Source organism: Lissotriton vulgaris, chromosome 6 (assembly GCF_964263255.1).
Source record: "Lissotriton vulgaris chromosome 6, aLisVul1.2, whole genome shotgun sequence".
NCBI lineage: Eukaryota > Metazoa > Chordata > Amphibia > Caudata > Salamandridae > Lissotriton > Lissotriton vulgaris.
This window is the reverse complement of record NC_141694.1, coordinates 1,385,060,607-1,385,348,964: the sequence shown is the minus strand read 5'-3', so window position 1 is coordinate 1,385,348,964 and position 288,358 is coordinate 1,385,060,607.

The window sequence follows — 288,358 nt, the reverse complement described above, 5'->3', positions numbered from 1 at the left end:
TGTTGATGAATGACAGACAACGTCTTAGTTAATTTGCACAAATAATCAGACAGTAGGACGTCCGGGACGTCATAAATGGAGGTTGGTTTGGGAGCAGTCCAGAGGTTCATCGGTCGCCCGAATACAACCTCGTAGGGGGTCAAATGGTGTTTGGTGGGAGTAGAGCGCATAGATAGCAAGGCCAGAGGGAGAGCGTCCGGCCATTTAAGTCCGGTGGTTGCCACTATTTTCGACAATTTCAACTTCAGTGTGGCATTATGGCGTTCCACCAGACCGGCGGATTGGGGGTGGAAGACCGCATGAAAGCTTTGCTTCACCCCCAACCCCTTTAAGATTAATTGGATAACCTCAGCTATGAAGTGGGGGCCATTGTCGCTCCATAAAATTCGACAAAGGCCATAGCGAGGAAAGAATTCTTTCAGTAGTACTTTGGCAGTAGTCATGGCAGTGTTGTCACGGGTTGGATAGGCCTCTACCCATTTGCTGAAGGCACATACAATGACTAGTACATACTTCAAGCCCTGGCATCTCTCTAGTTGGATGTAGTCCATCTGAAGGACCTCAAAGGGGTGATTGGGGGTCCCAAACCCTCCCCGGGGTACCACAGTTCCCTTCCCGGGGTTGTGTTGCAGACAGGTAAGGCACTGCTGGACTAGGCGTCTGGCTGAGTCGGGGATTTTGTCGTTGTGCCAGACTTTGGAAATGAGTTCGATCATGGGTGCAGATCCTATGTGTGCGGGGGAATGTGCCATCGTCAGTATGGGGATCAGATATGAGTCAGGCAGCAACCATCTATTGGCATCCTTCGTTCGCCAGCAGCCCTCATCATCCTTCAAACCCACCCCTGCCCATTTAATCAGTTCGTGAGGGGTGCTGGCCGACTGGATGTCTCTGATCATTTCCCTAGTGTCAGTCCATTTCTCTGCTTGTGACCTGGTCACATACATGCGCGTCACCGTCCTATTCTCAGCTGTGGTTCGTGCAGTGATGTCGGCCAGTGCATTCCCTTGTCCAACTAAGTCTGTCACCCTTTTGTGTGCCTGACATTTGATCACCGCTAATCGTCTGGGGAGGAGAACTGCTTCAATCAGGGCGGAGACTAGATCTCCGTGGAGGATAGGGGTGCCGTGGGACGTCAGGAATCCTCTCTCCCTCCACAGGAGCCCAAAATGGTGAACCACCCAGAAGGCATACTGGCTGTCTGTATATACGTTCGCGGTGGTCCCTGCGGCTATGATGCATGCTCGTGTGAGGGCTATCAGCTCTGCTGCCTGGGCAGATCGTTGTGTGATGCAGGCTGTTTCAACTACTGTTCGGGCTGTTGTTACTGCATAGGCAGCTGAAGTGGTGCCATCTGGGAGTTTGATGCATGAGCCGTCTACCCATAGCTCTCCATCGGGGTCAGTGAAAGCAGTGTCTCGGAGGTCAACTCTACTCCTAGTTTGTTCGTCAGTGAGGGTCACACAGTCGTGTATGGGAGGCACGTCGGGGTCATTTTCAGGCAAGGGCAACAGGGTGGCAGGATTCAAAGTCGTGCATCTCTTCAGTGTAATGTGGGGTGCAAGTAGAGTCAACTCGTACCCGGTCAGTCGTGCGCTAGTCAGGTGTTGGGTCTTTGTCTGGTTCAAAAGGGTGTCGACTGCATGGGGTACTAACACAGTGAGGGAGTTTGAAAGTACGATTCCTTCGCTCTGGCGGATAGAGACAGCAGCGGCAGCTACTGCTCGAAGGCAGGCAGGCAAAGCTCTGGCTACAGGATCAAGAGTGGCAGAGAAGTAGGCACAAGGGCGCTGCTTAGGACCAATTGATTGAGTTAGGACAGACAATGCACACCCCTCCCTTTCGTGGGTGAAGAGGGAGAAGGGTTTGGAGTAATCCGGGGTTCCTAGGACGGGTGCTGAACAAAGTGCATCCCGTAATTCCCTAAAGGATGCTTGACACTCAGTGGTCCAAGGAAGCGGGGAGGGGACATCTTTGGTCAACAGGGCAAGTAGTGGTTTCACAATGAGGCTGTAATTAGGTAACCACTGTCTGCAAAAAGAGGTTAGGCCAACCAGAGAGCGGACTTGCTTTTGTGTTTTTGGGATGGGGGTGTCTAGGATGGTTTGGATTCGGTCGGGTGTAAGTTTCTTCCCTTCTTTGGACAGGAGATGGCCTAGGTATATCACTTGTGGCTGGCAGAACTGTAACTTCTTTTTGGAAACTTTCTGGCCATTTTCTGCAAGAAAGTGTAGGAGTTGGACAGTGGCTGTTATTGCAAGTGAGGTGGTGTCGGCCGCCAAAAGGATATCATCGACATATTGGATCAACACCACTCCATCTGGTAGCTGGACGGCATCCAGCTGTCTTTTGAGGGCCTGGCTGTAAATGCTGGGACTTTCAGTGTACCCCTGGGGAGCTCTACAAAATCGGTACGAGCGGGATTTCAGGGTGAAGCCGAAGAGATAACGGCTGTCCGGATGGATGGGGATAGAGAAAAACGCATTCTTGAGGTCGATAACAGTGAAGGTGGTGGCAGTGGACGGGATGAGGGTCAGAATGGTAGTGATATCTGAGACTACGGGGTATTGGGGTACAACCACTTTGTTAATATCTCGTAGGTCGATGATGAAGCGGTACGCCTTCTCATCTCCTTCACCTTGCTTCTTAACAATAGGTAGGATTGGGCTGTTGCAGACATTGCTGACCACTTCTTCAACCACTCCTGAATCCACCAGAGATTGAATGATTGCTACCAGTGCCTTCTCGCCCTCGGGGGATATCCGATATTGTGGGAGTTTCGGAAGCATAGCGTCCTGTCTTACTGTTATATGAATGGGGTCAATCATCATTCGTCCCACATCAGAGTCATTTTTGGCCCATAGGTACGGAGGCAGGGTATCAAGCAAGGACAGGTCAGCATCAGTTATGGGGCACATGTGTCGCGCAGGGCAAGGTTTAGGCATGTCTGGGTTGTCGTACAGGATGACTCGGATCCCATCTGGGGAACACCTAATGGTAGCTCGAAAATGTTTCAGTAAGTCAGTGCCCATGATGGCGTCAGGGGAGTTGGAGGAGAGCAGAAATGTCGCGTCAGTAGTGTTGTTTTCTAGGTCAAAGGTGATAGGTACGGACAGGGGGTTAGTGGAGGGCGTTCCATCGAAACCTATCGATGTAATGTGTGAGCCAGACAAGGGTGCCCTTGGAATCAGTCGTTTCGATAACATACTACGTGTCGCCCCAGTGTCTACCAAAAATGGAGACTCTGTACCCAGGACCTTAGCGGTGACATAAGGACCTTGCTGGTCAACACAGAGCTCGACTGGATCCCTCCCTTGCCCCTGGCAGTCCTATGCAAAATCGGGGGCATTCTCACCGTCGGATAGTTGATAGTGGTTCTGTCGGGGGCGGTCAAAGGTGTTCAATCTCCCTGATCTGTCATTGTTGGCGTCGTTTGTGTGCCCTCGTCCTTGTCCTCTATTTCTCGGACCACCCGCCACATCCCTGGGGTCCCTATTTCTGTTCATCTCTAGCAGAACCGGACACTGGGATTTCCAGTGGCCGAATCCTTTGCAAAAGGCACACTGGTCATTGCTAATGTCTCTACGTCCAGTGTGGGGTGTCGGGGTGTGGTCTTTGGGAGGTGGATTTCTAGGGGCGGTCGATTGGTAGTCCCCCCTGTGGAGTTCCCGTCCGACCGCTATACCTTGTATCTGGGCTATCATTACCCTTTCTTTCAAATCTTTCTTCTTTTTCTCGGACGCCCTATCATTCTCATTTTTCTGGTGCTCGTAATACTGAGCCATCTGAAGGATAGCTGCGGGTTTGGAGGCCCCCCAACTACTCTCACTCGTCTGCAGTTTTTGGGAGACCTCTGGTGATAGGCCCTTAACATAATTCTGTACAAACAGGTGTTGTCCGGTTGCGGTGGCCATGTCTTGGCCACTGTAGTCGGAGAACACTGTCTCGAATCGGGAGAAGTATTCTGACACATCTTCCTGGGGTTTCTGACGACAGGCCGTGACTATCGACCAATCTACCTTTTTCTCTGGGATCAGTGTCTTTAATTTCTGAACTATTTTGTCTGGGAGTTCTAATATGTCTTTTACTGGCTTCCTTCCGGGCTCCCGCTGTCTGTCTAGGTCACTGAGTTGCTTCCAGGTATGTCCGAACAGATCCGTGTGGTCAGCCTTCCGGATTTGCTTCCACACGTCAGCTGGCAGGCACAGCCCGAAAAACAAATCAATGTCCGCTAAAGTCATTATCGTCGAACCCAAGGCTGTGGCTATTTCGGTATAAAATGCTGTCGGGTTTTTTCTTAAATCTGGCAGAGTTTGTCTAAACGTTAAGATATCTTGTCGGTCCCATGGTTGGTAAACCCAATTGTACACAACCCTTCCTTTTGCATCTGCGTGATTAATATCATCGCTTGTTCCCTGGCCACGTGGCGGGATCCAGTAAGGGGCCGCTTCTCTGATAGGCATCATAGTATTGGCTACTTCTACTGAGGTCGTTTCAGGGACTGTAACCTTGGCTTCTGATTTTTGTTCCGTGAGGTGGCGGAAGACCTCAAGCGTCTGCATGAAGAGCTCCGTCGCCTCACGTTCAGTCCCATCTCCAACATCAATCTTCCTATATAGCATTGTCAGTTTAGCGGGGCCCTTACTCTGATACCTATCTTCATAGGCGTTCAGGGTGTGGTAGCTGAATCGCAAAAGGAAATGCCGTCTGTGGCTGTCGGCATGCGAGTTATACATGCTCATTGTGTATTCTTCGCTTTCCCTTCGTTCTACTAGTGTCTTTGCTATTTTGTCGATCCCATCCCGCTCATCTTTGCTCAACCTATTTGATCTGGCTGGTGGTTGTTTGCTAGCCTCGGGGTCATCTCATGATGTTGTTAACGTGGCTGGTGCGGAGGCCGTGAGGGCTGGTGCACTAGCGCTGAGGTCACTTTCGGTCGCACTCGGGGCTTGCAAGCTTTGCTGGCAGGGGACATATGGAGGGGGCATATAGATGATTGGGGGACCCAGTAGTAACTCATCGTTCATCCGTTGTTTGGAGGGCAATTCAGGGTAGAGCGCAGAGGGGATCCTAATAGGGCATTGACCTATCAACCCTGATTCTTGGTTTTGTGCAGCTTCTTTTCTTTCTTTTATTTCTTCTTCTAGTTGCTTAGCGGCTAGGTGGGCTGCCTTTCGTAATTCTTTCCCTATTTTTGTTTCTTCTCTCTTTCTTCGTTGTTCCATTTCTTTGCGCCACATGCCGAAGCTATCGAGCATAGTAGGCGTGGTCTTATTTTTCTGGAGCGCTATTTCCAATGTTTTTATTTTATTTTCATCAAAGGAACCTATCAGTGGCCACTGACTTTCAGGGTTCTTCTTTGTATCTTTATGCCATAGCTTAGTATAAGCTATAGCGACTAGTCCATGCTTAGTGAACATGTCCTTATTAGGGGTGCCCTCCAGTGGAGCTGGATGGTTCATCTCTAATAAGCGGTCCGGGCTGTACAGGCTACCAATCAGTGGGGAGAAGATAGGCATGACGGGTTACAACGGGGACAAAGGTCTGCACTACCTATCTTATCACGGCGGACAAAGACTAGACAGAATATTTCTATTCTACGTTGTTTGTCGGCGGTGAATACCTCAAAAGAACCAATACCGAACACTTAATGTACAGTCAATCAAACAATCAATGGGGAGAATAAGTGGGTACGACGTGTTAAAGTTTTGCGTTACCCACTCTTTCTCTACCTGCAAAGAGAGACCTTGTTCTTCCCTGTTTGCAGACAAAGAATCTCCAGACAACAATCCACGAACGACAGTTCGGGAAAACAGTGGGGGAGGAAGATAGGCACGACGGATTACAATGGGGACAAAAGTCTGCGTTACCTATCCTTCACTGCTTGCAAAGAGAGAGCCTGTTGTTTTCTCCGTTTGCAGACGGTGAATCTCCAGAGGTATCAACAAAGCGTAATACTAGTATTATCCAAACCAAACAATCATTTCTCAGTTTGTCGTGTTTACACGACCTTACCCGGACCGCATGGACGGTTTCCTGTCTTCTGAATCCAGTGCCCGATCGTCCTCTCTTCTTCGTGATGTTCGTGGCACTCCTGATGGTTCCCAGTCAGGACCGTAGATCACTCGAGAGAGGTCTGTTCGGAACTAGTGAAGGTCGGATGATCGGTTGTCAGACGAGGGTCTATCGGACACGAGCTCTCCCGATCGTTGCAGTCGTTCACTCTGTCGTCGGGACCTCTCCCACTGGATCCACGTGTCGCTGATGGGCCCCACGCTTTGGGACGCCAATTGTGAAATAGGGTAAGGCTATGACCTTTCTCAAGATTTGCCCGGCGCTAACCGCCTTTGTACCATTCAAATTACCAAGCAATGAGGCAGGCGCCGGAGACCAGAAGGCCGGAAACAGAAGTTTTATTCCGACGGAGCAGAACACATCAGATCGGACAACAAGGTATCGTCTCGAGGTGCTCTAACAACCTCTCTGAGGCCTGGCCTCTTATACACTGGTTTATGGCATGTGACCTTTCTTTATTACAATCAGAACATTGTGAAGCAAGGAAAAAGACATCCCCATAATCCTCGTGCCAATCCCACCCCCATATACCTTCACAATAGAGGTCCTCAACCTGCTGATAAGAGGAGGGGGTCATCACGCAGCTGAGTGTTTCGCCAAGTCTTAGGATGCGTGCGCCTGATCATATCCCAGGGGGTGGGGAGGCCCTGGTCAACAGTGTGTCCTTTGAAGAGGGGCGACTCCATACAATGAGGGGCAGTAAATGGTATCTCCCGGCTTAGGCGATGGCCTCGGACCTGTGTGGACAGTCGGACACGGGGTAAGGGGTCATCAAAGGAGTGGTATTCATGCCGCGTGGACAATTTGAGCGCGGAGGGAAGGTTTATCAACAGAAGGGCATTCATGGGAGGGGAGGAGGTGCTGGTCAGGCGCAGGCGTGACTCCCAAGGACAGGGTCATGCAGAAGGGTTATGCTCATGAGGGGGATGGAGGGGGAGCCGGGGTGCGCGGAGGGTGCTTGCAGGGTCAGAGGAGCGCGCTGGCGAGCGATCGTGGACAGGGAGACCATGATACCTAAAATGGCTGTCGTGCGCGTTGTACGTGGGTGACAAGCTGGCGTAGATGATGTTCAGCCCGTAAACTAAAATTCCACAATATCTGGGACAAAACCCTGAAAAAGATAGAATATATGAGCTGTGCCAGCTATAAATCCAGAATCTTAACCAAGTTTTGTTTTTGCGGCCTGTGCTGCAGAGTGCTCAATTTATTTTTTAAGGCCTATGTTTATGAAATTCAACATCCACAGTTACAAAAATGGCTCAAAAACACATCAAATCTTAGCAGCCACATGATTAGTGTAGATTCTGTGAAGTCTTTGAATTTCATTTTGGATAAGCATTAAATCTACACCCACACACCAGTATTATAGTGAAAGTTGCTAAACTGCTACTAAGGCTACTTACAGGCATACAACAACTAATTTCATAGCCCAATTTCAAGCACATTATTCAGGCTCTAATAATTACAATATTGTTCCATGGTACCTCCCTACTACTAGGGAATCCCATAGCTCGCCTGGACTCTCTCAAATCATCAGTTCGCACATCAGTCAGATTAGTCTCAGGAGCAAGAAAATTTGGTAATTTTCCATCCTAATCTCAATTCTCTTGCTTCTCAGTAAAGCAGGCTTTCATTCCATCAATCACAAGATAATGCATTAAGGCATGGAGAACTATCTCCATATGAGATGTGTACCCCATGAGTAGAATGACAACTGAGGAACTTGAAATCTCTCCTTTTGTAGACTCCAACTTTGAAGGAATGTAAAATGATCAGTCTTTTTGTGGACATGCCTCCACCCCTCCAGATACCCGAGTCACAACATCCTAGTCAAAAATAATGGAAAGACCCAATATTCAAGTGCCACAACCACCCAAAAAGCAAATAGGCCTCTTTATCCTTTCACTCATGAAGGCCTTCAGATGACTGAGATAAGAGGTATCCTATCTCCCTGCTATGTATCCTTGGTACTGTAATCCTAATGCCAACAAGTATAGAAACCTGCATTTGTAATAGTTTGCTGCATGATTAATATTTAAGACTGTTCTTTCTGGACATCAATTTTGTCCCACTTGCACATACAATTGTACCTTCTACTAATGGCATTGCCCTTTCAATATGTAATTTGTGTCCCTAACACCGACTTTCCAGGTAAAAAGGTTGTATGTCTCACATCCTGTTGTGTACTGCCTTTGCCTTTAGAAAGTGCTTTGTCACCCTCACCTTTTATTCACACTGCACATCTCTAAATAAATAAATAAACACAAAGCATAATTATTAATAAAGAGGCACTATAAATAAGATTTATGAAGAATGCGTTCACATAGCTATCACTGAGTGATATTTTAATCAATGTAGTGTTCATAATCTGTTTAAAATCAGGAATTCCATTATGCACCTATAACAATTCTACACTTTAAATTTGAGGAAAATACTGCGCCTTGTACCTAAAAGGTTTGTATTCAAATAAAAGAACAAATCACAGGCATATTATGATGAATCATTGTTTCACTCCAGGCAACACAATTTGCTAATAACGTTGGCATGGTCTATTCAGACATCAACACACACTGTTACCTTATGTCAGTTTTCTCACTTGCAATGTTGTGAGATGTTGGAATGCGTAGCTTTAACACACATTGCCTGTGCCACATGTCTTTCTCACTGTAAATACGTATTTATTTTTTCAGTTTTATAAAGCGCCACAACATTGCCTTACTGCCACTGCTATTGGAAGAGGAACTTTAATTTGCATACTGCTCATTGGTAGGTTGAGAGAAACTGCGGCAGGGATGTAGCACCCTTCCCAGTATTTCTCATCCAATGCACATTTGATAACAGAACACCAACCTAAAACGTTCAGTACGCATTAGATTTCTAAACTGAAGGAGGTTAGTTGTACAGGTTTGCTTTCAAACCATTGCTGTTGCTTACTGATGTTACACCATGAAAGCAGTTCTGGCCGGCCTGGTTTCTGATGGGTGTGTATTTGGACATTGATGTACCCAGAATGGACTAGGGGCCTCATTTACAAGGCCATTGCGCCACCAGTGCATCACTTTTTTTGAGGCGCTAGCAGGGCAGTGTGCCTGCCCATATTTACAAGGTCATGTAAAGTCACCCTGCGTGACTTTTCATGGCCTTACAAATATGGGCTCCCTTTACGCATTACTCTGCTTGAAGGGGCATTCCATGGGCGTTGATGTGGGTGTTCCCACGCAATATCCATGGATCCTGACACATTCCAAGATCTACAAATGTTTGTAAAGCTAGGAATGCGTCAGCATCCTACGCCTCCCCAGGTAAGATGCAGGAGTGGTACACGGCGGAGAAATATTTGTATTTCTCCACATTTTTTCTTCTTTCTATGCGTGCTGCATTCTGCAGCATACACAGATCGAGGAAAATGCCATCAATGATTGTTTTTTACTGGAAAAACAATCATCCCCGCAATGCAGGCAAGGGTGCCTACTCTGGCGTGTGGCAGCCAATTGTGCGCCAGCGAGGGGAAAGCAAACGGATGCGTTGTATTGTTGTTAATACAACACATCCGTGTGCTTTTAAAATGACAAAGATCTGTGCAGCAAAATGGTTTGCTGTGCCTCACTGTGCCATTTTGCAGTAAATGAGGCACTAAATCTCTTCTATCAGTTCTAGACATGCAGCGAGACAAGACGACAATATTTAGTTATGCCATAAGGGAGATTGTGTGGAAGGTCTGCAGTGAAAGAATTCTTCAAACATCCTTCTCGTGCATAAAAGTGGCCCACCTTTACTCCTATTGATGGTTAATATAGATTGACATAGATGCTGAAATAGCACAATTTAAATTGTATCTATTTATCTGCTATTTAGGGCATTACTTTTCTTGTGAAGCTACTTCAAAATGTGGTAAGTGTATCAAGTACAATTATTCAGTTGTATGTTTCAGTGTGCTTAAATATCTACTAAAACGATGATAAATTTCAATAGACCTGTTTAAAATATTCAAATATCAACAAAAAAGCATATAAAAACAATACTGACTCGAAACAAAATATAGATACAAACATTTTCTAAGCAATAAAATGGATTGAAGCAAATGGAAAATACAGTCACACACATTAAAAGATGAGTAAACATTTGGGGAGTAACACTTTCTATTGAAACTCCAATCTTATGCATATTGGGACAGTGCATATTTTGGGCTGGTAAAATTTACTATTCTCACTCCATTCCCACAAATATTGGTAAAAGTGCATACATTGAGAGGTCTAAAATATACCATTGTTACTCCAATCATACAAAAAAGTACATACGTTGGAAGTGGCGCTGTTAGAAAATATACTATTGTAAATCCCACATATATTGGAAAAAGTGCATAATTTGGAGTCATAAACTTTACTATTCCTGACTCCACCTCCAGCTGTGGGCAAAGTGCATAAATGGCCATGGGGCAAATATACTATTCTATTTCCAATGCTATGTATCTCTTGGCAAGATAGATAAATAAGGGGTGACAAATAGACTATTCTATCACAAATCGGACAAACATTGAGAAAAGTGCAAAAATGTGGATGTGAATGATTTACTATTCTAACTCCAGTGCCACAAACATTGAGGAAAGTATGTAAATAGGGAGGGAACAAATGTAATATTCTAACTGTATTCCCACAACCTTGGGGAAAGTGCTTCAGTGCAATGCTATTTTAAATCCAATCATACTAACATTGGGGAAAGTGCATAAACAAGAGGTGTAAGATTTATTACTGTGTTTCAAATCCTTCAAAGATTTGGGTAGGAGCAAAAATTGGGGGGTGAGGTAATATTTACAGTTCTAAGTCAAGTTTCACAAATATCATAGAAAATGCTAAAATTGGAATATGGGAAGTGTTATGTTCTAACTCTGAAACCAAAAGCATTGGGTTAATGGCAGGAAGTTGATGGGCTCATAATAACCATTGTAACTCCAGTTCCACAAACACTTTGGAATGCGCATACTATTGTTCATAACACCAGCGTATGTGATCAAATATTTTAAAGCTAAAAACACCAATTCATAGTAGCAATACAGACCATATAAATAAAATATATTAATAGAAAAAAAATCGAAATCCTTGCTGGATTCTCCAATTTTGATACTCAAGTAGGTCCACAGGGCCAATGGAGGGTCCAAGATTAATTGTTTACATTTTATTTTATTTTTAAAGTCAAGTGGTCACCACCCATGGGCCATGGGGTCAGGATGGGCTCACCCTGTCCCTTTTGTACCTTTTTTGTTTCCTGCATGGCGCTCATTGTACTCTTTTGGGTAGTGGTCCAGATATCTCTAAAATGTAACTTATTAATGCCCAGACTAGAATACTTTTTAAAAGGTTATTTCTCAAAAATTGCTGTATAGATTTTCACCAAACCAAGCATTGGCACATCCTTAGGTACAGTTCTGCTTTCATGCCAAGCTTGAGGTCATTCTGTTTAGCCATTTTGGCTCTACTCAGGAGATAAAAAGTGAATCCTACTGGAGTTAAAATTGGATAAGTCATATTTTACTCTCAAGAGATGTGTACAGTAGTGTTTGTGGGTGTCGCACAGCCTTTTGTGAGCCATTTCACACTTGCCATTGTGCCTGTGCTCCTCTCACCTTCTGGGTGCATGGATTCCCTGCGTTAGGAGAGTTCCTGCTTTTTGCGTCACTCTACCTTTCAAGTGCATGCTCTCTCCATTAGGTGCGGCCGACCCATGAATGGGTGCCCCTGTGCATCAGGAGAAGCCATGCTGTGTTTTCCTTGACTCCTTATATCAGCATAGGAAAAAGTTCAGTGATGCGCACTATTCTGTCTCACTTGTGCAGTGCAGTGATGTGTACACTTAGGATGGCGGTGAATCCGCATCCTCCGGGCTGGCGGAAGCCACCGCCAGCCTGAAAGATGCGGATTCACCGCTGCGGCCACAGAAAACACCCACCGCCAGATTAGGATGGCGGTGGGATTGCGGTGGGACCAGCGGCGGACGGCAGGTCCGTCCGCCGCTGATCCGCGGGGTGTGGAGGGCTATTTGGGTCGGTGTCTGCAAGACACCGTCAGCCAAATTACGATGTGCATTGCAACATGCATTTCCACCGCAGCTTTTCTGCCGTGGAAAAGCATGTGGTCTTTGGTGTTTGGGGGCCCGTTGTGGGCCCCCAGGGTGTCGGGTGCACATGGGGGGTACCAATGGTACCCCCCAGCAGTTACATGCACAAAGCGGCAGGCACCGTGCGGTGCCTGCCGCTTTATGCACGTAAAACATGCATTTTTAACCTTGCGGCGGGTGCTGCTTCAAGCAGCACCCGCCGCAAGGTTAAAGATACAGGATGTGACCGCCAGGGTGGCGGTCACATCCTAATTGCACCGGAGGGACCGCCGCTGCCCCTGCGGACGGTCCCTCCACCTCGGGGGTGGCGGACGGATGCAGGTCCGTCCGCCATCTTAATAGGCCCCTTAGTTGTTTATCAGAAGTCATCTAGAGGGCTCACTACGCTACACTGAAGCAAACATTATGTTTTGCACATTTCAAAATGTTGATGCTAAATGCATGTCTTGGGTATTTGTGTACAAAGAAACGCACACTTTTAATTAAAGGAAGAGACAGAGTGTTATTTCTTCATTGATGCATATCTTCGACCTGAAAGATGTTTGTTTACAGTGGCATGCACACTTTTAGTTAAAGCAAAAATCGGAGTAATATTTCTCTATTAATGCGTGTTTGTACCCTGAAATTTGTGTTTCTCTGTAAGTTGTGTGTTTTGTCTCTGAACATACAGTGATACACACACTCTACAGCTCAAATTGTGGTGACAAGCAGATTTGGTGTACTTTACAGTGATGTACACACTTTGACGCGTGTCCTGGCTCAGCCTTCATTCAAGCATTTCTTGGTCATATTTGTACAATAATACACACATTTGTACATCATATAGTGACGTCATTTTTAATCCATAGTAGCATGCTCAACTTAAGCGTACTTGTCCTTGTCTTGTAGCAAGTTGTGGGTTCATTGTTTTCATTGTGAACATGCAGAATATTACTGCCTGCCTTTCTTTCTCACCAGTCCTGGGATTCCTCCCATGAAGCGGCAGAAATGGAAGAAAGTGTTTGAAATATATTCAAAAGTGTCTGGGTCTTCCCTGAGGTAGAACAAAGAACGTCTCTTCTATATTACTTGGTGCTGAGGACCACAAGGTTTTTTATCACCTTCCAGAGATTCCTGATTAGGAATCTGAGGATTTGAATGAGTATGACATATGCATTAAGAAGTTGGATAAGCATTCTTTACTGAAAGTGAGTACTGTCTTGGAAAGATATCACTTTGCTAGGAGGATGCAAAAGGAGAGGAAGTCAGTTGAATGTTATGTCACTGAATTCAGGAGACTTATCTCCTGTTGTTCGTTTCCTGGTCTTTTGGATGAACATAAATGTGATCAGTTCATGTTTGGGTATGATATGGAGAAAGAGAGAGAGGAGCTGTAGTTGAGGGATGAACCTTTGCTAGATGAGGTTCTGCAAGTTGCTAAAAGGATAGAACATTTCATGAAGTGTATTGAGACCATTTAGAAGGAAAAAGAGCAGAGTGTACATGTGGGAAATGAAAAGTTTAAGAAAGTTACGATTCGGGTAAAGAGAGTGGGGAGAAAAGTAAAGTATCAGTGTGCAAATGTTATAGAGGTGATAGAACTGGTCATCTCGCCAATGATAAGATGTGTCCCGCTTTGAAAGCTACTTGCGTTAGGTGCAAGAAAAAGAGGCATTTTGCAGTGATGTGTAAGAAGAGGATCTTCAAACCTAATATCAGTAAGGTACTAGTGGACGATGATCAAGAAAGGGACTGTTCTGATTTTGAATGTGGACAGATTGTTCTACAGCTAGGTGGTGAGGATGGTAAAATTAGATCCAGTCCTGTAGACACAATTTTAATTGAGGGTGAACCTATTAAGGTCCTATTTGATTCGGGGGCAAATACAATAATTTCAAGGAAATTCTTTCACAGTAAGTTGAAGAAGAAGGTTACTTTGTTGAAACCAGTTATCAAGCCCTGCACCTGTGGTGGTGAACCTAGATGGTTATGTGGCTATTTCATAGGATTGGTCGAGTGCAAACAGTGTTATGTCTCAGGGAAGATATATGTTTTGGTAAAAGGGGACAGTATCATATGTTGGATAAATCAATGTGACCTAGGTATAATGTTGAATCGCAACAATGATCCTCCAATTTGCCTAAAAAAAAGAGTGAATTTAGTGAGGGACAATGTTACATCTTTTGGCAATGTTCAAGAGGATATTTAAAGAAATATGTTTTTAGGGAGAAACTGGGTTGTTTGCTGAACTTTCAACATGCAATACATTTAGTATCAGGGGCACAACTAATGTGTTGTAAGGTAAGGAATGTGTGCATAGCTCTCAGGAAGGAAATGCAAAAGGAGTTTAAGAACCTAAAGGATGTGGGATAATGGAAGAGGGTTAGGGGACAGAGTGGCTTGCACCAGTTGTTGCAGCTAGAAAGGCGAACAGTCGTCTACGTTTCTGTGTGCATTTGAGACATTTAAATAAAAATGTTATTTTTGACAAGTATCCCCTTCCCAACATAACTGAAATTTTACTGTTACTTGTGGGGCACAAGTGTTCAGTACCATCAACCTCACCTTGGCCTACAGTCAAATTGAGCTAAAAGAATCTTCTAGTGATTGCACAGCATTTATTACTCCCTTTGGAATGTTTATGTATGTTAAGTTGCCATTCAGATTAGTTTCTGCAGCGTCCATTTTGCAACGTGCAATAAAGAAGGTGTTGAAGGAGGTTGAAGGTGCGTGTATTTACCAGGATAATATTCAAGAGTTTGGTAGGGACACAGAAGAATACAATGTCCATCTCAGAGAGGTTATGGAAAGATGTAATGATTGTAATCCCACCATAAAGTTACATTTTTGAACTAGGACCATAATCTACTTGGGGAACACGATTACTGGTGAAGGCACAGTGCCCAAAGCTGACTTGGTTGACTCTATCCAACGCATGAATTCACCTTTATCACAGGACAACTTGAATACATTTTTGTGGATGATAGAATATTACAATAAATTTGTCAAGAGCTTTGCTGAATTGAGTGCCAATATTAGGCAGCTATTAAGAAAAGGGGTTGAGTTCACTTGGGAGGAAGCATGTGAGGGGGAGTTTATATTGTTGTAGGAAAACCTTAGTGCAGCTCCTAAGTTAAACAATTGTGATTCTCAAAAGTAATCAGTAATCACAACGGAGCTAGCATCAAAGGCTTAGATGCTGTATTGCAGCAGGATGGACGCAATAGCCAGAATACCATCATGTTCATATCACATGGTCTCAAAGACGCTAAGTCAGATACCCAGTTTTTGAGCGGGAAGCTCTTGCTGTGTTCTGGGCAGTTAAGAAATAAATAAAAAAAATCTATAGGTTGTGAAATCTGAGGTTAGGACTGACCATAAGCCTCTCTGTGAGACATTTATGATAAAAGAAGTTGACTTAATGTCGAGAAGGATAACAAAGTGGGTTATCGCTCTTCAGGAATATCATTTTTGACATGAAATATAATCCAGGTGCTGAGAATGGTATTGTTGACACTGTACAGGTTGATCTTAAAAGGGGACAATAGCCAGGATGAATCTTATCAGTTAGATGAGGATACTGAGTTGGTGTGTGAGGTTGAACACTGTGTAATTCCTGGAGAAATGTGGCAGGAGGAATTGAACTCTGATGACATACTTAATGAGGTGTTACTCCTGTTGAGGGATGGGCTGCATAACAAAAGACAAGGGTCTGATGGCTGTAAGGTGTTTTGGGGAGTAAAAGATTAATATAATACACGTAGGGAAAGCCTGTTTTGGGGTACTCACCTGGTACCTCTCAACAATCTTCGGGGGGAATTAATAAACTTAGCTTACAAATCTCATCAGGGCATGTCAAAAACAAGGGAAAGGTTACGCTCAACATATTGAAGGTACTGAGAAGAGGGTCAAACCAAAGAGATCCTATAGAACAGTGAGAAAGCCTGTTTATTTAAAAGATTACATTCAGTTAATTGTATGGACATAAGAGTTATTGCATCCTGCCTAATGTATGCTTGTATAAAATGTAATTGCTCTTTTGTGTGGCTAAAGGTAATGCCTTACAACATTTAATGTATGTACATATGCAATGTTTGTTATGTTTATTAAAGAAGGGAGGTGTGTGGTATCTGGGCAGTGGGTGGACGAGTTGAGGTGTCTGTGCTAGTGTTGTCAGTGACATAGGTGTCTTTGGAATGATGCCTATGTCATACTGGTGGGTGGATTAGTGGCAGTTGCCCAGAGAAGCTGTTGGCAGATGGATGAGATTTTCCTCTGGAATAAAGAAACATTTTAAGAACACCCTTATGCATGTAGAGTTTCTTGACGTATGTTACAGAATAATGAAAACTTTTTGTATTTTGCTGCTGTGGGGTAACCCCCCCCCTTGTGTATTTGATTAGTGACAGATTGCTTAGAGGTGATTACATATGCATTTGACCTTCAATCAGTAGTCAAACATAACTCTCACATACAGATTTATTCCTCTGGTACAGAGAGAGAGCTGGATGCATTGTCATAATGTTTCCCAGGGCTAAGGAAGAGTCAAAGTTAATTTCAATCCAGTGTGTTTGCTGGTGGTATTTATTTTATGAGGTACATTACAGTAGCAAAAATAGCGTTTGTAATCCTCCCCTACATAACATAAATATTGTCCTGAGGCGTCATGTTAATAGTCATAATCTGCACGTTTTTCATTCCTGTTAAAACATTTGGCTAGGTTACAAACATTTTCTCCAATGCACCTTTTCAGTCACACAACCATGAGTTATTGGTTCTCGAAATTGCTATTTCACTTCCACACCACTGTCATTGTTGTAGTCTTAATTACCAATTTTGAAAACTCTAGTCAATCGTATTTGCCCTTGCATTCTGCCTCTCAGGCAGCCTTTCTAGGCTCTGCAACCAAACAAAGCTGCAGATTTACTAGCATGAGGGCTCCTGTGGACTCAAAGGTAGTGGAAATGGCAGTACCCTTAAACCTCTGTACACAAAAGTAATTTTCTCAGCACACGCTGAAGAGAGCACAATGCCTTTGCACCACATAGTGCACATGCTCCTCAAATATAGGTAAATGGGGAATCATTGGATGTAAAGAGGTGGGAACAGTGCAGGCAGCCTTCAGATTCCATGCATTGTCAGATCGACTAGAGGAGACATGGCCTGGCAAGAAATCCTAGAACCAAATGAAAAAGGCATAAGCAGTGGACAAGCAGAATATGGTATGATAGTTCCATATGTAACAAATGGAAATTTTGAAAAATGTATCATTTCACATGGCTTACTCTTGGCCATAGATGTTTGCTTTGGAGGGTATAACTCAGTACTGATATCACATACTTTTGCTCCTGTTTTTAGCACATGACTTAAGGGATTTACAAGGGGTTATCGCTAAGAGAACATCACTTTTTTAGTGGAGATAACCCTTTTGCCTTATTTACAAGGTGGCATTAAGCCACCTAATGTGGCTTAACACCGCCTTGTAAATAAGGCACCTATTCATGCAAAATTTAGCGTGAAAGGGCAGGCAATAGGTGTTGCAGTGGGCTTTTTGCCACAACACCCCTTGCTTTTTGATGTCAGCCTCTATTTACAAGGCTGTGGCAGCGCCAAAAATAAGACCAGGGAAAAACCTGGTCTTAAACGCGCTCAATGAGGAGAAAAGATTAATTTCTCCTTGTTTTTGCTATTTCTCTATGTGCTGAATTCGGCAGCACATATCGAACGAATGAATCACCATTAGTGATTGTTCATGTGCAGGAAGGAGTTCCTTCCTGCACATAAACAACCATTAAAAAATTACGAGTTACAACTTCTATATGTGCTGCATTCTGGAGCAAACGTAGAAGTTACAAATCACCATTAGTGATTGGTTATATGCAGAAATGGACACCTTCCTGAACATGAACAATCATTCCCTGCACTATGGTGCAAGGGTTCCTGCGTTGGTGCTAGGCAGCTAAATTTAGAGCCAGCTCTAGGGGAAACGCAAAAATGTGCTGTATAATGGTAACTACAGCGCATCCCGGCATTTTCAGAATGTTGGAGCACAGCGTTACCAAATGTGACGTAATAGCGAGCTCTGCCACTCTCTTGTAAATAAGCCCCTTAGTCTCCACTACCATCTTTGTAAGGACAACTTTGCACAATATTTTTTTCTCTTTGTGCAATGCAGCAATATAGATTTCCACACAACCCTAACTGCCTCACTTTTCATAAATCGGGGCCTTAGTCTGCCCCAGGTATTACTAGGGTAGACATCAAGGGTACACATCACATTCAAGTATTTCTGAATTAAAGGCTATCTGTGTAACCGATTGGCCAGTGATTAATATACTTCTGACAACATAATTTGAAGAGTCTAGAAGGACAGTCATGGGTATTGCTGCTTTGTGTTGAGGATCTGTATATTTTATGCACTATTCCTATTGGTTGCGATACCACTGTTTAGCTAGGCAGACTTGATTCCAACACGTAAACTGCCACTTATAGTTTGCTTGCCTGATCTGCCTTGCTTCTCGACTATAAGTCAGCTTTTCTATCAAGAGACCATCCTTAACCCATCAAAACTGCTCATTACCTGGCTATTGCTTGAGTAATACTTACGTATTTCTCTTGCCAAAGTTTGAATGTACATGGGCAGTTTTTCTTACCTACTAATTAATAAAGACAGTTGTTTCATCCCAACTGCATTTAGAATATCTTACCGTGATGCAATAAAACTCATTGTACAACATATCTTTTGCATTACATTGAGTGTTTTATCATAAACTGACTAAGCCTTTACGGATATTTACATAATGTAGGCGTGAGATATAATGTTACATGGTTGTGGTAGCACAAACCATACAATAAAGTTCAAACCAAGATCTAACGCTTTACTTGATTTCTCTTTCCTGGGAGTGTAATTGATCATTGCTGGTAATCTTTAGGTTTTCTCGATGAAATAAGGAATCTATCCATAGGACAATCACAAAGAGGAATGATTTAAATATAATAAAGCAATATGCTAGAATTCATGTGAACACAATACTCTAATGAACACTAAACAAGATTGTTCCTATTTTTGCTCAGATTCTATGTTGAAAATTCACACTTCATGTCACACAGTTTTAGTAGTGTTCATTTGGTGTCATGTGCGTGACCCATTCTGCTGCTGACTAAAGCATTCACTGCTTTTCTATCCAATTTTGATAGAGGATTAAGGGCCAGATGTACGACCCTAAATTGTGGTCGCAAACGGCCCATTTGTGTCCACAATTTGGGGCATAGCCATGAAAAAACCTCATTTTGTGAATCAGTAAATTTTACTGATTCGCAAAATTAGGCTTGTGACTCGCTATTAGGAACGGGTGTGCCATGGCGTCCCTTCCTAATAGCGACTCGCATTTGTATGTATGAATGTTTGTGACCGCAATTGCGGTCGCAAAATACTTACAATTTACCACCTAATACAAGTAGGCGGTAAACCATTTGCAAACGGGAAGGGGTCCCCAAGGGATCCCTTCCACCCTGTGAATGGGTCATAAAATATTTTTTAAGGGCAGGCAGTGGTCCCAGGGTCTACTGCCTACCCTTAAAAACCGAAACTTAAAAGTTTCATTTTTCTTTTTTTTAAGTGCATCCTGTTTTCCTTTAAGGAAAACAGGCTTAATTCTTTATTAAAAATGCTTAGTCCCAAACATGGTGGTCTGCTGACGCCAGCAGGCCCCCATCCCAAGTGGAGAAGTGTGGCTCAGGGGTTAGAGGCGGCAGACCCGGAAGCTAAGATCGGCCCTGGACCAGGGTTCAATTCCCCGCCTCGGCGGGTCTTGGGCTCAAAAAAATTCCACGGACTCGATAATTCTCGCTCCGGTGCCTTCTCGACTCACGGGTTCACACTCTGCGACTCTGGGCAATAGCTTGCTTAATCTCCACAACGGCCCCTCGCGGCGGGATGCCTGGCTTTCACCTTGTGGATACCCTGCTGGGGTTATCTCACAGGGGAATACCAGGACGGGTTCCCTAAGCAAGCGCTGGGAAACCCTTTGTGGGTAGCTGTGCGCTATATAAGCTCAAATACATTTACATTTACATCCCTGTGAATGCTAGCCATTGGTAATAGGGTTGCAAATTGCACCTTCCTCATTAATATTAACGAGGCATGCAATTTGCGACCCCATTAGGAATAGCAAACAGTGTCTGAGACACTGTTGTACATCCCAATTTGCGAGTCGCAAATTGCAAGTCGCAAATACAACCCAATTTGCGACCCACAAATTGGTGGGTCATACATCTGGCCCTAAACCTACACCCAAAACTCATTTTGCAACAGCCCTTCTCTTGTGTACTTTATGCCACCCTACTATACCGCTTCTTACCAAGAAGTTCGAAGTAATAATGTAAGTAACATTTAGACCAAGATAGGCAAGATGGAGAAGGTCTGGAGGACATTGTAACTAGTGCTAACATCAGGCCCAGAAGATCATTCAGTTTCTACTACTGCTCCATCTATATTTGTAAATCATCAAAACCAACTTAGATGCTCACTAAAAACATTTCAAATTACTGCATTAGAATTTCATTATTCCCTGAAGACTGATCTGAAAAGTTAGGCAAAAATGGATAACTACCTTGGTGAATGCTAGGAAGTCTGATACTTTGGCCACAGAGGATTCTCCATTCCCTCCCTTATACTTCCCTTATACTTAACCAAGAATGTAGACCAACATAACTACGAGACTGTGAAAATAGCACAACTATCTTTAGCTTTCGCCATTGCTCTAGCTAGTGTTATGAGTGGATTATAGCATTGAGCAACTGCCCTGTTTTTAAATGAGCATTCTGATGTATTTACTAAGCAGTACATTTCTGAAACAATGTTGATTACTAGAGAATTCACTGACAGACTGCTGCTGGTGTTAGAAGTACATGTTTGAATCTGAATGTCAGAATTTTCTTCTGAAGTAGATGAAGTAGATATTTGAGAACTCATAGAAAAGGTGTCCTTTCTAGAGTCCTAACCATAATTCCTAAGGAACCCGCTCATTTTGTTCATTTCTACAAGGAATGACTTAGGTTTTACAGCTATGATTCCATTAAGGCGGCTTGAGATGTGTTAGCACTCTAATTGCTCCTCAGACAACTGTGTGAAACTGCAGCTGATCATTACGATGATGCAGGTGTTGGAAGTATATATTTCACTGTGCATGTCAGAATATTATACTGAAATGGATGTGTGGCAAGGTGCAATGACTCTCTTTTTCTGTGTCATCTTCCAGTACATTCATTCAGCAGCTGCTGTGGTGTGCCAGAAGGGGCTGGGAACTAGGAAATAGCACAATAGGGCTAAATTGGGCTCCTCTGGGGCTTGGGGGTCCTGTACCCTTTATCAATGAAACTAGAAACCGTTTGCAATTGCTACATTTAATTAATGGCTATGTTTTTTACAGTAGTACATTTATGAATACAATAACAATTGATACTTCTGACTATTTAGGACTGTTGGGATATTTTCATGCTGAAGGCTCACATTACCGATGCCATTATACCTATAATATTGACATAATCATGCATGTTTCTGAAGTCATTTAGCTTGCCGTTGAGTGCTTACCTCTTCTTTTCGCTATGTATTAACTTCATTCTTTTTAGTGTTCTATGACATATAGAGCAGTGTAGCAAACGAGGCTGTTTGCAGGTGCTTCATGTACTACTTTTCCCTGTCCATTCACTGTAATTTTATTCCCCATCAACCTGTTGCAGCATTTTCATAGCTGTATTTTAGTATGCATCATTCTGTGGCTTCCCCAATCTTTGTACCATTGTATTTACCAATTAAACCATTGTATTTCTTCTCTTAACCTGTCTCCCTTACTTCTGTTCTACTTTTCTTTTCCACTCCCCTTGTAACTGTTCCTCTCAATTCACCTCTATATTTATGCGTTCATCTTTTCTCTTGTTTTAGTCTCTCTCTTTTCTTATGTTGTATCACTTATATCCTGATTTAGTTTGGTGGCCAGGTGTTTACTTGGTCTGGAGTAAAGTACTCCCTCGCATTGACGGAGACCCCCACCTGCAAAACTCCCAGATGTCTGGTGACCCATTTGACATGTATAGCATTGGCAGGAAAAGGCATCAGGGCAATTTCTGTCAATGCATTGTAAGCTTGATGTACGGCTCTGTCAACATGCGGGAGTTGCACGTCAAACTTATTTATTTTATTTATTTTCCAAAACAAAAACACAGAATTGGATTTTATTGAGGAAAATAAATAACATTTAAAAAAACTATGCACCCCTCGTCGTGGGAGTTGTCCAACTCTAAATGAGACGGGCAGACCTTTAGTTTGGCGGAGAGAAACTCTAAGGGGCATATTATCTACAAACTAAATATCCCAAAACGCGCTTTTCGCGTTTTACATTATCGCCCTCTATTGCTGAACTACATCGCCGTGTTAGCGGTGAATTAGCAACGCTTTGCTAACAGGCGAAGTACAATCCAGCGATAGACTGCGATAATCCTCATTAGCTTGTGAAATCCTGCAATGATTTCAAAGCGCTAATGAAAAGCTTGGTAATAGGGGAGTGTGTACTTAAGCATACAATCCACCTCCCATAGGCAATAATGATAAGTCAGGTTTTATTCAGGTGTTAGGATCTTGCGTTAATGGGGGCTTAGTGCGCCTTTTCTCATCGCTACGCGGGTCCGGGGCAGTGTTGCGAATACAGTGAAGTAGTGTTTTTCAATTAAGTAATTGTAAGGAACGCCTACTTTGCATCTCATTAGCCATATATATCACTAAGATGCGTAGCGTTAAGAAATCGGCGGCTAACATGCGCTGATGCATGTTAGCGCCACCTTGTTAATAGGGCAGTAAGAATATCGTCGCTTTAGCGACAAAAAAGTGCCACTAAAGTGGCAATACTGCCCTTGATAATATGTTTCTCTTTCGTGATCACCTCTGCCCACATGCTACCTTTTGTCACTATGTTAGATATTATATTTATGCAAGTCTTAAAATGTATTTCAGATAGTCAAATTGTCACCTGTCTTTCTTAAATATATTATAAACCTAGAATGTACACCTCCCACCACTGTGTTGAATACGTTTACGATACATTCACTTGATTTGATATGTGTGCTTGTTTGCTGTGTATCAGTTTTTAGCTTTTATAACTGATGAGTTTCTGTTTTGATTTTAGGTTGTGTGGAGGAAACTTGGAGATGCTGCAGGTTCATGTCCTGGCATTAGACAACATCTAACTGGGAATCAGTACAAAGGACCAATGTGAAAGAAAATGAACTGTGCCTCCTGTAAACAAGTGGCTTCAAATGACCAACGCCGAAAACAAAAGGAGGTTGTACAGTATATAAACTGCCTACGCCAAACAAACATACGCCTAACAAATGGTGCGCCTGAACAGAACTCAGCCGGTGCGGTTTTCCTGAAAGCCAGCAACGCTCACTTCTGACGTTCCCTCAAATGAACTCGGTGCTGCAGTGTCCTAACCTGTATTTTCTGAACAGCGGGGCTCACATTAAAAACTGTAGCACAATTATTTTTATCTAAAAATTGGGAGCTGCTCAGGCATTTTTCTTCCATCAGAGGTGTCGAAATGGAGAGAATGAAGAGAGCATTTGGAAAATTGTTTTGAAAGACCGGCAGCTTCGGAGCTCTCTCATGTATTCGTCTCCGGGTGGATGGATTACTCTTGTCGTGGTGTGTTTGGAGTGATACAGAGAGCCGGCACCTTCGGCTGACAGGGTTTAAAGACAGTCATTTTCTCTCATAGACAGGTCGTCCTTCAGCTTATACAGTTTGTTTGCGACGCTTGGGCGGTCTGAAGCTTCGAGGGCTCTTTTCATTCGCAGTACTCAGAGGTGCTAAAAGACTACCGAGTCTCCAATCAGCCACAGTGTAGCACATGACCACTGGGCCATGACTTCTTTCAGGGGCAGGGACCACAGTGGGCCCTTGTTCACTTTCACTTTAAAACGCATTTTCTGAAATAACCCGTCTTTAAAGTGAACTACCAAGCTGTTCATGTTTGCAGTGCTAACCAAAACATTCCGCATACAATTGTTAAGTTTGAAGAAAGCGAGACTTTCTCTTTGGGATGTGGCAGGAATAATCCATACTGCGCTCTGAAGTTTCCACTGTATTCGTAAATCCGTTACCTTGCATAGGTTCCCTAACAACAAAGGCTTCTGTTTTAATTATTATTCTAATCAGAGCATGTCCTTTCTTTATTTCCATGCTGCTAGCTCATGTTCAGGTGGCCTGCGGTTTACCACGAACAGAACCCTATCCACTACAGATTTTCTTTTTAGTTCCTCGTATGTGTATATAACTAAGCTGTGTGTGTTGAAATGCTGAGGTAGGTGCAGTATTTGGTGTACATGCAGAATTAATGGCAGTTCCTCGTTTGACCGACGTGCAACAAACAGGCTTGTGGTAGAATGCTTTTCATCTTTTCACGGTAGCACAGGACATAGGAATGCAACAATTCCCAGAATTCAAGTTTGCTCCCGAATAAGGTGCTGCCATGCATATCTTCACCATTTTGTCAGGCCTTGCTATCTATTTTGTTAATGTTTGATACTAGTAGCATGTAAACAGCCTGCCCTAATAATATTTTTTTTTAATTATTTGCTTGTAATTTGATGTTAGAAATGGGCAGCGCTTCTAAAAACATCTTTTGCTTTTTCTGCCATATCAAAAACAGTTCTACTATACTTTGTATAACAAAACGTTTCAAATCATGTAGAAAAACAGTTTGACCAATTGCGACAAAAAAATCTAGTTTCACCAGTAGCTTCCACGGTTTTCTTTTTTTATTTGGCAGGTAGGGTTTTGATGCTCCCCACTAGGTAGAATTGATGGCTGTTTGCCAATTCTCTTGAATCTTGCTTCTTTTTTTCCAGGCAATTTACAAAGTTAAACAAGCCACATTTTTGTAGCAAATACTTACCTTCTGACCTTTCTTTCTAGTTAATGTTTGCCTAATTGACCCTGGACGCAGCATAATCATGGGCCCCAGTCTAAAAGAATATTGCACATTTTGGCTGTATGTCATTTCACTAGGGTAGTAAACCGGGGCCAATATATCACAGAAAGTAGTGCGCTGTTTTGATGGGCTGGCATTTAACTAGTCTCCCACCTCATCATTTTGACCAAGAGGACTTTTAAACCCCACACTAGCAGTGAAGAGTACCCCCCCCCCCCCACCTGATCAGGCCTAAGCTCTGGTGGATCTGGGCCTTCCATGGGGCCTTTAACAGGCACTGTAATAATGACATTGGTGGCAGTCCTGCAGAGGCAGAAGGAAGATTAACTTGCATGGAGAATGCCTACTAAATTAATTACACCTATTGAACGTTTTTAACTATGTAAAAAAATAATAAAAAGTGAGCCAACACGTCCAATAATTCAATTACAACATATCCTTATTTTTCTCTATTTTGTGAATATTTTCACCTTTAATCCATCTGAATAGGAATAGAACATTTCCCCATTGAAACATGGTTCTACTCACTCACTGACCACCCGAGCGCACCACTGAGCCCTGCTGGTTATTAAACAGTGAATGACAACTAGTGTTGGGTTGTAATGCCAAGTGGAAGAAGGTTTGTTTCAGAGTATTAGGAGCAAAATATTGTCCTACAATATTTACTAGCACAACATCATGAAGGCAAGTGTATATATATAGGAAATAGGAAAGTGTAAATTTACTAATATTAACCCCACATCTATATACCCTGAACATTTATATGATCTAGGTACATATATGCGGAGTTCAGTAAGTTTTTATAGGTAAGTGTAGATCCCTCATCGATCTACCTTGAAGATGTATACTCTCAAGGCACACATATGAGTAGAGTAAAGCTAATTTTATCTCTATATTGTTACCTTTCTGGTATTGAGGTGATAAATATTCTGGTCAATATCATTCTGGTAGAATATGCCTTTAGAGCAAGCTGGCTGTTATGTAACAGTGGGAAAATATTCTATTCATTGTTATTTCAATATCATGACGTATATCATCAAGATGAAAAATAGATTTAGAACTTTATCTGTGGGAAATATATGTAAAAGTCAAAATATCAATATCCTTCCAAAATCACAACATAGGGTAAAAAGAAAGTGTCAGCAAGATGGACAGAAAGAAAAAGAGAGACAGAGAGAGCGATAGAGACATAGAGGAAGACATGGATAGATAGGCCATTGAGCAAAATATAGACACAGAATGGAAAGAGAGAATCAGTGAGAGGAGATGAGAATCAGAGGTTAATCGATACAAGATTCAGAAGGGAGGAAGAATAGCTGATTCATAGGTGAGCTCTCCTTGGTTATTCACATACAAGGCCCACCTCCTTAATAAATGGTGACACATTTATTGTAACATCATCATCCAACCAATCTGGTGAGTTGCCCCAAATAGTAAACTGGTATTGGCTCATTAAATTATTACTGCATTAGTTACTAAAGAATAATTACCAACTCGATTATGGAAGGTCACATACCACCCTATATTTTGTGGAATACTTGGCATTTGTTGATGAATCTGGCTGGTGTAGGATATTTATGAAACAAAATGTGAACCTCTCACAAGTTTGAGGAATTGCTATCACCAATATTTCTAGCATTCACATAACAGGCCTAGACTTGCCAGGACAATGGAAGAGGTAGTATTCGATGGGATGAAGGGACTTCAGCACAGGGCACAGATGCACTACACAGATGGGCATTCTTCAGCTTTAGAGAAATAGGTTGCACATCTTAAGTGCTGCCATTACAAAAGTAGATTTGTGTTACAGTTGGTTCCATAGGGTAATGCAATTATTTTATATCAAAATAATTCGTATTTAATTATTTAATTTTGGGTTTGTAATGCGCTAGAATCGACTCCCGAAGGAGTATCTCTGCGCAGTAGACCGCTGGGGAACCCGTCCTGGCTTTCCCTGTGAGATGGTCCCTACTGGGTATCTCCAAGGTGAAACCAGGCATCCCCGCCATATGTGGGGGGCCGTTGTGGAGATGAGGCAAGGTAATGCCCAGAGTTGCTGAGTGTGATACCTGGTTAGAGTAGGCACCGAGATGAGAATTATCTAGTCTGCTGACCTTGGTCCACGACCCCGCCGCGTCGGGAATTGAACCCTGGTCCCGGGCCGTCCTCTGCTATCGGGTTTGCTGTCTCTAACCAGTGAGCCACACCACTCCACTTCTAATCTTAAACGAGAAGAATGAGAGATACACCACATAACTAAAGTATACTGGATTCAGAGGTGTCCCAGTAGTAGGTCCCAGGAACTTGTCAATATACTTTCAGGTTCCGTGAAGGTTGTCTTTGGAATTTAGGCATTGTGAGCAACATGACTCTGGCAACAGTTCATCTTCAATGCATAGTTTGAACCTTTGAACAATTATCACAAACTGCCACAATTCAGCAAGGTAAACAGGTTCAGAATTCTTCAGGCATCGTCCTGTCACATAGACCATCAAATATCTAGAGCTCAGCTGCATTAGGGTTCTTGTACTGCTCACCGTTAGGTTAACTATGAGCTCTAGTGATGATGCCTCATTGCAGCAGGCATTGTTTCACCAGTTTGCATGCAGTGTGCTGCTGAGTGACTGCAAAAGAGTCATAAATCTACTGTTCTGTCCTGTTTGTTTATTTTGCTTCTCCATGTTGGACTCTTTGACCACACATAGGTTTTTCGAAGGAATATAGTGACCATGTTGAGATGTCAAAGTAGAGACCCCTCTTCTAGAGGACTATCCATAACACTTGCCCACACCCGTTCACCATCTTTGTTGGTGGTCATTTGGCCAGACTAATATAATAACTATAACAGAAGTTGGCATGTGCCCTTACTACAGGTACCAATCTCACCAAGTATTCATGTAGAGGCTTGTGCCACACATGGGGCTCTTAAAGATCTGCACTAATTATCATTCACAGTCAATCATAGCAGGCAATGGGTTTGTGGCTGGCTTCCTAAGCAGATCTCGACCAGTGGCACACCTAAGCTGTCCCATGATTTCTTGCACGTGCAACTGTCAAAATCAATAAATCTCTCATCAAGGAAAGCCCTTCCCAGCCTGCTCCCCCACTCATTTTTGGTAACTGTTAACACCACAGCATATCCGTTGACCAATGAAAAACAGGTCTCCTGTAAGGAATTACTGAGCCCAACGTACTCATTCACAATTCTGGGAGCAATCCCATCTCTCAGCACAACCTGCAAAATCAAATTAATTAATTAGTGGTAAAATATCTATTAAATGCCACCTAATCGTCAGCTGTGCTTCAATTGTTTATGTATACTACCTGGGAGCTTTCATTTACCAATTAAACAATCTATTTTATTCGCTTGTTAAAATTTAGGTGTAAAATTACTACTTACCAACGACCCACATGTAATATTCTTTTACATTTAAGTTTTGATGTCACAATGTTGGTTGCTATGGCTTAAGATTTCGTTAAATGAATCTCCCAGGTAAAGCCCAACTACCACTTAAACAAATAAATGGGAGATAAGCTTCCCCGCTTCTATTTTTATGAGATTCCTATTATGCTATTAGATTTCTGACTGAATGTTTAATTATTGCACTGCTGGAGTGCAGGAGAACGGAAATCTATGCACACTGCATTCTGCAGAACAAATCGAACCCTGATAATGACTCAAATTAAACGACTTAAATATGATTTGGCAGGAAAACATCTATACCTGTGTGGTTCACATGATACAGAGTTTTCTATTTACTCTACATCGTCTTCAACCGGACGATCTCTTTCATTAGAAGGAGAATGAGATCAAGAATGGGTGATTCAGTGACAAATTAATAAGAAAGACCCCACCTGGGGGCGAAAGCATTCTGTACCAATTCAGGACAACTCAACAATGTAAAAAAACGAGTGCATTTCATAAAAATGCAGTTGAGAAGTGAGTTTGGCAGTCGGTAAACTAGTCAGAATCAGAGGCACACATTTAATCCAGTAGCTTAGTTTCTAATATAAGTATGGCAGTACATGTTGTAAAGACTCAACAAAGTTCCAAACAAAGAGAAAGATCCCCTTATCTAACACCAGAGTAGAGAGAGGCATACATTTTAATTACTTGTGAAACCAGAAAAGGTATCACGTTTTGGTAAGGATATTGTGCCTAACTCTATTAATATGCCGATCCAGACTGTCTAGAGGGTGTTAATATTGTTAGTCAGTTAGATACTGAGGACCAGTAGCAGACTCCTAATCTTCAACTGAGTAGTATAGTGCATCTGACTGACTCACATACCAATTGTCTGTATAAAATCAATGCGAAGGAGAAGTAATACTCAAGAAGTATGCTGTAACTGAGTACCTACAATGCCCAAACAATCAGCAAAGGTTGAGTGGTTTCATTTAGCTGCAAATCTTGCACTGATAGGCCCTGTAGAAAAACAGCTAAAACGAAGTAGCTGAGGGCACATCTTTTTCATGCACACTTGATGTAGCAGGATTAGTTGGCATGTCACTTCAGCTGTTTGGAGGACTTCGGTCCTCATTTGAAGTTCAATGGAGCACTCTATTTGTGAATCTGTCATTCCTCTCTATTTAGAGGGAGAAGGACCATCATGTGTCCACTGGCAGTGACCCTACTGGCTCAGCCAGCAGAAACCTTATACCAAGTGGAAGGATTAGAGCCGTCATTTTACATAGAACAGTCCATCCGTCCTATTAATAATGAATGGCCTGATGTACTTTTTCTGGTGGACAGCAGAACTCCAAATGATGCCTATAATTCCCAATTTTATGAAAAGTAGTTAATTTGAAGTCTCAGGGGCCCAAACTAGGCTTGGACCAGGCGAGAAAGCATTGACTACAAACATAGGCCTGGAGTTGAGACTCAACATATTGTTCTAGGATTCTGATTGGGAGTATGACGTTTTTATGAAAGCCATTAATGCATAGAGAGCACATTCAGAACAGTTCACCATAAAAGTAACTGTCAAAATCAAAGGCCATCCATTCTGATTCTGTAATTGAAGCAGACAAAGATCCAAGGCAAAGTAATACATTTCATCTTACATTTCTTCTTAGTAACCCCATGCCATCTAACAGTGGTAACATGAGATGGCAGTATTCAAGACTAAGCAGTGACTATTTCTTAATGTCACTTAGGTTCTCATTATGCATCCCCATTTAATTCTAAGGGGGTGATAAAACAAGTTATTGGCCACATCAGAATTACGAGGTCAGTGGGTCTCATGTGTTTCACCTGGTAAAATCAGGTGGGGTCTCTGGGTGAAATAGCAGGATGGCATTAGGAATATCCAGGGAATTGGGACTGGAATTACAAACTCCCAGGGTAATTTCTCTTTCCTAAGGGGACTCCCAGGGTCAAACTTGTAATCAGCCAATAACTCTAGCATGCTCACATTGTAGGTAACCAAAGGTTATGTGACTCTGAGAGAAAAGTTAAAGAGATTATTCAGCTGATTTTGTGGGGCTTTTCTGAATCAAAAGTCTAGTCAGTGGCTTTTCTTATGCATGACACATTAGATATGTTTGTAAAGCACATAATTAACTACTTACATGGCCTCTTGGTGCTATAAATTCTATGTATGGGCAATTGTAAACAATATGTTTTCCTAACTCTGAACTATTCATCAGACCGTAGTGGTCTAATGGCTAGAGTGGTCCAGCTCTAAGCTGGGGGGAACCGTGTTTGAGTCTCGGCAGGGACTCTCAATATCCTGTGAATCTGCCAAATCGCTTTATCTCCCCGTGCCTAACAAAATGAATGTGTCCATCTGTAATGCAACTGGTGCTCATGTAAAGTGGAATACAAAAAAGAGGGGGGAGATAAAGGGAGTTTGCTAGATTCACCCTCCTGTTCTAGTGTATGAGAAACAAAAATCCGATTTAACGGATAGAGAACCTAGCTGATAACGTAGATTATTCTCAGTGAGAGATGTAATCTAGAAAGGAAGAATGTCCTTTCTTGAGTCCCCTCACTCACTGGAGTTCCTCCTGGTGACATGCTTCATCATTGGGGCCATCCCAACCCGCTGCGGGTTGAGGCGTGCTACGATTTGCGAAATACGTAGGAGCACTTGAAGTGAGGAACTATGTGTAGTGCAGTGTTATGTGTGGGTGGAGTGGTGTGAATTAAAAATACCTAACTAGTGGGCAGAATTACTTTATTCTTTCTCCTAGTCAATTTATTAAAAACTGGGTGGTTCTCTAGGTAACCCTGTTTTTTCAATGAGTCAGGAGCCCTAGTAGAGTGCCAACATGTTTCGAGCTATACCCCTAAGCTCTTCTTCAGGACAGACAGGGACCAGCCCTGCAAGTAACACTCCGAAGTGCAGTGAGAAACAAATGTCTAACAATGAGCATTAGATTAAACCATATACATATGACAAAACAAGTATTCAGTCGTTATCCGTAAATAGAAAAAGAGGAACAGTGTTAGGATGCAGTGCCCTGCCATCTGCAGGATCTTTCTTTTCCTTCTCGTTTTTACCCCAAAAGGAGAGAAAACAATTCATTAGAATGTATAGAAAACATATCTGGTTCTCAGCGCTGGTCAACTGTAGTGCCTAAATAGGGTAAATGGTTTTTAAAATAATGCACCAAAAACATAACCATAACTGCCCTCGTGAATCCTCATGCACATGTGGTCCTGGAAGGAAAAGGACATTTAGATAATTGTGCGTGTCAATTCTAAAAAAAAAAGAAAAGACCTGTGTTCGTGGCACACATAAACATAACAGAAAAACAAACATGTAGATCGAACATATGTTTTTTTAGGCTGTGCTGCGCCTCCTGGTCGGATAGGGGGAGATTGGAGGACCGCAACATTTTATATCTGTGGTCGGAAAATAACCGGTAATTACTTTCCGTAGGTAGGGGAAAAGAACAAACAGAGGACCCGGATCGGTATGCTGGGGCAGCGCTGTGTGTCTCAAGCACAGCGAAAAACCCTGCGTCCGGATTGCTAGAGAAAGGACTTACTTGTCAGGAAACTCTCCTTGCCGGTAAACCTACGCGGCATCCCGCGAGACCGGATGGTGCCTTCTCAGTTCTGGGAGCCTCTAAATAAAGGAAGCTCTCCCGCCTAGTTCTGATTGTAAAACTAGAGCGGGGACTTCACAAAATGGCCACCGGCATTCGGTCCTATGTATCATCCCTGTTGGAATTCTCGCGGTTGCACACATCAGGAACAGCACATAGGGGACAGGACGAAGTGGTGAAAGAAAGAAGCATTAAACCTGTTGTGGTATATGCTGATTGTATCAAATGATGAATGAGTATCCCAGGCTATAAGGGAAAGTTGGTTAAGCTTGTCCTTGATAAAATATATTTCCTAAGCAATTGCCTCTGTGGTTTTTCGAAACACTGTAAAAAAGACAGGGGCTTTTGTATGAACCAGCGCATCCCATGTACAGTGCCATAGAGGCGCTGAGTGGTGGAAGAGAATAGTGCCTCATATCTTATTTTTACCCCGAAAAACTGGGGTGCTCACAAAAAATACATCTTCATTACAGTGTGATGGCGGTAATAAATACTATTAGTACTACTGAAAAGATACTGATGGTATTAAGAAAATCATTGTGAGTCCAAACTGAGGAGGCTCTAGGTGGACAAATTAGTTTGTGAATAGTACATAGGTCTCTAGTCCCCAAGGGACTATTAGGAAAAAAATTATTATAGGAGAGATGGGTCCAGAAAAATGGGTTCATCTGGACAACTGTCCCCATGGAATGGCATCATTCAGACCCTGGCTGTCTGGGTGTAGTTTGTACACCCAACTTTGTTTTTTTTCTAGGAGACGTTGTTCACGGTTATCTTTGTTTTCAAGATGCTCAAGAATCACCCATTTCATATCATTGGGGGTGTGGTGTTTTTCAATGAAATGGGATGTCTTTTTTGTCGTGTTTCTTTTACACCTGATGTTGCTTCGGTGCTCCACGATTCTCGTACTGGCTTTCCTGGTGGTCATTCCGATGTAATGTAAAGTGCTCTGGTACCTTCCTGTCAAGTTCACGTTATATATAAAAACAAAGAGATAATTTACAGTTATTTGACTAAATTATATACTTCATAAATGTTTCAACCCCATTCTAGTGACCATTATTATGGGATATTGCACAGTTTTGATGCTAACCTAATCATGCATCCAAGCCTTCAGTGACAGCTACAGAAAGGATAGCTTTGAATCAACATTCTTGTTGCATAGGGTTCACATAAATATATTTTCTCAGTCACCCCCCTGGAAACTTGAATATGTTTGATGCATCTGTGGATGAGGGAATCAATTGACCCTTCCCACCCTCTTGAGTCATCTTTTCACAAAATATATTTTTTTATTAAAACAAATGAGGGGGCTGACTTAGAGTTTGTTGTGCAGGTTACTCTGTTGCAATTCCGATCGAGTACCCTATAACCAAGCCTCAGCTGCCCACTTCTTTTAGAGACAGGCAGACCATGAACTTTCATTAGATGGAGTCTCTTTTGACGTCATCAATGCAAAGCTTCCTTCAACAGCTCATCGAGGCAGGGGCCATCGGAGGAAGGGCATTAAACCACCAACCCAATGTAGATTTGCCAGTGTGATGTCTTTTTTTTCTGTCCTTTATCACCAAGAACATAGGAAAAAATAAGAAAAAACATAATGACCTCCATACCCTGGGAGAAGACTCCCATCATGAGGGGTTCATTATTTTTTTTGTTTTTCAGAAACAAATCTACACTTTGGGAGTTTGTTTCTGAAAATACATTCAGTTACAATTTTGGTGAACAGCATTCAAAACCAAAGCGGCTTTCCACCAAATTTGTGTACTGTGGCTGTAGTTCTGTTCAAGGTACAGTGATGATGGCTGAGGCGAACATCATATCTAAATGTGATGGATGGAGTACTGCCAGGGTGGCAGGTGTAATGTCCTCCACCATACCAACAAATGGTATTCTGTCTGTCAATCTGAAAATCAGGCCAACAGTACCAAATGAAATGTCATTATAATAAGAAATCCTATTAGCCATGGATGATGACAGAGTGAGAGGAGAGTGGAAAATCAAGCCATTTGCTCACCTGAAGCTAAATTACCTTTTAAGTATGGTAAAATGCATGCTCTGAACCAACATAAACGGTACTAGGCATTTGGCAAATTCTGAGTGTGTGGTGCATGAGGATGTACAGTGCATTTAATGCCATTGTGCAACCAAATAGCCATCTGATGGAGCCCAAGGATCAGTTTCCCTTAATTAGACAATTTTCTACCCCTTTCCTCCTAGAATCTCTCTTATAGCTAGCAGAGCAATGCAGTTGGTGCTACCAAACATTCCCCCAAAATCTCCCAGCATGCGCTACCTTCCCCAGTGGATATCAGTAATTTCCAACTCCACCAACATTCCTTCTGCTCTGTCCTGTGCCCATCCTAGTAACTCTGAAATGCTTGAGCAACGTAATACATAATGTTGCATGTCAACAAACATTATCAGTCTCACTGCTGCCTTGATGGCAACAAAATACATTGTTCTGGGGCTAGAAAAGGTAATGTACAAAATAAATGTGGTATACCAACTGGAGGACAGGTGTGCTTTTCATTAGGCTGTTCCAAAGTTAGGACATGCATGTTGATACCAGTTACTGAGACATTATGGGGCAGATTTATAAGCCCCTTGCGCCTCTTTTGCGTCAATTTTCCCATGTTAAAAGTGACGCAAAAGTGGGGCAAGGGGCTTATAAATCTGCCCCTATGTGTACTTGGGTGGACTTAACAGTAATGCTGCATTAACGACCAACCTTGAGGCTAAACTTAGTCGAGTAGTCACTTAGTTTGTATGAAGAAAGTCTTAACTGAATATAAAGGTATAACAGTTCTATTAAATACAGTACTATTTACAACATATGCATATGAAGCCCAATTCTTTTTCAACTGGACATCCAAATAACAATGTTCTTCTGTATTTCTATATTTATTCCATAACTCTAGAGACTTAGGATTTGGCATTGGCTCAAAAACATTAAATACAGGGTTGCCAACACCCTGAAGGTTAAAACTGCCATTTATCACAATTTCAATATAATTTTCTGCAGTCCAAGCAGATGTGAATTTAATTCTCTAGGGCCACATGACTGACTAGAGGGGAGTAGTTCACTGTTCTCACACAATGACAGAAAGGATATTCCGACCATAGTAAAAAGCAGATCTGCTAGTTAGCCAATTGGCCATAGTTCAGGTGGTGGCATTTCTTGACCAGAGATGGTACAGGGGAAACAGCAGATTTTCTTCATTTTATATTGAAACATCCTGCTCGCTGTGCAGAGGCAAATCCTGATTATGTAGATTTCCAGGGGAGAGGTGTGCAGTACTTGCACCCTGGATTATCTGTTCTTGTTTTTTAGACGAACAGACCTTTTTTGCACTGGGAAGCATGGACCCACAATTGTACACTGGCATTTCACTTCTGTGTTTGGGATGAGCAATACCAAATATGGTCATTTCCTGCAAGGTTGCAAAGGCATCTTTCTTTGGTCCACCTGTAAATATGTCCAGTCTCCGAGATGTCGTTGGCGACAGAGTTCACTGGACAATGTTGGCATTTACTGAAAGCTTGGCAGTAATTTTACACAACATCATCAACCAAATGTACATTTAATTATGAGGGAAGCACTGATGAAGAGATCAGACATTTTGTAGACCTCAATGTAGGGATCTCATATGGACTTAGCCCAGTCTTTCTGACCCTTGTTGATGGCATACTCAACAAGGGGTAAGATGTAGGACAGCTTAAAACTAGTCTCTGCAAAAATGTTACATTTCTGTTTTTCGGCACACTGGCCTGCCTCTTTATCTTCACTGAGGTTTGTAGTATGGGCACTGAAAGTTGTGCTCAGTCTAGAGGGTTTCAGAAATCTCCCTCAATATCTGATTATAGAAATAGATCCCCTATCACTATTGATACTTAGTGCAATGTGAATATGTGGAACTAATGTCTCTTAGAAGGATCTTTGTCACTGCTTTGGGATCTACCCTAACACACAGGTAGGTCCAACATCAAAAGTATTACAAGTGCATACTCATAATTGTAACATTTAAGTATCCAATTAAAATTAATCTGAAAATTAACAAAGGACTCCTGTAGTGAAGGATGGCCTACTTTTTTGTCTTGTCCACATTTTTGGCCTGGCAGATGTCACAGGTCGTGCAACATTTTTGGGCCATTGATGAAAAATCTAGAGTAAACCAGTCAATATTCAAAGCAATCATCACCCCCATCACCCCACCTTTGCTCATTTCTACCATTGGTTGATGCATGCAACCAATGTAAGTGATAGGGCTCAGGGCATACCAAATGGCTCTTCTGGGAATACGGTAGGTGGCCCATATGTAATTTACACATTGCTCGTCTCCAATGTGCTTTCTCCCCTTCTGGTACCCAACTTTGTAATATAGCCATGTAGCAATGGTCTCCACTGGGGATTTGCAATGGGAAGGAGGAGAAAATATATGTAAGGCCAGAAGGGATGCAAGGCCCCTGTCAGCAACATCAACTCAATCAATATGACATGTAACTTCATCATGTGCACGGTAGTGGGCTACACATTTCAAAATAGCAATTTCAGTGGGTAATTGAAGAGCATCCAACCAGGCTGCCCCATACGGACCATTTTTTATCACCACACCCACTTGAGGTCAGAAACAACTGTTGATTCACCGAAGCCATGAATCAGATTAACCCCAGCATTTATTAGTTTTAAATAATTTAAAATAGAGATATTAGAGCAGAGGTCACCTATGATACTGAATATGATGTTGCCTTGCCCTACAAATAGTTTCACATTCAAGAATGGCCAATCGCTCATCATAGAAACATGTGAAGAGCTGCTTTTGCATGTCCCATGTCACCAAAGCACTGTGCATGCGTTGTGTCTCATAGCAGGGATCCCCTTCTGCAGGTATCTTGAGGGTGCCATAGTCTACAATACCATAACAAAATCTTTAGCCTTTTTCATTGTGGCCTTTGTAGGAGAAAGAGGAATAAAATTAGTTCAAGCCTGTGGTCAGAGGATGGGGGACATTCACGTACTGCGCACAATTAATATGAAACAGTGCATTTAAATATGATGGCTATATTAACTATTTGCTGCTGCTGGCACATTTAACACACACTGTCTCATCTAAAGTAATAGAGTACACATTGATTGCAAGCATCCGAGTTGTGGAGATGATGCCAATCATAATCAAAACATACCAAAAAACTATTTTACTAAGAAGGCACAGTGTGATTCATATTGATTCGTTTAAAAATAGAAGTATTATAGTTCTACTGGCAATATATTAAATGTAATCTATTACTCTGTCAAATCAATAGAAACACAAAAAGTTGCACAAACCTACAGAAAGACAAACGTTTTGAAGTCAAAATGTAACAACAGGAGTGTGAACAGTATTTTCCGAGTTGTTTATATTTATGTGGAATCAGTAGCTGCTTCATATTTTGCCTCTATGAAATTATTTTTGCTTTGCATTTAAATTGTTGTATTCCTATGGTAGTAAGCAAGTGCAGAATTGTGTATGTGCCTGCAGCACATTTCTGCAGTTGTAATTCAAGGGACACTGATCCTTTGACTTGTTAACACTGATGTAAATTTTGATACTGTATTAAAATTATTTTTTTACAGTTCTGCATAGAATAAAGTATCAAGTATATGTATTCATCATAGCAATGTTAATAAATTATTTAATCTCATGTTGTATATGTGGTCTCTTACTTTTTGTGACACTTTCTGTGGTATGATATATCCAAATTTTCATAGCATCAAGTACATCACCAAATAATTTCTAAATCAACATACAAAAGTATTCCTGTATTTTCATGTTCTTCTAGAAAGAAACCCAATATTTTAACAAGGATATTTTTAACCAAAGTAATTACATTGTTTTTAAGACTAAAAATAAGGCCTAGGACGCCACATAATAAATCAAACTGTTTAGCCTTTAGAACAGATTTAGGGCCTGATTTAGATGTTGGTAGGGCTATTACTGCCGCCACTTTTTTGGTGGTCTTCTTACCCGCTGGCCTAGCGATGAGCCCACCGGCTTTACATGCTGGCTGGCACTGGGTGAGAAGACTTCTGCGGTCCTGCTAACTCAACCATGACTTCCCACCCCGCCCCTATTGCAGGATGGCTGCAGAAACAGCGGCGGGACTAAAGCAAGAAGCCCCGCAATCGGAATTTGAATCTGGCTGGTTTCGGAGGGAATCCCTCCTACTTCGAGTCAGTTGAAGGGGACAAAAACGGGTGAAAACTAACCTTTTTTTGGGGTTCAGGGTGCGGCTTCATCCCCTTCACCTTCTTCCAGGTGCTCCCTATCGGGCTTCACCTTGACGCTACAGACCAGCACCCCATTTTTGTGGACCTGAAGGTAGGTGTTCATGGTGTGTCGGGGTATACATTGCATAGTGTTTGTATGATGGTGGGGTGCAATGCAGAATGTACACAATATGGCCACAACACATACCATACATACACATATACAACCTATCTGTGTTTTACGTAAAAAAAGTATTGTTGCGTACCTGTCTCCCCACCACCATGGTCACCTCCTGTCAGTCCTCTGCCAAAAGTACACCACCAGCCCAATGGGAACATCCAAATCTGCTCAGTGAGACCCTGAAATTGAGCCAGCGAAGGCCTTCTGCTCGCCTGCACAGAAGACCGCCGACAAGGTGGTCTTCTGTGTATCGTGTATACTTTTAAATAGAGAGGGTTTAAGACCGTCAGCTCAACGGAGTACTTGATCCCGCCACGGCGGCCCTACAATAAGACCGTGAAAATCGAAATCAGGCTCTTAGTATAGAAGATTCTATTGCTCAAAACATTATTTGGGCCTTCCTTCCATATCAATAAGTATGTGACTAACATATTAAGGGGGTAAAAATTAACATTAACTCCCTTCCACTCTAGCTCAACTTGACCAAGTACATCCATGACGAGTGCTTTTGCACAGGCTTCATATAAGATTATATATCACAACATATGAGGAGTATGTCCTTGAGTCAGGATCATCTTTTCAGCCGAGGAAGTTGTATTGCTTATCCCAAAAGTTTGTCTCATCAGTCTTTCAGTCTGAGGGGATACCATTTCCCCCTAGGGTTATGTATGATCAGATGTATATCTACACCAAGTTCAAGTTTTTCATTCTAGGAGAGAGAGTGGCTGCTGCAATGCCTTTTGACAGGTGTGTTAGTACTTGAACCTAAACTATGTTGAAGTTGTGTTGTACGGCTTCTACTTCCTCAGTAGGAACTATGAGTTTGTTCGACAGCATAAACAATGGGATGGTGCAATAATGATTCTATGAACCCCACAGGATATGTTGGCCTATTGTCCTGCTAGATCACAGTACAAACATAAGTACCCCTGAACCTAGGAAGATAACAAATGGATTGTGCAACCTCACAACATGAAAAACCTGACTCCCCATGGAATCATGGTAACTGATCTAGATCGCTTTTTCTCAGTCATTCGTGTATACCCAATGAGATATACAAGAAAAACACAAATAAGCATTTCAATATTTATTGAAGCATTGTGATTTTTGTTTAAAATATATGTGCTGCAATGATTAATAGACAGAACCAAATAGGAGTTACTAGCATCACAAGAACAGTGAAAAGGATAAACAATTACACCATTGTGCTAAAACAGTGTATATATGCTGACAGATAAGTACTGGGTATAGTGTACTCCTACTAAGCACTCCCTAAACTAGTTGCCTATGGTGGGTGATCTGCCAAAGTCCCCAACTGGATGATCTGACTCCCCTTTGGCTGATGGTAAGTATCTTCAGTGACCCATCTTGGTCTCAAGTTGGACATCCCTCCTCACAGAGGGAAACAGGAACAGCTGGGCTGGAAGTCCGACAAGTAGCAACCTTGCCTTGACAGTAGAGTGCTCCTCTGATCTGAACATAGAAGTGTTCATGTATGTATAATAAACAGATCCAGCTGCCGTACTGAGACCGCCGCCAGGCTGTTGTTGTTTATCCTCTTATGATAGATAGCTATTTTGTCTACCGGAAGATCAACAAACAAAATTATTTGAGCAGTGAACTTTATCCCTTGCACTAAATATTCAAGATATTCTGATAATGTGCCTCTGAATTTGTAATGTAAGCAAATGTGGTTTCTAAGAACCAAATCCTGCACAATCAAGCAAGCAAATGTGTGTCAAAAGTCAAAATGTAGAAAAGAAGGCAAATTATGAAACATGTGCATGTAAAATGGAAGAGTTTCTCACCGGGCCTAAACCAGCCACATGACAGTTGACTGACTGGACTATCATATTGATAGAATATATCTGAATGGACATAAGTCTTCACAAACCTGTAGTAATGTGATTGGTGGAGGGTATGTCTTCATGAGAAGCCAAAGCATGCAATTCCATAGCACAATTGTGTCAGCTCAGGTTTGGAAATATGTCCGGCCTGCCTTGCTCCTAGGAGGACTGTGCCAATTTTTATTGGTATTGGGTAGCCCAATATTGTTTGCAGTTCCTACAGGATAGTGACCCAGAATGGGACAATCTTGGTGCAGGTCCACCATATATGCTTCATTTCTCTTGGTGCATCACATCTTTGCCAATATTTAGAATCACCTGAAGATAGTATTTATGTAAAATTGTAGGATATCAATACCATCCCAGTGGAAGTTTATAGTGAGCCCACCTGCCTAAGATGCTAAATATGCTTCGGTGTAGATCTGTCCAGATCTTCCAACATTGTTTATTTGTACTTTTGCCCCCTTCCGGCTCTCCCACTTATGGTGAGAGTGTATCAGCTAGGTTTGACTATGTCAAAAGAGCATATATCTGTGAAAGGATATCTTGAGATCGAGTTGCTCATCTAACCAATTGTTCACACAGAGTGAGTTCTCTTTTTTCAGCTTTTTGCAGGTAGGGGTGCAGCACCCAGTGCCGGGGTTGAGAATAATAAAACATCTGTTTTTCTTCCACACTGAACTCTCTTTTGCATTCCTCAAATGTTTTAAATATGTCATGAACACACAAGTCAGTTATTATAAGGCAATCACCCTCCTGCCATGTCGAGAAGTGATGGGGTATAAAGGTTGGTATGAAGGAGGAGTATGTATATCAGAGCACATGGTGAGGGAAAGGTAGTTATGGATACCGGTTCAGTGTCTGCATCCCAGATTAGCAGGGTCATGACAGCAGTAGTGCTCAAGTGGATGTTAGGTGGTATGTCCCCTTTAGGTTTCCACACAGTAGGTTGCATAATGAGGGTCCGCTGTAGCCCTATCCATGTGCAACTGTAACTTCTCAGAGTCTTGTACAACCTACTCATAGCTAGGATGCCCAGTTATATGATTTAAGATTTGGCAAGACAAGACCCCCCTTTTCCCTTAGTTCGCACAGTGTTTGATAAGCTATGGGAGGTGGGACCCTATTTCAAATGAATTTCAGAACTGCCTTTTAATGGTCAGAAAAAAAGGAGTCTGATGGTAAGGCCAGAAAAAGGTATAATATTTTTGGTAGGATTGTCATTTTTATAGAATTTATAACCCTAACCAAAATATGGGTAACATTTGCCATCAGCAAGCTCTCCTTTGATTGTGGAAAATTGGCCTTGTAGGCCTCTTGTTTTTTGGGAATGATTAGCAACCCGATGTCTAATACATTGTGCTGCCCATTAGAACAGGGTGTGCTCCTGTAGGGTATCTACCTTTTGCACAGTTGGCTTCAAGCTTAAGATTTTGGCTTTAGTAATGCTAATTTTAAAGCCCAACACTTTTTCAAAAGTGCTTAGAACTTTGTGTATGAAGGGCAAGGGATAGGAAGGTTTAGTATGAACGAATAAGAAATATACTGCAAAGAGCAATGCTTTGTGTGCTCCTCGGCTGCCATGGGGTGGTGATAGTTTGCCAATATCATTTTGATAAATTAGTGTCAAATCAGGTGGTGTGGAGATCTTGTGTCATGTTCATGTGGTCTAAAGCTTTTGCTGTGTCTACTCTGACCAATACCGCTGACATTTTGTTTTTACTCAAATTTCTGACCAATTTGATTAGTCTTCTTAGAATGACATGTGTCTGTATATGCTGAATACATTCAGTGTGATCTGGGTGGATTAGATTTGTCAGCATATTATATAAATGCAAGGCGATACTCTTCCAGTATATGTTTATGTCCAAACTTAGTAACTCATTCGGTCTACATAAAGATCACAGTTTGAGTGCTAACCTTGAGTGGATTAGAATTCTGATGGCCTCTGTCATAGTTTGAGTGACCCCCTGCCTTGTAGAAAAATTTCACAGTTTAGTAAGATGCAGGATTAGCAAGGGGTGAAACTTTTATAGAAGTTGGCTGTGAAGTCATCAGGCCCCAAGGATTATTTTTAGTTTTCAAAGTTTGATCACTAGTTTCACTTCATCCTCAGACATTGTGGTGTCTAAGAGATCTAAGAGTCAGACCTATTTTGAGCTAAGTCAAGTGAGGTTGCCTATGGGTGCCTAAAGCAGATCAGAGCCTTATACGGTAGAGTAAAATTTGTGGAATTCTGTAATTGTATCTTCTTCACGAAGTAGAAGGTCTCCTTCTTCAGATTTAATTCCTTTTATATACCCTTTTTTGTTTCAGCCTTAATTAACTTGCTAATATTATGCATACTTTTTATCCTGGAAGTATCCTGGGAGTAATATCTGCTATAAACAACAAAGTATGAGTTCTGACCTACAGGTGTCTAGGTTTCTAATTTGGCCTGTAGTGTTTGTGACTCGGTCAAGGAGTTGTGGGGAGGGTGGTTGCGTATCAGCTCAGCCTCCCGAAGCATAGACTTGAGCTGTGCCCGCTTTGCCTTTTGGACAAGTTTCACTTTGGCACGTAGCCCAATACCATTGACCCTCACAATCACTTTAAACGCATCCCACAGACATGATGTTGTCACCTCCCTATTATAGAAATCATCATCAAAATAATTTGTGATATGATTGCGACGTTTGTCTTTTAGATCGAGGTCTGTCAAAAGAAGTGGTTGTAGGATCAATCTCCCCTGACGTCTGAGCTTCTGGCACCAATCTAGACGTACCTGGACAGGCATGATTTGAGAAGACAATTGGCTCATACCTTCCCAGAACTATTGGGGATCAGCGCAATGTTAATCCAGATATAATTTATATGTGAGTATGATCGGTGTAGTTGCATTTATATTTGTGATGTGCTCACTATATATCTTGGAGTGACAGTTCCTTCAAACATCTTTTTAATATTTTAGAGAAGGAATCCATGTATGCGCTGGTCACCTGTGATCTATCAAGAATGAGGTCTAGTGTCAGAGTACAATCTCCTAACACTATGAGGTCGCCGGCAGCAAATCTTTTTACAAAAACTTGTAATCCACATAAGGAGGTGTCTTAGCTCGTAGTGGGAGCATATATGATTGCTAAAATAATCTCCCTCCTGGATAGTTCTCCCTTAACCAGGAGGGAGCTGTCCTTTCTGTATCTCTTGGCTTCTTTTGCCTCAAAGGGGAGGGTCCTCATATGCACAGTGCAACACCATTATGTTTTGGGAAACTCGAGGACAAGAATGAATTAGGGTACTGTTTATAATGGTGTCAGATTATATAATCAGAATAGCTAAAATATCTACTCTCTCACCTGAGAGAAAGTGTCAGAATCTGGTCTTTTTGTTAGGTGAATTTAGGCTTCTGACATTCAATGTGAGTACCTTAAGCATGGAGTAAGCAGTGCTATGAGGATTGGTCTATTGAAGTTCTTCCATTCTCATCTGTCTTGCTGAAAGACACTAGACTCAGCAAACTACTGATACCACTTGTTTTCTGGTCATGATGAAAAAAGAATGTGCGTTAGGGATGATGACCACTTAGAAGAATCCTCCAACGTGGAGGAGGAAACTGTGAATGTACATAAGACAGTTAATAAATATATATTAATTGTAGTGCACATGAAAATTCCCCCAAGGATATCCTCTCACCTCGCCTGTGGATGACAGGGTGCACTCGAGGTGACATTTGTTACCTAGTGAGGCCTTTAGGCTTTTCAACAAGGGACATCCCCTCCCCAACACGATTTGATGGATTAATGTCAGTCACAATACCTCTCATGTTATCAAAGGAGGATGTAAGAAGCCCACAGATCCATACTAGATCTAGAAGAAATATGGTAGGGTGGAACAGGATGGCATTGTCAAGCTGCCAAATCATTCTTTGCTTGGAACTTTAGCCCCTCTCACTCCCTGTGATTTTGTCATAAGGGTCCATTGAATGGGATTTGGACTTATTCCATGTTCCTGCATAGGTGCACCTGTGTGCCCGTCCAAAGGGAGTGCCACAATTGTTGCTGCTTCCTCCTGGCTTATAGTTTGATTGGTCTTGCTGAGGATTTCAAATACCAGGACAAATTGGCAGGGCCATTGATACCTTATTTTGTCCTGCCTCAGTTTATCTGTGATGGGCTGGAGTTGCTGGCAAAGCACTAGTGTGAAATATCTTGAAAATACAGGCATTCATATTCTCCATGTTTAAATAGACCCAGTCCTCTAGGTGCTGCTAAGACTCTTTCTTTCTGTTGAAAATCTTGAAAATTAATAAAGATGTCTTGTGGTTTCCTGAATTCTCCCTGTGGGCACTGGCCAACCCTGTGGACCCTGTCTTCACATATTTCTCCCGGTGTCTCTTTAAGTAACATTGCCATCAGTTCCTTAATGAATTGCCATGGATATGAAGTTGGCGAATCCTAATATTTCTACTTTGGGAACAATTTTTAAAGTACAAAATTTTGAGAGTTGCTGTATTAGCTTGAATTTGAAGCATGTTCAAAGATCAATTAGTGAACTTTAACTGCTGGGCCTTGTCTTCCATCTCTTATACTCTGGTGCCTGCATGACTCTATATGCTTGCATAGTATAGCAATCTTTTAATTAAGGTTGGAACACAACTTGCCAATTTTTGGGAGAGGTCCTATTTAAATTTTCCCAAAACTCTGACATGAACATGTGGAGGATGTCAATCAGGCCTGCTTTTGCTAAAGCCATAGTTGGGGATAGTTCTTCCGGTGATGACAATATGAAATGATAATGTGACATTTTTATACAAGAATAAAACAAGTGCTTCACTGTTTTTTGAGTTGGCTTTTGAGGAGGCATCTAAAATCACAACCCTGGGAGTTGTTGCTGTATGGATTTCTGTAAGCTACCAATTAAAGGGTGGTGCAGTGGGTAATTTCTCATTAGGTTGGGATGCGTGTGTGACACTGAGTTTATCGTCAATATTTATGTTGGCAGGAATCTTTTCCCAAACATTTATTCAAATGTTCTCAACAAGGCACACCAATATCTTTGATTCAGTTGTGTGGCATTTACATTCAATGTGGCGGTGCCTACATAAGCCGTCCTATCTTCATTTTAGCTAATGATGGGCATTCTGTCCCTCAGTGCACTGCAGGCAGGATCGGCAGTAAATGCCACACCATACATCATATGGCGCTGGTCAAATAAGTCTGTAGCTACCTGATGGATTTTATTAATTTGCTGGTAGATCCTGGGCTAGGTGCCCTCTGTCATGACTGGCAGTCTTCAAGACAGGTGATTATCCACCGACATGAAATGGCAAGTGCACTGCTGATCTTTGACATGCGCTGTCCGTATTCCACTTGGGCTCAGATCAGCCTCCAGGCTCTATTCACTCCATGGCGACACCCTCCTCACCTCACAGCAGTCAATGCCGGCAAGTAGCTCCAGCATTGTGGCACCATCTTCCTCAGGCAGTCAACATTGCCATAGCAGCTATCATTTTTTCAGAATCGTCTGCATCTCATAGGGGTGATACACATAGAGAGTCATCGGGCAGCTCCGTTGGATGAACCTCACCCCTGATCCTGCTGGTGCCATCACAATCATCCACTTGACTGAGAGGCTCCGCATATCGGTACTTCATTCATTGTCTTCTAGCGGCATCATAGGTACATCTATTTGCCATGTGTGTCTTCACCAGTTGGTTGAAACTAGGTTCCGGCTGGTAATCATCCCTGCAACAGCACTGGGAAAGGACAAAGGAGCAGATCCAGAGATCAGTAAGGGATTGCGGCCATCTTGGTCGGCTCTATAGCCATGCTCCCTTAGGAAGGATATTTGATGTGATTGTGTGTGGTTTAATATGACACTTCTAAAAAGCCTTCAATACACCACTTAAAAAAATCACTGTAGATTCTTAGATGTCAAGCAACACTTCTCCCACATCTTTCCCAATAGTCCAAGCATTCCATAATTGCTGAAGAATGTAACTTCACTTTGGAAGGCAACTCATCCCCTTCCTTAAATCATTCCCTAGCCACTTTTCAAGGCATTTCATATTCCACTGACACCCAAGTTTATTGTTTCAACACTCTCCAGCAGCACAACCTCCAATTCAGCAAAGTCTCTTAGGTTCCAGTAAGATCATCAGACCAACACACAGACCTCTTCAAAATTACTATTTGGATTCACAATTCCACTACCAAGGCTGACACTAGATGTTATACACTTTTTACATACAAAACATCCATACTTGAAGTTTAAGAATATGCTGATAAAAAAACATAAATCATGTCAACCTCAACATCAAAGTCTCCCTGACACCATGCTCAGCTCACCTATCAACTGTATTGCTGAGCAGATGACTAAGCCTCCCTCCATATTGGAGAAATTGGACTATCACTAACTGCTGGTCCCATCATTATTTACCCAGTTTAAAGCATGTATGTTGTCACCTGGAAATAGTGTGGCACAGAGCTCAACCCATGCAGTGCTGCTATTCATCAAACAAGTCAATTTATCATATGATACAGAGATCTTTGATGCCAAAATAAAATTCTACTTCTTAAATAAGATACTAGAAGCCATCCATCAACCACCATTATCAACTGTTCAAATGGTTTCAATGATTCATAGCTATTGCAATATACTCCTCTATAGCTGTCCTGCCTATACATATTCAACAACCTGGCTACTTTCTAGATAAAAAAAGTTCCAAGAAATGAGGGCAGCTACCGACCTATGTTTGTATGTGTTGATGATATTTAAAAAGTTCATTCTATCTACAGAACACTGGGGCACTATCAGAATAAAGTTTATTTAGATCATTGATCTTTAAACCACAAAGAATACACATTTTTTAAAATTCTTAAAATAATTACAAAAACATTTCATTCCCTTAAGATCTATGGCTTTTCATATCCTCCATCATAGATATATTGAAACAATTTCATACAGCAGCTAAAAACATTCAATTATCCTATAAGAAAATCGCTTGCACTAAAACCTCTGTTATTGCACTGAAAATGAACATGAACCCCAAGATATGACTCAGAATCAATAACATGAGAGAAAGCTTTTAATATATGTAATATATGTTGATTCCAATTAAGTGGACATGTAGCAATCTCTCAACAAGCCAACAGATGCACCAACCCCCACCACTGTTTCAAGAAAAGTTAAATAACCCAGCAGAAGTGGAAGTTTTTCTTTCAAGTCAGTTACTAATCCACCTTTGCTGCAGGGAATGAAACATGTGATCATAATAAGACTATGTACACCATGTCCCACAATCTTGTCATCAGGCCTCATTGATGTCTTGGATGACTGTATAAATAGAAAATCTTCTGAGGAAAGAGACAGTCTTCAAATCACTACTAGATACAATGTCACCACTCCTCACAAAATCCTTGATGAAGCCAGTCGATAAAAAAAATTGCCTAATTGCAGGGCTACCAGGAAACAAGTAGAATTGGGAAGGTTTCCCTGCCAAATCTGTATGCCCACGTTGCTTTAAACAAAATACTAGATACAGTTTAAGCAGGCACTGTTTTCCCAAAGCAGCAGTTTGTTCATTTTGCTATTCCCTTTCTCTTCCTTTGAACAACAGATCCAAACATCCTCCACTTAAATTTACAGACGGGAGACTAATTTTAGATAATATGCTCAAATGTTTTAAATAATTCCCAAAGTACTGCACCCATCATCTACAAAAGGCTGGACCTGCTATGCTCTCTCCCATGTAAATCACACAGGCATTTAACTGAAGTCCATGTCAACCAGACCGTTTCTCAGCTGTCTCTGCAGGACAGAAGATAACTGAGCACTGGGTGAGGCAACAAAATGATACAATACTCTTACTTGAAACTACTCACCTCCATGAAAACATTCTTTAATGAAGCAGTAGCCAAGAGCACGAATGTGAGAAACCAGGGTCTCATCTGGGATGCAGATCCGAGTCACCGACTTACCATCTGAGAGGGTTCCCACAATAGATGAATGTTGAGGAGTGACTCATTTTCAACCTGGCATGCCAGCCAGCAGTACTCCATCTTAGAAGCCTACACAATCGACTCCGCGAGAATTACCTTGAAAAGTCTATGCTTTGCAAGAAAGGGCTGCCTCACTTGACCAAAGGACAAAAAAACATATTACAAGGCTGTTTCCAATGCTCTGTTCAGGCAAAAATAAAAATACTAAGGGCTGCATGAAAAGTAAAGGAAAGCAACACTTCAGTGTCACATCCTGCCACTTCTGGAACAGCCTTTCCGTAGACGTCCACAATGACTCACTCACTGAGACAAACTCAAAACCTAGCTGGTATTTGCCCTTTTGACCCACTTTCCTTCTCTCTCCATTGAGGATATTTGTTACTAATGTGCCTTCCAAAGATTTCTTTAGCTTTGACTCGGCAGCTTAGGTTCATTGGAAATAATATCCTACTCACAATTAAATTGTGTAAACCAGATATTGTGTGCTCTATTTAAAGAAATGTATCAACACCCTCGTGGAACGCCAAACCAATGCCAATCACTGTATGCTTGGTCCGTAGTTTGTCTCATGTTTATCAAAATGCCTCTCTGATGTAGTGCCAAGAAGCAAATCTGGTCTGCAGTGTCTGCAATAACAATAAAATGCATTATACATAATACAATATTTTCATGCCAGAGTTTGATAGATTATAGTATAATGCATTTTTTTACAAAATATAAAGGCTTGCCAGATTATTATTCTGTTTCGACTTGATATTTTCAGCCATGTTTATTTTTTATCGAATTGCTACTCACTATTAAAGCACGATTGCACAATAATGTACTTAATGTACTTAATCACTGAAAAACATGCTACTTATATTGTGAGGTTAGAATCCATTACCTAAAAAGACAACATTCATCCAATTTAACAACTTTAAGTACCTCAACCACACAAATGCATTGATCAGGATATCACACCTCACACTGCAAATGTTAACACAAATTAATTCAACTCTGGCATCGTGTACAAGGCAGCAATGACATGGCTAATGCAATGGAGATGAATTGAAAGAAGGCTCCTTGCTACGAAGTGCAAACGTGTAAATGGATTCAAGGCTTCCCTGCGACAGGCAAATCATCTGCCAACTTTATATAAAGGTAGCATTTACCCACATGGTTGTTTGCAAAGCTGCTGCTTGAAGATAGGAAGATGACACAACAAGGACAGTGAGTGCACAGATGTTGAAACAGGACTTCAAGAGAGGTAGAGCATTGTGTCAAAGGGATATGAGGTGAGTTAGGAGAGTACAGAAGTGCTTTACTCTCAGTACTGGTTAGAGGCTGGATGGTACTGACCAGAGGGCAACAGTTCATGCTTGAAATGAAAATGTTCTGATGCTAGAGAGAAAGTTGTAAAGAGTCACTAGACAGGCATATCTCCTTCCTCTGAACCTAAGAGGGGGGTTGCAGGAGATCTTTGCCCTTTGGGAGACTAAGAACATGAAGGGTTTAATTTAAACCAGAACTGAAGGTTCTCAGAACCAAGACCTTGAACGGGTCAGCAATAAACTAAATCAATCGACCAGTGTGCAGTGTCCCCTGGGTACCAGTATTTCACGGTCATCTCTGTACCTTTGTCAGTCATAAAGGACACAAAACAGGTAAGCACATTTGGCTGCCACCACAGGTGGATGCAATTGGGTTTAGTGTTACAGCAGCATGAATCTTGGAACTGCTTCAGCAAAACCTGATGTGTTACCTATTGGGAGGCAACAAGGGACTAATTGAAGGTGTGTATTTCCCTCTGTAAGTGCAGAAATAGTTTGCTGTGCCAGTTATGTGACTGTGTATGGTGTACTGTTGCGGCAAATCTGTTCTTCCCCTGTATCAGGAGAGACAGGCAAGTTGTCATCCCTCCTTACTCTGTTAAGGAACATGGATGATGAAAGACCAGGGCATGGCACCCTTCCTGCAGAATCTGAGTGAATGTTTTGTTTGACACATTAGGATCCCTGACACAGCGAAGCAGGTGAAAGCATATTTCAAATATCTTGGAATCCAAAGGGATGAGGAGAGGGAGGTGTTTCGATGAGCAGCACGTATACCAAACATCACCTGGTACCGATCAAGTTGCAGGCAAACTCTCAATGGCTTTCTAGGCCAATGCTAAATACAACAAGCATTCGCAATGCAATAGATTTCGCAATAGCGTGACTTTGAGTTATTGGCATTGTAAATGACAATGCCTTTAATTTATGTGTTTTAAAAACCTGCAAAAACAAAAGGCATTGCCGTTTACAGTACCAATAGGCCAAAGCTTCTAAAATGTGAGACCTATTGCATTGCAAATGCTTGACATCTCCTGCCACCTTTCACTGCACATATGCGATTGTTTGAGGAAATACGTGAGCCTACGGGATGGCATGTAAATGTTAAAATGTTACTTTATATGCATGTGTATCTCTATGTATACATAGATATATATACCCACGTACATACACTTCACGATTGCCCTTTGCAGGAAGCCGCAATCGGTTTTATCTGTGGCCCCCGCCAAAAAAAAATGTAATGTCTCAGAGGCATTATCCCTAGTAGAGACATTGCAATTAGTCTATAATACCAGTGACCAAAGTATATTCGTAGCAGCTGTTACTTGCCTATTACCTGTGGGATGTTACACATGGGTCACCCCCACAGAGATGTTAAAATTATACTTTTAATTTCTTTTAGAGGATGAGTGAAAATTAGGCTGCAGGCCCTTTGGGGACCTGTATGCAGACACGGTCATCACTTCAGAGGTCGACGCACAGAAAGGGGATGGTTAATAAAGGCAGAGCTTAGCATTTTCTTATGCGCACGTGCACAGGGGACATTTATCTATGGACACGTATCCATGCCCTGTGGTTACAACTTCCTTTTAAACTGATCTGAATTCCTGATTCCTGTCGGCTGTGCGGGGTGCTGGCTATTGTTCCTGGTCCCGAAATTGTTTGGTGAGTATCAGCAGGTAAAGGCCATGTGGGTGCCCTAGAGTGTGAGTGAACGAGAGCCAAAATGGTGCACGTTGGGACTTGCATTTCAAGAGAGCGAGTGATGTCATTAGAAGGTCTAAATTATAGTCTACGTTGTATGCAACTTTGATTTGTTGATTGTAGGGACCGTGCGCATTAATAAAAATAGCACTTCAAGTATATATAAGCAGATTCGGTCGGGTAACACCTCAGTTTCACGGTAGTTGCATTTCTGGTGCAGGATTGGTCCATTTACAGGCAGGCGAAGAAGAGCTACGGTAAAGTAGGAATTTTCACTCCTCAGTGGATTACGAAAAGAAGGTGTAAAGACGCAATAATTTGGGGGGCTCAAGTAAGCTCACACTGATATTTCCGGATCAGAAAACAAGACTGAAAACTGTTCGAAAGACAACGAATGTTCAATTAGAAAACAATTTTAATGTCATTTTATGGAATACAAAGGAATACATACCAACAGAGCCACAGGCCTGGACTGGACCCTGCCTCTTACTGCTGACTGATCTGACCACTGGGTTTGATCACGTGCCTTATGAGGTCACCTGACTCAGCTATGGGATCTTTGCACGTGTATTTTCACGAGGCAGACAGATGCACGTTTTACAGGTCATTTCCCTACTTACATCTAACCCTGCAGTCGCTTCCTGTATTACTGCGTCCATGACTTGAGATCAGTGGAGATTAAGGATTGGAAGTCGGTCTTTCTGAGTATGTGCCGTAGCGGTTGGACATGGAGTTTATGCTCGACACATTCAGTTTTGATCTTGGCGACAAATAATTAATTTATTGATGCTGCTTTTTCTGGAAAGTGATTTTGGTTGTTGATAGAAGTTTTAAAGCGTCAAACTGTTGAACAAGACCCTACTTTCGTTATTTCTTGAGAGGAGTGAGGAAAGAGTCGAACTAAGATTTGCTGTAGTGACTTTCATGTTTGCAGATGTCACTCTTGCTTTTTATCAGATTTTGGAAGCACCAGGGTGGAGAGGGTTTGAATTCAATCGTTTTAACTGTGTGGGCGAATGAGGATCAACGATGAGGCAACACATATGGTTAAGCACGTATAGTGTGCTACTGGCTTCAGGGGTAGGTGCAGGAGTGTTTGTTCGGGTTATTTTATCTTCAAAGAGCTGTTCTGCAAAGATGTGTTCTACTCGCCTGAGAGATGCATGGTTGTTTTATGTTGACTGGACTATGTGGGTATTGAATGATGGTTTGAGAACAGAATGGAAGGGAGTCTGAATCGCCTAATTAAATTGGTTTCAGACAGGTAAATATGGGTAAAAGCGTTATGGTGAGATCCAGTGTCTAGCCTTTCCTTTAATTAAAGACCATGGCATCTTGAGTGATTCTGATGTGTTAAAGAGGTTTTCTTTTACATTCGTAAAGCTTAGACCGTATGTGAGGTGGAGGTCTCAGCAGAACAGGTTAGGCTTGTGGGCCATGAGCACAGAGGGTATGCATCTTGGGGTTGCAATTGAGAGAGCAGTGAAGGCTATTGTATCAACAGACTATGGGTGCTACAGCAGCAATTAGCGTGGTTGGTTTCTCTGACAAAGCAGATATCAAGATAGGGTGCACTGATAGTATCGGCAGGTCTTTGCTGAAATCCTGAGAGGGAAGTTGCTTAGTTTTAATAACATACTGAGCATAATACATTGTAAAAAACTAAAAGCTATTTTTTAATGTCAAATGTAAATATAACACAAAAAAAACAGGGAACCCAGACTCCTCGATGGCCTACAATAAGGCTGACAGCTCCTGTAAAACTGTCACCTGCAGGGTGGTAAGGTCTAAACACAAGGGTGTAATTATCTTCAATAACATTCATGCATATTAACTAACATGGACCTCCACACTGGACGTAGGTGCCAAAAGCGCGTGAAAATGAATGCTGACTCGTTCACTATTGTAATTGGTCAGTGTCATGTTTAATTCGATTTTCTGAACAAAGCTGTGATCTTCAAACACTCTAACTCGAGGTCTCCTTGAGTAAAACAATGCAGTCGATCACCGAACCCCCTAACCCTACATTGACCCTCGCAAACACCTTACAGCTAATATTGTCTTAAAATGAATTTGATAGTCATTCAATATTGCGATGAACTTAAAACACTGCATTAGGAATTGGGTCAAGCCCAGCGAAAAATGCAGGCAAACATGGATATCCAGTAGGTTTAAGTTCTCATGATAAATGAGAAGGGACATTTTTTCCTGAATCAGATATTTAGAAAGAAAAGTTTAAAACTAATGCGCGTTATTGTTTTCCTCTCAATATATTTAAGTATGAGAAAACAAAAACATTACAATTCAGGCAGTCAAAAATTCTAATGGAGGGAGAGTGTGTTATAGAAAGGTAGCTTTTATGAAATGCTGACAAAATTGATCGATAATGTGAGCTTTTATTTTCTCATAATAACATGCCTAACATTTAAATCAGAGTGGTGATTTGACATAAAAAAAAAGTTAGGACAAGCGCTCTAACAACAAGCTGTCTCTGTCGAGTCAACAAGGGAACGGGACGGAAAGTGAAAGCGCGTGATGCGCGAGCTGCTTACTTGCAGAGAGGAGACCCCATGCGCATGCACATCGCTTGTCTGTGTGTGCACATGGTTTGTCTCCCTTCGCAAACTAAAGCGAGGATAATAGAGTCTCGCTAAGGCAAAGTAGCGCATGCGCTGCGTTCGCTAGGCCAGACCTAACAAATGTGGAAAGTGGGTAAGATTCAGATGAGGGGAGCTAAGGATATTTGTTAGCAAAACCTTGACCCCACTCATTTTCGTTCAAGAAATATCTTTTTTCTCCTTAATTATTTGCCCTTATGTTTAAAACACTTGAAAACAGACCCGGTAGATGTTTGGGTAAATGTGAGAAAATGGAAAATACAGCTGGCGGACACGAAAAACAGTATACATGAAAAGTTGCTAAAGAATTTTGAAGCACCTAAGCAGTGCAGGAAAGACAAAGTCAAAAGAGGACAGGTGGACTTGGCTGCTCCAGAGACGTAGGCATATTTCATTTTGATGATTAAGGAGATAGACTTTGAAAAGATGTATTATTGAAAGTCTTTAGAGTACCTCCTGGTGGGTGATATAAAAAATGTGCCGCTCGCAGAGGAGTTTGTGAATCTTGACTTTGGACCTTGCTGGGAAGCCGCCTATACAGAGGAGAAGCTGCGCCAGGGGATAAGCTTTTCATCTTGAGGACGGGACTGCGAGGCCCACCAGGCTGTGCGCGGAACACCAGGCACACCAACCGCCTCTTCCTGTGACCCCTCCCCTCTGTCACCACCTTGAAAACGCCTCACGGCCCCCGCTTCGCGGGAGCCGCTCGCAGAGCAGTTTGTGAATCTTGACTTTGAACCTTGCTGGGAAGCCGCCTATACAGAGGAGAAGCTGCGCCTGGGGATAAGCTTTTCATCTTGAGGATGGGACTGCGACGCCCACCAGGCTGTGCGCGGAACACCAGGCACACCTGCCACCTCTTCCCGTGACCCGTCCCCTCTGTTACCGCCTTGAAAACGCCTCGCGGCCCCTGCTTCGCGGGAGCCGCTCGCAGAGGAGTTTGTGAATCTTGACTTTGGACCTTGCTGGGAAGCCGCCTATACAGAGGAGAAGCTGCGCCTGGGGATAAGCTTTTCATCTTGAGGACGGGACTGCGAGGCCCACCAGGCTGTGCGCGGAACACCAGGCACACCTGCCTCCTCTTCCCGTGACCCCTCCCCTCTGTCACCGCCTTGAAAACGCCTCGCGGCCCCTGCTTCGCGGAAGCCGCTCGCAGAGGAGTTTGTGAATCTTGACTTTGGACCTTGCTGGGAAGCCGCCTATACAGAGGAGAAGCTGCGCCAGGGGATAAGCTTTTCATCTTGAGGACGGGACTGCGAGGCCCACCAGGCTGTGCGCGGAACACCAGGCACACCAACCGCCTCTTCCTGTGACCCCTCCCCTCTGTCACCACCTTGAAAACGCCTCACGGCCCCCGCTTCGCGGGAGCCGCTCGCAGAGCAGTTTGTGAATCTTGACTTTGAACCTTGCTGGGAAGCCGCCTATACAGAGGAGAAGCTGCGCCTGGGGATAAGCTTTTCATCTTGAGGATGGGACTGCGAGGCCCACCAGGCTGTGCGCGGAACACCAGGCACACCTGCCACCTCTTCCCGTGACCCGTCCCCTCTGTTACCGCCTTGAAAACGCCTCGCGGCCCCTGCTTCGCGGGAGCCGCTCGCAGAGGAGTTTGTGAATCTTGACTTTGGACCTTGCTGGGAAGCCGCCTATACAGAGGAGAAGCTGCGCCTGGGGATAAGCTTTTCATCTTGAGGACGGGACTGCGAGGCCCACCAGGCTGTGCGCGGAACACCAGGCACACCTGCCGCCTCTTCCCGTGACCCCTCCCCTCTGTCACCGCCTTGAAAACGCCTCGAGGCCCCCGCTTCGCGGGAGCCGCTCGCAGAGGAGTTTGTGAATCTTGACTTTGGACCTTGCTGGGAAGCCGCCTATACAGAGGAGAAGCTGCGCCAGGGGATAAGCTTTTCATCTTGAGGACGGGACTGCGAGGCCCACCAGGCTGTGTGCGGAACACCAGGCACACCTGCCGCCTCTTCCCGTGACCCCTCCCCTCTGTCACCACCTTGAAAACGCCTCGCGGCCCCCGCTTCGCGGGAGCCGCTCGCAGAGGAGTTTGTGAATCTTGACTTTGGACCTTGCTGGGAAGCCGCCTATACAGAGGAGAAGCTGCACCAGGGGATAAGCTTTTCATCTTGAGGACGGGACTGCGAGGCCCACCAGGCTGTGCGCGGAACACCAGGCACACCTGCCGCCTCTTCCCGTGACACCTCCCCTTTAGCTAACTTCCTGCATAAAACCTGGTGCTGCTACGCGTGAGCGGGACGCGTGTGCGGGACATATCCCGGGACAAAGCCCGGACTAAGGGCGGACCCTCTGAGACCCTCAGAGAACCGAGGTGACCGGACTGGGCTCTGCCCCTTGGTATTTTGTCCATTGCTCGTTGTTCTTATAGGTTCCTTTGGGTAACTTGTGGACAGTTATTTGTATAATCGATATTGTGAATTTGGTGTTGATTATGTCTGATAAACAGGGGGGCATGCTAAACAAAACCCTAGATGACTATTTTACAAAATCTACTCCCGAAATATCTAGGGAACTTACTTTGGCGGAGCGACGTGCTGACCGCCGCCGCTCCGTGGAAAGTATGAAGGGCAGGGCAGAGTTACCTTTACCGTTACCTCCTGTTTTTTATTAATGAGCCTACCCAGGGAGCGAATGAAATTGTACATATACTGGATAGCCAGCCCTTGGAAGCAAGTGATATTACTCCCATATTAACTATCTCCCCTAACTTGAATCTGAATAGCCCTCCCCCTGTATCTTATATGAGCACCCCTAGTACTCCCAGTCTACCAAAGTCACCAGCACATCTTAATAATACCCCTAGTTTAACTAAGGAATCTGCCCCTATGCTTGCCAAAACAACGCGAAATAGGGCAAAAAAAATTATGCCAGCTCCTAGAACGTATGGCCCACCTCCAAACAAAAAGCGGCGGAAAAGGGGGGATTCAAATCTTCCAAAACTTACCTATTCTGATTTTGGTAAAAAAACGAAGGCCATTACAAAAATTCCCAGCAATCCATTAGTGGTTACTGAAGGAACTGACACTACCTTCCAATCCTTACCTAACATGCCTGTCAACAAAGAGGTTAGTTCGGATATTACTATGGTAGACAATGTGTCCCACGCAACCCAGGGCCTTGCGACATTAGATACTTTAGAGAGTTTAATTAAAAACTACTCGGCGTCGATTTTGGAGAGGCTAATCAAAGTGGAACTTAGATTAAGTAAAATTGAGCAGGTATTGGGAAGCAATGGAGTTGTCACTACTGTGGCTCCAAGTAGTGTACTACACAATAATACACTACCACTTCATCCTATCGTTGCTGCCCCAATCCCTGTTCTAAATCCCACTACGACTATGAATCCTTCCACTTCAAAGAATACGGGGAACAAAAGGACTGTACAACCCAATCCTCCACCCAAACAGTTACAAAAAAACCCAGAGCAGATAACGGGTACTTTAGCTAATAAATCTTATGATAGCATGGTAAATACCCTGCAGGAAAGACCAACAAGGGAGGTGGGTGGCTCCAAGCACACATGGGGGAGACCAAAACGGACTCCCTTACCTGAACTCCCACCAGAGGCAGTGCCCTTTGTGGTAGTTCTAACAAGAGTCCCCGTGCTGGATTCAAACAAGCGGGAGGGCTATGCACAATTAAAAAATAAGATTATGCATTGGCTGGGTCTTTTTAGGCCAATTGCTAATCACTTTAGTGGCGAAATTGTTCACGTTCGCCGTCTTCAATGGCTGGGGGGGAGACCTAAAGACATCGAGGGTGATGTGGTGGTAGTGAACTTTAGGGACCCTAATGCTGTCCAATATATATTGAATTTGCCACCAGGTACTACCAACAACCGAATAATTCCCAGACCACTGACATATTTCTATCCAAGGTCAGTGGTGTTTCCACCCCAACACCAACCACCCCAGCATACAACATCTCAACCTTACCCGATCAATTATCCTCCCACTATACAGAGCAACAGGAATTCCCAACATCCATCTTACCCATTAAATATACAAAATGTCAAGAATGCACAACATTTACAATATCCGGTCCCATTACCGGACTCCCTGGGATGGAACTATGTGCCAGCTAGATCGTATAATGCCAACAACAGAAGAATGGACCATTTAAGGCCATTCACACCTCTAGAGATCTCAAATAGATTTGATATATTGAGCGGCCTAGAGGACTGGGATTGATGCCATCGAACTAGGGGGGGGTGAGGAAAGCGGAACAAGACCTCCCAGGGCTAGGGGAATTGTCAACGAAGTTGAAGTGTTGGTGAATTTTGTACCCTTACCTCTGGTTGATCTAGCGACTAGGGACATAACTTCCCCAGGTGAGAGCCAAGTACATTGTAACGTACCGGTAGTACCTATGAACAAACTGAGGAGTACAATAAGATCTGAGGAAATCCCCCTAGTAGCACAACTAAAGTCTCTACCCAGTAGTGGGGAGATACAAAAGGTAGTTCCTGAACTGATAGTAACAACAAGGGAGCCAATAAAACTGGTTTTCTGGAACATAGCCGGAGTCACAAGGGATTTGAGGGACCCAGAATGGGCTAGCTTCATTGAGTCTTTTGACTTCTGTATGTTACAGGAAACCTGGGCAGTGGATACCCCACACAGATTAGGGTACAAGACTTATGGAATTGGTGCGATTCCATCTAGAAGTGGGAGGGCCTCGGGTGGACTACTAATCTGGGTGAAAGTACATCTAAGGGTACGTATTGAGGTGATGGATACTAATTCTTCAGACATACTAGCTTTAAAAATTACTGTATGCAATGGGAAAAACTTATTTTTAATTAATATCTATAATAGGCCATCACCCAAAACACGCGAATCCTTAACACTTTCCAAACTAGATTGTTTTATAAGTAAATTGGATGCCAGGGAGGCCTTTACAATCCTGGCTGGCGACCTAAACTGTAATTATGAGCCAGTCATGGGTCTTAGCAATATCTTTGAAGAGGAAGATCAGGCTAACAATATTCCTATTATGGATAATATCAAATTAGTTAATTGCTCAACCTTGGCATTCCAAATGACTAAAATATGTACGGAGCATTGCCTTAGGGCCTACAATGGACGGTTACCGTCCGATTGTTTGAAAAAAACCACTTTCCGCAGGAGAAACTACCAAAGTAATATTGACTTTGTGATTGCCTCTATACCCACCTGGCCCTATCTTCTCGATTTTGAGGTAAAGGAGAGGTTTGAGAGTGATCATTATCCTCTAGATCTTAAAATAGAGGCCTCCTTGCTAGATGATATAGCTCCCTCCCTCTCGGTAGACGAAGATAATGGAGAAAACCCTGATACCCATATTAGTAACAATAGGCGATCACTCAAATGGCCATTCATATTGGACCATGGTGATATCCTTGCAGAAATATATATACTATTTGCAGGTACCTTTGGCCCATATTTAGCCCTACCATCGGATGAGGAAAATAAAACTCATTTTAGGACACTACATCAACTTTTTTTTGAAGATTTAAAACTCTTAGTTACCAAAATGCCCAGAAAGAAACAGCAAGGGACACATAACATATCTCATGGCAAACCCTGGTATGACAGAACCTGTAGAGAGTCCAAAAGGGCACTCCTAGTAGCAATTAAATCTAAGGCACCAGCAGATATTAAAACAGCTAGGAACAATTACAAGTTGGTACAAAAGGCTTCAAAAGTAGCTTGGGAAGAAGAAAAGTGGGCTGATATGCTGCTAGCCGCCAAATCACGTGATAACGTAGCATTCTGGAGGTTAGTAGCTAATGGAAATCATGTAGGGAGAGTGGCCAAGGACGTCTATTTGGACGAACAAACCTGGATTAACCACTTTTCTAACCTTTATAAAAAATACGATGACCCACGCACAGACTCGAATTCCCCAAGCTATGAACTTCCAAATGAATACCTGGATTTTACTTTGGGTGAAACTGAGTTGGCAATAAGCCAAATAAAATCTGGAAAAGCCCCAGGTCTAGATAAGATCCCGGGAGACTTATACAAGCACGACTTAAAAGTATGGGCACCATACATTAATTATCTGTGCAATAAGCTATCCCGTTCTCTAGACTTTCCAGAAAGTTGGAAGGGAGCCGAAATTGTTTTAATTTTTAAAAAAGAAGGCAGGATGGATCCCTCAAATTATCGACCAATAAGTTTAATGGATATACTCCAGAAAATTTTTGCACGGCATATTTTAATTCGTGTCAATGATTGGCTGGAGGATAACTCAATTCTAACTAGATATCAAGCTGGATTCAGAGCCAAAGTTAGCACAACAGACCAGATTTTTAGACTCTGCTGCCTTTATTGGAAATATGTAAAGATAAAAAGGGGTCACTTATATGTTGCCTTTGTTGATTTAGGGGCAGCATTTGATTTAGTTCCTCGAAATCTTTTATGGAAAACGTTGAGTACAGCAGGGTTGCCCAATAACTTACTAGTTCAGATTAAAGAGCTACATGAGGGTAATTTCGCGAGAATTCGATGGGGCCCAAATGAAGAATTGACCCCAGAAATTCCCATCGAGCGTGGTGTTCGCCAAGGCTGCGTACTGGCTCCCACGCTCTTTTCTATTTTCGTGAATGATATCCCCTCATATTTAGAGGGATGTAAAAACGATTCCCCTAAACTGAATGGTGCAAAAGTCACTTCCCTATTATTTGCTGACGACACCATTTTGATTTCACAAACTAAAAGAGGTCTCCAGGCACTACTGAACTCCTTTAGTGATTACTGTAGTATGAAGGGTCTGGAGATCAATGGGAAAAAGACAAAATGTATGACCCTAAACCCTACCAAATTAGATAAAGGCCGCCTAATGTTAAAAGGAGTCAAATTGGAATCGGTGCCTAATTTTTCATATCTAGGGGTGACACTAGACTCCAATTTTACTTGGAAACCCCAAATGGAAAAAAGTAAGCTCACATTTTCTCAGAATGCAAGACCTATTCTAAGGAAACAAAGCCTGAGCACTAGCAAAGCTGTGTCCCCTGCGATTGAACTTTTTAAATTCAAAGTTCAACCAGCAGTGCTATACGGTGCAGAAATTTGGGGCCCTGGATCTAGGGGTGCCTTCAGCGTCCTGGAAAACAATTTTATGAGCAGCTTGGTAAGGGTCCCAAGAGGTACTCCTTTAGTGCCCCTCCAATTGGACCTAAATATTAAAAGGACTGACCACCATATCTTATTACGCCCATTGCTGCTGTGGGTCAGACTATGGCGGATACCCTAATTGCGAGATTATAGAGATGGGCTAATAGAAGTTATGAAGCTTGACAGCTTAAAAGCTATCCCGTGGTTAATACATGTTAAAACATGGTTTATTAAAATAGGTCTGAAACATTTCTGGGAGAACCCGGATCAGCTTCCATTAAACTCAAAACTAATTCTAAAAAGGGCCTTCTGGACCTTCATTGTTAACATGATTACAAGTGCTCTAACTGGTGGGACCCTAGTAACTAAATTTCTTGCCTTTAAGTATGCTTCATTATTTGAATCATTTATGGACGAAATAGAGCCCCCTCTTGCCAAAACTTTATTTCTAAAGTTTAGATATGGAAATCTCTTGATAAAGTCTACTTTGGCACGCTGGGATAGGGGCACAAAATCTTCATCCATGGTGATAGATGAAATATGTTCCTTGTGCAATGACCACCTAATAGAAAACAAGCAACATATCCTCTTTTTTTGTCCTGCGTATGCACAGGCCAGGAAAAGATGGATCAAACCAATCTGCCTATTGCTAGGTATAAGATCATGTTCACAGGCCCTGAGAATCCTTACAACTAACACATCTCAACCAATAATATTTAGTGTTGGTAAATTCTTGCATTCTGTTTTTTTCAAAAGGAAACAATTGGGCCTTCAACTGTAATTGGGGTATATCTTCGAGATAGTACTTGTCAATATTTAACTAATCAGTGGGGGGTTCTTCACTGATTTTTACTGCTGCTTGTGTATTGATTGTTTTTATTAAGATATAAATTATCTTAGCCAATGGTTTTAAGTTCCATGCTGTATTGACCTCAAGTTATTTTAACTGTAATGTATATGCATTGTTTCTTTTATGGCAGCAAAGCCGAAATAAAGAATTTTTGACTTGATATAAAAAATGATAGACCGCAAGCAAGATTTAGAGCTTTATACTAGGTTGTAGAACACATTAAGTTCTTGAATGCCTTAATTGAAAAGAGTAAGGGAAGTCCATCGACATCTGGCATTCTTATACATGCCTCAGGCCATTCCTTCAATCAAACAAATTATTATTGACTAAAAGGCTATCAGTCTGAGTAATGGCCAGCAGCCTACTGTCTAGGGTTCAAGCTGCTCATGAGCATACAATCTGAATACGTATATTAAAAAATCTATAGTAACTGCGCGATTGAGGTATTATTTCTACTTTAGTCCTTCTAACCCAGATCTACATCTGATAGACTATATTATCAAATTAAAGTTAATGCAATTATATCAAACAATGTTATTTAATCAATATATTGGATACCTTTAGTTACAGTACATACATTTAATTAAACTATTTTCAACTTCTACTCGACACTTACGTAAACCATAGCTCTAAACCTTAATTAATTTTATTTACATAACATTAACATACATGATTACCCTTAATTTAACTTTCATAGAAAGTCTAGCCCTAACATTTAATTAATCAAAAATAAATTTCATTTAAGTAAACACTTATTCTCAACTTGTCCCTTATATTTGAATTAAATGAAATATTTGTTTACCGCAATCTTTAATAAGTGAAATTAACTATACATGGTTAAATAATTATACTTAACTGACAAGCTAATTTGAGTATTGTTTTAAGGCCTAAATCCTAATTCTGGCACCATTGATGTATGCCAAATATTATGCAGGCTTTAGTAGTGAAGGTTTTAGGATGTTATATATGTTAAAGTTCCTCAAGCTGTGTGTTTGCTAAAGCAAGCAATGTAAGGAAAACCCTACACATACATGCCCCTAATTTGTGGTGGGGCTAGTTTGTGTAGAGGTCAAACAGATAATTACGTTTTTTCCAAACAGGCTTCCGTCTAAATTGCAGCATGGAAGACAACATAGAAGCTCTAAATTCAAAGTCCCAATTAGACACCACACCTACATGCTTGCTCATTGTTTGCTTCTTTTATAGAATATGGCGGCACTTGATAATGTCAATCACCAATTCTGTGGAAAAAGCTAGCCGATTAGGAAATTTCCTCTTCACTATTAAGACTAGTAATCTCTCTTTACTCACATTCATGGTTTGGAATTTAGGTAGGGGGCGGTGGAATAATATGCAAATTAAAACAAATAGGTGGCTTAGGCAGGGGTGTTTCTGGCTCCCTTGTTGTTTACCCTCAACACAGATAACACAGACAGCATTGGGCAAGTCCTCATTCAAGCCAGGAAATGTCCCACAGTAATTGAAAAACATTACATTCAAAATTTAGAGTATGCTCATGATCTTGCAATCCTCGATCAAACAGAAAAAGGTCTCCAAAGAGTCCCGAATGCACTACATACATATAAATTAAAAAACAAATTGGTAGTTAATCAATCCAAAACCACTATAGTTGTCTTTTGAAAACTCAACACCAAAAATTAATAAGAGATTGTGTTTTGGGCTTGTTTAATTTAGATCATAAAACTTCCTATAATTATCTTGAAGTTTGGCTCCCAATACGCTTTTCCCAAGATATAATTTGCCTACTCTAAAGACTAAGGGCACTGCTCCAATTGGCAATGTAGAATCAGCGCACATTCATCAAATTTTAAGATGTCATTTGTTAATCCTACTGATTTAATTTATCAATATTTGTAATGATTTTTAATAATGTTTTTAAATAAACGTATTTTGCTATTTCCCAAAATGGTCTACATAAATCATTTTTCTTCCCACTTTTACTTCCTAATGAGGAAAAATGATTAGGTCCTTGATAAATACTTGAGTATGATTCCATGATGCTCCTGCCAAAGCAGCTTTGTTTTCTCTCTCTTTCTCTTTCTGTCTCTGTCTATCTCTCTCCCTATCCTATGACTAAGGTTCTTTTATTTTCAGCCCTGCCCCAGGAGAAGACGCCTAGACAATAGAAACTGTGAAAAGAAAAAAAAGTTGACTGTTTTTGTGTATTCTACCACCGCATCCCGTTTTAGTGAACTAAGTCCAACTGTTAGTGATGGTATCAGTTTCGGAAGTGAAATAATTACTACTCAGGGTTCTCCCCCTCAGTGGAACTCTTGTTAGTGGCAGTGATATTAGCTTTTCTTCCGCCGCCACATCTGACTTTTACATAGAATGCCAAACGCTTGCCTGAGGCCACGATTCTGGTGGGGAACAGCAGCAGTTGTGTATCATGCGTTGCTCTCCTAAGGTTATAGCCATGGGTACCTTCCTTTTGGTGCAGTTTGACCAGGTTCCTGGGTTAATCTGAGTTCGGCCTCCCCACGCCGCTTACCCTGTCAGCCATTCATACCCCTTACTACTCCATCCCCTCCATCCTCTTAGCTAGGTTATGTTGAGTCTACCATCTTGGTCCACTCATCTCTCGTCTTGCAATCTGATGTCCCCTCTTACATCTGCATACTCTCCTCTCCACGGACACCTATTTTTACTGAAATTTCACTCTCGAAGAAGTTACATAAAGGCCATCACAGTCTTCTATCCCTGATTCCTCCTGTCCTCTCTTTCAGGTTTAGCCCCTTTCATTACACTATATTACTCCTGTTTCGTCCTTCCCCTTTACACACACTTATAATGCGGAAGTGGGTGAATGTAGCCATGCAGGAGGGATGGACTCTGAGCAGACAGATTTTCGTTATATATTCTTCAGAAGATCCCAAACATTTGAAAAAATTACGTTTTAAAAATCACAAAAATGATATGCAGAGTTTTAAAATGCTCTTATAAAAGAATTGTTACTACAAGCACAAATCATCCTATGAAGATGGCAATGGATTCCCTTTTCCTTTCAAACAGGGACTAAAATGGGCTAATAATAGACTAGTATGTTTGCAGTTTGTGTGTGCCTAGAAAGTGGTTGAATAAAAATGATCTTTGTACTGCCATGTCACAGATAAGATAACCTGAGACAAAAGGTTCCTGAAACTAAAATTTCCCAGACTGCATATAGAATGGAAAGCTAACATGACAGAAACAACACAACATTGCAGAGAGTTTTTGGATTCATTATCTTAATGGGCTAACCACAAAATAAAACGTTTGTATCAACTACATTGTCTGGAAACAATAAAGATTTTTTCTGACATGAGTTTGATGTCTCATTGTGCCTGGGCAAGATACACACACCCACTATGTCTGGTTTAGAGGTTTATATCTCTAATTTACAGTCTCCAAAAAAAGGAATAACAAAGTCTCTATTCCTAAGATTATGTTACAGTCTTCTGAATTCTCCTCCTAAATCCATCCCTCTGCATCTCTTCTGCACTCTTGGGAAACATAAGATAAGAAGGCCATTAGTCCTGCGGTCTAAGTTTCATAAATGTCCTTCACCATCAATCAATCAATCAATCAATCAAGGGGTTTAAAAAGAGTGCTACTCATCTGTGAGGTTCTCAAGGCGCTGGGGGAGCGGGGGGGGGGGGCATAGGCAGCTCTGGCTCAGTCGAAGAGCAAGGTCTTAAGGTCCTGCCTAAAGATGTGCAGGTTTCGAGAGCGTCTAATGCTGAACAGGAGTTTTTTCCATGTTTTGGCTGTGGTGTAGGAGAAGACCATATACACCTTGGTGCCCATAGGTGCTCCAATCTTGTTTCACTATCCTCAGATTCACACCTGTGTATCTGACTTCACCAGATTGTGTCCAAAAGCAAATCCAATTGTTTGCTTTCCATTTTCTGCCCACAAGAAAGAGAGTGACTAAACTCCACCATCCCCTCCCCAAGCTGCCAGTAACAAACAGTTTTGCCCATAAACTTTCCCCAGGTGTATGAACTCCCAGAGCAGAAGAACCCCATCCATGACAAGCCACACTCCCAAGAACTACATGCTTATTGTGTGCACTTGCCTGAGGCAGTGACTACGTGTCGGAGTCAAGGCTGCCTCCTCCAACACGCTATCCCTCAGGTGTTCGTGAGCTCGATCAATAGATGCGGTACACTCTTAGACCTCGTCCTTTGGTCTTCGTTGGGATTCCAGCAACTATTCATCTCCCGGCTTTGGCTCTTCTATCATCTCCACGTCCGACTGTCTCGCAACTTTCTCCATATCCACTCGACCTGGCTCACACTCCGAAGGAAACTCCTGTACTCTTTGAGCTTTGGGACAGGACCTCAGTCCCGCAGACAGCCAATCAACAGATGGAAGAGCAGGCACTCCCGGGTCTCGCATGAAGAAATAGAATAGAATAGAATAGAAAGAAAATCCGCAGCCCCTTGCAACTTCCCAGGTAAATGTTGAAACTGGCATGAGAAGGGTTGCATTACTAAAAACTACCTAAAAATACGGACAATAGAATCCGTATGTCTTGACAACCAAATCAAGGGGACATGATCCTTCAAGAGAAGAAAGGAATGGCCCAACAAGTGATATTGACAGGATTCCATTGCCCAGACAATCCTTCTCAATAATGGGATAACGGGACTCCCTGGACAAACATTTCCTACTAAGAAAAATAACAGAATTAAAGAGCCCGGATCATCTGACTTATAATGAACAGCCCCAATCCAATGTCAGAGGCATCTCCTTTAGGTGAGCAAAACTCCTTTGATGACAGGGTAACCATTCTTTTACATGGGTTGGAGACTTTATCAACAAGTCAGTTAAGGGGGCAAACGAGGTATAAATCGGCTGTAATAATCAACACGTCCTAGAAAAGCTCTGATCTCTTTCTTTGACACAGGTTGTGGCAAGTCTTTACTTTATCCACTTGTGGACAAATCATGCCTTCCTGTATGTAACACCCTAGATAACTGACTGAATTAGTGTCTAACAGACATTTCTCGGGATTGGCTATTAAATCTGCCTTTCTCAGATTAAGCAAAATAGCCTTCAAGTGACATATGTGTTGTTCCCAGGGTTGACTAAGCACAACTATATCATCGAGGTAGGCAACTGCATACTCATGGTCTTCCCACAATATCAAATCTATCAAGCTTTGGAATGTGGCTGGTGCTCCATCTAACCTGAAGAGAAAGACCTTAAGTAGATACACTTTAGACAGGGTGGAAAATGCTGTCTTTTCCCTTGCTCCTGGCATCAATGGTATCTGACAGTATCCTTTAGTCAAATCCAAGGTGGCCATATATCATGCAGAATCCACGTTTTTAATAATTTCATCTTCCCTTGGCACAGCACAAGTATCAAACTGGGAAATCTAATTAAATTGTCTGAAATAAAATCACAAAAGGGATTGATCTATTGGGTTTAGAAACCAGGACTAGTAGAAAGCACCATGCACTACAAGAAGGTTCAACAATCCTTTCTCTCAGCATCTCCTCTCCTACTTCTTCCACTACCTGTTATCTGGTTACAGGTATTCGATTGAGAGGAAGCTGAATCGGCCTAGCACCCTCGGTTTTAATGTCATTCTGCATCAACTGAGTCTTATCAGGATGTCTAGAAAAGACATCCTCATACCTATCTACCAAATCCAAAATAATATGTTGCTGCGAGTCGCTGCGAAGGTGTCAGATTGGAACTGAAAGGAGCCCTGCGGACCTCTTTAGATCTTTCTTGGACAGGAAAGGAAATCCCAAGGGGCTTATTATCAGTCACCAATAAGGTGGTATTCGATTTTTCCACGAATGTCCTTCACCATATATCACCATATACACCTCAGGGCACATGAGTGCTCCAATCTTTGTATTTGACATCACCAGATTGTGCCCAAAAGTGAATGCAATCATCTGCTTTCCATTTTCTACCCACAAAAAAGAAAGTGAGTAAACTCCACCAACCCCTCCCCAAGCTGATATGCCCAAAAAATTATCCCCAAGTGTATGACCTTCCAGCAGTGCTTAATTTGTGCTGGTGCTTTCCGGTGTTTAGCACCTGCACTTATTTGTCAGGGCCGGATCTACACTGCCACAGCCACTGTCAACTTGAACCCACATCAAGGACATCATGGACGTGACTGTACTCACTCCACGACGTGCATTCCGTCATAATCATCTGTGTATATAAAAACGAAAGTATGTCTGTTTGTCCTTTATGTATTACTACACCATTCATCCGATCTGCATAAAACTTTGGGAAGTTGTTGAGTACACTCCTGCGAAGGTTTCTGGGAAAAAATAAATAAATAAATAAAAGTAAAAAAATAAAAAATAAAAATTGTTAAAAGTTGTTGAGTACACTACCGTGAAGGTTTCTGGCAAACAAAAAAAAGAAAAATGTGGTAAATATCGGCCCCCCCGGTACCCCCAGGGCCCTCATTATCTTTCCAATACTGAACGTTTACAGTTTACGGTGCGACTCGCTTTTGCAATGACCATCAACAAAGCACAAGGACAATCGCTGCAAGTGTGTGGACTAGATTTGGAGAATCCGTGCTTCTCACATGGACAACTGTATGTGGCCAGCTCACGCGTCGGAAAATCTTCTGATTTATTTGTGTACGCACCAGACGGAAAAACAAAAAATACTGTGTATCCACAAGCACTGGAATAAATAAACAGAATTGAAACAACACTTTAAAATGTTTTCCATATTAAAATGAATAAGTTTCAATAAAAATGACACAATGTAAATTAAATGTTATTATAACAAGTTTCCTTAAATTTCCTTTCTTCTGAGATCGCAGCACCACGCGACGGTAAGCTAGTAGTAAATATAATTGTCTGACTCTCTCACTGCAGTGTTGTTTAAACTAGTACACTGTCTCCCAAGTCCCCCTGGTGAAGAAAAGTGTTGCTGCTCATCCTGTACCTAGGAGCCGATTGCCGACAGCCCATTATAAATCCTCCATAATATCCAGGCGTGTTTGCCTTCAGTTCAGGGTTGCAGTGGGCAGGCCACTGATTGGGCTGTATTTGGGCCTGTGGGGTTAGGGGCTGCGGCAGCCTGCATAACCTTTCTCTCAAATTAAATTTCGACCATGCCCCGGGACACCGATGCACAGCACGAGTCACCATGGCACCAGTTAAGCAAGACTACATAAAGGTGGGCACAGTTAATTTTAAGAAGTAGCATGCAGCAAGGCCTCCTATTAAAGGCAGTTCACCAGCATAAAAACCAGGCAATAAGTAAAATTCAAACTATCCAACGCTGCTTTTTCTCGAGCGTGGTGACATGGTATGAATGATTATGAATGATTGGTCCAACGAGGCCCGAGGAATCATGCAACCAGCGCCGGGCGGGGCTGAGGCACTATGTGTAGGCGCACTAGTCAGGTCAGGGCTTTGCCCTTAACCAGTAAGTAAAATCCAAACCATCTAAATCTGCGCTCGATAAAAAGCAGCATTAGATGGTTTGGATTTTACTTATTGGTTTACTTTACAACTGTATCAGGGCAGAGTTAAGGGCAAGGCCCTGACCTGACTAGTGCTCCTGCACATGGTGCCCCAGCCCCACCCAGCGCCGGTCATTTGATTGCGCGTGGGGGGAGATGTGAGGGAAAGGAGCTGCATGTAGGGAGGAGATGTGATGGAAAAAAGCTGCGTGTGGAGGGACATGCATGGGAAAAGAGCTACGTGTGGAGGGACATGTGGGGGAAATGGGCTGCACACAGGGGAGATATGAGGGAAAGGAGCTGTGTTTGGGGGAGATGTGAAAAAAAGGAACTGCATGTCAGGTGAGATGTGAGGGAAAGGAGCTGTGTGTGGGGGGAGATGTGAGAGGAAAGACCTGCACGTGGGGGGGAGATGTGAGGGAAAGTAGGTGCATGTGGGGAGAGATGTGAGGGGAAGGGAGCTATGCGTGCGGGGCGATGTGAGTGAATGGAGCTGCATTTGTGGAGAGATATGAGGGAAGGAGGCTGCGTGTGTAGGGAGATGTGAGGGAAAGGAGCTGGGCGTGGGGGGAGATATGAGGGAAAGGAACTCTGCATGGAGAGAGATGCAGGGGAATGAGCTGCGCATGGAGGAAGATGTAAGGGAAAGGATCTACGCCTGGAGAGATGTGTGTGTGATGTGAGTACAATAGGCATGGGGTGCTGCAAAAACAGAAAAAGTGGGGGGACAGTGTGATTCCAGGAAGGGTGAATTTCAGGGACAGTAAAGCACAAAGGGAGATCTAAGAGTGTCCAGTGAGCACTGCACGAGCTGTGAGGACAGGCTCAACCCTTTCACTGGGTGGAGTGTTTTATTCCGTGTCAATATCTACATTTTGCAGATTTTTGCCAGCTGTTAACTCTTTTAAGACCAGTAGGGCTAGGACAGAGTCAGCAACTTGTCTGAGTTGATATTCACAGACTTAATTCAGACAATTGCATGTTGGTAACTCTCTAGAAGGTTTACAGAGCTGGACCACAGTCTGATAAGCAAGTAAGTGCCCCAGCCACAAAGTCAGTCATAGGAATGTGACTGCCCCAGCCGCACCAGCCTTTAGCATGGCTTGGGTGTGGTCTGGCCGTCTTCATGGCTTCACATGAAAGATGTGGACAGTGAACTTGGGCCTGGGTTCCTTCAATGTAACAGAACGCAAACAGCAGCCACTACCACTTACCGTTACTGTGCTCCTGCTGTAGGATTTTGTGCCAAATTACTCATACTCACGCAAAATATCCACTTTTGATTTACTCTTTTTCAAAAAATTTACAGGGTAGAGGAACCTCCTATCAAAGCCTTACTCGTAGGCAGATTTCCTTGCTAAATTTCAACTCGGGTATTTCATCGGACTTTCAGCAGTGCCAATTGAGGATGTGGGTGGAGCCAATAGAGGACATGGGTGGAGCTAGTGGAGGAAGTGGGTGGGGCCGGGGGAAGTGGGTGTGGCCTCAGACAAACATTTGAGCAAACAGACTTTATATTTTACAAAGTAAGCACTGCCTCCCAGAGCAGAAGAACCCCATGCACAACAAGCCACACTCCCAAGCACCATGCATTATAGAGCACACTTGCCTAAGGCCGTGACTCTAAGCCAGAGTGACGGCTGCCTCTTCCAGCACACCGTCCCTCAGGTGCTCGTGGGTTCAGTCAAAGGATGCAGTAATACGTCAGTCCTTGTGCTTCAGTCTTCACTGGGATTCCAACCGCTCTTTGTCGCCCGGCTTCAGCTCCGCCATCTTCTCCACCTCAGACTGTCTCACGGCTTCCTCCAGTTTCTCCCGACTCAGCCCACACTCCGAAGGAAACTCCTGTCCTCTTTTGGATTCGAGATGTGACCTCAATCCGGCAGACAGCCAATCAACAGATGACTAAGCAGGAACATCCAGGTTGCGCAACACCAAAACACTAGTGAGCATTCCCTCTGTGTCCCCGGGACATCCTTCAAAACAGAGCTCAGAATTTCCATCCCACTCATAGGGAGATTTTTTTATTGTATCTTCAAATTGAGAAATTCTTAATGACTTAGCTTTCCCAGATGTTCTGTTCGATATTTGTTCAATATTACTGAATCAGTCACATTTTTAATGAAATATATTTTTATTGCATTTTCATACATAGACCCATACCAAATACATCTCTTCCAGTGAGCTCTGTAGCATAAAAGGTAACTTGGCATGTTTCAACAAGCAAAGTCACCAAAATATGACACATATTAGCGCACCTGTCACCTGTGTCCAACTATGCCACTAAAATGCAGTTAGTGTGTCCAGCAGGAATTCAGGTATCTTTGGGGGCTGTGAAAGGCATCCAGATATATTAACAATGATTCAACCTCAACAAAAAGAAAAAAGAAAAAGCTTCTGCAGCGGAAGCAACCTCAAAGTGAACGGTGGATCATACTAATGAGACCATACCACAGGAGTTTTGACATAGTGGGGAGAGGTCTAGGCGGCCCAATGGCACACCAGAGAGTGGGCACTTCCCCCTCTACCTAGGGTTAGACTTCAGTGTCTGGGGCACATAGTTTGTCCTTCAGCTTTAGCATATATGTATCCCATAGTGTGGCATAGTGTGGCAGCACCAGCCATCCTGGGACATGGTATCAGTTTTTGCCACTGCCTATTTGTGGAGTATTCTGGCCCAAACAATCTCCGATGGCAGAGCATTCACCTTCCAGGACATTGCTATCTGGTGCTTAAATAATATTGTGGCTAGATCCACAAACTGCATGAAGTGTCTTATGTTTTTAAGTCCTAGCAGTACTTTTCTCCAGTAAACACAGTTGGGGGCCAACAGTATCCCAACAACTTCAGATATACCCTCCATCACTCATGCCCTCATCTGTACTAACACTGGGTACCCCCATGCCATGTGAAGAAACACTGCATCAGGGTGTCTGCAACGTTGGCATTCAGATGACGAAGCAGGAACATCTTATGTACTCAGTGAGGTGTAAGGTATGCCCTGTGCAGATAGTTACATTGTATAAACTTCAAGTGGGAATTACACAACACTTGCTTGACATGTGCCCTCTCCATCTCCCACTGTTTGGTTGTGAAAACTACCTCAGTTCCTTGATACATTTAGTCTTACTGCAGAAGGATTGTGCATTAAACGCAACTGACAATGAGCCATACAACATGGTGACAGTTATTCTACCCATTCTGTGGGTGAGGACACATTTGAGCCCTTAACGTGTCCCCAGTTCACGTTGCTCTGTCCCACAAGTATTATGCAGCACCACTACATACGCATCATGTGCCAGGAAAAGGACTGCTCCCAGATTTTGAGAAGCCTGCAGATCATATAATGAGCAGAGAACCCCTTCAGCATATAGATTTCCCGCACGGCCTAGCACAGCCTCCTGCCATGGCACATGATAATGCATTGCCAAAAGGGTTCCTGCACTCGGAATGCTCCCGAGTGGCAGCTGCTGGGCATTTGAAGTCTGGTGGTCCCACAAGTATTATGCAGCACCACTACATACGCATCATGTGCCAGGAAAAGGACTGCTCCCAGATTTAGTCTGGTGGCCCAAGGGCTGAATTTATTTTGTCCAATAGCGTTTTGCTACACTGCTAACCTAGTCAACCCTCTCAGCGTCCTGAGCCTGCCCATCAACCAGTCCAATATTCTGCACCCACACAACTCACTTCAGATAGCCAGACTCTCAGTCATCAAATTATTGGGGAACCATTGCATAGGTCATTGTAATTTAGCTGCAGCAAAGTAAGGTTCAAGCTCTGGCACTACTAGGCCTCCCACTGACCAAGGCTCTGGAGCATGACCATCGCTGTACTCCGTCTACTCCCCCAAAACCAGTTCTGATATGAGACCCCTTAGCTCTTTAAATAAGGATTGTGTTGGTACCACTGGTAAGGCCATAAACAGGTACAGAACCGGGGTAAAAAGCAACATTTTTGGTATGGATGTGTGCCACTTAGGGGAGAGTGGCAAATGATGCAAAAAGTCCAGGGACTGGCACACCACAGTCAACGTTCGTCCAATGTTTTTATCAAGTAGGTCCTTGTCTGTGTGATAAATGTTAACCCCCAGGTAGCGAACAGTTGCCATGCTCCAGGGCAGTCGCTCAGACTGCAGCCCTGCCCATTCTGCCTGTTCCAACCTCTGCAAGGGAAACAGACAAGAATAATCCCAGTTGATCTTGAGGCCAGTAATGTCCCCAAAATGCTCTTGCTGCTTGAACAAATCTGGTAGAACCTGTTGATGATTCCGTAAGTATATGAGGGCATTGTCTGCATACAGCAACACTATATGCCAGTCCATCCCCCAGCACACCCCAGTCTGGGCCACATGCCCTCAGAAGGCACCCCATTGGTTCTATCACCAGAGTGAAGATAATAGGTGATAAGGAGCAGGACTGCCTAGTGCCTCGCCCTGTTTTAAATATGATTGAAATCTGAAGACCTGTCTGTACTCTGACCTGTGGGCCATGTACAGCAATTTGACCCACCCTAGGATTGCAGAACCCAGCCCCAAACCTTCCAACACCCGCACAAGATAGGTCCATCCCAGGGCATCAAACACTGTTTCGATGTCGAAGGCCACTGCTTTCAGTAGTACGGCCATGTCCTTCGCCACCCCCTTTATGTGACACAATCTGCGAGTATTATGAAAAGTTGCACTATGAGGAAAAAAGCCAGTCTGATTAGGGTGCACTAAGATTGTTAGCACTGGCAGTAAGCGATACACGAGGCCCTTGCTCAGAAACGTATAGTCTAGATTTGGATAAATGGCGGTAAGAGCTCATTTCTAGGAGGCCCCAGCCTGGTTTACGGAGTACTACAATGAGGGCTTCATGGAAGGATTCAGGCACCCTGTGGCGCAGCTGGGAGGCCAGAGAGGTGGTGCGGCTACCCCGGTGGTGCCGGATGGTTTTCGGCACCGATTTTGACCGATGTGGCTAAACCCTGCGCTTCATAGGCAGCCCCCTGCCAGGATAGGTGTGGTTGACCCCGATTTGCTGTTTTGCCTCCAGTGAGGGGATTCCAGGCACTGTGAAAACTCTGGGCTGCACGGCGAGCCTCCCGGCGCCAAAATTAATCGAGCCTGAGGCTGTGGCTGATTCTGGGCCTCACGCTGGTCACCACGGGAACGGCTGGGGATTCTCTTTATCCTGGCGCCTTTGTTGGTGGTGTGTTTGGCACTGTAGCTCCCCCGACTCAAGGTCGGTGCCCACCTTTGTCCCCTTGCTTCAATTTGGCTGACTGCTTGCATTCCCGCCCCCAATATCGAGTGCTAGGACCTGCATCTACATGCCTGAGGACTAGATCCTTGGCCCATATAGGCCCATGTGTTGAGGTACGGTGGGCTCAAGGGGCCAGCTATTACATTGGGGGCCTCAACAAAGAGGGGGGGGCTCCTGTTTGCCGCTTTACCCCTTCCTCCTTTAGGACGACCACCACTATTGTCTGTATCTTTGAATCTGTGCTTAGCGGGCCAGCGATGTGCAGTTAGCTAGTGCGGAGGGCGATTCTGTCTCAGGGCAGTAAGATTTGCTCCTTGCATGTTTTCACTGGTATAGAACATCTCCACATAAAGGGCTGATATCTAGTGTGGTGCTCTGCTGTTTGATTCCATTGGACTGTTTCTGGGGTTATTGTGTTAGGAGCCGTCCGCAACATTACCCCCCTAATATCTCGACTATTACTCTGCTATTGTTCTGGTTGGGGCTCTGTAGTGGTTGATTCAGAAGTCATTCTCCTTACTGCGTGGTAAACATCTTTAGTATTGGAAAGCTGACAAAGCCCAATCGAAGTTGAACTTCAAACAGTGTAAATTCAGGCACAGAGAGGAAGCCTACGAGACGTCAGCAACAGGATCTGGTGATGAATCCAAGGTCACAAGTGGGGAAATTAGGCAGATATTGGCCACTATGCAAAAAAGCCTTTCCACTATAGATGGAAAAATTGACTGCTTATCATATAGAATGGACATATATCCGAAAGGCTTGATAAACATGCAGAACACCTTGATATGTCAGAACAGCGCATCTCGGAGGTTGAAGAGGCGCAAGTGGAAGTGCATAGCACACAGAAACAAATCCAGGCGCAGTAACTTGCGTATCACAAGCCTTCGGAATCCACTACTGCTGGGGTCATGAAAGTTTTGGTAGAGAGACTGCTTACAGATTTGCTGGGCGCTGAGACTTTTTCTCCTATGTTTGTGGTGGAACAGGTGCACCCCATATTTTGAAAAACAGGGGACCCCTACTTAAACTACGTTTGCTAGTTGTAGGGAACTATAAGCATTTATGAAAACAAGAGTGTAACTACACACTCCCACTAGCAGAACTTGAAGTTATAAAACTGCCCATATTTGAGTGACAATCAAAGCGACCCTTCTTAATAGTGACTTCAAATAGTTATAGAAAAAGATTTTTTTGTTTGATTAAATTGTTTTTATTTTGATGTTAGATATTTTCTGTTTTCTTTTTATAAATATATTGCATCTCATAAATAATTCATTGATCAACATACATAGATTCCATACATTAATATATATATACAATGATCAATACAAAAATACACTATACAAAACCAAACACAACAAAAATCCGGTCGATGTAGCATTGAGGTAGGCAAAGCGGTGGAATATAGCAACTACGCGCGTTTCGGCCAATAGCCTTCGTCAGGTGACCGTCATTGACAAAGAGACAAAACTTGACATAATACAACGTAAATTGTTAAAATATTTATATTGAAAATCTCAAATGATTATTATTTGGTCTGTTCTGTGCCATAGGGTGGAGAAAGAATTCCGCACTTGTGTGGTGCCTTTTATTTTATCCAATCCAAAAACGGGAAGTATTTTAGACTCGTGGAGTCGGTCCTTTATTTTTCTGACGTTCCAATCAGGTGGTATCAATAATATTGGTATTAAAAGGGGAAGAGGTTTTGAGATAAATCAGCAATCACGTCCTTATTATGGAAATAGTATTTTCACGGTAATATCTTCCTTCTAGAGGAGACCTTCATTTGCGGTTGTGCACAATTCCATTGTCTGTTCTTGTAATATGGCGGATAGCCTTCCGATATTCTTTATTGTCATATGAGTTTATCTTTTTAACGGGAAAGTCTATCCGTGCATACCGCCGGGAGTCCGCAACGATTAGGAAGCACCCCACACCATGTCATCGCTAAGCTTCTTAATTATAGGGACAGAGACGCTGCTCTTAAGAAGCCCAGAGAATTGGAAGAATTAAGATACAAAGGTTCCTCACTCTCACTGTTTCCAGACTTTACGCTCAAGCTCCAAGAAGCCAGGAGGTAATTTGTCACGATGAAGTGTAAACTAAGAGAACAGAATATTGAATATGCGATGTTATATCCAGCAAGACTTAGAGTAGTAGTTAATGGATCAACAAAGATCTATATAGACCGCAACTCACTTCAAAAGGCTCTCAAAGAATGGAGAGTGGTGCAACAGAGTAGGAAAACCATGTGCTCCGGTGAAGAGGCAGCATGCTCGAGTGGAACTCTGGATGACAATGATTAACTTTATTTGATGGCCTAAGGGTTTCTGCGTTTGCTTTTCTGATTTCTTTTTGTCATTTCAGAACTCTGTATAACAGGGAAGTCTGGAAAATAGCACTCAGATTGTGACCTACAGTTACTCTGGCCTTATCCCTTTGGGTTGGGGGTTGTGGTTGATCTGGGACACATGTGGTAAAGGGGTCATTAACGCCCAGATGAACAAGATTTCTCCATTATTGTATTGCACGGCGATCCCCATGGGTGGTATTTCTCTCGCAGATGGCAATGTTGGGTTTGTTGAAAAAAGCTGTGTCTGGCTACATCCGCCTCCGTGAGTTACCCCCTAGGTGGTTTATGGGCCTTTTTTGTTTTTTGTTTCTTCACTTACATTATTGTGAAAGTTAAAGATGTTATGTAGGGTGGGACACAGGTCGCACATGCTCAGTTGGGCTAAGCATTGCGTGGGTGGGGGGGGCTGGATTTTTGTTTTGTATCCACAGTCAGTGTACACATCAATGATGCAAAGGGATCAGAAGCAATCGCTTTCTACAATCATCCAAAAGTGTCATAATGAGTAGTCAGCAGCAGGTACTAGGAGATAAGCCCCGAAACTTGCCAAGTTATGTTAATCACCTGGAATATCCATGGTTTAAACAATTTTACAAAATTACATAAAATATTAGCCTATCTCAAACACTATGAAATTGATGTTGCTTTACTGCAAGAAACACACTTAGCCCCCAACAATTGTTTGCTTAACAACAAGAGACTGCAGGGCGCATTCCATGTGGTGGGGTTTCCTTCACACGCCAGGGGGGTACTTTCTTGGAATAACCCCAGATTGGGCATCTCCTTGACAGAGTTAAAGACCGATCCAATGGCAGATGTACTGTTTCCAGGTGTTATGGTAGAGGATTGGATATCTACGTTGTAAATATATATGGGCCGAACTATGATGACCCTTAATTTAATATGTTGTTTCTTATATACAAGGGGACCCCATATAGTAGAACCTGGGGTAGAATGATAATTATATGGAACAATGGTTCGGGGTAGGCCTTATGCGGTCCTTTAACGAAAACAGTGGGTGTTAGCGAGTATTTAATAAGTCGCTAGGGAGCGTTGGAAGTAGGAAAAAATTGGAGTTTTTTTATTCTTTTCTCTTAACAATATATAAAGATATATATACACTGTATTGCAGGTGCTCAGGTGAATAGTACGGTGCAGGACGTGACATAGGTGATCTAAGTGAACGAACTGTCACACACAACAAGGATAAAAACACACAACAATTATATACAATGGTACACGTGAAATTCCTTGGGTAGGTCGACGGCGTTTCGATCTATATTGTTTTAGATCTTCATCAGGACAGTTGAGCCTCCTGAAACTTGCCAGTTGAGAGGGCAAGGATGGTTATTCGTGTAGTACTGCTGGGCAGATGTCGCAGCTTTTCAAGGAATAAAGGATTAAGTCAAAACATAATCACTGCCAAAAGCGCAAACGTCGCTATGGTAGGGAACGTGCCTGAAAGTAATTAGTGTTGGTTCACACAGCGCATTCGTCGCTATGGGCGCCTGAAATTAATTATTGCAGGACGGTGCGGCAGGCAGGGGGTCCGAGTGACTGTTCAGCAGCTCACTTATGGGGCGGAGACCTGACTTGTATCCTGAACCTCCTACTAGATAGATCCGGCGGCCCGTGATGGCACATCTCGGCTGCTGCTCAAGCCATCACTGACATTGCAATGCAGCTGGGTCTGGCAGACATATGGAGGTCTAGGCATCCAGGAATGGGCAAATGCACCCATTATTCAGCCCCACACTATACACACACTATAATAGACTATATCCTGCTCGAGAGATTGCTTCTCCCCCGTGTTCACAATTGTACAGTAATGCCCACACTCTTCCAGATCACTCTCCAATTGTTGTATATTGTATTGTATTGTATATAGATTTGTATAGCGCGATTGCTGCCCAAGGGCGTCCAAGCGCTGAGTAAGTAGACAGAGGTGGGCAGTGCAGAAGAGGTTAGAACTCGGTGGACCTTGCGAACAATAGGGTTTTCAGTTGTTTGCGGAATGAGAGCAGGTTCGAGTTGGACCGAATTTGTAGAGGAAGTGAGTTCCACAACAACGAGGCATTCAGGGAGAGCATCCTGCCTCCGGCCCTAGCTCTCCTGACTCTGGGTACCACAGCCAAGAAAGCCTCCGTGGAGCGAAGGTTTCTACTTGGGTGGTAACGAATGACTAAATTGTCATTGATTGCTGGGCCTGTCTTCCAGAAGGCCCGATGGGCAATGCATAGTGCCTTAAATGACACTCTCTGCCTCACTGGTAACCAATGCAGACTTTTTAATCTGGCTCTGGCTGACTGAGTGCGTGGGATCTGTAGCAGGGTGCGGGCTGCACAGTTCTGTACCACCTGCAACTTTCGCAAGGTCATCTCAGGGGCACCCACATATAGGGCATTGTTCGAATCTAGCCGGGACTGAATCAAGCCTTGTACTGCCACTTGTTTGGCTTCCATTGGTAAAAGGGGTAGAACTTTCCTCAGTGTTCTGAGTAGGCCAAAACATGTGGCAGATAGCGTTGTGGCCTGAGTGGAGAAAGAGAGACTTTTGTCCAGCCATACTCCTAGGCTTTTTACACTTTCCTTAGGGGTAGGAGGGGTACCCAGACAGGGGGGCCATAGGGAGATGAATGGCACTGGTGAAACTGGGCCCAGGAGCATGAGCTCAGTTTTATCTCCATTAAGTTTTAAAGAGGAGCTTGTCATCCACTCCTTGACATCCTCTAAACATTTCAACAAGCCTTCCGGAGTTTGCCTGTTGCTCTCTTGTGCCAGAGAAACCACTAGCTGGGTATCATCGGCATACAATATGATTTTAATACCGTGCGGTTCAACGACCTCAGCCAGTGGTTTCATGTATATATTGAACAATGCAGGGCTTAAGGAAGAGCCCTGCGGCACCCCACAGCTCAGTGATTTGCTGGCTGACACTGTTTCCCCGTCAAAGATCTGAAAAGATCTATTGGTCAGGAAGGAGTCAAACCACCTCAGTGCATCGCCTGGCGTAGCTGACCGTATCGAAGGCTGCGCTTAAGTCAAGGAGGATCACTGCCACTGATCCTCCTTGATCAAGTATCCTGCGTGATTCTTCGGTAACCGCTAGCAAGGCGGTTTCAGTACCGTGCTTAGGTCTGAAGCCTGTCTGGGACGTATCCAGTAGTGAGTTGTTCTCAAGGGATTGAACTAACTGGGCGTTTATATACTTCTCCAGGACCTTGCTTGCCCAGGGGAGAAGTGAGATAGGGCGGTAACTGGAGTGGTCATCTGGATCAAGGTTGGGCTTTTTTAGCAGTGCCCGTACCATGGCTCTCTTCCATACAGTGGGCACTGTACAGGAGGAAATGGAGGAGTTTAGTAGATCCAGGATTACAGGCAGGATGGCTTGGCTTGCTTGGAGCAAGATCTCCGGTGGAGCTGGATCACAAGGGGAGCCAGATTTGACTTGGCGTGCCAATTTGTCAAGGGTGTCAAGGTCTAATGGGGGAAATGTTCACGATTTGGCTGGTCTGAGGGGAGGGGTGTCTCGAAGAAGATTAGTCGGTTGCTCCTGGGTTTGTGGCAGCTATCGGGAAGGAAGAGTATATCTGGGAAACTTTGTTGTGGAAGAATTCCGCTAGCTCATTACATTGTTCTAGAGTTTTTGTCAATGGGCGAGCTGTGTTCACTTTAGTGCATTGTTTTACTACGTGAAAGATTTCCTTGGGCTTGGATTTGGCTTCCATGATTTTGTCTGCAAAATAAGTGGCCTGGGCCGCCCTGACCCCTTCTCTGTAGGCCTTGATTGCCTCTCTATATTGTGACTTTTGTTCAGGTAGGAAGTCTAGACGCCACGCTCTCTCTCGTTTCCTACAGAGGCGTTTTTTATCTCTGAGGGTGTCTGAGAACCCGGGTGCTGATTTATGCAGCCTCTTTGAGATGGATCTTCGAAAAGGGAGGATCGTATCCAGTGAGTTCGTGATCCAGCCCTCATAATTTTTGTTTGTCATGTTGGGGTCTGTGCAGGGGGGTGGGCGGGTGGAATCCAGGACTCCATAGGAAGTTTAGCCCAGTTCCTCTTCGTAGTGACTTGAGGAGTAGTCGGGGGGGTTTTGCAGGTGAGCCAGGTAAGCGGTATTAAGAAATGGTCCGACCAGGGGAGGGGAGTGGGTTGGCCTACCACCAGCTCGGTGCAGTTGCTAAAAATCGGATCAAGTAAGTTACCCTTTTCATGGGTAGGGGCTGTGACAAGCTGGGATAATTGTAGGGCTGCTAGGTCATCAGTTAATTCCATGGCAATGTGATCTAAAAAGGGGTTTAAGTGGAAATTGAGATCCCCTAAGACCGTGTAGTTAGCAGAGGTCATAATTCGTTTGGCTATGATTTCTGGAAGAGACCTATGGAACAGCTTAGCGGGCTCTGGGGGGCGGTATATCAGAGTCCCGGAGAAGGAGCTGTTCGCATTAAAGTCTATGCTGAATGCTAAACTCTCGCACTCAGGAATGGTTTCAGCTGTGGTCCGACAGCGATACAGGTCTTTTAGTATTATAGCCAGGCCTCCTCCTCTTCCCTCTGGTCGGTCTAATCTGTAGATTTAAAAACCAGAGGGTAAGGCTGAGACTATGTCTGGCTCAGATTGAAATGTAAGCCATGTGTCAAAAAAATGGCGTCTGGCTTGCGCTCCTCTAGCAGCAGGGCAATTTGTGTACTGTGCCTAGGTAAGGATCGACAGTTAAGCACATACATACAATATTCCTGCGACACGGCCGGCAGTGTAGTGCTGCGAAAGGGGTGTTTGCATCTGAGGCAGCGAGGGGGGAGTTCAGCTGGTGAGTAAATATGTGTGCAGTGAGCAGCAGCAGTAATTCCTATGTTGTGAATGGCTGCCGAACTGTACGACCTGCCCTGGGTTAGGTGGGAGCCAAGGGTTGTGGCCCCTGGTCCCGTATGGGCTCGGACGGGCGCAGACGGGCTTGCCTTTGGGGCGCCTTCGGCGCACCGCCAGCGCGCCCTCTGCGCCCGTCCGCTGCGCCTCCGGAAACAACACATTCTTATAAGTCAGAGGAGGGGGGGGTGTGGCCTGTGCCAGTGGGCATAGCCCGGGGGTCACGGCGATTCTCCTGCGACCCGCTGCAGCGCCTGACTCGGCTGCGCAGGGAGGGAATCACGAAGGGAGCAAGAGGTAGATGTCGATTTTAAAATACAAGTTATCACAATACAAGTTTTTCAAAATTAGTCTTTTAAAAATTGTTCCTTGCTCTCGGCTTCCGCCTCAAGAGCTCTGACTACAAACAAGCGCTGGCCGGGAAAGCGCACCTTTAATAGTAAAGGGGGCGTGGCCTGTGTCAGTGGGCATAGCCCGGGGGTCACGGCGATTCTCCTGCGACCCGCTGCAGCGCCTGACTCGGCTGCGCGGGGAGGGAATCACGAAGGGAGCAAGAGGTAGATGTCGATTTTAAAATACAAGTTATCACAATACAAGTTTTTAAAAATTAGTCTTTTAAAAGTTGTTCCTTGCTCTCGGCTTCCGCCTCAAGAGCTCTGACTACAAACAAGCGCTGGCCGGGAAAGCGCGCCTTAAATAGTAAAGGGGGCGTGGCCTGTGTCAGTGGGCGTAGCCCGGGGGTCACAGCGATTCTCCTGCGACCCGCTGCAGCACCTGACTCGGCTGCGCGGGGAGGGAATCACGAAGGGAGCAAGAGGTAGATGTCGATTTTAAAATACAAGTTATCACAATACAAGTTTTTAAAAATTAGTCTTTTAAAAGTTGTTCCTTGCTCTCGGCTTCCGCCTCAAGAGCTCTGACTACAAACAAGCGCTGGCCGGGAAAGCGCACCTTAAATAGTAAAGGGGGCGTGGCCCGGAGGTCACGGCGATTCTCCTGCGACCCGCTGCAGCGCCTGACTCGGCTGCGCGGGGAGGGAATCACGAAGGGAGCAAGAGGTAGATGTCGATTTTAAAATACAAGTTATCACAATACAAGTTTTTTTAAAAGTTGGTCTTTTAAAAATTGTTCCTTGCTCTCGGCTTCCGCCTCAAGAGCTCTGACTACAATTATCCTAGAGGCTCCACTGAAATTCGCATTGCCTTGAATTCCATGCAGGATGGTGGTGCTCTGGGCATAGATGGACTCACTGTCCCCTTCTACAAAACCTACATGGATCTCCTGGTGCCCCATCTTAGTAGACTATTTGAAGAAATTGCAGACACTGGCATAATGCCACAGTCAATAAGGGAGGTGCTCATTGTCACACTCTTAAGACCAGACAACCCCCCTAAATGTGCTTGTCCTATAGACCACTCTCACTCCTTAACGTGGACAAAAAGATGTTTGCCAAAATTCAAGCTAATAGACTCTCTCCCGTTCTCCCCATCTTCGTTGGCCAAGAACAAGCTGGTTTTGTGCCCGGGTGAATGTTAACCCAATACCTACGGATAGTATTTGGTGTTATACAACATGTTAGACCACAACTTAAGGCTGTCGCTGTCTTTTTGGATGCTGAAAAGGCTTTTTGTTCAGTTGAGTGGGCCTTCATGGTGGCTGTGCTGCGTAGGATGGGGTTGGGGAAAATTTTCTTGGGGTTGGTCTCCGTACTATAAAATCAGCCAACAGCAAGGGCTAGAACTGGGAATCATGTCTCATCTCCGTTTTTAATATCTCAGGGAACCGGAAAGGGTTGCCCCCTTTCCCCGGTATTATATGCCATAGTGGCATAACCTTTGGCGCGCTCACTGAGGGAGGATCACAGGCACAAGGGAATCTGTTCCCCCAACTATAATCTGATCATATCAGCTTAGGCTGATGATATGTTGCTGTACACTTGTGACCCCACCACCAACCTTTCCCCTTTAATTTTTGAAAGTATCAAATTCAGAAGAATCTCTGGATTAAAAATCAACTGGAATAAATCCATATTTTTCCACCACTATCTCCCTTGATGGTCCCTTTTGATCTAGATTTCCCACTACAGTGGATCACGGTTAGATACTTGGGTACACAGGTGCACCCTTGACTCAGAGTTAGTACTGCGGGGTAATTACGGAAGGGCAATCACTAAGCTAGAGGGTGATATTGAGAAATGGATCAAGTTACCACTTTCACTGGTGGGGTGCATTTCGTTGATGAAGATGATTGTCTTGCCTAGATTATTATGGTAACCCTGCAGCAGTTTTTAAAAAGACTCAATGGTTAGATTGGCGTAAGATGGACAGCTTAAACTTCCATATTCTATGTGTGGGATAGTGCCGCCGGATCTCGACTGAGTCTTTTAAACTGCTGCAGGGTTACCATATAAAATATTGGCAAGACATCATGCTTATTTCTGGTGCCATGGACCCCACTGCCTCCTGCATCTCCTCATGGAGAGGATTGTGTCTGATCTGTCCCCGCTCCCTAGGCAACTCACCCAGCCTCCCAACAGGCATTATGGTGTTCTCAACTCTATCAATTTAGCGGTTCATGTGTGGTGCGAGCCATTAAAACAACAGGCGAGCACTCTGCTTTATTCTCCACTGTTTCCTCTGGGTTGGTGTCAAGGGTTCCCATTGGGTTCTGAGGTAGTGGTGACTCAATCGATTTGGAAATTTCAGAGCCACAATATGGGAGATTTCTTATCTGGGGGTAGAGTCCGGACTTGGGATGAGGTTGCCGTCGGAGAGCATAGAGCCAGCACTCTCGTGCAATTTCAGTATTTCAAAGCACGACATGCTCTGAGGGTGCTTCCGGGTGATGAGTATCTAGAGCCAAGTCCCCGTAAAAGCTGGTCTCCAATATAAACACCATGTTCAGGAATACTACCTTACAACTTATTCCCTGCTGAGAGCGCAGTGGCAAGTCAATCTGGGCGCTCCCTAGATGAAAGTCAATGGAGATACCGCTGCAAGATCACCCAATCAGTGTAATTGAATTGTAGGCATAGATTAATCCAGCTGAAGTTCCTAATTAGGACATATTATACACCAGCACATCTCCATAGACATGAGTTAAGAAGCTCTAATAGTTGTGAGAGCTGTGGTGTAAGTGGGGCAGATTGTTTCCATGTGGCATGGACCTGCCCCCAAATTGCTGCCTTCTGGAATCATATTTTTCAAGCGCTAGGACAGATTGTGGGTATTCCGCTCGCCCCTGACCCGCTACTGGCCCTATTGGGATACACTAACCCTCTGCTGAAAGATGTTAGGAAAATTTTAGGTTTAGGATTTCGTCTGGCTAATCGGCAGATAGCAATAAAAGGTTGGGCATGTGGCCCTCATATTTTCAGTGTGAAAACAATATACTGTTTTGTAATACACAGGCTAAAACATACAGCAAGCTAATGCCCCCACAGAGCCAACCCAAAAACTCTTGGGTTTGTATAAACAATATCTTTTGGCAAGGGAGGTAGAGGAGTCGAATGATGTTTAAAATCACTGAGCCTAACTATGTTGGTCAAGTAAGACTGTGTTGATGTAGGTTTTCTTGTGCACATGGCTAATTCAGCTGAAGTGATGTCCGTTACAAAGTACTAGTTGTTGGGATGTACTATCTGATATGAGGTTATTGTGTCTGTTTTTTATCTTGATAGTCTTTTCCTTTGTGATGTTTTTCCTTTTTTTGCTGCTCGATTATAATCCCCCACTGTTATAATTTTAACAAATACAGAATTATGTACACTGCTAAATAAAATCAATAAATACATTTTAAAAAGACGTTTTGTACTTTATACTGCCTATTAATAAATGTCATAAAAAATGAACATTTGGAGTACTAGTGAAGTAAATCACCCTTATACTCGACCTTGAACTCTAAACAGACGCACACAGAGATAAACCCCCTGCTGAAGAAACCCTTGGCCGACCGACAGAGCTCAAGAACTACAGACCCATCTTTCTGCTCTCCAGTCAAAGTCATTGAGAAAGCCATCAATACCCATCTCTCTGAGTTCATCGAAATGACCAACATCATAGAACTATCCAAATAGGGCTTCAAAAGCTACCACAGCACTGAGACTGCTCTCCTTGCCATGACACTTGACATCCGCACCCTCCTCGACTGAGACAAGACTGCTGCCCTCATCCTCCAGGACCTCCAGCCACATTTGGCACCATCTCCCACCGCACACTCTGCCCAAGATTCTACAATGCTGGCATCTGCGACAAAGCCCTAGAATGGGGCTACTCTTTTCTCACCGGCAGAGTGCAGAGAGTTAAACTTCTGCCGTTCATCTCAGAACCCACAGAGTTCAGCTGCGGAGTACCTCAGTTATCGCCCCTGAACTCCACCCTCTTTAACATCCACTTGGCCCCGCTTGCAGCCACCATCAGAAGCCATAGTCTCAAAATCGTCTCCTATGCCGACAACACCCAGCTGATTCTCTGTCTCATAGATGAACCCACAGCCACCAAGAACAACTACCACAACGGGATGAAGGCAGTCACCACCTGGATGAAGGACAGCTGCCTCAAGCCTTACTCAGACAAGACCAAAGCCCTCATATTGGGCTCCTCCCCTCCACCTGGGATGACTCATGGTGGCCTGCAGTGCTTGGAACCCCCCCACACCCATGGGTCACACACAAACCTCAGCATCATCCTGCACTCCTTGCTCTCAATGAGCCACCAAATCAATGCTGTTTGTCCTCCTGTTTCCACACACTTCACCTGCTTCGTAAGATCTTCAAGTGGATCCCCTCTGAGTTTAGGAAAACAGCCACCCATGCACTTGTCAGCAGCAGACTTGACTACGTCAACGCACTCTACGACACCACAACCCACAAACTCCAAAAGAATCTGCTGATAATCCAGAACACCTCCGGCAGACTCATCCTGAAGATCCCACGCCACACCTGCATCACCGGTCACCTGAGAAACCTACACTGGCTACATGTCAACAAAAGAATCACCTTCAAGTTCCTCAAGCATGCTTACAAAGCCCTCCACAATCCCAGACCTGCATACCTCAACCACCGCCTCTCCTTCCAAACTTCCCACCAGATATCACTACTCTGCCCAACTGGCCCTGGCCACCATCATATATATCCGCAAGTCCATGGTTGGAGGAAGATCCTTCTCCTACCTCACTATGGAGACCTGGAACTTTGTGCCTCTGCACCTCAAACAATGACCATCGCAGCCGCAGTTACAGAAAAACCTGGTACAAAATCACCTACTTGACACCTCACAATCAGGAGTTCATGCCAACCACAGCACAGAGACTGTGCTGATTGCTGCCACAGATGACATCAGAACTCTCCTTGACTGCAGAGAAATGGTAGCCCTGATCCTCCTTAACCTCTCTGCTGCATTCTACACTGTCTACCCCCACACCGTCATTGACATACTCCACAATATCGGCATACAGCAAAATGCCCACCGGTTAATAGCCTCTTATCCTACAGGGCACACACAGAGCATCCAATGGCCTCCCTTCACCTCTACACCCAAGGACATCATTTACAGAGTACCCCAAGGATTATCCCTCAGCCCCACCATGCTTAACGTCTACATGACCCCTATTGCTGCCTTCATCTCAAAGACTCGACATAATCTCCCACACAGACGACACTCAACTATTCATCTCACTCACTGAGGAACCCATCCACGTCAAAACCAACTTCTGCAACGCCATTACCAACGTAGCCAAATGGATGAGAGACCACTGCCTCAGAATCAACTCAGACAAAACAGAAGTACTGATCTTTGAGAAGACCACCTCCGGATGGGACAACAGCTGGTGGCCAGCAGAACTCAGACCAACACCCACACCAACAGACCACGCATGTAACCTTGGCATCTTCCTCGACAGCCAACTGACCATGAAATGACAAGTAAACCCAGTCACCTACTCCTGCTTCCACTCCCTTTGCATTTTCTGCAGAATCTTCAGATGGTTCCCAAGCAACACTAGAAAGAATGTCATGCAGGCATTGGTAACTAGCCGCCTTGACTTAGGCAAGGCTCTCTACTCCGGAATTTCCTCCCAGCACCTCAGGACACTGCAGCCAGACTAATCCTGGACCAGCCAGATATAGACCCACATCACCTCCACCTCAGAGACCTTCACTGGCTCCCCATCCAGAAGAGATGGCAGTTCCAGATCCTCACACACACCTGCAAAGCTCTACATGATCAAGAACCATTGTACATCAATCATTGATTCAACTTCCATCTACCCACAAGGCAGCTGTGCTCCTTCTCTCTTGCCCTTGCACATACAACCTCATGTCCTTCGCAGTCACTGTGGGGGCCGCACCTTATGCTCCATCTCTGCCAAGACCTGGCATGACCTGCCCTCCACCTCCAAACAGCACCCTTCCTGATGGGCTTCAGAAAGAAACCCAAGACCTGGCTGTTTGAAAGAGACATGTCATCCCCAGAACCCACATACCCCTAGTGGTGACAGTGCTGTGCTAAACCATTGATGACTGATTGATTAACAAGTGAATATACATTTATTATTAATTATTTAGTTGATTAATAATTATGTAGATTGTGTAATAATTATATTTTTCTCATATTTTAGGTATGTTCTGCTGGGTTTGTAGTATATGGGGTGGAAAGTTATTTAAGTAATAATGAATTAACAATTAATATTTATTTATTATTCAATTGATATTTAATTATGCATATTGTTTAACGCTGATTAAGTTTTGTTATATTTTGGTTGTAGGTTGCTTAGTTTGTAGAGGTATAGAGTGGGACATTAATTAAGCAATCACAGTTTAGCAAATCATTATTAATGAATTAGTTACTTGATTGTCAATTATGTAAATTGTGTTACTCTTATTTTTTTGTTATATTTTAGGTGTGGACTGCTGGGTCTGTAGAGTATAGTGTGGGAAGTTTAAGATGTCAACAATGGACAACAATTGTTTGATTGAATATAAATGGATAAATTGTTTAATAAACATGCACATTCCTTAATTGGTTTTCATTATATATATATATATATATATATATATATATATATATATATATATATATATATATATATATATATATATATATATATATATATATATATATATATATATATATATATATATATATATATATATATATATATATATATATATATATATATATATATATATATATATATATATATATATATATATATATATATATATTCACAGAAAAAACCATAGGTTATAGTGGATATATAGTTAGGAATTTGCATTTACAAAACCTTGAAAATTCAATGAAAAAACCATTGGTTTTAGGCCATATATAGTTAGGGATTTGCATTTACAAAACCTTATTTCGCATAAAACCATTGAAATTCCATATATAGTTATAAGCGCTAACTATATATCGCGCACCCGCAATCCACTGCTGATGATGTCACATATTACATCATTCATGACATGGTTAGTGACATCACTGATGACATCACTGATGACATCTCAAATGACATCACTGATGATATCACTGATGACATCATCCAGTGACTGTATGTTTCTGTAAAGTTAAAATATCTCTTACATATTGAAGAATGAGTGGATATATAAGTGTCTGGATGAAGGATTTAGTAGGTGCATGACTGACTGTATGAGTGAGTGATTAAATGTGTCTCACTGAGTGCATGGGTTAGTGACTAAACTGTCTTAATTTGTGCATCATTATGTCTGTTGTTCTGTAAACTGTTGCATGTGTTGATAAGTAGCTATATGAGTAACTGTATGGGTTATTGATTGGTTGCCCAAGTATTTGTATGGGATACTGAGTGTGTGTGTGGGTGGCTGGGAGGTGTGTGACTCTGTGCATAGATCTGTAAGCAGTTGATTCACTAGATGTATGGTTTCAAAAGTGCATGTGGAAACAGCTGTATGGGCGGTTGACTGTGTGCATGAGTGTATTGGTAAGTGAATGGATATCTCAGTGCTACATGTCAAAGTAAGTACATATGTAAAACACAGTACATGTGAGAGTTGACATATATAAATAACTGTGCATAAGAGCCAGTGAATGTGTGAGTGGCTGTATGGATCATTGTGAACTTGTATCAGGGATTGTATAAGAGAGTAAATATGTGTTAGTATATGTTTGAATAAGTAAAGTTTGTATAACTGTATATTTGAGGAAATGGAGGTGTGATTGATTCTTTGCATGACTGACTAGGTGTGTGAGTAACTCCATGGATGAGTGACAGTCTGTGAGTGTCTGTTTACACTGATTGTATCTAAGGTTATATTAGAGTCTGAAGAGGTTCATCGTATTATCACATGAATGATATCATCAGTGATGTTATCAGTCATGTCAAATGAGATGTTTTCAGTGATGTCATCAGTGATGTCATTTGAGATGTCATCAGTGATGTCATCAGTGATGTCACTAACCATGTCATGAATGATGTAATATGTGACATCATCAGCAGTGGATTGCGGGTGCGCGATATATAGTTAGCGCTTATAACTATATATGGAATTTCAATGGTTTTATGCGAGTAAAATAAGGTTTTGTAAATGCAAATCCCTAACTATATATGGCCTAAAACCAATGGTTTTTTCATTGAATTTTCAAGGTTTTGTAAATGCAAATTCCTAACTATATATCCACTATAACCTATGGTTTTTTCTGTGAATTTCATTGGTTTTTTAATAGCAAATATGAAAAGCTTTAAAATGTCAAGTACGTGATAGATAAAAACATTTTCGTATTTATGCACGCTGATGTGCTTTGAACGCTGCACCCCCCCCCCCTCTTTTGTCTTAGTAGTACTCTCTCTTTGCAGATACTGAAGGGTAGTTAACGCAGGCCTTTACCCCCGTTGTAATCCGTCGTGCCTGCTTGTCTCTCCATTTGATTGATTGTTGTCCAAGCATTTACTGTTTTAGAATTGGTTCTCTTTGGATCATTCTCTATTTACAAACAAGCACAAAGTCGCAATACTCTGTTTAGTCTTTGCAGATAGTGCAAAAATCGTGTAAAAAAATAAAAATAATCGAGCAAAATCAATAGGCCACTAATTGGATCTCTTTTTGACCTCGCTAAAATAGAAATATTAGGAACAACCCTTCATGAGAAATACGAAAATAGTGAGATGAACTGAGCTCCACACCATGAGGGCTGCAAGACAGCTCGGCTCCATCACCCATCCCGCACAAAATAACGACAAACCCTATGCAAATATTAAAAATATAGACAACACACCAGCAAAGAAACAGGGTAAAACATTTTATTAAAAAACTATTTACATAACGTTGGTTTATAAGATGATGTCAGTAGTGGACCGATGTGTGAATAGGTCGAAAGCAGCACAAGGCTCCAAGATCCGGATGGCAAGCTCCTGGATGTTGGGTGCCATAGTTCAGAGTTCTGAGTTTGAGCCTTTTTCAATGCCTGTGCTTTGTTGAATCAAAATGGCGGCTTGACACAAAGCTGACTCAAGCGTTGCTACTGATGCTATGCAGACCAAAACTGGTTTTCAGTTTGTACATTTTTCTAGATTTTTCAATCCAAGTTTGGTTGACTTTGTAGAACGATGGCTTCAAATTTTCAACATACGGTGTGGTGGCGCTGACTGGGAGGGGGCGCTTCGCTCCTGCCCCCTCCCCAAGTAAGATTTTCATACGTGACAGTACGTTAATGGTTTTGGTCCCTGAGTTGCTTCGATGTCACTGCCATTCTCAAATGGCATAAGTTCTGGATGTTGGGTGCCATAGTTAAGAGTTCTGAGCAGCGCTTGTAACACTGTCTGAAGCTTATTTCCACCTACTGCAGCTTCACTATTCTCAAAGTAAGTGAGTGTCGTTTGTGGACATGACTGCATTAGAAAACAATGTGATATGTTACCTTCCTAAACAGCTTGACGGAGGCCCCTGAGGGGCGGTGTGATGGCCATGGACTCGGAGAAGACGCTTGGCTCCGACACCCTCCCCAAGTCTTATAGCACTGGTGTAGCCTGAGATCGCCCCCGACATAGGCGGCCGGCTCCCGGGGTCCGGCGGAACTTTTTGCCTTTTGATGACTCTTCAATTCTGAACCTTGTCCCATCCAGCTGAGTTGCGCCCACTCTTGCGGCTACAGCGTCTTGCCCACCATCCAGCTGAATTGCGCCCACTCTTGCGGTGCAGCGATAGGCGGCTGCCACAGGACTCTCAAAATGGCGGCCGGCTCTTCGGTTTTGGGCCTGGTCCACTAAAATGGCCCTGGACACCTTTGAACTCGGACGCTTCCCTGATAGGGCTTGGGTCCCATTCTCGAAAAGCGTCCCCTCAGCCGTGAAGATTCTACAAAAGTCTTGGGGGCCTCCGACTCCCGCAGGCTTCTGGTGGGGAGCGGCTGCCTTGATTGCTCGTGGAATGGCCACGACGGAGCTACGAGATGGTAGTGGTCTCATGCTGACGCCAGCTTTAGTCTGAAACATCCAGAAACACTGTAGACTACCAATTCGATCAGTTCCGGTAGCGCCCCAACATGACCCGGAAGAGAAGAACTTGCCCTCCCCTCTTTGACTGATGGTTCTTGTTGCCTGTCCCCTCTGTTGTCATTTAACAGAACTTTTTGGACTGCTGAAAGGAGTTGTGTTCCGAACGCTGGTTGGTAGAGACATTTTGACTATATTCTTGACCTACGTTGTCGCGTAATGCGTTATATGACACGCCGCGTTACCGCACCCGGAAGTGATCCGAGGCGCGGCGCGCAGCGCGTAACGTAAGCATAACAGGACATGTGACTTGTTAATAAAACTTTTCATTGGTTCATTTTACTTTTGTTAATTTAATGATGAAAAGCTTGGTCATATGACCTAAAAATTACGCTTTTTATTGTTTTCGAACAATATTTTTTTTTCAAACATATGTTATAATATTCCAGGCTAATGTACTTTCCCGGAAAATTTACAACTGTCTTGTAAGTAAAATATATTCCTTTTTCGAGAAAAAGGGCGTTTCTTCCTTCCATGACGGAGCCGTTGAGTAAAAGAGATTCGGCCTGCTGTCTTAGTCGCCGATACGCCTGATTATCAGATTCTTATCGATCACTTTATATTGCAGACATGAAAAACACAACTGCCCTTAAGCATTTATCTTTACTGCGTTCCTACATATTATACCTTTTATCCGTCATGTAATTGGACTGCTTTATTTCACTTGCCTTTACTGATTCGAAAACAGTGACTAAAAGTAAAAACTTTACCAATGTAAATACTACTACCGTGTTTTGTTTTAAAAACCTTTATTGTGAAAATGTCAGTATACAAATACGGGCCTATAACCACGTGGGCCGGCCACGGAGCAAACTGAAATCGTATATGATGAGGAGACATTTACACTGTAGAAGAACGTAACGAGCGGGCCATTAGGTTGCAAGAACAAAGGTGTCTAACAGTTGCGGAATCGGTGGACGTACATTTTGTAATTAAAATACGACAGGGCCACTTACAATAACATTTTCTAGATATACATTTGCGGGCAAGGAGTTACGAGTCCCATTTATACCGGCGCCATTTTGGGCGAGGCCGGGCAGGTCCAAGATATAGTCAAAATGTCTCCACCAACCATCGGCCAGACCAGAACCCCTTTCGGCCCTTTATGCTACAAGATGGTGTCTTCCATTCAGAAAATATTGTTGGCAGCATTTTGAAAGGAAACAGAAACAGCCGTTCTCCTAGTAAGTTTCACATTGTTACATTTAGGAAGAATGTTGAAGAGTAGTATGTGGAAAATCTGAAGCCATTTTTCTACAAACTCTCAATCAGACTTGGATGGAAAAAAAAAACCTGAAGAATGTACAAACTGAAAACCAATTTTTGTCTGTATAGCATCAACAGTAACGCTTGAGTCAGCTTTGTGTCAAGCCGCCATTTTCATTCAATCAATAGCGTCCCCCTGCACACATTCAGGGACCTGGTCGTGTCTTCAGATGAAACGGATTGTAGGAAAAGAAGCAGAAAGGAAAAGGAAAAAAGTTCTGCCGGACCTCGGGAGCCGGCCGCCTATGTCATGTGCCACCTTTGGCCACACCAGGGCAATAGTGAAGCTGCAGCAGGTGCAAATAAGCTTCAGACAGTCTTACAAGCACTGCTCAGAACTCTCAACTGAGGCACTCAACATCCAGGACTTGCCATTCGGATCTTGGCGCCTTGTGCTGGTTCAGACCTATTCACACATCGGTCCACTACTGACATCACCTCATAAGCCAACGGGGCACCCCACGCCGACTTTCGGCGCAGCATTGTAGGATGGCCACACCAGTGCGGCAACTTGCTGGACACAACATCGGGGCCATCCAGATCTCGGCGCGTTCGACTCACTGTACCGCAAGAGTGACCGCATTCTCAGCTGGACACGCCATCTTTCGGCGCAGCATTGTAGGATGGCCACACCAGTGCGGCAATTTGCTGGACACCACCTCGGTGCCATCCGGATCTCGGCGCGTTCGAGTCACTGTACCGCAACAGTGACCGCAACTCAGCTGGACACGCCGTCTTTCGGCGCAGCATTGTAGGATGGCCACACCAGTGCGGAAATTTGCTGGACACCACCTCGGTGCCATCCGGATCTCGGCGCGTTCGAGTCACTGTACCGCAACAGTGACCGCAACTCAGCTGGGCACGCCATCTTTCGGCGCAGCATTGTAGGATGGCCACACCAGTGCGGCAATTTGCTGGACACCACCTCGGTGCCATCCGGATCTCGGCGCGTTCGAGTCACTGTACCGCAAGAGCGGGAGAAACTCAGCTGGACACGCCGTCTTTCGGCGCAGCATTGTAGGATGGCCACACCAGTGCGGCAATTTGCTGGACACCACCTCGGTGCCATCCGAATCTCGGCGCGTTGTGCTGCCTTCGGCCTATTCGCACATCGGTCCGCTACTGACGCCGCCTCACGTGCCAACGGATTTTCTACGCTTTTTGTAGCCCTATGCCGCATAACAGGTCATGTGACTTGTTTATAAAACTTTTCATTGGTTCATTTTACTTTTGGTTTCCTAAAGATGGAAGGCTTGGTCATATGACCTAAAAATAACACTTTTCATTGGTTTAGAACATTTTTTTTTCCCAAACGATGAAAGCCCCACCTTGTTTCTGGATCATTCAGACTGAAGCTGGCGTCAGCATGAGAGCACCACCATCTCGTGGCTCCGTCGTGGTCATTCCGCGAGCAATCATGGCAGCCGCTCCCCACCGGAAGCCTGCGGGAGTCGGGGGCCCCCAAGACTTTTGTATAATCTTCACGGCTGAGGGGATGCTTTTCGAGAATGGAGCCCAAGCCCTAGCAGGCAAGCGTCCGAGTTCCAAGGTGTCCCAGGGCCATTTCAGTGGACCAGGCCCAAAACCGAGGAGCCATGTGGCAGCCGTCTATCGCTGCACTGCAAGAGTGGGAGCAACTCAACAACATGGTGAGCGAGACGCTGTAGCCGCAAGAGCAGGTGCAACTCAGCTAGATGGCCGCCACCTGGGGAGGCCCGTTCACGCCGCCTCCCCCACGCCCCCCCCCCCCGGGGCGCCGCACGCCAATTTTCGGAGCAGCATTGTAGGATACCAAAACAAGTGCGGCAGTTTACTGGACATCACCTGGGTGCCTGTCGTACATGTTGTGTCAGCCATGGGACACTGGACACAGTCCCATCAACATCTCAACGCGTTCTGCTGCCTTGGGACTATTCGCACAACAGACCGCTACTGACGAAGTCTCCCCCCGCACCACCCGGGGCGCCCCACGCTGTTTTTCTGTGCTGCATTGTAGGATCCCAAAACCAGTGCGGCACCCAGGCGACATCACCTGGGTGCCGTCCAGAACTCTGCACGTTGTGCTGCCTTGGGACTATTCGCACAAAAGACAGCTTCTAACCATTGTTGCTTTTTGAGTTGAAAAATGTTTAAATGTTTTTAGTTTTTGTTCCGTTCATTATAGTTAAAAGTTAATAAAGTTTTATAATCTTACTTTGTTGGAGTGTTATCTATTTTTTTTAAAACGGGTGAATAGGGCCTTGAATCGGGTTATTGTCATGTGTGGGCTTTGGAAGTGTGCTGCTGCAGGATCGGACATTTCAAACTCAAATGCACGTTCTTTTTCTTACCTTTCCGAAGCATGGAGCGCAATAGTAGGCAGAGAAAGGGTGATGCACGTGTTGAACACTACCTGACCTGGCAAGTTGCTGGCAGTGCCCCCCCGCCCGCTCCTGAAAGAGGGCACACACACACCGCCGCCCCGAGTACTTCACAAATCTTTAAAAGACCATGCGCTTGTTCATGAGGCTTAAATGGTTTATCACCTCTTCTAGAACCCCTGCATCGACCCTCTGACGTTTCCTGGAAAAATTACCATGTAACACAATACCAAGCCCTGTCAGCTGAAACCCCCAAGGAATCGTGGGGCATATTATCAAGGGGGTTTATCTCCGCTTTTTTGGCTTTAAAAGCCATGAAAGTGGAGATAAAATTATCTCCCTATTACCAAGCTGTCGCTAACACCAGTTAGTGACAGCTAAAAGGAGATAGTGACCATCTTGGGCCCCGCTTTGCATGTCAGTGATACTTATCACTAATGACATGCAAAGTGGCGTGCCAAGATGTTAGCGACTGGAAACAGTCCCTAACATCGCTATCTCCTATTACCAACTTTTGGAGATATTCGCGCTAAGCGCGAATATCTCCAAAATCTAACACCTGCCCTGAGCAGTTCTTAGCCATGTTATCCAATGGGAGGTGGATAACATGGCTAAGAGCATTTGCTCGATAATACATGAATATCGCTGACTTTTCTGCGATAATAGCAAGGTTTATCTGCGATAAAAATCGCCGATGTGCGGCGATAATTTTTGTCTCTAAACAAGTTAGAGACAAAAATTATCGCTAGTTGTTCGTAATATGCCCCCGGGTTTTTGCTTGCAGAAATCGGGAGGCGGGAGACTAGCACTGAAATCAGTAGTCACACGCCTGAATCGGGAGGGTTGGCATGTCTGAATTCTCTACAGCTGGGGCCATAAACTATAAACTACATCCGCAGGGGTAGGTGATAGCCTGGGACCAGCCTGGCATCTAAAATGGCTGCCGTGCACGACAAAATTGTGGCATTGGAAAAAAGGCAAGATGGCGCAGCCGCTGGAAGAGATGTATCAACATATATCAGCCTCCTCAGCCACCCTCAGGAAACATAGGGGATTAGGATACGTCTCCCGCAACCCCTTATACCTAGTAATTTAATTAACGAAGCACAAAATGGCGAATTCCCGTTTCGCTACCAGTTTGCGGCCCAGTTCGCGGCCCGTGAAGCGCTTCTACCGTGAAAAATCATTTTTTTTTATTTTCCCCACGGGACCCTTTAATAACCCCAACAACATTCCTAGGGGGTCAAGAGGGTGATACCTTGCCCCCTTTCATTAAATTCCCCCTTCGGGTTTCACCTCTTCTTCTCTCTCGATCCTACCGAGAGACAAGATGGCGGCCGCTCCGGACTGTCACGCAGCAAAAAAAAAAAAAGCTCACGCACAGCCGCTGGAAGAGATGTATCAACATATATCAGCCTCCTCAGCCACCCTCAGGAAACATAGGGGATTAGGATACGTCTCCCGCACCCCCTTATACCTAGTAATTTAATTAACGAAGCACAAAATGGCGAATTCCCGTTTCGCTACCAGTTTGCGGCCCAGTTCGCGGCCCGTGAAGCGCTTCTACCGTGAAAAATCATTTTTTTTTTATTTTCCCCACGGGACCCTTTAATAACCCCAACAACATTCCTAGGGGGTCAAGAGGGTGATACCTTGCCCCCTTTCATTAAATTCCCCCTTCGTTTTTCACCTCTTCTTCTCTCTCGATCCTACCGAGAGACAAGATGGCGGCCGCTCCGGACTGTCACGCAGCAAAAAAAAAAAAAGCTCACGCACAGCCGCTGGAAGAGATGTATCAACATATATCAGCCTCCTCAGCCACCCTCAGGAAACATAGGGGATTAGGATACGTCTCCCGCACCCCCTTATACCTAGTAATTTAATTAACGAAGCACAAAATGGCGAATTCCCGTTTCGCTACCAGTTTGCGGCCCAGTTCGCGGCCCGTGAAGCGCTTCTACCGTGAAAAATCATTTTTTTTTTCTTTTCCCCACGGGACCCTTTAATAACCCCAACAACATTCCTAGGGGGTCAAGAGGGGGATACCTTGCCCCCTTTCATTAAATTCCCCCTTCGTTTTTCACCTCTTCTTCTCTCTCGATCCTACCGAGAGACAAGATGGCGGCCGCTCCGGACTGTTTAGAATATTGACAGACACCGGAGAGCCAATCAGCTTTCTGCTCGCAAAGTTCCGAAACGCGAAAAGTAAGCGGACCGGATCGCTGCCCGGAGCGCTGTTACAGATATATATCTTGATTTAAACGTTAATTTCTCAAAATCCACTGAAGCACATATATTGAGACCTAGCAAAGGCACATCGGGCTAACAGTCCCTACAATTTTGCCAAGTTTCGTGCAAATCCATTCAGCCGTTCGGGCTAAAAGTGAGGCCAACCGCCCTATGGAAATTAACATGGGGAAAACGCGTTTTGGGACCCCCCTTTTTTCTCGGCCCCCCCTTGACGAAACCCCCCAAATTTTCAAGAGCTGCTCAGAAACAAAATGTGCCATTTTCCTGAAAATTTCAGCCGATTCCGTCCACAAACGCCAAAGTTATTAGACATAGAATTTTCAAAAGTTCCATAGACAAAAAATCCTAACTATATATACCTACTGGCGAGACGCCAGTAGGTAATATATATATATATATATATATATATATATATATATATATATATATATATATATATATATATATATATATATATATATATATATTCACTGAATAAACCATAGGTTATAGACCATATATAGTTAGGAATTCGCATTTACAAAACCTTATTTTACTCACACAAAACCATTGAAATTCCATATATAGTTAGTTGCACTAACTATATATCGCGCACCCGCAATCCACTGCTGATGATGTCACATATTACATCATTCATGACATGGTCAGTGACATCACTGATGACATCACTGATTTCAGCCAATTCCGTCCACAAACGCCAAAGTTATTAGACATAGAATTTTCAAAAATCCCATAGAGAAAAAATCCTAACTATATATACCTACTGGCGAACGCCAGTAGGTAATATATATATATATATATATCTTAGTCTTTATAGATATATTTATATCCTCTCTCTAACTATAATTTTTCATCCCTTCCTGTTTAATTTCTCCTAGCTTTACAACCTGTTCTTTTTTGTAAACATACCATGGGTACTACACCCTTAATGAGCATTTTTGAAACGTGACATTGTTTACTTGAAATGTTATGTTATCATTTACTATATATCTTTTCTTTAAAACCAAACAATTGGGAAAATGCATTAATTAAGATACTCTTTGAGTTTCTGTTTCTGCTGAGATAAAATGCATTGCTTTTAAAGGGATCTCCGTGTGATGTTTGTAAACATGGAGATCTTTCTTCCCTTTCCATGATAATGCAACAGTATATATACATGAGTGAAAAAAATGCTGGTCATGTGACCAAGAGCCCGTGAGCTCGAAACGCGTCGTTTATGCCCAAATAAACAACCTTCTGAAGTACCTGATGGTGTGGCTTGTCATCCTTGATCGAAAACGAGAGGATTCTTTGGATATATATATATATATATATATAATGAAAATATATATATAACGCTACCAATTGCACCAAGCTGCCGGGGCACCCTAAGGCGGGTGCTCTACCGTGGTGGTGCACTACGATAATATCCACGCTGCAAAAATTCCATTGTCCTTTTAACAGAAAAAAGAGCACTCAGGGAGGAGCCATGAACGTTGTTTTATTCAGCAAACAGCAAGGCAAAACAAGCACGTTTCGGAATAATCCTTCGTCAGTGCTTAGTCTATTCACTGCGAGCAGGCATTTAAACACATTTCCATCAACAATGTAACAACTTTAATGACAGCTTCACAAATCAAAGAAGAAAGCAATTTGGATGGCAGCCATCTTGGCATGGTTAACAATATAATTCATAGCCGTCAACCCAAACGTTGAACTGTAAGGTTTACGTTACACACAGCCAATATAGCACTTGCAATTATATCACAATCTCGCATTATTTATCATTAGTTAATGAAATCATCTCATAACATTAAGCAACAGTTGTCTGAGATCCATCTGTATAGGTCACCCTGAAACAGAAAGATGGTATTCAAAAGGCAGAACTGGATGAACTCAAGTAGCATATTACTATGGTACAACAATTTGAGAGTTCTCTTCTTCAAGAGTTAATTTATCACTTGAATTCCCTGAGTATGCTCGATACATGTGTATAAACTCGTGATGTCAAGAGTAATCAGTACAGATGTAGGATCCTATTGTATATTGTTCAATTGCACAATAAAGTCATATATGGCTTGATTTTGATTGGATAACCATTGTGGGTTCGTCGATTCACAGCTGCATTACAGAGTTAAAATCCCGGGTGGTTACCAGCATATCTGTCACGGGACCATATGCCGCTAGGATATTAAAAGTAGGCATAGTTGCCTAACTCTTCGGCTTAGTCAGTGAACCGTCCCAACAATGTGATACACTGCCGATACACAGCTACAACTGTTGCTTTCTGTTATGTGATGATTTCATTAACTAATGATGAATAATGCGAGATTGGGATGTCATTGCAAACGCTATGTTAGCTGGGTGTAACGTAAACCTTACAGTTTAACGTTTAGGTTGACGGCTATGAATTGTATTGGTAACCGTGCCAAGATGGCTGCCATCCAAAGTGCTTTTGTCTTTGATTTGTGAAGCCGTCATTAATGTTGTTACATTGTTGACAGAAATTTGTTTAAAATGCCCGCTCGCAGTGAATAGACTAAACACTGATGAAGGATTATTCCGAAACGCGTTTGTTTTGCCGTTCTGTTTGATGAATAAAACAACGTTCATGGCTCCCCCCTGACTGCTCTTTTTTCTGTTAAAAGGACAACAGAATTTTTGCAGCATGGACATATATTTATATATATAAGCATCAATTTTGATCCTCAACAATGATGATCATTATATGACAGATTTTGCACATGAATATGTGTATTGCACTATCACTTTAATTTATTCAAAAGTATTTTCTTGCACTGGCACTTTAAGGTTTAAGTCACATGGTATATGCATTTGAAAAAAACACAAATATATGTAAATCAACCATCTAACCATGAGCACGTCATGTGATCAAGTCCCCTGTGAGGGACGAAACGCGTCATGGCTGCTGCTGCGCTTCCTATGGAATACAAATAAAACCACAGCTGACTAGCCACAGTGGTCCGCGCTCTTTCGTTCTTAAAAAATAATTTTGTGAAGTTTTCCAATTATATATATATATATATATATATATATATATATATATATATATATATATATATATATATATATATATATATATATATATATATATACATATATCCAAAAAGCTGCTTGCAAAGATCGGGTGCAGCGACGAATTCCCAGCCAGCACCAAGGAAGCAGACACTAGCCCAGAGTATGTGCAAAAAGCAAGTAGCGTTTATTCTTTCATGAGTCCGCCATAACGCGTTTCACCACCGGAGTGGCTTGATCACATGACAACGTTAGCATTTTTTACTGGACCTTTTAAACAGCTAGCACTTTAAACACGTGATTACAAGTGTAAGTGACATAAAGAAAAGTGTAAACAAGCAACATTTAGCGCTATTTAGAAGAGAGACTGCGCTTTGTAAAATACAAAGGAAATTTAAAGTAATGTTGCTTTTACCAACTGATAGAAGGGACAAACAGTTGAATTTATACTAAAATGCCAGTAATATCTTAAAAAAGATTTGCATTAAAATAAAAAATGTAATTTTGAAAATGTATACGCATAAATGCACAAATGTCAGTATAAATACCTGCATTGCATAACATTCTCTAATGCAAGGTTTAAATAATTTGTCACAAAACCGAGAAAAAAATCCAACATTATAGAAGGGTATGTATCCCGCCATGAAAAATAGATATATACATCTGAGGTAGAAAAATAATTTCTTTGGCATATATATGTATATACAAAAATATATGGATCGTATATTTACAAACATTTATAATTCATGTATTTACACAATGCATATTGGCAATGACTGGTCATTTTGATAGAATATATATGGATTGGTGACGGTACAACGCGTACCGACACAACGTGTGCTGTTACAACGCGTCCCTTACAACGCAAGTCGTTACCACGACTTGCGTTGGGGGCGCGGATATCGAATAGTATAATTTACTATTCTAACACCAGTCCCCGTGGACACTAGGGAAGGTGTTGGAATAGTAAATTTACTATTTTTAATCTTCTAGCGCCCTCCAGCGCAAGTCGTGGTAATGACTTGCGTTGTTACGGACGCGTCGTAACAGCACGGCGTTGTAACATCCGCGTTGTAACGGATGTTTCCCTATATATATATATGTATATTAATGATCTCATCAGTGATGTCATTTAAGATGTCATCAGTGATGTCACTGACCATGTCATGAAATCAGCAGTGGATTGCAGGTGCACGAGTTATAGTTAGCAGAACTGGCCACGACGGAGGAATTTCAATGGTTTTGTACGAGTGAAATGTCCAGCTAACTATAACACCCCTAAAACCTATGGTTTTTTCAGTGAATTTCTAAGGTTTTTTAAATGCTAATTCCTAACTATAACATGTCTGAAAGCTATGTTTTTTCAGTATATTTCGAAGGTTATTTAAATGCTAATTCCTAAATATAACATGTCTGAAACCTATGTTTTTTTCAGTGAATTTCAAAGGTTTTTTAAATGACAATTTTTAAATGTAATAATTGTTATATTTATTTTTTGGATACTGATTTACTACATTTTTTTAAACTATTTATTTTTAGGTATTTTAGTTTTTAAATTACATTATAATTTCATTATATATTACATTACAAAATATACTTTCTCAGAATGAATTACTTTAGTTTAAATACTTTGCAAATAGGCAATAGACTTTTAAGTACAGTAGTTACAGTTGTTGCAATGGGCAATACAATTTCAAACACAATGCAACAATGAGCTCAATGGGAATTTCTTTTAAAATGCAATTACTTACTTTATGGATTACTTTTCTAACCATAGGATTGGATCCTAGATAAAGTCCTGGGACATTTCCTGTAAACAATTGAGTAAAAACGGTTTGGTTACAGTAGTGATTTTTAAGGAATATTATTGTATTTTAAAAGTTGACACTTGGAAACTTTTTCACATAGAATCACCAATGTTATGCTACGGGACAAAATTCAATTAGCAGGTAAGCAGTGTTATCATTACTTTTTCTTACTCAGTAGTGGATCCTGGATCCAGAACTGGTGCATCTCCTGAAATAATGCGTTGAAGTTATACAGGCAATTTTTAAGGAATTTTTGTAGTTTTTGAAATTCAACACTTAGAAACTTTTCTGGTGAACACCAGACAATGGATTTGTTTGGAAGGAAATACAAGTTACTGGTAAGTATGATTAGAATTACTATTCAGGGTCAGTGCTGGGCTAAAAGATGCAGCACTGGGATCTCTTCTGATAACAGATGAGTAAATCGGAATTCGTTGTTCGGATGATTTTAGGTGAATATTTTAAAGTTCCAAAACACCACACTTAGAAGAATTTCCAAGTGAACCAGTCAATGTTAGCCTATGGAAGGAAATTCAAGTTACTGGTAAGTACTGTTAGAATTACTTTTCAGGATCAGTACTGGGCTCTAAGATGCAGCACTGAGGTCTCTCCTGATAACAGGTGAGTAAATCGAAATTCGTAGTTCGGCTGATTTTACTTCGGTCCAATATGTATAGAGCCACTTTTCTACACCATCCCCTATCTTCACCACTGTGCAAACACGCCCTGTGGCATGTTTTAAGTTGGGGAAATAATTCCCCTCCAATCCTGAGGGTCTCTAGGGTCCAACTAGCCCACTAGGTACATCCAGTAAGCGCCACAGAGCTGCGTAGCAGAGAGATGCTAAAGAGGGCAGGGCTTAGACCACCTCTCTGCAACTCAGCGCAGTGGCGCTTACTGGAAGCACCTGGAGGGCTAGTTGTCCCCCAGAGTCCTTCAGGATTGAAGGGGAATTTTTTCCCTAACTTAAAACCCGCCACAGGGCGTGTTTGCACACGTCACCTTAGGCCCCATCCCTTCCATTCACCACTGTGTAAATGTGCCCTGTGTCCATTCTAAGTTGGGAGATTAAGTCCCCTTAAATCCTGAGGGTCCCTAGGGTTGAACTAGCCCACTAGGTACCTCCAATAAGCGCCACAGAGCTGTCTTGCAGAGAGGTGTAAAAACGGCGTGGCCTCTGAACACCTGTCTGCAATGCAGCTCCCTGGGGCATACTAGAGATACCTGGAAGGCTATTTGACACTCAGGGACCCTCAGTATTGAAAGAGAATTAATTTTCCAACTTAAATAGTGCCACAGGTGCGTTTGCACAGTGGAGAAGGAAGGGGGTGTGGCCTGAGGTGACATGAGTGCAAACACGCCCTGTGGCGCGTTTTAAGTTAGAGAATTAATTTCTCCTCAATCCTGTAGGTCCCTGGGGGCAAACTAGTTCACCAGATACCTCCAGTATGCACCAGGGGGCTGCGTTGCAGAGAGGTGTTCAGAGGCCACGTCTCTTTTTACAGCACTCTGCAATGCAGCTCAGTAGCACTTACTGGAGGTACCTGGTGGGCTAGTTGGCCCCAAGGAACCCTCAGGATTGATGAGGAATTAATTCCCCAATTTAAACCGCGCCACAGGGTGTGTTTGCACACATGTGAAATCAGGCCCCTCCCCCTCTCTTCAACACTGTGCAAATGCACCCCATGGCGTGTTTTAAGTTGGGGAATTAACTCCACTTGAATTCTAAGGGTCCCTGGGGTGCAACAAGCCCATCAGCTACCTCCAATAAGCGCCTGAGAGCTGCGTTGCAAACGCGCTAGGGGGTGCGTTTGTAGAGTGCTAAAAGGAGGGGGTGTGGCCTCTGGTGCAATGGCGGTGTTTCTTTTTTTTTAAGAAGGATGACCCCATCCCCTAGAGCCTTCCCCCTAATTTTTTTTTTTAATTACCAAATTGGGAAGGGGGCCACGTGGCCCCCCTCCCAAGGCCTTGATCAGCCCCCTTGATGGCCCTTTTCTTAAAATTATTTTTTAGGAGGGGGGCTGCTTTGCTTCCCTCCTTATGGCCCCGGGGACCCCATCCCATGGGGGCAGCCTTTGTTTTATTTTTAACATTTTTTTATTTATTTTTCTAATTTGAAGAGGGGCGCCAGGTGGTCCCCCTCTGGAGCCACTAATAGCCCCGGGGACCCCATCCCCCAGGGCTGGACTACTCTGTTGGGGACTGTGGGGGGGTCCCCAATCCCCCCACGGTCCCGCCAGCTCCCCACCTCCTGCGGGGATCTGCTAAAATGCAGCTCCCCCTGTGGAAGAGCAATTTGCTTTGCTATTTGGAAGAGAGAGCAGGTTTCCTGCTCCCTCTTCTAAATAGCCAACTATAGTGTCCCGGGGGTGGGTACCCCGGGACACTGCAGGAGCTGGCCCTGGGGCGTGGCGGTCTCCAGGGCCATCACAAGGCTCCAGGTGGGGGGGCTGCATGGCCCCTCCCACTAACTACAAAGCCCAGAGGGGTGTTGGTCCCCCGGGCTAGGTGGTCCGTCACGGACCCCCAATTTATATATTTAGTGCCCCGGGGGTGGCGGTCACCGGGGCTGTGGGGGAACATTTTGCCCCCCGCAATCAAACCTTACATCATGCCCTGGGGGGGGCCAGTCCCCGGGTCTTGGGGGGCCGTAGAGGCGCGCCCAACATTAAAGTATTAAGCCCCGGGGATGGCTGTCCCCGGGGCTGCAGGGGGGCCATGTGCCCACGCAATTATTCATACTTTGCACCAGGGGTGGTGGTCTCCTGGGCAGTGTGGGGGGATTGGGCCCGCCACACTTTAATTTGAACATGCCCACGGGACTTGGCTTCGGGGGCTAATTAGCATCAAAGGGCAGGAGACCGTGCTTCGTTTCTTTTTTTATCAGCAGGATCCGCGCACCCTGCAAGATTTTGCTGATTTTCAAAAGTAATCAGGGTTTTTTGGGCCTTGGAGATCCTTGTGAGACCCCTGAGCAGGCCTAGGGTGTCAGTGTGTTTCTACCCTGCCCACTTTTCGAGTTTTTCGCATTTTTGCTTAGGTTTCTTGTGCCTCAGTTCTACCGAGGCACAATATGGCTTCCAACACTTCCTGATTTGGAGTGTTGACAGCCACTTACAATACAGCTCGTGCTCGGCAGGGTGTGCGGATTCTGCGCAGCAATAGATATATATTTGATTTTAATTGTGATCTTCTCAGGAACTACTAAACAGATTTACACCATTTAAGCAAGTTCGGGCTGTAGCCTCGATGTACGGTTCCTATGGAAAATTGCAAGCCACACATTTTGGGACCCCCTTTTTTTCTCATGCCCCACTTCACAAATCACCCTGAGACTTTCAGGATAGGAGCGTACTGGAGCTGGCATTAGTTTTGAAAATTTCACAAAGATTCGTCAACCGGTGCCAAAATTATTCCAAACAGAATGTTGCTGATTTCCTATGGATAATAGGTCCTAACTATAACTACCTACTGGCGAGTATATATATATTTATTAGACGGCCTTAACCCGGTCATGGAGTGAAGCTCACCGCTTTTCGGCGGGCCCGTTATGTCACCACGTTGGTGCTGCAGACGGTGGACCAGAGGCAAGCTGGAGCAGTAACAGGGTGGTGTCAGCTTGAACTTGCTCCTATTGACACCTACAAAGCAGGGCAGGTCCCCATCAAGAGAGTGCATCAGTTATTGGGACAATGTGTGAGGCTGTTTACAGCACACCTACGGGGGGAAAACTGTGAGCACATTTCAACTCCCAGAAGGCCATTCTTTGGCCCCACCCACTGGGGCAAGTGTTCGAAATATATGTGTGCAATGAACAGGGCTGCTTGGAGTCTCTTACCTGCACCACTGAAGAAAGGATCGTAATCGTGAAACACGTCTGGCGAATAATTTTATGAAGGCTTTTCTCTGTGAGAAGGTACCTGCTGGCAAGGTGTGCAATAAAGAAAGATGAGCAACATCATCTCCAGGGTGGTTTCACTTCGAATGGGTTCTTGTTTTTGTTGGATTTAAAGACAGCCCTAACCCCGTCGTGGAGTGAAGCTCACTGCTTTTTGGCGGGCCCGTGATGGCACCACGTTGGTGCTGCAGACAGCAGACCGGAGTCAAGCTGGCACCGTAGCAGGGTGGTGTCAGCTTGAATTTGCTCCTATTGACACCTACAAAGCGGGGCAGGTCCCCATCAAGAGAGTGCATCAGTTATTGGGACAATGTGTGAGACTGCTTACAGCACACCCACGAGGGGAATACCGTGAGCGTACTTCAACTCCCAGAAGGCCATTCTATGGCCCCGCCCACTGGGGCAGGTGTTCGAAATATATGTGTGCAATAAACAGCGCTGCTTGGAGTCTCTTACCTGCACACTGAAGAAAGAATCGTAATCCTGAAACATGTCTGGCGAATGATTTTATGAAGGCTGTTCTCTGTGAGAAGGTACCTGCTGGCAAGGTGTGCAATAAACAAATGTGAGCAACATTATCTCCAGGGTGGCTTCACTTCAAAGGGGTTCCTGTTTTTGTTGGATTTAAAGACGGCCCTAACCCGGTCGTGGAGTGAAGCTTACCGCTTTTCGGGGGGCCCATGATGGCATCACGTTGGTGCTGCAGACAGCTGACCGGAGGCAAGCTGGCGCCGTAGCAGGGTGGTGTCAGCTTGAACTTGCTCCTTTTGACACCTACAAAGCGGGGCAGGTCCCCATCAAGAGAGTGCATCAGTTATTGGGACAATGTGTGAGACTGCTTACAGCACACCCACGAGGGGAATACCGTGAGCGCACTTCAACTCCCAGAAGGACATTCTTTGGCCCCGCCCACTGGGGCAGGTGTTTGAAATATATGTGTGCAATGAACAGCGCTGCTTGGAGTCTCTTACCTGCACCACTGAAGAAAGGATCGTAATCCTGAAACACGTCTGGCGAATGTTTTTATGAAGGCTGTTCTCTGTTAGCAGGTACCTGCTGGCAAGGTGTCCAATAAAGAAATGTGAGCAACATTATCTCCAGGGTGCCTTTACTTCGAATGGGTTCCTGTTTTTGTTGGATTTAAAGACGGCCCTAACCCGGTCGTGGAGTGAAGCTCACCGCTTTTCAGCAGGCCTGTGACGGCACCTTGTTGGTGCTGCAGACAGCGGACCGGAGGCAAGCTGGCACCGTAGCAGGGTGGTGTCAACTTGAACTTGCTCCTATTGACACCTACAAAGCGGGGCAGGTCCCCATCAAGAGAGTGCAACAATTATTGGGACAATGTGTGTGACTGCTTACAGCACACCCACAACGGGAATACCAAGAGGGCACTTCAACTCCCAGAAGGCCATTCTTTGGCCCCGCCGACTGGGACAGTTGTTCGAAATATATGTGTGCAACGAACAGCGCTGCTTGGAGCCTCCTACCTGTGCCACTGAAGAAAGGATCGTAATCCTGAAACGCGTCTGGCGATTGATTTTATAAATGCTGTTCTCTGTGAGAAGGTACCTGCTAGCAAGGTGTGCAATAAAGAAATGTGAGCAACATTATCTCCAGGATGGCTTCACTTCAAATGGGTACCTGTTTTTGTTGGAATTAAAGACGGCCCTAACCTAGTCGTGGAGTGAAGCTCTCCCATTTTCGGCTGGCCCATGACGGCACCACGTTGGTGCTGCAGACAGCAGACCGGAGGCAAGCTGGCGCCGTAGCAGGGTGGTGTCAGCTTGAACTTGCTCCTATTGACACCTACAAAGCGGGGCAGGTCCCCATCAAGAGAGTGCATCAGTTATTGGGACAAAGTGTGAGACTGCTTACAGCGCACCCATATAAGGAATACCATGAGTGCACTTCAACTCCCAGAAGGTCATTCTTTGCCCCGCCTACTCTGGCAGGTTTTTGAAATATATGTGTGCAACAAACAGCGCTGCTTGGAGTCTCTTACCTGCACCACTGAAGAAAAGATCGTAATCCTGAAACGTGTCTGGCAAATGATTTTATGAAGGCTGTTCTCTGTGAGAAGGTACCTGCTGGCAAGGTGTGCAATAAAGAAATGTGAGCAACATTATCTCCAGGATGGCTTCACTACAAATGGGTATCTGTTTTTGTTGGATTTAAAGACGGCCCTAACCCGGTCGTGGAGTGAAGCTTACCGCTTTTCGGCGGGCCCGTGATGGCACCACGTTGGTGCTGCAGACAGCGGACCGGAGGCAAGTTGGCACCGTAACAGGGTGGTGTCAGCTTGAACTTTCTCATATTGACACCTACAAAGCGGGGCAGGTCCCCATCAAGAGAGTGCATCAGTTATTGGGACAATGTGTGAGACTGCTTACAGCACACCCACGAGGGGAATACCGTGAGCGCACTTCAACTCCCAGAAGGCCATTCTTTGGCCCCGCCCACTGGGGCAGGTGTTCAAAATATATGTGTGCAATGAACAGCGCTGCTTGGAGTCTCTTTCCTGGACCACTGAAGAAAGGACCGTAATCCTGAAACACGTCTGGCGAATGTTTTTATGAAGGCTGTTCTCTGTTAGAAGGTACCTGCTGGTAAGGTGTCCAATAAAGAAATGTGAGCAACATTATCTCCAGGGTGGCTTCACTTCGAATGGGTTCCTGTTTTTGTTGGATTTAAAGACGGCCCTAACCCGGTCGTGGAGTGAAGCTCACCGCTTTTCAGCAGGCCTGTGACGGCACCTTGTTGGTGCTGCAGACAGCGGACCGGCGGCAAGCTGGCACCGTAGCAGGGTAGTTTCCACTTGCACTTGCTCCTATTGAAACCTACAATGTGGGAAAAGGTCCCCATCAAGAGAGGATGTGGCAGGTCTAGTTGACGGAATTTCACACGTTCGCCCGCGCGATGCATCCAGCCATTTAGTTTCATGATGGAGCACTCTTTGTATTTATGACGATTCGTAGACCTTCCACATCCTCTGTTCGGTGAAAACACATCGTTCTATCAAGTATTCCCAAGTGGGCGTTGTTAGTTTCCAAACCTACGCTGTCCGCCACAAGTGCAGAGTTCTTCTATTGGAATCAAACAGTCCTCTATCAGAGTAAATATCAGGTTTCCTACATCTCAGTTGGGAGCTTCCATTACGGATACAACCATAGATTCCTGTGACCTACTGTGCTTCATCGGTCATAAGTTAATATAATTGTGCATGAATACAGACTTCCAGAAGAAGGCTTACGCCGAAACGCGTTGAAATGGGAATGCACTTCTGTATTTTATAAAAGTTACTCTATTGTCTGTCTTTTCATATTCTGTTATACGTATTGGAATTTTGTATGTAGTAAATTATAATAAGACTAAAAATCTCTATAAAAAAAAGATGGTATAAAAAGTTAATAAAACATTAGAGTATATCAACACAATTATAGTGTGAGTTTAGTCATTAGTTTCAAGTTTTCTTTCTCTAATACAACAGGCACAAAACCCGGTGCAAATTTGCCTCCTTTTTACCCCAAGTACTGCTTACAGCGCACCCACGAGGGGAATACCATGAGCGCACTTCAACTCCCAAAAGGCAATTTTTTGGCCCCGCCTACTGGGGCTGGTGTTCAAAATATATGTGTGCAACGAACAGCGATGCTTGGAGTCTCTTACCTGTGCCACTGAAGAAAGGATCATAATCCTGAAACGCGTCTGGCGAATGATTTTATGAAGGCTGTCTCTGTGATAAGGTACCTGCTGGCAACGTGTGCAATAAACAAATGTGAGCAACATTATCTCTAGGGTGGCTTCACTTCGAATGGGTTCCTGTTTTTGTTGCATATATATATACTCACCCCCCACTTAAAATCGCTGTCATGTGAGCAAGGATCGAGGGAGCCGAAACGTTATGATGGCAACAAGCAAATAATCACCTGAGAAGAACTGAATTCTGGTACGTGCTTTGTTTTCTAATCGTGTCTGCTAGCGATGTTGCAGCGCGTAAGAACTGAGGTTAAGGTATATATATATATATATATATATATATATATATATATATATATATATATATATATATATATTCAATGAAAAAACCATAGGTTATAGGCCATATATAGTTAGGAATTAGCATTTACAAAACCTTATTTTACTCGCATAAAACCATTGAAATTCCATATATAGTTAGCTAACTATAAGCGCTAACTATATATCGCGCACCCGCAATCCACTGCTGATGATGTCACATATTACATCATTCATGACATGGTCAGTGACATCACTGATGACATCACTGATTACAACATCCAGTGACTGTATGTTTCTGTAAAGTTAAAATATGTTTCACATATTGAAGAATGAGTGGATGTATAAGTGTCTGGATGAAGAATTTAGTAGGTGCATGACTGACTGTATGAGTGAGTGATTAAATGTGTCTCACTGAGTGCATGGGTTAGTGACTAAACTGTCTTAATTCGTGCATCAGTATGTTTGTTGTTGTGTAAACTGCTGCTTGTGTTGATCAGTAGCTATAAGAGTAGCCATATGGGTTATTGATTGGTTGCCCAAATATTTGAATGGGAGGCTGAGTGTGTGTGTGGGTGGCTGGGAGGTGCGTGACTCTGTGCATAGATGTGTAAGCAGTTGATTCACTAGGAGTATGAGTTCAAGAGTGCATGTGGAAACAGCTATATGAGCGGTTGACTGTGCATGGGTGTGTTGGTGAGTGAATGGATTTCTCATTGCTACATGTGCAAGTAAGTACGTATGTAAAACACAATACATGTGAGAGTTGAGATATATAAATAACTGAACATAAGAGCCAGTGAATGTGTGAGTGGCTGTATCGATCACTGTGAGCTTGTATCAGGGATTATATAAGAGAGTAAATATGTGTTATTATATGTTTGAATAAGTAAGATGTGTATAACTGTATAGTTGAGGAAATGGAGGTGTGATTGATTCTTTGCATGACTGACTAGGTGTGTGAGTAAGTCCATGGATGAGTGACAGTCTGTGAGTGTCTGTTTATACTGAGTGTATGTAAGGTTATATTAGAGTCTGAAGAGGTTCATTGTATTATCACATGAGTGATGTGATCAGTGATGACAAATGAGATGTCATCAGTGATGTCATTTGAGTTGTCATCAGTGATGTCATTTGAGATGTCATCATTGATATCATTTGAGTTGTCATCAGTGATGTCATTTGAGATGTCATCAGTGATGTCATCAGTGATGTCACTGACCATGTCATGAATGATGTAATATGTGACATCATCAGCAGTGGATTGCGGGTGCGCGATATATAGTTAGCGCTTATAGTTAGCTAACTATATATGGAATTTCAATGGTTTTATGCGAGTAAAATAAGGTTTTGTAAATGCTAATTCCTAACTATATATGGCCTATAACCTATGGTTTTTTCATTGAATTTTCAAGGTTTTGTAAATGCAAATTCCTAACTATATATCCACTATAACCTATGGTTTTTTCTGTGAATTTCATTGGTTTTTTAATAGCAAATATGAAAAGCTTTAAAATGTCAAGTACGTGATAGATAAAAACATTTTCATATTTATGCACGCTGATGTGCTTTGATCGCTGCCCCCCCCCTCCCCTCTTTTGCCTTTGTTAGTACTCTCTCTTTGCAGATACAGAAGGGTAGTTAACGCAGGCCTTTACCCCCGTTGTAATCCGTCGTACCTCCTTGTCTCTCCATTTGATTGATTGTTGTCCAAGCATTTACTGTTTTAGAATTGGTTCTCTTTGGATCATTCTCTATTTACAAACAAGCACAAAGTCGCAATACTCTGTTTAGTCTTTGCAGATAGTGAAAAATCGTGTAAAAAAATAAAAGTAATCGAGCAAAATCAGTAGGCCACTAATTGGATCTCTTTTTGACCTCGCTAAAATAGAAATATTAGGAACAACCCTTCTTGAGAAATACGAAAATAGTGAGATGAACTGAGCTCCACACCATGAGGGCTGCAAGACAGCTCGGCTCCATCACCCATCCCGCACAAAATAATGACAAACCCTATGCAAATATTAAAAATATAGACAACACACCAGCAAAGAAATAGGGTAAAACATTTTATTAAAAAACTATTTACATAACGTTGGTTTATAAGATGATGTCAGTAGTGGACCGATGTGTGAATAGATCGAAAACAGCACAAGGCTCCAAGATCCGGATAGCAAGCTCCTGGATGTTGGGTGCCATAGTTTAGAGTTCTGAATTTCAGCCTTTTTCGATGCCTGTGCTTTGTTGAATCAAAATGGCGGCTTGACACAAAGCTGACTCAAGCGTTGTTACTGATGCTATGCAGACCAAAACTGGTTTTCAGTTTGTACATTTTTCTAGATTTTTCAATCCAAGTTTGGTTGACTTTGTAGAACGATGGCTTCAGATTTTCAACATACGGTGTGGTGGCGCTGACTGGGAGGGGGCGCTTCGCTCCTGCCCCCTCCCCAAGTAAGATTTTCATACGTGAAAGTACGTTAATGGTTTTGGTCCCCGAGATGCTTCGATGTCACTACCATTCTCAAATAGCATAAGTTCTGGATGTTGGGTGCCATAGTTAAGAGTTCTGAGCAGCGCTTGTAACACTGTCTGAAGCTTATTTCCTCCTACTGCAGCTTCACTATTCTCAAAGTAAGTGAGTGTCGTTTGTGGACCTGACTGCATTAGAAAACAATATGATATGTTACCTTCCTAAACAGCTTGACGGAGGCCCCTGAGGGGCGCTGTGATGGCCATGGACTCGGAGAAGACGCTTGGCTCCGACACCCTCCCCAAGTCTTATAGCACTGGTGTAGCCTGAGATCGCCCCCGACATAGGCGGCCGGCTCCCGGGGTCCGGCGGTACTTTTTGCCTTTTGATGACTCTTCAATTCTGGACCTTGTCCCACAATCCGTTTGACCTGAAGACAAGCTGTAGTGAGGCGCCCCTTTATCGTTTTAGTTGCCATTCCGCCCGCTTTTGCTACACTGTGCCTCTTCCGCCATTCAGCTGTTTTCCGCCCGCTCTTGCGACTACAGCGTCTCGCTCACCATGTAGTTGAGATGCGCCCGCTCTAGCGGTGCAGCGATAGGCGGCTGCCACAGGACTCTCAAAATGGCGGCCGGCTCTTCGGTTTTGGGCCTGGTCCACTAAAATGGCCCTGGGACACCTTGGAACTCGGACGCTTGTCTGCTAGGGCTTGGATCCCATTCTCGAAAAGCGTCCCCTCAGCCGTGAAGATTCTACAAAAGTCATGGGGGCCTCCGACTCCCGCAGGCTTCTGGTGGGGAGCGGCTGCCATGATTGCTCGTGGAATGGCCACGACGGAGCTACGAGATGGTAGTGGTCTCATGCTGACGCCAGCTTTAGTCTGAAACATCCAGAAACACTGTAGACTACCAATTCGATCAGTTCCGGTAGCGCCCCAACATGACCCGGAAGAGAAGAACTTGCCCTCCCCTCTTTGACTGATGGTTCTTGTTGCCTGTCCCCTCTGTTGTCATTTAACAGAACTTTTTGGACTGCTGAAAGGGGTTGTGTTCTGAACGCTGGTTGGTGGAGACATTTAGACTATATTCTTGACCTACGTTGTCGCGTAATGCGTTTTATGACACGCCGCGTTAGCGCACCCAGAAGTGATCCGAGGCGCGGCGCGCAGCGCGTAACGTAAGCATAACAGGTCATGTGACTTGTTAATAAAACTTTTCATTGGTTCATTTTACTTTTGTTAATTTAATGATGAAAAGCTTGGTCATATGACCTAAAAATTACGCTTTTTATTATTTTCGAACAATATTTTTTTTTCAAACATATGTTATAATATTCCAGGCTAATGTACTTTCCCGGAAAATTTACAACTGTCTGGCAAGTAAAATATATTCCTTTTTCGAGAAAAAGGGCGTTTCTTCCTTCCATGACGGAGCCGTTGAGTAAAAGAGATTCGGCCTGCTGTCTTAGTCGCCGATGCGCCTGATTATCAGATTCTTATCGATCACTTTATGTTGCAGACATGAAAAACACAACTGCCCTTGACCATTTATCTTTACTGCGTTCCTACATATTATACCTTTTATCCGTCATGTAATTGGACTGCTTTATTTCACTTGCCTTTTACTGATTCGAAAACAGTCACTAAAAGTAAAAACTTTACAAATGAAAATACTACTACCGTGTTTTGTTTTAAAAACCTTTATTGTGAAAATGTCAGTATACAAATACGGGCCTATAACCACGTGGGCCGGCCACGGAGCAAACTCAAATCGTATATGATGAGGAGACATTTACACTGTAGAAGAACGTAACGAGCGGGCCATTAGGTGACAAGAACAAAGGTGTCTAACAGTTGCGGTATCGGTGGACGTACATTTTGTAATTAAAATACGACAGGGCCACTTACAATAACATTTTCTAGATATACATTTGCGGGCAAAGAGTTACGAGTCCCATTTATACCGGCGCCATTTTGGGCGAGGCCGGGCAGGTCCAAGATATAGTCAAAATGTCTCCACCAACCATCGGCCAGACCAGAACCCCTTTCGGCCCTTTATGTTACAAGATGATGTCTTCCATTCAGAAAATATTGGTGGCAGCATTTTGAAAGGAAACAGAAACAGCCGTTCTCCTAGTGAGTTTCACATTGTTACATTTAGGAAGAATGTTGAAGAGTAGTATGTGGAAAATCTGAAGCCATTTTTCTACAAACTCTCAATCAGACTTGGATGGAAAAAAAAACCTGAAGAATGTACAAACTGAAAACCAATTTTTGTCTGTATAGCACCAACAGTAACGCTTGAGTCAGCTTTGTGTCAAGCCGCCATTTTCATTCAATCAATAGCGTCCCCCTGCACACATTCAGGGACCTGGTCGTGTCTTTAGATGAAACGCATTGTAGGAAAAGAAGCAGAAAGGAAAAGGAAAAAAGTTCCGCCGGACCTAGTGAAGCTGCAGCAGGTGCAAATAAGCTTCAGACAGTCTTACAAGCACTGCTCAGAACTCTCAACTGAGGCACTCAACATCCAGGACTTGCCATTCGGATCTTAGCGCCTTGTATTTTTGTTTTGTTCTTGATGGAGGGGAAACAACAAAAAACAGGCATTGAAAACGGCTCAACTGGAGCAAAAAAAAAATTACTTCTTGGGTGCATTAGGGCATTTATGATTTTCGAATGCCGTATTCATCAGGTTGATGCTCATGTTGCCATAGGACAGCATAGCACCACAGTGTATACAAGTTAACTTCATATGTTCAGATGAGGCAGGTGGCATATTTAGCATTCACCTTCTTTGATCCAGGAAGGATGGAGAAAAACTGCCAGATGAAACTTGAAACTTGGCCATCCAGATCTCGGCGCGTTCGACTCACTGTACCGCAACAGTGACCGCAACTCAGCTGGACACGCCGTCTTTCGGCGCAGCATTGTAGGATGGCCACACCAGTGCGGCAATTTGCTAGACACCACCTCGGTGCCATCCGGATCTCGGCGCGTTCGAGTCACTGTACCGCAACAGTGACCGCAATTCAGCTGGACACGCCGTCTTTCGGCGCAGCATTGTAGGATGGCCACACCAGTGCGGCAATTTGCTGGACACCACCTCGGTGCCATCCGGATCTCGGTGCGTTCGAGTCACTGTACCGCAACAGTGACCGCAACTCAGCTGGACACGCCGTCTTTCGGCGCAGCATTGTAGGATGGCCACACCAGTGCGGCAATTTGCTGGACACCACCTCGGTGCCATCCGGATCTCGACGCGTTGTGCTGCCTTCGGCCTATTCGCACATCGGTCCGCTACTGACAGTGACCGCAACTCAGCTGGACACGCCGTCTTTCGGCGCAGCATTGTAGGATGGCCACACCAGTGCGGCAATTTGCTGGACACCACATCGGTGCCATCCGCATCTCGACGCGTTGTGCTGCCTTCGGCCTATTCGCACATCGGTCCGCTACTGACAGTGACCGCAACTCAGCTGGACACGCCGTCTTTCGGCGCAGCATTGTAGGATGGCCACACCAGTGCGGCAATTTGCTGGACACCACCTCGGTGCCATCCGGATCTCGACGCGTTGTGCTGCCTTCGGCCTATTCGCACATCGGTCCGCTACTGACGCCGCCTCACGTGCCAACGGATTTTCTACGCTTTTTGTAGCCCTATGCCGCAGAACAGGTCATGTGACTTGTTTATAAAACTTTTCATTGGTTCATTTTTCTTTTGGTTTCCTAAAGATCGAAGGCTTGGTCATATGACCTAAAAATAACACTTTTCATTGGTTTAGAACATTTTTTTTCCCAAACGATGAAAGCCCCACCTTGTTTCTGGATCATTCAGACTGAAGCTGGCGTCAGCATGAGAGCACCACCATCTCGTGGCTCCGTCGTGGTCATTCCACGAGCAATCATGGCAGCCGCTCCCCACCGGAAGCCTGCGGGAGTCGGGGGCCCCCAAGACTTTTATACAATCTTCACGGCTGAGGGGACGCTTTTCGAGAATGGAGCCCAAGCCCTAGCAGGCAAGCGTCCGACTTCCAAGGTGTCCCAGGGCCATTTCAGTGGACCAGGCCCAAAACCGAAGAGCCGTCCGCCATTTTGACAGCCATGTGGCAGCCGCCTATCGCTGCACTGCAAGAGTGGGAGCAACTCCACAACATGGTGAGCGAGACGCTGTGGCCGCAAGAGCGAGCGCAACTCAGCTAGATGGCCGCCACCTGGGGAGGCCCGTTCACGCCGCCTCCCCCCCCCCCCCCCGGGCCGCCGCACGCCAATTTTCGGAGCAGCATTGTAGGATACCAAAACCAGTGCGGCAGTTTACTGGACATCACCTGGGTGCCTGTCGTACATGTTGTGTCAGCCATGTGACACTGGACACAGACCGCTACTGACGAGGCCTCCCCCCGCACCACCCGGGACGCCCCACGCTGTTTTTCTGTGCTGCATTGTAGGATCCCTAAACCAGTGCGGCACCCAGGCGACATCACCTGGGTGCCGTCCAGAACTCTGCACGTTGTGCTGCCTTGGGACTATTCGCACAACAGACCGCTACTGACGAGGCCTCCCCCCGCCCCACCCGGGACGCCCCACGCCAATTTTCGGAGCAGCATTGTAGGATCCCTAAACCAGTGCGGCACCCAGGCGACATCACCTGGGTGCCGTCCAGAACTCTGCACGTTGTGCTGCCTTGGGACTATTCGCACAAAAGACAGCTTCTAACCATTGTTGCTTTTTGTGTTAATAAATGTTTAAATGTTTTTAGTTTTTGTTCTGTTCATTATCGTTAAAAGTTAATAAAGTTTTATAACCTTACTTTGTTGGAGTGTTATCTATTTTTTGAAAAACGGGTGAATGGGGCCTTGAATCGGGTTATTGTCATGTGTGGGCTTTGGAAGTGTGCTGCTGCAGGATCGGACATTTCAAACTCAAATGCACGTTCTTTTTCTTACCTTTCCGAAGCATGGAGCGCAATAGCAAGCAGAGAAAGGGTGATGCACGTGTTGAACACTACCTGACCTGGCAAGTTGCTGGCAGTGCCCCCCCGCCCGCTCCTGAAAGAGGGCACACACACACCGCCGCCCCGAGTACTTCAGAAATCTTTAAAAGACCATGCGCTTGTTCATGAGGCTTAAATGGTTTATCACCTCTTCTAGAACCCCTACATCGACCCTCTGACGTTTCATGGAAAAATTACCATGTAACACAATACCAAGCCCTATCAGCTGAAACCCCCAAGGAATCGTGGGGCATATTAGCAAGGGGGTTTATCTCCCCTTTTTTGGCTTTAAAAACCATGAAAGCGGAGATAAAATTATTTCCCTATTATCAAGCTGTCGCTAACACCAGTTAGTGACACCTAAAAGGAGATAGCGACCATCTTGGGCCCGGCTTTGCATGTCAGTGATACTTATCACTAATGACATGCAAAGTGGCGTGCCAAGATGTTAGCGACTGGAAACAGTCCCTAACATCGCTACCTTCTATTACCAACTTTTGGAGATATTCGCACTAAGCGCGAATATCTCCAAAAGCTAACACCTGCCCTGAGCAGGTCTTAGCCATGTTATCCAATGGGAGGTGGATAACATGGCTAAGAGCATTAGGTCGATAATACATGAATATCGCTGACTTTTCTGCGATAATAGCAAGGTTTATCTGCGATAAAAATCGCCGATGTGCGGCGATAATTTTTGTCTCTAAACAAGTTATAGACAAAAATTATCGCTAGTTGTTAGTAATATGCCCCCGGGTTTTTGCTTGCAGAAATCGGGAGGCGGGAGACTAGCACTGAAATCAGTACTCACACGCCTGAATCAGGAGGATTGGCATGTCTGAATTCTCTACAGCTGGGGCCATAAACTACATCCGCAGGGGTAGGTGATAGCCTGGGACCAGCCTGGCATCTAAAATGGCTGCCGTGCACGACAAAATTGTGGCATTCGAAAAAAGGCAAGATGGAGCAGCCGCTGGAAGAGATATATCAACATATATCAGCCTCCTCAGCCACCCTCAGGAAACATAGGGGATTAGGATATGTCTCCCGCACCCCCTTATACCTAGTACTTTAATTAACGAAGCACAAAATGGCGAATTCCCGTTTCGCTACCAGTTTGCGGCCCAGTTCGCGGCCCGTGAAGCGCTTCTACCGTGAAAAATCATTTTTTTTTATTTTCCCCACGGGACCCTTTAATAACCCCAACAACATTCCTAGGGGGTCAAGAGGGGGATACCTTGCCCCCTTTCATTAAATTCCCCCTTAGTTTTTCACCTTTTCTTCTCTCTCGATCCTACCGAGAGACAAGATGGCGGCCGCTCCGGACTGTCACGCAGCAAAAAAAAAAAAAAAGCTCACGCACAGCCGCTGGAAGAGATGTATCAACATATATCAGCCTCCTCACCCACCCTCAGGAAACATAGGGGATTAGGATACGTCTCCCGTACCCACTTATAACTAGTAATTTAATTTACGAAGCACAAAATGGCGAATTCCCGTTTCTCTACCAGTTTGCGGCCCAGTTCGCGGCCCGTGAAGCGCTTCTACCGTGAAAAATCATTTTTTTTTTCTTTTCCCCACGGGTCCCTTTAATAACCCCAACAACATTCCTAGGGGGTCAAGAGGGGGATACCTTGCCCCCTTTCATTAAATTCACCCTTCGTTTTTCACCTCTTCTTCTCTCTCGATCCTACCGAGAGACAAGATGGCGGCCGCTCCGGACTGTTTAGAATGTTGACAGACACCGGAGAGCCAATCAGCTTTCTGCGCGCAAAGTTCCGATAAGCGAAAAGTAAGCGGACCGGATCGCTGCCCAGAGCGCTGTTACAGATATATATCTTGATTTAAATGTTAATTTCTCAAAAACTACTGGAGCACATATATTGAGACCTAGCAAAGGCACATCGGGCTAACAGTCCCTACAATTTTGCCAAGTTTCGTGCAAATCCATTCAGCCGTTCGAGCTAAAAGTGAGTCCAACCGCCCTATGGAAAACTCAATGCAAAAAACGCGTTTTGGGACCCCCCTTTTTTCTCAGCCCCCCCTTGACGAAACCCCACCAAATTTTCAGGAGCTGCTCAGAAACAAAATGTGCCATTTTCCTGAAAATTTCAGCCGATTCCATCCACAAACGCCAAAGTTATTAGACATAGAATTTTCAAAAGTCCCATAGGGAATTTATCCTAACTATATATACCTACTGGCGAACGCCAGTAGGTAATATATAAATATTCACTGAAAAAAGCATAGGTTTCAGCCACGTTATAGTTAGGAATTAGCATTTAAAAAACCTTAGAAGTTCACAGAAAAAAAACATAGGTTTCACAAACGTTATAGTTAGGAATTAGCATTAGAAAAACCTTAGAAATTCACAGAAAAAAACATAGGTTTCACACACGTTTTAGTTAGGAATTAGCATTTGTTAAACCTTACAAATTCATTTAAAAAACCATAGGTTTCACACATGTTATAGTCAACTGGACATTTCAATCATACAAAACCTTTGAAATTCCCCCGTTATAGTTTGTTCAGCTAACTATAACTTGTGCGCCCGCAATGCACTGCTGATGACATCACATATTCCATCACTCATGACATGGTCAGTGACATCACTCATGACATCAATGATGACATCTCAAATGACCGGCCCCCTCCCCCCAAAAAAATGACCGGCCCCCATCCCCCAAAAAAGATTATGAAAAAAGTCAGGCCCCCGGGGATGAGGTCCCCGGGGCCTTAAGGGGACATAGGAGGTGGGCTGCCCCCCTCCACGGATTTTTTTTTTTTTAAAGTTGGCCATGCCCCGGGAGATGTGGTCCCCGGGGCAGGAATAGGCCACAGGAGAGGGGCCAAGAGACCCCCTTCCCGAAAAAAAAAAAAAATGGAATTGGGGGCAGGCCCTGGGGGATGGGGTCCCAAGGGCCGAAAAAAAAAGAAAAATAAGGGGGGCTACACGGCCCCCTTCTTAACCCCTTCCCTTCTGGGCACAATTCCCTGCTGTGCTGGGGAGGGGGGGGCATGCACAGCGCCCCGCTGCTCATGACGAGCTCAGCTTGTCATGAGCTGCAGTGCTCCTGTGCTTAGTCCCTTCAGCTTGTGGATAACCATCTCGATCGTTGAAGCAGGTTTTATTGAGTCGGAAAAGCAGTCCACCTTTCGTCGGCCATCGCAAAGTGAACAAAAGGGTATACCAGGCATTACAAGAACCATTATGGGAAAACGGGAGTGGGATAAGTGGTGGGCCTCCTTTCTTTTGATGTCCAGGCAACATCCCATTTACCCAGCAGTTCGAAGTATTAGTCATATTGTGGGTATGATGCAGAATCTGAATAAAGCTGTTATTCAAATAAGTCTGTCTATGTCGTTCTTCATGATAAGGCAGAGTAAAATGAAAATGTTCAGATGGAATCGGAGTAGTTGGCAATAAATGTTCTCTTACTGGCACCAAGAGTTCTACTACCCAAGCTATCACAGCTATCACAACAATTGTCAAAACAAATAGTACTGCACCAAGAATTCTCTTGTTTCGCATTACAGAAAATGCCATAGTTCAAAAGTTCAATAATGTCTCAAGAATAACTAAAAAATAAAAATACGAGTGCTGAGCTCCGAGGTAGCCGTTGGTTTCTTCTCCGAGATTCAAGACGGGTGTCGCTACACTTGGCAGAACAGATCCCCCCCCTTGATATTCCCGGCTTCCGTTTCACAAACCTGGAGCGGTAACTCAACCAGTCTCGCACAAAACAACTGCTTGTCGTGGTCGTAGGTTGTATGTCTCTCTTCCAGAAACAGTGTGGTCCGGGAAGGCTCCCTCCGATTCAGTAGACGTTACAGCTGGGCTCTTCTCCTCTTCCAAAATGTCTCGATAATCAGACAGCACAGTTGGGTTCACCAGATCCGGAGAGACGCGGCGGTAGTGAGTGGAGTGCACCCACCGCTTACTGTTGGTGACTCGCACAGCCGTTCGAGTCGCGAGTAGCACCTGCTCGGGGCCACGCCACCTCAGCTCCAAGCTGCTTGTTCTCTCGAAAGACCGGATCATAACGTGGTCGCCAGGACGAAGATTGTGAGCCTCTCCAATGGAATTGTCGGGGAGCACTTCTCGAACCTGTTGATGAATGGAAAGTAAATCATTTGTTAATCGTGCCAAAAAATCGTTCATCATTATACAAGGCACATCATGCAACAATCGAAGCTTAGGAACTCCCCATATATTCATAGGCCTTCCAAACACCACTTCGTAAGGTGTGAGGCCAGTTCGGGAATGGGGCACTGATCTGATAGATAGCAATGCCAGAGGCAGAGCATCCGGCTATTTCAAAGACGTAGATGCCACAATCTTTGCTAATTTTAATTTCAGAGTAGCATTGTATCTTTCAACAAGACCTGCTGACTGTGGATGAAATACAGCATGAAATTTCTGCTGAATTCCCAATCCCTTCATCACGTATTTTACGATTTTCCCAACAAAATGAGGACCATTATCGCTCCACAAAAATTTACAAACACCATAGCGAGGGAAGTACTCTTTGAACAAAACCTTAGCTGTTGTCAGCGCTGTATTATCCTTCGTGGGGAAGGCCTCAATCCATTTACTGAAAGCACACACCACCACTAAGACATACTTAAGGTTATTGCAACGCTGAAGCTGAATGTAATCCATTTGCAGTACTTCAAATGGTGCAGTAGGTGGAACAAATCCTCCTTTCGGAGTATGCGTCCCTTTTGCAGGATTGTGCTGCAAGCATATCAGACAGGTCTGCACTACTCTTTTGGCCGTATTGGCAATCTCAGGATGCTCCCAAACTCGCGTTAGCAATTGAGTGATTGCAAGAGCTCCAACATGCGCCAATCCATGTGTCATTTGGACCATCGCTTGCAAGTAAGCTGCAGGCAATTTCCATCTTTCCATGTCTTTGCTTCGCCAACAACCCTCATCATCCAGCACTCCCTCTGCTGCCCAAGTTGCGAGTTCTGCTTCAGACGCTGATTTCTGAATGTCTAGTATCTCCTCTCTAGCATCATGCCATCGCTCAGCCTGTGATTTCACTACATACATTAGCGAGGCATTTCGTAACATAGCAGTTTCTCTCGCTATGCTATCTGCAAAAGCGTTTCCTTGTCCCACTTTGTCAGTGACCTTTTTATGTGCACTGCATTTTATTATCGCCACTTTCTTTGGACAAAGTAACGCATTCAAAAGATCACGCACTAGTTCTCCGTGCATGATATGTACTCCATGTGAAGTCAAAAACCCACGCTCTTTCCAGATTAGGCCAAAATCAAGCGCTACTCCGAAGGCGTACCGGCTATCAGTGTAGATGTTCACACACAAGCCAGCACTCAATTCGCAGGCTCTTGTTAAGGCTATTAGTTCCGCTGCTTGGGCCGATTTCTGTGGTATTCGTGCTGCTTCTACCACCGTTTTAAGTGTTGTGATCGCATATGCTGCAGAAGTTGTGCCATCTGGCAGCCTTAAACACGATCCATCAACCCACAGTTCCCCATCCACATCTGGAAGTGGCGTATCCTGTAAGTCGACACGACCCTTTGTTTGTTCTTCAGTCAGGAAAACACAATCATGGTGTTCTTCCTCCTGGCCCTCAGCAACTGGATACGGCAATAAAGTAGCAGGGTTCAGGGTAACACATCTCTTTAGTGTGATGTGAGGCGCCAACAGTGTGAGCTCATATCCTGTTAGACGTGCACTCGTAAGATACTGGGTCTTTGTTTAGTTTAACAGTGCATCTACCGCATGGGGAACTAACACCAGCAACTTGTGTGACAAAACTATTCCCTCACTCTGTCGTATAGCCACTGCTGTTGCTGCAACTGCTTGAAAGCACCCAGGTAACCCTCGTGCCACAGGGTCAAGTATTGCCGAAAAATATGCGCAGGGCCTCTGCTTATCCCCGTGTGTCTGCACTAACACTAACAATGCACACCCATCTTTCTCGTGTACATACAATGTGAAAATCTTCGTGTAATCTGGTGTACCTAACACTGGTGCAGAACAAAGGGCTTGTCTCAATTGTTCAAAAGCAATCTGACATTCATCTGTCCATTCAAGAGGCATTGGTGTAGTTTTGGACAATAATGCTAGCAAAGGTTTTATAATGTGCGAAAACCCCATTATCCACTGTCTACAAAAGGACGTTAAACCTATGAAAGCACGCACATCTCTCTGAGTACAGGGGACTGGTGTATCTAAAATTGCTTGAATTCGATCAGATTTTAATGCACGTCCCTCCTTAGACAAAAGATGACCGAGGTAGGTCACCTTTTGTCTACAATATTGCAATTTTTTCCTAGACACTTTGTGATTATTCTGGGCAAGAAAAGAGAGCAAAGCAAGAGTACTCTCCTCACACTGTGCATACGTGTCTGCAGCAAGTAAAATATCATCGACATACTGGATGAGAGCTACTCCAGACTGCAAATCAAAAGAATCAAGCTGTATTTTTAAAGCCTGGCTATAGATGCTAGGACTCTCTGTATAGCCTTGAGGAACTCGACAAAATCTATACGATTTATTATTTTATGTGAAGCCAAACAAATATCTGCTATCGGGATGTATGGGAATGGAAAAGAAGGCGTTTTTGAGATCTATTACAGAAAACGTGGTAGCAGTGGGCGGAATCAAAGTAAGTAAGGTGGTGATATCAGACACCACCGGGTACTGGGGCACTACAATTTTGTTGATTTCCCTCAAATCAATAATAAATCGATAGACTTTGTCATCAGTATCTTTCTTTAAGATCGAAAGAATCGGGCTGTTACAGACATTGTAGGGAACTTCCTCCACTACTCCTGCAATAATCAAATCATGTACAATGTGAGTTAAGGCAATTTCACCTTCCCTAGAGATTTTCAAGTCAAGTCAAATGTATGTTTATTATGACCATAGTCTTTAAACAATGCAGTGAACATGACGCAATAGGGAGTATGCACAATAAATTCATAAACCTATTTTTAAAAGTTAATCCATTAAAAAGATCCTGCACACCATTATCAAAAGTACAAATTACCAATAAAAATTACATTTACCTTAAAACTTATATTTGCATGTTAAAAACCTGTTCACATTATTATCATTACAAGTAATTTCATTCAGCTAAAAAATCATACAGTACTACAGATTAATCCTTGGTTCTCAATGCACTCAGGGCCACCTTTATGAATTTCCCGAGGGCAATTGCTATTTCAATGGAAGGGATTTCTGTTAAAAGGCTAGCTGCCTGCGTCCTTGTTTTTATATCATGTTTTAGAAAAACAGGGCGCAGCCAAAGTTTTCTCTGAGCTAGGAGTGTCAGACAATCTAGCAAAATATGTAGCAGGTCTCCTTTAGTTCCCAACTTACACCTACAGCGATCTTGCTGGTCTATCATTTTTGTTTTGAGGTCTTTATTTATTAGCCATGGGTTAATCCCAATCCGAAGCTTCAGGATCTCTTGCCTGAACCCGCGGTTAGGTAATCTATCGAGGTAGGGGAACCAGTTTTCGTTGGACCAAGCATTTAGCATATGCTCTACTGATTTTTTCTTTGCTAAGTAATCTATATCAATCAATCTAGAGACTTCTTTCCCCCTCTGCTTTAGCTCACCTTTGGTACTAAGGACTTGAAACATTTCCTGGTCCACGTCGATCTTTAACGATTTACAAATTCCCATCAATTTTTCCCTACTGACCTTTGCCCATTTTAGCTCACTTTTCTGAATTTCTTTACAACACCAGTGTGCTACTTTTTGCCTTTCTGGGTCTTCTAGTCTCTTCCAGAATCTAATCACTGCCAACTGGGTTTGTATCACCCAGGACTTTGTGCCTATTTCTGTTCTTATGGCTTGTATCATAGAAGATTGAGGAAGGGACAGGAGCCTTTTTATGCATTTCCCCTCTATCACGTCCCAAGATCCCTTACCGCTCAAATAGAGATTTTGTAGTGTGGTACACGTGGCAGAAACACACCCTCCTTAACAGTTATTCGAATAGGTGGAATGAGCATCTGTCCCACATCTGTGTCCGATGTAGCCCATAACGTGTGTGGGAGAGAGGCTAACGCTTCAATTTCTTGCATAGTGCATAGTCTTCCTACATCTGGATAATTGTCATTAAAAATAACCCGCACTCCTTCAGGAGCGCAGCGTATTGTTGCTCGGAAGTATTTAAGCAAATCTATGCCCATAATATTGTCTGGAGTATTCGGCCACAATAAAAATGGGCACGGGCCAAAGAATCTGTCAATGTAAAACGTAAGAGGTTGTGACAATGGGCTAAGAGAGGGTGTTCCATCAAACCCTATGGATGTAATCGTTTCGCCAGACAGGGGAGCCCTTGGAACCAAGTTTTTAGACAGAGCACTACGAGTAGCTCCTGTATCAACCAGGAACTGATCAGTAGAACCCAAAACGCCAGCTGATACATATGGACCTCTTTGATCTACTGGTACTTCAACCGATTCCACACCCCATCCTACGCAATCCTATGCATTTACATAGTCCTGAGACTCCACATTCTCACCCTCCGATATCTGGTACTGATTCCGTCGATTAAAAGTATTATGATCATCCTGACCACGACGCCTCGCCTCAAACCTGCCACGATCACTTGCTCCACCCCTCGCTCCCGAATAACTATTCCGTGTCCTTCCACCTCCTCGACCACGCTGATTACGTTGTTCACAAAGCACCGGACAATCTGAAGCCCAATGCCCAAACTCTTTACAGTATGCACATTGATCCTCAGCAATGTTGGTACGACCAGAAGACGTACCATACTGTAATATATTGATGTCCATAAATCCAGTATATGTAACAATTTAGGTTTATTGTAGAATAAAATCAGGTCAGGTAGATAAATAGAATAAGATTGTATAATGGTAGAAAAGACCCCACCAGGAGCAGATGTCTTCCGCTCAGCCTCCAGATGTAACTGTTCCAGCTTTCAAGCAAATACAATTGGAACACAGATGACATCATAGAGACATGCAGAGATAGAAATGAGAAACACAAAGGAAGGACAAAGAAGAAATGAAAGCAGGATGTAACACATCTCCCCCCTTGACAAAATAAAGTAAGATAAGAAAACAAAAGAGAATAAAACATTGACAATAGAACATATAGCATACACACAGGAAGAATTATGGTAAAGTAAAAGAAAGAGATAGAACAACAAAAAGCGAAAGTACAAAAGAAAATACTGTAACCCTCATGGTACAGAATCCAAAAGTACAATAGAAAATACTGTAACCCTCATGGTACAGAATCCATATCACAGAGCAAAAACACAGCTCTTAAAACACACAACAATATGAACACCTCTAAACTTAGAGCACTAAAAAGTGGTTCAATAACTAGATAAAAGATAGCGAACACAAGAAATTCTACAAAAGAGCAACCAGCGGCTCTTTAAACATCAAAGATAGCAAACACTTGCTATTCTACAAATGAGCAACCTGCGGCTCTTCACATTGAAAATAAATGAAACTCCTCTAATATAATAGAGCGCTAAAGCGGTACACATCCTAGTATATAGCAACTTTCACTCTCACAAATTCCAAATACCTGAACACAAAAAAAAAACTAGAACTCTTCAAAACTATGCAATCTCATGAACATGGCTCATCCTAAGATGCAAACCGTAAACACATGAAAATACAATGAAAAATGGCAACTCTTCAAAATTATGCAATCTCATGAACATGGCTCATCCTAAGATGCAAGCCGTAAACACATAAAAATACAATGAAAAATGGAGCACCTCAATAAATGAGCACAAAATGTGGCCCCCTTCAAAATACACATGTACACATCCCATGCACATGTCAAACATGCAACCCACAACGGATTTAAATAAAACACTTGAGCACCTCAAACAACATTGAGCATAAAAAATGGCTCACTCCAACGAATAACTAACACACCAGAAATCTGAATAGAAATTACAGAGCACCTCAACATACGTTGAGCATAAACATGGCTCTCACATTAAGGACGATACTATCTGACTGTAGTATAACTAAACACCTTGCAAAATTAAAACGATACTATCTCACTGCAGTATAACTAAACACCTCAAGCATCATGGAACATGTGTGTTCTATCAGTTCCAGAACACACATACAAAGTACACACATGCAAAGTACACACATGCAAAGTACACACATGCAAGCAAATCATATGAGAAGCAATACATGGCAATAAAATGATGTGCAGTCCACCCAAAAATACATATATGAACACCTCCCTCTGAAACATGAGAAAAGTAGTCAGATTGTAAAAGAATTGCAGACGTCGAAACAATGAACCAAACTCCCCAAATGGTGAGAAACGATCCTTAGTGTTCCAAAATAAATGTTCCAGAATAATGTTTACACAGATCGTTGTGCCATATCTTCCTACAAAATCTACTTTTTAAATGTGCAGTTCTCTCTTCACAATGTACGAAAACAGTACCTTTTCCTTCAAATTCGTATTTAAATTCAAGTTGCTGTCAGGATATTATTAAACGCGTTGATGCTTCACGACGCGATGTGCAACAAATATGGCCGCCAATGACGTCATACGTTGTGTTGCGTACGCCGTGCTGCGCACGCAACGTTGATGACATCAGCTGCTGCCATGGACGGAGAGAAGACGGAGAGCACAGCGTTGTCAAGGTGATGACCACGCTCAGAAATCGTTGCGAGCGCTCGAGCCATTGCTCCCGTAAGTCGTTGTCATTATTATTTAAAGATCGCCAAAAGAATTGAACAGCAGGAAATGTGCAAAAATCAACACTGGGCCTTAAAACAATACACAGGTTTGAAACATTTGAACATCCCTTGTCGAAGCCACAGCAGACACCGCACACAGTGCTCTGCTCACAGATGCCAGCGTCGAAAGTACAGCAGACATCGCACTCTGTGCTTCCGCACATAAAATCCAGCATTTATCTTGGAGAGCCCAAAGCAAAACTTTATGTCCATTCTCACGCTGTTCAACTTCTTTAAACGTCTAATACAAATGAATGTTGCACCTCCATTCACCACAGCAGATGGCAAAAGCGTGTCTCTCCCAAACATGGCACACATCTTTCCTTTTAAAAGTTCTTGACAATTCAGTCCAAATCAGTTTAAATCTTAAAAGTTTTCTTCATGCAGTTGTAATTCCTTCAGATATAAGCCAAATCACGCAGCAAAAATTCTAACACCCTAGGGAAACAGGCTGTCCAGATCACACAGGACACTGGTGGGGTTAATCAGGGTGCTCTCATAAAATACCTTTCCTCCTCTTGGCTTGAAAAATTCTTCAGTTGCAGTAGTTCCAATAGTCTTTAAGTTCCTTAGTTCCTTATTCTTTAAGTTCCTTAGTTGCAGATCTCTATTAAATCAGTCGTTTTCCACGCACAGGTTCTTTACCTCGTCGCCAAAATTGTAATATATTGATGTCCATAAATCCAGTATATGTAACAATTTAGGTTTATTGTAGAATAAAATCAGGTCAGGTAGATAAATAGAATAAGATTGTATAATGGTAGAAAAGACCCCACCAGGAGCAGATGTCTTCAGCTCAGCCTCCAGATGTAACTGTTCCAGCTTTCAAGCAAATACAATTGGAACACAGATGACATCATAGAGACATGCAGAGATAGAAATGAGAAACACAAAGGAAGGACAAAGAAGAAATGAAAGCAGGATGTAACACATACCCTCCTCGCCTGCCTCTATCAATCCCTCTCGGCTGCTTAGCACAAACCTGAGCCAACATCACTTTCGTCTTTAACTCCTTCGCTTTCTTATCAGTACTTTCTTTAGCCTCTAATTCCTGTCGCTCATAATACTGAGCCATAGTCAACAAAGATGCAGGGGTCGCCGTGGTCCAGGAACTTTCACTAGTTTTTAAACGTTTTGCAATCTCCGGCAGGAGATTAGCCACATACTTATCAACAAACAAATGCCTACCCGTGTCATCTGTTAATAATTGCCCACTGTAATCATGAAACGTTCTTCAAAACGTGAAGTCAGAGACCGATTCGTCCTGCTTCTGTTTACAAGATGCTAACATAGTCCAATCGATCTTTTTAGGGGGACCAAGCGTTTTCAGTTTATTCAAGATAGCTGTTGGAAGATCTAAAATTAGGTGACACGGCTTACATGCAGGCTCCCTATCTAAATCAGCTTGGGCTAATGCTTTCCAATCCGCTCCCAAAATTGCTTGATCGTCAAACTTACGAATCGCTCTCCACATATCAGGGGGCAATATTAACCCAAAGAAAAGATCAATATCAACTAACGTCATAACACATGAAGAAATAGCCCCTTCCACTCCTTCATAGAAAGCTGCCGGATTTTTACGAGGATCAGGTAAAGCATTTTTCAATGCCATAACATCTGCTCTATTCCAAGGTGTATAAACCCAATTATATACAAAATAATCCTTTGCATCCCCGGACAATTTATCGTCACTTGTACCTTGCCCTTTAGGAGGGACATACAAAGGTGCCGTTTCACGCATAGGCATAACATGAACTGTAGAACGCTTATCTGCTCCAAAGATAGAACACTCTTTGGATTGCTTCGTCGACCCCGGCGCAGGCATGTATGATGCTTTTCGTGCTTCCCGTAATCTGGACGCCTCATCCCGTAGCTGGACCAACCGTCGGAAAAATTAATCCGCATCTGCAATAACAAATAAACCTTTACTCATATTCTCACGATGAACTGATATATCCTTAGACTCTAAATCAGGCGAATGTTTCCTAAATTGTTCTACAACTTCATCTCCAAAAACACTTAAAAAATACAACTGTTCTCGCTCCGACAACTTACTCATTTCATCTTTAATCTCTGACATAGTTATTTTGTTCAAATTAAGTTTACGAGCAAAACTGCGCAATTCCGCAGTTACACTAGCCGTTAACCTCATACTCTTACTCCCTCGACCATCTTCGTCCGAGTCCTCATCTGGGGCCGTAGGTAAGACGTACGGAGGCGGGCACCGATCTAATAATGAAAAATCATCAACTTCATTAGTAAGGACAGGATAAAGTGGACGCCGAATAGAAAATTGACCACTCGTTTGCAAATTACGTTCCCGTGCCTCCCTCTCTTTCTTCTCCTGCAACTCCTTCTCCTCCAGCTGTAATGCTTTATCTCGAGCAGCCTTATGCTGCTCTTTTTCCGCCAAGGCTATTTCACGCTTCATTTGTTCACGCACTGCTTTCTCCCACATTCGTACACAATCAAACATATCCTGTCTTGACCTACGCTGAAACAAACATTGCTCCACATACTGAACCTTTCGTAAATCAAACGACCCATGTAGTGGCCATTGCAACTCGGGATCAGATCAGGTGTACTTATTTCATAATTTACTGTATAATATAGGGGGAAGACCAAATTTAACATACATCTCCCCATTGGGAGTCCCCTCTGGGGGAGCCGGCTGAGATTCATTTAATCGATAAGTGGTACCATTTCCAAGACAGCACATTCCTGGAAGTGTGCTTAAAACAGGCATGTCCAAAAATATCACGGAAACGTGATACCACAAAAAATGGCACTTAATATACTCCACACAAATGTGCCGTTCAAACAAAAACAAATTCAGAGAAATATCTCTACATGCCCGCCTATGTGAAGTGCACTGCACATATAGTTCAAATCATAGAATCAAATGTTAGCTAACTCAAAACATATTCAAAGAGCCACAGTAAGCGTCCGTAGACTATCTTACCAATCACAAGCATACCAAATTCTCAGATATCCAGGTTCCAACTGCCAAAGTCTTTGATCAAATCAGCCAAACCGGCACTGTACGACAACTCGAACAATCAGGATCTCAGTCGAGGACCGGCGCCACCTGGAAGATCAGATCAGAAGGAAAGGAAGAAAACACCGTGGGTGCCAAGACTCGGGTCACTCAGCGGCAGCGTACGCGTCCATGGCGAGTTTCCAATCCTTCGTCACGACCTCTCCTTCGGGCATCCGATTGGCGATGAGTCCCTTCGTGGTCGCCAATTTGTGGTATTGGGTTCTCCAGGACTACATACTCCGCAGAATACCCTCTACACCATAAAAGATGTTGGCACGGAAACTAGAAAATGCAAAAGACAAGTTTATTAAGACCCCATGGGGTGGTGGTACATTCCTACAGCACCCTTCGGCAATGCAAGAAGTATCACCCCGAACATCGGTGTGTGTCCTCTTTTATACAGTTTTTACAGTAATAAAAATGTAGGCGGAACACATTTACAGAGATTTAGGTACATATATGGTCATTTTCGGAACACAGCCAACTCATGGGAGGAGTTACAACACCACTGGTCAGTTTGGAGGGACATTCCTAAGTGATGACTGTTCAGACTTAACTGCGCATGTGTGAGCTTGACCAATACTAAAAATAGCCTGTTGCTGGGCAAACTCGAGTGGTCAGTGGTACAGAGGAAGGACAAAAGGGCATGCTGACCACGAGGCAACGCATTCATATGAAATGGCCGCCGACACATTCAAAATGGCTTCCGACAACCATAGTCAAGACAAGGAAAATTCGTTTAGCAAAGCTTAACGCTAACCCGATCACCGTCAAATTACGACAAACCCTTAAAATACCCCTGTACCCCAAAACCCAAACCTATCCCTGAACCCTAAAAATACCCATGTACCCCAAAACCCAAACATACCCCTGAACCCTAAAAATACCCCTGTACCCCAAAACCCAAAACTATATCTGAACCCTTAAAATACCCAAACAGCCCAAACCATATACCCCAGTACCCCAAAACATATACCCCTATACCCATACTTTCCTTATCCAAACATTAAAAAAAATGCTTTTACCATTCATGCATTTACAACGAATTTAGTTGTAAATGTATGCGTGATTAAAGCATATAAAATGTAATGCCATGCGTTATAATGGCATTGCAGAGTCATGGTACTTTCGTAATGAAAGTACGGAGTTTTGGTATGCGGAAAGAAAGTTGCGGAATTTTGGGTGTTTACCCTCCCCCGGTAGGTACATTGGTAGGTACATTGGTGGCACGGCAGTCCACATCTCCAGCAACAAACTCATATTTTTTCACCACCCATTTGAAAAAAGCACAGGTCTCTCTCATTGATGGCCAGCACCAATATACACTTTTGGGCACACCTCCCGCCACAAGTTCTAGAATTGCGAACTTTAGAGCTGGGGAGCTACGTTCGAATCTCGGCATCCGCTCAACATCCTCCCCGTGCCTACCACAAATTAATGTGTTCTTCTGTAATGTAAATTGTCCTCATGCCATGTTGTCGAGTTCGCGCTATATAATATTGCAAGGAAAAATAAATTACGGAAACTCGAATTCACACACTACTGAACGCGCACTCTTCAGTGCATCAGCACTGCACTGTGAATCGGTGCGTTTCACAGGCCTGTTACAGATAAGAAATGCTATCTAAACGAAATCCTGCAAAACAATATACTACTGGCTGGCAGCAATTCATACCCGGAAAACGTAGGGACGGGCTGCTAGTATATACATATAGCAGAAAATCCTGTAATTCACCGACACTTCCAAACTGAAGTGGTGCCAAGATATGTGTTTATTCAAAATGTAATTGTTGTCCGTGATATGTTTCGGTAACACCCAGTCGCCTTGATCTCATGATTGCCCTACGGTATTTCCTGTTTTTAAACCTAAAAACCACATGATTTACTGTTTTACACACAGTGATAGCAACTGACTGAAATAATATTGTGTAGTTCATACGACGCCGAATGCGATACACATGTATAAATAATTTGATTTGTAAGTCTGATGAAGTCAAACCTGTTATGTCCTAAAAGCAAAATGAAGCACTATAAAAAAAAATCTTTAAAAAAATTCTAAAAACATTTTGCCCGATCATCAAATTCATAACATGTGACATCTGAATTCCACTTTGGGTAAAAATACATACATTCATAATATTGCAAATCTAAAATCTGGATGTATAATATTTGTCATATTAAAAAGAAGTACATTGGAAAAAAGGTAAAGGGCTGTGCTAAAATGTTATTGTTGTTCAAATTATGACTTCAGGTATGTACTCCAACGGGAAACATGATTAACGTGCATAGTCCATCAATCCAGCTGCCTATCATATATACAATCATAACAGCTTTAATTCCTAATGAGGCACCACTTCTCAATTAGAAGTAAATACATAGTTAGTCAAAGATTGACAATCTAGTGAATTAAAGTGCCTGAGTGCTGAAGTGCCCAGGTGTGAAAAGTGCTAAGTCCTTAACAGTATTATAAAAAGAACAGTGACGTTGGAGAGAGTTAACTTAAAATTGATAAACATTTCTCTTAAAAAATGAACTGAAAAAGGACGGTATGACCTTATAGCCGTATGACCATATAACAACCCTAATGGAAGATGTATATGCCTACAGAAACTGATCTGACTTAATGATAATGTCTACCATAGCAAGAAGCAAACATTAATGAAAGCCATAACATAATTATAAAAAATTGTGTAAATCATCAAACATTAGGTGTCAAGTTCCAAAATAACTTTGGACTCTAACTGACGTAATGTTTTCTCTCAATTTCCACCTATTTTGGGCGCCTGCACTGCCCCAATTACAAAATATTTAATGCAGCTGAGATTGTTGCTGTGTGTGTCTTTGAAGTGTTGTGCTACCGGGTAGGAGGGATCAGAATTAACAATAGCTCTTAAATGCTGGAGAATTCTGATATTAACCTGCAATTTCGTATTACCGACATACTGCAGGCCAGATGTGAATTTAAAGACATATACCGCACATTCACTTCTACAAGCATAGCGTCCTCTTATATCTATTGGTTTAGAACTAAATGCCATAGTAAAAGAAGATATATTGACCTCAAATTAGCATGCCCGACAGAGCTACATTTGTCCTACCATTTCTGGGGGACAACAAACTTGTTTTGATGTCAAGCTCCGAACTCTTCTTGACTAATGCCCTACTCACACATGGCGCTATACGAAAGGTGAAGGTGGGTTTCTCTGGTAATATCTGGCTAATGCCGCTTCTGTAAGCACAACAGGTCGCTGTTAGTTAATTATGGCTCTAATGCTCCTTGCTTGTCTTCTGTATGTAGTAATAAGCCTCACACTAGGATCAGTCATTTGTCCCTTGGATATGACACTACATTCTGAGTTATACAAAGAGTTGCTGGGGCTAATCATTTCTTTTCTGGTTTTGGCATTGGCTTTAGTCAAAGCTTGATCTAGGATTCTGATGTCATATCCCAATTGTAAGAACCTGGTTTAAGCCTCTTGCTGCTATTGAAGAAGATCTTTGTCTGAGCTGCACACCCTGCAAATTCTTAAAAAATCCCCATACATGAACTTAATACAATGTTTTGGGTGGAAGCTTGAAGCATGCAATATGGAATTCCCAGCTGTAAGTTTGCAGAATAAGCATGATTCCAATTTGTCATGTTCAACATAGACATGCACATCTAAGAAATCTGTGGCATGTTTATCTATTTGAGCCGTAAACTCAAGGTTCAAAGAGTTGACATTGATTTTCTTTTTTTTAAATAGATTTTAATCATTAAATGACACATATAAAGCAAGGCTCTGTAACCCAGAGACATCTACACAACAATTATAAAGCTTCATGACTTTGATTTTTCAATATTAAGATCAAGAAAAAATGGAAAGCAATGCAGATGAAATAAACCTTATGCAACCCCCACCCAACAAACCCCTCCCCCCGGTCGCAATAATGGCCTCCCAAATACAGCCCAGCTGTGCATTTTGCACCACAACCGCACAGTACAATAAATATAAATGCAGGAAACTACAGCTTGCACCAGCAGGGTAATATTAAACTAGATGGAGGGGCCCTGCTGCATCAACAGACTCCAACAGCAAGCCCTGTCAGTCCGCCCACCCCTTCCAAACTTTAATAATGCTTCTGCGGGCACCCTCTTGCAGTGAAAATGGAAAGTTCCTAGCCAATACAAAAGTCCAGTCCCTTCTTCCAAGCCGACACTGAGGATGGTGCCAGTGCCTTCTATGCTAGCAATGTCTCTCTTCGCTAGAGTAAACCCAAGCAACATAAGATGGCGTTTATAAATATTACCCCCAATCCCATCCATGACATGTAAAAGCACCAATTTCAGTGAATGGGGCAGGTCCCAGCCCAACACCTTAGAGAGGCATTGATTCTTTTAATGAATACTTCAGCTTCTACTTTTGTTCCCCTCCAAATAACAAACACAGCATCTATGTAACGCCACCAACTAACAACATGTGTGTCCCAGTCAGAGCGCTGCTCCTCCATGAGGACTCGCTCCTCCCACCAGCCAACATGTAAACATACATAACTGGGGGAGAAGCAAGCCCCCATGGCTACACCCCTGAGTTGCTGGAATATTTCATTTCCGAAAGAAAATAATTTATTGTGGAGACACCAATTGATCATGTTTAACAACATTTTGTTATGGTTGAATAATACTAATGGTCATAGTATTCAACCACCCTCAAACCATCCCTATGATCAAAACTTGGGTAAAGGAAGGCAATAACCTAAGTCATTAGGGTATCCTCTACTGACCAAGTTAAGTCCAGAATCTTCCTAAAAAAATCACTCATGTCTCGGATATAAGATGTGATTCCAACAATAAACGTTCTCAAATAGGCTATTCCTCGCTGATATGATCGGTCCGTCTGGAACTGAGGCCATGCTTTTGTGAATTTTTGGAATAAAGTACAATATTGGCATTATGTAAAAAGAGATACTTTCCCTTGGATATGAGGCCTTCACATTTCCAATAAACCAGTTACTCTTTGAACAATTTATGGATGACATTGACTTGTTGCATACTTGTTTTCTTGTGGCACACAGGATCATTTAAATGTTTGTGGGCCTTCTGTTGGTATTCAAATTTGCACAAAAGCACTATGTTGCCACCTTGGTCAGAATTATAAATAACCACTCTTGGATTTTTGCGTAGCTACGTCATAAGGTTGAAATATTATTTCTCTCAAAATTTGTGTTTCTTAGTCCTAGGCCACATTTGATTGAGTTTTTTTATTTCATCTGTTACCCGGTCGTAAGAGATGTCTACTGCATCACGTGGCATCATGGGCGTGAATGTAGATGGTGGCTTGAAAGGGCTTTTGGTGGTAACTGATGGATTGATTCCTTCCTCACGTAATAAAGGTTAGGTTGAAACATGTAAGCTGATAGTACTGTTATCATTGGATAGCTCATCTAATTTTCGTAATAGTGTAATATCTGCCACTTTGAGCTTGTCCGCACCGTTGGTCTTTGATGTTGTTTCATTGGTAGTGTGACTTGTTGATTGCTTTGTCTTATACTACTTAGTAAGCTTTAGTTTTCTTATAAAATTAAATACATCGATTCTTGTCTGGCAATAGTTAACTACTTTCTGAAAAAAGGTGAGACCCAATGCCAATAATTGGATCTCAGCCTAATTGAGTTGAATGTCAGACAAGTTGATGACTGTGTTGTTAATGGTGTTTATTTCTTTTTCCATCTGTTTTCTTGCTTCTTGTTTTTTGTGTTTGGGGCACTTCCTCCTTTCCCGCCATCTTTGATTCCTTCTTTGTTTTGAGAAACGTTTTGAATTTGCGGTTGTAGTGTCTATAAATATGCATTTTAAAGCAGTATATTAAAAATAATATCCCAAAGAAATGAGTATGATGTAAAATGTATCTTTTTAATATTACAGATTATATGTGTAGATATGTTTATATTTATATATAGCTTAAATATTATTCATATATTTTTTAATACACACTATATTAATTTTATAATATTTATATATTTAGGATTTACTATTTTAAACTATATGTACATTAACAATTATCTTTCTGTATGTTGTTTAACTGTATTAGCATAAAATGATATTGTTTTCAATATTTTTGTACCTGTAGGGTCCAAATATTTTTGTAAACAATATTTTTGACACTGTATTTTTGTTTCATTATATTGTTGTTTTCGATATTGCATCAGTGTTCTATAAATTACATGTAACAGACCCTTTTAAGTGAAACATCTATTAAAACTATGTTAATTTTTCATCTTTTTAATCAAATAATACAGGGAACCTAAATATAGCAAAACTGAATTGATAGCAGTTGGTAGCACTCAAGTACTAGCTGATGCAACCCTAAAGTTGTAGGATCCCCTTTTAAAAGTTCACGAATATGAACATACAGAGTAGGCTAATAGTAGTTAAGCTTGACAATAAAGGGAACTATTCACTAACTACATTTAGTAGTTTCTTTAGTAGTGTGCAATAGTACTATTAGAAACCATAAAATGCAATTTAGATAGCTACATGTGGCGGACCAAGCCTCTGCATCTCCTGCCCTCTAGGCGTGGGTATCTCTACCCAAGTGTTTAGATCCCTGCAGATGTAAATTTACATTTGAGTAGCTAGTGTGAGAGGGACAGAGGGGAGTGGCTGGAAAATAGGGGATACTTACAACTAAAGGGGAGTAAGGGAGAGGTTTAAGGAGGGATATGCACCCACCCACTAAAGAGTAAACCAATTGCTATTTACAAACTGCCCTTATATACTTACTACAGCCAAAATGGAGCTCAGAACTGGTGATAGTCCAGCACCACATATGGCCAACCATGTGTATTGCAGCAGTGTCTCACAGAAAACAATAAAACCCCATAAGAAGTAATGCTAAAATAAATTAAGTTATGTTAACTTCTGAAAAAAGTAAATACATTGAATGTAAAGTAAACAGATTTATTTATGAATAAAACATAGTTACTATTACATTATATACTTACTACAGCCAAAATGGAGCTCAGAACTGGAGATAGTCCAGCACCACATTTGGCCAACCATGTGTATTGCAGGGGTGTCTCACAGAAAACAATAAAACCCCATAAGAAGTAATGTCAACTTCTGGAAAATGTAAATAAATTGAATGTAAAGTAAACACATTTATTTATGAATAAAACATAGGTACTATTACATTTTTCAATATTTTGATGACCTTTTTTGTAAATTAAAAAATAATAGTAACTTTAATTTATATTATGAATAATTAAATTATTTTTAATTCTTTTACACATTATGTGTAATGTTTTTTACCACATAAAAATGTATCTTTTTTACTTTTTAATTCAATATGTTCAAAATATTTTTTTATTTAAGTTATCAATGCTCTATGTTTTCATGATAATATTCTACATTTAAAATACATATATACAATTAATTAACAATTATATTTAAGCTGTAAATATTTTCCTAGTTTAACATTTTTTAATAAGCTTTTACACTTTTTTCTACTTCACCATATGGAAAAACTCAGTTTTTTTGTGGAGGTCTCCACCAAGAGTGTGGACTGTCAAATACAGTTGTAAGTCACTACTTGTAGTAACTGCACGAAAACGCCACTTTTAGCATGGTCGCCCCCATTTTTGCTAAATTTTGTTAATTGGTCAATTGTTATTTGACACTGCACACTGCTAAACTGCTGTCCAGTGTATGTGCTTTGACCTCTCAAATGTCAAATTAATATACTTATTATTGCCATATTTAACTTACTTAGTGCAGTGTACAAAAAATACCCAGGGATTGTCACTTAAATGTAATGAGTAGACTAGAGCACATATTGTGCCACAACTACAGTGACAATTCAAATTGTGACTGCGGTCCTGCCACCAGTAACCAGGCTGTTCAGGCTGAAACTGAAATTCAACCTGTCAAAATAACCACTTCTGGCAGGCCTAACTCGCCTTTTACATATGTATACACCATCCCTATGTTGGGCTTAATGACAGTTAGGCAGGGTGCATATTTAAAAGCAGGACGTAATTGTTTAATGTTAAACATGTCCTTACAGTGACAATGCCTTATGTTTTTGAGCGACAACAGGGGATGGTTTGCTCATTTCCATAGCCACACCTCCAGGTTGGACACAAGAACTTAGCACAAGGGAGGAAAGGATCTATAATGTTGGAGTTAGGCAGCGAGGGACACTGTGGGATTGTTTGATCACACAGGAACTGCTGCAAAAGTGCTTGGAGTTACCCCTGAGAACCTTTTATCTAAATGTTTAGGGAGGAGCTAGGAGTCACCCCCATCCAAAGGCTAGTGACAGGCATAAATATGGCCCGCCTCTGTATGCTATTCAGAACACAACTGGGCATGTCAAAGACAGACGAAGGACTACACCTGCTGTTGTGACGTGTGAGGTGTGCTGAAAGGTTAGACCTGCTCATACTTGTACCCAAAACAACTATTAGTTATCTGAGCTCCTGTTAAGCTACGAGGATACAAAATGCCACTAAAAAAAGTTTCTGAAGCTAACTAGTTCCAATTGGACCTGCCCTGGACACTGCTGGTAGCTTCTGTTTGAATACGTCTTGACCCCACAGTGCTATTCCTGAGATCCCTGAACACTTGGCTGATGTTGAAGTGTACTACTCCTGCCCTAACTGCAAAGATGGGACTTGGAAACTGTTTGCCAAATTTCACTGGGAGAAGCAATGGAGGCCAGGGTCGACTTCAAAGCTGCAAGAATTGACATTGAATGGTTAGTCTGTATCAGCTTGCTGGTTTTTCCCACTGAAGAAAATCTGACTCCCAGAAATGTTTCTAATCCGAACAAAGAGGCATTCGCCTAGACTGATGCTGAGTAGCATCTGATCTGGGGCAAGTACTTTCTGGACATAGACTGCGCCCACTTTGAGCTTTCCCACTTTCGCCGACCTCCACACCGGGACCCTATTCTCCAGCAACTCCACTTCAGATCCAGTTTGGAGGATGACCCACCTATGACTCATCTACATCAACATTTTCTCGTTAAAAGTTTCTGTAATAAATTAGGAGCATTCGTTAAGGGGAGTGTGAACCCATCTCCAAGAATAATCACAATTCTTGTCAGGATGAGCCACAGAAGCCACTAAATATACCTCTTGTAAACCCTCTGGTAGCTTGGAACTAATCACTTAGGCTTAACTTCGAGGCAATGTGTAAGGTATTTATGCAGTACCATAACAATACTAAAGCAAACATACAACACCAGAACAATCCCAAACCAATTAAGAATAAATAAACATAGCACCAAAAGCACAACGCACTAACCATAGTTATCTGGTGATGCTAGACAGGGTCAAAGTCAAAAGTTAAACCAACTGACCATAGAAGTCACTTCTGGGGCCTATGTTTTAGGAAAGTAAATGTGTGACACAGCAACAGGCTGAGGAATTAATGTGCTGCTTATTACTCACTGTGCACTGGAATTATTTCTTCTTGCATCTGTTCTGACCATCCTCTCTCCCAACTGCAGTTGGGAGACAGGTTTGACAGGTTTGGAGTGTTACTTAAGGCGAGCACCAACTTTATGTGTCAATTATGGAATCTCTGCAGTGCCACAATGCAAAAAGATGGGATTTACCTACAGAATGTGGCGAGGGGCCACTAAGGCTCTCACGTCTCACATCCCAAATGGGTCTGAAATGAGGCCTAAAGAAGTGCAGGGGTTCGCAGTGATCAATAAATTGGGACAAGAAAACAGAAACTGGAATAATTTTACTAATGATAAGCATAGTTGCAAACTCTTTCAGTACTTAATTTGTACAAGAGTAATCCACACCCTACATTTCCTGCCTTTTCCTCCCTCATACTGACTGGGTCAAAGTCTGATAATTAATAAATAAGTTGTGAATCCGGTTCACATTAAGCACTACCTTTTTACTTGTGTTTACCTACCTGGGTCTGTCATTGTTACCACAACACCTATTAAAAAATTAAAAACTACTGAAGAATCCATGGCAGAGCTGATCCTTTGCCCTGAAAGGGTTACTTGAGAGTCTCAGGCTTTTTTTTAAACTTTATTCTCCGGGTCTATCATCTGAAGCCATGTCACAGAGAAAAATGGCTGCATGGGCAACTTAGCAGCACTTCAGCAACATCAATGTCTCTTTCCTTTTATTAAACGCTGCCTGAAGCATCGAAAGCCACACAGCATCCTAAGGCCTGCATATGATGTGCGCTTCCTGAAGAAAGGGAAGGCTTTCTTTTGTTTTTCTTTTTGATAATAAATAGCCAGCTTCCCGTTGGCGACCCTGAATTCAAAGCAGATAGAAATGAATTAAAATAGCCTCTGGCACTGTTCACTCTTTCTCTGCGACGTTTGGAAAACAGAGGGAGTTCTAGAGGAGGCAGGAGAGATTGCCTTCTTGGATAGGTTTGTAGCAATGGGTTGCAATGTTTAAAGTGAATGAAAACGTGCATTAGCTTACCTGAACAAGTTTCTTGGTTTGTTAGTGTGCCCACAAAGCACAGTAGCAGGCAAAGTTGTGGTTTGTATTTTAGGAACTTGCTGACTGGACATACATTGAGTTGCTGGACACATGGTTGAATAATCAGGGTCAACTCAGGCTTTCATCCGTCAGAGATCAATGAAGTGAGCAAACCTGTCGTATTGAGCTCCATTTACAATCACATTATTTTTGGGGTAAGGTAAGGTAAGGTAAGGTAAGTGCTTTATTGTTCAGTTAATAAAAACCATTACAAATAGCCATCGGCAATAAAAGAGAGCAGGTTGTAAAAGAAGACAGTTAAAAACAGTTAAAAAAAATAAAAAATAACAATAATTGGGGGGATGCCCGTCCACCACGAGATGCTCGTGTGTTTCTTCAAAGAGGTTTTTGTTTATCTGTCCTGGGTCTTGTTCCCGAAGGACGGTGTGTTCTATCAACTCCATTCCCCTTTTTTCCTTTTGGGGGACGGCTGGCACTCTCCCTAAATGTTCGTACCTCTTGGAGGAGGTGCTTCAGTGTTCCGGATCAGGTTAAGTCTCTAGGCCGACCAGATTTTTAGGAGCTGAAGGTGTTGAGGGAGTGGTGACGGTGTGCGTTTGGTCTTTCGTTTTTTTTAGCCTGGATTCTACTGCTTCAAGATATTTAACCAGTCGGCAGGCCGTTTGCACGTCCACATTATTTTTGGGGAACAAAGAGTAGTACGAGAGATTCTGACACACTAATGACTTGTAAAATGCTTTGTTTGCAAAACAGGTCGAGCAAATTGCACAGACACTGATTTGTGAACAGGGTTTCATTTTGTGATGTGACATGCTATTCAGTAGCATCGCAAAAAGTCAATTTGCAGGAGCTCTTTAAACTTCCCTCATGATTATTAATGCAGCAGATATATTTTACAACTCTCACCCAGTACCTGCATACGCAGGTATGGACTCCACCAAGGAACATTAGACCTCAATACCTGCTTTCATTACTTTCGTATAATTTTTAAAAAAGAAATCCATGTTCCTGAAACATTTTCACATGGAAAGAATGATACCTGGAGGAGAATATATGAAGTTATAACGCAAACAATTACAACGCATGCCTTTACAGCGCATTTTTTACATCGCAACTACCATTACAATGCATGATTTTACAGCGCATGCCATTGCAACACATTTTTTGAAACTACCATGAGAACGCATACCATTACAATGCATACCATTACAACACATACCATTACAAAGCATAATACTTTTGGGGCAACAGTGGGGTAAGTGTTGGATAGTGTAGAGGCAAAAATGACTATTACCACTCTAGTGAGTGGAACAGTAGGGTAAGTGTTGGATAGTGTAGGAGTAAAAATAACTATTCCCACTCCAGTGAGTGCAACACTAGGGTAAGTGTTGAATAGTATAGCGGTAAAACTACTATCCCCATGTACCCCAAAACCCGTACCCACTAAAAACTAAAAAATCCCCATTTACTTACCTTATAATGCATTGTAATGGTATGCGCTGTAATGGTATGCGCTTTAATGGCATGTGTTGTATTGACAAACGTTGTAATGGCATGCGTTGTAAGGGCATGCAATGTAAAGGCAGTTGCATTGTAGCAGCTGCGAAGTAAAGATAGTGCGTAGTTATGACTGCATTGTAATGGTGGTTTCCCCTAGAGGAGTATGCAGTATTCCCATGGACAACTGTCTGCTCGCCCTGTCCATAGGCCACCTACCACTATTCCAAAAGGAAAGCATCTTTGCGAAACAGTTAGCACTCCAACTCTATAATTGGTAAATGATCAACAATATGCAGTTACCACCCCATCTCAAATGTTGTTAACTGAAAAATTATTTGAGACAAAAATTCCAGATTCAAACCATTGATACATTTAATTGGAGGGGTGTCCCACTCTAGTCCACATTTATTTGCCATTCTGTAATTGTTGCAAAAACTAATGCTTGAGTTGGAAATACTTTTCTGACTCACAAAGTATCTTTTCATCATTCCAGTAACTTTTTGCTTTCACAAGCTTCATGCATTTGGGAATCTAGGATTAGCAGCTAGAAAAAAATAATTCTTTATATAAGGCTGCATGTCACAATATACAGCCTATAGCTGTAAAGGTGACATATGGTCCACTCACAGAGAGATAATAATTCTCTGGATGCATTTATGACCTTTAGACTGATTTAAATAAATCCTAGTTGTGCCTATCAGTTCTACAATGTACGCACAGAAAGTAATATCTCTCACAAACATTTGTGGTTTACTTCTGCTATGTCTAATTGTGTGTGTAGAATGTGTATGCTTATGTTTAGGGGATTTGAGAAATTATAAAACTAGTATTTTCCTTTTCGTGATAAATTATTTTGGACGAGAAGCCTTTCCTTCCCACACTATCACCTTTGAAAATGAACAATGTTAGTGCCCATTTTGCACAACTACAGCACCACTAACAGCTGGATCACCCAGATGCAAATGTGTAAGATCAGTTAATTATGAGAAAGGTATCATACATTTTTGGTAATGCCCACAAAACTATGACTTTGTTGGTGTTAGCCTCATTTACATTACATTTTAGTGCTACTATTTTCCCATTCCCTGACACATCTCTAATTCTCAACAAATAGAAAAGTCCAAAAGTTTCCATGTAACAATCAAGAAAACAAACAAATGGCATAGTCCTTAAAAGGTACATATGAAGATCACAAATAATCCCCTTGATTATACCAAAGTGACACTCCCACATAAGCAACATTCAAAACGCATGCCACTCTTCACACCACCACTTAGGCACAACAACAAGGCCATTTCCATTCATAAAATAACTAATAGAAACCAACAAACTACAAAGGATACAAAACACAGATATTTACCCGCAAACAATAGGCATAGAAACAAATGACATCTAAATGATGAACACAAAGCATTGGATTACTGACACAAACTGAACTCATACAATTCGCACATCACAGCCACCGATACACAGACGAGCATATAGTTAAAAACGATTAACAGAACACCAGCCGCAACTCCACACTATGTATTTCCAAGGCGTCAAAGCCAAGATTTAGACAAAACTGTGCTGGTTATGTGGTTATGAAAGAGAATGGGCTGGATAATTAACATTTTTGCTTGTGCAGGATCACAGTTCTGCACCGGTTTTATGCAATTGGAATTCCGCTGTTTAAAGTGCCGACACTTAATTCAGAATTTCTCTGAGTTAGCACATGAGCTGCAGAAGCACAGCTTGGAAACAAAGAGGCAACCATTGACCTCTTTTCCCAACCTGTGCTTTCTGGAACACATGTATCAACCCCGAGAAATCCGAGTTTTGGAGCATATTTATCATAGGTTTTGCATCGCCCTGCATCTTGGTTAATTTGTAAGAAAATAAGTGCCTGGACTCTCGTCAGGAGGCAGCATGCACCAGCCCATATCTCCTGTAATGCTGCCTAAAACAGAGCCAACTACTAACCACGAAGTAGGGAGAGGATGTGGCCTAATGTCCAGAGCTGCTGACTTCAGAGCTGAGAAACCAGGTTTTAGTCTCTGCATTGGCTCAACATCCTGTGATTCAGGGCAAATCACTTAATCTCCAGCCGTACCAAAAATGAGTGTTGATGATATTGTGTCGTTGTTGAGCACTGAAAACTACCGGCTCAAATTAAGCACTGCGCTGCACCACACAGGGTGCTGCAAAAACCTACAATGAGATTTATCAAGCCATGCAAGACCGCCGTGTGCGACTTGGTAATTCTAGTGTAAATCAAGGCATTGTAAGTTGCTCCCTTGCATTACACTGCATGGTGGTAGTGTTTCATGGGTGGATCGTGGGTGTTTCCACGCATTCACCCGTATATTCTGCTGAATTCCCAGATTTACCAAAGGTGGTGAACCTGGGAATGTTCACCACTCAGAATTGTACGCCTCCTCACCAGAGGCATGAGAAATATCTTCTTTTCTCCTTGCTGGTTCCCCATTCAAAGTGTGTTGCATTCTGCAGCACACATCAAATGAGGAAAATGCCTCTGAGGATTGGTTTTTTTTCAGGAAGGTACCTCTTCCTGCACAAAGACAATCCTGCCTACAATGCAGGCACCCTTGCACCACTGTGCAAGGGTGCTTATGTTGGTGCCAGGCAGCTAAAAGTGCATCAGTGCTGGAAAATGACAGGAATGCGCCGTACAATGTTAGGTACGGCGCATTCCTGCCTTTTCCTATAAAGCTGTGAAGCAAGGTGACCAGCTGCGCTGCGTGATTTGTTACTAAATAAGTGTTTATGATTTAGACAGTGAAATTGCCTAAACTCAGCCCCACAACTGTGCCCTGAACGAGTGCACACCTTTATGATTTGTGCTGTGATATATTGCAGTTAAACATTTGTTCAGTCCTGAGAGCTCACGTTTTGGTTTTGACCAGTTATTAGTATGTTGGAACCCCAATCAACCACTTTGTTTGATAAAATGTGAATCCATGTTAGTATGCTTCATCGGTGATAAACGATATTGAAATTAAAGAAGAGCCGTTCTCACTGCAGGAAAATTATTTCTGGAAGGTTGTGACAACGTTTTTACAAAATTGCTTTACGTATATGGGGCGACCAGATTAATCATGGTTATCTTTATTCTGTACAATCATGTAATTCTTGCCCAATTTGTGACACTGAAATGGGATTTTAGGTTTGTGGTTAATTTGTATTTTATCAATAGGTTCTATCAATAAATTGTAATGGTTTTAGTTACCCATATGCAATAAACGTTTTATTACCTACATTAATTTCTCATCACACACATTGTCAAACAATCAACACAAGTATAGAAACAATGGGTCCCATTAGTGTCAGAGCCAGACATCCACCACACCAAAGAGCAAAAAGTACAGATTGCATAGTAAGGGCCAGATGCATCAAAGGGCTTTGCCCATTCTGTGTCTATGGGAAAATGTGCTGATGCATATGGCCCTAAGTCTCCTAACATGAGACTCACTAAACAGGCAGGTAGTTGATGAAGCTCGAAGTGCCACATAGCAGACAAATGACTCTCCATATGCATCCAAATTGTGGTGCGTATAACAACACCTACCATAGGAGCTGGTCCATTTATGATATCACAATATGTCCTAATTAGCCGTCACTTCCCATTCACTGTAGAGGACCTTAGAATGTAAAGCAGTAACCCAGAATAACCCCAACATGTGTTGGTCCAGAGTTCTTGCTGGATGAAATGCTATGGCAACTGCCATTTCTAGATATCAAAACCATCACGTTTTCTCTGCCCCTATATGGGAAGACAGCCTCCTTATGAGGAGCAAGGTCTAGGATCCTTTGAGTCCGATTTAAAAACACTTTTTTGGCAGTACCTCTATGCAACAATGTAAACGAAAGAGGTTTTGTGATTAACTTTGTGCATAGAAATGATGTGGATCACTGATTCGTATTTGTATTTTAGAATTGCTCCTCCTGATTGTATTTCCAAAGCCACTTGATGCATTTATCGACATGAATAGAACGTTTTTATATTTTTAATTTGATCTATGAGTTCTATTTTCTAAATATAAAAAAGAGAAAACATACTTTTTTGTAGATCAGCTGGGCTGTGTGTAGCTTAAATGTGATTTAGGCTATCCACCTTGCAATGCCTGCCATATAATTTGTGAATCTAGCTAAATCGCCTGATGTACCCTCTTAGCTTAATTGACTTTAAGTATTGTCTGTGTATGCATATAAATAAAGCCATGCAGGCTTACAAGTTGGTGGCACAGCATACATCTTAAAAAGGAGTGGACTTCATGCACAGCCCTATGGAACCCCACATTGCATGATTTGGGAGTATGACTTATGAGGGTAGGGAAGCTACCCGTCACCCCTCAGATAAATGTGAGGAAACCCATTCATGTGCAGTCTGTCTGTTGAGCTATAACTTGTTGGCTGTTGTAAGGAACAGTCACTTTCAGGCCACTGCTGCGTCAAAACCCTGCGCCTGCTTGAAGCAGGTGTAGGTCTTGACGCAGCATTGTAAAGATGGGGCACCCCGAGCCTTGCTGGAGCTGCGTCGCGCTTGCGACGCAACTCCAGCAATGCGCCACCTTAACGGCACAGATGCGTCACGCATCTGTGCCGTTTTTGCCCCATGGTGCGCCGCATTGTAAATGCGGCGCACCATGGGTGGCGGAGCAGCGGTGCAAAATAACTGGCGCATCCCTGGGGATATAGATAAAACATAGGTAGAACTTTCCTGGGAAGCTGACCTAGGCACAAAATGGTCCATCTCATTCTGGACAAGATCTGGACAAAACTTTGGAAATCCTCCAGGGCAGCAAACACCACACAAACTCTTTTCTTTATTATTTATATTTATAACAGGTTCTTACTGGTGCCTATAACCTTCCATAAAATGCATTCTGGAATTCCTGTTACTTGTTGGTCGTGTTCAATCGAACATGCTGACCTAAAACATTTACTCTTCACATGCCCATTTGTACTCAAGTTTTCGAAACAAATTTGGACTCAGATCAACACAGTTTTTCATGTTGAAATCCCTTTTTAATGTACTAATATTTTTGGGGGAAGTTTATCTACTGATTAGGACATAGGTCAATCTCAGACACAAATTGTAGATTTACTTCTAGCAGTTGCATTTCAGCAGATCACAAAGAATTGGAAAGATATGTCTAAATTATATTTTCTAGCATGGCAGTATGCTGTCTGTCACAACCCTAGATTATATATGACATTTGTATATCCTCTATCTCTTGCTGTAAAACGTCTACATTTAGGGTCTCCTATTACACGTTTTTTAGATAATGGTGCAAAAGGCTCCTTTGCTCCTGTACCTTTACAACAAGAAGTTGTTCAGCCTTCTTGATTTTCCTTCATTGATGCTAATGATATTTACCATATTACTTCTTTGTCATTCCAACAATTGCATATTTATACTACATTAAGTTTTTATTTGTATGAGCCAGCTCTCTTTACTTTCTAATGCATATCATTTCTCTCTCCTAGATAGAATACCTAAAATTAATGCTATTACCTATGTACTCTTTCTTGTTTTATTGTACTACGCATTGATGTTTCATTATTTCTTCAATAAACTTACTTTTGAACAGAAGAATCTTATGTGCCTCCACTCAGAAAATTTAAATCTTCCAAGAGCCCAAGAACATGTGAATATCACTCGCTCTTTCAGTTTTACATTTTTGACCTGTGAGCCAGGATTCAATTTGGACAACTTCTTTGGAGACTAATATAGCCTCAAGTCAAAACCGTAAAATAATTGCTCCTTGTTATGGTAGCTTGAAGAATGACGTTATGCAGAAAACCTATAAAGACATGCCATACATTTGTTTCTTGCTCTCCAGCAAAGTCTTCTGGCCAACTTTTGACTATTTAGTATGTTTTTTTTCAATTTGATATGTTTAGCTTCCAGCAACAACTGATACCATTTCAAAATTGCTTTCTTTATGATATCACACTTGTGATTAGGTTCTAAAAATTTGGGAGGTGAGTGAAAGAGTCATTTTCTTGCCATCCTTTAACTTTTTGATTAGCAATACTTAAACCCAAATATCTGCTTGTTGGCTGTAAGCATAAAATCCTCCTGTGGCTTAGTATTTCCCCACTCTGATTAATCATCTATGATGTGGTGTACATTATGAATGATGAGGAGGAGACTGCATGCCGTTTCAAGGGCTGTATGGGAGCCATTGAAGATTGGATGAGTAGCAACAGTCTAATGATGAATTTGGTCAAAACTGAAATTCTCTTTTTTTGGTAAGATTGTGTGTACTGGAAACATTCTTGGTGGCCCCAGATACTCAGCCCTCCTCCCTCACCTGTGTCATCAGTTAGGAACCTGGGAATCATTTTTGATTTCAGTTTGTCCTTCAAGGTACAGATTAATAAACTGACCTCTTCTTGCTTTTTCCAGCTGAGGATACTTTGGAAGGTGCTTCCATATATTCCATTTGAATAAAAAAAAAACAGAGGGCACTGCATTAGTGTTGTCAAGACTGGACTATTGTAGTGCTCTATATTTTGGCATCCACCAACGCTCTCTGAAAAACCTCAAACCCTACAGAATGCAGCAGCCCCCTTGCTGATGAAAATGAAAAAGTTTAAGCCAGTGGCAGAGGCATTGCACAAACTTCACTGGTTTCCTGTAATTAAAAGAATCAGTTGAGAGGCACAATGCCTAGCATGTAAAACGTTGCATAGAAATGGCCCAACCTACCTGCAAAAATGCCTTTAGTAGAACTGCCCCAGAAGAACGTTGCGTTCAACCAACCCTAGAACAGTGATTGTTAGTAAAATCAGAACAAAGCAATGGGAAGGCAGGAACCTAATCTTTTCTACAGCTCAACTGTGGAATAATCTTCCAGGACATCTCAAATATTAGTCTAATATTCTCATCATCAAGATGCAGATTAAAACATAGCTATTCTGAGGGGGGCTTGGCTAGCGCCCGATGAGCAAGGCGGCGCCTATGTGAGGCTCACGTGTCCGACGAGGCGTTTTTGCACTTTGGGCATACATCGAGCGAAGCCAACCGGCAGCGTCTTGAACAGCTCTTTTATCCTCCCCGAACCAGCATTATTAAAGGCAATCGCCCAGCTCCAGGACTGTTTGATTAATGGCCGCCATCTTAGCGAGTGAAGATACGTCGCGGTGATGGTGCGGCTGCTCATTTCTCGTCTAAGCGGCAGTAAAATACCTCATCCTGTCTGCATCTCAGCACTCGCGATGTGCTCCTCGTATTTCTGCTCTGCTCTCATATTTTTATTTATAAAAGTGCTTCTCTCTTCTCGCATTCTGTAGGTGGGGGAATATTAAAAAGGCCGCCATTTTGTGCATTATTACTGTCATTACGAAAATGAACTTCTTTATTCTCACAAGGAAACATATATGTTTTTATCATTTTTTTTAAGCACTAAACCTTTCTTGCTTTAACTATTCAGCACTACTATCCATATGAGCTCTCAGCGCACAATAAGGCACTATATATATTTCCTGCTACAGCTGAGACCATACCAGTTATAGAAATAAACCAATGCTGGTATCTGTGCTAAACGCAAGATAATATAATTATTTTGCCGGTTACTCCTCATCTCAATTGTTGCCTGGCAGAAGCCATTAACTTTTTGACTGGATACTCAACTCACAATTCTGCATCCCTGATAGGTAAATGGGCAGAACAAAAATATTTTTTTTTCTGTTACACCTAAGCCACACAAATCATTTATTAAAAATTCAAAACTGTTCTCGGAGTTTTCGAAACTAGAGGATTTGGGTTTGTCTACCCTGGACAACGATAACAGCATTATGGAGACCGCAGCAGTCGCACCAGCTAAGTCTAATGTAAAATGCCTGAAAAAAGACCTCCCCTCAACACCCAAACCACCTTTCCCAGTCTCGATGGAGCTCTTGTTGCAGGAGATAAGAGCTTTTAGACCTTTCGTTGAGGAAACTAACATTAAACTACAAGTTCTTTCAGGCAAGTAGTCTCAACTCTATAATAGACTTACGATGATGGAACAGAAAGTTTCTTCCTTTACCGAAACTTCTAGAACTGTTAAAGACATGCAACCCGAGGTTGTATCTCTCCAAAAGCAGGTTGAGGACTTGGAAAACTGGAATAGGAGGAACAATATTCGCATTTATGGTCTGGTGGAAGGGTCGGAAGGGGCATACCCCATAGGCTTCTTCAAATCCTTTCTTCCCAAGATACTCCATTTATCAGATGAAACTTCATTGAATATGCAATGTGTGCACAGGCTTGGAAGAGTCCCTGCCAATACAGCTCCTCTTCAACGTCCAAGAGGTGTAATCCTATACTTTCTTGAACATACAGATCTACTAAAAGTATTGGGAGCTGCCAAGGCTATTCAATGGATTTCGAGGTCTGGCTCTATGCTGTTTTTTGCACAGGACTACTCAAGAGCTACAGCAGCCAGACACAAGGCTTTTCTTAACATGAGACCTGTCCTACGCTCCATGGGGGCCAGATATGGCTTGTTTCAACCATGCTTATTTAAAGTCACCTATAATAACAGAACAACATCATATGAAGAGCCCTTACTCTTGCAAAGTTTCATCAATTCTCATAATTCGTCGCACATGGACTCTTTATCATCTTCTTCTCATGTTCCCTGAATTGTTTGTTTCAGAACTTGTAGGTTTATTGCATTTATAAACGTTAGTTTAGTAACGTTATTCTTATTTATGTTTTATCAGGTTCATGTTTCTAGTTTCTAAAGATGATTAAGGTCATTATCAGTTTGACTCATGTATCCTAACTTCTTACTTTTTCTTCCCGTTCTATAGAAATTTGTTTGTTAATATGTTTTCCTTTGCTTTAGTAGTTATGTCTACATTTTGGCGTGATGTTCTTTCGATGCGGTTCAGCCTCCCCTGGACGATTCGTCTGCTCCATGTGGTTCCTCCCACCCCCACATCCTTGTTTTGTTTATGTAGGTATGTTATTTGTTTTGTCTTTTCTTTGATGTTCAGTTCATGGCATTATCTCTTTTTCTCATGGTGTCTATACTATCTCTTCCCTTTCTTTTTTCACTCTTATTTTTCCATTTCTTTCCATTACTACATATTTATCCATATTACCTTCTCAATCTTTGTGTCACTTACACATTTTTGTCTGTTTCCATGGTTCTATATCATCTGTGTTCACTCTCGACTCAGGTTCAAATTGTTTGCTTCTTTTTCACCTCTCGATTTTCATTCTCTTTCTTTATTCATACCATTGAATTGGACTGTCATTTATTACCATTTTGTATATTTTCCTCTTTAATATGTAATGTCACTTAAATTAATTTGTTGGAATGTTAGGGGATTGAATTCTCCTATAAAAAGGCAAAGAGTTCTAACCCACCTAGCCAAGTTAAATACTGATATTGTTTTATTACAAAAGACACATCTCACCGACATTGAATCTTCGAAATTGAAAAAAGGTTGGGTGGGAGAGGTTTATTTTTCCCCAGGTGATGGCAAGCGAAACGGATTTGTGATATTCTGCCGTAAATCTCTCCCAGTTAAGTTATTATTGCAGGAATTAGATGTTGATGGAAGATGGCTTATCGTTAAATTGTTACTAAAAAATACTCCAAACTATCTTCTTAATGTGTATGCCCCCACTGGTGGAGATACTTCCTTCTGGCCTACACCAGCTAAAAAACTTCCTCAATGCGTTGAAGACAATTTCATAATGACTGGAGATTGTAATCAGGTATTCAACCCTTTTATAGATAGGAAGTCCAGAGTACCTTTTATCCCCAATAAACCACACAAATCCTTTGTCCATACCATCATTCAACACAACCTGCTGGATGCCTGGCACCTTTATAATCCAACCTCTAGAGAATATTCCTTCTATTCACCTGTTCACCATACTCAATCAAGAATTGATTATGTTTTTGTTTCCCATAATATTTCACAATCTCTTACGCTCGCAGAAATTGGGCCTATCCTCCTTTCGGATCATGCACCTGTTTCAATTGTTTTCAATATACTCCCCAGAAACAATGCTCCTAGACAATGGTGCTTCAACAACACACTTCTATTAGATCAAAAATTCACTGCATCCTTTACTTCCTTTTCAAAGGATTTTTTTGAGAGGAACCACACAGAGTCCATGTCACTCTTGACTATTTGGGACGCTTTTAAAGCATCATCAAGAGTTTTTATCATTAGTTATGTGGCACAGAAGCGAAAAACTGCACGTAATATAACTAAAGACCTCCTTCTAGACATTAAAAAACTAGAACACTCATATTATATATCGCATACAGAGGACTGTTTAAAGACTCTCATTGAAGCTAAAATACAATTTAACAAAAAATCAACTGAAGATGCATCGCTTTATTTGCTAAAATCTAGCGCAAAATTTTACGGTGGCAAAAATAAAGCAGGACAATTTTTAGCCAATTACTTAAACATTCGACAAAATAAACTAAACATCGAGTCTGTCTTTGACGAGCACTCTGTCTTAAAATTTAAAGATGCCAAAATTTTGAATGAATTCTCTCTTTTCTATAAATCTTCATTTTCATCAGAGACCCAACCCATGGATTATTTATTATTACTCTTCTTTTTAAACATCCAAAAGCCTCAACAAACCCCTCTAGATCTTTCTCCATTAGAGAACATTTCTCACCCAACAGGAACTCCTAAAAGCCCTTCAGAACCTCAAAAAAGACAAAGCCCAGATGGTCTCACCGTTGAATTTTACACATTACTTCTCTAAAATTTGAATTCCCAAACTATATTCTCCTATTGCTTTTTTTTGTTCCTTAAGTAGCTCCTAGGGTTCCTTTTCGGAAGCCCATATTTGCCTTATTCCCAAAGAAGGCAAAGATTATAAATTTTTTAAAAATTACAGACCTATTTCATTGGTCAATAATGACTACAAAATGTTCTCCAAAGCTCTAGCTATACGTTTTGATTCTTATTTACCAGATTTATTGGGTAAAGAGCAATCTGGCTTTGTTAAGGGAAGAGTTATAACAGACAACACACGGCTCTTCTTTGATGTCCTATCCAAATCCTCACATCTAAATCATTCCCTGGCAGCAGTTGCGTTGGATGCTGAAAAGGCTTTTGATAGAGTTGAATGGAAATATTTATTTAACAATCTTAAATGGTTTGGATTTGGCCCTAATTTTATAACTTTACTATCTCTCCTTTATTCTAATCCACGTGCTCCAGTATGCGCCAATGGCTTACTCTCCCCTTTTTTTACTTTAGGCAGAGGAGTACGTCAGGGCTGCCCCCTATCTACCTTCCTATTTAATTTGTCCCTAGAACCATTTTTGTCTAAATTGCGTCAAAACCCAAACATATTTGGCTTTCAAACATCAAATGTTCATATTAAACTTGCAGCTTATGCCGATGATATTTTACTCTTTATGTCCAAACCTGAGGACTCAATTCCGGCTTTTTTAGCAGAAGTAAAATTCTATTCCCTAATTTCTGGATACAAATTAAACAATGATAAATGTAAAATACTACCCTTAACAAAATACACTTTTAGCTCAGACTTTCAATCTTCACAATTTAAATGGAGCCCAAATTATATTAAATATCTTGGTATACACTTTACATCCTCCACCCCAGGTACCGTAACATTGTGTATGAATAGATGTATTCAAAATATTTCAGACTTAACTTCTAAATGATTCAGAAAAGGGGGTGGTGATGAACAGAGTGTCTGAATTAAGCAGACCACTCTTAACCAGTCCAAAGATCAGGGCCTGATCCATCACCATTATTTATCTCACTGCACCATCCCAGCTCAGAACCTGGCTATATGCAAATCAGTCTGTCCCTGGCCCAGTGCATCATGGGAACAGGGCAGACTAAACTACCAAGCCAATTCTTCACTAGAAAGGAGACAAGCTACCGGGGACCGGTTTCTGGCATTTCAGCCGTCTTCGGCCCGGCTTGCTTGAATCCTGATGGTGCAGTGAGAAAGGGACTCATGTCTGAGTATACCCTGCCACACCTATAGTGGCCAAAAACGATTCAGAAAAGGGGGCAGTGAGCTAAAAAACGGTGTTGGATCTAGCCCTGATCTCTTGACTGGGTGAGAGTATTCTGCTTAATTCAGAAACTCTGTCCATCACCACCCCTTGTTGTTAAATATTTTGTCCACCCTAAGCGTGGAAGGGTATACTCAGATGTGAGTCCCTTGCTCATTGCACCATCAGGATTCAAGCAAGCCGGGCCGACGACGGCTGAAATGCCAGAAACCGGTCCCCGGAAGCTTGTTTCCTTCCCAGTGTAAGAATTGGCTTGGTAGTTTGGTTTGCCCTGTTCCCATCATGCACTGGGACAGGAACAGACTAATTTGCATATAGCCAGGTTCTGAACTGGGATGGTGCAGTGAGCTAAAAAACGGTGTTGGACCTAGCCCTGATCTCTTGACTGCGTGAGAGTATTCTGCTTAATTCAGAAACTCTGTCCATCACCACCCCTTGTTGTTAAATATTTTGTCCACCCTAAGAAGCTAGTGAGTCAACCTATTCTGTCCTATCTAAAGGACTTTCCTTTGTTCCCCATTCTGGGTTGAACAAATTTGAACTTTTCAATGATGTGACGACTTTTTTTCGTAACATTCGACTAAAAAGTTTTTTCTTTAATAGAGACAATGATACCTCGGAATTCAATAGATCAGGTTTAACCCCTAAATCTACTTTTACTCCCACTCTGGAACAGGTAGCACCGGAAGTGGGAATTTTTGAAAAAGTAGTCTTAAAGAAACTTAAAAATGCCACTAAATTTGTACCATCCACTCCTTACAACATAACATCGAATGAACATCAGGTTTTAATTCCAGCATGATAACTATAAAAAGTTGCGACAAGGGTGGCGGGATCGCCATCCTAGATACCAACAAATACATTGAAACAATAGAGAACATGCTTAGTGATACTAACTATTACATAACAATCTCCAAAGATCCTACTTCCAAAATTAAAAATAAAATATCTAAATTGACTACTAAAGCATTAAATAATGGTGATATCTGTATAAAGGAACATCAATATATGAATATAGTTAACCCTAAAATGGCGAGTATTTACGGAATCCCAAAGGTTCACAAAAATGAATGGGATCCACCCATTCGCCCCATTGTAACAACGATTGGGAGCGTAACAGGACCTATTTCCAAATATTTGGACGCAATTTTGCGTCCTTATATAGATAAGATACCTGGATATATTCAGGACACTCGTCATGTCATCAAAGAATTTGAAGGCACACCGTTCAATGTTCACCGTCAATGGATGGTAACATTGGACGTTGAGAGTCTCTACTCAAATATCCCATGTATAGGAGCCATTGATGCAACTAAGTGGTTCATAGAACTATATGAAATAGATTGCAACATGGAATTTATCCTAGAATGCTTAAAGATCATTTTATTTGACAATATCTTTGAATTCCGTGGTAACATGTATAGGCAAACAACGACGATGGCTGAAATGCCAGAAACCGGTCCCCGGAAGCTTGTTTCCTTCCCAGTGTAAGAATTGGCTTGGCAGTTTGGTTTGCCCTGTTCCCATCATGCACTGGGACAGGAACAGACTAATTTGCATATAGCCAGGTTCTGAACTGGGATGGTGCAGTGAGATAAAAAACGGTGTTGGATCCAGCCCTGATCTCTTGACTGGGTGAGAGTATTCTGCTTAATTCAGAAACTCTGTCCATCACCACCCCTTGTTGTTAAATATTTTGTCCACCCTAAGCGTGGAAGGGTATACTCAGATGTGAGTCCCTTGCTCATTGCACCATCAGGATTCAAGCAAGCCGGGCTGACGATGGCTGAAATGCCAGAAACCGGTCCCCGGAAGCTTGTTTCCTTCCCAGTGTAAGAATTGGCTCGGTAGTTTGGTTTCCCCTGTTCCCATCATGCACTGGGACAGGAACAGACTAATTTGCATATAGCCAGGTTCTAAACTGGGATGGTGCAGTGAGCTAAAAAACGGTGTTGGATCTAGCCCTGATCTCTTGACTGGGTGAGAGTATTCTGCTTAATTCATAAACTCTGTCCATCACCACCCCTTGTTGTTAAATTAACTTCTAAATGGCATTTCCTTTATTTGTCTTGGTGGGGCCGCTTAGACACTATAAAAATGATGTTAACACCCATTGTTTTATACACCATTTCCAATATTCCGGTCCCAATCACAATTAAATCATTTTGGAAAGTTAACTCTATTTCACTCTCTTTTCTGTGGAATAATAAGAAATCTCGAATGTCCATACAAAAATTAATACGTCCAAAAATAGAAGGCGGAGTTAATTTCCCTGATTTCCAGGCCTATCACAAAGCTTTCCTGTTACATCAAGCCTCTCTTTGGATTCTTGACTCCACAGATGATTGTCCACTCTGGACCCTAACAGAGCGCCTTTTCTTACATCCTTACTCATTTCGTGAATATCTTTCTTTTTTACGTAAACCACAATCCATTTCGACTCCCATAATTAAGCATACTTCCAATTTACTTAATTTACCTTCTAATTCTATTCACGTTACAAGAGACTCTTTTCTAAATTCAACAATTTGGTATAACAAAATCCTATTGATCCAAAATAAACCTTATTATTGGAAAACCTGGAGGAATAAAGACTTAATATGGATTAATCAGTTATTCTCGGGCTCTCAATTTTTACCTTTTACCATACTTAGTCAGACTTTCAATTTACCAGCCTCCTTTATCCATCAATATAATATACTTTAAAAAACTGTGCTGGACACTTACTCTCATTTCCCCATTTCACAAAATTCCTCTACTAATTCAGAACCCCCTTCACGACTTCACACCTTATTAATGTCCACACCTGAAGCTTCTACTATTTATAACCACTTACAGAGCACTGACATTGACAGACAGAAGACAAAGACTGAAGAAGCATGGGAACATGATTTCACTGTATTTTGGCCTTTATCACTTTGGAAGGCCATTTGGAAAGACATACATAAATCCTCTAGAGCAGCAAATATCACGCAAACACTGTTTTTTGTTTACAATAGACTTTTATTCACACCAGCCATATTATGAAAAAGACTTTCAACTACACCGAACATATGCTAGACTTGTTCATCCCCCCAAGCTGATTTATTTCATATGCTATTTGCATGCTCATCAGTAGACACTTTTTGGAAGCAGGTTTGGTCTCAAATTAATTCAATTTTTGGTACATCATTTTCTTTTTCATTTACTCACTTTTTTCTGGGTAGCCTCTCCTCTATTTGGGATAATGTCAAACTCAACCCCAAAATTATTGATTTATTATTAGCGATTGACTTTCAGCAAATTACCATAAATTGGAAAGACTTTACAAAAATTTCCTACAAGGCTTGGTGGTATATCGTGTGTCATAACCATGGGCTAGACACTGCCTTTGTTTACCCTGATCACATGGCCACAAAAAAACGCTGATTTATGGTCGCAAGTCACATTATGTATTGATGCAAGTGCTAAACGTTATGCTCTACCAACTCCATCTCAACAGGAGGTTCTCAAACCACCTTGAGTTCCCTAATGATTCCATACATTCTAATTTGTGTATATAAACGACAATTATGTATCATTTACCTTGTTGTTTTTATTGACAGCCAAATTATGGTAATTCTTTTACTTTTTATGTAGTAAGTTTGGTACATATGATGTAAGATTCAATTTGTGTACTATGTATAGATACCTTGTTGTCTCTTCAATAAAAGGTCTTTGAACTTAAAAAAAACCATAGCTATTCTTCTGCCCACCGTAATTAGCAGTTCGCACTGAGAATCTGTTTCTTTTCTTGATGTAAAATCAGCTAGAGGTTCTTTCTGAGGATCATTTTCTTTTAATCCAAGTTTATCCTTCAATTCTGTGCACTGGATATTAGCGCCACAACGTCTCTGGCATTCGTGCATTCTACAAATCTCTCAATATTAATATTAATATGTTAAATAACTTGAAAGCAATAGGAAACTCAGTCTTTCCTTCAACCATAACAAATTGCCCAGTGGCTTCCATAGAGACTCATATAGACCATAACCAAAACCTCCTCACCTCCTATCGAAATCTTGATGCATTTAACTTCGGATATGAGTATTTATATAAATAAAAACACCCAAATGGTCTATAATAGCTATCAGTTAATCTCTAAGAGTCACAGCCTAGATGGTAACAATGAGTGTTCTACACAGTTGTATTGTAAAGGTGCAGCGGTAAAGCTGAAACTCTGTCAAAACCCATTAACGTTTCCTTAAAGATCAGGGGAGATTTTTTCCAGGCTATCATGTGCTCCTTGCCCCCTAATTAAGGAGTTCACTGTGGCCTGTATTTTTTTGTAACCCTCATTTATCAAAATGCAGGGGTATAGCTTAGAGGGTAAATCCATACTTGGGGAAAATCATAATTTTTATAATATTTATTTTCCTATAAAAGGGAGTGGTATTACATTCCATTCAGAGCCTCAACACAATGCCTATTGATGGTGATCCATTTCCTATACTTGGGAGTAAACTTCCGCTCTGCTTGAAGAGTTTACCGAGTTTTTCACTGTGCGCACTCAGAGTTCCAAAACATTCCACTCCACATAGTGTAGTGGAGATTTCCTCGCTCACTCTCACCAACATTAAATTGCAGAGTGCAAGCAAGGAAAATCTTACTCCAGACCACCTTCTGGCAAGATTTCTCAACACAGTTGCTCGCGGAGGGCCTCTACGGCTCACTGTGCAAAAACTTCTGTTCACGTTGAGGAAGCTGCCACTCAAGGAGAACATCTACTTAAGTGGCAGAAAGAAGCCATGCCGTCTTGCACTGCACATGGTGTAGATCGCACTGATTTTCCAGCGTGGGAAAAACCTCCAGAGCTAACAATCAGCATTTATGGTGCGACCTCTGTGGCAAGAGAGTCATGCAAAATTGAATTACTGGTCTCACTCGATTGTATGCATTCACTGGGTGGCTGAGTTACACATGCATATCTGGTTTGTGGTGCATTGGCAAGCTTTTCTAGGTTATTTGCCTATTTGGGCATTTACAACACTGGGTCCTGATGATGGTCTTGTCAACTGTTTGGCCATAAAAAGATAAAAACGTCAATGGTTCCTCCTCTTTGACAACAGTCATGAAGCTTAAACTGCTCTTCCACCCAGATCCTTATTCAAACAGAAAAATAAATATGAGACTAAGGATTGATGACCACATATGGTTATTAGGATTTTATGCTACTCAATGGTCTTTGTACTTGATTGCATCTACTATTATTGATATGATCACATGGGTGGCATTGGTATTGCTTTGCTGATTCTTTTATCATGTGCTGTATTTTTCATGCCTTTTGGAATATGTTTCACATAGAATTTTGAATTATAAAATAAGTCTGTGTAAACAGTATGCCTCGTATTGAATATGTGTTGTGCATGGTTGAGTCTTGGGGACCAAGAAATTGTTTAATAGAGTTTACATATTACCCTCAGGAACATTATTTCTTTGTATAGTGATTTGCCAAGTTTCTTGGGGGAATACTGGGTCCTTCTGTTGTATCTATGGATACTTACTAAAAAGTGGTATTTCTAAAACAGTAATGTAAAATCCAACATTGCCAGTAAAGATACATCTACTCCTTTCTAATCAGGAGCTAAAGTTTAAAAGTGTATTAAGAAATTCTCAAGGCTAGCCCATGAGAGGAGTAGTCCTCATAGTACTGAAAAATGTAAATGTAAAACGTAAAAGTACATGTCCTACCTTTTTAGTTAAAGAGCACCCTGCCCTTAGAGCTACATAGGGTCTACCTTAAGGGTAGCTTATGTGTACTAAAAGGGGAGTTTAAGACTTGGCAACTGATTTTAAATGCCAAGTCGAAGCAGCAGTAAACTGCACACACAAATCATGCAATTGCAAAACTGAAACAGGTTTGAATGGCTACTTGTGTGGGTAGCACAACCCGTGCTGCAGGCCCACTAGTAGCATTTAGAATGCAGGCTCTTGGTATATGGTATACTACTTTACAAAGGCCTTATAAGTAAACTAAATATGCCAATTGTGTGCACACCAATGTTACTATGTTTAGGTAGTAAGAACAGGCACTTTAGCACTAGTTAGCAGAGGTAAAGTGCTCAGAGTCCCAAGACCAACAAAATGAGGAGGTAAGCAGGCAAAAGGTTTGGGGAAGACCACCCTAAGGATGACAGGTCTACCAGTCCTAGGGTCAGATGTATCAAGATACCGTTTTGCGAATCCTAAATAGCGATTTTTTGCGAATCGCTATTTAGAATTCGCAAAACGGTATGTATGTACAAAATCCTTATTATTCTTTATTTGCAAATTCGCATTTTGCGAATTCGCAAATAAAGAATAATTCCCAATGCATTCCTATGGGCCAGGAGGCCCATAGGAATGATAGTGCAATAATTCTCAAATTGCGAATTCGCAATTTGCTAATCGCAATTTGAGAATTATTTCAAGGGTGCAGGGGTGTCTCAAAGACACCCTGCTGCACCCCTCAAATCTACATGTGTGTGCATGTGGCACACATACATGCCCTATGGGCATGTATGAGTGTCACATGCCACCCTTACAAATGCCAATTAGGGCATTTTTAAAAGAAATCGCAAATTACCACCAACTACAAGTTGGTGGTAAATTGCGATTTCTTAACACAAATTCGCAAACCAAAAATGTGTCATACATATCATTTAAGGAATCGCAAAATTTGCGATTCCTTAAATGCTATGGCAAAATAAGGAATCGCAAATAATTGCGATTCCTTAAATTGCGATTTTTTGATACATATCAAAAATCGCAAATCGGCCGTTTGCGAGTCGCAAAGGCCGAAATTCTGCGAATTTCGGCCTTTGCGAGTCGCAAAAGCCTTGATGCATCTGGCGCTATGTGCTTAAAGCCAGTGCCATCTGTTACTCCTGCAACTGCCATACTTAGTATTGATTACACAGGTTCCCACTCTGCTACGCAAATGTACATACTGTTAGGGGGCCTTCTCAGCAGAATTTCTTCCAGCACTCTCCGAGAGTAGTAATATCAAATAACACTCCCACAAAGTTAATCTCAGCCTTTGAAGGCAACTATGGCACTCGGGCATGCCTGAATACTCACCTCCAACCATCACAGATCAAAGGAAACGTATTTTCATTTAAAGACTGACTGAGTGCCCTCAAAACAGCCCCAGGATCTGAGTGACTGACCACTCGCCAAGGTAGGCCTCTGATGGTCCTTCCTAGCTAGGTCTCACCTACAGGGTAGAAAAGATCCTATCCTCAGTGATGGACACATAATGGGGAAAAAATTGAAGAAGACAGTTTCCTTCATTTTCATCACAGACGTGCATGTAAGTAAGGGAATTTCCACATGTGAATGTGGCAACAGAATATGGACCCTGTATTCCTTTCTGCAAGGCATGACTGTGAAGTCCATGCCATGCAGAAAAAGGGTGGGGTGCATGCTTACAAGGGTGCCACAACATGTGCCGTCTGCATGCATCCCATTGGCCTGAGGTACCAGGAGGTGCTTCTATACCGCCACCCTTTCCAATGCCGGCTCACTGCCGTTGTTAGGGTTGCAGTGAGGAAACTTGTAATATTCATCAAGACTGCCACACCAGCACCAGGGATCGTGGATCCCTGTGAGGTTCCATGAGAATCGTAATGACGTTTTGGGCTTGTTCGGATATGGACGAGTTTAGTATCTATGAACCGCAAATGACGAGTTTAGTGGGTGTACGCGTTTTCGCTACACTACTATGCACGGTTCGTCTTATTCGTGGGTTTCTCCATCTGAACCCACGGGTTCCATTTTAGATACGGCATCCATTTTGTTTCTTGCCCTCACGTAGTCGGCGAACGGACAATGTCCGCTTCATGACCCTGGGTTTCCCAAGCTCTTGCGGAACATGCATATCCCTTTGAGTGTGTCTTTATGACTAGGGGGATGACACGGCAAAAGAAGATGGCCCCGCTCGAGGCTCATCTTGCCGTGCCGGTCTATTGTTTCAGCCTTGCATGTGTTAAGCTCGAATCCTTTGATCCTGCGATCACGCTTCCGATATTACCCCTACACTCTTTTCAATCTGTTGTCTGTCCTTGTCTTCCTTGCACCTGTTTCTGTCTCTTCTCATAGCTCGTTTACAGCCAGATTGGAATGTGCCTAATGGTGAGATAACGTGCTTTTACAGTTGGGAACCGGCAATGCTACTGTAATTATGTACCGGGCTTCTGAAAACATGAATGCAACCCTTTTGAAGTTTACTGTGGGAACTAAGTTGTAACCTTTTGTTCGCCATGTTGTGCAATGACGAAAATATGTATAAAAGGAGCGATCCACTTTTGCAATTCGAAGCAGACTCTCAGAACCTACACTCTGTTGTACTTCTTGCGATCTCTGTATCCCTGCAGTAAATAAACGCTGATCTTTGACGCCGAAGGAAGTGTCCCGTGTCTCTGTGATTTGTACGCCGGAACAGATAAGCCACGAAGGTTTCAGGTGTTGTCCCCTGGCACCGCTGGGCCTTAGAATAGGCCAGTCCTTCAGTTGGCGCCCACTGTGGGGCGACATCAGCGGTACCGGTCCAAAGCCTGACGATCGTGAGGAACTTCGTGTGAAATCTCCGAGGGAAGGTGCACCCCGCTTCATCGATCCTGTTGTCAAAATAAGTGGTCCGAAGATTTTTCCCGCTAAGATTCCCCCCTCCTGACCGCTGCGACGGACTGATGCTCTGACTGTCGACCTGTTTTGGCGCCTGGCATAGTCCTTTGTACGGCGAGACGATTGACGGGCCTTCCTGGTGACGCCATTGTTCTCTCAGTTAAGTATTTGTGGGTCGCTCCCAGTACACTTGGTTGTTGTTGTTGAAACTTGGTTGTTTGCATGGTTCCATTGCATTTGTGGTTCTTAGTTGTTGATTCTTAGTTGTTGGGTTTTTCTTTGACGATTGCAATTGGCAAAAACCGAGGGTCTTGTATTTTTGCGAGGATATCGTAATTCGGTAACCCTTGAAGTTTGTAAACTCGGTTAGTGTGCACGATGCCTGGCCGTAGTACTTTGTTTGGTTTCCTTAAATGTTGCAGCACGGATTCCCGGTTGGAGGACTCATGTCCGATACCTCCAGTTGGAACTCCGATTTATGAGCTCTATAGTCGACACGGAGTGGGCCCTATTGTATATAATGACTGTTGGATCCGTTATACGAAAAATTATGGTGTCCTTAGTTGGCCACCCCATGGTAGTTTTGAAACTGAGATTTTAGATAATCTCGAAGCAAAATTGTTTAAAAAGAAAGCTAGGCCGGCCATGTTTGATTCCTTTCGGTTATGGCTCAAAGAGGTCAAACAGAAAGAATCAAGCAGATAAAGAAAAATAAGAGAGACGGTATCATTACGATGATGCAAAGTGCAGAACAGTATCAGCGAGACAAAGAAGAGAAGGAAAAGGAAGTTTTTACTAGATTACATCGTATGGCGGTGGATAAATGTTATCCGGTTTTACCGTCAAGTTCTGATAAGAAGGGAGAAGAATCAACAGAGGATCCTTTGTTATCCTATTTATTAAAATCACCACCTCCTTATGTACAGGGTACTACAGCCCCTGTAGTTCCTCCTGTTCCTCCACCTGTTGTTCCGGCGGCTGCTGGTCAGCCTGTCGTTGGTCCTGTTCCTCTGAATTCTCTTGTTCCTCAAGTTGTCCCTGCTCCCTTACCCGCTCTTCTTCCTCCTGCTCCTTTGCCTGTACCTTCCCAGTCTATTGTTACTTCTACTCCTGCTATCTTAGCTACTCCTACTGTTCCTACGTTTACTCCTAATATTGTTGCTCCTGTACTTCTCCCCTCTTCTCCTTCTGTTCGTAGCCGTATACCTAATACTGTTGCTACTCTCTATTCTCCACTTTTCGGATCATTACTTGAGTCCGATGCCTCTGATGTCTCTCAGAGACGAAGTCAAATGCCTGGAGGTAGGGAGAGTGAGACGTTAGTCACTATGGCGCGTAGGTGGATTAGACATCCTGCTAAGTACACTCCGCGCATAGTGTTTGATACGTTTTCCCAGTTCAATGAGCCCACACAAAGATTCGTGTTCGAGGAAATGTGTAAATCCTTGAGAGAAGAGTGGGATAATGATGAGGTAGATAATGTACCGCCCGATATGACTGAACTTCAGAATCAGTTTTCGAACGGTATGATTGTAGGCGGTAATGTACGACGTGCAGTAGAGCGATTATTAGCTTTTAGATCAACAGTGCCTCCTCGAGTGTCGTTTGACGACGATTCCGATGATTCGAAAGCACAATCTGGTCAGTATCCCATGCGAGAAGTTCCCCCAGTGTGGATGCCAGGTGATGCTACTGTCAATCCTGCAATTTTGCCACACTTCCAGAGAGTTTGGATACACCTCCCATTGAAGCGATCGGAAGTTTTGCAGGTGAAACAATCTTTACCTGACCCCCGGAAAAATCCGGCAGGTTATTATAAGGAGTTATCCCAACTTGTGGATGCTACTATTATGAACCTTGCTGATATTGACATGTTGTTTGGTAACGTAGTACCGCAACCGATTTGGGCGAAAATTCGTCAAGAGAATCACGCAGCTGAATTAGGTGGTGATTGGGCTGCTCTTGTAGCGGCTGACGGACGGCAAGTTGGTGGGGCTAAGCCTGAACAGTTAATTACGGATCTGCCCCAAAGAATCATTACGCTCATGAAGACACTTATGCCAGAGATGAGGGTCAACTGGGTAAATTTCAAAAGGGGGGTGGGGTCGCACACCACTCACTCACCAGCGGGATCGCCCCTAAGGACTATGGTTAGTGTAGTTTAGTATTCCGCGATGTATCCTTCTTCGCCATCCCTGGACACGTGTTTCGGGGTATTTACCCCTCATCAGCAGGGAATAGGCCATCTTCTTATCTTCTGGGGTTGCCGGTGGCTGCCAAATATTACCAGGTCTAGTACCACACAGGCGCGCAGGTGCGGGGTCCCAGGCTCGTCAGCCCGACAGCTCGAGGGAGCTTTAAACATTTCAAAAGGGGGGTGGGGTCGCACACCACTCACTCACCAGCGGGATCGCCCCTAAGGACTATGGTCAGTGTAGTTTAGTATTCCGCGATGTATCCTTCTTCGCCATCCCTGGACACGTGTTTCGGGGTATTTACCCCTCATCAGCAGGGAATAGGCCATCTTCTTATCTTCTGGGGTTGCCGGTGGCTGCCAAATATTACCAGGTCTAGTACCACACAGGCGCGCAGGTGCGGGGTCCCAGGCTCGTCAGCCCGACAGCTCGAGGGAGCTTTAAACATTTCAAAAGGGGGGTGGGGTCGCACACCACTCACTCACTAGCGGGATCGCCCCTAAGGACTATGGTCAGTGTAGTTTAGTATTCCGCGATGTATCCTTCTTCGCCATCCCTGGACACGTGTTTCGGGGTATTTACCCCTCATCAGCAGGGAATAGGCCATCTTCTTATCTTCTGGGGTTGCCGGTGGCTGCCATCGGCGACCCCAGAACATTGCCTATCCCTGCTGACGAGGGTTGAAAACCTGAAACACGTGTCCAGGGATGGCGAAGACAGCGAAGATAGCAAGATCGAAAGATGATACATCGCGAACACTCTACTACAATGACCAGAGTCCTCAGGGGCAACTTCCGCCGGTGTGTGAGTAGTGTGCGACCCCACACCTCTTTGTAACTTAAAGCTCCCTTGAGCAGCGGGCTGACGAGCCTGGGATCCCGCACCTACGCGCCGGAGTGGTACTATACCTGGCAGATATTGGCAGCCATCGGCGACCCCAGAACACTGCCTATCCCTGCTGACGAGGGTTGAAAACCTGAAACACGTGTCCAGGGATGGCGAAGACAGCGAAGATAGCAAGATCGAAAGATGATGCATCGCGAACACTCTACTACAATGACCAGAGTCCTCAGGGGCAACTTCCGCTGGTGTGTGAGTAGTGTGCGACCCCACACCTCTTTGTAACTTAAAGCTCCCTTGAGCAGCGGGCTGACGAGCCTGGGATCCCGCACCTACGCGCCGGAGTGGTACTATACCTGGCAGATATTGGCAGCCATCGGCGACCCCAGAACACTGCCTATCCCTGCTGACGAGGGTTGAAAACCTGAAACACGTGTCCAGGGATGGCGAAGACAGCGAAGATAGCAAGATCGAAAGATGATGCATCGCGAACACTCTACTACAATGACCAGAGTCCTCAGGGGCAACTTCCGCCGGTGTGTGAGTAGTGTGCGACCTCACACCTCTTTGTAACTTAAAGCTCGCTTGAGCAGCGGGCTGACGAGCCTGGGATCCCGCACCTACGCGCCGGAGTGGTACTATACCTGGCAGATATTGGCAGCCATCGGCGACCCCAGAACACTGCCTATCCCTGCTGACGAGGGTTGAAAACCTGAAACACGTGTCCAGGGATGGCGAAGACAGCGAAGATAGCAAGATCGAAAGATGATGCATCGCGAACACTCTACTACAATGACCAGAGTCCTCAGGGGCAACTTCCGCTGGTGTGTGAGTAGTGTGCGACCCCACACCTCTTTGTAACTTAAAGCTCCGTTGAGCAGCGGGCTGACGAGCCTGGGATCCCGCACCTACGCGCCGGAGTGGTACTATACCTGGCAGATATTGGCAGCCATCGGCGACCCCAGAACACTGCCTATCCCTGCTGACGAGGGTTGAAAACCTGAAACACGTGTCCAGGGATGGCGAAGACAGCGAAGATAGCAAGATCGAAAGATGATGCATCGCGAACACTCTACTACAATGACCAGAGTCCTCAGGGGCAACTTCCGCCGGTGTGTGAGTAGTGTGCGACCTCACACCTCTTTGTAACTTAAAGCTCCCTTGAGCAGCGGGCTGACGAGCCTGGGATCCCGCACCTACGCGCCGGAGTGGTACTATACCTGGCAGATATTGGCAGCCATCGGCGACCCCAGAACACTGCCTATCCCTGCTGACGAGGGTTGAAAACCTGAAACACGTGTCCAGGGATGGCGAAGACAGCGAAGATAGCAAGATCGAAAGATGATGCATCGCGAACACTCTACTACAATGACCAGAGTCCTCAGGGGCAACTTCCGCCGGTATGTGAGTAGTGTGCGACCCCACACCTTTTTGTAACTTAAAGCTCCCTTGAGCAGCGGGCTGACGAGCCTGGGATCCCGCACCTACGCACCGGAGTGGTACTATACCTGGCAGATATTGGCAGCCATCGGCGACCCCAGAACACTGCCTATCCCTGCTGACGAGGGTTGAAAACCTGAAACACGTGTCCAGGGATGGCGAAGACAGCGAAGATAGCAAGATCGAAAGATGATGCATCGCGAACACTCTACTACAATGACCAGAGTCCTCAGGGGCAACTTCCGCCGGTGTGTGAGTAGTGTGCGACCCCACACCTCTTTGTAACTTAAAGCTCCCTTGAGCAGCGGGCTGACGAGCCTGGGATCCCGCACCTACGTCCCGGAGTGGTACTATACCTGGCAGATATTGGCAGCCATCGGCGACCCCAGAACACTGCCTATCCCTGCTGACGAGGGTTGAAAACCTGAAACACGTGTCCAGGGATGGCGAAGACAGCGAAGATAGCAAGATCGAAAGATGATGCATCGCGAACACTCTACTACAATGACCAGAGTCCTCAGGGGCAACTTCCGCCGGTGTGTGAGTAGTGTGCGACCCCACACCTTTTTGTAACTTAAAGCTCCCTTGAGCAGCGGGCTGACGAGCCTGGGATCCCGCACCTACGCGCCGGAGTGGTACTATACCTGGCAGATATTGGCAGCCATCGGCGACCCCAGAACACTGCCTATCCCTGCTGACGAGGGTTGAAAACCTGAAACACGTGTCCAGGGATGGCGAAGACAGCGAAGATAGCAAGATCGAAAGATGATGCATTTCGAACACTCTACTACAATGACCAGAGTCCTCAGGGGCAACTTCCGCCGGTGTGTGAGTAGTGTGCGACCCCACACCTCTTTGTAACTTAAAGCTCCCTTGAGCAGCGGGCTGACGAGCCTGGGATCCCGCACCTACGTCCCGGAGTGGTACTATACCTGGCAGATATTGGCAGCCATCGGCGACCCCAGAACACTGCCTATCCCTGCTGACGAGAGTTGAAAACCTGAAACACGTGTCCAGGGATGGCGAAGACAGCGAAGATAGCAAGATCGAAAGATGATGCATCGCGAACACTCTACTACAATGACCAGAGTCCTCAGGGGCAACTTCCGCCGGTGTGTGAGTAGTGTGCGACCCCACACCTCTTTGCAACTGGGTAAATTGTCTGCTTGCAAACAAAAGAAAGACGAGAGTGTCTCCGATTTCTTTACTAGATTTGAGGAGGCATTCATTGATCATAGTGGTCAGGATATGAGCACTGAGGGAGGTCAGCGGTTGTTTGTCGATAAATTTGTGTTAAATCTGTTGCCTGAGATATGCAACAAATTGAAAAATTCTGAAAGTTCATGGGCTGTTTCAACCACTGCTCAAATATTAGCAACAGCTCAATATTATGAGAATAGGGAAAAAGAAGAAAATGATCGTGCAGACAAGAAAACGAAGGAGCTTAAAACTAAGGTCTTGTTGCAGCAAGCATATCCTCCGCGCTCGAATCAAAATGACTTGCAACAGCAATATCGACCACAGGCGCAGTCTTCTAGGACGCAGTCGCGCTCTGATTTCTCTACACCCAGATCTATGCTTGGGTATAATCAATGTGCATATTGTAGGGGTGAGGGCCATTTGAAGTTTAATTGTCCTGTTTTACGTGACCGAAATAATGGCGTTTCGGCCCGAGGAGGTCGTAGTGGTCCTCAGCAGGCATTTCGAGGTAGAGGTCGTGGCACCTCTCAAAATCAAAATGAGCGTTCTACTCCTTCATCGGATGCAGACAATTGTTTTGATCAACGAAATACATCGTCTGGTAGATCTGCACAGTATCATGTGGATGACTATTATGTCGAGCATGACATTGATGCAGACGGCAATTACTAGGACAGCCATAGACAAAGACAGGGAGTCTTATCAGTTCCGGTTGATCAGAGAGGGCCTTACGTCGCAGTTGCCACATCGGGCGTAGTTGAGCCTTTTCTGTTGGACACTAGTGCAGCAAAAAGTTCCATCATGCATTCGAAACTCCCTGGCGCACCTTTGTCTGGCTTAACAAACGTTTCTGTTGGATTCTCTGGCACCCTGGTTAGCAATCCAGTTTCTAGCCCTTTGTCCCTTACGATCGGGCCACGTGAGCTAGAGGCTCCTTTGATTTTAACTACTGGTTGTGGTGAGAATCTTTTGGGTCTGGATTTGTTGAAGCGGTTATATGCAACTCTGTATTGCTCCCCTACGGGAGTGGAGCTTACATTAGGTCAGAGAGTAATCTCTCCTATGTACTTGTAAACTGATAAGCTCCCACCGGAATTGAGTTCCCTTCCTGAGTCTTTGTGGGCAACGGGTCCCAATGATGTGGGCCTACTGGACATACCACCTTATGTAGTCCAATTGAAATCGAATGTGCGATTACCACGTATTCCCCAGTATCGTATCTCTCTTGATAGTGAGCGAGCGCTATTAGCGGTCATTTATGACTTGATCGATAAGGATGTTATCGAAGAAACTCGGGGAAATGTGTGTAATAGTCGGTGTTACCTATTCTGAAACGAACTGACCCATCCAAGCCTCCTGTGTACCGTTTTGTTATTGATTTGAGAGAAGTGAATAAAATCGTGATCCCACAGTTTCCCGTGGTGCCTGACATTACAGCTTTGCTGACCCTGATTCCAGCTTCTGCTTCCTGGTTCTCGGTAATCGACCTGAAGAATGCTTTCTTTAGCATTCCGATTGCTGAGGAAAGCAGAGATCTATTCGGCTTCTCATTAGGTGGTCGCAGCTTTAGGTTTAAACGCGCACCTCAGGGCTACTGTGAGAGTCCATCGATCTACAGTCAAGCCCTTAAGAGTCAATTTGATGCGTTTGTGTTACCGGCTGGTGTTAGCGGCTTGATTCAGTACGTTGATGATCTGTTAGTGGCTGCTGACACTGAGCAGATTTGCAAAACTGCTACAGTATCGTTGTTAAAGCATCTATGTGACTTACATCACAAGGTGTCACCTTCTAAGCTACAATATTGTTGTCAAGAAGTAACCTATTTAGGTCACTTATTGTCAAAGGAGGGAAGAAGGTTGACCCCAGAAAGAATTGCAGCGATTGCTCGAATGACTGTGCCAACAACTCAGAGAGATGTACGTGCCTTTCTAGGTATCACGTCATACTGCAGACAGTGGATTCCAAACTTTTCATTGATAGCGAAGCCATTGTTAGCTCTCACGTGCAAGGATGTTTCAATTCCTTTGCCATGGACCGAAGAATGTCAGAAAAGTTTTTCTGAACTGCGAGATGCATTGTGTTCGGCTCCTGTGTTAGGTACTCCTGATTACAGTAAGCCGTGTACACTATACGTTCACGAGAGAGAAGGTTGTGCGTTGAGTGTCTTGACGCAACAATTTGGTGGAAAACAGCGTCCATGTGCATATTTTTCCTCGACCTTAGACCCAGTAGCTAGAGCATTGCCGAGTTGTTTAAGGGCAATAGCCGCAGCTGCGGTGTCTATTCGACAGTCTGCAGGTCTGGTCATGGATAATATGCTCACAGTGATGGTTCGCATGCAGTTGACACTCTCTTGAATCGAACGAAAACTCAATACTTGACGAGCGCAAGGTTGTCCGGTTATGAGTTGACACTTTTGGCAAGTCATATACAGATAAAACGTTGTAATGTGCTGAATCCAGCGACATTGTTGCCGATTAATGTGGAATCAGGTGATGTAGCACCACATGACTGTTATTTAAGAACTGAAGATGAAACGAAGGGTCGTATTGACCTGAAAAATACTCCATTGGTAGATCCCGATGGTACTTTGTATGTTGATGGTTCATGCTTCAAGTTGCCGAATGGTGATGTGACGACTACGTATGCTGTAGTGACGCTGAGTATGGTTGTGGAAACTGCGAGATTGAGTCAGAATTCAGCGCAAGCGGCAGAGTTGATTGCGTTAATGAGAGCGTGTGTTTTGTCTAAAGGGAAGCGAGTGAATGTGTTTAGCGAGATCCAGTATGCATTTGGCGTAGCGCATAGCTTTGGTCGATTGTGGAGAGAAAGAGGATTTATGACGTCGCATGGTACGAAGATCCAACACGGACAGCTCGCGAACGATCTTTTGGATGCACTTACATTGCCTAAGCAGGTAGCAATCATTAAATGCAGCGCGCATCGAAAGATTACGGATGATGTTGGTCGTGGTAACGCGTTTGCAGATGAGATTGCTAAGGAAACAGCTAAGAATCTGACAACTCGAATCTATGTTACGAGTTCAGTGAGGTGGCCGACGGATACTGGTATGTGTGAGGACACAGTTGAGAGTGTGAAAGCGATTCAGAATGAGGCCACCGAAACTGAAAGGACTAAGTGGAAAGAAAGCACGGGGACGTTAGACGTGAATGGATGTTGGGTTGATTTGTCAGAATATCAGAGATGGATGTTACCGGATGCGTATGTGCTTGCCGTTGTTACTATGGCTCACGGCATGTCACATATTAGCGCGAAAGGTATATGTAAGTTGTTGTCTCCTGTATGGAAGAACAATGGGATTGCTAAGTGTGCTGAGAGAGTGGTTAAGAACTGTATGGTATGTTTGATGTATAATCCTGGCAAGGGCATCCCCACTCCACCTGGTCATTTTGCTCCTCCTACATGTCCCTTTGAAGTTATCCAATTGGACTTCATCCATATGGAGAGATGCAATAACTTGAAATATGTCTTGGTTGTGGTTTGCGCGTTCTCCAGATGGATCGAGGCCTACCCTCTTAAGGATAATACTGCCCTGTCCACAGCAAAAGTCCTACTTAAGGAATATTTTCCCCGGTATGGAATGCCACGGATCGTATGGTCGGATAACTGAAGTGAGTTTGTGGGAAGTGTGATGAAGAGTGTATGTAAGGGCCTGGGAATTCGCCAAAAATTCCATAGCGCTAATCATCCTCAATCGGCCGGTTTAGTGGAAGGGTACAATGCTACTCTGAAACTGAAACTTGCCAAAATTCAAGCAACGACAGGTCTATCATGGCCTGATGCACTGCCTCTAGCTCTCTTATCGACCAGGGCGACTGTGCACTCTCGAGTAGGGCTTAGCCCATATGAGATTGTGTTCGGCCGTCCTGCGAACATTTGGGGAGTTCCGAGGCCTAAAGAATTTGACAGTCTTGAATATCCAATGTTGATCGACTATCTTTACGATCTGACTGCTAAATTGAGTTTGATTCATCAACAGGTTTTTGAAGCTCTACCTGCACAAACAGAGGGTCCTGGGCATTGGCTCCAACCTGGTGACTGGGTTGTCACCCGCAACTTTGGGAGAAAACGTAATCTCGAGCCAAGGTTTGTGGGACCCTATCAAGTTTTGCTGGCAACAAGGACTGCAGTTCGGCTGGACGGTAGGCGTGGGCGGAAAATCCGTTCCGCTCGCGGATTTTGCAGATTTTCGGGAAATCCGCAATCCGCGAGATTTGCGAATTTCCCGCAAAATCCGCAAATCCGCGAGCAGCGGATTTTGCTCGCACTGCTCGCACTGTTCGCGTGAGTTCGCGCCCCGCGAATAAGTGCAAAATTGCAGAAATACGATCTTAGCAAAACTGAAAGTAACTACTTACCAGGTTCAAAAGTTCAGGCTCATCATTAGTAGCCATTTCCTGGAGTGCTTCCTGAGGGGCCCCTCCAGAGTTCAGTTGCCAGTTGAAACTATTATGTGACCCTGCTCTGAACCTCAGAATAGTTACACATATGCCACAAAGGTCCTGAATTACAGCTAAGGGAGACAAGCAGGAGCCAGGCTGGAAGTTAAAATCCATTAATCAGCCCCTAATTCATTATTGTCAGTTGGGGCAGGGCAGGTGTTGTAACTAATTTTGCAACAATGAAAGCACTTAGCAAGTGCAAAAGATCACTAATCAGGGCGCACTAAGGAAGCAGGTGCCAGCTAAAAAAATATTCTGTGACACATGAATCAGCCCCAAATTAATTCAGGTCACTTGAGGCAGGGAAGGTGTGCTTTGCTTTGCCGAAAATAATGTACACTGGACAACCAGAGGGTGTGGTGATGAAACAGAGGGTGGCATGGGTGGGCCAGAGGGTGGCATGAGTAGTCAGAGAGTGGCAGTGGTGACAGAGAGTGGCAGTGATGAAGAAGAGTGTCCCAAACAGGCTGGACACGTAGAAACAACAAGTTCGCGAAACTTGCGACCCGACAGGTAAGTTCGCAATTTGCGAAAGTGTACAAAACCCTCGCGAACTGGCAGAAACACGGGCGAACACAAAAAAAAAAAAAATCCGCAAATTCGCGGGAATTCGCGGATTTTGCGGATTGCGAATCCGCAAATCCGCAGAATTCGCGAACGCGAGATCCGCAAAATTCGCTCATGCTTACTGGACGGCAGGAAGCACTGGGTGCATGCCACCCATACGAAAAAAGTTCCACTTCCTTTGCCAGCAGATAACTGGGTAAAGACAGGAGTTGCCCCAACGGAGACCGACGCCCTTCCACGTTACGTGCCATTCAGTGATGCTCAACTTGTAGAGAACGATTCAATTCAGTCAGATACACCTGTTGAATCATCTGGAACTGTACCTTCATCTTCAGCATTGGAGAATTCGAGTTCTGAACTGTCACCTGAACGATCGAACACTGTTTTGCCATCTGAACCGTTGTTTGAAGAGCAAACTCGACCTGGAAAAAATCGATACTTTCTTCGATCGCGTGACAAGGACTAATAAAAAATCCTTTTTTTGTTCTTTAAATTCACATTACCCCTTCACTGTTGCTACGAACATTGCGAACATTTGCATTTTTTTTTTCATTTGATTTTGAGTTTTTCAATTCTTGTTTTATACATCACGTGTGTTCCTCTTTTGTGCAGCTAGGAGACTTATATTAAATTGAATGTTTATTTGATTAAAACCTATCATCCGGGTTGGCCGTAGGGCCGTGCGGGTACCTACTTCTGTTTAGCAGGTTTCTGACACTAGGTCGGTTACTTTTGTCGATTCCTGGGAACTCCTGGGAATTGATAATCGCTACTCAGAACGAGGTGCGTCAAGAACGTTACGGACGGTCTTTAGAGGATGGAGTTCTCTAAGCTGTCGGAAATAGAGAGGATGTCGGTGCAAAGATCCGAATTGCATAAGGTTTTGCGAACAAAATGTTTTTTTGTTTCAGGTTTTCATGTTATTCCTGACTGTTTCTATGCTACTGGTGGGTGGAGTGTATTTTGGGATTCAGTCGTTATTACCTTCTATTTTGCCTACTTCTCCTTCTCATGATCTGAATTCTGTTCCCACTATTTCTCCACATTCCTTTCATCTTCTGCCCAAAATGAACAGGTTAGACGTGCAGAATTTATGAACAACTCCTTTGTCCAACTTCTGCATCAGCATCAGTTGGTGATGAATACTACCAACTGTTGGGTGTGTGGGTTAATGCCACATACCATGGATAAGGGTATTCTGTATTTGGTTCTTCCTTACAGCTCCCAGGGATCAGCTCGAGCATTTCAAACTATGTTCCGTAGTGCACTAGATTCCTACCCCCGTCGAGAGCCACACTCCGCAGACCTTGGTCCCGGCCCGTACCACAAGTCTTTGGCGATAGCGATTGCTGATTTAGATAGAGATATTTTTGATGCATCGCTTATTCCAGAGGAAGAGGTGCGAGCATACAAGGATCTGAGTGAGGCTGAGTATAGTATGTCAGTGGGTGATAGACAGCTTAAGAGCTCGTCTCCGATCTGGATCGTACCCCACCTTGGTCATTTCTGCCTGCAAGGTCTTGGTCGTAATCCGAGAGCTCAGCTTGGGAAGAGTGCTTGTACTGAAACCGATGCTCTCTTCCCCTGTCTTCCTGACTGCCAAGGGTACCTATTTTGTATGTTATGATCGTGCTTATACGTGGTTGCCCCGTGACTTCTCGGGCACATGTTATATTGCGAATCTTTTGCCACCGACTTTTACAGTTGCCTCGGACTATCACAAGACTAGAGTTGTGAGAGGCGTTCTTAGCAAAGAGGACACTGCCGGTCAAGAAGCGGGAGACTTCTTTAAGGGTTTCCTGCCATTTTGGGGACCTATGGTTAATAGTAGGAACCTGAGACAGTTGACTCGTGTGGTAGAATCGACTGCTAACATAACTGCAAGTGCTCTTGGTAACCTGACAGCAGAGCTTCAGGCGGATAAAATTATGACGTTACAGAACCGTATGGTTCTAGACGTTGTACTCGCAGATAGAGGTGGTGTGTGTAAGGTGATCCATTCGAGCTGCTGTATTTTCATACCTGATAACGCTCCAACTGTTTATCAAGCCATCTCGAAGTTGCATAAAATCTCCGAGTCCATACACGTGGACGAAGGTGATTGGACGCTTCTAGGATGGTTTTGGGGTCTGATATCGACTTGGGGTTGGAAGATTCTGATGATTGTAGGGGTTGTTGTGACGTTCCTGTTCACGTGTTGTCTTTGTGTACAGTGTGGTCCAGCCTTATGCGGCCTCTGTGCTACAACGTGTATAAGAAGGCCATCTGCTACCAAAGAGACATTGATGGATAGAATAATGTTCCAGCAACAACTGAACGATCTGATGAATATCGAAATTGATTCTGATATCGACTAATGCTTGCCTACATGAGGGCAAAAGGAGCGTCTGAGGTTCCATGTGAATCGTAATGACGTTTTGGGCTTGTTCGGATATGGACGAGTTTAGTATCTACGAACCGCAAATGACGAGTTTAGTGGGTGTACGCGTTTTCGCTACACTACTATGCACGGTTCGTCTTATTCGTGGGTTTCTCCATCTGAACCCACGGGTTCCATTTTAGATACGGCATCCATTTTGTTTCTTGCCCTCACGTAGTCGGCGAACGGACAATGTCCGCTTCATGACCCTGGGTTTCCCAAGCTCTTGCGGAAGATGCATATCCCTTTGAGTGTGTCTTTATGATTAGGGGGATGACACGGCAAAAGGAGATGGCCCCGCTCGAGGCTCATCTTGCCGTGCCGGTCTATTGTTTCAGCCTTGCATGTGTTAGGCTCGAATCCTTTGATCCTGCTATCACGCTTCCGATATTGCCCCTACACTCTGTTCAATCTGTTGTCTGTCCTTGTCTTCCTTGCACCTGTTTCTGTCTCTTCTCTTAGCTCGTTTACAGCCAGAATGGAATGTGCCTAATGGTGAGATAACGTGCTTTTACAGTTGGGAACCGGCAATGCTACTGTAATTATGTTCCGGGCTTCTGAAAACATGAATGCAACCCTTTTGAAGTTTACTGTGGGAACTGAGTTGTAACCTTTTGTTCGCCATGTTGTGCAATGACAAAAATATGTATAAAAGGAGCGATCCACTTTTGCAATTCGAAGCAGACTCTCAGAACTTACACTCTGTTGTACTTCTTGCGATCTCTGTATCCCTGCAGTAAATAAACACTGATCTTTGACGCCGAAGGAAGTGTCCCGTGTCTCTGTGATTTGTACGCCGGAACAGGTAACCCACTGAGGTTTCAGGTGTTGTCCCCTGGCACCGCTGGGCCTTAGAATAGCCCAGTCCTTCACCTGCTGGCTGTGGCGGTCCTCTCATGGTCCGACATTGGTACTCGTAATATGGTGGTCGCACCAATGGGCGGAGTACCCTGACTGCCACTGCACCTCCACCATTCTTTAAATTTCAACAATCATCATCTCTTTACTAGGAATAATACATTTGATCTTTCAATATATGTAATAATTCCATCACAGTTCTTCCATTTTTTACATATTACTATATGTCACACAGGTTAAAACTATACATACAGTGCCTTTACCACAAACTTGAAAGTCTTTGGTTATAGCAGATATAGGGCAGGAAAAATGATGTATTGTAATCAACACAATGGTATTCAAAGGACAAGCAACATTTAAATTATTTGGTGGAGTTGAGGAAGGTTAAGGCGAATTCCAAGAACGGTTAGAAATCTGTGCTGATATACAACCACCTTTTGTGGTCATGAGGCACATATTTCCCCTATGGCATTACAGCAGGGAGAAACAATTGATGCCTAATTCTGAGCATTGAGAACTTTAGCTATAGATTGTTGGTTTGAGAATTTGAGAGTATCTATAAATGAAGAGAAAATAAAGTACAATAAAAGTCGACATCGACGAACCCTTTCCTGGATAAAATAATTACTATCACAAAGAGCATTGACGTGTTGCATTTATCAGTCATGTAGTTATATACTAAGTCTGAAAAATATTTCTGTAATCAGAAAGTTGTGCGGTCAATGCTGCACCTCAGCTACAGTGCTGCAATTGCACAATATGGAGTACATGTAATTCAATAGGATTTAGAATAGAATTATTTCGCAATGGATGATTAATACTGTTCCTATAAGCATTACCTGGATTCATAGCATCATTAATTTGATTTTCTCTACTTCTTCATTAAGTCTTTCTTAACGTCTTTTAGCTTCTTCATTTCTGATTGGGTTTCTGGGGACTAGATCATCATATTTTGTTCGTTATTTTATTCATGTGGCCCAATTAGCTTTAAAACTGCCACAGATCACTACCAGCTCTTTTCTCAAATGTGTTTTCTCTTCGAAATGGCTCAGCGCCTCAAGGGCTCATTCTTTCCATCTTGCCTTAACTACAGGTCAGCCTTTTATCATTCAAAGACTTATAAATTGACTGTAATTTAGGTGATTAGTTTCGGTGATAGCAGCACCTGTTATTTACAGTACAGTGTTAACCATTATATTACCTTGTTTTGCTTTAACTGAAGTATTTCATCCAAAGTGACATTATACCGCCTTTCTGCAAGTTAAGAAGGTGTTTAGAGTTTTACAGTTTGTTCGTTCTAACCGACTGCAGGTAGATATCCTACTCTTGTCTGGCGGTTTCTCTTGTTTCACAAAAAGGCTTTTGATATTCATTGTCATTCCAGGGCAGACCACATGACCATAGACACAAGTCCTTTGGGTGTTTGGGTGTTTAATGTTGTCACTTGCCTTTACTTGCTGGTGACAAGCACAGTGGACAAGCCACCCCCACCACACAGAAATCTAAAGTGTGTATTCGTTTTATCATGCTAGAAAACTTGTCTGCTATGTGGGCAAATATGGCCTGCTCATTTCTTCTGTTGCCAGGAGAATTTCATCACATCCGATCTTAATCTGAAATTGTGTGCAATGATGGAAAATCACAAGTTGCTGTTATTCAGGGCTGACTGCTGCTGAAACGCATATTAGTTCCGGGGCTCTGAGGTCATTACAGGGGTTGGCATGCATGTATTGAATTAGCACATAGCACAGCAGATCAATTGAAGCAGAACAACATTGGGTTGCCATCTGAAAATGAACATAAACAGTGGACCGTAGAGACATGTGACACCAGCACATACTATCAAACCATGGAGGTCATTTTATGGATTTGGACGTATCAGCACATACCTCTGTAATAGTTAATAGTATGGTGACCGTTTGGGAATCTGCAGAGAAAATCAATAACTCATTTATCGCCTTTGAGCTTCATTCACAGTGATATGTCTGCCCTCGCAGCATATCTATCTATATTTGAAGATTGCCATTGGAACGCTGACGTACAACAACACAGACTTTCATGGCTCAAAAAAACATAGAGCACATTACTGGCAAGGTTTGTAAGTGATACACACCTCCACATAGCCTATCATTTGGAGACTGAGGGTCTGATTACTGGTTTGGCAGTATGGGAGCGGGGCAGCACTCAACTGCCCCGCTCCTGCACCGACAAACTCGACCACCGGCATCCCGCTAGATTACGAGTTTCCTCGTAGTATGGCAGGCGGTCCTTTGGCGTTCCCATGGAGGTGCGATTAACTCTTTGCGTGCATTGGATGGCCCCCGACCATCCGACGTCACTGTTGGCGTGTACGGAGGACGGCTGGGTCCGTCCTAACCACGCCCAGTCATAAATCACCCGCACCGCGGCGGGTCACCAGGTTAAAAAAAGGCACCGCAATGGGAATATTAAAGCCCGTACCTGCACGGCATGACTGTATAGTCCATGCCATGCAGAAAAAGTGTGGGGTGCATGCATACAGGGGTGCCACAACATGTGCCGCCTGCATGCATCCCATTGGCCTGAGGTACCAGGAGGTGTTTCCAAACCGCCACCCTTTCCAATGCAGTCTCACTGCCGTTGTGAGGGTTGCAGTGAGGAAACTTGTAATATTCTTGGCATTGCCAAGCATATTGCCGCATCAAGACTGTCACACCAGCACCAGGGATCGCAGATCCCGCCGGTCGTGGCGGTCCTCTCACGGTCCGACATTGGTACTCGTAATATGGTGGTGGCACAAATGGGCGGAGTTCCCTGACAGCCACTGCACCTCCACCACGAGTTTGGCAGTCCTATGGACCACCAAACTCGTAATTAGGCCCTAATTCTTTACATTTCAACAATCATAATCTCTTTACTAGGAATAATACATTTGATCGTTCAATATATGCCATAATTCCATCACAGTTCTTCCATTTTTTACATATTACTAAATGTCAATCAGGTTAAAACTATACATACAGTGCCTTCAACACATACTTGGAAGTCTTTGGTTATAGCAGATATAGGGCAGGAAAAAAGATGTATTGTAATCAACACAATGGTATTCAAAGGACAAGCAACATTTAAATTATTTGGGGGAGTTGAGGAAGGTTAAGGCGAATTTCAAGAACGATTAGAAAGCTGTGCTGATAGTCAACCACCTTTTGTGGTCATGAGGCACACATTTCCCCTATGGCATTACAGCAGGGAGAAACAATTGATGCCTAATTTTGATCATTGAGAACTTTTGCTATAGATTTTTGGTTTGAGAATTTGAGAGTATCAATAAATGTTGAGAAAATAAAGTACAATAAAAGTCGACACCGACGAACCCTTTACTGGATAAAATAATTAATATCACAAAGAGCATTGACGTGTTGCATTTATCAGTCATGCAGTTATATACTAAGGCAAGTATCAATTTGTGTGTTACTTAGAGTGATGTTACCAAAGTGCATACGAGTATTGAGAAGCAGATACGATAAGTTTACTCACACAGCAAAAAATCACTTTTTACAGAGGAAGTTTTAACGATTTGGATGTGTTGGTCACAATACTTCAGGTCGGATGTATCCTGCAAAAAATGCAGTGAGGAACGTTAGAATATTTTGCCAAGAGGCTTGAGTACAAGAATAAACAAGCATTAGGAATGCATTAGGGCTCGGGTTTGTTTGAGTTAGAGATAATGGCATTGTAAATGGCAATGTGTTTTAGGCATGTGTTTTGGAGTGGAAACATGTGGTGTGTGTTGGAGCTATGTGTGTTGGATTGGAATGTTATCAATAGTGGCATGCTGCACTTTAACTCAATATCTTTAAAAGGTAAAGTGCAGCATAGTGCGATAGGTACAATATTAATTGGTGGATGCGTTATCAATTGGTGTGTGCATTGATGTGTGGTGGATGTGTGTGCCTGTAGGAATTGTGCAGTGATGGCTGTTGGTGTGTGAGCTTGGTGGAAGCGTGTAGTGGTGGCTTGAGGTGTGTATGACTGGTGGTAGCGTGCAGTAAGAGCTGTTAGTGAGTGTGGCTGTCAAGCGTACAGAGCTGGATGGTTCAAGTTCAAGTTCAAGAATTTATATAGCGCACTACTCACCCAGAGGGTCTCAAGGCGCTTGGGGATGGGGTTCATTATTTATCGAATAGCCAGGCAATAAGTTCTTTTCTGAAGGAGATGTGGTTCTGTGTAAGGCGGAGGTGGGTGGGGAGTGAGTTCCAGGTCTTGGCCGCCAAGTAGGAGAAGGATCTACCTCCCATGGTGGATCTTTGGATGCGCGGAATTGCGTCGAGGCCTTGATCGGAGAATCTTAATTGGCGGGTGGGTGTGTAGAAGGATAGTCGAGTGTTGAGGCATTCGGGCCCTAGCTTGTAGAGGGCCTTGTGTGCGTGGGTGAGGAGACGGAATGTTATTCTCTTGTTGACGGGGAGCCAGTGGAGGTCTTTCAGGTGGCCGGTAATGTGATTTTGGCGAGGGATGTCCAAAATGAGTCTCGCTGATGCGTTTTGGATACGTTGGAGTTTTTTCAGTCATTTGGCTGTAATTCCGGCGTAGAGGGTGTTTCCGTAGTCCAGTCGATTCGTGACTAGTGCGGGGGTGACAGTTTTTCTTGTATCGGAGGGGATCCAACGGACGATTTTTTGGAGCATACGAAGTACGTTGAAGCAGGAGTATGAGACGGCGTTGACTTGTCTGGTCATCGAGAGTGAGGAATCTAGGATGAAGCCCAGGTTGCGTGCGTGATCTGTGGGTGTGGGTGCTGTGCCCAGAGCCGAAGGCCACCATGAGTCATCCCAGGCAGAGGGGGATGATCCTAGGATGAGCACCTCCGTTTTGTCTGAGTTAAGTTTTAGGCGGCTGGTTTTCATCCATTCGGCAACTTCTTTCATACCTTCATGAAGATTGGTTTTGGCGGAGTTAGGGTCTTTGGTGAGGGAAAGGATCAGCTGGGTGTCATCAGCGTAGGAGATGATGTTAAGGTTGTGTTGACGCGCGATGGATGCGAGTAGACTCATGTAAACATTGAAGAGGGTGGGACTGAGTGATGAACCTTGTGGTACACCGCAAATGACTTCGGTAGCCTCTGATTTGAATGGGGGAAGTCGTACTCTCTGGGTTCTTCCGGCGAGGAAGGAGACGATCCAGTCCAATGCTTTTCCTTGTATTTCGATATTGTTGAGGCGTTGTATGAGGGTGCTATGACAGACTGTGTCGAAGGCGGCGGAGAGGTCGAGTAGAATGAGGGCCACTGTTTCTCCGTTGTCCAGTAGTGTTCGGATGTCGTCTGTGGCTGCGATGAGGGCGGTTTCGGTGCTGTGTTTGGCTCGAAAGCCGTTCTGTGAGGGATCGAGGGAGTTGTTGGCTTCGAGGAAGGCGGCGAGTTGGCTATTGACGGCTTTCTCGATGACTTTTGCCGGGAAAGGGAGGAGGGATATTGGGCGGGGGTGTTTGAGTTCAGAGGGGTCTGCGGTGGGTTTCTTCAGGAGGGCGCTGACTTCGGCATGTTTCCAGCTTTTTGGGAAGGTAGCAGAGTTGAAGGAACAGTTGATAACATCACGGAGGTGGGGTGCGATGATGGAGTCTGCTTTGTTGAAGATGTGGTGGGGACATGGGTCGGTTGGCGAGCCAGAGTGGATGGAATTCATAAGGCGGATGGTGTCTTCGGTGGTGATTGGGTTCCAGGCGTTGAGATTGTTGGAGGGCGGTATAGGTTCTGAGGGGGTGGGTAGGATTGTACGTTGGTATTGTTTTCGAAGCTGTTATGTATGTCGGCAATTTTGTTGTAGAAGAAGGAGGATAACGAATCGCAGAGGTCTTGGGAGGGGGTGATGTCGTTTGAGGCTGCGGTGGGGTTGGTAAATTCTTTGACGATATTGAATAGTTCCTTGCTGTTATGGGCATTGTTGTCGAGTCGATTCTTGAAAGCTGATTCCTTGGTGGATCGAATCAGCTGGTGGTGTTTGCGGGTGGCTGCCTTGAAGGTGGTCATGTTGTCGGTGGTTGGGTTTTTTCTCCATGTTTTCTCGAGAGTACGGCAAAGTTTCTTGGATTTTTTTAAGGTCATCGTTGAACCAGGGGGCCTTTTTGCTGTCTTGTTTGGTGTGATGGTTTTTCAAGGGTGCTAATTCGTCAGCGCTGTGAGTGATCCATTGTTTGAATTTGATGGCAGCTTGGTTAGGGTCAGATGAGAGGGCGGGTGGGTTTTGGTTGAGCGATGTGAGGAGTTGGTCGGTGGTGATTTTGTTCCATTTTCTTCGGGGAATAGGTCAGTGTGGACCTGGAAGTGGAGGTGTTCGGCGGTGGAGAGGTTAGCGTCGGAGCTGGTCGTGATTTTGACGGTGTTTTTATGGACGATGGCGATGCCTCCTGTTTGGACGGGGCGGTCTTTACGGATGATCTTGTAATTGTCCGGGATGGCTATGGCGATGTCGATGTCGGGTGTTGATGATGCATTCATCCATGTTTCAGTGAGGAAGGCGACGTCTGGTGATATAACGTCAAGTAGATCCCAGAGTTCGGTGGCGTGTCTGTGGACCGAGCGGGTGTTCAGCAGGATGCACTTCAGGTGGTTAGGGTCGGACCTGTGTTTGGTGTTAGTGGTTGTGGTAAGGGTCTTGACGCTGGTGAATTTGCAGGAGTGGCATGCGAAGGGCCCATGAGTACGTCCTGGGGCATCTTCGAAGCATTGGGGAGTACGTCCGGGGTTAAGGGCTAGGAGGGTGGCTGCACCATACTTGATGCGGCCAGAGTGCGGGGGTCTGGCGCTGGGTGCGGTCCAGGCGCGGACGGGTGTAGATGGGCTTACCTTTGGCGCACCTTCGGCGCCGCGCAGCGCTTGGATGCTGCGCGTTGGGACATCTGTCATAAATGGAGAGTGGAGGGGGGCGGTGTGTGGGAGGGGCAGCTGGGAGGCGGGAGCGGGGAGGAGACAATGGGCCACAAGTAAACACAACAAAATGGCAGTAAGGTAGCGTGATCGGAGCAGGGGCACCGTCGGAGTGAGAGCGGAGCAATATTAACACACAAATCAGCAGTAAACACTTTTCCTGTACTTAACAAACAACGCAATGCAGGGCCAACGTGCAGGACTCAATGAATAAATGGAAAAGCAAAACGATACCAGGCGCTATGTTAAATCGAAGCGTTCTAAGTTGTAGGCGATGTAGGGGGTATCCAGGAGCTCAGTCAGGCAGGCGGAGTGGTCAGCAAGCGGAGAAAAGCGTCTCTGGGCAGGCAGTGAGCTGAGCAGCACTGACAGCTGTTGAGGATTCTGCCAATTGAAAGAGTGGCTGGTGCACTGTCAGCTGTTGGTGTGTGTGTGTGTTTAGTGAAAGTTGCACTGACATTGTTTGTTGTGTGCGTGAGTGTTTAGCGGCACTGATGCATGGTCGTGTTTGTTTTTGGTGAAAGCGTACATTGATGGTTGTTGGTGTTTGTGCCTGGTGAAAGCATTCATTGACGGCTCGGGGTGTGTTGTTGTGTGTGTTGTTTTCTGTTTAGTGGTGAGTGTGTGGTGGTGAGTCTGTGGGGGTGAGCCTGGGGGGGTGAGTGTGTGGTGGTGAGTATGTTGTGGTGAGTGGTGACGAGTGTGTGGTGTTGAGAGAGTGAGGTGTGTGGTTTGTGTGTGTGTTATGTGTGTGTGGTGTATGTGTGTGTGGTGTGTGTATGGTTTGTGTGTGTGTGGTATGTGTGTGTGGTGTATGTGGTGTTTTCTGCACACTCACACACTGCCCCTACACATTCACACACTGCTCACCCGCACACTCCCAATGTCACCCTGCATAGTCACACACTGTTTATCCTGCACACTCATTTTGCACACTAACACAATGTGCACCCTGCACCCTTACACACTATCTCTGCAGGCACTCTGCACTCACTGTCACTTTACACTCACTCTGCACTCAGTCACTCTGAATCTGCACTCTGAATCTGCACCCTGCACTCTGAACTCTTCAGTCACAATCTGCACTCTGAATCTGCACTCTGCACTCACAAATGCACTCTTCACTCACACTCTGCACTCTGAATCTGCACTCTGCACTCACAAATGCACTCTTCACTCACACTCTGCACTCTGAATCTGCACTCTGCACTCACACGCTGCACTCTGAATCTACACTCTGAATCTGCACTCTGAACTCACAAACAGCACTCACAATCTGCACTCTGCACTCACAATCTGCACTCTGCACTCACAATCTGCACTCTGCACTACCAATCTGCACTCACAATCTGCAATCTGCACTACCAATCTGCACTCACAATCTGCACTCTGAACTCTGAATCTGCACTCTGAATCTGCTCTCTGAATCTGCACCCTGAATCTGCACTCTGAATCTGCACTCTGAATCTGCACTCTGAAACTGCACTCTGAATCTGCACTCTGAATCTGCACTCTGAATCTGCACTCTGCACTCTCAATCTGCACTCTGCACTCTCAATCTGCACTCTGCACTCTCAATCTGCACTCTGCATTCACAATCTGCACTCTGCACTCACAATCTGCACTCTGCACTACCAATCTGCACTCACAATCTGCACTCTGCACTACCAATCTGCACTCACAATCTGCACACTGCACTCTGAATCTGCACTCTGAATCTGCACTCTGAAACTGCATGCTGAATCTGCACTCTGAATCTGCACTCTGAATCTGCACTCTGAATCTGCACTCTGAATCTGCACTCTGAAACTGCACTCTGAATCTGCACTCTGAATCTGCACTCTGAATCTGCACTCTGCATTCTCAATCTGCACTCTGCACTCTCAATCTGCACTCTGCACTCTCAATCTGCACTCTGCACTATCAATCTGCACTCTGCACTCTTAATCTGCACTCTGCACTCTCAATCTGCACTCTGCACTCACAATCTGCACTCTGCACTCACAATCTGCACTCTGCACTCACAATCTGCACTCACAATCTGCACTCCGCACTCTGAATCTGCACTCTGAATCTGCACTCTGACTCTGCACTCTGAATCTGCACTCTGAAACTGCACTCTGAATCTGCACTCTGAATCTGCACTCTGCACTCCCAATCTGCACTCTGCACTCTCAATCTGCACTCTGCACTCACAATCTGCACTCTGCACTGCCAATCTGCACTCACAATCCGCACTCTGCACTACCAACCTGCACTCACAATCTGCACTCCGCACTCTGAATCTGCACTCTGAATCTGCACTCTGACTCTGCATTCTGAATCTGCACTCTGAAACTGCACTCTGAATCTGCACTCTGAATCTGCACTCTGCACTCCCAATCTGCACTCTCAATCTGCACTCCGCACTCACAATCTGCACTCTGCACTCACAATCTGCACTCACAATTTGCACTCTGCACTACCAATCTGCACTCACAATCTGCACTCTGCACTACCAATCTGCACTCACAATCTGCACTCTGCACTCTGAAACTGCACTCTGAATCTGCACTTTGAATCTGCACTCTGAATCTGCACTCTGAATCTGCACTCTGAAACTGCACTCTGAATCTGCACTCTGAATGAATCTGCACTCTGAATTCTCAATCTGCACTCTGCACTCTCAATCTGCACTCTGCACTCTCAATCTGCACTCTGCACTCACAATCTGCACTCTGCACTCACAATCTGCACTCTGCACTACCAATCTGCACTCACAATCTGCACTCTGCACTACCAATCTGCACTCACAATCTGCACTCTGCACTACCAATCTGCACTACCAATCTGCACTCACAATCTGCACTCTGCACTCTGAATCTACACTCTGAATCTGCACTCTGAATCTGCACTTTGAAACTGCACTCTGAATCTGCACTCTGCATTCTCAGTCTGCATTCTTCACTCTGAATCTGCACTCTGCACTCTGAATCTGCACTCTGCACTCTGAATCTGCACTCTGAATCTGCACTCTGAATCTGCACTCTGAATCTGTCTGCACTCTGCACTCTGAATCAGCACAGACCTCTGTTTCCACAGTTCCCAGTAAGCTGACTCGGTTGGTTAACGCACCTACGGCAGAGGGGGCTGATTGGGTAACACGCATGTGCAATAGCGTATTTTGTTGGTTCACTATTGTCACTTTTGTAATGCACCATTTGCTACCTCTTGTAATTTGTTTGCTCACGATTGTCATTTTTGCTTCATTTAATGTAACGTTTGCTTTTGTATTTTGTGCACTTGTAATGTTCTCATGTATTAGTTCTGTTCCTATTGTGAAGCGCTCTGACACCTTCGGGTAAAGTCTGCGCTATATAAAAACGCATAAATAAATAAAAAAGTCCTCGGTAAGTAACCTAGCTGGGTTGGTTCGTGCTCCTCCTGCAGAGGGCTCCATGCACAGGCTCCAGTCCTAGATATAGTTCATGGTGTTAACGCGCCTGCTGCTCTGATGGTGCTCTCTGTCTGCGTCTGGTTGAAGTCTGCAGTTACCTTGAGTGCGAGTGAGCGAGATAGCTCAGCGGTTGATGCCCCTGCTGCTGAGGTCTCTCTGTACCCTGCAGAGCACTGTGTGCACGTCCTCGAAGGCCAGCGACAAGTTAACATTTATGTATGATGAAAGCAAACTCATCATGTTTGGTAAAGTATATTGTAAGGGCTTTTACATGCTGAAGAAAATAGGTCTTTCTCCAACAAACTATTATCACTACTTTGGACTATTGTTCAACAACAAGCTGTCATGGAATCCAGAAAAGTTAACAGCTTCTCGTTGCACAACATGTCGAACGCTTTATTTAGATTCCCTAATCATTACAACCATTACTGCTGATTCCGGGAACAAATGTGTACATGGCTGAAGTGATTCCAGTTGCATCTTCTGTCCTGAGGCCTAATTTGGACCCGCTTTCTGGAATGAAGGCAATTTATTCTTCTGTAGTGATTAGGCTTGTGTTGAAATAACATTGAGCTGGGATCCATTTTTACAGGCAGGTTTTCTCAAAATTTCACTACAGACACTTTTTAACATTGGCTCCAAACAGATGGCAATAAACCTGGGAATTCTATTTTTTCAGCTTCATGCCCCTCTGCACAACATTAAAACATTAGGAATGGAACAAACTGTTGAAATACCTTCAATCTGAACTACGTTGTTTAAGCGATGACTAAGATATTCAATCAAGGGGCAATCTATTAGGCCGACTTACCGTGCCTTAAAACAAAATTCTCATGAGTGACCTATTGTGCATATTCTGACAGCAAATTATTTTTGACTGTCTCTTCATTTAAGGAGCACCTAAAACCTAGCCTTCACGCAGCAAAGAAAAACAAAATCGCGATAAGCCTGGCATCTAACTTCAATTACCGGCACCTCTGACAGCTGCTAATTGAAAATGTATTACATTCTCCTGGACGGGGAGACAGCATGCGCGCACTTACAGCTCAAGAAAACTACAGAGTCGTGAATGCGCGAACGGACCCTGACATCTGGTAATCTGGACATCTCATGCGCGTTCTGGCACGGAATATGCGAGGAAGTCGATAGAGAAAAATTCCTAGGGCCTATTGCGTGAACACCTACAAAAACACAGCCGTGAAAGGACCAATGACCATGCAGATGGCACACAACACCCCGAAAAATTCTCGCGCACTGAGGAATTTTTACTGCACGATTCAGAGCCCCTTAACAATACGGCTCGGAGCTCTGCCCCTCTTCTGACGAAGTGGTGACGTAGGCCGAGCCCTAAAAAGTAAACGTGGTGAAAGTAGATGGAGTATAAGAGGCACGAATGTAATAGTTGGTATTTCCAATGAGTGATGACATGGTATGTGGTAGAGTAAAGTGTAAAGATTTCTATGTGGTACTATTGGTCATGAGCGTAATTCATTTGCTGATTTGGGAGTTAGAACAGATATATATTGTCACATCAAAAATGCAAAACAACCTCAGATGGTATGGTATATAATTGCTAAAATAATTTTTGATGGTGTTTTGACACTGAATTTCTGTTGAAGGTAGAGTTGTTTATTGAGAATTGTAGGTGGTCAAGGATTTAAATATTGAGATGGTATCATCAAGAATTATTTAAAATGAAAGTGTTTAAGCAAAAGTTAGTCAAAATTAAAGAATTTGAGCAAATGGTTATGGTCTACAAAATGCGATGATAATAAAGGATTAAAAATGTCAGGGATGATTTGGCCAAGGTATTAAATCAAATGTGTCCTGAAGGAGTTAACAAACTCATAAAGCCCTTGCTGTGACTTTCTCCAATGGATATAGCCAGGCAACGAAATGGTGAGTTGAGAGAAAGTCTAGACCATTGCATGTTTATAAAAAAAGTTTTTCTATGGAACTCACTTTTAACAGTGACCCTTTGTGGATCAGGTTGGCCGTAGTATAACTACACAGTTTTCTGCATACTGCGCAAAAAACTCTTTCAAACATTATCTGTTTTACATTTGAAATGCATAATGTACATTTTCACAATGTAATCTTGTGTATTCGACATACTGGTCTGCGATGTATGCAATGTTTGTATATCTTACAAATATGTCACAAGGGCTGACATGAGAAGTGAGCCCCAAAAATAAGTATACAGAGAGTTGGTTCCAGGGTCTAGATAGCAAATGAAAAAAATAGGGGAATAGAAATATGCTTGTTGGAAATGGCCCTTTCTGCAGAGTCACCCCCAAAATGTTGCCTTCCTCTTCCTCTTTTTGCTGAATTAATGTTTGTTGGCCTTAGGACCCTGGGCTTTTACTACTGCTAACCAGTGCTAAATGTCATGCTCTTTTCTTAAAACCGTTAACATTGGCTTATCCATAATCGGCATATTACGTTTACTTATAAGTCTCTAGTATTGTGCAGTGCATGTGCCCAGGGCCTTTATTTCAAATAGTAATAGTCGGCCTACAGCACTGATTGTGCCACCCACTTACGTAGCCCTTTAAATATGTCTCAGGCATGCCATTTCAGAGCCTGTGTGTGCAGCTTTTAACTGTCATATCGACCTTGCAAGTTAACCCTCTTGCTAAGCCCAAACCTCCCTTTTTAAAATATATAAGTCAACCCTAAGGTAGGCCCTGGATATCCCAAGGGCAGGGTGAAGTGTATTTAAAAAGTAAGACATGTACTTTTAAGTTTTACATGTCCTGGTAGTAAAAAACTCTTTTTTCACAACTGCAAAGCCTATCTCTTCCACAGGAAAACAGTGGGATTACTGTATTACATTTTATAAGTGTAAATTCCGAATGGTATGAGATTGGACCTCCAAGTTTAGTGTCTCTGGAATCACAATTTGAAATCACAACTTATGGTAAAGCTAGATTTTGAATTGTAATTCTGAAAATGGTACTTTTAGAAAGTTGACATTTTATTACCTTAAATCTTGCAGCAATATTGTGCTGCATTTCCAATCGTACAGCAACTTCAAAATTATTACAACTTTTCTGCTTGTTCAAAAAAACAAATTTATTCCATGTTTTCCACAATTAATCAAGTTTTACTCTACTATTCACGATAAGGCTGTCCATCATTCCAGTTTTTTCAAATGATGCAGTTATGCCAATCCAGGCCTTTTACTACATCACATGGGCGAGCTCAATTCATATTTGGCAGCTAAAGTTATCATAAAGTCCCAATGCATTTCGCGGTTTTTTGAACTCTTCGTCAGGGGTAGCTGTTAAATTGGAAATAAAACCTCTATTAGTCTTACATATCAGAAAACTGCTCAGTTTTTAGACAGATACACACAATAATTCAATCATATTCCAGTGAAAAATATAATTCCAGTAACTAAACCCTTTAAACCGAACTACATCCATACATTCATTGTCCTGCAAAATTAACGAGTATTCATTGAACGCTGTGACCTCCCCCTCATCCATCCACGATTGCATACCTGCCTTTATGTCCGTGTTACTCAGCGAATTCTCAACTGTCCGATATTCGTTATGTTAACTGTCCCCCTTGCGTGTATCTACCCCCACCCAACTACCACCAAAACTTCAACTCCCTAGTGTATATCTAATATGCCAGCCACATAAACTCACTGCTCCGTGCAATAACTTGCCCCCAACTTGTTCTAAACCACATACATGCTCTTCCTCCATTGTTAATCCTGAAAGCTCCTTCCTTGGTGGCCGTTTCACCAAGCACAGGTTCGAACACCCAACTCCTCCCTACGCTCTCAATGTAAGCTCTTCCCAGCTAGTGGGCTCCACCAAACACCTGATCCTAATTTGTCTTTGCCTACGCTCTGTTTGAACTACGTGATCCACTATCCCTTGTAAATGAATCCTAAATCCACCCTCCTCATTCCAACCAACTATTCCTTCAACATGGCTCAAATCTGTCACAATATTCAAATTGCCTTTAACTCAATTACCCCAGTACTGTGTGACCCACTGACCGTAACACAGAAACCTTCGCCCCATCATCAAAATACTGTCTCATGTCACTGTTAAATTCATGCAAAATCAGCCATCTTTTAAAGAAACAACACTCTATTTATAAAAACAAATGTCCCGCCCCCCCAAAAAAATGTGCATTTGATTCCACTGTTTTCATCAGACATAATTTCTAGATGGCACTCCACGAGTAACATTATTTCTCCTTGTCATGAATTATAGCAGCCTCGTTCATGATGATGGTGCTTTGTAAGTTCTCTGAATGTCCAAATTCTTAATTTTTATGTCAGCTGCAAATCTGTCTGCGAGGCAAGAATACATTCAATGAATGCACTCCAGAATGGCAGAATGTATACCATGTTTTTTTCAATTTAACCCACGTTTATCATTTTATTCCATTGTTGCGTGTCGACTGGAACCGTGCCTTGCCTCAAAGCACATATATGAATCTCCAAAACACTTGTAGCAACATTGTGCTGCATTTCCAATCGCATAGCAGTGCATTCATTTTATTACCTCAGCCATTTGGTTCCTGCTACCTGTCTCTGAATGCACGTCTTGGGTGGTGGATAGCTGGGCTTTGTGCATACCCTCTAGACAGCCACACGCAAAGGAAGCATAGTTGTGACTTGATGGGTTACCCACATCGTGATGGGCCATCCTGGCCAGGATAGGAGGAAGAAGCTGGACACAGCCTCACACTTACACTTGAATATGCTATGCGCTGTTCCCACACAAAGGACTATAGTGTGTTTGGAGCCTGAGAAGGAAGGGCAGGGACTCTATGCACTTCAGAGGCCTCACTTTGAAGTCTCCCCCACTTCAAAGACATAACTTGGTATTAGTCCTGGACCTCAGACACCACAACTTCAGTAAAATTCTGGATGTGTGGATACACTGCAGAGAAGAAGGACTGCTGTGCTGCTACAAGGACTGACACTCTTCTGGACTGCTACTGTGCTCAACTCCTGCTTTGCTGTGCTGATCTGCTGCCTGCTGCCCTCTTTCATGAGAGTGAGAAGGACTGGAATTGCATCTCTCGAACTCAGAGTTCTTGCTGGCTTGCCTCTTGGTGAAAGTGTCAGGGATTTAAAAGACTTCCAACTCACCTGCTACCAGATTTGGACTCTGCCATTTGTGAGTCTTGTCCTGCTAAATTGTGCCAATCTAGTCCTGGGCCCTTGAAAGTGGGTATAAAGTGCTGCTCCAGCAAACGTCTATGCGTCGCCAATGTTGCGCAGCTCGAAATCGGCACATATCCTGTCGATGCCGATGATCACCTCTTTCCTTCTCGCATCTCAGATTCGACCTGACACAAACAGGGTACTTTGCAGCTGACCAAGGCTGGTCGCAGGTCATTAGCGGTCGACCTGAGCTTTTTGCTTTGACCCAGTCTAGGGAAATCATTTAGCCTGGGTTGGCGCTTTATGCTTTTAAGCACTATGATTCCATATATTCTTTAGAAATGCATAACTCCGATTCTACTTATTGGATTTTTGTTGTTTTGGTCTTGTCTCATTTGTTAAATTAAACTTGATTGTTCTAACCAGGTGTGGTATCTTTTGGTGTGGTGTTTTCACTGTTTTACTATTTGAACTGTAGCATATTTACTTTAGACATTGCCTTTAAAGTTAAGCCTGACTGCGATGTGCTGTGCTACCTGAGGGTGAGTCGAGGATAATTTAGAGTGTTTTGTGACTTACCCTGACTAGGATTGTAGTTCCATCTTGAACAGGGAGCATACCTTTGTTAACCAGAGACCCAACAATGCTTCTAAGACCTATCTGGACATCTGACTTACACCCATATTGATGAGGATTACATTGTGCAAAAAGTGTGATAATGGATATCATTCAACTACTTTGTTGCTGCGTACAGCATGAAATGCTGCTGTTATTGAAATATAGGTATTGGAAAGGTAGTGTACACCATCAATGTATTTAAAGATCCTGGAGAAATGTTGATTCAGCATAACATGAAAACTTTAAAGGAGTTAAAGTGAATGTACATAAATGTATTTAAACATCTAAAATTAACATACTGTGTATTCATAAAGACCTGCACTGCTTCTGTTACCCTTCAGGGGGCTTTACACCGGTGTAAACTCAAACTTCATGAAAAGGAGATTGCCACATCTCACAGTGGTCAATCCTGTTCTCTGTTAAATCTCAGGCATGCCCCCATTTAAAAAATGACTAAAAATTCAACAACTCTTGAAATTGCTGTACAGAACTTGAATATTTCCTATGGTACAACAGTGCAAAATAAAAGTACTAACCACTACACATATAACTCTCAGTCACATGCGGATGACTCGCCCCCAAATGGGTATCTCGGTGCAGGAGCCTTCCGACAACAGTCAGAAGTCACAGAATCAATTCACAAAACAGTTCACTTTTGAAAAAATGTCCTAAATGTAAGATATCCAGGCAGAACTGGGAGGGCATTCCAGTAGAAAGGGGCCAGATAGCAGAATGCTTGACTCCCTAAACGAGATTTCTTAATCCAAGGGTTTGGGAGCAATTTTTTGTCTCGATATCGTAGAGTCTTTCCAGTACTGTATAGGGTGAGCTTTGAGGTTAAATATCGAGGACTCATCCCCATTAGGGTCTTATGAGTCATGCAACAAATTTTAAAGACAATCCTCTTGCAAACTGGTAACCAATGTAAAGAGTGTAGGATAGGAGCAGATGGAGACCTCGCAGGAGCATTACAAATAAGGTGAGCTGACATATTTTGCAACACCTGTAGTCTTGTCAACAAGGATTTGTTAATGGAGGCAAATAAAGCATTGTCATAATCAAAGTAACTCACCATTAAGGCTTGGACTAGTATCTTACTTGTTGATGGAGGAAGAAGTTGAAAGACCCTTCTTTACAGGCGTAACAGATGGAAGCTGAGCCCGCCGTGTTACAGACATGATCTTCTTTAGACGGAGATTGGTCCAGGTACACTCAAAGATTCTTAACAACCGAGTTGGAGTTATACCAAGTTCCTCTGGCCACCAATCAGAAGGCCATATGCACAATTTGTGATGTTTTTTCAAGTAATACTTGTACTGTTCTAAAAATTATGCATAATACATAGCATACCTTTCTCTAATATCTTAAATAATGTGTCAACAAAAGGGTATACCTCTCAGAATAAAGCATTATGAGATACTGGCACAAAACAAGTTCAACAATAATATGCCTCATTCCAGAAGAAAGAGTCTCTAGGTCAGGCACTTTACACTCAAACTAGCCTACTGCTATCAATAATCATGTGAACTTTCATGTTTTATGAAAATGTTAAAAAAATTCACACATTTTGTGTAATGCAAAATTCTGGAATTACATGAGATTACATGGATATAACAAAAACTTTTCACAGGCCAAATGGAAATATAACATGTACATACTTTGTCCATGTCTCGGACTGTTGTACATTGATGACCATTTCACATCCATACATTCTAGATACAGTTAAAAAATATCATCTTCATCCACTTACATGTTATTAAAAAAACCATTAGAATGCAAACAATCAATAGAAGTCAGTAAACCTATTTGAAAAGTATTTGGGGAAGAAAAAGCATTGCCAGAGTGCCCATTTAAACATATGAGGGTTAAAGCAAACATAACATTCCCCAGTGGTGAATAAGAATGAGAACCTGTGATACATTTTGGGCTTCTGGAATGTCAGAGGAAGATGACATTCCTAAGACAGCTATTGTGCGGGCAAGGATCAACATGAATATTACAATCACAAGCTACAAGAAATAGCACTTTGGGACACTAAAAGTCTAAATATAACAAACCAACTTCCAGTGATCATTCTAGGTCCCTTTCTTTACCAATATGAGAATTGTAAATATTCAACACAATCAGGAACATAACAGAATCTTTCACGGGCTAGTAATTCACTAAGCTTGCCAAAAACAAATTATGCGATAGAGGAATAGAATAATTGACTAAGAGTTTGTGGTAGAAACAAGAATTAACAGACCACCTGAAGGAGGGCATTCCCTAAGCCATATCTTCCATAATAAAAGAATGCAATATACATATAAAGCACCAATAACTATTAGGTATGAAAACCATGAAAACAGGAGAAGTACACAGGACATGGGTGGCAATATGGAGCCCCTGTTATGAGCAATCATTCAAACCGTTATTTTCGCCATCCCCCTATTGTTGGACTTAACCTTTTTTACAGGGTCATCCTCATACTTTTTGCCTTTACCCTCCTATTTTCTGCACCTGTTTATGTTTGCTTTTAGGACTCTGGACACTTTATCACTGCTAACCAGTGCTAATGTGCTTGTGGTCTCTCCTCTAACCATGGTAAAATTGGCTTACACCCTATAACCACATTTAATTTACTAGTCCCTAGTAAAGTGGCACAACATGTACCCAGGACCTGTAAATTAAATGCTACTAGTGGGCCTGCAGCACTAGTTATGCCACCCAGTTAGGTAGCCTCTTTAAGATGTCTTAAGCCTGCCATTGCAAGCTGTGTGTGTAGTTTTTACTGCTATTTTGACTTGGCAGATTAAACCTCTTGCCAGGCCCAAACCTCCTTTTTTCATATATATGTCACCTATAGGGTACGCCTTAAAAAGCCATTGCACATTGTCTTGGAAACATTGAACATGTACTTTTAAGTTTTACATGTTCTAGTAATGAACATTTGTACATTTGTTTTTCACTACTGAAACGCCTGCTTCTTGAACAGAATAACATTCGGTTAACTTATAACATGTTATAAGTTTCAATTGGGAGTAGGTAGGAATTTTGAGTTTGAGTTTGTTGTCCATATAAATGTAATTTAATGCTCTCTTTAATGGTAAACTTGTATATTAGGTCACAATTCTGAAAATGGCACTTTTAGGAAGTTGGCATTTTCTTGTCCTTACCATTTGGTGCCTGTAGAGTGTATCCTGGGTTACATGTCTAGGAGCGGCTGGCAATTGGCCTTTGTGTATTTCTGGTTTCAGAAAGGAGAGGGTACCCCACTTCCCCAGGGAACAGGGTAGAAAGACAGTTAGTCAAAGAGGGAGATCCCTGGAGTCGAATGATCGACTGGTAACTATTGGCCTTTCCTATGTACAAAGAAAAGGTCACAAACTACAATGAGTGTTAAACTAACACAAAAATAGGTTTTCCACACTGAAATAGAATCGTTTACAGTCTATTTTTATTAAAATAACAATCAATTTAACAATAAAAAACAGAGTAAATTCATATACTTTTCGCACCACAATTTAAAATCCAAGTAAGAAGATACTTTGGAGGGTTAAAAATAAACCATAATATTCAACAATATTTCACAAACGTAATACAACTATAAACGATAAACAAAGACACAATCAAAGCATATTCACTGTAAATAGACAACAAACTACACATAGTCACAAAAACCCCTGAATTTCTATGTGGCCAACCAAATGTCTAGGTCACTCTCATTTACCCGATCCAATGGCCTAAATCCGTTTTGCTGTTGTAAAACTCTAGTGGAGGAATGGAATGCCCATCTACAGTTTTATGCGGCCCTCATTGGATTCTATTCAAAAAAGACAAACAGTGCGTCGACGCGTTTCGGTGCTGTACTCTGGATTTGGTTGCACCTTCCTCAGGACTTCTTATTTTCTGGGGTTTCAAGCAATGGATGGGTCCACCATATCTGTGGATATATATGGAGAGATGTGCAAAATCAATTATCATGCAAAAAACTCTATTCTCTCCTTCTCTTAAGAGGATGGGTCTCTGGTATATAGCTTTCCCACCATGAGTATCAATGCCATTATTGTCTCCCACTCTCTCTTATCTGGCGCTTGTACATTTATTCAAGACATGTGCCATTGGCGTGGCTCAGCATTCTACATGTTGCCCGCTGCTGTAACTCCGGAGCGTTTATACACTTGTTCATAAAGTATCCGTGTGCTATTGTTATTTTAATCTGGATATGCAGTGACTCAATTTTCTGTATAGTGCCCACTACCCAGGTCACATCTTAATCCCTCCGAGTCTTTATTTCAATGTGGAAGACCATTTCATTCACCGGGGGTCAGGGTATCTATGGGGATAACGAGATATGTGTTCTCACCTTTTAGATCAAGTAGGGGGCATATCAGGATGTGAACCGTTTTAAATTTCCATTGGCTTCTGTGAATAGTGTGGGCTTCTGTCAAAAAACCACAGACTAATGTTAGGGATAAGTTGGAGTGCATTGTACCCTGACTGCTGGACGGGTCTATAGGTTTATATAATTACCTCTCCCCTATAATAGGAGCTCCTTGTCTTGGCTTTCCTTGCTTTGAGCTTGACAGGCGTATATTCAAGTCTCTTGCATCAGTGGTAAGTATTCTGTCAAGTGACCACATACTTGTATTAGGAATGAGTTGGAATATCCTATGCCCTAATTTCTAGACTAGTCTACGGGGTCATGTGATTACCTCTCTCCCCGGATAGGAGCTCCTTGTCTTGGGTTTCCTTGCTCTGAATTTGTCAGGCGTTTATTCAAGTCTCTTGCATCTATAATATAATATAATACATAATTTCACTTAAATTTATCTTGGGATCACATCGGTCTAGTCTAGTACCTTTTTGGTAGGGGTGTCTTACCTGGTAAAATTCTAAAACCTTCTTAGAACGGGCATACCATTTCTTTAATCTTTTCCAGAACTGGATATGTTCTGCAGAGTGAAAACAAGTGTAGGATAGTCATATGTTACTTGTATTCTAAGTACTGAGACAATTTTCTGCTATCTCCTCTGTTCTTACTTTGTCAGTAACTAAGAGATTAAAATAGCTCCTCTATGTCTTTATACTCTCTTATGTTTAATACTAATGAGTGCCCTCTATAGCTATGATATACAGTTCCCTATTGGTTGCCCCTGTTGTCTAGTCTCAAGAGGAGGTAACTGGCTTGCCTCATACCTCTCAGGTTAAAGTCTGACTCACAGTCTCTGTTAGGGATCTAGGATGGATTATGACCAATTTTTTTTTTTTTTTTTTTTTTTGCCTATTTTATACTATAGGAGGGTATAGGGTTAAAGTTATCCCATATTACAGTCACCTTCAGGTTATATTGCCCTATTCATAGCAAGTAGCATTTAGAGTGGAATCCTCTCTTTCAAAGGCACCAGCTGCACTTACCGGATTAGCGCTGCGTATCTGCTTCTGCCTCGTTCGTCCCCTCGATCTGATGTGTGGTGTTTGGTGTGTGCCTTTATATCTCACCATAATTACTCAAGTGATTGCACCTGGCCGTAGTCGCGCTGGTCTAGTGATTCCGAGACCTATGTGCGCGTGGGCGCCATCTTAGAGTGGGGTTAGGTGCCTCGCTTTTTATCATATGCTCAGCCTGCATATTAATTGTTTTTGTCTCAACTCGATGCTGGATGTATCCATGCCTCTCCTAATATTATGAGCCGCCATCTCATGAATATCGTGTCCGTGCTCGTCTCAACGGCATATGGTGGCGTTTTGCGAGTACAAAAATTAAACTTCTCATATAAGCGCCCCGTATGAGTTTCCGCTTGCTGGTATGATATAAAGACGGCTCTAATGATATTATAGTAGTGCGCCCGGACACATTTGGTGTTACTATTTGGACCAATGGGCCGGCTTACTGTATCTCCTCGTTTCGGGCGCCATCTTGGACTGGTGTGTCCTATGTGTTCTATTCGCTCACTTTCAGTCTGATTGGGGTATTAATCAAATGTATTTTCCCTCTGTTTAGTACATGTGTTCTCAGTCACACATGTATTTATATTTGAGTCTATTGGAAAAACGGCTAGGCTAGTGTTATCGTAGTATGTTCGTGTGATACTGATTACCCAACTAGTGTTATTATTTTGACCAATGGGCCGCTTTGCCATGTCCCCTCGTCAAGGGCACCATCTTGGACTGGTGTCTCCTCTGCCTTTTATAGGCCCACTTTCAGTCAGAGTGAGGTGTTGGTTAGTTGCACTTCCCCTCTGTCTGGTATATGGGTTCCTACTGGAGAAAAAGCACTTCCAACAGCACAACATCAGTAAAGCTCAGAGAGAGGCTATCAAATCCCTGTCAGAAGACAGTAGTATAACTATAAAACCCGCCGATAAGGGGGGAGGAGTAGTTGTATTTGACACATCAGATTATGACCAAAGAGCACTCGCCCTCCTCTCTAACGAATTACACTATTCAAGAGTCTCTCCAATGAGACTAAAGAAACTGCAAAAAGATGTAGAGAAACTACTACACAGAGCCCTAGAGGAGAATAAAATCACTGAGGAGGAATGGAAATTCCTCAATAATACTAACCCAAAAACCCCGGCGTTCTACGGACTACCCAAGATCCATAAGAGTCTAAATAACCCTCCTCTGAGACCAATAGTAGCATCAATTGACTCCTTGTTGGAACCCTTAAGCCAGTACGCTGATAGATTCCTCAAGCCCTTAGTAGCAGAACAGAAATCATATATCCGAGATACGGCTGATATGATAGCCAAAGTGGAAGGGATCCCCTTTGATGAAGGAAATGAACTGATGGTGACTCTAGATGTAGAGTCACTCTACACCAACATACCGCAAAGGGACACCATAGTGGCAGTCAAGAACCTCCTAGAAGAGACAGAGATACGAGGTGGCAATAAAGAGTTCATTGTCCAATGTGTATCGATGGTCCTACTTAACAACATTTTCCTCTTCAAAAAGGACCTCTACATACAAAAGAAGGGGACCAGTATGGGCGCAACCTGCACGCCGAGTCTGGCCTGCATATACGTGAGCCTGTTTGAGAACAGACACGTGTACAATGAAGTGAGCCCATTTTTTGAAAACATTCGAAATTGGGCTCGCTTCATTGACGACATATTCTTCATATGGCAGGGACCTGTGGAGCTATTGGAAGAATTCCTTAGCTGGCTCAACCTAGGGGATCCTAACCTTAAATTTACAGCAACACACAGTAGATCCAAGGTTAATTTCCTGGACATATGCATTAAGAGCCATGACCAACAGCTGAAGGTGGAACTGTACAAGAAAGAGTCCGACAGGAATACAATCCTACACTACTCTAGCTATCACCCTAAGAGCCAGAAAGACTCAATACCTTTTGGTGAGTTTCTCCGTCTCAGGAGAAATTGTACGGACATAGCAGATTTCCACAAACATGCCCAAGAGATGAAGAAGAAATTTAAGGACCGAGGCTATCCCAAAAAATTGATCAATCATTCACTCAAGAGAGCTCAATGCTACAATAGGGACTGTCTTATCAAAAAAGCAGATAATAAAAAGACGCAGGACAAAATAGTGATGGTGAGCCAACACTCAGTCATAGCCAACCAAATTAAGAACATCATCAACCACAACTGGAAGATTTTAAACAGTGGCTCAGATGTTACCCCGCTGGAACGTCCCCTGTATGCTTACAGGAAGAACAAGAACCTGAGGTCAAATCTTGTGTGCACATACAGAGAGGACAGGATAGAGACCCAAACCACCTTGAGTGGACAGAAAGCAACAGGCAACAATAAGTGCGGAAATTGTTGTATCTGTGAGTTATGTATAGTAACTAAAACAGTAGTACACAATGATATCACACATACAATTACCACTCTGAATAATTGCCGGACAAAAAATGTGGTATACATGATTCTATGCCCATGCAACCAGGCATACATAGGTGAAACCGGTAGAGAAGTGAGGCTCAGAATAGGGGAACACAAGTCTGCCATAAACACCAACAAAGAAAATGCCCCACTTGTGTCTCATTGGAAAGAAAATGGACACACTACTAAAGACCTCAGATGGGTCATCTTGGAAAGAGTTAGAGAACTCACAAGATCAGGAGACAGCACAAAAAGACGAAAATTACAAGAACAATGGTACATGGTGAAATTCAATACCATCAGGAAAGGGTTAAATTCCAGGGAAGAGTGGGAGGCTCTCATTTAGGTAGCCTATCACACCGTGTGACCATCTCTCCACTTTCTGGAACAATAGCCCTACATTAGAGAATGATAAGCTCCGATAGTAACAGAATCCCTATTAGCGAGGTTCTCCTCTAAATATAAATATATAAGAGACCAGGAACCCATATACCAGACAGAGGGGAAGTGCAACTAACCAACACCTCACTCTGACTGAAAGTGGGCCTATAAAAGGCAGAGGAGACACCAGTCCAAGATGGTGCCCTTGACGAGGGGACATGGCAAAGCGGCCCATTGGTCAAAATAATAACACTAGTTGGGTAATCAGTATCACACGAACATACTACGATAACACTAGCCTAGCCGTTTTTCCAATAGACTCAAATATAAATACATGTGTGACTGAGAACACATGTACTAAACAGAGGGAAAATACATTTGATTAATACCCCAATCAGACTGAAAGTGAGCGAATAGAACACATAGGACACACCAGTCCAAGATGGCGCCCGAAACGAGGAGATACAGTAAGCCGGCCCATTGGTCCAAATAGTAACACCAAATGTGTCCGGGCGCACTACTATAATATCATTAGAGCCGTCTTTATATCATACCAGCAAGCGGAAACTCATACGGGGCGCTTATATGAGAAGTTTAATTTTTGTACTCGCAAAACGCCACCATATGCCGTTGAGACGAGCACGGACACGATATTCATGAGATGGCGGCTCATAATATTAGGAGAGGCATGGATACATCCAGCATCGAGTTGAGACAAAAACAATTAATATGCAGGCTGAGCATATGATAAAAAGCGAGGCACCTAACCCCACTCTAAGATGGCGCCCACGCGCACATAGGTCTCGGAATCACTAGACCAGCGCGACTACGGCCAGGTGCAATCACTTGAGTAATTATGGTGAGATATAAAGGCACACACCAAACACCACACATCAGATCGAGGGGACGAACGAGGCAGAAGCAGATACGCAGCGCTAATCCGGTAAGTGCAGCTGGTGCCTTTGAAAGAGAGGATTCCACTCTAAATGCTACTTGCTATGAATAGGGCAATATAACCTGAAGGTGACTGTAATATGGGATAACTTTAACCCTATACCCTCCTATAGTATAAAATAGGCAAAAAAAAAAAAAAAAAAATAATAATAATTGGTCATAATCCATCCTAGATCCCTAACAGAGACTGTGAGTCAGACTTTAACCTGAGAGGTATGAGGCAAGCCAGTTACCTCCTCTTGAGACTAGACAACAGGGGCAACCAATAGGGAACTGTATATCATAGCTATAGAGGGCACTCATTAGTATTAAACATAAGAGAGTATAAAGACATAGAGGAGCTATTTTAATCTCTTAGTTACTGACAAAGTAAGAACAGAGGAGATAGCAGAAAATTGTCTCAGTACTTAGAATACAAGTAACATATGACTATCCTACACTTGTTTTCACTCTGCAGAACATATCCAGTTCTGGAAAAGATTAAAGAAATGGTATGCCCGTTCTAAGAAGGTTTTAGAATTTTACCAGGTAAGACACCCCTACCAAAAAGGTACTAGACTAGACCGATGTGATCCCAAGATAAATTTAAGTGAAATTATGTATTATATTATATTATAGATGCAAGAGACTTGAATAAACGCCTGACAAATTCAGAGCAAGGAAACCCAAGACAAGGAGCTCCTATCCGGGGAGAGAGGTAATCACATGACCCCGTAGACTAGTCTAGAAATTAGGGCATAGGATATTCCAACTCATTCCTAATACAAGTATGTGGTCACTTGACAGAATACTTACCACTGATGCAAGAGACTTGAATATACGCCTGTCAAGCTCAAAGCAAGGAAAGCCAAGACAAGGAGCTCCTATTATAGGGGAGAGGTAATTATATAAACCTATAGACCCGTCCAGCAGTCAGGGTACAATGCACTCCAACTTATCCCTAACATTAGTCTGTGGTTTTTTGACAGAAGCCCACACTATTCACAGAAGCCAATGGAAATTTAAAACGGTTCACATCCTGATATGCCCCCTACTTGATCTAAAAGGTGAGAACACATATCTCGTTATCCCCATAGATACCCTGACCCCCGGTGAATGAAATGGTCTTCCACATTGAAATAAAGACTCGGAGGGATTAAGATGTGACCTGGGTAGTGGGCACTATACAGAAAATTGAGTCACTGCATATCCAGATTAAAATAACAATAGCACACGGATACTTTATGAACAAGTGTATAAACGCTCCGGAGTTACAGCAGCGGGCAACATGTAGAATACTGAGCCACGCCAATGGCACATGTCTTGAATAAATGTACAAGTGCCAGATAAGAGAGAGTGGGAGACAATAATGGCATTGATACTCATGGTGGGAAAGCTATATACCAGAGACCCATCCTCTTAAGAGAAGGAGAGAATAGAGTTTTTTGCATGATAATTGATTTTGCACATCTCTCCATATATATCCACAGATATGGTGGACCCATCCATTGCTTGAAACCCCAGAAAATAAGAAGTCCTGAGGAAGGTGCAACCAAATCCAGAGTACAGCACCGAAACGCGTCGACGCACTGTTTGTCTTTTTTGAATAGAATCCAATGAGGGCCGCATAAAACTGTAGATGGGCATTCCATTCCTCCACTAGAGTTTTACAACAGCAAAACGGATTTAGGCCATTGGATCGGGTAAATGAGAGTGACCTAGACATTTGGTTGGCCACATAGAAATTCAGGGGTTTTTGTGACTATGTGTAGTTTGTTGTCTATTTACAGTGAATATGCTTTGATTGTGTCTTTGTTTATCGTTTATAGTTGTATTACGTTTGTGAAATATTGTTGAATATTGTGGTTTATTTTTAACCCTCCAAAGTATCTTCTTACTTGGATTTTAAATTGTGGTGCGAAAAGTATATGAATTTACTCTGTTTTTTATTGTTAAATTGATTGTTATTTTAATAAAAATAGACTGTAAACGATTCTATTTCAGTGTGGAAAACCTATTTTTGTGTTAGTTTAACACTCATTGTAGTTTGTGACCTTTTCTTTGTACATAGGAAAGGCCAATAGTTACCAGCCGATCATTCGACTCCAGGGATCTCCCTCTTTGTGTATTTCTCCCAGACAGTGAGACCAAGGGGGAAATAGGTGTTGGCAGGATGGGCCATATCTGGCTTGACGAGGGGGAAGAGCTGTCACCTACCCCACCTATACATCACAAAACCTCTTAAGTATAATCCTGTGCATTTGGATACTACAGAAGAAGGACTTGGTGCTGCTCTGCTGCCAGAAGAATGGCTACCCTGCTTCCCTGTTACTCTGCTGCCCTGCTGTCTGCTACCCTGCTTCTTCAGAAGACTGGACCTGTACCCTTCATCCTAGGCTGAAGTGACTCCAAGGGTCAGCTGGCTGACCTCACGTTCTGAGCTACAGGGACATAACAAGCTCAAGAACCCTCAGTGAATCTGTCCATTTGCTTGGACCTGCAACTAAACCTGCCTTATTCCCGCTGGACTCTGCTAGAGTTAATTCCTGACCCCAAGAGGTGCCCTCAGGTCCTAGACTCTTGATGTGGAATCAGCTCCCTTTCCAAGCATAGGAAAAAGCCTGAAAGTTTATTGTTTGTGACAGATAACAGGTCTCTTTGCACCAAGATTTTGCAGCCCATGCTGCCCACCAATGTGAAGCTCTGGTGAACTTGACTCTTCATGCCACAGCGACAGCCTGTGATGCTCAGCAATGTGAGATCTTTACTTCGTGCTACAGCATCGACAATCCATTACGCCTGGCCTGCTCTTGGCGCTACAGGGATGACCATCCATGACGCTCTCTCTGCTCTTCATGCCCCCCTCCACCGTGAATGGACTGCTTATGCCATGGCTAACCTGGATCCTGTATCCGGCTGTGCTCCATTGCAGTCCGTCAGAACTCGTGACTTTCACTAGGTCTATCACAGCCAGATATCACTGGATAGAGTGGTGCTTTGTTCTTTTATACACTATAGTTATCTTAAATCTTTGAAATTGCTTATCCCTCAGACTACTGGTTGATTTTTTTTCATTTCCATCTCAAATACTTTCTCAAATACTTTTTCAAATGTTACTCTATTTCTCTACATTGGTAAGGATTTTTCTTGCGTTGTGTTTTCACTTTAATACTGTTTGAAGTACAGCATAAATACCTTACAAATTGCCTCAAAATTAAGCCTGACTGTTTATGTGCCAAGCTACCAAATGATTAAGTACAGGTTAATGTGGGGTGTGCTGGTGTTTCACCCTGACATGAATTTTAGTTGCTGGCTGAGTAGGGTTTCATAACCAGTAACCACATTTCCAACACAGTGAAATGAGGGCATTTTAATAATTACATCAATAGGCCATTAGGTTCATAGCAAGTAGTAGGATGACTCGGACTAGGCCAAGGATTAGATTAACATCAAAAGATTAGATTATGCTTCAGGGTGTCTCAAGCCATCATCCTTAAAGCCAAAATTGTTACCCAACACAATACAATTCTAAAAAGATGTCTCCGAAAGGATTACCTGATGAGGTGCCAGCCCTTCATAATTCTTCAATGAAAGCAAAGACACTGAGGAGTGACTCAAAATATTGATTTCAGGTATCAAAGAAAATCTCTCCCATTTAAATTCAGTCATGCCCAAGTGATCTCTATTTTCCCCAGTGAAAAACAAAATTTCAATTTAGTAACTTCACAACCACACTTTTTCCTCACATAATTCACCACATCAGGATAAGATGAAGAAATGGAAAGCAATACTGGAATTTTGCTTGCATAATAAGTTAGAGCAAAATATTTGGCACATTTTGTAAGATTTCATCCCTACAGTAGTCATGTAAGAGATTGGGTATTGATTGAGGGGTGGAAATTCCTCTCAGGCAACAACCACATTCCTTGTCACGGTGAACCACTAAAGTCACTAAATTAACCTGCACTTAAATCTCTGATAGCTTGGCACAAATGCAGTGCAGTTTATCTTAGACACAATGTGTAAAGTATTTATTAGGCCAGGGCAAAACTCCACAGAGTTAGAAAAGTCTCCACAAGATTCTGCAGGATTCCGCTTATGCACAGAAAATGCTTGTCCAGCAGTTCACATTGCCTTTTCATACCAGTGGTGCGTTTTGCACAGAAAAATCAGTGTGCACAGCACCACGCAGTGTGCAAGAGCGTGGCCATTTTGTTTTGCTTGCTTCTATTTCTCTCTCTCCTTTCTAGCTGCCTTTTCCTCCATCGAATCCAATACAAACCCATCGGATCTTCTCTATTCCCCATACCAACTTTTTATTTTACATATCATGTTACCTTCTCACTTTCCCTGTTGTGTTTATTCTACATTTCTGTCACTTTTTGTAATTTGTTTCTGTTTTTCTTTTCTGGCATTTTCCTCTCTGTCTGTCATTATAATCCTTTCTCCAGACTCAATCCCAATGGCAGAGGCAGGGAGTGCCACCGAACCCCCTGTGGGCGATGCAGACGGGCAGGGGTGCGGCCGCACCCCATCTTCAGTGAGGCGAAGGTGACCGCACAAATCTTTTAGATGCAGCACCACCTTCCCCGCATGTTGGCAGCAGATGGCAGGCCCTTAAAGGGTTACACAGTGGGGGAGCGTTGGCTGCTCTGGAAATGAGTGTGGTAGTGAAAACTACGCAGCACAGGAATCGAGCACGCCCAGCAGCAGAAGATGCACCAGTTGGCAGATATCCTTGACAGAGAGGAGGATCTGCTCAACCTGCAGGGTGTCAAGGTTGTGGGGCTCGATGAGTACATAATTTGTTTTCTAAAAATTAGAATATTTTTTATTCATGCAGCATGATCAAAGATAAGGTACGTTTACTTGATGGCCATAAACATGTACATAGATTTTATATATATTTATATATATATATATATATATATATATATATATATTCACAGAAAAAACCATAGGTTATAGTGGATATATAGTTAGGGATTTGCATTTACAAAACCTTGAAAATTCAATGAAAAAACCATTGGTTTTAGGCCATATATAGTTAGGAATTAGCATTTACAAAACCTTATTTTACTCGCATAAAACCATTGAAATTCCATATATAGTTAGAAGCGCTAACTATATATCGCGCACCCGCAATCCACTGCTGATGATGTCACATATTACATCATTCATGACATGGTCAGTGACATCACTGATGACATCACTGATGACATCTCAAATGACATCACTGATGACATCACTGATCACAACATCCAGTGATTGTATGTGTCTGTAAAGTTTAAATATGTTTCACATATTGAAGAATGAGTGGATGTATAAGTGTCTGGATGAAGAATTTAGTAGGTGCATGACTGACTGTATGAGTGAGTGATTAAATGTGTCTCACTGAGTGCATGGGTTAGTGACTAAACTGTCTTAATTTGTGCATCAGTATGTTTGTTGTTGTGTAAGCTGCTGCATGTGTTGATCAGTAGCTATAAGAGTGGCCATATGGGTTATTGATTGGTTGCCCAAGTATTTGAATGGGAGGCTGAGTGTGTGTGTGGGTGGCTGGGAGGTGCGTGACTCTGTGCATAGATGTGTAAGCAGTTGATTCACTAGGAGTATGAGTTCAAGAGTGCATGTGGAAACAGCTATATGGGCGGTTGACTATGCATGGGTGTGTTGGTGAGTGAATGGATTTCTCATTGCTACATGTGCAAGTAAGTACGTATGTAAAACACAATACATGTGAGAGTTGAGATATATAAATAACTGAACATAAGAGCCAGTGAATGTGTGAGTGGCTGTATCGATCACTGTGAGCTTGTATCAGGGATTATATAAGAGAATAAATATGTGTTATTATATGTTTGAATAAGTAAGATGTGCATAACTTTATAGTTGAGGAAATGGAGGTGTGATTGATTCTTTGCATGACTGACTAGGTGTGTGAGTAACTCCATGGATGAGTGACAGTCTGTGAGTGTCTGTTTATACTGAGTGTATGTAAGGTTATATTAGAGTCTGAAGAGGTTCATTGTATTATCACATGAGTGATGTGATCAGTGATGACAAATGAGATGTCATCAGTGATGTCATTTGAGTTGTCATCAGTGATGTCATCAGTGATGTCATTTGAGATGTCATCAGTGATGTCATTTGAGTTGTCATCAGTGATGTCATTTGAGATGTCATCAGTGATGTCATCAGTGATGTCACTGACCATGTCATGAATGATGTAATATGTGACATCATCAGCAGTGGATTGCGGGTGCGCGATATATAGTTAGCGCTTCTAACTATATATGGAATTTCAATGGTTTTATGCGAGTAAAATAAGGTTTTGTAAATGCTAATTCCTAACTATATATGGCCTAAAACCAATGGTTTTTTCATTGAATTTTCAAGGTTTTGTAAATGCAAATTCCTAACTATATATCCACTATAACCTATGTTTTTTTCTGTGAATTTCATTGGTTTTTTAATAGCAAATATGAAAAGCTTTAAAATGTCAAGTACGTGATAGATAAAAACATTTTCGTATTTATGCACGCTGATGTGCTTTGAACGCTGCACCCCCCCCCCTCCCCTCTTTTGTCTTAGTAGTACTCTCTCTTTGCAGATACTGAAGGGTAGTTAACGCAGGCCTTTACCCCCGTTGTAATCCGTCGTGCCTCCTTGTCTCTCCATTTGATTGATTGTTGTCCAAGCATTTACTGTTTTAGAATTGGTTCTCTTTGGATCATTCTCTATTTACAAACAAGCACAAAGTCGCAATACTCTGTTTAGTCTTTGCAGATAGTGAAAAATCGTGTAAAAAAATAAAAGTAATCGAGCAAAATCAGTAGGCCACTAATTGGATCTCTTTTTGACCTCGCTAAAATAGAAATATTAGGAACAGCCCTTCATGAGAAATACGAAAATAGTGAGATGAACTGAGCTCCACACCATGAGGGCTGCAAGACAGCTCGGCTCCATCACCCATCCCGCACAAAATAACGACAAACCCTATGCAAATATTAAAAATATAGACAACACACCAGCAAAGAAACAGGGTAAAACATTTTATTAAAAAACTATTTACATAACGTTGGTTTATAAGATGATGTCAGTAGTGGACCGATGTGTGAATAGATCGAAAACAGCACAAGGCTCCAAGATCCGGATGGCAAGTTCCTGGATGTTGGGTGCCATAGTTTAGAGTTCTGAATTTCAGCCTTTTTCAATGCCTGTGCTTTGTTGAATCAAAATGGCGGGTTGACACAAAGCTGACTCAAGCGTTGCTACTGATGCTATGCAGACCAAAACTGGTTTTCAGTTTGTACATTTTTCTAGATTTTTCAATCCAAGTTTGGTTGACTTTGTAGAACGATGGCTTCAGATTTTCAACATACGGTGTGGTGGCGCTGACTGGGAGGGGGCGCTTCGCTCCTGCCCCCTCCCCAAGTAAGATTTTCATACGTGAAAGTACGTTAATGGTTTTGGTCCCTGAGATGCTTCGATGTCACTACCATTCTCAAATAGCATAAGTTCTGGATGTTGGGTGCCATAGTTAAGAGTTCTGAGCAGTGCTTGTAACACTGTCTGAAGCTTATTTCCACCTACTGCAGCTTCACTATTCTCAAAGTAAGTGAGTGTCGTTTGTGGACCTGACTGCATTAGAAAACAATGTGATATGTTACCTTCCTAAACAGCTTGACGGAGGCCCCTGAGGGGCGGTGTGATGGCCATGGACTCGGAGAAGACGCTTGGCTCCGACACCCTCCCCAAGTCTTATAGCACTGGTGTAGCCTGAGATCGCCCCCGACATAGGCGGCCGGCTCCCGGGGTCCGGCGGAACTTTTTGCCTTTTGATGACTCTTCAATTCTGGACCTTGTCCCACAATCCGTTTGACCTGAAGACAAGCTGTAGTGGGGCGCCCCTTTATCGTTTTAGTTGCCATTCCGCCCGCTTTTGCTACACTGTGCCTCTTCCGCCATTCAGCTGTTTACCGCCCGCTCTTGCGACTACAGCGTCTCGCTCACCATGTAGTTGAGATGCGCCCGCTCTTGCGGTGCAGCGATAGGCGGCTGCCACAGGACTCTCAAAATGGCGGCCGGCTCTTCGGTTTTGGGCCTGGTCCACTAAAATGGCCCTGGGACACCTTGGAACTCGGACGCTTGTCTGCTAGGGCTTGGGTCCTAGCATCTCGTGGCTCCGTCGTGGTCATTCCGCGAGCAATCATGGCAGCCGCTCCCCACCGGAAGCCTGCGGGAGTCGGGGGCCCCCAAGACTTTTATACAATCTTCACGGCTGAGGGGACGCTTTTCGAGAATGGAGCCCAAGCCCTAGCAGGCAAGCGTCCGAGTTCCAAAGTGTCCCAGGACCATTTCAGTGGACCAGGCCTAAAACCGAGGAGCTGTCCGCCATTTTAAGAGCCATGTGGCAGCCGCCTATCGCTGCACTGCAAGAGTGGGAGCAACTCAACAACATGGTGAGCGAGACGCTGTGGCCGCAAGAGCGAGCGCAACTCAGCTAGATGGCCGCCACCTGGGGAGGCCCGTTCACGCCGGCTCCCCCACGCCCCCCCCCGGGCCGCCGCACGCCAATTTTCGGAGCAGCATTGTAGGATACCAAAACCAGTGCGGCAGTTTACTGGACATCACCTGGGTGCCTGTCGTACATGTTGTGTCAGCCATGTGACACTGGACACAGACCGCTACTGACGAGGCCTCCCCCCGCACCACCCGGGACGCCCCACGCTGTTTTTCTGTGCTGCATTGTAGGATCCCTAAACCAGTGCGGCACCCAGGCGACATCACCTGGGTGCCGTCCAGAACTCTGCACGTTGTGCTGCCTTGGGACTATTCGCACAACAGACCGCTACTGACGAGGCCTCCCCCCGCCCCACCCGGGACGCCCCACGCCAATTTTCGGAGCAGCATTGTAGGATCCCTAAACCAGTGCGGCACCCAGGCGACATCACCTGGGTGCCGTCCAGAACTTTGCACGTTGTGCTGCCTTGGGACTATTCGCACAAAAGACAGCTTCTAACCATTGTTGCTTTTTGTGTTGAGAAATGTTTAAATGTTTTTAGTTTTTGTTCCGTTCGTTAAAGTTAGTAGTTAATAAAGTTTTATAACCTTACTTTGTTGGAGTGTTATCTATTTTTTTAAAAACGGGTGAATGGGACCTTGAATCGGGTTATTGTCATGTGTGGGCTTTGGAAGTGTGCTGCTGCAGGATCGGACATTTCAAACTCAAATGCACGTTCTTTTTCTTACCTTTCCGAAGCATGGAGCGCAATAGCAGGCAGAGAAAGGGTGATGCACGTGTTGAACACTACCTGACCTGGCAAGTTGCTGGCAGTGCCTCCCCGCCCGCTCCTGAAAGAGGGCACACACACACCGCCGCCCCGAGTACTTCACAAATCTTTAAAAGACCATGCGCTTGTTCATGAGGCTTAAATGGTTTATCACCTCTTCTAGAACCCCTGCATCGACCCTCTGACGTTTCATGGAAAAATTACCATGTAACACAATACCAAGCCCTGTCAGCTGAAACCCCCAAGGAATCGTGGGGCATATTATCAAGGGGGTTTATCTCCGCTTTTTTGGCTTTAAAAGCCATGAAAGCGGAGATAAAATTATTTCCCTATTACCAAGCTGTCGCTAACACCAGTTAGTGACAGCTAAAAGGAGATAGCGACCATCTTGGGCCCCGCTTTGCATGTCAGTGATACTTATCACTAATGACATGCAAAGTGGCGTGCCAAGATGTTAGCGACTGGAAACAGTCCCTAACATCGCTACCTTCTATTACCAACTTTTGGAGATATTCGCGCTAAGCGCGAATATCTCCAAAATCTAACACCTGCCCTGAGCAGTTCTTAGCCATGTTATCCAATGGGAGGTGGATAACATGGCTAAGAGCATTAGATCGATAATACATGAATATCGCTGACTTTTCTGCGATAATAGCAAGGTTTATCTGCGATAAAAATCGCCGATGTGCGGCGATAATTTTTGTCTCTAAACAAGTTAGAGACAAAAATTATCGCTAGTTGTTCGTAATATGCCCCCGGGTTTTTGCTTGCAGAAATCGGGAGGCGGGAGACTAGCACTGAAATCAGTACTCACACGCCTGAATCAGGAGGATTGGCATGTCTGAATTCTCTACAGCTGGGGCCATAAACTACATCCGCAGGGTTAGGTGATAGCCTGGGACCAGCCTGGCATCTAAAATGGCTGCCGTGCACGACAAAATTGTGGCATTCGAAAAAAGGCAAGATGGCGCAGCCGCTGGAAGAGATGTATCAACATATATCAGCCTCCTCAGCCACCCTCAGGAAACATAGGGGATTAGGATACGTCTCCCGCACCCCCTTATACCTAGTACTTTAATTAACGAAGCACAAAATGGCGAATTCCCGTTTCGCTACCAGTTTGCGGCCCAGTTCGCGGCCCGTGAAGCGCTTCTACCGTGAAAAATCATTTTTTTTTATTTTCCCCACGGGACCCTTTAATAACCCCAACAACATTCCTAGGGGGTCAAGAGGGGGATACCTTGCCCCCTTTCATTAAATTCCCCCTTAGTTTTTCACCTTTTCTTCTCTCTCGATCCTACCGAGAGACAAGATGGCGGCCGCTCCGGACTGTCACGCAGCAAAAAAAAAAAAAGCTCACGCACAGCCGCTGGAAGAGATGTATCAACATATATCAGCCTCCTCAGCCACCCTCAGGAAACATAGGGGATTAGGATACGTCTCCCGCACCTACTTATAACCAGTAATTTAATTAACGAAGCACAAAATGGCGAATTCCCGTTTCGCTACCAGTTCGCGGCCGCGCTTCTACCGTGAAAAATCATTTTTTTTTTATTTTCCCCACGGGACCCTTTAATAACCCCAACAACATTCCTAGGGGGTCAAGAGGGGGATACCTTGCCCCCTTTCATTAAATTCCCCTTTCGTTTTCCACCTCTTCTTCTCTCTCGATCCTACCGAGAGACAAGATGGCGTCCGCTCCGGACTGTTTAGAATGTTGACAGACACCGGAGAGCCAATCAGCTTTCTGCGCGCAAAGTTCCGATAAGCGAAAAGTAAGCGGACCGGATCGCTGCCCAGAGCGCTGTTACAGATATATATCTTGGTTTGAACGTTAATTTCTCAAAAACTACTGGAGCACATATATTGAGACCTAGCAAAGGCACATCGGGCTAACAGTCCCTACAATTTTGCCAAGTTTCGTGCAAATCCATTCAGCCGTTTGAGCTAAAAGTGAGTCCAACCGCCCTATGGAAAAATGAATGGAAAAAACGCGTTTTGGGACCCCCCTTTTTTCTCAGCCCCCCCTTGACGAAACCCCCCTAAATTTTCAGGGGCTGCTCAGAATCAAAATGTGCCATTTTCCTGAAAATTTCAGCCGATTCCGTCCACAAACGCCAAAGTTATTAGACATAGAATTTTCAAAAGTCCCATAGAGAAAAAATTCTAACTATATATACCTACTGGCTATCGCCAGTAGGTAATATATATATATATATATATATATATATATATATATATATATATATATATATATATATATATATATATATATATATATATATATATATATCTCCCAGACAATCGCTCCTCGTAACTGCTTGTGACCCCGTGGGAGGTGGCGCAAACTAAGCCGAGCTTGCCGGTAAATTAATTGACAAAGTTCTAAAAGTAATTGCGCTCTCAGTAACAAAGACACGCCAGGCAGTCCATAATCCAAGGGTGTTTATTCACCTACTCCAACATGTTTCGGCTTACAGGAAGCCTTGATCACGTAAGTGATTGTGCAAAACCACCATACTGATAAAGTTTCTGTGTACATAATAGACATGAACATAGGACTCAAAGTTAAAGCAGTACATAGAAATGCATGTCGGCCATATTGTAACATGTAAAATACAAGGTCATGGTTATAATTTCTATTGCTCCGATGAGAACTCTCCCTGTGCATGGATGTACAAATTGCGCCGATGCCAAGTGAAGGCATGTGGTGGGGCTACAAGCAAAAAGTGGCACATGGTGACATGGTATGGGGTGTGGCCAAACAGTTCATTGCACATGAAATACAGTGTAATACCAGGCATCGTTCCAAGCTCAGAGTGTGTTGAGCCAACGAAACAGTCCCCAACAGTACCGTAATTGCATTTATGAAAAATCGTTCTGGGGCGGATACAAAATATATAATCCAAGTCAAGTAGGCTGTGCATGGTGGCGCAACACTAGTCCCATGTGCACACTCGTGCCATATACTACTATGCAGACCGAAGTGGTTCCCAATGGGAGAGGGCAAAGAGATGCGAGCGCTGGCAGTTACCACGTAAAATACGCAGGTGCACTCATGATTATGATGGGTTCATCAAATTGTGTCCACTTGGACTGACCCCAGGGTATAATGTCCAGAGTTAATTAAAAGATGCAGATTAGAGAGTCAATCGTACTTGCCACAGATGCCCCTCAGTGCTGGTGTATTCAGTGATAAGATGTTGTGTGGATGGTGAAAAGGGGTAGTGTTTTCAAGTTCATCAGAAAGCTAAAACTATTAAAATTCCACAAGCTTAACAATGCAAACACAAGAGCACTGTCTATTAATTCTGATAATCAACCCAGTGTACAATTTCAGGTTTCTGATGTTCCTGTATTAAGAACTATGAATGAGTTAGCAGATGTAAATGATATTGCACCTATTAATACACAAGAAGAACTTATGAGTATGGGTATCAATTGTACTACTAAGGCAGCACTCACACTTTTCCGCCCACAGTCTACTTTCATCCCCGTAATGGCCAGGGATGCCATTGACATTTTTGGGGACTGTATTATTGAAGACCTTAAAGCTCTTAATAAAACATGCCTTCAAAAAAACAAACAAATGCAGTATAAAGAACTGCAATATTCACGGCTGTTGAAAAAAATTAGCGATGACAATAATATCATCGTAAATAAAGCAGACAAGGGCGGTAATATTGTCCATTGGCCACGACCAATGTACATGGAAGAGGCCATGAAGCAGCTCAATGATGTAGCCTTCCCTGTAGATCAAGTGGTCGGATGGCTATTGCTTTTTAGTAATGGACATACGCTCCCTTTATACCAGTATCAACGAAAAATATGGTTTAAATGCTATCAGTCTCTTTTTGTCGGAGAGCGATATTTGTTTTTACCAACACAACAAAATGCTGCTTAGTATGACAGAACTCTGTCTCACTAATAATTTTTTCCTTTTTAATATAGAGTCGTTTCAACAATTGAGGGGTGTGGCAATGGGGGCATGCTTCTCCCCCAGCTATGCATGCTTGCATGTAGGTTGGTGGGAGAAGCATGTCTGCCTGCGCACCCATTTTGAAACTTTTTCTAAGCAGGTCATTAAATGGTGGAGATTTATTGACGATGTTTGTGTCATTTGGAATGGTTCATGTGAATCCGCACTGAAATTTGTGGCGAATATTAATGAGAATACCCTCAATCTTCAATTCACAGCTAAGGCCATCAACTCAAAAGTAGAATTTCTAGATGTGGAAATCTATGTGGAGAATAACATCGTCCAAACCAGATTACATAGAAAGGCCACTGCTGGCAATTCTGTCCTACATGCCAGCAGTGCCCATCCTAGGCACCTATTTAAAAGTATCCCCTATGGGGTTTTTTTACGTATAAAAAGGATTTGCAGCAAGAAAGAGGATTTGGACAAATGTTTGTCTGAATCCTTGGATAGATTCAAAGCTTGTGGCTACAATTTAGAGGACTTACAATCAGCATTGGTGAGAATACAGGAACATGGTGTTCAACCAAGTACCAACATTGTGATTGCTAACAACACTCATCAAGATGTAACTACAAAACCAGTGGTGAGGTTAATCACCACATTCAGTAGCCAAGAAAAACGAGTGAGAAACATAGTCATCAAACATTGGCCAATTCTTAAAACTGATATGACATTGGCCTCAGAGTTAGAGTCACAACCAGTTATAACTTTTAGGAGAGGACCCTCAATAAAGGATGCTCTGGTAAGAACTAGCCCAGAAGTAAGCAACAAGGGCAATTGGCTGACAAACAGAAAAGGTTTTTTTAAATGCAGTTCGTGCAGATCCTACAAGTTCGGGGTGAATAAACAAGAGTTTGAGGATGCTTTTTCCTCTGTGCCCTACAAAATACAAGGCATTTATTCATGTAAAACAGACTTTGCAGTCTATGTACTTGAGTGTACATGTCAACTGAAGTATGTTGGCAGTACTACACTCCCTGTTTTTAACCGTATTTTACAGCACCTACGGGCGATTGTGAATTCAAACCCTGCGTATCCAGTAGCCCGTCATTTTAAATTGGTGCATCAGAAAAATCTTCAAGATCTTCGCTACTTTGTAATTGACTCTGTTCCCAAGTCCATCAGAGGAGGGAACAGAGAAAAGAAATTGCGTCAATTAGAAAGCAAGTATATTGTTCGGTTAGATACCAAGATGCCAAATAGGCTTAATACAGGGGAGGACCTTTACAACCTTTTATAATTTAAAATATCTTTCTGTAATAGGTTTTCAAGCTGAATAATAACATAGTATATTTGTGCTTATAATTTCTAATTTTTAATGCAAAAATTGAGTGAGCCTTTGTTTTTCATTGATTAATATTTAATGAAATATTCATCCTCTTTACTGCTGCTGCTATTAGGAAAATGAATGAATTTATGGATATTTTAATTAACAATTAATTCTTTGATTGTTTTTTCTATAAGGATTTTATGTAGTCTGTTTGAGTATTTATACATCTATTTATATATATTTTTTTAGTGTGTATGGTTGGGTTATTTGTTCATGTTAAGCACGCTTTTATTGTGATTTTTATTGGTTTAGCTGGGTCCCTGGTTTTACTGGTTTTGGTCCGATGATGGTGTGGTTTTAGTGTTTGTGATGACTTCTTTACTTGCACACTATTTAAATGTATTTAACTCTGCTACTGTGCACATATTTTGCACTTTATGCTGGTTTTTTCGCCATTTCTCAGATTTTTCTCAGTTGTCTGCAATTGAATAATACTTTTCGAATTTCTTAATAAGTCTATATTAAGAAAAATAATTGGCATCCGTTAGATTTATTGTTTTTTTGAATTATATCATATCTGATAGGTTTTCTTTCCTAGGCAGAACGTCTCACATTTTACACTTTTGGTGAAATGCTCCATTCTCCTCTGTTATAATGTAATGTTTGAATTTGTGATTGACTTTGATGATGAATAAGTGGGCACTTGCCCAGTATATCCAAACCTTTTATAATTGTTTTAGATAATCATGAATTAATTTTACATTCATGTTCATCCTCTATATAGGGTTAAAATGTTTTTTTCTGATATTCAGTTTTTCAGAAAATAATTCTTCTTTTTTCTATGTTGGCTGCTATTACGAAGTGTTTTTCTTATATTATGAATTCCTTTGTATATGCATTAATCAAATGTGTGCCTTTGATATTTACATGTATTTGATGCAAGGCATTACGATGTATTTGAGCCACCTTGTATCTCTATAAGTCTTTCTTCACTCTCCGTTCACTCTCCATGAAACATTTTGGGAGGAAACATGGTGGAGTATGGGAGTATTTCAACTATGCGGTATTCCTGGCATGTCATGTGATCAAGACCGGGGCGACCTGGTCGAAACGCGTCATGTTGGGAGAAAGGAGAAATAAAGCACTTTAATTTCACTTGATACCTGAGTGGTGGTCCGTTCCTGTCTTTATGTCTTGGCAAGTACTTCGAGGTGGACAGGATTTGGTGTTCCATATATATGTATATATGTATAATGTATATATATATATATATATATATATATATATATATATATATATATATATATATATACATACATCAAAACAAAGGGTCCTGCAATGCGTCTCCTCGCACCACCATGGAACAGATCACCAAAACTCCAAAATTAGATTTAAGATGTGGCTTTATTTTTCCTCGCCATCGGCATGACGCGTTTCGGCCGTCACAAAATGGCCTTGATCACATGGCCTCAAATTACCAATGGGGGTCTTTAAATACTGTGTCAAACATAGAGGTAGAAATGATAACAGTAAGTTAAGGGGGTCAAGGACATAGAAAAAATACTTTCGTTATGTGCATATGTGCAAAATACGAATACTCAAATGGACATTACATTATCATGAAAATAGAATAAAGTGCTGGTGCATTAATTAATAATCGTATTTACAGATATATACATAAATTCCAAATGAGAAATAGACTGATTTCATATATTATGACCGTCAACACATAAATGCACAATTTTATCCAAACATGTCCAAAAAACTTTATACACGACCTCCATTCATGTTATCAAAGAAAAAGTGCTCAAGTGCTCATAGTGCATAAAGGTTTTGCAGAAAGTACATATATGCTATGAAAGCATTCAGTCATGACACGGTGATGTCATGAACCCCATGTACCTGCGCAAGTGTAAAGATACCCTTCACAGTTAAAAACAAATAGGCATTACTGCTGATGCTCAAAGTTCACTATAGCCATAGTGACTAAATAAAGTTTAAATGCCTAGACCAAAAGTAAATTAATCAGATAAGTTAAGCAAAGCTTATTGTAATTTATACAGTTCTACTGAACATTGGGTCAACAATTAAAGAACGGATTCCACAAATTACAGCGGGAAAAATAAAAATTATTGACAGTAATTATTGCAATCAAGAAAAGAGCAAGAGGGGTTGATTCAAAGATGAATTTACAGAAAAACTTGTAGATCTCCTGGGTGCTTGGATTACAACTGCCTGTGTGGACCGAGGGAGCCTTTACCGCAGGAAGACTGGGCTACATGAGATGAGTGCTGCCATGCCCTTCACTCGAAAGAGACACAGTGAGACAGAAGCGGTAATGCCACTTGGAGAGAGAACTTACTGAGTCTTTGGGGGCAATATAAGGACTACCATAACCATAATGCCTTTGTTGACGCCCACTGGGGCGGGACTCTATATTTGTAATAAAGCCGTGTTCTTCACGTTCCGCTTCATGCCTCATTACCTGCCAGTGATCAAGGGCTCGAGGGAGCCCGAAACGCGTATGGCGTAGAAGCGCGTGCTGCCTACTCTCATTGATGCCGCCTACGGTGTAGTGTGCAGAATCCCGAGGTGTGTGATATCCTCATTTGGGCAACCTTGTGTTTGATGTTACAGCGGCTCGTCCGGCCGCGAGGATATCCCGGCGCTGCTTGGCGCTCCTGGGTGCTTGGATTACAACTGCCTGTGTGGACCGAGGGAGCCTTTACCGCAGGAAGACTGGGCTACATGAGATGAGTGCTGCCATGCCCTTCACTCGAAAGAGACACAGTGAGACAGAAGCGGTAATGCCACTTGGAGAGAGAACTTACTGAGTCTTTGGGGGCAATATAAGGACTACCATAACCATAATGCCTTTGTTGACGCCCACTGGGGCGGGGCTCTATATTTGTAATAAAGCCGTGTTCTTCACGTTCCGCTTCATGCCTCATTACCTGCCAGTGATCAAGGGCTCGAGGGAGCCCGAAACGCGTATGGCGTAGAAGCGCGTGCTGCCTACTCTCATTGATGCCGCCTACGGTGTAGTGTGCAGAATCCCGAGGTGTGTGATATCCTCATTTGGGCAACCTTGTGTTTGATATATATATATATATATATATATATATATATATATATATATATATATATATATATATATATATATATATATATATATATATATATATATATATATATATATATATATATATATATATAATTCCAAATGGCCTGGCAGCCGTCGAGCCTCGATATACTCCCAGCCACTTCCGAAGGCGGTTGGTCAAAATTTGGGCAAGTGCCCCTATACATTTTCTTGCAGTTCGTTTTAGGTATCTAGCCCTAGTGGGCTTAGTATGCCACCATTTTCTTTTTAAATTAATTCTATACTGCCCTATAGGCTTCATGGCAAATTTTTTTCAACAGGGGTTATTCACATTCACACTAATGTGTGGCTATATAAGTGTCTAAATGGATGATTTTTTTTGAAAAATTGTTTGTATAAATGAACTTATTAAGTATATCTTAGTGAATACATGAGTTAGTGAGTTAGTAATGTTTAAATATGTACATTTCTGTATCAGTCTCTCACTTTGTGTGTAATTGAATTTATGAGTTGGTGAGTACCTACATGAGTGTTTATGTTGGTTATTATTCGTTTTTTTTGAGAATCAGTATAAGTGTCTGAGTGTCTGAATGGTTCGTTGGGGTGTCTTATGTAGTGCATATATGCATGAATGAGTGACTCACTGCTTGTATGTGTTAAAGACAGCATGTGTGCAGGACTGTATAGGTGGATGAGTGTGTGTATGGGTGTGTTAGTGAGTGAATGACTGTCTCAATAGTGTCTTTATGAGTAACTACATATGTTTTAAACAAGTATATGTGAGTATTGGTGTATATAAGTGAGTATATGTGAGAGTGAGAGATTGGAAGAGTTCCTGTATAAATTAGTGTGTGTTTCTATCTGTGATTGCTTAAGAGAGTAAGTATGTGTAAGTTTCTGTAACAGTAAGCGTGGTGGTGTGTGTATAACTGTATATGCAATTTAATGGATGTTTGATACTGTGTTTGCATGTGTGACAATCTGTGTAAGTAACTATGGAGGAGTGTCACTGTGTAACAGGATTTATCAGTGTATGAGTACATATGATGAGTGAGTACATGTATGAGCGACTGTATAGGACTGTTGGTAAATGAGTGGATGTGTGTGTAGTTCTTGAAATTACTGAATAGGTGTGTTGTAAGTGGTATTGGTATGTCCATTGTTTTGAAAATGTTAGTTTCTCTTTTTGAGTGTGTGTATCAAAAGTTATATTAGGGTGAGAGGGGGTCTGTCACGTCAACAGTGATATCATCAGTGATGTAATTTGAGATGTCATTAGTGATGTCATGAGTGATGTCACTGACCATGTCATGAGTGATGTAATATGTGACTTCATCGGAAGTGCATTGCGGGCGCACGAGTTATAGTTAGCTGAACTAACTATAACAGGGGAATTTTAATGGTTTTGTATGAGTGAAATGTCCAACTAACTATAACACCCCTGAAACCTATGTTTTTTTCAGTGAATTTCTAAAGTTTTTAAAATGCTAATTCCTAACTATAACGTGCCTGAAACCTATGTTTTTTTAAGTGAATTTCAAAGGTTTTTTAAATGCTTGTTTCTAACTATGCCTACAGAGGTAGGACATGTGAAGAAAGAAGAAAAACACAAAGAAAGAAGAAAAACAAATACAGAAAGAAGCAACAGAAGTCCTCAAAGACGAAGAAAAGTGCAGAAAGAAGGAAGACGTGCAGAAAGAACAAACAAAGGAGCAGAAAGAGGCCTTGTTGCAAAATCATCCTGTACCCTCAACTTTTCCAGATGGGTACTGGTGGTTATTGACTCTGACTAACCAGTCCTAGAGCCAGTGCTATGCTAAAAGACACTTGAAATACAGTTAAAACACGTACATACACTAGGGAAGAGTATGCGTTGGGCTACCCATGTGATTAGCATGACCTCCTCCGTAAGCCCCTAGTATAGAATAGGGCAGGGGATTTAAAACTACCTCTTAAAACATGCCACCGGCGCATTTGCAAACTGGTCAAAGGAGGGGGGCCTGAGGTGACATGTGTGCAAACACGCCCTGTGGCATGTTTTAAGCTGTGGGAGTAAGTGTTGCACAGAGGTGTGAAAAGGGGCACAGCCTGGACCACCTCTTTGCAACGCAGCGGCAGGTGCTGGAAGCACCTGGTGGGCTAGTTGGCCCCCAGGGGCCCTTAAAATTGAAGGAGAAATATTTCCCCAACTTAAAACGCGCCACAGGGCGTGTTTGCACACGTCACCTCAGGCCCTGTCCCCTCCCTTGCCCACTGTGTAAACAAGCCCTGTGGCAGTTTTAAGTTGGGAGATTAAGTCCGCTTGAATCCTGAGGGTCCCTAGGGTCAAATCAGCCCACTAGGTACCTCCAGTAAGCGCCATTGCAGAGAGGTGTAAAGAGGGGCACACCCAGCACCACCTCTCTGCAACGCAGTGCAGTGGCACTTACCGGAAGCAACTGGTGGGCTAGTTGCCCCCCCAGGGTCCCTCTGGATTAAATGGAAATTATTTCCCCAACTTAAAACGCGCCACAGGGCGTGTTTGCACATGTCACCTCAGGCCCGTCCCCTCCCTTCACCACTGTGCAATCCTGAGGGTCCCTGGGGGCCAACTAGCCCACCAGGTACCTCCAGTGTGCGCCAGGGATCTGCATTGCAGAGAGATGTTCAACCACATCACGCCCCTTTTTACAACAGTCTGCAACGCAGCTCTGTGGCGCTTATTGGAGGTACCTGGTGGTCTAGTTGGCCCCCAGGGGACTTCAGGATTGAAGAGGAATTAATTTGCCAACTTAAAATGCGCCACAGGGCGTGAAGTACAAGGAAGAAGAAATGTGAAAAATTCCAACACACTGCTGAAATCACAAGTTCAAAAACAGAGAAATATCAAAGCAGTGTGAAAAAAACTTTTGTAAAAAATGTATTTACACAACACAGCATATAGACAGTCCAAAGGCAGCATGTGTGAAGGGAGAAGAGCCTGGTTATTCTTCCCTAAGACGTATGGCTAGCTCCTCATCTTGATTCAGTCCCCCCGGGGTCTTGGTTTGGAAGTCCACAATTTATTTAGATTCTCTTTGTCTCAGTTTGAGAACCCTTTCCCCACCTCTTGGATCTCTAGGAATCTGCTCTAATGTAAAATAAATGAGAAGGCTGTGTGGTACTGAAAATCCTGGACCTTGCTATTATATGGTACCGAAGCTCTACACTCGTGTCATAAAATATCATCATACCATGACGAATTTGGTATCGGCAGACTGGTAATGATTAGGACATTATACTTGTGCATTTGCGCCATGATCGAGTGATGCAATCACGTTTAAATCATAGTGTCGGTCTTGAACCCTCGGGTTCCATTTTGTGAGCGGCATCCATCTTGTGGTGCCCTTACATAGTCAATTGACCATGGCCGGATTCGATCTGAAAGGACACGTACACCTTTGCTGACTCCTTAGTGACCTGGGCGAGCTGACTCCACTGCCTCCAGCCAAACCTGTTCGGGCAGTCCCCAACCCAATGGCCGAGCAAGATTAGCATCAAGGCACAACATGCCATAAACCATTTCACCGCATACAAACCACGCTTTATCATACACACACCTGTCCCTGTTCTTTCTTTATGGCTAGTTTTACAAGGAGGAGGTGCCCGATTTTATTGGGGTTTCATCGATATCTGATGAAAGTTCTAGGCCTTGCTGGGTAATCCATCACGAACTGGACAAACGAAAATATGTGCTTGTCATCATGACTTTGCTTTTCCTTTATTGTGGAAATATGTTTATGGTCGAATTGTAAAGCAAAGAATTCTTGCCTGAAGTGTAATATTGTGTATAAAAAGAGAAGGCTGGCTCTGTAAAAATGAACAGTTTCCTGAGAATATACACACCGTGCTGTTGTACTTCTAGGACGCTTGTTACTTGGTTGCAGCCAATAAAACTCGATCCTTGACATCACCTAGAAGACTCTGTGTTTCTGTGGTCCAGGACAGGAAGAACCAAGAGGTCTCTGGGTGCTTCCCCTGGTACCGCCGGGTCCCTAAAAACCCGGTACCTCAGTTTGGCGCCCAACTCGGGGCAGTATCAAGCGGCGTCGGTCCAAGCCAGATGTTCGTGAGGAGCTTCGTGTGAAAATTCCAGAGGATGGCCAGCCACTTCAGCGACCCCTGTATGTCGACGTGGTTCCGAAGGTCTTTGCTGCGAGGTTCCCCGCGTCCCGACGGCTACGAAGGACTGCTGCCCTGACTATCGCCCTGTCTTGGACCCATTGATGCTTGGTAGAGCGAAATGGTAGACGAGTCTTCTAGTGACGTCATCGATCATTGATACTTCAGTTAAGTATAAGTGGAGCATCTCCCAGTCCTTAGTTTAATTCTTAGTTTTGGTATCCTTTGAGATACGCTTTGATTTGGACCTTGCAAGGGCCAAAGCCGAGGGACTCGTGTATTCACGAGAATATCGTACTCGATAATCCTTTGAAGTTTGAAGCTAGACTAAGGAGCGAAGATGCCTGTCTTAGCAGACTTGGAAACTTGTTTTGTCTTGGTTGTAGTAGGGACTCCCGATTGGAGGACTCGTGTCCGGTTCCTCCAATTGGAACTCCAACATATGAGCTCTATGTGAAGCACGGCGTAGGCCCTATCACATATAATGAAGTGTGGATAAAATACACCAGAAAAGAAAGTGTTTTAAAATGGCCCCAATATGGTAGCTTTGATACAGAGATTTTAGATAATCTAGAGGTGAAACTGTTCAAGAAGATAGCCCGGCCGGCGATGTTTGACTCCTTTCGCCTATGGCGCAAAGAAGCCAAACAGAAACAAATGAAATTAGCGAAAAAGAATAGACGAGGTATGTCAATGGTACAAGCCGCCGTTTCATTTAGGGATAATGAGGAAGAGCAAGAGAGTGAACAAACGCTTAGAAGCAGGAAGTTAGCGGTAGATAAATGCTACCCAGTGCTGCCACGTAAAGGACAAGGATCAACGGAGAGACTTGATAGCGATCCTCTAATGTCCCACTTATTGAGTTCACCACCCCCCTATGCACAAAATGCTACTGCACCCCCGCAATACTTTGTTATAACACGCCCGCTGCACGAAAACCAGTTCTTCCACAAGCACCAGCTCCTCTTCAGCTGGTTTCTACTTCTCCGGCACAGCCCTCTCCAGGGCCGCCGCCTTTGCTACATACTCCATCTACCTTTTCTACGACTTCGCCTACTGCTCCAATTGCCTATCCTAATACTCTTTCTGCTACTGCCTCGACTTCTGCTTTACATCAGACTGTCTTTTCTGGCGCATCCGCCTTTCCGTCAGTTTCTCCTTCTGTTCGACAGAGAATGGCAAATACTGTCACAGGTCTTTTCTCACCTTTCTTTAGGTCACCTAATACGACCCCTAAAACAGAACGTAGACAGTTGCGGAGTCGACTGCCGGATTATCAAGAGAGAGAAGTACTGAATGAGTTAGCGCGTAACTGGGTTACCGACACTGTAAAGTATGACGTTCAGTCCATTATGGAAGTCTTCAGTTAGTGTGAAGCATCTACACAGAGATATGTCTTCGAACAAATGTGTATCTTCCTCTGTGAAGATTTGAAGGGAAATGATCAGGAGTGCAATATGCAAGAATTATTCCATGTGCGATTCAAGTTCGGAGAAGGCATGATTGTGGGTGCCGATGTTGAACCAGCAATTGAGATGTTATTGTCTTATAGGAGTAAGGGAAGCCATTACAGATTACTGTCTGAGTATGACATACCAGGTAGGAAAAAGGCGCAACAGTATCCCATGAGAGAGGTTCCCCCAGTTTGGAGGGAAGGCGACGCAAATGCAAATCCAGCAATTCCGCCACATTTTCAGCGTGTATGAGTACATGTTCCCTGGAAAAGATCTGAGGTTCTAGCGCTAAAGCAATCATTGCCTGATCCCCGCAAAAATCCTGCAGGGTATTATAAGGAGTTGTCACAGACTGCCAGCTCCTGCATCATGTATTTAGCTGATGTAGACATGTTGTTTGGGAATGTTGTTCCACAGCCCTTATGGGGAAAGATTTGTCATGCAGATCATGACCAAGAGTTAGGTGATACATGGGTCAATATTGCTGCTGCTGATGCTAGACAAGTCAATGGCTCTAAGCCCGAGCCTTTAGTAGCAGAACTTCCTGGTAGAATTATCACGTACATGAAGACTTTAATGCCCGAATTGCATGTGAATTGGGACAAATTGTCCGCGTGTAAACAGAGGAAAGATGAGAATGTATCTGACTTTTTCACAAGGTTTGAAGAGACTTTCGTCAATCATAGTGGTCAGGATATGGCTACCGAGGGTGGCCAGAGATTGTTTGTAGACAAGTTTGTACATAATTTACTGCCTGAACTATGTAATAAATTGAAGGATTCCGAGAGTGCTTGGGCTGTTTCCACGTCAGCGCAGATTGTAGCTACAGCCCAGTACTATGAGAATAGACGCAAAGATGAGCTAGAGAAGGCAGACAAAAAGACGAAACAATTGAAAACTAAAGTCCTTCGCAAGCAAGCTTATCCGCCTCGTACTGCTAGTCAGCACGATTACCAGCAACATCAGCAGTATTCGAGAAACTCGCAAAGAAATGAGTCTCCTCAACAGCGTTTACCGTATGGCCCGAATCAGTGTGCGTATTGCAAGGAAGAGGGTCATTTCAAAAATAATTGTCCGGCTCTGTTGCGACGTTTGAATGGTGTTTTTGGTGCAAGAGGTAGAGGTGTTCCACAGGCTCCGAGAAGTAGGGGTCGTGGAAATTTCCCCCGGAATGCTCCTTCTTTCCTGCCTCAGAAATCTATGAACAGCTTTGACCAACAGAATAATGCATTTTCTAGGACAGCTCAGTACTATGCTGATGATTATTATGAAGAGAACGAGAATGAGGGTAATGATTGCTAGGACAGCCATGGACAAAGAGAGGGAGTTGTTTCAGTTCCAGTAGATCAGAATGGACCTTATGTTGAGGTGATTACATCAGGTGTGTCAGAGCCTTTTCTGTTGGATACTGGTGCTACAAAGAGTTCTATTATGCACTCAAAACTTCCTGGCGCACCTTTGTCTGGCGAAATGAATGTTTCAGTAGGTTTTTCTGGCGCCCCGGTTAGGAACCCGATCTCTAGTCCTATGTCCATTTCTGTTGGACCATGTGAATTAGAAGCACCCCTCATTCTTACAACAGGTTGTGGCGAAAATTTGTTGGGTTTAGATCTGTTAAAGAGACGATATGCGAATCTGTACTGTTCTCCTTCGGGAGTACAACTTACCCTAGGTAAGAAAGTGGTTTCTCCAATGTATTTGTCAAGGGAAAATATTCCAACGGAATTGTCTTCGCTTCCAGATATACTTTGGGCTACTGGATCCAATGATGTGGGTCTTTTGGAAATAGCGCCATATGGTATAACATTGAAGGCCAATGTTAAACTGCCACGTATTCCCCAATACAAGATCTAGAGAATACAGGCGATTGCAAAATTGAGTGTCCCTAGGACACAGAGAGAAGTGCGTGATTTCTTGGGCATTACATCATATTTCAGACAATGGATACCAAATTTCTCCTTGTTGGCCAAACCTTTGGTGGCATTAACTTGCAAGGATACGCCAAAACCCATTCCGTGGTCTGAAGATTGTCAGAAAAGCTTTCACGAATTGCGTGATGCATTGTGTTCGGCTCCTGTGTTGGGTAACCCCGACTACAGTAAGCCTTTCACATTATATGTGCACGAGAAGGAAGGTTGCGCAGTATCAGTCCTGACACAGCCTTTTGGGGACAAACAGCGTCCATGTGCGTACTTTTCAGCGACTCTAAACCCGGTAGCTAAAGCATTGCCAAGTTGCTTGAGGGCCACTGCGGCAGCAGCTGTCTGTATTCGACAGTCTGCTGGGTTAGTAATGAATAATACACTAATAGTTATGGTCCCACACGCAGTAGACATTTTGCTAAACAGGACAAGGACACAACACTTAACTAGTGCTCGACTGTCAAGTTATGAGCTAACACTGCTAGTGAGTCACGTACACATTAAGAGGTGTGACACACTCAACCCAGCCACGTTATTACCCATTCCAGCAGAGACAGATGAGGTCGAAAAACATGACTGCTGTTTTAGGACAGAAGAAGAGACAAAAGGGAGAGTAGACTTGCAGGACACTCCTCTTCCTGAATGTAATGATACTTTATGGGTTGATGGTTCGTGTTTCAAGTTGCCGAATGGTGATACGACTGCAGCATATGCTGTGACAACTTTGCACACGATTGTTGAAACTACACGTATCCCACACAATTCTGCGCAAGCAGCAGAGTTGATTGCACTTACAAGAGCGTGTGTGTTGGCAAGAGGAAAGCGAGTGAATGTGTACACGGACAGCCAATACGCCTTGGCGTGGCTCACAGTTTTGGACGATTGTGGTGTGAACGTGGGTTCCTGACATCACACGGTACGAAAATACAACATGGTCAGTTAGTAAATGAGCTTCTTGAGTCACTGACCTTGCCACTACAAGTTGCGATTGTGAAATGCAGTGCACACCGAAAGGTGACGGATGATGTTGGTCGTGGGAATGCATTTGCGGATGAAGTCGCGAAAGAAACTGCAAGGAATGTGATGAGTCGAATGTATGTTGCGGGTCCGGCGAGATGGGTTCCGGATAGAGGGATGTGTGAAGACACCATTGAAAGTGTGAAATCGATTCAATCTGAGGCTACAGAGAGAGAGTTTAACATGTGGAGAGAAAGTACAGGCAGAATGGATGCAAGTGGTTGTTGGATTGAATTATCAGAGGATCAGAGATGGCTGTTACCCAACGCGTATGTGCTTGCTGTGGTGACAATGGCTCATGGAATGGCTCACATCAGTGTGAAAGGAATCTGTAAGTTGTTGGCTCCAGTATGGCAGAAGAGTGGAATCCCTAAATCTGCAGAGAATGTTGTCAAGAATTGTATGGTGTGTTTAAAGTACAATCCTGGTAAGGGAACTCCAACCCCAGCTGGTCATTTTGCGCATCCTACGTATCCGTTTGAGGTTTTGCAGCTAGATTTCATCCACATGGAGAGGTGCAACAATCTGAAATACGTACTCGTCGTTGTTTGTGCCTTTTCCAGATGGGTAGAAGCATATCCCCTTAAGGACAATACTGCGTTGTCCATAGCTAAAGCCCCCATCAAAGAGTTCTTCCCTAGGTTCGGAATGCCTAGAATGGTCTGGAGTGATAATGGGAGTGAATTCGTTGGACGAGTGATGAAGGGAGTGTGTGAAGGGCTAGGCATACACCAGAAGTTCCACACTGCAAATCACCCCCAATCAGCTGGACTAGTAGAGTGCTACAATGGCACTCTAAAGTTGAAATTGGCCAAGATTCAAGCAAGCACAGGTCTTAAATGGCCTGACGCTCTGCCTTTGGCGCTCCTCTCCACAAGAATGACTGTTCATTCCAGAATGGGACCTAGTCCACACGAAATTGTGTTCGGCCGCCCGGCCAACATATGGGGAGTGCCAAGGCCCAGAAGGTTCAGTGAGATAGAGCATCCGGTACTGCTTGACTATTTGCACGAATTGACAACTAAATTGCGTGTTTTACACCAACAGGTCAACAGTTCTTCCCCGCCAGCGTCTGATGATCCAGGCCACACAATTGAACCTGGCACCTGGGTCCTGGTGCGAAACTTCCAGCGAACAAAGAACGAGCAGCCTCGCTGGTCCGGACCCTTCCAAGTGTTGCTGGCTACCCGCTCTGCAGTACGTGTCCACTGCAAGAAGAACTGGATCCACGGGACCCATTGCAAGAGGGTCCCGTTACCTCTGCCTTATGACCGGTGGGTCCAGGAGGGAATTGCTGACTCTGAGGCTGAGACTGTGCCTCGCTTCTTACCCTTCACTGACGCACGCTTATAAGGAACTACTTCTGAAAAGGAAAGCAATAACATTCTGCAGGGATCTGTGCCACCGTCAATGCAATTGGACACTACTGAACCTGAACTCTTGTATCAGGACCACACAGCACCTGGCCGAAATCGCTATAACCTGAGGTCAAGACCCGTGACTATAGACAAATAAAAAAGTTTTTTCCTTTTTAATTGTGCAGCTCTCTCATCCAGGAAACTTGCTCATTTTTGATTTTTGAACCGCCATCCGGTTCTGCTGCTAGGGCCGCGGCTGCCACAGTCTTTGGAGTGCAGCTGGAGACGGTTAGGTCGACAGTTCTGGTTGGTCTAAGGGAGTTGCCCTAAACTGACTGAAGCACTACTTAGCAGAATCAATCTCCCGCCGCGGGCAGCAACTTAGAGGACGGAGTTTCCTAAGATGGAGAGGCCCGCCAGATCAGCGAACTTTGAAAAGAGCATATGCACTTTGATGGCAAAAACGCGATTCTTAATAATATGCATTCTCATGTTGTGTAGTGTGATGATGTTCCTGGTGGGTTATGCTTTATTCATCTTTTGAGTTTTGTTTGCATACACTACACAGCCCTCACCTCCTCCTACTGTTTTCCGGCACTCTTTTTACCCTCTGCCTGAACACGAGTCTGCCAGAAGATTAGAATTTGTAAATAACTCATTCGTTCAGCTCCTACACCAGCACCAGTCTGTAATGAACACGACAAATTGTTGGGTATGTGGACTCCTGCCACATACGACAGATAAGGGTATCCCGTATTTTGTCCTACCATTTAGCTACTATGGTTCTCTGTGGGCATTTCGAACCATGTTCCTCTTCGCCATAGAACCGTATCCCCCACTTCCCACAGGAAGAAATTCAAGCAACAAGGCACTAGTGGCGGGAATTAGAAACATGAGCAGGGATATGGACACGTTTAGAACTATTCCCAAAGATGAATTGATGCCCTACAGTAGGTGGGATATCAAAAATATGGAATTTCCTTGAGCGAGAGCCAAAAAGCAAAGAAATCCTCCCCAATCTGGATAGTACCCCACCAAGGTCACCTATGTCTGCAGGGAAATGGCAAAAACCCCAAAGCCCAGCTAGGGAAGAGTGTCTGTACCGAAACTTATGTCTTCTCATCTCAGACATCTCCTTCATTTTTAGCAGCTAAGGGTACCTACTTCGTCTGCCACGATAGAGCATACACATGGTTGCCCCCTGACTTTTCGGGCACATGTTTTATCTCGTTTATGCTGCCACCCACCTACACGGCCGAGGCAGATTACCATCGGACAAGGACAGTTAGAGGTGTCGTGAGTCAAGACCACACTGCGGAACAGGAGTTTGGAGATTTCGCAAAAGGTTTTCTGCCGTTTTGGGGGCCTATGGTGAACAGCAGGAACATTCGCCAATTGACGAGGGTAGTTGAATCCGCCGTGATCGAAACGGCCGGTGCCCTTGGTAACTTGACTGCGGAGCTCCAGTCGGACCGCCTTATGACTCTTGAGAACAGGGTTGCCCTAGATGTCATACTTGCAGACCGTGGTGGGGTATGTAAAGTGATCCAATCCAGTTGCTGCATTTTTATCCCAGATAACGCTCCGACAGTATACCAGGCCATCTCCAAACTGCATAAAATCTCCGAGTCCATTCACGTGGATGAAGGAGATTGGTCCCTAATGGGGTGGTTCTGGAAACTGATATCTGCCTGGGGATGGAAAGCTCTGATGTTCATTGGAATGGTTTTAGCCATTATGTTCATGTTCTGCCTATGTGTGCAGTGCGCTCCTGCAATATGTGGCCTCTGTGCTACATCATGTATAAGAAAGCCTGCATCAAGGGACAAACTAAGCAACAGGATGATGCTACAGCAGCATCTCAATGACTTCATGAATACAGACCTAGACTCAGATTAGCATGAGTATAGGTTATTGCCTATATAAGGGCAAAAGGAGGGTCTGTGGTACTGAAAATCCTGGACCTTGCTATTATACGGTACCGAAGCTCTACACTCGTGTCATAAAATATCATCATACCATGACGAATTTGGTATCGGCAGACCGGGACTGATTAGGACATTATACTTGTGCATTTGCGCCATGATTGAGAGACGCAATCATGTTTAAATCATAGTGTCTGTCTTGAACCCTCGGGTTCCATTTTGTGAGCGGCATCCATCTTGTGGTTGCCCTTACATAGTCAATTGAGCAAGGCCGGATTCCATCTGAAAGGACACGTACACCTTTGCTGACTCCTTAGTGACCTGGGCGAGCTGACTCCACTGCCTCCAGCCAAACCTGTTCGGGCAGTCCCCAACCTAACGGCCGAGCAAGATTAGCATCAAGGCACACCATGCCATAAACCATTTCACCGCATACAAACCACGCTTTATCATACACACACCTGTCCCTGTTCTTTCTTTATGGCTAGTTTTACAAGGAGGAGGTGCCCGATTTTATTGGGGTTTCATCGATATCTGATGAAAGTTCTAGGCCTTGCTGGGTAATCCATCACGAACTGGACAAACGAAAATATGTGCTTGTCATCATGATTTTGCTTTTCCTTTATTGTGAAAATATGTGTATGGTCGAATTGTAAAACAAAGAATTCTTGCCTGAAGTGTAATATTGTGTATAAAAAGGGAAGGCTGGCTCTGTAAAAATGAACAGTCTCCTGATAATACACACACCGTGCTGTTGTACTTCTAGGACGCTTGTTACTTGGTTGCAGCCAATAAAACTCGATCCTTGACATCACCTAGAAGACTCTGTGTTTCTGTGGTCCAGGACAGGAAGAACCAAGAGGTTTCTGGGTGTTTCCCCTGGCACCGCCGGGTCCCTAAAAACCCGGTACCTCAGCTGGAGTCAGAAAAATGTTTTTCTTGATAATGTTGTGCAACTGGATATTTGGTATCTTTGTTCGTTACATGTGTTCAAGCATTCTTTTTTTGGCCAGGAGGGTTGTGCTGCCGATGTATCTACGTTTACATGGACATCTATGACATAAACTACGAATGTGGTGCTACAGGTCCGAAATTGAGTGATGGCTTTCTTGCGAGTTCTCTGTATGAGTTCATTGCGGAACACGCTGTTCTTACACGGCTTGCAATGGCCACAGGGAAAATATCCCCTTCGACTAAAGCATCCCACCCTGTCCAGAGAGAAGATAAGGAGGAGGAGGAGAAAGGTGATAAGGATTAGGACATTATTACCACTACACAATAATCATCAAACAAGACCTTCTTACAGTTTGGCAGCATTCTACCAAGATCTCCTGGCCCTTCGCCAATTGCTCGATGACGGTCTCCATCTTCTGTGTACAGAGGGTTACAAGTCTCCAGCCACTAGCAAAGCGCCACGGATGATTTTTCCACAAATGCAAGACTCACCTCCACATAACCTTCAACTAACAGGTACCTCTGTAGAGACACAGTCCTCCCTTGCAGGATAATTTCCAGTCTTCTCACCCCTAGTGATGAACAGCTCACCCTTCATCAACTATTCTCATAAACTTCACAGACGGTAACTCTACCATGACTGACAACCGGACGTGCGCTGAACAGTGAGGCTTACGGATCTTTGCCTAATTCCAATTTTAACCTGTTTAATTTGTTTTTAAGTCATTGCACTATCTAATCACTGCTCCTACCTGCATGTCTCTGACTGCTTGCAATTCCGCATCACTCCCTGTTCCATCACGGGATTTCCAACTTGTTGTGGAGGAAGTTTAGCGGTAACATCCATTTCCGGGCAGGAGGCGGGGGAAGGCTGTAACGTACTTTCCTCAGATCAGCTGTTGAGAATATTTAAAGCAATGCTAGACGCTCTGCACAGTGGATGCGCGCTGTAAATTGAGACTTACGGATCTTTGTCTAATGCAAATTTTAACCTGTTTAATTTGTTTTAAAATCATTGCGCTACTATCTAATCACTGCTCCTACCTGCACACCTCTGACCACTTGCAATTCCGCATCACTTCCTGTTCCACCACAGGATTTCCCGCTTGTTGTGGTGTGAGTTTAGCAGTAACATCCATTTCTGGGCAGGAGGCGGGGGAAGGCGGCAAAGTACTTTCAGCAGATCAGCTGTATTTAAAGCAATGCTAGACGCTTCGCACAGTGGACACGCTGGTGGCGCACTAAAGGCAAGTCCGTCTGTGCCCGTCTGTGTCCAGCCGGGGCGAGAGGCCACGAACCCTACACCTTTTACAAGGGACCTAATGATTTATCCGTCAAAAATATTACATGAGCTCTGGCCTAAGCCACAACAGGAATGTATTACCTCCCAACCAGATACTCTTGATTCTATCTGCGCCTGCTGTGGGTTTGCCGTTACCAGATTACTCAGTAGGGAGCTTACTTTTAATACCAATGCTTCCACGAACCACAGTACACAGCCACCTTTCCTTGCTAAAAGTAAGGCTACTACTTCAAAGGAATTCACCTTCTATAACATAAACTGTAGGTCACTGCCCAAACATAAGGATCACATATTTGACCTCTTGTTCAATACACAACCTGATGCTATCTTCCTTACGAAAACTTGGCTTCATGAGAGCTCTGGCCCCGATGTTGCGTCCGCACTGCCCCCTAACTATTCGATAATTAGAAAGGATTGTTGTGTCAAAACTGGAGGTGGTATTGCACTATTTTTGAATAATGCATACACCTACAAATGGGAGGACCTACCCTTTAGGGGATGCGAAGCTAGCTCATTTAAACTCTCCCCCACATGTCCATTCATGTTTTCTGGTATTTTGATTTATCGCCCGCCAGGACCAGAAGGGTAATGATCAGAGACGTTTCCCGAACTCATAGCCCCTTTTTTGCTTGATGCTGCAAAGTTCCCCATTTTGGGAGATTTAAATATTCATTTCATTGACCCCACATGCACTACAAGGGCTTCTCTGATGGCTGATTTGGCAGCTATGAATATCTTACTCTGTAATTCAGGTCCCGCCCATAGGACTGGCCACTTGCTAGACCCCATTTTTTCCAATCTAGGTAGTATCTCATGCCAGGCTGCCCTCCCTATACTTTGGTCCGATCATTTTCTGGTCGGATTCAAGGTGAGGTTAGATCTGCAGCGTGATAACCCATCTAGCATTCCTACCATCACATCTATCAACTTAGCAGATTCGGACACCATCCATGCTTGGATTTTGTCATCTATTGATGTGTGTCTTCCAATTTCCATCAATAAAGTAAACAATCATCGACCTCCTGCCCCCTGGTTCTCGGATAGGTTTATAACAGAGAAAACCAAATTCAAAGTACGGGAAAGACGTTGGAGGAAGGACGACGCGCCTGAATCCAGACATGTATATAAATTGGCAAAAAGGGAATACCACTCTCTCTGTGAATTCGTAAACAAAACGATTACATCGGCCTATAACAGCCCCAAGGTCTTGTTTACATTAGTAAAAGACCTTTCAGGAGCAGCATGCCAACCTTCCCCCTGTGCTTAATGTAGCTCAATGCGAGGACGTAAAAAAGTTTTTTATTGGCAAAGTGGAGAAAATTTACGAAGAAATGAATTTAGTAACAACTAATGAGGGCAGCAAATGAGGAGTTCTCTCCCCACATCAGGCTGCGTTGCTCCACAGGCAAACCAGATCACCAAGCCTCTGACTATGCAAGAAAACTGGCAGCCTTTGGACACCACCTCTTTCAGCCTCATTTTAAATAGCCTTAAATCCGGTTCACCCAGAGATCCTCTCCCCATCCCCATTCTTCAAAAACTTGAACCATCTTAACTCAAACTCATTATGGAGTTGCTTAATGCACCTTTGCAAGAAGCAGCCGTTCCATCGGCATGGAAGCATGCCATGGTTTGTCCACTCCTGAAAAAAACTGGTGCTAATCCATCGGAATTATTTAATTTCCACCTGATCTCTTTACTTCTAGCTTTTTCAAAAATTTTGTAAAACCATTTGACGCAATTTGTTGATTCCCAAAGAATTTTGCATGCTTCATAATAAGGTTTTAGAGCTGGGTTCTCTACAGAAACCACACTCTTGGGAGTTACAGAAACTCTGCGTCATCTTGATATGGGTTAAACCGTGGCACTCATATTGCTTGACTTGAGTGCTGCCTTTGACACTATGTCACATACCGCCCTACTTAAAGCTCTTCAATCTGTGGGCGTTGTCGGGACAGCACTCAAATGGCTTACTGACTTTCTGACTGACTGGACTTTTCAGGTTTTTTCATCGTCTGCAAGCTCTAAGTCACACACTTCTCCCTATGCCACAGGGTTCCATCCTCAACTCAATATTATTCAATATCTACGTTAGACCCCTGGCCACTATAGCTGAAGAGGCTGGGCTATCTATCTATTCATATGCGGATGATACCCAGCTAATCTTTTCTCTGTCCACCGATGAGGCATCTAAGGTATCAAATACTCTGGATGTTGCCTGGTCCCACACAAAGAACTTTGGTTGAGGCCCTGATTACCTCTAGGCTGGACTATGGCAACATCCTGTATTTAGGAGCCAATAAAGAGGTGCTTCAAAATCTGCAGGTAGTATAGAACTCGGTGGCAAGACTGCTTTGCCAGGTGCCTAGCAAGGCACCTATTTCAGGCTCCCTCCTCGACCTCCACTGGCTTAGGATGGAGAACCGCATCAAATTCAAGGCCCCGTGTTATATGAATAAAATTAGAATGGGCACAGCTCCACACTATTAGAGTGCTTTAGTCCATCCCTACCTCCCAACAGGTCTTCTCCGATCTTCCACTCAGGGCAAATTCTCAGTCCTAGGATCAGACGGTCACGTATAGGTGGCCGGTCTTTTTCTTATATGCCCCCCTCACTATGGAACTCACTCCTCACGCCACTTCAGCATGAAACCATCTACACAAACTTTCGCAAAGGTCTCAAAACGTGGCTATTTGACCAATAATGCTTTCTCTCTCTTGTTGCGTTAGTGTAATGGCGCCGGGAAATCTCCGGGTAGCTGTGCACCTTATAAAATCAAATTAATATTAATAATAATAATTTTGCTCTTTTAGGGACCAAATTGGGGTAGCCCCTTTCCCAAAATATATTGAGCATGGAAGTACTTTCTTTAGCAAATGCTTCTTCGCTGCTGAAGTTCCTCTTTGCCCTCAGCAGCTCTCCAAAGGGGATATTTCATTTAAGAGTCTCTGGATGGCTGCTGAGGGCATGCAGGACACTGTTCCCTGCTGTAGTCTTGAGAAACAGCGTGGTATGGATATGTTCTTGCTTGATCTCAAGTTTGACATCGAGATTATCTGCTTCGGTTTTGCTGACATTGCCAGTGAGCAAAATGTTGTGTTTGTTTTCATTGAGCTTCTTAACAAACTCACTCGCTTCAGATTCGGAACCCCTCCAGATAATGAACAGGTCATCGATGTACGGAAGCCACATCTTGACCTGTTCAAAATCCCGAGAGAGAACCGGATCTTGGAAAATCTCTTCCTCCCAGAGACCCATGAAATGATTGGGGAAACTGGAAAGCAAAGCAAGATCCCATCGCCATCCCAGGGGTCTCTATGTACAGAGCACTGTCAAACAGGAAGATCTTGTTCTTGATACAGTACTCTGTCATCTCAAGGATCATTTGGCTGTGCTCCCAAAACCAGACATGTCTCTTTTTGAGAAAATGCCTGCAGGCCTCTAGGTCTTGCTGATAGTTTAGATGGTATACAGGGAATGTATGTCTAAAAGGATGGACAGAAGGTCATCATTCCAAACAATATCCTATATCTTACCCAGGAAGTTTTTGGTGTCTCTAATGTATGGTGTAAATAAAGACTTTGCAATTTACTGGAGTTTGGTACCTGGTGTTTCCTGAGTGTGCACATACTCTGATTTTTGTGGGATATATATATATATATATGTATATACATATATATATATATATATATATATATATTACCTACTGGCGGTCACCAGTAGGTATATATAGTTAGGATTTTTTCTCTATGGGATTTTTGAAAATTCTATGTCTAATAACTTTGGCGTTTGTGGACGGAATTGGCTGAAATTTTCAGGAAAATGGAACATTTTGTTTCTGAGCAGCCCCTGACAATTTGGGGGGGGTTTCATCAAGGGGGGGCCGAGAAAAAAGGGGGGTCCCAAAACGCGTTTTTCCCATGTTAATTTCCATAGGGCGGTTGGCCTCACTTTTAGCTCGAACGGCTGAATGGATTTGCACGAAACTTGGCAAAATTGTAGGGACTGTTAGCCCGATGAGCCTTTGCTAGGTCTCAATATATGTGCTCCAGTGGATTTTGAGTAATTTAGGTTCAAAAAAAGATATATATCTGGGCGGAGCCTAACCACACATCTGAACTGATTGGCTGTCAGCCCTTCATCCAAGAAGTGTTGGCAGCCATCTTGGGACCAATATACATGATAGCACCTCATTAAAAAGCATTGTAGTTAATGGAGAGTTTTAGGACTTTAGTTACATTATAAATCATTTGTTGATGGTACCATACTCGTTTTAGGAATTGTGGTGGGTTCTAAGGTGATTTTACCATGTGAAAAAACCTTCTGCTGTGATATCATGAATATTGTTTGAAAGAAAACTAATATCTCATGATTTTCCCACAGTGGTTTGGAAGGGGATCTATAAGCTAAACTGAAAGCATATTTTCTGTAAATTTACATTATCTTTCTCAGTCATGTGAAAATGAAGTCTGACATTCTCAGTAAAACATGTACATCCAACAAGGACAGAGACTGTCAGTTGATTCCTTTGTGTTCTACTGCAGCCTCCTAGAGTGTTCTAAAGAACAACTAGAGCGCTAACAGTCCTACTTATTACAAAGGTATGGCACACCTGAAGCCATCTTGATTGGAATAAAGTGGTAACTCTTAAAACATTTAATTTAAAAAGAAACAACATGAGGGGGTATATTTTGCCATAGAAAGTATGATTAGTGCTGCAGAATGAAACATTAGGGCACATTTTGAGTGACTTCTCAAATCCTTTTCTATTTCATTAAAACATTCTGACATGCAGTCTCCCAAAATGGCCACCAGAGACAAAAGAGCCCAAATGTAGCCCAAATATCACCCAGATGTAGCCCAAGTATAGACCAATGACAGAATGTCCCAGAGTGTTCTAAAGAACAACTAGAGCGCTAACAGTCCTACTTATTACAAAGGTATGGCACACCTGAAGCCATCTTGATTGGAATAAAGTGGTAACTCTTAAAACATTTAATTTAAAAAGAAACAACATGAGGGGGTATATTTTGCCATAGAAAGTATGATTAGTGCTGCAGAATGAAAAATTAGGGCACATTTTGAGTGACTTCTCAAATCCTTTTCTATTTCATTAAAACATTCTGACATGCAGTCTCCCAAAATGGCCACCAGAGACAAAAGAGCCCAAATGTAGCCCAAATATCACCCAGATGTAGCCCAAGTATAGCCCAATGACAGAATGTCCCAGAGTGTTCTAAAGAACAACTAGAGCGCTAACAGTCCTACTTATTACAAAGGTATAGCACACCTGGAGCCATCGTGATGGGAATAAAGTGGTAACTCTTAAAACATTTAATTTAAAAAGGAACAAAATGAGGGGGTATATTATGCAATAGAAGGTATTATTAGTGCTGCAGAAAGAAAAATTAGGGCACATTTTGAGTGACTTTTCAAATCCTCTTCTATTTCATTAAAAAATTCTGACATGCAGTCTCCCAAAATGGCCACCAGAGACAAAAGAGCCCAAATGTAGCCCAAATATCACCCAGATGTAGCCCAAGTATAGCCCAATGACAGAATGTCCCAGAGTGTTCTAAAGAACAACTAGAGCGCTAACAGTCCTACTTATTACAAAGGTATGGCACACCTGAAGCCATCTTGATTGGAATAAAGTGGTAACTCTTAAAACATTTAATTTAAAAAGGAACAAAATGAGGGGGTATATTTTGCCATATGAATTATGATTAGTGCTGCAGAAAGAAAAATTAGGGCACATTTTGAGTGACTTCTCAAACCCTCTTCAATTTCATTAAAAAATTCTGACATACAGTCTCCCAAGATGGCCACCAGAGACAAAAGAGCCTAAATGTAGCCCAAATATCACCCAGATGTACCCCAAGTATAGCCCAATGACAGAATGTCCCAGAGTGTTCTAAAGAACAACTAGAGCGCTAACAGTCTTACTTATGACAAAAGTATGGCACACCAGAAGCCATCTTGATTGGAATGAAGTGGTAAGTCTGAAAACACTCAATTTAAAAAGGAACAACATGAGGGGGTTAATTTTGCCATCGAAAGTATGATTAGTGCTTCAGAAAGAAAAATTAGGGATCATTTTGAGTGACTTCTCAAATCCTCTTCTATTTCATTAAAAAAATTCTGACATGCAGACTGAAACATGCACTTTGAATACCAGCAGCAGACGTCCCTGGTGAGCAGTAGCTTTACTACAGTGATCTAATGTGCAACTAGAGTGCTAACATTCAGAATTTATGGCAAATGTGTGACACATCTGAATGCCTTCTTGATGGAACCAAAGTAAACAAGCATTAAAAATGCAATAGATCTCGCCCTCGTTTAAGTTAAAGCCATTCTGTTTGTAATGAGGTGGCTTTTTAGCTTTGCTTTTATTAGTGTTTTTTCAACTTTCATGTAAATAACATGCATTTGTATGCATATAAGTATATGTATGCATGCATTTATGTTTGTATTTATATAGATATACAGATGATATATGTTTATATATGTATGTATATATATATATATTCACTGAAAAAACCATAGGTTATAGACCATATATAGTTAGGAATTAGCATTTACAAAACCTTGAAAATTCACTGAAAAAACCATAGGTTATAGACCATATATAGTTAGGAATTAGCATTTACAAAACCTTGAAAATTCACTGAAAAAACCATAGGTTATAGACCATATATAGTTAGGAATTCGCATTTACAAAACCTTATTTTACTCACACAAAACCATTGAAATTCCATATATAGTTAGTTGCACTAACTATATATCGCGCACCCGCAATCCACTGCTGATGATGTCACATATTACATCATTCATGACATGGTCAGTGACATCACTGATGACATCACTGATGACATCTCAAATGACATCACTGATGACATCACTGATGACAACATCCAGTGACTGTATGTTTCTGTAAAGTTAAAATATGTCTTACATATTGAAGAATGAGTGGATGTATAAGTGTCTGGATGAAGGATTTAGTAGGTGCATGACTGACTGTATGAGTGAGTGATTAAATGTGTCTCACTGAGTGCATGGGTTAGTGACTAAACTGTCTTAATTTGTGCATCATTATGTCTGTTGTTCTGTAAACGGTTGCATGTATTGATAAGTAGCTATATGAGTAACTATATGGGTTATTGATTGGTTGCCCAAGTATTTGTATGGGAGACTGAGTGTGTGTGTGGGTGGCTGGGAGGTGTATGACTCTGTGCATAGATGTATGACCAGTTGATTCACTAGATGTATGGTTTCAAAAGTGCATGTGGAAACAGCTGTATGGGCGGTTGACTGTGTGCATGAGTGTATTGGTGAGTGAATGGATATCTCAGTGCTACATGTCAAAGTAAGTACATATGTAAAACACAGTACATGTGAGAGTTGACATATATAAATAACTGTGCATAAGAGCCAGTGAATGTGTGAGTGGCTGTATGGATCATTGTGAACTTGTATCAGGGATTGTATAAGAGAGTAAATATGTGTTAGTATATGTTTGAATAAGTAAAGTTTGTATAACTGTATAGTTGAGGAAATGGAGGTGTGATTGATTCTTTGCATGACTGACTAGGTGTGTGAGTAACTCCATGGATGAGTGACAGTCTGTGAGTGTCTGTTTACACTGATTGTATCTAAGGTTATATTAGAGTCTGAAGAGGTTCATCGTATTATCACATGAATGATATCATCAGTGATGTGATCAGTAATGTCAAATGAGATGTCATCAGTGATTTCATCAGTGATGTCATTTGAGATGTCATCAGTGAAGTCATTTGAGATGTCATCAGTGATGTCATCAGTGATGTCACTGACCATGTCATGAATGATGTAATATGTGACATCATCAGCAGTGGATTGCGGGTGCGCGATATATAGTTAGTGCAACTAACTATATATGGAATTTCAATGGTTTTGTGTGAGTAAAATAAGGTTTTGTAAATGCGAATTCCTAACTATATATGGTCTATAACCTATCGTTTTTTCAGTGAATATATATATATATATATATATATATATATATATATATATATATATATATATATATATATATATATATATATATATATATATATATCCAAAACCAAAAGGTGCCTGGTGTAGAAGAAGCCCACAACAGGTAAGTTCTTGCCAAACAATCTTTATTCGGAGGGAACAGCAAGGACTAAAGTTCGCCGGCACAGGGTAATGTCCAAGCCGCCTGATGTGTTTCATGTAAATCCACTTCTTCGAGGAAAGGCTTAATGAGCAGTTAGGCTCGACGATTTCAGGCACTTTTACCCTTCGTATTTCGCCTCCGTGGGCGTAGCCACACACTGTGGCATGACGGTACTTGTAGTGCCATATACCTTCCACAGTGAGCTATCGTTGCCACACATCCACAATATTGAATTACAACCACAGTGGGGGGTGCCACAAATCTTGTTCCTCGCTGGCACTGAGTATCTCCAAACAAAAGGCACCTGTTCCTTTAACAGCGGTGCCGGTTGGCATCGCCGCACGGGTGCCGTGAAGCACCAGTTCACCCTCCGTGGCTCAGGCGGGGCCTCTAAACATCCAAAACCAAAAGGTGCCTGGTGTAGAGGAAGCCCGCAACAGGTAAGTTCTTGCCAAGCAATCTTTATTCGGAGGGAACAGCAAGGATTAAAGTCCCCCAGCACAGGGGTAATGTCCAAGTCCCTGACGGGTTTCATGTAAATCCACTTCTTCAGAGGCAAATGCTTAATGAGCTGTGAGGCACGACGATTTCAGGCACATTTAACTTCGTATTTCACCTCCGTGGGCGTGGCCAGACACCGTGGCATGACGGTACTTGTAGTGCCATATACCTTCCACAGTGAGCTATCGTTGCCACACATCCACAATATTGAATTAAAACCACAGTGGGGGGTGCCACAAATCTTGTTCCTCGCTGGCACTATCTCCAAACAAAAGGCACCTGTTCCTTCAACAGCGGTGCCGGTTGGCATCGCCGCAGGGGTGCCGTGAAGCACCAGTTCACCCTCCGATGCTCAGGCGGGGCCTCTAAACATCCAAAACCAAAAGGTGCCTGGTGTAGAGGAAGCCCGCAACAGGTAAGTTCTTACCAAGCAATCTTTATTCGGTGGAAACAGCAAGGATTAAAGTTCGCCAGCACAGGGGTAATGTACAAGTCCCTGACGGGTTTCATGTAAATCCACTTCTTCAGAGGCAAAGGCTTAATGAGCTGTGAGGCACGACGATTTCAGGCACTTTTAACTTCGTATTTCACCTCCGTGGGCGTGGCCAGACACCGTGGCATGACGGTACTTGTAGTGCCATGTACCTTCTACAGTGAGCTATCGTTGCCACACATCCATAATATTGAATTAAAACCACAGTGGGGGGTGCCGCAAATCTTGTTCCTCGCTGGCACTGAGTATCTCCAAACAAAAGGCACCTGTTCCTCCAACAGCGGCGCTGGTTGGCGGCGCCGCAGGGGTGCCGTGAAGCACCGATCTCCCTCCGCAGCTAAGGCGGGACTGCTAAACATCCAAAACCAAAAGGCGAATGGTATAGAGGAAGCCCACAGCAGGTAAGTTCTTGCCAAACAATCTTTATTCGGAGGGAACAGCAAGGATTAAAGTTCGCCAGCAGTGCCATATACCTTCTAAATTTAATCCTTGCTGTTCCCTCCGAATAAAGACACCAGGCACCTTTTGGTTTTGGATGTTTAGTATGCAAATCCATTTGCTTCTCCAATGCGTGACAGTTCGAAAAGAGACCAGATTATAATCGTACTGCACTAACAGAATTGAGCAAACAAATTTTTCGACTCACCACGTAATAGTACCGGCTTTGATTTTTTGGATTTATCCGCTGGCAACTTACAAGATCGAGAAAACATTCTTTCTGCAAGCCCGATTGTGGAACTTGCTGTCCCAGCGAGGTTGATACAACACTGCCTTGAAAGACTTTCTTTATATACTGAATATGCTTTCTTATGGCCAGACCAAGATTGCTAGGGGTCAGGTCTAAAATCATCGAGGACATTAAGTGAAGCCTTTAAATTCAGGGGTCAACAGTTACAAAACCATACTGTCCTGAAGATGGTCTCATTTATAAAAAAATAGAGACCGAACCGTCGACCAGCGCCTTTTCCTTCGACAATTTTTTTTTTTTGCAAGAGGAAAGGTGTCCACAATTGTCACAGTGAAGGCTCTAAACTTATATTGTTATCCTCCTGTTGCATTGTCTGTATATTTTTATAAATGGTTCCCTATTTTTACTATGATAAAAGTGAATACTTTTCTATATACACCCATTTTTACTCCTTATTTGCTCTGTATGTTTGAACATTGATGATTTGGATCATATATGTTAAATATATATATATATTATGTGATCACTGAACACTGCTAATTTGAGGAATCAAACAATCGGAATTAACCACCACTTCAGGTAATCATTCATGTGACCTTACAATTCAATTATATAAATAATTGAAATACCAGAATAAATCCCTTGAAGGCACTCTTACTTTACCATTCAATTTGCCCAAACCCTCAAGGGTTGTTTGGGTCGCTCATTTTCTATATCATCACAGCTCATTAAGCGTTTGCCTCTGAAGAAGTGGATTTACATGAAATGCGTCAGGCGGCTTGGCCATTACACCTGTGCTGGTGCACTTTAATCCTTGCTGTTCCCTCCGAATAAAGATTGTTTGGCAAGAACTTACCTGTTGTGGGCTTCCTCTGCACCAGGCACCTTTTGGTTTTGGATATATATATATATATATATATACCAAAGACTTTCTCACCAAAATTCAAGAAATGCAGGGGAGGAGGACTTTACTTTGATTACCCTGGATGTCCAGTCGCTTTATACCATCATTGACCACCAGCAAGGACTAGATGCACGCATCCAGTTTTTAGAACAGCATCATCTGAGATTCAGGGAACATAGCAAGATGTTGCTGAACATGATGGAGTATTGTCTCACCAACAATATTTTTCTGTTCAATGGTGTCCTGTACAGGTAGGTGATTGGCACCGAAATGGGTTCTTGCTTTGCTCCCAGCTTCGCAAATCTTTTCATGGGATGCTGGGAGCGGGAGATCTGTGCAAACCCAGCCTTTGCAGGACACCTGGAGCATATAATTACGTGGTGGAGATACATTGATGATTTGTTCGTCATCTGGAAAGTTGATGAACAAGAGGCTAGACAGTTCATTAAAGTGCTCAATGAAAATGAGAAAAACATCCAACTTACCAGTCACATCAGTAAGAAGACAGCTGAGTATCTTGATGTCAAGATAGAGTCAAGGACAACAAACTCTCTACCACTCTGTTCAGGAAGGCCACCGCGGGCAACAGTATCTTACACGCCCTCAGCAGTCACCCGGAGACTCTCAAGTGGAGCATTCCTTATGGTGAACTGCTGAGGGCGAAAAGGAACTCCAACACCGATCTGGCATATCGAGAGGAGTGTAAAGAAATGTTGTCACGTTTCAAAATCCGTGGCTACCCGAACTGGGTGCTTCGCAAAGCTAATAAACGAGCAGATAAGATACCCAGGTCCTTTACACTATCAGACAAAGAGACCACCCCTGAGGATGAGAACGAGTTCAATACTCGTCTGATTCTGACTTACAATTCTGAATCCAAGAACATACAAAAGATTGTGGCAAAAAGCTGGGATATTCCTAAATGCGACAACATAATAGGTGATGAAATTCCAGGTAGACCAAGTGTCACGTACAGAAAAGGCAGAAACATACGTGACATGCTGGTCCACAGTGATGTCACTACATACACAACAGGACAGGGCCACCGCCTCAAGGGATTTTTCCCTTGCGGCCATTGTAAGGCCTGTAGGAACAGCCATCTCATCAATAGGGTCAGCTACAATGGCATCAGCAGGGTGATCAACCAATTCCTTACTTGGAGCACCACCTTTGCAATTTATGTTATTGAATGCCCGTGTGGGCTGTGGTACATTTGTAGTATCACCCTGCTAGCCAAACAACAGGTGTTGGAAGGAACACTTCCGGGCCATTGTACACAATGATGAAAAATACCCGGTTGCAAGGCATTTCAGAGACAGACATTTCTCAAACCCCTCTGACATGAGATTCTTCATTCTTGAACAGATCATTAGGAATCCCAGGGGAGGCGACAGGGAGCTAAAAATGAGACAAAGGGAATAGAAATACATCGTAGATTTCCAGACCACGGTTCCAGGGGGTCTCAATCAAGACGAAGAGCTAGCAATACACCTCAGAGAGTAGCATTTATCTTTTGAATGCAAGATACTTTATGCTGTATTGTACTTTACTTCCATCTATCCTCCATCCCAGTCCTTCCCTTATTTCCCCCATTTCCCCCTTTTGCCTGTTCCTCCTCTCTTCTTTCTTCTCTCTCATATGCCCCCACCTGTGCCCTATTTTCCTCTTCCTTCATACGTGCAGTGTTAAATTAGAAACATATGAGGCTTATGTAACTAGGTTTTAAGGTTTTAAACATCACTACACCATATTATTTTATTTTGTTCTTTTTACACAGGCGAAAAGGAAGGGGCCTAATCACTTTATTCACCGTTCACGGGCATCCTACCCTTTTCACCGTCATTTCACCGAGCATGAGATCACTGATAGGCTTTTTCAGCACTCTGGTTCCACGTATTTCCATCCAGTGGTGTAACATTTTGACATTGGCTATTTGAGCGGATTTCAACATCCCGGTCAGTGACGTACTGTACATGGAAAGACTAGGCTTGTGGTATTTTGGTCTCTTGCTGTGTACTGTCATGACACGATCCAGGCTTGTAATTCACATGTTATTAATCAATTGGAGTGGCAACACCCATTGGGATGGACACCACCTGCGGACTCCACAGCGCCAATTCTCGTGACATTTGGTCCACTGGTGTTGTTAACATAGACTTCTACACCACGATGGTAGGCAGCCAGGTTTTAACATGAATGTGTATTTCACATAATAACTGACTTTGAGCACATCATTTCATTGTGTAGGATGTGACATTGATCACTCTGTGGGCAGTCAAGGCCGTATAGCACGACTCAGAGGTTATATTACTGTTTGCAGTTTATGCACCCATACGCCACATGGGGCAGCACGAGTGCATTGGCAGCACCGTTGCATAGACATGCCTTTCAGAGATTCATGTTGGAGCTGGCACGCAAGGCTATCGCGCATGCGCAGATACTTATACACAGTTTACAGCGCCTGCAGTCTCCCGCAGTTAATTATATATCTACACGAGCCAGCAAGTGCGAATACACAGCTTTTGGTCCTTGACATGGGGTACACCAACAACATAGATTCAGTACATGCTATTTCTTTACCGAGTATCAATGGGACAATCTCTTACTATGTATGAATTTCGCACACTTTCATTAGTATTATGTACATTCTGGTTGTGAGAGGGCCACGTATTATACTAATATTGAGCTTGCAACAACATCACAACATGGCCACCACCAAATGTGCAAGTTTGTGTGCTGTGTTTTGTACAAGGAATTAGAACAATTACACTTTTCTCAGTAACACTTAAAGTTCATTGTGATTGCTACATCAACACAAGCTGTGCTTCCACATCTAAGATTCCCCATGTTTGATTTTTTCTCTTTTCTAAAAATAAAACTAAAAATGTGTGAAAAAGTGAAATGAGAAAAGATAAGAGAGAAGAATGCCAACCACCGTGAAAACACACTGTGGAAACTCGTCACTTACCCTTGTGCCAACAACACTACATCCTTGTACAAAACTGTTTCATACAGTTTTTTGGTCTGTTTCAGATTGAAGCCTCCGAAGAAGGGCGAACAGCCTGCAATACATTGGTCGATGTACTAATTATTGTAATTTTGTTGATTCAAATGTGGATTTTCAATATGAACAAGTGAAACTTTATTGGTCAGGTTGAATAAACTTGAAGTGTCAAGGAAATTAGGGAAAGACACAGTTCAGTTTTTAATTAACAGTCCTTCAGCCCCAGAGACCCAAGTTATTATCCAATTGTTCTGTTACCTAGATTTAAACAATACAAATTAGAGAGGAGTGAACCGAGACAATGCCAAAAAATTATGATTGGTTAAAGAAATATTATGCTGTATATAAATGCCAAAGTGGGTGGTGCATCTACATTCTTCTTCTCTGAATGACCTTCTTGGGTGCATGGCTGAAACAGTCCGGTATGGTAAGCAGGAGTCTTATGGAGCTTCGAGCAGAAGAAGAGAAGTCCTGTGGTTTGCCAAACAGTAAATGTCAATATTATAGAGACAAGGAGTAGATGAGGACCAAGAAGCAAAGCAAGAGCATAGGCTGCAGCAATATATGACTCATGAGCGATCAACGGAGAAGTGAGAACAATTTTATAACCAATGCCAGACAAGTAGCTGCATGTACTCGGCAGATAAATATCAGAACTGTCATAACATTTAGCCAAGTGTGTCCATCAAGTGACATGTCTCCAGTTACAGTCTCACCTGACAACAACTACTTAATTAGAAGAGTTTAATATTTGACACTACTCAGCATTTTCCCAATTCAACACACCTCTCTCCAGTCCATAGGGCTGAGTAGGCCTCTTTGAGTCATGTTTGCATCCATTTGAAGAAGATAGGCATTGTTCATAACTTTCTTCTGGCTGTTGAGGTAGTCTCACCCTGAGTCCTGACTTCGAGTCCTGACTCTGTTCTGGCCCAAATGAAAATGAGAGAGATGGACCTGTAGTGCATTGCTGTTGATGAACAAGAAGAACAAAAGAATTTAAGCATTTAGTGTAGATTACTTAACTAAACGGAATCATCAGTTGCCTGAAAACCCCCCCAAAAAATACAGCAAGGAGTGGACCATGTAAGTAAATCTAGCTAAGTGTGAAACAGGTGATTACATTCAGGCAGAATAACCCATTGGACCCCAAGCATTGCAAATCATCTAAATAAAGTTTACGAATAAGGTGAACAATACCCTCACTGTCTTTCACCACATAAATCATCATCACTCACAGTCACTTAATATATATCACTCATTGGTGCAATAGCTACCTGTTCCAGTCCAAGCATGGTGCTGCACATTTTTTTTATTGTATCACCTCTTTTCTCATGGAAGCAGCTAACAATAGTAGTCTTGTAAATTAATGATCTTTACTGGGACAGCCAAGCTATGGAATCAAAAAAAGATGGATAGGGATGAGAGGTATTTTCTTCATGTCCTTTAAGCAAATGGGGGTGCGTCTTCTGTGCACACTGGTCCAACTCCAATCCAGTCCACACATGTGAATAAATGGTGGAGCTGCATAAGTCAGACAAGAATATATATAAATGTTCCTCTAGCTATTTTTTTTGTAAAGCTGCTTTGAGGATAATGTGAAAGTTCTATTGTTGCCCACTCAGTCAGGGAAGTATAGCTTGTCCTCAAACTCAGGTGATTCGCCCAGAAGTTGGCCAGCTAATGCACTTGAGTCTGACAAATCTCTCTCATCCTACCTCCTGTACTGTTTCAGGAACAGTGTATTCTTATGGTATGAAGTGTTGGTTCATTTTAATCATGGTCAATCTCTCCTTGTTTTGAGGCAAGATACTGGTCCTTCTAATATAGCAGACACAATGGCTACCAGACAAGCCAGATACTTTGTTGCCAGCCTGCTGAGCACTGCCACTGGTGCTTCTTTCCATGCCAATAGACCAATGGGTTTCAATCCAGGTACACCTCTTCTGGGTCATCTAAATAGTCTTGGAGTATCCTTTGAGTGGTCATTGGTGCTGCCACTTGCTCAACCTCTGTTGTCTTCACCTCTGCACTTGACTTAACCCGACCGCTTGAAACCAAGCCATTGCAGAGGTTGAGTCTGATTCTTTTGTAGCTGGTGTTGTTGCTGGTATTGCTGTTGGTGTTGGCTGCCGTGAGACAACAGAACCACCCTCTCTGGAGATAGAAACTGAACGCCAGGACTTTAACTTCCAGCCATTCTTCTTTGAGGTCTCTGTCTTGCTCAACAATATTTGGGGTGATTACGATGGTGGGCGGACTATGGGGGTGATTATGATGGTCCGCCCACCATCGTAGCAGGGATTGGGACAGCCTGCCTGTCATGCGGCGGTCCCTCACTCCACAGTACGATGCAACCGCCACCATGGCGGTCGCATCCAGCAATTTAACATTGCGGTGGGTGATGCTGGCTGCAGCACCCGCAGCAATGCCAAAAATGCATGTAGTGCATTTACCTGCACTACGTGACAGACACCACGTGGTACCTGCCACTTAGTGCATGGAAATGCATGGTACCCTCAGTGCAGCACCACCTCCCCCAAAACAAGGGGGGCCACAACGGGCCCCAGAAACCAGTCCCACCATCCTTTCCACAGCTTTTTCGCCACCATGGAAAGGCTGGCTACAGCCAGCATCGTAATTTGGCCGACTGTGCCTGCTAGGCACAGCCACCATTTTAGGCATGCTGATCGCTCCACCAGGCAATCCGTACGATTGCCTGTGGTGGAAGCATGGTGGGCGGTCTTTGCAACTGCCGCGGTCGGAAAGCAATTCCCCCTGCCATCGTAATGTGGCGAGGGAAAATTGCTGTCCAATGGCGGAGGGCCCGCCACCGCACAACTGGCGGTGGCTGGCCTTCCGCCATCGGTATCACTCCCTATGTCTTGTATTGTGAATCATCCCTTTCTAAAAAATGAATGAAAGTGGCCAATATTTTTTGGGTGCTTTGGATCAAATATTGTGGCACAGATGTACTCTTTGGAGGACATGATCTCTCTTTGCAGCCTTGCATTAACAGCCAAGTGAAGGATTAAGCTCTGAACCAACTCATATGCTTCTTCGTTCACACAGGCAAAACATTTTTAACTGGTCCTGTAGGAGATGGAGCAGAGGAATTTCTTGCCTCAATGTTCTGTTTTCCTTGCTTACTTACCACGTGAAAACCTCTAAAGGAAGTAGCATTTGTGTCAGGCATTTGACTAGCCCCCATTTGTCCATCTCCGTGGTCAGACTTTTCCTAGTTGCATCACCTCCTCTTTGAAGGACATAGCAGGTTTGTACTGCTCAAACAGACGTTGCAGCATGTTGTAGGTTGAGTTCCAACATGTTGGCACCTCCTGTGTGAGGACTTTAACCGGTACTCTATTAGCATGCTGAAAGATTCTCAACTGCTTCCGCGCTTTAAAAGAAAGACTGAAATTATTCTTCTGCAGGTGGCAGTATGCTGCCGACTATGTCTTCTTTTTTGAGACAGTCCTGCACAATCAGGTTGATGTAATGAGCCAAACACAGGACTCTGAAATATCCACCATCTGCCATAGCCTTAGCTGTATTACTGCCATTGTCTGTGGCAACAAGTCCAATTCTGAGACCTCTGAATCACAGGCATTCAAACATCTTTCTGTTAAAGTCTTCCCAGATATTTGCAGCAGTACCGGATTGCTTCATGGTGAACATTGCTAATATTGCGTGTCATTGAAAGCCCTTAAAACTTTCTTTAGCTCTGAGACCTTCAGATACCTGTTGCCTAAGATCCACAAAAGGGATGCAATGTGCAGTGATACTGTTACAAATGGGAATCTCTAGTTGGCAATGGTTTGTACCTTTGTCCCAGTAGGGACCCCTCTTCCTAGTCAGGATAAGGGAATTACACTCCTAAAATAATCCCTGCTCATCCCCTTGGTAGCTTGGCTCGAGCAGTCAGCCTTATTTCAAAGGCAGTGTGTAAAGCATTTGCACAATAACCAACAGTAATACAGTGAAGGCACTAAAAAAGGACACCACACCGGTTTAGAAAAATATCCAATATTTTGATATATCCAAAACAAGACCAAAACAATAAAAATCCAGCTTGAAGTACAGTTCCTTGAAGTCTATAGTTCCGTCAGGGGCTATCTTGGCATCGTGAACAACAAATCCAAACAGTTCTGGCTGACCTTGGTGTCGCAGGCCAGCTATTCTGTCGGGAAGACCTGCAAAACAGTACCTTTTAGAAATTCAGGGCGGCGGTGACCTCTTGATGAGCCCTGAAGAGCCGGCTTCCGCAGGCGTCGGTTCCGGAGGTCAGTGCAAGAGACGTCGGGCCCTTTAAGTCACAAGTGTTGCAGATCCAACTCCTCGCAGTTGAAGTCTGGAGAACCGGTGTCGGCAGGCGTCGGGCAGCGGTGCTTAGTGCAGCGTTGCAGTGTCCTCAGGTCGCAGTGCAGGCAGTAGCTCAGTGATGGTCGTCCATCGGCGTTGGTGGGACCAGGACTGAGGTACGAAGTGATGCGGCGATCGTCTCAGTGCTGGCAGGTCAGGGTGCAAGCAGCGGCGTTGTCGTTGCTCAAACGCTGTAGTCGCCTGACGAATTGGAGTTGATGGCACCGGCGTTAGCAGGCCAAGGCTGCGGTGCGGGATGAGGACGGTGCGTCGTGTACCTTCCGACCGGTGCCCTTCAACTACGGTGCAAGCAGTGGCGTCGATGTTGGCGTGGAGCAGCGTCATTGGTGATACCAGGGTGATGGCCTGAAGGGAGGCGGTGCAGAGTGCGGTGTCCACAGTTAACAGTGCAAGCAGCGGCTCAGTGGTGGGTGGTGTCGGCGGTGAGACCAGGGTTGTGGTGCAAAGTGCGGTGGTGCCCTCTGCGGTGCCTTCAGGACACGAAGTTGGCAGTAGCATTGTTGACAGCCTTGGGTTGCTTTTTCTTCTGTTGCAGCACAAAACACACAATCTCCAGTGATGGTAACAGATGAGCTTGAAGTCTTTGCTGTTCTTGAGACTTCTTGAACAGGGAGCAAACTCTACCTCAAGCCCTTGCAGAAACTCACAAAAAGAATTTGCAGAAAGTTCAGTCCAGTCCATTCACTACCCAAGACAGAAGCAGCCACTGCAGGCCAACACAGCAAAGCACACAGCAAAGTGGTGATCCCTCCTCATAGCTTCTCCAGCTCTTATTCTTGGCAGTCTTCTTGGTTCCAAACAAGTTCGGATGTTCTGGGGTCTGGGCCCCAAAATTTATACTCAAAATTAATTTGTTCTCTCAGGCAAAGAGTGCCTGGGCTTAAACCAAACCAGTTCTGTCCTCTGTGACCCAGGTTCCATTCTTCAAGGCAGACCAGGGCCATTCAGGTGCAAGGAAATCCCCTCCCACTACTGTAAATGCAGCCCAGGTCTATTTAGTCTAGCCCTGACTCATCCAGGAAAGGCAGAACACACCTCGACCCCCCCAGTGGCTGTCTGAAGAGAATGCACATCCCCAGCCCCTGTCACTCCAAAGCCAGACAGTCAATTCACAAACCCAGCACACACACACACAGAATAGATAAGCAAGAAAATGCCTACTTACTAAAAGTAGTATTTTGAAATACAGAACCTAAAAATCACCTTTACCACAAGATGCATTTTTACATTCTGAGTCCAGGCATACTAAACTCCATTTCGCTATCTTGTCCCAATGCGAAGTTATGCTAATAAGATGTTATGTATGTAAAACTACCATTCTACCCTATGGTACATATAGCCTTTCCATAGTGTAAAACGAAATGTACTGTAATTCACTAGTAGGACATGTTACACACACCATTACATGTCCTACCTTTAACATACACATCTCCCTGCCCACAGGTGTACCTTGGGCCTACCTTATGAGTGAATTATTTGTAAGAAGAGGGAAGATTAGGGCCTGGCAAATGGGTGCGCTTGCCAGGTTGACATGCCAGTTACAAAATGCTTGCAGACCTTGCAGGCCTTGCAGACCTTTTCAGGGCTTCTTCTGTGGGTGGCACAATCAGTGCTGCAGGCCCACTAGTAGTATTTGATTTACAGGCCCTGGTACTCTCAGTGCACTGTACTAGGGAATTACTAGTAAATCAAAAATGTCAATCATGGAAACACCAATCCATAACTCAATTTACAACAGGAGCACTTGCACTTTAACACTGAACAGCAGTGAGGAAGTGCGCAGAGACACTAAACCAGCAAAAACAGAGTAACAAACAAGAGGTCAGAAAGCAAAACGACAGCGAAAACACCAAAAGATGCCAAGTCTAGCAGATGCACATGTAATCAATTGCTTGACAACTGTTCCACATGTCTGTCATTGGGTGGATAGTGTGAACAGCACTCTGGTGCAAAGCTTGTTCAACCAATTGCAGCACATCATGATGGTTCTGAAACAGGAACTCTGGCAAAATAGGTTCAGCTGGCAACCTTCCATTTCTGGCAGATGGCCACCCCACATTCTAAAAATGCCATCCTTTCCACAAATGAAATGGGAGAAGGTCCAACCCTAATATTTTAGCTAGCTTCTAGTTGTACAAATGTGCCATTGAGTGATTGCGTCTGTTGGGCCCCAATTGCCCATACATGCCTGTAAAAGTAGCTTAGAATTGTCTTTTTGTGGTCCCACTGACACAGGTGACTTCAGGAGAGAAAACTAGGAGGTGATAGAGTCAATGTGCATCTTGGGGTAATCACTGCATGAGGTGGTGGCTGCATGTGAGTCTTGTGTCATTTGGAGGTAGATGCAGTTTGCGGGAGATTGGTGTCGGAGGACGAGCCTGGGCCTGGATGCAGAGTTTCCTTATCAACAGAACTCAATGTGCCCAATTAGACACCTTCGTCTCCCAAACTACAGTAGTGGATAAGGGGGTGCCACAGGGCTCAATTCTTAGCCCCACCTTATTCAACATCTATGTGGCCCCACATGCTGCCATCATAGGATCCTGTGGCTTTGAGACAATCTCATATCCGGAAGACACGCAGGTGATAGTCCCCTTCGAGAAGGACCCAGAAAAGTCTAGACTAAAATTGAGGTCCTGTAAGCTACAAATCACCACCGGAATGAGCAAGAACTTTCTGCAGTTAAATTCCAACAAAAACTGAGATCCTTCTGTTTGGAAAGGCCACGGAGATTTGGTCTGCAGACTGGGGCCACCGGAATTAGGGGGGCTCCTAACCCTACGGGCCTTGCTCGTAACCTGGGTATTCTGATAGACAACAAGCTCTCGCTGGAGGAGCAGGTAAAAGCAGTATCGGGAACTTGTTTCGACATCATACGATTTTTGCGGAAAATCTTTCATGGATCCCCATGCAGGTAAGAAAGACCCTAGTACAGGCCCTACTAGTCAGCAGACTAGATTATGGCAATGCGCTTTTGGTAGGAATCAAGGAGGACCTCGCAGCAAGACTACAGGTGGTGAAAAATACAGTGGCACGGATAGTCCTGAATAAACCTAGATGTACCCCCTCCCGCCCTCTGCTACAACAATTGCACTGGCTACCTGTGAGAAAGAGAGCTGTGTTTAAACTACTGGTGATGGTGTTTAGAGCGCGACAAGAGATCGGTCCACTCTATCTAAGGAAGAAAATAACAGCCTACAACCCGGTCCATGCACTAAGATCTAGCAACCGGAATCTGCTCTCCCCTGTAAAATCAAGAAAGCCAAATCGGGAGGACGTGCATTTTCATATCTTGCCCCTCTCCATTGGAATCGTTTCCCGGATGAGCTATGGGCCTGCCATAGTGTGGAACAATTTAAGAAGCTCCTAAAGACTTGGTCTTCTAAGTGTTGTAAGCCCTGTCCTAGTCCTCAGCACTGTGTTTACCAAATGCGCCGAGAGATCCCTGTTGGGATGATTTGTTGCGCAATACAAGTCCTAAATAATAATGATGTTGGTGATGCTGGCACACTGCAGGGGACAAGGCTGTTTTGTGTAAAACTGTCATCCTCTTCTTCCTCATCACCTCCTTCTATCACTGGGATCAGAGCTGCTTCCCCTTTCTCATCACCACCACCACCGCCAGCTACCTTTTTGAGGTACTTCTCCCATCGGATTGCCTGATGTTTTTTGGCCTCCAGTACCGTACTGTGAACCAGGGTTACCTCGACGAACACTCATGGGGAAAATGTTATCCTCCTGCTTGCTAAATGTAAAAAAGTTCCAAACTGGGGAGGAGACTTTTTTAGTGTGCCACTGCCAATGCCTGAAGAACAGGAGGTAGGTGATGATGTCGTTTGTCTCTTCGCAGTGCGTACTCTGACTGAGATAGTGGTGGCTGCACATCTCAGCTGGTACATTACAAATATGGAAGCTGGCGGTGGTAGTGGTTGAACCAGTGTCACATCCATCTGGGCTGGTTAAACAGGAGAGGTAATCTTGATGTCCTCTGAGATGCCATCTATACTGACAATCATTGGCTCATCCTCAGCACTGTCATTTACCAAAATTCTAAGGCTTATAGGAACTTTCCTTTTCCTTTGTCTCCCTTGGCGGGTCTCAGACTTGCCTGAGGTCCAATCCATGTCCAGATCATCAGAAAGGGGGTTTGGAGAAGATGGTGGAGTACCCTTTCTTTTTCTTGCTGGAGACTGGGGAAGCCAATGGTTCAAGAACTATATTGTGCTCAGCAGGAAGCTCAGCCTCCTGTTCTGCTTCTACTTCAGGACAAACTGTTGCTGGCTGCGTCTCCTGTTGTCTACTTTGCTCAGTTTCCTGTACAATTGGGCACTTTATGGCGAAGACAAATGCAACTCGGACTCACTGCACGTCGATGTGATTGCAGCGACTGCCTTGCTAACAGAAATGGCCTTGGGTTTAGGTTGGGGTGGTGCCATTGATGCAGGTGTGCTCCTTTCAGCTTGCTGCCCAGAGGACGTGATACATGCACAGTACGTTTCCTTAAAAGGGTGGAGGGCGGCACACCAGTGATGGCAATCTGCTTTTTCTTCTCCTCACAGGCTACTTTCTTGGTAAGAAAACCTTTCCCTGGGGCCATCTTCAAGCTTTGTTAGTTGGCACTGAACAGAAGCAGAGGAAGGCTCAGTGGGTGTGGTGTTACTTTGTGCCTGCCTTCTGTCTGGCAGTACTGGGGGTGATATCTCTTGTGCACCAAAAAGCAAACAAACAAGAAAAACATTCAGTGAGATGTGGCATTTTTGCAGTTTGAATTATTCATACAGACAATATAATTTAGTATGGTTATCTCAAATATTTAACAGCTATAGTGTATCCTTTCCTATCCAAATCATAAAATATTATTTCAATTAGGATAACAACAACATACAGATTTAAAGGTTTGCTTTATGTGTCTATTAGGTGTGAGACCAGTGGCAAGCAGGAGGGTGCAGATTTTTTTAAAATAATCCTTAAAACATTAATGCTGGTGTGCGCCGCCTATGGCCTAGGAGACTTATGGCAAGCAGGGGGAATTGGAATAATTCCTAAAAAAATAATGCTTGTGTGCCGTTATAGCAGGGATATTATGCAGGGGAAAATGACATAATCCTTAAAAATGAATGCTGGTGTGCGCTTATGGCCTAAGAGACCTATGATAGTCAGGGGGTGCTGGGTAAATTGATTTATCCTTTTAAAAAAGCGAATTCTAGTGTGTGCCTATGGCCTAACAGACTCATGGCAGGCAGGGGGTGCAGAGAAAAATTGAATAATCCATCCAAATGTTTTTTAACTTACTTGTTGTGATGTCACAAAAACAAAGTCCTTAAAATCCAATGGTGTTTCTGCAGAAGGAGTTGCAGACAAAGAGAGTGATCCCTTCACCTCAAACTCCAAATGAAAAGTGACCAGGAGATGGACAAAGCCCTGGGAGGAGCCTTCTGGACAAGAAGAGGAAGTTGAAGTCTCTGTGGCACTTCCTTCCTGTTGAAAGAAAAAGTTAAATAAAAGAATGCTTTACGCACTAAAAAAAACTACCTGAATCATCCATTCAAGGTCAATATTCACTGAAAAGGGTATTTTCAAGTTGATTTAGCTCCTTCTTGAGTAGTAAATCCGCTTGCATTACAAAATGATGCTGGAAGACTCCGCAGCGACTGGAAATCGTGCCAGGGGCCGACAAATCTTGCTTGCAAGCGCACGTGGTTGAGCCTCGCATTGTTTCTGTGAACATTGCGAGGTGCAAAATGACAGAAGAATCCCACCATGGGTGGATTAGTGGAATTTGGCAGAAACTCCTCTTTACACACTAAAGCCGGACTTTCCAAATTCCTCAATTCCACAAGAGGACTTATAATTCCACCTGGGCCTAGTATTTATGCAGCACACAAGCCATAATACATTGAAAACACACAACAGGAAAAATACCATACCAAATTCGAAATGTTTAGGAAAGTTTAATTAATAACGTCATACCAGAATGACAGAAATCCATTCAGAAGAACTAGAGATACTGATTTGTAAAGTGAAAATAGTACGAAGAAGCAGAAATTGCCAAATGCGGCCTTGTTGCCTCGCGGGACTAGGACAAAGTCACAAGTTCAGGCCAACCGCGATGGAGCAAGCTCGGCCCTCCTGCTAGTTCTATCTTTGTGTCCTTGTTGCTGAGATGTGAGGTACTTCATCGGGCTGGGCCATGCTGTTTCAGTTCGGGTAAGGACATCTGTCAGGAGCATCGAGATGTAGCAGTGCGAAGGCTCATCCAACATTTATAAACATCCCTTTAAGGTGATTCCTGCATATTTCAACTTTTCGCCAAAAAAAGTGGACCTTACCGGCCAGGCTCCTGTTACAAGTTTAGTGTTCCTATAAAGTCAGGCCATCAGCATCGTGCTTAGCACGTTTTGCCCGCTGAAGCATCAGTGATGCTCTTGGTCAGCTGAATAGTTGACATACATTGAAAGGCATGAGCCCTGAGTGCTACCCACAATTCACAGTTAAAGAGTCCAGCGAGCATCTGCGCAGCCACAAACAATCTGAATCGAACACACTAGTCTAAATGTAGTCACAGTGCAAATCCGAAAGGCTACAGTGCCAGGATGATTTTAGAGTGAGCTCAGCCTCAACCTCTTTACTTAATTCCTCTGTCATGTGTAAGAACAGAATTCGATTCTGTGGGGCAGATTTACAATAACTGGCGCATCCCCAGGGATGCGCCAGTTATTGTGCGCCACAGCTGCGCACCCATGGTGCGCAGCATTGTAAATGGGGCGCACCATGGGGCAAAAATGGCACAGATGCGTGACGCATCTGTGCCGTAAAGGCAGCGCATTGCTGGAGTTGCATCGCAAGCGGGACGCAGCTCCAGCAAATCTCTGGGGGACCCTATCTGTCCAATGCTGCGTCAAGCCTAACGCCTGCTTCAAGCAGGCGCAGGGTTTTGATGCAGCATTGGCCTAAAAGTGACTGAGTGAAATCTTGTAGATTTCACTCCGCCACTTTTAGGAGGCGTTCCTGCGCTGGAACGCCCCCCTCCCCCCCGCGCGCCGGAACGCCTCCTTATGGCGCAGGGCTTTACAACGTGATGCATCACGTTGTAAATACCCCGCACCATGGCGCATCTTTTGCGCCGTCGCGGCACCACAAAAGTGACGCAACGGTGGCGTAAAAGAGGCGCAAGGGGCTTGTAAATCTGCCCCAAAATGTTTATTTAGGTGGAATGGCCCACTGTGAGAAGCAAAATAATGTATTTAAAACATACTAATATGACTCTTCTCTTGCTTGTTAGCAATTAGTGATAACGTCAATATATCTTCCTATCATTGTGATAAATGTTTAAATGAGCCCAGACACAACATGAGCTTTTACGTGCTTAACACAACTGTGTCGGTATTCTCTATTTTTCTGTGCAGCACCAAACTAAATGTATTCAAAATAACAACACAACATACAATTAGTGCAATGTTGTAATAATATCAGTAAAGTAGCTGTTCTTTTAAGTAATGCTTATTAATGCTCTGCGCTGCAGGAATTTCAGTTTAGGAGTGTAGTCATGTAATTATTGAGAAATCAATAATTTTGTTCTGCTTGTTCCCTTAAGAAAACTTTACAGCCTAGGGCGACTAGACCTCAGCAGTTTATTCAATAAGAAGCACTGTAATTACCTCTCATATCAGAGTTGAAGTAAGCAGGTTATTGTTAAGTAGATGTATGTACATTGCTGCGTTTTACAGAAAAGAAAACATATGTACATTTGTAAGTATATCAAGGAATTCCTAGCGACCTGTAGGGCCGAAATTACTCGTCCATCGGTTACAGGTGCAGAACTCTACAGTGTTGAAAAATTCCCTTGAAAGATACCCTCTTTAACTGAATGGTGGCCTTAATTACATGGTAACCAGGCTGTGCACTCGAGTATTGCCAGAGCACTATGATGTTCTGGTAGAAAAGGCTATCAAGTCACTCCTTAAATTGCACTCGAGGGAGGAACACGACGACCTCTCTTTAGCACAATTGGTTCCTAGAATTTCTGGGTAAAAAGCCCTTAAACCTGAACCACGCAGAAGAGATCTAATGAGACTTCACATGAAATCTAACTCACCCATGATGACAAATTTCACAAATTTCACAATGGCAAATGCATCTGAAAATTGTTTTCTTAAGAATTGTGCCCAGGAAAACAGACCGTAACTGTTATGCTATGTTATATTATCTTTTCCTAAAGTGCTACATTGACCTCTATAGTTTAAAGGCTGATCAGAGATTTGGACAGACTAAAAAAGTTTTGCTGAACATTAGTGATTCTCACTCACTGTTCAGCGGGCCGTTTCTTGTCAGATAAGTTTGAACTATAAATATCATAACAAACATATATGCATGCATAAATGCAGGTGTTCAATAATAAGTCTGATGGCTTGTTGCAATTTGTTCCATGCACGAAGTTGTTGATCAAGAGAGTGCTCCTCTAAACCTCATGGGGCATATTATCAAGGGGGTTAATCTCAGCTTTTTTGGCTTTAAAAGCCAAGAAAGCGGAGATAAACTTATCTCCCTATTACCTAGCTGTCGCTAACACCAGTTAGCGACAGCTAGTAGGAGATAGCGACCATCTTGGGCCCCACTTTGCATGTCAGTGATATTTATCACTAATGACAGGCAAAGTGGGCGTGCCAAGATGTTAGCGACTGAAAACAGTCGCTAACATCGCTACCTCCTATTACCAACTTTTGGAGAAATTCGCGCTAAGCGCGAATATCTCCAAAAGCTAACACCTGCCCTGAGCAGTTCTTAGCCATGTTATCCAATGGGAGGTGGATAACATGGCTAAGAGCATTAGCTCGGTAATGCATGAATATCGCTGACTTTTCAGCTATATTCATGCATTGCAGCGATTTTTATCGCATTTGCGATAAACCTTGGTAATACCAAGGTTTATTTGCGGTAAAGATCGCCGCAGCTCAGCAGTAATTTTTTGTCTCTAACCAGGCAGTTGCGATAATTATCGCTATTGCTTGGTAATATGCCCCCATATTCCTAAAACCTGGAACTATAGCTTTAAATTCTTGAGTCAATTGAAACGTTCTTGCTGGGATTCTCCGCCTCAAATTTTTCCTCTGAAATGTGTATTTTTTGGGTGCAAAGATGTATGTACTATACGTGGTGGAGAGCTCCACATATGTGACTATACAATACAGGATTGGTGGAGCCCATGAAAATGCAGAATAATTATTGAAAAGTGTGAGGGGTTTATAGAAATGTGAAGAGGAGTTTGGGAGGAACATGCTAATATAAACACACAATCACTACACCTTAAAGGTCACAAAACAGGCGTTAATGTACTCCATCCCAGCTTTGGATTATGTCTTGCACCACATGGCCACCCATATGTACTGCAACACACTCCAGTGGAAAATTATGCAGGCAAGGACTTAAAACCCCATTGTAGAAAATAATTTTTTAATTATATATATATATATATATATATATATGTATATATATATGTATATATATATGTATATATATATATATATATATATATATATATATATATATATATATATATATATATATATATATACACAGAAAGAAGGAGAGAACTCTGGGTAGTTCTGGAGTTTAGGTGGAAAGCAGCTCCTGTTAGAGCACTCTCAACACCAGCGACACTCTAGATCTGCTCACCGCAAATGTCTGTTTTCTATCAAAGTCTTTATGCATAGGATCAGCACAGTGCTATCCACGCCGAGATAGAAAAGGACAAAGTCTTTTGCCATTTCTACAGCAAAGTCTTTAAGCATAGGGCTAGCACAGTGCTGTCCTTGCCGAGCTGTAAAATGACAAAAGCAATTTATCACTCCAGGCACAGTTTTACAGCGTTATATATATATGCACATTACCTACTGGCGGTCGCCAGTAGTTAGTTATAGGTAGGACCTTGTTTCTATTCAAAAAGCGTTTTTTCTTATGCCAATATCTTTGGCGCCGTTTGACGAATATTCATGACATTTTCCAAACTATAGACCAGCTCAGGTCAGCTCCTTTCTTGAAAGTTTAGGGGTGATTCGTCAAGCGAGGGCCTGAGAAAAAAGTGGGGGTCCGAAAACGCTTTTTCCCCATGTTAATTTCCAACAACAAATTTGGCAAAAAGGTAGCTCTTGGTTCAGAAAGCACCCTTTTGAATTTTTTTTTTTATTTAATTCTGTAGTTGCTCAGAAATTTAAAAAATACAAAAATTGATATCTGAGCACCGGGGAGGATTCGCAAATCCTCTCTAGCACGAGCTTCATTTTGACTAGCTGCCAACACTTCAAACCAGGAAGTGTTGGCAGCCATCTTGTGACTCGTAACCGAGTCACAGAAAAACAGTTTAAAAAAATGATAAAAAAACAAGAAAAGGGGGCAGTGTAGAAACACACTGACACCCTAGGCCTGCTCAGGGGGTCCCACAAGGACCCCTAGGCCCAAAAAAAGCATTAAAAAAATGACAGAGTTTGCGCTGGGTGCGCGAATCCGGCAAAATAAAAAAGAATGGGCTCCAGCGCTTCGTTTGTTTTAAGCCCCCGGGTGGGACAGGTCCCAGGGCAATTTATAATTATTGTGTGGGGGCCCCCACAGCCCCAGGGACTGCTACCTCCCAGGGGCTTTTTAAAAATAATGTGTGGGGGGGGCTCCTTTCCCCCGACGCTGCCCCAGGGGACGCCAACTCCCCAGGGCTTCACTTTAATAGGGGCGGGCCTCCAATCTTATTAGAGGAGTGCAGTGGGGCTCCTGCCCCCCCCCACACTGCCCAGGGGACCACCCCCTCCCAGGGCACTAATTATTTAAATACAGGGTTCAGTTGTGGACCCCTCAGCCCCGGGGGCCACCACCTCCCGGGTCTTTAAACAGTTGGAAGGGAGGCCACGTGTTTCCCCTCCTGGAGCCCTCAATGGTACTGGGGACTACCACCACACAGGGCTGGCTCCTGCAATGTCCTAGGATGCCCACCCCTAGGACATTGCCATTTTTTATGTCAGTGCAGGAGCACGGCTCCCGCCTTGCCATAGCAAACACTGGTTGGCTTCTTTGAAGTGAGAGCAGGAAACCTGCTCTTGCATCCAAGAAGCAAAGCAGGACTGATTTTGGGCAGGGGGAGCTGCATGTTAGCAGCTCCCCTTGGATGGGGTCCCTCGGGCCAGAAGTGGCCCAGGATGGGGGTCACGGCCCACTGCCCGAAAAAATAAAAAAATAAAACAAGGTTGTCAAAAACCTGGGGAATGGAGTCCCCGGGCTATAATTGGTCTCAGGAAGGGGGGTCAAGCAGCCCTCCTCCTAAATAAAAAAAAGTATAGGCTGGCCAGGCCTCGGGGGATGGGGTTCCCAGGGCCTGAAGAGGCCCATGGAAGGGGGCCACGTGGCCCCCTCCTGACTATTTAATTATTTGTTTTAAAAAGGCAATGTACACACAAGGGGGGTGTATAGAGTGGATAACAAAAACAAATCAAATTAAACAAACAGAGACAGCCTCAGTAGGGCAAATCGCTCTATTTGAAAAAACTGCCCTCACTCAGATTTGTGTTATATGTCGTCCATGTCTCCTTGTCTTGACTATATGTTTTGTTGAGAGAGGTTTATTATTATTTTCCCCCCTTCCTTATGCTCCGCCCTGTGTGTGGCTACACCAGGGCGTGTTGTAAGCAGGCCCGATGATGAAGCATGTCACATACTTCGGTATGTGAGTGAGGGCAGTTTTTTCAAATAGAGCGATTTGCCCTACTGGGGCTGTCTCTGTTTGTTTAATTTGATTTGTTTTTGTTATCCACTCTATACACCCCCCTTGTGTGTACATTAGGATTTCTTGGGGGTCTGGGGTGGAAGAGTATAAATCGACTTGACCCTCGCCCCTCTTTGGTGTTTAATATTAAAAAGGCAATGCCCAGGGGGATGGGGTCCCCGGGGCTGATAAAGGCCTCAGGAGGGGGCCGCGCGGGCCAACCTCCAAAAAAAAGAAAAGGCTGGCTAGGCCCTGTGGGATGGGGACACCAGGGATCCATAAAATAAGAGAAGGGGGCCACACAGCTCCCCTTCTAACTAAACCAAAAAAAAAGAAAAGCCAGCATTTTGCCGGAGGCCGAGCCCCCTATTGCATCACTCTGCAAATGCACCCCTGACTCATTCTAAGTTGGCCGATAAACTTCCATTCATTTCTGAGGGTCACTGGGGCCAACTAGCTCACCAGGTACCGCAAGTAAGCCCCACACAGTGGGATTGCTGACAGGTGGTCTGAGGCCATGTCCCTTTTTACACCACTCTGCAAATGCAGCTCTTGGCGCACTGCTGGTGGGGCATTGAGGTCCTCTTGTGTCCTGAGGACCTCAGGACACTAGTGGACTTCATCCCCTGAGCAACAGTGTGCCAGGAGCTACGTTTGCAGAATGGGGTGTGTGGCCTTTGCACACTTTCAGCAAACCAGGCTTACTGGAGGTAAAAGGAGGGCTAGTTGGCCGCCAGAGACCCTCAGGAGGATGGAGGACTTCATCACCCAACCAAGAGCACGCCAGGAGGTGCGTTTGTAGAGTGGTGGTGAAAGGGGGTGTTGTCTGTGTCCCCCTCTCAGCAATCCTAATGTGTGGAGCTTACTTGAGGTAAGAGGTAGGGTAGTTGGCACCCAAGGACCCTCAGCAGAGAAAGGGGACTTTAATCCCCATCCAAGAGTGCACCAGAGAGGGTGTTTGTCAAATGGTGAGAAAAGGGGGCACGGTCTGCTATGAGAACTTAGCAATCCTGCTGTGTGGGACTTACTGAAGGTAATAGGAGGGGTAGTTGGCCCCCAAGGATGTCCTTGGGAGGCAAATACCGCTCTTGTTACCACCAGTAAGTCCCACACAGTGGGATTGCTAAGACATCTTCGGAGGAAACCTCCACTTTCTCCACCACTCTGCAACGTGCCTCCTGCCAGAGTATAGGATGGTGGATGAAGTCCACTTTACTCCTGAGGGACTTTGAGGGACAAGAAGCCCTCCTGGTACCTCCTGTAAGTCCTATGCAGCAGAATTCCTGAGCGCTGGATGGAGGCCCACCACGCTTTCTCCACTACTCTGCAAACGTGACTACTAGTTAAGGAAGCATTTGCAATGTAATAAGTTTTGTATTTGTGAGAGTTAGAACTATTGACGTTGTAAATGTAAAAGTTGTATGTAGTGGAATTATGTGGTATGTTGTCCAGTGAAATTATGTGAATAGAAAGTATGTGGTATTTAGTCTATGGGAATTACTTGGAATGGTATTATGGCGTTTTGGAGAGTTATTATGTAGTATTGTAGTCTGTGTTGTGGAGTGGCAACCTCAGGTTTAGTCTTCTTTGTTTCCATAGAAGCTAAACTGTAAACTCATTGAGACACAAAATAAGAAGAAACCATTGAGGATCACTTCTGGACTTAGTTAGAGGTGTGAGCATGGCCACTGGAATTATATGACTGTTCGGCTGCACAAATTTTCTCATAATTAAATATTTTCCGCATTTGCAAAATGTTCCATCATCTGCCACCTAATCTGAAGATCTGAACAAACAAAGGCTTGTTTCTAGCTAAAACAGCTTAAATATTCCCAAAAATGCAGCATCACATGTTACAGCATGGTGGAAGGCCCTTTGCAAAGCCGGAATGGTCATGTGTTACTTATTGCTAAATGCGTACTAATGATGCACAAACCTCTCTTTTTTCTGTGTCTCTCTTGCCTCTTTCTGCATTTCTCTTACATCTTTCTGTACCTTTGTTCTTCTTTCTGCACCTCACTGTCTTCTTTTTGCACTTCATGTGCTTCTTTTTGCACTTCTCTTTCCCCTTTCTGCACCTCACTTGCCTCTTTCAGCACCTTTGTTGCTTTTTTCTGCAGATCTCTTGCCTCTTTCTGCACCTCTCTTGCCTCTTTCTGCACCTCCCTTGCCTCTTTCTGTACCTCGCTTGCCTCTTTATGCACCTCACTTGCCTCTTTCTACACTTTGATAGCTTCTTTCTATATCTCTCTTGCCTCTTTCTGCTCTTCTCTTGCTTCTTTGTGCATTTCTCTTACCTGTTTCTGCACTTCCGTTGCCTCTTCCTGTACCTCTCTTGCCTTTTTCTGCTTCTCACTTGCCTATTTATGTATCTCACTCTCTTCCTTCTGCCCCTCACTTGCCTTTTTCTGCACTTCTCTAGCCTCTTTCTGCACTTCTCAAGAATCTTTCTGTACCTCTCTAGCCACTTTCTGCTCTTTTCTTGCCTCTTTCTGAACCTCACTCTCTTCTTTCTGCACCTCTCTTGCCTCTTTATGCACCTCACTTGCTTCTTTCTGCATCTCTCTTGAATATTTCCGGACCTCTATTGTCTCTTCCTGTAACTCTGTTGCTACTTTCTGCACTTCTCGCCCTTCTTTCTGCACCCCTCTTGCCTCTTTCTGTACCTCTGTTGGTTTTTTTCTGCGCTGCTCTTGCTTATTTCTGTACTTCCTTTGCAAATTTCTGTACCCCCTTGCCTCTTTCTGTACCCCTCTTCCCTCTTTCTGTCCCTCTCTTGCCTCTGTCTGCACACATGTTCCCTCTTTCTGCACCACTTTTGCCTGTTTATGCAAGTCTCTTGCCTCTTTCTGCAGCTCTCTTGCCTCCTTCTGGACCTCACTTGCCTCTTTCTGCACTTCTATTGACTCTTTCTGCACCCCTCTTTCTTCTTTCTGCACCCGTGTTATCTCTTTCTGTACCCCCGTTGTCTCTTTCTGCACTCGTCATCCCTATTTCTGTACATCTCTTGCTTCCTTCTGCTCATCTCTTGCTTCTTTCTGCACCTCTCTTGCTTCTTTCTGTACCCTTCTTTCATTATTTTACATCCCTCTTGCCTCTTTCTGCTGTTCTCTTGCCATTTTCTGTACCTCTCTTGCCTCTTTGTGCACCTCACTTGTCTCTTTCTGCAATTCTCTTGCCTCTTTCTGTACTTCTCTTGCTTTTTTCTGCACCTCTCTTGCATCTTTCTGCACCCCTGTTGCCTCTTTATGTACCTTACTTGCTTCTTTCTGTACCTCTCTTGCCTCTTTTTGCAACCAAATTTTCTCTTTCTGGACCTCTCTTGTGTTATTCTGTACCCCTGTTCCCTCTTTTGGCACATTTCCTGCCTTTTTCTGCACCTCTCTTGCCTCTTTCTGTACTGTTCTTGCTCTTTCTGCACCCTTCGCATCTTTTTCAGCACATCTATTGCTTCTTTCTCCAATTTTCTTCCTTATTTCTGTATTCCTCCTGCCTCTTTATTTACTTGTCTTGCCTCTTTCTGTACCTCTCCTACCTTTTTCTGCATCCCTATTGCCTCTTTTTCTACCTCTTGCTTCTTTATTCATCTTCTTGCTTCATTCTGCACTTTGCTTGCTTCTTTCTATACCTCTGTTGCCTCTTTCTGTACCTTTCTTGCCTCTTTCTGTACCTCTCCTACCTCTTTCTGCTCCCCCTCTTGCATCTTTTTGTACTTCTGTAGTTTCTTTCTGCACTGTTCTTGCTACTTTCTGTACCTCTGTTGCTTCATTCTGCACTTCTCTTCCTTCTTTCTGTACCCCTCCTGCCTCTTTCTGTACCCCTCTTGCTTCTTTGCGCACCTCTCCTACCTCTTTCTATACCCCTCTTGCCTCTTTCTGCACCTCTGTTGGGTCTTTTTACACTGCTCTTGTTTCTTTCTGTACCTCTTTTGCAAATGACTGCATCCCTCTTGCCTCTTTCTGTACACCTCCTCCCGCTTTCTGTACCTCTCTTGCCTCTGTCTGCACACGTGTTCCTTCTTTCTGCCACCCTTTTGCCTGTATCTGCAACTCTATTGCCTCTTTCTGCAGTTCTCTTGCCTCCTTTTGCTCCTCACTTGTCTGTTTTTGCATGTATATTGCCTCTTTCTGCACCTCTATTGCTTCTTTCTGCACCTGTGTTGTCTCTTTTTGCACACCTGTTGTCGCTTTCTGCACTCATCTTCCCTCTTTTCTGTACCTCTCTTGTGTAGGCATTTATATAGCGCACTGCTACCCGTAGGCGTCCTGGCGCTTCGACCGCTGCGAAACCCTTCCTGGCTTCCCTGAGAGATGGTCCCTTAATGGGTATCTCCAGGGTGAGACCAGGCATCCCCGGCGGTCTGGGGGGCCGTTAGTGAAGATGAGGCAAGCTAATGCCCAGAGTTGCCGAGTGTGATCGCTGATCAGAGTGGGCACCGAGGCGAGAGAATTATCGAGTCCGCTGACCCTGGTCCAGAAACCTGCCGCGCCGGGAATCGAACCCTGGTCCCGGGCCGTCCTCTGCTCTCGGGTCTGCCGCCTCTAACCAGTGAGCCACACTACTTCACTACCTTGCTTCTCTTTGCTCTTCTACTGCTTCTTTCTGCAACTCTCTTGCTTCTTTCTGCACCCTTCTTCCCTTTTTTGCATCCCTCTTGCCTCTTTCTGCTGTTCTCTTGTCATTTTCTGTACCTCTCTTGCCTCTTTCTGCACCTCATGTGCCTCTTTCTGCACTTCTCTTGCTTCCTTCCACACCTCAGTTGCTTGTTTCTGCACCTCTCTTGCATCTTTCAGGACCCCCTCTTTCCTCTTTCTGCACCTCTCTTGCGTCTTTCTGTACCCCTGTTCCCTCTTTCTGCACATGTACTGCCTGTTTCTGCACCACTCTTGCCTCTTTCTGAGCCTCTGTTGCTTCTTTCTGTACTTCTCTAGCTCTTTCTGCACACTTCAAGCCTCTTTCAGCACATCTCTTGCTTATTTTTGCACTTCTCTTCCTTCTTTCTGTACCCCTCCTGCCTCTTTCTGTACCTTTCTTGTCTTTTTGTGCACCTCTCCTACCTCTTTCTGTACCTCCTCTTGCCTCTTTTTGCACCTCTGTTAGTTCTTTCTGAACTGCTCTTGGTTTTTTTTGCACCTCACTTGCTTCTTTCTGCACTTCTCTTGCTTCTTTCTACACCTCTGTTGCTTCTTTCAGCAGTTCTCTTGCCTATTTCAGCAATTCCCATGCGTCTTTCTGCCCCTCTCGTGCCTCTTTCTGCACCTCACTTGCTTCTTTCAATACCTCTCTTTCCTCTTTCTACACCCCTCTTTCAGTACCTCTTTTGCCTGTTCCCTTTTTCTGCACCTTTCTTGCCTGTTTCTGCATCTCTCTTGCTTATTCTGTAACTCTGTTGCTTCTTTCTGCACTTCTCTTTCCTCTTTATGGACCCTTTGTGCCTCTTTCAGCACCTCTGTTGATTCTTTCTGCACTTCTCTTCCTTCTTTCTGCACCCCTTCTACCTCTTACTGTACCTCACTTGCCAATTTGTACATGTCTCCTACCTATTTCCTTAACCTCTTGCCACTTCTTGCACCTCTGTTAGGTCTTTCTGCACTGCTCTTGCTTCTTTCTGCACCTCTTTAGCACATTTTTGTATCCCTCATGCCTCATTCTGTACCCCTCTTCCCTATTTCTCTACCTCTCTTGCTTCTTTCTACACTGTTCTTGCTTCTTTCTGCAACTCTCTTTCAAATTTCTTTTATCCCTCTTTTTTGCACCCCTGTTCCCTCTTTCCGTACCTTTCTTGCCTGTTTCTGCACCTCTCTTGCCCCTTTCGGCACCTCTGTTGCTTCTTTCTGCACTTCTCTTGCTTCTTTCTGCATCCCTCTTGTCTCTTTCTGTACTCCTTTTGCCTCTTAATGCCCCTGTCCTGCTTCGTCCTGCATATCTTTTACCATTTTCTGCTGTTCCCCTGCCTCTTTCTGCACCTCTTTGGCTTCTTTCTACATTTTTCTTGCCTCTTTCTGTACCCTTCTTGCCTCTTTCTGCACCTCTGTTGGTTCTTTCTGTACTGCTCTTACTACTTTCTGCACCTCTGATTTAGAGGTAGTTTTAATCCTACTGCCCTATTATGTACTAGGGCCTTACAAGGGAAGGTCATGCCAATCACAGGGGTACCCCAACCCATAGTGTACCCTAGTGTATGTAGGTGTTTTCATTGTATTCTAAGTGTCCTTCAGCATAGCCCCAGCTCCGGGCCTGGTTAGTCAGAGTCAGTTACCACCAGTATCAGTCAGTAAAGTTGGGGGCACCGGATGACTTTGAAACAAGGCCTCTTTCTGCACCTCTGTTGGTTCTTTCTGTATATCTATTGCTTCTTTCTGTACCTTTCTTCGTCTTTCTGGACTTCTTTTACCTGTTTCTGCATTTCTCTTGCTTCTTTCTGTGCCTTTCTTCCTCTTTCTGCACATGTCCTATCTCTGTAGGCATAGTTAGAAATTAGCATTTAAAAAAACCTTTGAAATTCACTGAAAAAAAACATAGGTTTCAGGGACATTATAGATAGAAATTAGCATTTAAAAAAACCTTTGAAATTTATTGTAAAAAAAACATAGGTTTCTGGGACGTTATAGATAGAAATTAGCATTTAAAAAAAACCTTAGAAACTCACAGAAAAAAACAAATGTTACATGGACGTTAAAGTTAGGGTCTGATTTTAGTCATACAAAACTAGAGAAATTCTGCCACTTTAGTTAGCTGATTTAACTATAACTCCTGCCCCTGCTAATTCCTAACTATAATGTCCCAGTTACCATTGTTTTTTCTAGTGAATTGCTATGGTTTTTTAACTTACAGTCACATTTATAGAGTGGTGGAGAAGGGGACAGGGTCTCTGACCAGCCTTCAGGAATTCTTCTGCATAGGACTTACAGGAGGTACCAGGAGGGGTTCTTGGCCCCCAATGTCCCTCTGGTGCCAAGGCAACTTTTTCCTCCAAATAGTAGCACGTAAGGAGACACCTTTGCAGAGTGGTGGAAAAAGGGGGCATGGACTCTGACAACTTCTCAGAAATCTAGATGTGGGAGACTTACTGTCGGTAACAGGAGGGATAGTTGGCCCCCAAGGACGTCCTTGTGGGCCTACTACCCCCCATTACCTCCAGTAGGTCCCATAGTACAGGATAGCAGACCACACACCCTTTTTCCATCACTCTGCAAGCATACCTCCTGACGCACTAGTATTAGGGGAGGAAGTCCCCTTGGCTATTAAGGGTCCTTGGGGCCAACTAACCCTCCTGTTACCTCCAACATGTCCCAAACAGTGGGTTTGCTGAGAGCTTTTAGGTGGTCATACCCTCTTTCTCCTCCCCTGTGCAAACTTGGATTCTGGCACACTACTATTTGGTAGATGAGGTTCCCTTGGCTCCAGAGTGTCCTTGGGGCCAACTAGCCCTCCTGTTACCTCCAGTAGGCCCCACACAGCTGGAATGCTGAGAAGTAGTCAGAGGCACGCCGCCTTTCTCCACCACCCTGGTGCACTGCTGCTTCTGGGATGAAGTCCACTTTTGTCCTGAGGTCCTCAGAAGGCAAGGGGACCGCATCACCCCACCAGCAATGCACAGAGAGGCTGTGGGAAAAGGGGCAAAGCCTCTGACCACCTCTCAACAATTCCACTGTGGGATGCTTACTGGAGGTAACAGGTAGGCCAGTTGGCTTCTAAAGACCATCAGCTGTAAAGGGGACTTCATACCCCATCAGAGGCAGAGTTTGGCTCCGGGGACCTCATCCCCTGGGTCATGCCATTTTTCTTTTTTTTTTAAGGGAAGGGGGGGCGTGTGCTCCCCCAGGCCAATTTTGGCTCTGGGGACCACATTCCTCAGGGCCTGGCCATTTATTTATTTATTTTTTTTAAAAGGGAGGGCAGCTATATTGCCCCCCTCACCAGGCAAATTTCGACCTTGGGGACCACATCGCCCAGGGCATGGCCTCTCATTGGGGACCGTGGGGGGAGCCTGAAGGTGTCCGCGGTTCCAGTCTGTTCCCGCCTTTTACAGGAGACGGTATTGTGTTTTACACTCAGGGAGCTGCTAACATGCAGGACCCTAAGTGTAAAAAGCAAAGTGTGCTCGGCATTGCACACGTGAGAGCAAATGCTCTTGCTTGGTCAAGCCAGAGCACCCTGTTTGCTATGGGATGGCAGGAGCGGTACAAACTGCAATGTACTGGGGGTGGGCACCCAGGACATTGCTGGAGCTGGCACTGGGGGGTGGCGGTCACCAGGGCCATCTTCGGCTCCAGGAGTTGCGCAGCCCTTCCCCCCTTCTAATTTGAAAATAGCCCCGGAGAGGTGATGGTATCCGGGATAGCGGGGGGAGCACAGACCTCCTACACTTAATTTTAGTAGCCCTGGGGTGGTGGTTGTCCCTGGCAGTCCCCAGGGCTGCAGGGGCCCGTGCACATCTTTATTTTTAATTGCCCCTGGGAACTGGCCCACTCAGGCCCTAAAAATAAATGAAGCACAGGAGCCAGCAGTTTTTTTTTATTTGTCCGGACCTGCGGATCCACCATGAATCCTGTCAAAAAGTTTTTTTTAAAAATGCTTTTGTTTGGCCCTGGGGATCCCTGTGGGAACCTCCTGAACAGGCTTAGGAGGTCAGGGTGTTTCTACCCTGCCCACTTTCTTTTAATTAAATGTCTTGACTTGTGTCTCAGTTCAAACAAGTCACAAGATGGCTGCCAACACCTCCTGGTTTGAAGTGTTGGCAGCCAATTAGATCTCAGGCACAATATTGGAAGGGTTTGCGGATCCACCACGGCCACAGTTGTATATCTGAGAAATCTTTGCATTTCTCAGAAATTACTGAATGGATTTACACATTTAACAAAAAGAGTGCCTTCTTGACCAAGAGATACCTTTTTGTCAAAGTTGGTGTAATTCCGTTCAGCAGTTCGGGCTGTAGCAGTGTCTAAACTTTCCTATGGAATTCAACATGGAGAAAAAGTGTTGTGGGACCCCCTTTTTCCCAGGCCCCGCTTGACGGATCACCCCGAAACTTTCAACACTGCAGCTAAAGTGAGTGACCCATTAGTTTTGAAATTTCACAATAATTAGTCGAACGGCGGCAAAGTTATTGGCCAATTAAAAAAATGCTTTTCCTATGGAAACCAGGCCCAAACTTTAACTACCTACTGGTATATATATTTATATTCACTGAAAAAACAAATGTTACAGGGACGTTATAGTTAGGCTCAGATTTCACTTGTACAAAACCAAACTCATACCAGTTCGCACATACCCACTAATTTTTTCATAGACCCACTCACATACCCATGTGCTCACTCGTACAGCCACTCACACAATCACCCATGCAGTTACTCATACAACCAGTCATTCACCCATATAGCCTATCACGCAGCCAAACACATCCATATAGCTACTCACACACCCACTTATTTACCTACACAGTCACTGATTCACCCACTTACTCCCTATACAGCCTCTCAATACAGCCACTAACTCACCAATGCAAGCACTCACACACTCAGTTACACACCCACAAAATCACTAACATACCCATGCACACATCCATGCAAGCATTGACACATCTGCTCACTCAACCATACTGCCATTCACACAAACACTCACTCTCAATACAGCCATTCACACAACTCACTTAACCAAACATCCCCTCAAACAGCCTCTCGCTCACCCATACAGCCACTTGCACACTCACTCATACAGCCATGTAGATACCCACTCACTCACCCATTGATATTTACCCGAACACAGGCCTAAGTAGCAAAATTACCATTTACCTACATTTGCCCTACCTTGCTCTCCATAACGGTTCTATCACTGACCTTTTACCCAGCTATGTGCTGAATAAATGCTGATTGGTTTCCTTGAAATAAGCCTCATTTATTATGCCGGAGGATTCTTAGTAAAATTGATTTTACATGACGCACATAACAGAATTAACATACTCTGTACAAAAGTCATGGCCATCTTCATCCTAGGGCAACAGAACTACTTTGCATAGTTGTAATTATTGATCTAGGCTCATTTACTTGATACTACTCACAACATATCCATTGTGGTACAAACCTGAGCCTATCTTTGAGGTATAAAAGAACAGCACCTTCACTAGATAATCTGAGGAGATGCTTCCACACTGACACAAGACACTGAGGCCCCTGCACGCTGAAGCTTCAACACGTAGAGGTCTGACATCCCCTGTGGAGTGTCCAACTCATGACCAAGATGGGGTCCTTCAATCTCTCTCATCAGGTAATTGGGTTGGCTCTTTCTCAGGGGATTCTTGGCTTTACACCCACATACATGCTAGGTACACTTAGGTAGGGTCTGCATCATAGAAGTATGTTTGATTAACTGTCATGCTTATATGCCTGCATATATTCAGTGTTTTAGCACCATGATAGAATTCTAACTTCTATTTACTCTGTTAGTGCGTGTATTCTTTTACATTTGCTTTTCTCTTATTGTCACAGCAGACATGTTTTATTCTAGAATTACCCTAGTTCAATAAATGCTTTTTGAAAACGTCCCCAATGTTTATTCTGTGTATCTTTCTGAGACTAAGTGAGCATAATTGACTGATTGAAAAGTACTGTACTGTTTCCATGATCCCTGAAGGGTCAGGGGTTGCCATGTTCAATGGTTGCTAGAAACTATTCGCTCCTTGGTAAGGTTAGGGGGCTTATGGTGGCACTGTGAGCTAGCTGGTCCATAGGCTGACATATCCTGTGGGGTGTCCGGAATCAGTCTAGACACCAATCCCTTAGTTTATGTTACCTATAAATGTGCAGATCCTATGTATTTTTAGGAACTACATGACAACTTCAAATAATAATAAAGAGGAAACAAAACAAAACAAAAATCCCAGATTAGAACAGAAAAATAGAATAGGTTTTAATAAATAAAAAAAGACCAGAACTGCAAACATACAACCAATAGAACTGGAGATATGAATTGCTAACAATTTCAGTGACAATAGCACCAAAATGCACAAAGAATCAACAGTGGTTATCGGGTCGTGCTGGACTGGGACAAAGTCACAAGTTTGAAACTACTGCAGTAGAGCGCGGGCAACTACAGAAAACCTGTGAAGCCTGATGAACAAGTGTACCTTAAATCCTGGTTGTGTGGAGTTGCGAGGTCCTGCATTGAGAGTACCTCACACATCCAAGGCAATGCGAGGTCATGGTCAAAGATGCATCATGCAGCTTCAGTTCCAAGGAGCTGTGAGTCTGTGATATGAGGTCCTACATAGCTGTCGAAGAGTTCATCAACAATGGGCAAAGTCCTGCGTCACGCACCGGCTGGTCCTGAAGAAGATGTGGGACTTGCGATGCACAGTCCTCTATGAACCTATGTATTTTCAGGCGCTACACAACACCATACAGACACTACACATCTAGTCACTCAACAGTAGAGTCACTCACACACCCACTTATACACCCATATAGCCACTCACACACCCAAACACACAATGATACATACAGTCACACATCTACTCATATATTATCAGTTAGATGAAGAATCACTGAATAGAAGTGCACCTTGTATACTTCTTTTACTTTTGTGGTAGGTTAGTATATATGTTTACAAATTATAAACTCTTAGAAATTACTTACATTCACTAGATGATGTCAACAGTGTTGTCATTTGAGATGTAATCAGTGATGTCACTGACCATGCCAAGAGTGATGTAATATGTGAGTTTATAAGCAGTGCATTGCAGGAGTGTACTTTATTGTTAGCTCTGGTAATTATAAATGTTGAATTTTACTGATTTAGTATGAGTGAAATCTAATAATATATACATGTGTGTGTATATATATATGTATGCATGTGTGTGTGTGTGTTTGATATATGTATATATACATAGTTGTGTGAATAGATATACATTAATATGTATGTATGTACATACATGTATAATTATATATTAATAATTATGTACAGATATATAAATACACACACACACACACATATATATATATGTGTGTGTGTGTGTGTATTTATATATCTGTACATAATTATTAATATATATTCACTGAAAAAACAAAGGTTACAGGGACATTATAGTTAAGCTCAAATTTCACTTGTACACAATCACTGAATTTCAGGAGTTATAGTTACCTGAGCTAACTATAACTTACACCCCCACAATGCACTGCTTATGACCTCACATATTACACCACTCATGACATGGTCAGTAGCATCACTGATGATATCACTGATGGCATCTCAAATTACACCACTTGTGACATTACTGATGACATCATCCACAGAACAACTCACGTACCCACTCACACCCCATACATCTCATATGCACACTAACACACCCACACAACCAGTCACATAGCTATCACACAGACCCATACCAGTACTCACACACACCCACTCACTCATCCCCAAAACATTTTTTAGGCTCTGGGGGTTCCTTTGAGACTCCTCAAGAGACCTAGGTGGTCAGGGTATTTTTATTCTGCCCCCTTTCCTTTTATTTTTACATTATTTGAGTGACTAAGCACCAGGCTTGCTGTGCAAGCGAAACGCGTAACCTGGAATAAAATCAACTTCTGGTGTTTGCAGACCTTCGAGTGATCGCTTTTTTTGTGTATCTAAGATATATATATATATATATATATATATGACTGTGATCGAGACCTGCGGTCGAAACGCGTAGGTGAAGGGGGCTACCTGTGAGTCTCTTAAATAAAACCCAACTAAAGCAACTGGGCGAGTGCGGACATTAATTCTTCTTGGTGAACGATTATTTGTGGGGATACGTTCATCCCTACTGTCCGGCACCGACCTGGAAAGCGTGCACCTTCTTGAGAACGAATTGGTGGTTAAATATATATATATATCGCCAGTAGGTAGTTATAGTTAGGATTGTTTTCTATAGGAAATCCGCAACATTCTATTGGGAATAACTTTGGCGCTGGTTGAGGAATCTGCATGTAATTTTCCTTAAATTTACCTCGCTGCGCTCCGCTCCTTCCCTGAAAGTTTGGGGGGGATTCGTCAAGCGGGGGCCAAGATAAAAGGGGGGTCCCAAAACGTGTTTTCCGCATGTTAATTTCAATAGGGCGGATGGACTCACTTTTAGCCCGAGGTAGTGGCAGTACGAAGGACCCAGGGAGAACCATGGTGATGTTGGGAGGACTCGGAGAACACTGCCCCACCAACCAGCAAAATCCCAGCAAACACGTTGTAAATTCATCTACATCCCCCACACCACCAACCCAGATGCATCGGATTATTGCATGCTGGGAGTTGGAGTCCAGGCATTTTCCATGGCAGGCAACAGGTGTGAACAATCAGCAAGGGGGAGGTGCTTTGTGGGACTACTTATGGTGAATTGCTGGTATTGGACTAATTTGGCGAGGGACTCTGCAATATGGGGCACTGAAGAAGGCTGGGAGCTGAAATGCATTTGCCAGTATTGCCTTTGCTGCCAATAAAAACGTGGTTTTTCCCTGGATTACCCCTCTGGCCTCTGTCCCTTCTACATGTGGTGGGAAGTTCTGTCATATATATATATATATATATATATATATATATATATATATATATATTACCTACTGGCTGTCGCCAGTAGGTAGTTATAGTTAGGATTGTTTTCTATAGGAAATCTGCAACATTCTATTGGGAATAACTTTGGCGCTGGTTGAGGAATCTGCCTGTAATTTTCCTTAAATTTGCCTCGCTGCGCTCCGCTCCTTCCCTGAAAGTTTGGGGGGGATTCGTCAAGCGGGGGCCGAGATAAAAGGGGGGTCCCAAAACGTGTTTTCCCCATGTTAATTTCCATGGGGCGGATGGACTCACTTTTAGCCCGAACGGCTGAATGGATTTCCACAAAACATGGCAAAATTGTAGGGACTGGTAGCACGATGGGCCTTTGCTATGTCTCAAGATATGTGCTCCAGTGGATTTTGAGTAATTTAGGTTAAAAGAAATATATATATCTGGGCAGAGCCTAACCACACATCTGATCTGATTGGCTGTCAGCACTTCATCCAAGAAATGTTGGCAGCCATCTTGGGACCAATATACATGATAGCACCTCATAAAAAGCATTGTAGTTAATAGAGGGTTTTAAGACTTTAGTTACATTATAAATCATTTGTTGATGGTACCATAATCATTTTAGTAATTGTGGTGTGTTCTAAGGTGATTTTACCATGTGAAAACGCCTTCTGCTGTGATATCATGAATCATGTTTGAAAGAAAACTAATATCTCATGATTTTCCCACAGTGGCTTGGAAGGGGATCTATAAGCTAAACTGAAAGCATATTTTCTGTAAATTCACATTATCTTTCTCAGTCATGTGAGAATGAAGTCTGACATTCTCAGTAAAACATGTACATCCAACAAGGACAGAGACTGTCAGTTGATTCCATGGTGTTCTATTGCAGCCTCCTAGAGTGTTCTAAAGAACAACTAGAGTGCTAACAGTCCTACTTATTACAAAGGTATAGCACACCTGAAGCCATCGTGATGGGAATAAAGTGGTAACTCTTAAAACATTTAATTTAAAATGAACAAAATGGCAACAGGGTACCGACATAATTTTATTATATTTTAATATTTCTATGGTATATTATGCCATAGAAAGTATTATTAGTGCTGCAGAAAAAATAAATAGGGTACATTTTGAGTGACTTCTCAAATCCTCTTCTATTTCATTAAATAATTCTGACATGTAGTCTCCCAAGATGGCCACCAGAGACAAAAGAGCCCAAATGTAGCCCAAATATCACCCAGATAAAGTCCAAGTATAGCCCAATGACAGAATGTCCCAGAGTGTTCTAAAGAACAACTAGAGCGCTAACAGTCCTACTTATTACAAAGGTATGGCACATCTGAAGCCATCTTGATTGGAATAAAGTGGTAACTCTTAAAACATTTAATTAAAAAAGGAGCAAAATGAGGGGGTATATTTTGCCATAGAAAGTATGATTAGTGCTGCAGAAAGAAAAATTAGGGCACATTTTGAGTGACTTCTTAAATCCTCTTCAATTTCATTAAAAAATTCTGACATACAGTCTCCCAAGATGGCCACCAGAGACAAAAGAGCCTAAATGTAGCCCAAATATCACCCATATGTAGCCCAAGTATAGCCCAATAACAGAATGTCCCAGAGTGTTCTAAAAAACAACTAGAGTGCTAACAGTCTTACTTATGACAAAAGTATGGCACACCAGAAGCCATCTTGATTGGAATGAAGTGGTAAGTCTGAAAACATTTAATTTAAAAAGGAACAAAATGAGGGGGTTCATTTTGCCATAGAAAGTATGATTAGTGCTGCAGAAAGAAAAATTAGGGATCATTTTGAGTGACTTCTCAAATCCTCTTCTATTTCATTAAAAAAATTCTGACATGCAGACTGAAACATGCACTTTGAATACCAGCAGCAGACTTCCCTGGTGAGCAGTAGCTTTACTACGGTGATCTAATGAGCAACTAGAGTGCTAACATTCCGAATTCATGGCAAATGTGTGACACATCTGAATGCCTTCTTGATGAAACCAAAGTAAACAAGCACTGAAAATGCAATAGACCTCGCCCTCGTTTAAGTTAAAGCCATTCTGTTTGTAATGAGGTGGCTTTTTAGCTTTGCTTTTAATAGTGTTTTTTAAACTTTCATGTAAATAACATGCATCTGTATGCATATATGTATATGTAAGCATGCATTTATATTTGTATTTATATAGATATACAGATTATATATGTTTATATATGTATGTATGTATATATATACATACACATACATATATATAAATGTATATGCATATATATGCATATATATGTGTGTATATGTGTGCGTGTAGAGAGAGGTAGAGAGGAAGAGGTGTAGAGGTAGAGAGGTAGAGGTAGAGAGGTAGCGGTAGAGAGGTAGAGACTAGTAGAGAGAGAAGTAGAGAGAGGTAGAGAGTAGAGAGTGAGTAATAGAGAGTAGAGAGTGAGTAGTATAGAGTAGTAGAGTGAATAGTAGAGTGAGTAGTAGAGAGTAGTAGAGAGTGAGTAGTAGAGAGTGAGTAGTAGAGAGTGAGTAGTAGAGAGTAGTAGAGAGTAAGTAGTAGAGTGAGTAGTAGAGAGCAGTAGAGAGTGAGTAGTAGAGAGTAGTAAAGAGTGAGTAGTAGAGAGTAGTAGATAGTGAGTAGTAGAGAGTAGTAGAGAGTGAGTAGCAGAGAGAGAGAATAGTTGAGAGTAATAGAGAGTGAGTAGTAGAGTGAGTAGTAGAGACTAGTAGAGAGAGAGTAGTAGAGAGTGAGTAGTAGAGAGTAGTAGAGAGTGAGTAGTAGAGTGAGTAGTAGAGAGTGAGTACTAGAGAGAGAGTAGTAGAGAGTGAGTAGTAGAGAGTAGTAGAGAGTGAGAAGTAGAGAGTGAGTAGTAGAGAGTAGTAGAGGGTGAGTAGTAAAGAGTGAGTAGTAGTGAGAGAGTAGTAGAGAGTGAGTATTAGAGAGTAGTAGATAGTGAGTAGTAGGGAGTGAGTAGTAGAGAGAGAGTAGTAGAGAGTAGTAGAGAATGAGTAGTAGAGAGTGAGTGTTTGAGAGTAGTGGAGTAGGAGAGAGTAAGTAGTAGAGAGTAGTGGAGAATATTCCAAAGTTTTGCACAGCACCACTTGCACAATAAGTCCAATCAAATCATATCACTTAGAGTCCTTATTGAAGCGCTGAATCTTGGTGTATATTCAAATGCTTTTATTTTCCTTAAGTTTATGTACCGCAGCCAGCCGAAACGTTTCGGTAATGAGTAATGTCACCGACCATGTCATGAGTGATGTAATATGTGACGTCATCAGCAGTGCATTGCAGGAGCGCAAGTTATAGTGAGTCCAACTAACTATAACGTGGGAATTTCAATGGTTTTATGTCAGTAAAATTTCCAGCTAACTATAACTTGTGTGAAACCTATGGTTTTTTCAGTGAAAAAAAAAAAAAAAATATATATATATATATATATATATATATATATATATATATATATATATATATATATATATATATATATATATATATATATTCAATGAAAAAACCATTGGTTTTAGGCCATATATAGTTAGGAATTAGCATTTACAAAACCTTATTTTACTCGCATAAAACCATTGAAATTCCATATATAGTTAGAAGCGCTAACTATATATCGCGCACCCGCAATCCACTGCTGATGATGTCACATATTACATCATTCATGACATGGTCAGTGACATCACTGATGACATCACTGATGACATCTCAAATGACATCACTGATGACATCACTGATCACAACATCCAGTGATTGTATGTGTCTGTAAAGTTTAAATATGTTTCACATATTGAAGAATGAGTGGATGTATAAGTGTCTGGATGAAGAATTTAGTAGGTGCATGACTGACTGTATGAGTGAGTGATTAAATGTGTCTCACTGAGTGCATGGGTTAGTGACTAAACTGTCTTAATTTGTGCATCAGTATGTTTGTTGTTGTGTAAGCTGCTGCATGTGTTGATCAGTAGCTATAAGAGTGGCCATATGGGTTATTGATTGGTTGCCCAAGTATTTGAATGGGAGTCTGAGTGTGTGTGTGGGTGGCTGGGAGGTGCGTGACTCTGTGCATAGATGTGTAAGCAGTTGATTCACTAGGAGTATGAGTTCAAGAGTGCATGTGGAAACAGCTATATGGGCGGTTGACTATGCATGGGTGTGTTGGTGAGTGAATGGATTTCTCATTGCTACATGTGCAAGTAAGTACGTATGTAAAACACAATACATGTGAGAGTTGAGATATATAAATAACTGAACATAAGAGCCATTGAATGTGTGAGTGGCTGTATCGATCACTGTGAGCTTGTATCAGGGATTATATAAGAGAATAAATATGTGTTATTATATGTTTGAATAAGTAAGATGTGTATAACTTTATAGTTGAGGAAATGGAGGTGTGATTGATTCTTTGCATGACTGACTAGGTGTGTGAGTAACTCCATGGATGAGTGACAGTCTGTGAGTGTCTGTTTATACTGAGTGTATGTAAGGTTATATTAGAGTCTGAAGAGGTTCATTGCATTATCACATGAGTGATGTGATCAGTGATGACAAATGAGATGTCATCAGTGATGTCATTTGAGTTGTCATCAGTGATGTCATCAGTGATGTCATTTGAGATGTCATCAGTGATGTCATTTGAGTTGTCATCAGTGATGTCATTTGAGATGTCATCAGTGATGTCATCAGTGATGTCACTGACCATGTCATGAATGATGTAATATGTGACATCATCAGCAGTGGAATGCGGGTGCGCGATATATAGTTAGCGCTTCTAACTATATATGGAATTTCAATGTTTTTATGCGAGTAAAATGAGGTTTTGTAAATGCTAATTCCTAACTATATATGGCCTAAAACCAATGGTTTTTTCATTGAATTTTCAAGGTTTTGTAAATGCAAATTCCTAACTATATATCCACTATAACCTATGTTTTTTTCTGTGAATTTCATTGGTTTTTTAATAGCAAATATGAAAAGCTTTAAAATGTCAAGTACGTGATAGATAAAAACATTTTCGTATTTATGCACGCTGATGTGCTTTGAACGCTGCACCCCCCCCCCTCCCCTCTTTTGTCTTAGTAGTACTCTCTCTTTGCAGATACTGAAGGGTAGTTAACGCAGGCCTTTACCCCCGTTGTAATCCGTCGTGCCTCCTTGTCTCTCCATTTGATTGATTGTTGTCCAAGCATTTACTGTTTTAGAATTGGTTCTCTTTGGATCATTCTCTATTTACAAACAAGCACAAAGTTGCAATACTCTGTTTAGTCTTTGCAGATAGTGAAAAATCGTGTAAAAAAATAAAAGTAATCGAGCAAAATCAGTAGGCCACTAATTGGATCTCTTTTTGACCTCGCTAAAATAGAAATATTAGGAACAACCCTTCATGAGAAATACGAAAATAGTGAGATGAACTGAGCTCCACACCATGAGGGCTGCAAGACAGCTCGGCTCCATCACCCATCCCGCACAAAATAACGACAAACCCTATGCAAATATTAAAAATATAGACAACACACCAGCAAAGAAACAGGGTAAAACATTTTATTAAAAAACTATTTACATAACGTTGGTTTATAAGATGATGTCAGTAGTGGACCGATGTGTGAATAGATCGAAAACAGCACAAGGCTCCAAGATCCGGATGGCAAGCTCCTGGATGTTGGGTGCCATAGTTTAGAGTTCTGAATTTCAGCCTTTTTCAATGCCTGTGCTTTGTTGAATCAAAATGGCGGCTTGACACAAAGCTGACTCAAGCGTTGTTACTGATGCTATGCAGACCAAAACTGGTTTTCAGTTTGTACATTTTTCTAGATTTTTCAATCCAAGTTTGGTTGACAGTGTAGAACGATGGCTTCAGATTTTCAACATACGGTGTGGTGGCGCTGACTGGGAGGGGGCGCTTCGCTTCTGCCCCCTCCCCAAGTAAGATTTTCATACGTGAAAGTACGTTAATGGTTTTGGTCCCTGAGATGCTTCGATGTCACTACCATTCTCAAATAGCATAAGTTCTGGATGTTGGGTGCCATAGTTAAGAGTTCTGAGCAGTGCTTGTAACACTGTCTGAAGCTTATTTCCACCTACTGCAGCTTCACTATTCTCAAAGTAAGTGAGTGTCGTTTGTGGACCTGACTGCATTAGAAAACAATGTGATATGTTACCTTCCTAAACAGCTTGACGGAGGCCCCTGAGGGGCGGTGTGATGGCCACGGACTCGGAGAAGACGCTTGGCTCCAACACCCTCCCCAAGTCTTATAGCACTGGTGTAGCCTGAGATCGCCCCCGACATAGGCGGCCGGCTCCCGGGGTCCGGCGGAACTTTTTGCCTTTTGATGACTCTTCAATTCTGGACCTTGTCCCACAATCCGTTTGACCTGAAGACAAGCTGTAGTGGGGCGCCCCTTTATCGTTTTAGTTGCCATTCCGCCCGCTTTTGCTACACTGTGCCTCTTCCGCCATTCAGCTGTTTACCGCCCGCTCTTGCGACTACAGCGTCTCGCTCACCATGTAGTTGAGATGCGCCCGCTCTTGCGGTGCAGCGATAGGCGGCTGCCACAGGACTCTCAAAATGGCGGCCGGCTCTTCGGTTTTGGGCCTGGTCCACTAAAATGGCCCTGGGACACCTTGGAACTCGGACGCTTGTCTGCTAGGGCTTGGGTCCCATTCTCAAAAAGCGTCCCCTCAGCCGTGAAGATTCTACAAAAGTCTTGGGGGCCTCCGACTCCCGCAGATTTCTGGTGGGGAGCGGCTGCCATGATTGCTCGTGGAATGGCCACGACGGAGCTACGAGATGGTAGTGGTCTTTAGCTTTAGTCTGAAACATCCAGAAACACTATAGACTACCAATTCGATCAGTTCCGGTAGCGCCCCAACATGACCCGGAAGAGAAGAACTTGCCCTCCCCTCTTTGACTGATGGTTCTTGTTGCCTGTCCCCTCTGTTGTCATTTAACAGAACTTTTTGGACTGCTGAAAGGGGTTGTGTTCTGAACGCTGGTTGGTGGAGACATTTAGACTATATTCTTGACCTACGTTGTCGCGTAATGCGTTTTATGACACGCCGCGTTAGCGCACCCGGAAGTGATCCGAGGCGCGGCGCGCAGCGCGTAACGTAAGCATAACAGGTCATGTGACTTGTTAATAAAACTTTTCATTGGTTCATTTTACTTTTGTTAATTTAATGATGAAAAGCTTGGTCATATGACCTAAAAATTACGCTTTTTATTATTTTCGAACAATATTTTTTTTTCAAACATATGTTATAATATTCCAGGCTAATGTACTTTCCCGGAAAATTTACAACTGTCTTGCAAGTAAAATATATTCCTTTTTCGAGAAAAAGGGCGTTTCTTCCTTCCATGACGGAGCCGTTGAGTAAAAGAGATTCGGCCTGCTGTCTTAGTCGCCGATACGCCTGATTATCAAATTCTTATCGATCACTTTATGTTGCAGACATGAAAAACACAACTGCCCTTGACCATTTATCTTTACTGCGTTCCTACATATTATACCTTTTATCCGTCATGTAATTGGACTGCTTTATTTCACTTTCCTTTTACTGATTCGAAAACAGTCACTAAAAGTAAAAACTTTACAAATGTAAATACTACTACCGTGTTTTGTTTTAAAAACCTTTATTGTGAAAATGTCAGTATACAAATACGGGCCTATAACCACGTGGGCCGGCCACGGAGCAAACTGAAATCGTATATGATGAGGAGACATTTACACTGTAGAAGAACGTAACGAGCGGGCCATTAGGTGACAAGAACAAAGGTGTCTAACAGTTGCGGAATCGGTGGACGTACATTTTGTAATTAAAATACGACAGGGCCACTTACAATAACATTTTCTAGATATACATTTGCGGGCAAGGAGTTACGAGTCCCATTTATACCGGCGCCATTTTGGGCGAGGCCGGGCAGGTCCAAGATATAGTCAAAATGTCTCCACCAACCATCGGCCAGACCAGAACCCCTTTCGGCCCTTTATGCTACAAGATGGTGTCTTCCATTCAGAAAATATTGGTGGCAGCATTTTGAAAGGAAACAGAAACAGCCGTTCTCCTAGTGAGTTTCACATTGTTACATTTAGGAAGAATGTTGAAGAGTAGTATGTGGAAAATCTGAAGCCATTTTTCTACAAACTCTCAATCAGACTTGGATGGAAAAAAAAAACCTGAAGAATGTACAAACTGAAAACCAATTTTTGTCTGTATAGCACCAACAGTAACGCTTGAGTCAGCTTTGTGTCAAGCCGCCATTTTCATTCAATCAATAGCGTCCCCCTGCACACATTCAGGGACCTGGTCGTGTCTTCAGATGAAACGCATTGTAGGAAAAGAAGCAGAAAGGAAAAGGAAAAAAGTTCCGCCGGACCTAGTGAAGCTGCAGCAGGTGCAAATAAGCTTCAGACAGTCTTACAAGCACTGCTCAGAACTCTCAACTGAGGCACTCAACATCCAGGACTTGCCATTCGGATCTTGGTGCCTTGTGCTGGTTCCGACCTATTCACACATCGGTCCACTACTGACATCACCTCATAAGCCAACGGGGCACCCCACGCCGACTTTCGGCGCAGCATTGTAGGATGGCCACACCAGTGCGGCAACTTGCTGGACACAACATCGGGGCCATCCAGATCTCGGCGCGTTCGACTCACTGTACCGCAACAGTGACCGCAACTCAGCTGGACACGCCGTCTTTCGGCGCAGCATTGTAGGATGGCCACACCAGTGCGGCAATTTGCTGGACACCACCTCGGTGCCATCCGGATCTCGGCGCGTTCGAGTCACTGTACCGCAACAGTGACCGCAATTCAGCTGGACACGCCGTCTTTCGGCGCAGCATTGTAGGATGGCCACACCAGTGCGGCAATTTGCTGGACACCACCTCGGTGCCATCCGGATCTCGGCGCGTTCGAGTCACTGTACCGCAACAGTGACCGCAATTCAGCTGGACACGCCGTCTTTCGGCGCAGCA